The sequence below is a fragment of the Cyprinus carpio genome, chromosome A22 (assembly GCF_018340385.1).
Source record: "Cyprinus carpio isolate SPL01 chromosome A22, ASM1834038v1, whole genome shotgun sequence".
Classification (NCBI taxonomy): domain Eukaryota; kingdom Metazoa; phylum Chordata; class Actinopteri; order Cypriniformes; family Cyprinidae; genus Cyprinus; species Cyprinus carpio.
In genome coordinates, this window is record NC_056593.1 from 16,915,577 (window position 1) to 17,203,934 (window position 288,358).

General features: G+C 35.9%; 5 protein-coding genes across 10 annotated transcripts in view; 3 read left to right on the forward strand and 2 right to left on the reverse strand.

Annotated features, from left to right (window-relative positions):
• Positions 1-3,709, reverse strand: part of LOC109045643 — a 10,711-nt gene extending 7,002 nt beyond the window's left edge. Inside the window, exons 1-5 of one of the 3 annotated variants that reach the window (XM_042712126.1) lie at positions 3,664-3,709; positions 3,245-3,577; positions 3,010-3,111; positions 2,768-2,844; positions 1,993-2,452 (exon numbers count right to left, since the gene is read on the reverse strand). In XM_042712126.1, the coding sequence (XP_042568060.1) occupies positions 2,141-2,452; positions 2,768-2,844; positions 3,010-3,111; positions 3,245-3,577; positions 3,664-3,688 (849 nt within the window). In that variant the 5' untranslated portion in view covers positions 3,689-3,709 and the 3' untranslated portion in view covers positions 1,993-2,140. Of the gene's footprint in view, positions 1-1,992; positions 2,453-2,767; positions 2,845-3,009; positions 3,112-3,244; positions 3,578-3,663 lie in introns of those variants that run through there. The other 2 variants (XM_042712128.1, XM_042712127.1) reach the window with 2 other exon arrangements.
• A 53,688-nt stretch (positions 3,710-57,397) lies between these two features.
• Positions 57,398-183,083, forward strand: LOC109057488 (dedicator of cytokinesis protein 3-like). Its single transcript, XM_042712478.1, is given in 56 exon segments — positions 57,398-57,419; positions 57,783-57,823; positions 74,179-74,234; positions 77,188-77,284; positions 109,948-110,096; positions 114,359-114,443; positions 120,923-120,964; positions 122,132-122,283; positions 130,959-131,040; positions 131,124-131,184; positions 131,851-131,998; positions 137,093-137,181; positions 138,742-138,867; positions 145,632-145,756; positions 146,989-147,151; positions 147,776-147,882; positions 148,268-148,439; positions 148,542-148,639; positions 148,750-148,833; positions 150,130-150,230; positions 150,580-150,661; positions 151,525-151,695; positions 153,033-153,125; positions 154,017-154,209; positions 154,550-154,677; positions 154,772-154,918; positions 156,664-156,762; positions 156,895-156,989; positions 157,531-157,606; positions 158,927-159,027; positions 159,638-159,719; positions 160,104-160,148; positions 160,151-160,171; positions 160,174-160,245; positions 160,927-161,012; positions 161,143-161,169; positions 161,303-161,398; positions 161,819-161,879; positions 161,986-162,079; positions 162,486-162,634; positions 163,948-164,034; positions 164,191-164,295; positions 164,455-164,596; positions 165,517-165,689; positions 165,783-165,869; positions 167,318-167,497; positions 167,719-167,802; positions 167,891-168,007; positions 171,322-171,440; positions 174,264-174,396; positions 175,529-175,610; positions 175,833-175,951; positions 176,083-176,170; positions 176,911-177,030; positions 177,930-178,012; positions 180,504-183,083. Coding segments are annotated over 56 exon segments (6,222 nt in total). The 3' UTR covers positions 181,089-183,083.
• A 3,292-nt stretch (positions 183,084-186,375) lies between these two features.
• On the forward strand, positions 186,376-189,119 carry LOC109057492 (mesencephalic astrocyte-derived neurotrophic factor-like). The gene is made up of 4 exons (XM_042712132.1): positions 186,376-186,597; positions 187,177-187,304; positions 188,093-188,234; positions 188,515-189,119. The coding sequence occupies exons 1-4, from the start codon at positions 186,510-186,512 to the stop codon at positions 188,697-188,699; spliced, it is 543 nt and encodes a 180-aa protein (XP_042568066.1). The 5' UTR covers positions 186,376-186,509; the 3' UTR covers positions 188,700-189,119.
• Positions 189,120-190,300: 1,181 nt separating this feature from the next.
• LOC109057480 (putative RNA-binding protein 15B) lies at positions 190,301-194,225 on the forward strand. The gene has a single exon (XM_042712133.1). The coding sequence runs from the start codon at positions 190,529-190,531 to the stop codon at positions 192,968-192,970; it is 2,442 nt and encodes an 813-aa protein (XP_042568067.1). The 5' UTR covers positions 190,301-190,528; the 3' UTR covers positions 192,971-194,225.
• Positions 194,226-205,269: 11,044 nt separating this feature from the next.
• LOC109057477 (poly(rC)-binding protein 4-like) lies at positions 205,270-285,703 on the reverse strand. Of its 4 annotated transcripts, none has more exons than XM_042712136.1 (14): positions 285,551-285,703; positions 238,807-238,986; positions 236,162-236,185; positions 232,662-232,694; positions 229,794-229,910; positions 225,078-225,209; positions 223,344-223,472; positions 222,019-222,093; positions 219,244-219,315; positions 215,500-215,541; positions 215,220-215,298; positions 213,097-213,149; positions 209,195-209,364; positions 205,270-207,424 (listed from the first exon to the last, which is right to left on the reverse strand). In XM_042712136.1, the coding sequence occupies exons 2-14, from the start codon at positions 238,912-238,914 to the stop codon at positions 207,091-207,093; spliced, it is 1,368 nt and encodes a 455-aa protein (XP_042568070.1). In that variant the 5' UTR covers positions 238,915-238,986; positions 285,551-285,703; the 3' UTR covers positions 205,270-207,090. The 4 variants fall into 4 exon arrangements, with proteins under 4 accessions (XP_042568070.1, XP_042568068.1, XP_042568069.1 ...); XM_042712134.1 differs by lacking the exon at positions 285,551-285,703 and adding an exon at positions 260,189-260,618; XM_042712137.1 differs by lacking the exons at positions 205,270-207,424; positions 285,551-285,703 and adding exons at positions 207,442-207,699; positions 260,189-260,632.
• Between the last annotated feature and the right edge of the window lie 2,655 nt (positions 285,704-288,358).

Consider the following 288,358-nt stretch of genomic DNA (forward strand, 5'->3'; position numbering starts at 1 on the left):
GGGGATCGGGGAGCTCCAGACACTGTGGCAAAAGGAGACTTGGTAGCAACTCAAGGAACCACAAGCTTGGCCCTTGGGACAGTAACTCTAGAAGCACCAAAATGTCTGTCAGGTCAGGAGAATCAGCGACCAGGGAGGACTCAGAAAACAAAACTGACTAGGGAGATAAGACATAAAACTGAAAAGGAGAAAACAAAGTAATAAAATAAATACTAGAAATAATTAACTGGAACTTATAAAAACAAAAAGGATGATAATAGGAAAAAGCTATATAAATAACTAGAACTACAAACAAAATAAAGACAAGACAGCAACTTTGCTGAAATCTAAAGAAAATAAAGGGGGGAGGAGGGTCAAAAGGTTCAAGAACTAAAATAAAGAACTAAACCACAAAGACTGGAACTAGACTATAGACTAAACATGGGAACAAATAAAACTAGAATAACAAGAGGGAAACTAGACTAGATGCAATACACTGAATAGCGAGTTCTAACAAGACTAAAGATACAAGCAAGGAGAATGCACTACATTGCACACACAAAACAAACCAGCAAAGACCAGAGGGAAATGAACACAATATAAAGGGAGCAGAGCACATGAGGATCAGGTGAATACAATTGACAAACAAGGACTAAACAAGGGGGTGTAGTGGTTGAAACGAAGAGGCAGGACAAGAGAGACCAGAGGGAAATGAACACAATAGACACAGCCATGTGCTCAGGCACAAAATAAACAAAGACACATTTAACAAAGAGAGGACAGACAAGACTTTCAGGGCAGGATCCTGATACTCAATGTACTTCACCACTGTATGACTCTTGTTCTCTTCAGTCAGTTCTATATAATATATAACATATTCAGCACTGTGCAACCACTCAAATGTTTAATTATAGATTACATTACTGTCTAAAAATGGATCCAGTATATAATAAAATATAACATCAATATGATCAGTCAATGGTCACTCACCAGTGATGTACAGGCTGGTGCTGTTGCTGTATTTTGGAGGTGCATCTGAGGTCACACAGTTATAAAGTCCTAAATCATCAAGATAGACATTGTTTATGAACAGACAATGTTAACTTTTTGTTCTGAATATTTGTTTTTAAATGTTTTATTGTAGTAAAAATGAATATTGAAGTTGTAGAAGAGAGTAATATCAGGATCGGTGGTTGTGGTATTTTGTGTTTTAAGTAGTTAGCATTTTGTATATTGTGATTAAAGTTTATGGTTTAAATCTGTTAGTTAATCTGTTGTAGAAGAGAGCTGCTTGACAAAATATGAACAGAACTGTGAAACAAAACACACACACATACATACAAAACAATTTGGAATGTAACTGTGTCATAATACAATGTCAATTTATTAATTTACAAAGCACATTACAATATTCATAATGTACAATAAACTCACAGAGAAGAAGCTGCATGGCCTTCAGGATGTTAAAACACTAAAATTAAAAACACTGCAGTCTTGTTTCTTTCACACAACTTTAAAGATGAAACTTTGTTTCTTTACTTTCAAAATAACAGGGTGATTTTAACCACAGTCATGAGGAAGTTAAAGGCAGGTTTGCTCTGACCACATGTGTTTTCTTGTATTTAAAATCAAACATTAACCCATATGTAAGAGCTCTTGTCTTTTATCTTTTAAGTATTAATCTTAGGTCCAATTCTCACTAATTAATTATGACTTTTGCTTCAATAAACTCCTAATTTGACGCTTATTAATAGTTAGTAAGGCAGTTATTTAGATATGGGGCAGAGATTAAGGAATCTAAAATATGGTCCTGCAGCAAAAGGCATTAATATGTGCTTTATAAGTATAAACAGCCAATATGTTAGTAATATGCATGCTAGTTAATAGTGAGAATTGATCCTTAAAATAAAGTATTTCCCCTGTATTATAAATATCTGTTTATTGTAGTTTTTGTTCTTTGTGGTCAGTGTTACTATTATTCTGTTTCCTAATGAAATGTTTGTTCCGTTTGTGGAAATGAATAAGATGAACAGAATAAAATGTGTGAAACTCAGTAGTAAAATAGGTCAAGGTGTACATTTATTCATAGTGTATGGTGGTCATGTTCACTTGGTTATAGTTTAAACCACCGGCTGCATGCAAGTGTGTAAGGTGTTGTTCATCAAGTGACCAAACCAGTGGAACATTTTATTTGCACGAAACCATGCTGTGTGTAAACCACAAACAAGAGCTGTGCAGATGTTAGATGTTTCAATATGTATAAAAATTTTTCTATGCAAAAAAAAAAAAAAAAAAAAAAAAAAAAAAAACTCTTTAGAGCTTTTATTGATGTTTGTGTCCTTGATTTCCAGTGGTATGACAAATAATAAAACATAAAACAACAGCAAATTTCATTGGCTGTAAAGGACAACAGTGCTTGCTCTCGGCAATGCATGGTGTTACCAGGATACATGAAAAAATCTATTTCAGCACACTGAAAGAGAAATACATTATATATCAGTGGCCATATACAGTATGTAAGACACGATGTACAGTCAGCCAATCATTATTGCAAATAAATTCTCACAAGGGATGAAGGGGGTTATTTTTCAAGCATGACAGGCTTAAATCACATTTTAAAATATTGTCTGTCTCAGTCAAGTGTTTCACAGAGTTGTGTAACATCTTACATTTTTCAGATCATTCAGATAATGAATCTTGATCATGTTATTTGAGGTTGAAAGGATTTACTGCAATAATCACTAGGACAGGTAAAAATAATATAACATTTATCGAAAACGTATTTTACCTTTGGATTATTTGGGTTTTGAGCTGCAGTGTGATTTTTAGATCTTCCAGGAACATCAGTGTAGCTCTTCACCAAACCTGAAACAACAATCAATCAAACATTACTGAATTCACACATTATAACAGACTAAACAAACAAAGAATGTGTAATATGGGTTATGTTTGTGTAGATATAGAAGCCCTTGTCTTCTTGTATTTAGTTCAGTGAAACCTGAACATAGTCACAGTAAAAGCAGTACAAACCTATTAATGCAATGATCAGAAGCACATTCAGCAGGACAGATGTGATGATGGTCAGGTTTCTCCATGGTGTCTCCTGTTGTGATTCTGTCTGATTCGTGTGGACTGAGTCTGCAAATGGTTTCTAATTCTATTTGAAGTCTTTAACAACTTTATAAACATATACAGTATATTCAACATGGAAATTCATCATATTTGAAATGAGAAAAAGTAACATTTAAATGAGAAAATTACTCACCAGTGATGTAGATTCTGGTGCCGTTGCTGAATTTATGTGGTTCACTAGTTTTCACACAATAATAAACTCCTAAATCATCAGCAGTGATATTTCTGATGAACAGACGACTGTTAGTTTTCACCGAGTATTTGTGTGTGAAGATGCTGTTTTCATATTTAGCTGCTTCATATGTGCTACTGTAAGTGCGTAAGATCGACTCTGGAGGATCCGGTGATTTCTGTTTGTACCAGTAAATCTCCTCTATATCAAGATCACAGTTTATAATCACATCAGCTCCTAAAGTTACTGCTGTGTTTGTTAGACTCTCTGTGACTTGAGACCACATCAACAGATCTATGAGTATATCAAGAATGTATCAAGATAATAATCAACAAATAAATAAATAACCAAAATTATCAAATATAATGTGATAAACTCACAGATCTGAAGCTGGATGATCTTCATCGTCTGATCCAGGTGAATATCTTCTATGATCATTCAAACATCTCTTACTGTGAGCGGAAACACTATGAAACCTCAAGCACACAGAGAAGAGGAAGTCAGAGCTGGGCTTCTTTGATAGCACTTCAGCTGTCTTCAGGCCTGTAACCTGAATGCACTAAATGATGTTTATAAAAAAAAAAAAAAGAAAAAAAAAAAACATCTGGCCTTTCGTTGAGCAAATGCCATTTTCAATATCATAAACCACCATGCTATTATTGCATCTCCAAAACACATTAATTTCTTCTGGTTTAGCTCCTTTTCCTTCTATGAACATGGTAATAACAGAGCCTCCAACAACACAGTGATTTGAACTGGGTCCTGAAGAGACACTGGAGACAAGAGTAAACACAACCTTAGAAAGCACAGACAGTCATGTCAATAGTTACCAAATACAGTATGTTAACTGAGGACTCCTCATGTGTGTTTGCAAAGCCTTCTTTATATCGTAACGGGTTCACAAAACAGTCCTCACTACAATGTGCCACACTTTTGAGAACAGACAGAAATGATAAAAGATAAAAAGACAAACACTACAAATCCTTCAGAAGAAAATGCAGAGCCACAGGTTATAAACACAGCCAGGAACAAAGATCTGTCCACATTAATATGAAAGCTGGGGCGGTACCTTTTCAAAAATATACTTTTGTAACTTTTAGGTACTAATATGAGCACTATTGGTCCTTGATCACAATAATTCCTTCCATTGACACATTTGTATTGCTATTCATATCTCTACCACATGATGCCACTGCAAACTTTTGTAGAAATTTTAAACAAGAAAGTAGCATTTACCTGAAATATGTTTAGGACAGCATTTAGTGAAACATCAATCAATGTTTTATTTATTTGTTTTTCTTTTTAATATTTACTTATTTGTATTTTCTTATCTTTCATGTTCACATATTTCTAAATATATTTATGCATGCATTCCTTTATTTATTTATCCATGGTTTATTTATTGTAATGTTTGTAGAACAAATCATTGTGTATTCAAAACAGCATAATGTGTTTTTAAACATGGAAGAATGGTGAATGTTTAAACATATATTCTTGTGCACTTCTGTCTGAAAGACTGTGTTGTTGGATTACATGCCGCGTAGAATCCATGCAAAAATCTCTTTGATTAAACATCCTTTGAATCTGAAATCTCATTCTCAAAACAAATCTAATCTAATCTTTGAAGATTTACCAGAAATATAAAAAAAAACCATCTACAAGGTCCCGTATGCAGCCACAGACACGACTCCTCGTGACACAGCGAAGAGAAGGATGTGTTTGATAGTTTTAACTCAAACTGCTTTCATCTGGAGAATTCTCTGCTGAATCGTGATGACTCAGTGTTGTTCGTGTTTCACTGCCTCTCTTAAGACTTTTGAATCACAGCCAGCCAGAGTAACAAATAGAAATTCCCTTCACTACATATGCGCCATATGATATTTTATATATCACACTAGAGGCTGAAAATACAACTAATAAAACAGAATATTTTGGTATACTTTGCCCTTATAGCATCAATATATATAGATCTATTTGGCTGATACATGTTGCTGCATAGTAGACACATAAATTGCCTGCAAAAGCTGTTTTATGCATTTGAATTCCAAACTAAGTGAAGATAATCATTGGTTTCAATTCAATTTAAGCTCTCATGGCTATAAATCTGCACTGGAACTGCAATAATATATGCGCCTGCGATAAAACATGGACTTGGAATGAATAGAAGAGATACTGAAATTTGAATAGGCAATGCATGGACGATTGCTCAGCAGGTCAGGAGAATCCGCAACACCCACAGTGACCATTATGAGCTGCCTGTGAAAATGCGGCAGGTTGCTTTTCGCGTTACCATGGTTACCTCATGTCCGGAATGTTTATTCAGTTCCCACAGGATCGAGGTGTTAGAGACAATCACCTTAACATCTAAAAATAAACATGCATAAAATGTATGCATCAAAAAACAAACAAACAAACAAACAAACAAACAAAAAAACAACAACAACAGATTCAAAGTGGCTTGTGGAATAACAGGGGAACCAGAGTTGTGCTTTTTGAATCTTAGTTTGTCATTTATAACATAGAATTAATGATTAATATTTAGAAATTGTGATATTTATAAATTAATATTAATATTATAATTATTTACAATTCATTTTAATTATATATACATATACATTACAATTGCTTATATATATATATATATATAATATATATATATATATATATATATATATATATATATATATATATATATATATAAATTTAATTATGTAAGTATTAAATGTAATATGTAGTATAATTATATATAATATTTACCACATTAATTGTAATTTTAAATATACTTCATATAATAAATGAATAATATTAGTGGCTTATGGAACATCATGATACATTTAATCAGAATTGTGATTTTTTTAATCTTATTCGTAATCTGTGTAATTGTTTATAAATATGTATAATAAATATTACACATATTTATAAACAATAATTATTTAGAATTCATTATAATTATATATAAGCAATTTATATATATATATATATATATATATATATATATATATATATATACACATATATTACAATTAATATTGTAAAACGAAATAGAATTTACCATATTACTTGTGATTTTATATATATAATTAATATAATAAATTAATAATATTAGTGGCTCGTGGAACATCATGATACATTTACTCAGAATCGTGCTTTTTTGAATCTTAATTGGGCATCTGTATAATTTATATATATATATATATATATATATATATATAATATATATATATATATATATATATATATATATATATATATCAATAAAATAACCATTATATAACAAAAAATATTGTAAATATTACATATATTATAATTAATACAATAAATATATAATTGATACATTTGAATTATTCTTATATATTGTTATACATATAAATCAATTACAGTATATATATAATTTTAGATAATAGAATATAAATATAAAATATAAATTATAATATAATTTATATATTTTGATTATGTTTATTATATAAACATTATAAATATAATACAATACATATATATATGTTTTTATATAATATACATACAGTATATTCTTATAAGTAATATTTGATGGTTATTGTTTAATGTTCAATTCTTGTTGTATAATTATTGGGGGGGAAATACTTCTGCCACAAATGTGAACTATTTTATAAAATGTTAGATTTCAAAGATGCGGTGTTTTATGCTGACGCTAAAATGCACATTCACGTGAGAGACTTGCACATAATCAGAAAATGCCTATTACACACACTCAGCAATGGACTCTGTCATTTCTAAATGAATGCTTGAGTAAATGAGATGGGAAGGGCAGTGATCGCTCCTGATTCCCCCTGTGTCTCCCTTCACCTGCTCATATCCTGATCATATTCCTCTGCAGGATCATCATTGTTTTCTTTCTTCAGGACAGTATGAGTTTAAATCTCCTGGATACACTGCAGAAGTCTGTAAGGAAGAATGAAGAAAAACGACACAAGAATAAGCAAAGCGAGAGTTTCGCCTTCTAATATAACCTCTGAGGGTTTAAAGTAGAGTGTAAGTGCTGTCTTGAGCAGTTTTTATACACTCTGCTGTCTTTTATCCATCAGCAGGCACTGAAATTGTTATGGTAACGAGTGGTGCGAAAGCTCCCCTGGCACACTTACAGCTGCAGAAAGACAATATGGTGTGGCAACGTAATTATGCCCAGGTAATTATAGTCAGATTAGGATTTATAACACTTTTGTCAGATGGCTGGGTTAACCCACATTCAGACACTCTCAGTCTAACCCACCATAAATGATAAAATATGACTCTTAAACTATAATTTACGTTAAAATCCCGAAGTGACTACGGATTTTGCTGCGTTTACACTGCACTGGAAACCGTATTTGAGATGCCTTCTTTGTACAGGTAACGTGTTGTAGCGATAGATACGATAAAAACTTTGAGTCTTTAAGGATTTATTTTTTACCAAACTATAATTTTGGGTCACTCCCGCTGCTTAATCCCTCTCAGATAAGATATGAGGTCAAATCTGTTTGTTTGTCCAATTTAGTTTTATCTCTCGCCGACCGCACAATAACTTTAACTTGTGCCTTTTTTTCATAAAAAGTAGCACTTACGTTTAAACAAACAAACAATCAAACAAACAGACGAAAAAAATAAATAATTTAATGACATAAATAGGCCTAAATAATTAACTAAATCAAACGACAGAAAGATTAGTGAAGCTTCTTACACTTTCGGAAAATTGCATATTAATTTATTATAATTTTACAGAAGACTATATAAATTACTGTTTACCATACATAGGCTATTGTTTGTTTGTCTTAGTGCTTTACTGTGTAGCCTATACACTGCAGCATGAAAACTAATGTGAAACTGTTTTAAATAGGCACCATCCTAATAACTCAAACACTCAAACACGAGCCCAGCGCGCGCTCTGTTGAGCGTTTACTCGTGTCCCGTTAAAGAGCGACAATCTGCGTCATGTGACGACGGCGGACGGACGGAGAGATGAAGATGGCGCAGCACCGGCGCTGAAGAGGCTCCCCGTTCACCCCGTAAAATCGTACCGAGGACGCGTAAAAGAGCGCCGCGCGCGCACCTGACCCGAGAAACGCTCAAGGTTAGCTTGTCCTCGCGAAGTTTTCTCGGATTCCGGCGTCAAAACCACGACTGACCGAGTCAATGAAATAAATAAGCGACCGTCTCCATCCTCAGATGCTGCTGCTGCGCCGCCGCATCCATAACGGGAGAGTCCAGACGCGCGCGGATGGGAAGCCTGAGCTGACGCGTGAAGCATGTCGATCGTCTGCTGAAACACACGGCTGACCGTCTGCTTCAACTTTAACGTGTCATCGTGCATGACATTTAAACGAAACTCTTCTAATATCTTGGTTATTTTACCGGGATCATGTGGACACCGACCGAGGACGAGAAAATCGGAGTGGGTGAGTTGAAAATATGTTTAGTGATATAAATATACAGATTAAGATAAACTAAACTAATTTTAGGTATGTTTATGTGGCTTATGAATCATTTTAAGCATTTAAGAAGGCAAAGGATATATAAAACTATATGTCATTACAACGCACTGTTAATGCTGGGGAGAAATGCGTGACCAGTTTTTGGAATTTAACACTTTTACCTGGATTTTTTTTACTTTTTTTATTTTTTTATTTTTTTACTTTACTTTTTTTTTTTTTTTTTATGTAAATCGTTCTGCACGACTGTTGAATACTAACGTGATGTTACAGTGGTACACACCGCTGGTGTTGACGGTATAAACTCGACCGACAGGGGGCGACACGAGCGGTGCGTCTCCAACAGGTGGAAAGCATCTAATATTGAGCTCTAACCCTCATCTTTCACACAAAAATCAGCTTCTGAGAGAACATAATCTTCTGGGACAAATGGACAGCGTGTTCATTCAACAAATGCACTGTCAGCATGTTGCAGTGGTCACCGTTTATCTGAAAGCGTCACGGCAGTGTGTGCAATGGGAGTGCAGTTCGCAGCTCCCCTACTGTGCCTGACAGATCCAGACGAGCTTCATATACACACAGAAGCAAATTCAAACACAGGGGTTATCGATATACCTTCAACAGAAGGAAGAAGGCTTGTGTGGATTGTAAAAGAAGGAAATATTGCTGCAGTAAATTGGGAATTTGAATTATTGGTCTCATAAGGCCCTGATGAGTCACCATTTTCAGAGAGAGCAGCATTAATGCGGGTGTATGCTTGGTCATGTACAATCTAGCTGTAACATCGGTCAGATGAATGCAGATTAATCAGATGCATTGTTGTGTAACTAATCCTGGTGGTTCACTTCCTGGTTCGTGTGAGTCACGATACAAAATGGCAACCTTCACTAGTATATTTTTGCAAGATGCTATTTTGCTAGCTTTTTTTTGTTGTTGTTGTGTTGTTAGTGATTTGAAGCCTTTTTTAGTTGCCTCAAAATTTTAATTGCTCATATATGGGAGAGATTCTTTAGTGCAACTTTTCTGTCTCTAAGAATGGTTTTAAAGAATGATTTTATTTGAGGAATAATTGACTGAATAATTGAAATATAATTCTTATATTTGGGTATTTTGAAAATGCAATTTTAAAACATGATATTTCAAATGTAAAACACATAAGAAGACATTAATCTGCATGACCTTTTTTATAGTTTTACATTTATTAAAATATAGGCCTATGTCATTAAAAAAACAGTTAGTGTTAACAGTGGTTGATTAAATATATTATGTAAAATAAATACATACATTTTGAATTTAAAGGTGATTGAACTTTTTTTTTTTTCAAAATTAAAATCAAAACTGAAAAATATAAATAATACTAAAATAACATTGTTACGACCACATAATATATCAAAATACAATTAAAATTCATCTGTACTGTATTTTTACTTTTCAAGGTTTTTAGTTGTCAAAAGTGTCCCTAACTGAAAAAAATCACACATGAATGATGAAGAGATGAAAATGCAGTGCCAGTGCATCTTGTTTGCAAGTAACAGACAAGCAGTCAAAGTGAAACTTAACATTTCTCCCCAGGGAGTCATATAACCTTAGATACGGCCCATTTGTCATAACTGTAACTGTCACCCGACATCTGCTTTAGTTTTAACGATTATATTTTAAGAGCTACACAATTATAAAACTTATAGGAACCGACCAACTATTTTGTCATCTAGGAAAGCAGATCTGTCAAAAGGATGGGAGTTTTACATTCCGACCCAGCAGAAGGTGGTAACTCATGGATGTTCTCCAAAAGGCCGACCCCCCTGAGATTCTGGCACGCCATTGAAAAACAGCTATTCATGCTGGCTCTGTGTGAATGGGTCTTTGTGATGCAATGGGCATGTTGAATGTGATGCTAACCCCACTGCCTGCTAATGCACCACACAGTTCACATCAATGAAGGCCATTTTTTACGCCTCATCTCTAATTATACTGTAGAAAACATCTTGGATCAATAGTGGTTTGATATTAATTTAGCTTTTATATTAAATGAATAGTTCAGTCAAAATGAAAATGAGCAAAATGTACTCACCATCAGGCCACCCAAGATAAAGATGAGTTTGTTACTTCATCAGATTTGGAGAAATTTAGCATTACATCTCTGCAGTGAATGGGTGCCGAGAGACAGCTGAGAGTCTAAACAGCTGATAAAAACATCACAATTATCCACCAGTAATCCACACCTCTCAAGTCCATAACTTAACGTCTTATGAAGTGAAAAGCTGTGTGTTTGTAGGAAACAAATCCATCAAGATGTTTTTAACTTCAAACCATTGCTTAGCTGATAAAAACATAATATTGCTTTCTCTCCAGTGAAAAAGTCTTGTCTGAATCAGGAGAGAAATCTGCACAGATCAAGCACCGTTTACAAGCAAAACAGTCCAAAATAGTTCTAAACAAATATGCGGGTGGATTTTTATGAGAGACAACAGGAGGTGGAGCTTTTCACTGGAGAAAGTGTTGTTAAGGATTATGGACTTATTTTGGCCAGAAACGACTGTTTAAGTTTAAAATGCCTTAATGATGGCTTTGTTTTTTTACAAACATGCAGCTTTTCACTTCACAAGTCATTAATTGATGGAATGGAGTAAGTGGTGTGGATTACTTGGTGAATTATTGTGGTGTTTTTATCAGCTGTTTGGGCTCTTATTCTGACGGCAACCATTCACCATATCCATTGGTGAGCTACTTATCTGATGGCAAATTAGGCTTTTTTGGGACATGAACAGGTTATATCAGTATAAAAAACAGAACATTTTGAGGTTGTAAAGGAAATTATCATATTTGATATGGTGATTGCCACTACATATTCCACACATATAATTCCACCTTTCATTATGAGGACAAGGCTACCAAAGTATGGCTTCATTTTACTGCACTATCCAGCACTGGTTCCTCTACATAAGTCATACGTAACATTGTTGATATAATGTAAATAATAAGATGGAAATCTACTGTAAGAGGACCAGACTGCTTAATTTTATTGTTAAAGAGCCAAATTTCTTCGTAATGCCTAAAGGTGATGTAGGGCTGCACGATTATGACAAAAATCATAATTGTCGATTATTCCCTTAATTGTAATTGCGATTATTAATCACAATTATCACAATTTACATTGGATGATGGTTAAACCATTGTTTGATGCAACTGCATGCCATATTTTTATATGAAAATAAACAAGCTAAAAACACTCTAACTAGTGCTTTTCTATAGTATTAAGCCTCAAATATCAACTATACATCGGATTAGTTTATTCTTTAAATTATAAAAAAGTAAAAATATGAATGGTGTTATAATGTTATACTAAAACTAAAATTAAAATAATGGGAAGAACCCTTAAGATAATATGTAGAAAGAAAAAAATGCATCTTAAGCACGCAGAATAACATAAGTGGACTTTGAACGATTAATTGCAGCTTTGAACGATTACGTAATTGTGGCAACCATAATTGTAATCACGATTAGAAATTTGATTTATTGTGCAGCCCTAACGTGATGTACAATTTATGTTTGGGAAAAAAAACAATGTGTAAAGAAACTAAATGTCAGTGCTAGCAATTGTTTAGAACAAATATCAGCATAGAAGATTATTTAAAGTGTTTTATATTGGTTAAACATTTGTTGGATGTATGCTAATCTGGTTTAATCATGCGTAGCTGAACATGAACTTTTTATTTGCTTTAAGGTACACTAAGTAATTTTTCATTGACGTTGCACTGACCATGCTGGTTGTCGTCTTGAACTCCTACTGACACCTAGTGGTGTGGATGTAACATCATGCTAAAGTTTTCAGATGCCATTGCATAAATGCAATGAGACATAAATAATTTATTCTGTGAGCAGAAGCGACCAATTATATGGGTTTACCAAGATGCAAAAGTTCAGGTGGTCATGTGATTTCAAAATGGCTGCCTCCATGAGGTGACCCGCTCCTTGTTAAACAAAACTGATTTTTTTTTGGCCTGCTGATATAACTGCTGTCTTCATTTCGTGGTGTACATACTACTTACAACATACAACATACTACTTAGTTGCATCACGTCTTTTTTTAATGGTGTAAAAGTGTGTTGGTTGTTTTTTGAAAGTGAATGTTTATAATTAGCGACTTTGCAATATAGCGACCAGATTTTTAATCAGCTCATATTCTGCCATTTCAGGCTTCCTGCTCTCAAGATATCTAAAATCAGAGCTTGGAAGTTCGGTAAAGTCGTTAGTCAAGAGTTTAAAACATTAGCATTTAGCATGTGCTGATAGACGCGATAGTGCTAATAGCACTCTTCCAGTCGCTTCTGAGATTTGTTTGTCATCTGTAGCTCTGTTAAAGGAAGGAGTTAAGAGGCAGATGGGGGAACTATTATGTCCCCTAATTTAATCTGTACTGGATGGACGGCTGTTAGATCCAGCCTCACGCTGAGGCTGGGGACACTTTGGATATTCGCCACTGAATATTCATCTTAGCTTAATGAAGAGGCTGCGCTCAATTAGAATATTATTGAAGGATGTGATTGTGGGCTGTCAAAGAGACGGGGTGAGAAGGAGGGTGTCCATTGTTGTTCAGTAGATCATTAAGCGCAGTTATGAGCCATCACACTCGCCTATGACAGGAAAAGAGTGCTCAGGATTTCAGAAATGTTGATGGAGGTGTTCTGGAGGCTTTTATTCAAAAAGTTGGTGGTGGAAAAGTTTGTTTGTGTATGAGACTGTCACATTTTAGCCCGCAGTTAGTTATTAGCGATGTTTGCTAAGGCTGATGCCTCAAATCATGGCTTGATTTAGAGTGCTCAAGTATTATTTTAGTATTATTTGTAACAAATTACTAATAATTAATTTGGGAGAACACAGTCTCAGTGCTGTTATTGTGGGTTATAGACTATTTTTGCTATTCCTACCCATTTCCGTGGTTATGTTGATAAAATTCTTGTCAAAAAGTATAAGGTGGAATGTTGGTTTGTTTGGGAGCCTGTCACAATTTAGACTGCAGTTAGTTTTAGCAATGTTTGCTACCGCTGATACCTCAATTCCAACTCCTGTGAGTTTATTAGTATGATTTGTCTACTAAATTTGAGTTTTGTTCAGGCTAGTTAGTCTTGACATATAACATGCATCTCTTTTGAAACTTCTGCAACCTTTTCACCCCTCATGCGTCTCCAAAATGTGTGACTGTGCTGAATATCATCAAGAGCAGAACACATGGATAAAGATGCATACAGAGAAGGGGATAACAAGGCACAAAACACAGGAGATGTCAGCAGTCGATACCTCCACCAAACTGTTTACAGCCATCCTTAACCAGAGGGGGCTTGCTCACATGTTCAGTCACAAATGTCACTGTTGTAATGCAAGCAGACATGAACATTTGGGAAGGGAAGCTTGCAGGGGGAGTAGAATTGGCACGCAAGACCTGTCATCCTGAGCCCCATACAAACTCAAACACACTTTATATTGTGAGCTTCCCCTACACACCCTGCTGAATGTTTGCTAGAGGCAATGAATGTCAATTATATAAAAAACTGTCAGCTCCTGATCATTACTCTTATTTTGTCTTCGATCGGGCATTTAAAAGCTTCATTCTTAATGAAGTCTTATGGTCAGCCTGTGGCCTTAGTGCAGCTTGCCTGGGTCTAATGGATTTCTGTGGATATGATTAATGCTTTTGCTTTTTGTTAGTGTATTCTCATTATTTTGTGCTTTTATTTTTCATTATAGAGTTAGAATAGCTGTTATACATAATTACGTATTCTATACTACCATTCAAAAGTTTGGGGTAAATAAGATTTATTTTTTTTAAAGAAATTTATCCTTTTATTCAGCAAATTAATCCAAGGTGATGATAAAGATTACATTGCATTTGATTTTTTTGCGGAAGTTAGAACGTGTTTTAATTGCATTTGAATCATTAGTCCCAAGCATTAATGAGTGAATTAAGATATCCTATAAAGTAGCAACAGAGCAAGTGGTTTTAGAGGAGTCGCTGTCCAAGGTGCTGAACACAGATCTGTTGTTCAACACACACGGATTGATACCTGAGCTGCTCTGGCAGCAAATAGGTTTACCACGGTTTGCATTCAGCAAATCCTCAGTTAGATACTCCTTCATACACATCCTCTCGTTGAAATCCCATGTCAATAGCGACATAATCGCTGTGAAAGTGGCGTGTCGGAATCCTCCTATTTACCTTTTCCTCTGGCCGCTCCTGAATGAACCCGACTGAGCAGCAAGCGGGTCATTAGTAAAACATTCCGGCACTCTCGCAATAAGATCCTTGATTTTGCTAGCTGAACAAACTTGATTAGCTCTCTTTCAGTCACTCGGTAGGTCTCAAGTCAAACATTTACCTTGCATCAGTATTTCCCTGATTTAAAGTAAATTCCAGGTGCCTCTTCTTCACAGGCTTCCCTCTAGTCAAACAGTCTCTCTCTTGCTGTTTATCATCCTCAACGATTGATTCTTCCCATTGACGGGTAGCGCTAGTGCTAATTAGCGAGTTCTGCTACAAACTGTGAGAGTTTGCCAACAAATTGGTCTGATGCTTTGTGTTAGAGGCTTTAGTTTTGGAGTCTTTATGGAGGCTTATTTAGTCGCCCTTTGATCGCCACTCATCCCCATGGAAACGAAGGCCTTAAATTGCCTGTTATCTTCTTTTTATATACTGTAGCTTGATTTAGCTGCGTATGCAGTCCATTATGGATGATTTCAAGACTTTGAATCTGTATTTTTGGTTTCAATTCCCTAGTGTCCTTTAAACTTTCTTATATGCAGAACCAAGTACGGTACAACTTTTGTGTTTGTGATTGAAAGTATCTCTTTCCTTTAAGGATGTGCCTTTTCCCTCTTGTAGACAAGTCCGGCACAAGGGCCCTAAGCATTGTGGCATTCTGTCTGAGAGTTCCGTTGTTGTTATGGCAACCACTGTGAAACAGAAGCCGGCCTGCGGAACTCTGGCACAGGGATTCCAGCATTACCATAACAACCCTGTTTGTCACAGTCAGAAATTAGTATGGTTTAGTAAGCAAGTCACTGTTGAGGAGGTGAATCACATGTCCACCGACCTTGTGTTGTAGAGCAAATGTAGATTAGCATGAGGGACTGGGATATTTTACTGCTATTTGGGATGTATCACACTTGCATGCGAAAGATTGTACATGTCCTTGTGATGTGGATCTGAATGTGGCTTGGGTATTTATAATTTTTTGGAGATGGCAATTTAATTTGATGTATTTCTGAGTGATACTAAATAGTAGGCTTGGCTTAATTTTAATCAGGAATTGATTGGATTGAAAAAAAGTAGACAAATATACAAGAATGGAGGCAGGTGGTTGGAAATAAGCGGTCCTGATGATGTCACTGGAAAAGAAAAGTTGTTTCAGAAGTGTAAAACAGACCAAGTTTGGATGCCATTTTATGTATTAATTTTCAGAGATGTCAGTAATGTTTGTCCATGCCAGAGTTTCTGCTATATTTATAAGGTATTGTAAGTGGTTGCAAAGCCATTACTGTGTGTGGTTGCTAAGGTGTGCTGAATGTTTTTTTAGTGCTTTTTGTGGTTGTTAGGGTGTTTCTAGGTGGTTGCCACTCCCAAGGCTGGCAATATTCTGATCTGTAGATATGACACAATTCTCCTTAAATGCAAGTCTTTAGAATTTTTCTGCCTATTTTATCATTATAGGATAAAAATCCTATAGAGAATTACAATTTTTAGCTCTACTCTAAAATAGTTTTCATATTTTAAAACATTTTAAATCCATTTTTATAATCGTTATTCAGTACTCATGAACCCGAAAAAGTCAATGGTCAAAAACACAAGAAACCCTGAAAACAGAAGTGTAGCTTTTACTCTAACCTATATTATCTCGCAGGTAGGAAAGTGCTATAAAAAGTCCCCAAAACCTGTTCTCTCAACCATATCACTCTCACTAGAGCATCCTGAAAGTGCTGATGGCTAGTCCACAGATTTATTTTTTTCTCAACTAAAATTCGCCAGCCTGCCCTTTTCCCTAAGCCTGAAATAGAAAGCTGAAGTCAGCTTTTAGAACGAAACACTTTTGTCTTCTGAAAGTCCTCACTGCCTATTGATTAGCCCTATATGACTTTTGTTAATGGTGACAGTGTATACCATGTTCACTAGGGCTGACATGTGTATGTGTGTGTCTGTCTGGCCTCTCTCTCTCTCTCTCTGTGTGTGTGTGTGTGTGTGTGTGTGTGTGTGTGTGTGTGTGTGTGTGTGTGTGCCTGTCAGCAAAAGCTGTTTTTGTTTGTGTGTGTTTGTGTGTGTGTCTGCCTGGCCTCTGTCTCACTGTCTCTGTTTGTGTCTTGGTGGTAATGAGGACACATGGCTGGAGGCTAGAGTCAAACAGCTCTTAGTGGTGACATAAAACTGCACTTTCATTCCCTTTTTGTGGCCAAATGGATTTTTCGCAGTTTATTTTACAATAATCATTACCAAGCGCAAATAAATGCCAAAATGCAATTTAGAATTTTACTATATGAGGGGTCAGAATATATTCCTTTGTTAAAGGTAGGATGTGTAAATTAATAGCCAAGTTAATAGAAAATTGATAGGTAGATGGATGGATGGATATAGAATGACAAAATGATAGATGGATGGATATATAGAACAACAAAATAATGGATGGATGTATATATATAGAATTACAAAATGCTAGATAGCTGGATGGATGTAAAGAACAACAAAACGATAGCTAGTTAGATGATATATATTTATAAAATGACAAAATGATTGATAGTTGGATGGATATATGTAGAAAGGCTAAATGACAGATAATAACAGATTGGGTGGATATATAGAATGACTAAATGGATAGATGAATATAAATAATTACAAAACAACTGATAATGCCATGTACATCCAATTATCCATAATAACGATAAAATGATAGTTGGATTTATATGTATATATATATGTGTGTGTGTGTGTGTGTGTGTGTGTGTGTGTGTGTAGAATGACAAAAAGATGGACAGTTGGTTGGATATAGGTAGAACTTCAAAATGATAGTTGGTTGTATATAAAACGACAAAATAAAGGATATATATATATAGAACAACAATTTAAACAATTTAATATAGAACAACAATTTAATGGATAGCTGGATGGATATATAGAAGGACAAAATGATAGCTGGTTGGATATATAGAACAACAAAACAATGGCTAGTTAGATGGATATATAGGCTGACAAAATGATAGATAGTTTGATGGGCATATAGGCTGATAAAATATTAGTTGGATGTGTATATATAGAATGACAAAACAATAGATAGTCAAATGGTTATACAGAATGAAAAAAAAATGATGGATAGATATCTAGAATGACAAAATGCTAGATAAATTATCAGACCGACCAACCGGATTAGAACTTGCTAGTTTGACAAAGCTCATATTTGAAAACAATATGCTCAGTGATCAGTGAACAGACTGTGGGTGGCTGAGTTTAGATCTTGGGTAGCAGTCTTAGCAACATCAAATAAATAGAAACATACCGAAAAGCCAACGTCAGCCACTAAGCCTTCAAATTATCTTAAATTATGAACGAGCAGAGTACATACTTCATCTTTATTTAGCCTGTGCTCTGTTTTTTTTACTTCTTGAAATCCTCCTCTTGTGGATTCTTGTCACATAATGTGCCATCATTTCTTTGTAAAGTTTGTTTCCTGTCCCACCCCCATTTCATTCTCACATTTCCTAAATTTTAAAAATGTCTCTTTTTCTCGCCCACTCTGTCCCTTTTCCCCTTTTCACGTTTGCACTGATGGGCAATTACTTTAACCCAATTCCCAGTGGTCTTCATGCTAATGGAGCTGCGCTATGACTGTTTTTAAGTCTCTTTTACCTCACATGTGCTAATGTGCCGTTAAGGTTTGGCAGTAACGCACTAATGCGAGGTGAGTGTTCACATGTGCGCACACGTTGACTTCCCACACACCATCTATGTGAATTTCCGGCAGCTAGCAGATATTTTTTTTAGAATTCTGCTTCTAGTACATTGCCTCAAACGCGCCATGGTTCCTATGGAGTTCGGGCTTTTTTTAGCATGTTTGGCTGAGTTCAACACACATTTTGTGGTCAACAGAGTCACCAGTCCCATCGGGATAGGATGTGCTAATACAAATTCTTATCAGACACTTGCATTATCCAATCTAGTCATTTAAGCACATGGTGTAGAATAACTAGTTTCACTAACATTTAGTGACGAAATTGTTCCACTATTGAATGTGGCATTTTAGTAACCGCCTTGTGAATCATGAGGTGATGTTACTTTCTTATTTGCCTCCTGATAACATTTAAATTTTTTATCATAATTCAATTTTTATCGTTCTTAAATAAGGTGCATAGATTGTGCTAAAACAACACAGACTGCATTTGCACATAAATGGCACCCTCAGTGTTTAATCTCACTGGACCAATGAGATTTTTTCTGTAGGCGGAGCAACTCTGCACAACCCCACAAAGAAAGAAACTAAAGTACCAACAAAGTATTCTGATGCTTCTCATAGCTAGTTAGCAAACATTATGTGAGCTTTCATAGCTTGTTGTAGGGAAAATTCTCAGAACTTTGAGAGAAGCTTACCAGAATGTTAGCCAAAGTTATGAACAAACATTCTTTCAGTAACATTAATAGAATGCTTGATCAACATTACACATCATGTTTTTCTGAAATGTAGTTGGATGTTCAGCTAACTTATTTTTTTTTTTAAGTTACTAAGTTTCAGAACGTTCAGAGAACATTCAAAAGGAACTTCCTTTAATTCCTTCAAAATTTAAAATGGAATGTTCCCTTTACATTTTGTATATAACCAAAAACATTTAAAAAAAACTAGATGTTTTGAACGTTCAGAGAACTCAATGAGAATGCTAGCAAAACATATTTTCGTTAGCTGAGTTAGCATGCAGGTTGCTTTATTTTCTGCCTAGTGATTTTCAACATTTCTCTTGAATACTCTCAAAGCTGCCCAGTCAGACCTCTTGAGGTATTATATATAGCTCCAATTATTAATTAATCCCAATAAGCTGCGTGCCGTAGCATTATGCTAAGTTGGATCTCTAGCCACGAAGCTAATATAGTGATTCCATCAGCAAAGTGGACACTCATGATCTACATTTAAAAGCTTTTTACAGTAATCTGCCCATGGTGTTGATTGAGATACCCAAAGTTTAACATCATATTTTGCCAATCTGAATATCTCTGTTGAAAATATGTTGCTGGCTTATCATTCTTATTCTAACATGATATTTGTTTTTTAATAGATAAACACAGTCTGTTGGTCTACACTAGAGTAATTGCTCATTTAAAATAAAGTCAAAATAAAGATAAACAACGTTGCTTTACAGTTAGGAATTTCCAGCCGACAATTTTTAATTGATAAGTTCATCTCAAGATCAGCCTATCTTTTGATTTGATCAGTGGATAAATGTGTGAATTAGTGGTATAGTGTGTTTCCCAGGTTGAAAAGAAAAATAAAAAAAACCTGGCAAATGGTAGTAAGGTGTGTGTTTTGAAGCATTGCAGCTGGTTTGAGCTGGTTTAAGCTGGTCCTTTTTTGGTCATTGGATGTGTTTTGAGGTTGTCCTGAGCAGGAACTAGTTGCTTAGGACCAGCACATAACCAGCTTAAACCAGCATATAACCAGCTCAGGACCAACTAAGGACCAGCTTTAACCAGCTCAAACCAGCTCCCATACGTTAAAACATACCTAACCAGCATATGCTGGTTTTTCCCACAGGGTTAGCACATGCTAACCGCTAACTGATAACCAGGCCCACACAGAATCAGCACCAACAGAAAATGCTCCTCAGATTTTCACAGATTTTAAATACCCATTAGTCTTACACATTCTCGGGCCTTTTGTATATATGTATTGTTATATATTTTGGCAAATTTTTCAGGCTTAAAGCTGACAGTAAGCAGTTTGGGTGTTAATACATTTTTGTATATTTAAACTGGAACTCCTGCAGCATTTTACTGATTTTCTCAAAATCAGCATGTTAAATGTCTGCAGATTCAGCCTGCTTTAAGTCTATAAAGTGCTAAATACCTATAAATGAAAGAAATCAATGTGTTTATTCAAGGGTCTGTTTGTAATGGCCAGTCTTGCTGAATTGCTGAATTTTTAGAATCAGAACTGACCTTAACTCCCCCCTCCACCTCCAAAATCTGGCTTCTGGCCTGTTTTTTTTTTTTCATTTTTTTTTTTTTTGTTACACAAAGCATTCCTTATTGGTTTAGCTTTTCCTCCAAACGTTAGTATGTTAATGAACCAGATAATGACTTTCCAGAATGTGAAATAAACCTTTTCATGCAATTCACAACACACCGTTTCTTGAAAAACATTCCTAGTCAATCCAACCGGTAAACAGCACAGAATAATTCACCCCCCACATGTATTTACCTGGGAAAAAGACCTGTCATAGTTGATCAGCTGAAGGAATGAGTGTGTGTGTGTGTGTGTGCCCTTGTGTGTGTTTAATATATTGTTTACATTAGTTTAGTAATTTAGCAGGAGGACAGAGTTATTAGTACATGGGACGCATCTGAGTACATTTGTCTCCTTCCTCTCAAGGGGGCAAACTTCAAATTTCCCGAGCAGTGGGAGCCCTGGTAAATGTTTAGCGCGGTGATATTGATTACTGCTGGGTTCCCAACAATGTGGATAAACAATTTTCTGTTTTACAACTAAGTGTAGGTCACATTCTCTGTAAGGTCTATGGAGTTTGTATGCAAACTTACATTTAAAATTAGAATTTGCATAGTGAATATATATTATATATATATATATATATATATATATATATATATATATATATTATATATATATATATATATATATATATATATGTAATTAAAAAAAGTTTTTTTTTATAAGTATGTTTATCAAGAATCAAGTATCTTCAAGTTTTCAATCAAGTAAACAAAGACTGACAGTAAACTGTTAGTAATTAATTGAAGAAAAAATGAGAAACTAATCAGCAAATGATTTTTTTTTTTAAACTATTTAGTTTAAAATAGAGAAACCCAGAAAAAAAAAAAAACAAGAGAAAACTAACTGATCTATAGTAGAGATTAGTTAGTGTTTTTTTCTCTCTTTTTTTGTATGTATTGGTATTTCATTATTATTAATGGAATAAAAACAGTGGAAGGTCAGTTAGGCTAAACTTACCGTACAGTACAGCACCCAACGCACAAATTTATTTTCTCATGAGATTTTTTTGTCATGTCCCTATACATTAGGCCCATTGAAATCTGTTTCTTAATTTAGAAACTTATGCCTACACATAACGTGGAAGGCTTAAACACTACACAGTGAACTTCTAACCTAAATGAAATGCGAACACTTGACCTTATGAGATGGGAGATGTTGCTGCATTGCTTATGTCAAGGCTTTTATATCTGACTAAATACTTTACAAAGGTTAGACGTGTGTACCTTAATGGATTGCTAAACATTCTGCTCCCTTTTAGACTGTTATTTTGAAAATAATAATAATAATATTTTTTTTTTCAAGGATCTTGCACTCACTTGCAATTCATGGCTGTTTTTCCACATTCAAGGAAATTGTGGTTTAAAGTTGTAATTTTAAAAGCTATTATCTGTAAAGTACTTATAATTCTAATATCTCCATGAGAGCTTTCACTTTCTATTGTGCAGCACTAAATATTGTTGGTTTTCCAATAATTCATCAAATTAAATCAATAGTTTTTTTTTTTTCACGACATACCACTCCATCCACTCGCTCTTAAAAGGATCACCATTCGAATTTCAGAGCTCCTGTCTTTTCATCAGCTGATCTAAACTATGTTAAACGAGAAGCTATATGACTAGCGTGGGTTCACAGAACCTATGCTAATGATGCTAATGCTCTAAAGTAGCAAACATCAAATGGAATTAGTGCAAATCTCGCCAACGTCTTCCACGTTTGATGATATAGCTCATGCTGCTGAGATCAAAGCCAGTTGTAATGGGACATCTTATGTCTTATTCACAGCTGTTTCATTTGTGTTGTTTATGAGGGGGGAGGAAGAAGACCAGCAAGTGTAGCGTGTAGCATTTGGAGCCAAAATAAAACCAAAATACTGTAAAAAAAAAAAAAAAAAATCCTTATTTTAGTTACATTTTACACTTAGCTTAAATTTGGACAAAATGAGATTTTTCTGGCTACCCAGTGCAACATGATAGAAATAGTGCTCAAGTAGCTAACTAATTCTCATGTCTAGCTTTGATTGTCTCAGTCGCAGGTTATTAGGACAAAAAACTCCGGGAAGAGATTCCATGAATCCACAAAGTCATGTGTTAAATTCCCAGGGAATGTACATGCTGATAAAATGTATATGTCGAGTGCACTGTTAGTCACTTCAGATAAAGGTAGCTGCCAAAAGAACAAGTGTAAATGTAGAAGATAGGATTTATCGCATGTAGCTTTATCATCCCGTGCCTTGTTAGGAAATGGTTTAAGGCAAAGACAGGGAGAAATGTAGACAATAGAGATAAAAAAATAGGACAGTTTAATCCTGTTGTCTCTGCTCGGCAGCTGTGACATGTTGTTTGATGTGTATCCTCTCTCTCTTTTTCATCTCCCTCTTTTTATTTCTGGGGTGGTCCTGCTGGTGATATCTGAGTTTGATGTGACAGCAATAGACAGGAGTAGCCCGGGGACTTGACCCTGAAGCCTTGGGGATATGAACCTGTCCCCCTTTTTTTTAATCCCTTAATTACCTTCATTCTAAAAAAAAAAAAAAAAAAAAAAATGCTGTGATATTTTTGTACAGTGTTAAAATACCTTCTCATATCTCAGATTAATATGCAAGCCTGACCTTTTAGTAAACTGCTTAATACCTTTTACTGACCAATCCTGCTGCTACACCATTTTCTAAGACAGTCTTTTTTCTCTTTCAAGGCTAATTCACACTGAACCAACATAACGCTTACCAATGGCAACAATCACCAAATTACAGTATGTCAGTTCGCAGGAATTTTATGACCCAATAAGTAAAATTTCAGCATGTTTAGTCAGCTAAAACAACCATAGGCCAATGGCTACAGATGGCAACACACTATACATGGCAGTATACTGATCCGACAAAACCAACGACTGTGTCTGATGTCAATTGTCGGTAAGGTGTGTTAGCCTTTACTCATTTGAGCTAGCAACCATAAAAACCAAGGTGGTGGTGGAGGAGGGGTTGTTTTTAGCAAGCAACATCAAAATCAGAGTCAATTGATAGAGTTGTAGTTCTCAAGACTGGATTCTAGTACAAGTGAAAGACCACACTTTCCTGATATTCGTCCTTTCATGGATTCGGGAGGCATTTGGACTTGTCCTGACTCTGGCTTGAGACCAGTTCTGGTTTCGAGTACTACAACCAGGTGGATATGTTTTGTGGTGCTTGCTGACTCCTGCATATGACCCTCTCTCTGTTCCATAGTGTATGTGTACAATGCAGAGACACTGAGACACCAGGCTTGGTTCATGGCTCATGGACATGTTCATGGATCATCTTTTTGATGATCCTTGATCAACATTATTGTCAAAAAATATAGACTTAGCCCAATCCCTACCCCTAAACCTAACCCTACCCATAATTTATTTCTAAAATCAGTGGGAAATTATAGCTGATTAGCAAGTGTGTAGAAGCATCCAACCCTGATTGTAAGCCTAAAACAGATATATTTCGGAAGTTAAAATACAATTCTGATTTTTTGACAAGGATGTTGATCCAGTAACATGTTGTACTTGGTGAAATCACGCCCACCTTCATTCAACCCAAAGGAACATTTACACTGCTTGGATCAATCAGGCCCCCTTCAGGTCTCTGTTGTGACTCAGACTCAACCCTCTTCTGGTCTTAGACTTGACTTTGACTCAACCTACTCAGGTCTTGGCCTGGACTCAGTTGAGCTGGTCTCGACCCACAACACTGCTGCAAGGCCCCCTGCACATGGCTTCTTCAAAAACCCCAACCCATGCTAGACCTGATTGCCTACTTAGAGCAAGGACAATGGCCATTTGGCTAAAAAAGGGATTTTTTGTAGGCTAACATTAGAAGTAGCTAGGGGCCCTAGTGATCAGTTTGTGCTGAAAGCACAGGGGTTCTTTTTTGGTGGTGAGGTTTTGGAGGCCACTGACAGTCTGAGGAGTTGTGACACTTTCTAATTTAACAATAAATTCAAAGCAATTTTTTCCATGAATAATACCAAGCAGAAAATGGCACACCTAGAATCAGCTACATGAGCATACACATACATATGCAGGCACAAACAGACTCATCCCAAGATGACAGATGGTCCTTAGGGGGTTATAGGAGACACATGGATGGTCTGAGGAAAGCGGTACGTTGACACACAATTCACGTGTAAGACAGAGAGGTCAAGAAGAGCTTTTGCACCCTGCTGTGTCAGCATGATTCCATTCATACTCAATTTCCTGTTGCCTGTAGTAAATGCAAGTGGCTGCTAGATGCACCACAGGAACTTTCATGTGTGAAGTCTTATTTGCTAATGCTATTTCAAACACTGATGCCATTTTGATTACCTGACAGCCTTCACTTGTTCCTTTTAAGGTAACTTTGTGTGTGTATGTGTGTTTGTATGCGTTTCAGACTTTAGCTGGGCTGCTAATCTGTGAATGTGCAAGCACCATCTGGCCATGGGGATTTATCTCCCTTCGTCCAATGGCTGCTGTCTGCTCTCTCCACCCTCGTTCCTATGTGCTCTCGCTTTTATGATTCCAGTATCTGTCTCTCCCTTTTCCTGTCTCATCTCTACTGTCTTAGAGTCACTTGCTTGTTCTTTCTAGCCTTTCTGTGTCTTTTTGTTTGTGGCTTTTCTCTTTTGTGTTCTATTTTTTCTTCCTTTTTGTAGGGCTGCAGTTATTTTTGGTCATCTGCGATTGTCAAGTGTCTCTAAAACAACAGGACAAAAGAAGAAATACAAGAACACAACTTAGTCTTGATTTCTTAAATGTTCTCAGCATAAAAATGGCTTGTGCTAATGTGATTTAGAGTGATTTCCCTCTTCTTCCATGAAAACATTGTTTTAACTCTGAACTGAAGACAGCACCTTCATTGTTTTGGTCTTAAAATCCCCGGCTGCCATTTTGTCATGAAAGGGTTTGGTTGGAACAGATGCCTTTTCTGAAGGTTTGAGCAATATTATGGTTGGAAACATCTGTAATCACCAGAGATGCTGTATTTGAGAAGAATTGTTTTATTAGTAGAGGTGTCCAATCCTGCTTCTGAAGGGCCCTGATTCTTGCAGGTTACTATTTTCAATGTGATTAGCTGGTTTAGGTGTATTTAATTGCTAAACACGGTAGAAAGGTGGCCCTCCAGAAGTAAAATTGGACACCTTGGTTCATTTTCTTAACAAGGTATTGTCTGGTTTGGGTTGTAAGCCTCCATTTTGTATCTTTCAAAGCACTGACAGTGTTTTACAGTATTGCAACTCCATCTGAAACCAGAAAAAGCATTGAAAGGCTTATCACAGCACATTATTTTTTTTCAACACCTATCAGTAAGCTTTTGTAGTTGCCATGTATCCATTTCAAGTCCTTTTGTTTTTGTAGTCCATTTTTCATTTTTTTGAAGTTTCTCAGGCAATCCTCAAGGATACTGGCAAAAGCAGACTGTTGGGATGTCCAGAGTTGGCACCTTGGACTTTGCAGTTGGCTTTTGTTTTTCTGGGAGACTGGGATGATGGAAGGCACTCTGGCATTGCCAAGTGCCTGCATACCTCAGGACAGGATGGTTTCCCAGCGTGGCTCTCAGCACACACCCGGACACACTTTAAGTAATCCATTTACTGGGCATGACGATATGAAATGCCTTTGGCTCAAAGAGCATGCTTTCTCTGCTCTCGTGGACTCTGGTGCCAGGAAGTGGACATCATGACTTAGGTCAGTGGTTCTCATTTCCATTCCTGGTGACCAACCCACTCTGCATATTTTGCATGTCTCTCTTATTTAACACATCTGATTCAGATAATCAGCTGGTGAGAAGAGAGCTCCGCGCATGAACCGTGTTCCGATTGACAGGGTCCTAAAACGTGTTATTTGCTCCTCACTCCCTGAGCACGGGAAATCCATTGAAGTTTACTTCACGTCCGAGCACTCATTCACAAATTTTGCGCTATTGGCCCATGGCCTGCAGTAATCTTCACACACTGAAGAAACTTACTAGAGAAGTGTGACATAATATACCTTTGTAAATAAATACAATTAAAATTCACATCTCGCACATTTTAATGCCCTTTGAATCTATATGCTTAATGCAATGTTCTACTGGTCATTGGAGATACATTATACGGAGTGTTAAGAGAAGTCAAAGATTATAGTGACTTTAAGCCTGTGTAATGGTGGCTTAGCCCACTGCTTCAGTTACTATGTAGACTCACCATCTGGACTCTAATCCCGTAGAAACGCCATCTTTGGACGCCTTTGCATGGCCGGAGAAAGCATGCAAGCAGGCCTGGATCATACTTCATCTTTTTGAGATCTTAGAGATACAGTAGTCCCGCCCAGTCATGATTAGCATGTGCACACATTCATATTCAGTATTTTCAAACATATTTTAGTAGTGTTATACCATAGTGTTATATCAGATATGGTACAATGGACACTGTGGAAAAAACTACCTGTAAAGAAAGGGCATCACCGGGGATGAAGAGATGCCACCTGGGCATCAGACAGCAGGAGCGTTGCTGTCCTGGCTGCTGCAGATAAGTGCCACTGACCTCATTAACTGCATCCCTGGCAACACAGGAGCCGCTGAGATCAGGCTGACAGATTGCGAGCAGTATGTCCTCTGACCGTACCACGAAGCGCGGCTCTTCATTTACGGTTGATTGGAAAAGGCAGCATAGAGCCAAAACTCACTCAGAGTGAGAGAGAGAGAGAAAGAGAAAGTGCAAGAGGCCAACTGACATGTTGGGGAAGCTGGTTGGAAATACACTGGGTCTTTGACTTTGATTTTCTGTAAGCCCACATGTCTTCTCTAAAGGACGCTGACCTTTGTCTTGATCTCTTCGTGGGCACAATAAAACAACACCACCCGGTTCCCCAGATTAATTTTTATACCTTAGAGTAAAAGCAGTAACTGTTGACCTCAATACAAAGTTGTTTCTGTGAGGCTGCAAGTGCAACTTCTGCCAAAAGACTTAGCAAAGCATCTTCAGATTGTTCCAATGAATTTAATACATCATTTGAGATTTTTGACCACCTGTGTGCCTGATAATATCCAATTCTTGGAGGGATTTTTCTCTTCGTAATACTGCATTGGTGTCCAGTCCTGCTTCTGGAAGTCCAGCATCCTGCAGAGTTTTTGCTCCAACCAGCTCCAACACATTTGCGTGGAAGTTTCTAGTGAGTCTGAAGACCTTGATTAGTTGGTTCAGGTGTGCTTAAATTTGGGTTGGAGCTAAACTCTTTGGGACAGTTTCTCTCCAGGAACAGGATTGGACACCCCTATATTACTGTATGTGAAAGGAGACCAATCCTGTTCCTGGAGAGCTATCTTCCTGCAAATTTCAGTGCCAACCCTTATCAACTACACCTGAACCAGCTAATTAAGATCTTCAGGAGGACTTAATGATTACAGACAGGTGTGTTGGAGCAGGGTTGGAATTGAACTCAGCAGAAAGCGCTTCAAGAACAGGATTGGGATCCCCTGTTGTATGTCAATTACTGATACAACTGTCTGTGGAGCAACAAAGTAACAGTCCATTAGAGATTAAAAGAAGTGGTTTAGTCTGCCTCATGTTTTCAGTTTTTTGGTTTCTGTTCTGTCTTCCATTCATCTGTTTATTCATTCATTCATAAAAGGACAATGGGATTATCATTTAGGGCAGCGGTTCTCAATTCCAGTCCTCGCTACCTCCTGCTCTGCACATTTTGTACGTCTCTCTTTGTTTTAACACACCTGATTCAGATAATCAGCTCGTTAGAAGTGAGCTCCGTGCATGAACTGTGTTCCCATTGACATGGTCCCTACACAGTGTTTATTGCTCCCTACTCCATGAGCAGGGGAAATCTGTTGAAGTGTACTTCACTATTATGCAGGTCTGTACCCTCTCTACAAAACATCTCACATCAGATTCCTCCACGCAGGGATTTAAACAGTAGTTTTGCATTAGTCATCCTCTGCACACACAGACATTAACATACACTTTACATTCTCCTCCTGGCACATATTTAGAAAAAAATGCACCGGCTTTATCGGAACAGGAGACGTCTTGTTTCAACAAGCACCTTCATGACACAGTGCTAATGTGCTGAGCGGGTTTGCCACCCAGAGTATTTGCATTTTTGATTGGTGTTTCCTTTTATTGCGTTTTACAGCAATTTAACCATTCCTGGTATGAATGCATATCATACTTTCACATTACATGATTCTAGCTAGAGGCCCAATTATTTCAGCCATTTTTGTTGGATTAAATGGCCAGTGGCAAGTGAAATCCAGCTAATATGTTGGGATTGAAATGTGTATAGTTATAAAAGCTAAAATTAGAAGTAAGCACAGTTGCGTGCACATGGCTGCAACATTTCACTGGCTGTCCCAATTGCGATTGCATGCATGAATGCTCTCACATCCAAACTCACATCATTACCTCTTTGTGTGCATGTGTCTTGAGGGCTAAACCAACTAGCTTTCTGACATGTTATTCTTGTAATTATTCTGTTTTATTCAGACTTGATGAAAAGGGGAATACATTTCAACCGAGAGACTAATTAACAGAGCTTCCCAGCAGCTGAGAATGATGTGATAAAACCCGCTAATTATTTGAAGAGAACATCTTTGGTTTTAATGCTGTTCGCTAGCACCACCTTAACAGATTTTCCCCTTAATTCTTATGGCATATTGTGAGTTACACCACAGTCATTAGACAGTAAATGTTTTAATTGGCGTATGGTGTTGTTGTGCAAATACCTGTAAATCAGAGTGCAGATGCTAAGCGCATCTTCAAATAAGAATAAATTTGTTTTCTGTGAATTGTGTGTCAGTTGGTAGATATTCTGTTGTACTGTTGGTGAGTTTTTATTTTATTTGCAGTAATTTGAGTTTAGGGTTGTTGAGCAACTTGCAGCAATAGTGTTGACTTCAGTTCAGTTCATTTTAGCTGTTTTACAGATCAGTCGTGGACCATCCAAGCAGAATTTTAAGTCAAACTGATGTTTTATAAAGCTATTTTATTGTTTTTAAGATTTGATCATAGTCTATATGCATATAATATGCCATTTATTTGTTTAGAATAATATTTTAAATTTTTTATGTTATTCTAATCTATAACATTCTAAAGTTAATAAAAAAAAACATCAAAATGAAATGTAATGCTGTCATTTGTAATGTATTTAAAGCACTTGATTATGCTAAATAAATGTTCTCACATGGTAATCTAATATGTCACTCACAGTGTTATTTTAATATTATTTTTGTACTTATATAGTATTTAGTAATATTTTAGTAATATTAGATTTCAATTTTAATTTAATTTCTTATATATATATATATATAGACTTATTTTATTTGTTTTAGTAATTTTAGAACTTCAACTATTTTAATTTAATTTATTTTATTTTTAATTTTATTATTTTGTTTTTAATTTTAGGCAACAATAACAACATTGATTTTAAATAGTTTTTATTCAATTTATCTAAAAATAGAAAACATATAATCATTGCAATTAATTCACAATATTAATGCTTTTGAATGTATGTAAAAATTACCAAAAGTACTAATTTCTTTCTCGCCAACATCCCCCTCCCCCACCTCTTTTTTCCTTCAAAAACAAGCTTTTCATGCAAGCTTTCGAAAGGTAATGTGCAGTGATATAAATGACTCATCCTGTGACATAAGATTTTGGTCATACCGCCCACCCGTGCTTGCTATTTGTCTTAACATTCAGAAGCGACTTAATTCACACAACACCTCACAGGGCATCATTGTTTAATGCGAATGTGAGAATTAACCAATGAAATTGGACTGGTGATATCATGACACTGAGGGATAAGTGAGTTCGCACTAGAGGCAAGCAAGAAGATGTCAGTGTAATCACACACTAGCTTCTTTTACATACTGCCCCATCCTCCACACCGTGCCACATGACTCTACTGTGCCTCATGATGCTGCAAGACCACCCTTTGTCCTCAGCAAAGCCTCTGTTGCCTACTGCTTCACCACCAGACCCAGTGACAGAGATCAAGTGATTAGGAAAGACTGTTTTTAAGGATATTTAATGGCACTGATTTCATGTTATTACACAGCGCTCTGGAATACTTGAATCTGGTTGGTAAATCACAAGCACAGCATTTTAACAGTCAAATATTTGTTTTATATTGACTGTTAAACTATATAATTGACCATATTCATTGTCTATTTATTTATTAATTTTAGCAGAAGCTACAGTACATTCTGCAAAAACATATTAATTTTTTTTTTTTCTGTGGCAGCAATCTCCATACTCAAGGATGCGATAGAGTTCCCTTCAGATGCCAGTGGGGTTCAGCTAGATGTGTTACAATTTAAGTAGCTAGCATGCTCGGCAATATTTTCTTCAAACTATTGCTATGATAGTAGTTGACATGATTAAGAAAACTGACAGAACATTTTATGCTAAATCTTGATAATAATGCTAATAATGAACTGCGAACAGGACATGAAAAGAGTAGTATTTCAGAATTTATAGTATTGTTAAAACAGTAGGCTAATTGTCAATACAGTAGTGATGTTATGAATCACAGCTTAAACAGAAGTCACTCTCAAAGCAAGCAGCTTTCTGTTTGGTCGATGCAGCAATTTCTCGCAACCAACTTAAACATAAGTGAAACCTTTTGGGGAAATTTTTTCACTCTCACGCAAAATTCCCAAAATGCGTCTCAAAATGGGTAGAGTCCTATTAAAATTACTGGATTTCATTGACCAATGGTAAGTTTGACCGCACCTTTAGTCATGTGACAGTGATGGGATTCATACTGTATAGAACACATTTTTTTTTTTTTTTTTTAACAGTTGCAAAGTTTGTTCCTCATTAAAAAATGTACCTACTCAGACAGTATGCAGTTTCAGTCTCAGCTGACGATTCTATAATGTAGTGTTATCGTGATGTTTTGTTCTAGCTAATCAAAAGTTTTCCATAGCAGTTAGCACAAGCTAATAGGCTAACAGGCCGTTAGCACTGAGCTATAAGACTAAGCAGTTTGCTTGCTGACCAAAGGCTAACTGAAGTAGGAGTGAAGAAAGAAGATTATTAAAGGGATACTCCACCCCAAAATGAAAATACACCTGCTGAACGCAAACTGTTCTATGTCAGCCGTGCCACAAGCGAATGAATTTACACTTTGATTTGAAAGAAAACAACACATCCTTGTGTCGCGGCTGACACAGAATAGCGTACGCAGTTTGCGTTCAGCAGGTGTTTTTCAAAATAGCACTACAGTGATGTGGGGAGAAACAGAGGAGACTTGTTGAATAAAGTTGTTATTTTTCTCTTACAAAAAGTATTCTCGTCGTTTCATAACGTTACGGTTGATCCACTGATGGCAGATGGAGTATTCTGATCATGCTTTTCATACTTTTTCTGGATCTTGACACTGTATTTATTTGCCAGTCTATGGGACAGTCACAAGCCTCCCGGTTTTCATCCAAAATATCTTAAATTGTGTTCTGAAGATGAATAAAGTTTTATGGGTTTGGGACGACATGGGGGTAGGTGATTAATAACAAAGTTTTCATTTTGGGGTGGAGTATCCCTTTAACTCTTCAGTTTTGTATGTGGTATGTAATTGGAATTTTTGATTCATTTGTTTTCTTTTGTATTCATGCCCTAGCAGTTAGTGCACATTCTTTGATACATTAAAGCCCAACAGTTTTCACACATACATGAGGGTCCACATCATAGCACATATTTAGTCACCAGAATAGTATGCATGTACTGTCTGCCCAACACCCGATTTTTGTGCGTACTTGTACGTGCAGGTTGCAAATGTGCATTGAATTTGTTTTGCACTTAGCAGTTGTTCCACAAGGTGGCAGCACTGGCCAGGTCCATTGTTTCAAAGTGGAAAATGAAATGAAAGAGATGGAACAACAACAATAGCAACATCAAACAATACATTGACAAGTGCTTGTGTGAGAGTGTTATGAGATAGCAGCAACTTTAGATCAAAACTTCTGTATAGCACCGATGCTGGACAAAGATGAAACATTCTATAGCGTATGTGTCGACTGGCGGCATTTGCACACACTATCAAATGGAATATACTTTCAAAGGCTATGTGTTTGACTGTAAATGAGTATACTTTGGGCTTAAGCTGTTTTGTTACTGGAGTGAGGCAGGGATGATAGTTTTGTAGGCCAAAATTAGCATTTTAGCACTTCCAGTTCCATCGTCCTGAAGTCAGTGGGGGTTTTTTGAATGTGTTTTTGGTTAAAAGCCTGAAATAAGGTCTGTGGTGAAGGTCTAGATATATATGTATATCTTTTTATTTTTTTTTTATTTTTTTTTACGGTATATTATTTGACATAAAATACATCAGCAATACCACCTTGCAATTGTTTTATAGCTTTTGCTTGTCTTGAAAGTGGCAAAATGAGACTACAGAGGTCCCAAAAGTGGCTAAATGAGACTACAGAAGTCTAATAATCTGCTTTTCCAGCCTAGTTGTGTTCTAACTCAAACGTTCAGGGAATATGTTTTTAAATAAATATTAACAGAGTTATGAAAATCTTAATGGTGGTGACACTGAAGTCATGTGACCATTGTGTAGTTCATTTTATAGCCTATGTTTAGCCTTTTTTATATTTAGGCTTCAAAACTGATGAAAGATGTTCATTTGTGAAGATTATTGTGACAAACAAGATGTATAAGAATCATAAACATGTTGGTCACAGAACTTATTTTCTGCAATAATCCAAAAGCCAATTGGGATATTGTCAAAGGAACTAAAGTGATGCGAACTTCTGGTTTGGCCTACAAAAATATGTCATCACTGCAGCACTCTATAAATCCAGCTCATTACATTTCCTCTGCTTTCTCTAGTCTCTACTGTCTTCTAAATTAATTTGGCATAAATTTTGGCATAATAAATTTGGCAAACATCATGTTTTTCTTCACAAGTTGCCTTAAATAACCAATCTTATTTTAATACCAAATCACTGACACAAATGGCGAACATCTGATACGGCCACATCCGAAATACAAACCTGGTCGTACAGGTCGAGTCCTCCAGAGATGCAGCTAATGGGGGATCAATAGCTCTGAGGACGGCAGTGTGGGATCAGTTTGTCCACGTCCCTTCCCCCCACAACCCAGCAACAAAAGCGAAATTCAACAGCAGTCAGTCCAGAAAGCTTGCATGGCACATTCCACCTCACAGCTGACTCTGATTCCTGTAATGTCACTGCGTCAGGTGGGGTGTATCGACTTGTTTCACCACAAATTTAGCCATAAGTGTTCATGCCGTGTTCTCCTGCAACTCCTACTTTCCATTTTATCACGGATGCTAAAGGCTTTTTTTTTATTTCCATACAGAGAAATGTAATGCAAGACCAGTCCTCTCAGATCTTCCAGTTGCATAATGCATGTTGGGAGTAAATTACAGCACAGATTCATCAGCGCATCACATGCACATGCATTCGCTCAGCCTCTTGCAGCCACTACTGTGTGTCCGTGAGTGGATGCATGTATTCTCTCGCTCAGGCGAAGCATATCCGGGTCAGCAAGTTGATGAGATTAACTGATTCTAACAAGACCCTGAGGGAAGGTGCTTCCTCCTCTTAAACTGTGCTAATTTGCAGTGTTTTCCCGACCTCACTCGTGGTAGAAGTAGATTGTATAGTAGAGCAGCTTTAGGCCCATCCGTCAAGCAAATGACATTTTATTCTACATATGACTTTTGTCAGTAATTAAAACAACATCCATTATGGGGCGAATGCATGGTAAAGCATGTAATATGATGGAGGCTGTTAAAAGTGGCTGTTTAAAGGGGTCATATGACGTTTCTAAAAAATAACATTATTTTGTGTATTTGGTGTAATGAAATGTGTTTATGCAGTTTAAGGGTCAAAAAACGCATTATTTTCCACATAATGTACATTATTGTTTCTCCTCTGTGCCCGCCTTTCTGAAACGTGTTGATTTTTACAAAGCTCATCATTCTGAAAAGTGAGGTGTACACTGATTGGCCAGCTATCCAGTGCATTGTGATTGGCTGAATACCTCAAGCGTGTGGCGGAAATGGTACTCCCCTTGCCATACTGTGATGGCTTCTCCCGGCGCGATGAGACAAAACCAATAAATCCCATTACAAACAAGGCATTTGTTGCATCAAGTGGGGACATAATTACTGATTATAATGACTTATACTGTCTTTTTAAGCATTGTGTTGCATCTCGCCACGCAAACATAAAACCATGTCTGCATTTGTGATCAGAGAAACAACAAACAACAAGTGCTATTCTACACTGCTCAAAACTCTTCAAATTCTTTAAATATGAAAACGTACTTACAGGCTGTGAGTCAGCATTATTTTTCAGAACACTGTATTGTAGGCTACTCTCCCAGGAAACAGTCCTTGTCCTACATAAAATGCGTTGCACACATCTGAATATTTGGGTTGAATTGTTCTGGAACAGTGTTGTAAATACAACTAAACCACTGATTTCTAGTTGTGTCCTCCTTTAGAAGGCCAAACAAAGGCCCCGTTTACATTGTCAGTTAATTGTGACCCAATTCCAATTCTGTGACACAGATCGGACCTGTTCTATGACAGTGTAAACAGGAAAAAACGCATGTATTCGGATATTTTGAGATCAGTTTCAGGCCTCATTCATATGTGTAAATAAATCGGATATAAATCGGATATGTGCCAATGCAACTGTCATGTAAACAGGCAGATCAGATTTTCTGAGGCATTTGTACTTCATTAAAACTGGGACAATTTGGTATTTCTCCACGGTTTAATGACATCATATGTGGCCCATGCTGGCAAAATGAGTGTAAATTCGCACAGGCTATTTTGAGCTACAGGTAAAAAAAAAAAAAAAAATTGTGAAAAAATGCTCCAAGCACTAATTATCATTTGAAGTCCGTGCATATAACAATGCTTCTGACGGCGCGCCATCCCGATAAATACACACATATACAGAATTAAAGTATTTCAGTATTCATGCAAACATAATCTGTTCTGTCTTAAGTGAATGTTTAGGGAACTGTTGGGGGAAACATCTGATGTGTAACATATTAGATCCGTGCATTACTCTATTGTTTTGTTAATCATCATAATATACAGAGGAACAAAGAATTAGATTTTGTTATTTAACATAAAATACTATTTTATATTGTATTTTATATATATATATATATATATATATTAGTGGTGGGCATAGATTAATTTTTTTAATCTAGATTAATCTCACTGTATCTTGGAATTAATCTAGATTAATCTAGATTAAAATGGCTCATTTGAATTATGCCAAAGGCATTCAAATTATGTTCAATAAGGTGTACTTGCTAGTACTGATAGAGCTGTGCTGCACTCAAACATAGTAGTTTGACGACGACTCTTCCCCTGCGCTACATTGCTTGGCCCGGCATCAGCTAAGGGTCGGGATGCTTTGCGTTTAGGTGGTATTTGAGACTGGAAGAACTCCTACAGTAAACTAATTCCGCATTGCACAAGTTGCAAACAACCTTACGCCTGTTTCACACATAGGCCTACTCCGTCTGCAGTGCATATGTGTTGCATTTTTTTTTTAAGCACCCATGTTAACGGATTCCAGCGTTCACGCGGTTGTGGTCCGTCAGTGCGTTCCAGGAGCGGTGCGTCTGCAGCGCATGACAGCGCATTGTTCGCGGTGAAAATTAACATTGATTGACACGGAAATGCAGTAATTTCACAATAAATGTATACTAATTAAAGCCTACTGTTTTTCACATGCAACACATGGGTTTTGGCTAGGTTTAAAACAAGAAAAAGAGCACCTTTAGATAAACGAGGCAACATGATATAGACCTATGCACTTTTATGGAAGCAGAAAAACAAAGTTCATTAAGAACCGTGCGATTGCTTGTAATAAAGATCTAAATACAAAAGGCACGAGAGTCGACTGTTTCTGTCAGCGGTGCTTTAATTTTAAATATTTGCGATATCCCAACAAGAAAAGTAGGCTAATTGTTGTGTTTAAATGTTTTGCCACTTGCTTGAGCAGCTTATTATACAAACCTAAAAGTCAAATGCATGAATAATATGTTGTTTATATTTATTAAGTTTAAACTATGTTTATGAAAGATTGTTACTGTTCTGTTTTTTTTTTTAACATGGTTTGAAATATAGAATAATGAACAAATGTTGTGTTTGTGGACTAAACAGCCGCGGATCAGTAGCGGACTGCAAACGCGTCCTGTATGAAAGCACAATGAGTCCGTGCTGCTTCTGCACCACACACACACGGACTGCATACGCACTGCAGACGGAGTATGTGTGAAACAGACGTGAGTCTTGTCGAGGTTTTTTTTTTGGGAAGCTTGGTAATTTCACAGTAGACATACACACAGGTTCGAAGACTCGTTCTCGCCCCCTACAGTGCAATTCGCGCTAAACTATCACGGTGAAAGTCATCATAGCTTGTGTAGTATAGACCCAGCTCCCAACCCAACTTTGAGAATAGATTAACGGCGATATTTTTTTAATCGCCCGACAGAGGTGGAAAGAGTACGAAAATATTCTACTCAAGTAAAAGTACCATTACATGAATGAAATTTTACTTAAATACAAGTAAAAGTACCAGTCTAAAAATCTACTCAAGTAAAAGTAAAAAGTAGCTCATTTAAAATGTACTCAGAGTAAAAATTACTTAGTTACATTTTAACAGTGGGCGGGAGGCACAGTTTATTTATAACCCTAATTAAACACATCTGATCCAGGTAATCTAATCATTTAGGCTTATTTGAAAACTACATGGTATGTGTGTTGGAGCAGGGTTGGAACTAAACTCTGTAGGGCTCCAGCCCTCCAGGAACTGAGTTTGACACCCCTGGGATAGGCCTTTAAATCTCAAACCAGTTGAAGGAATCAGCTTTTTATAATAATAAGACATTTGGGCTGTTACCAGGCAAATTAAATCAGTATCAACAAAATTAATCTTTTCAATACAGAGAAGTTGCATTTAGATGTATTTACACACTGATTAATGCAGGACATGAATGCATTTAACCTGCAGTTACACATGCAAAAATAATGTTTTGATATACAAGACATAAAATGTTGAGTACTCAAAAATTATAAAAAATAAAACATTAAATGTGAAATTAAATTCGCCAGTAGGTGTCACCAAGTCACTGTTAATAAGTGAGTCATTGCGATTGAACCGAATCATTTAAACGGTTGATTCATTCAGGAAGGAAACACCATCATTCCTCAGAGACGCAAAACTGTGCTATGGTGGCTGTGTTTGGAATTATATTTGTTGTCAAAAAACAGGCAATATGGTGTCTAAGCCGCAAGTTTCTTAATTAACTTATTGTTTATTGAACTGCTGTAAAAAAAAAAAAAAAAAAAAAAAAAAAAAAAACCAACTATGTAATCATGCTGCTTTTGGGAAGAAAAAACCCACTCTTCGTGTGATACTGATTTAATATATGAAATTATATAAATATATATATATTTTCCCCCCCAATATCTTCAATTTTGTGATCATTTTAAATGCATTTTAACAGACTCAATCAGGCAGTGAAAGAACGCACTCTAAATACGCGCGCACTAGTATAATCTACTGGACTTCACGGCACTCCGTGTTTTGTTTAGTTTTTTGGCAAAATACTGATAATGTCAAATCGCACATCGTTAAAATAACAATTACGCTATTACCGCAGATCACACACACTGCACCACTGTCTTTTTGGCTACTTTGTGCAAAACCTTTTGCTAAACTGTTAAAGCTTCATTTAACCACCAATGCAAGTATTAACCTTACCTCTACATGCTTGCGAAGGGTTGATGTCGGGATTTTATAAGCTGCTAGTTTGGTCTCCCTTGGCAAACACAGCTTAGGCTGCACTGCATAATAGAACATAAAAATATCCATGGGGTTCAGTTCATTTCCTTCGAGTTCAACTTCAACAGAATACTACAGGGTTTCGTTTTCAGCGGTGTCTGCACCATAACGCCTGTTTTGTCCGTCTGCATCTTTCTTGTGATTTTAGCATCAGTTTGCTCTCCTGCCCATTATTTACTGCAGTAGTTTCCAGGGAGCGATTTTTTTTTTTTTTTTTTTTTTTTTTTACTCAGTAATTAATGCGTTTTAAAAATGTAGCGAAGTACAATACTTCAAACAAAATATACTTAAGTAAAAGTAAAATTACAGATTTTAAAAATTACTTGAAAAAGTAGAAGTACACAAAAAAGCTACTCAATTACAGTAACGCGAGTAAATGTAATTCGTTACTTTCCACCTCTGTCGCCCGATAAGAGTCTCACGTTAACGCAGCACGTTAACGCCGATAACGGCCCACCACTAATATATATATATATATATATATATATATGAGAGAGAGAAAATTTTTATTTTGATTTTGTTTTTATATTTATATAAAAATATAGCCATATATAATATATAAAATGTGATATACATGTATTAGTTTATTTCAGTATTTATATAAGACATAAAATGTCATATTTATACAAGTAAATTTAAACAGTGTATATTTTAAACATTTTGTAGTTTTATTTAAAGAATAATTTTTTTTTTTAAATATATACAAAAAATATAAAAAGTACCAGAAAATACAAAATCTACAGATAAAAACATTGTCTGTTGTCAATAAGTAAATAAAAAAGGCATATTTGAACGTTGTATGTTGACTTATTTGACTGTAACTGTAGTACACAAGTGCCTTTTACAGTTTTACATGCAGTCACGACTGGGCATTCAAACGTACTCTGTTTATATAACACACATGCTCTCTGTATCTCTATTCTTCACTTTAACTCTAAATGCACTCTACTGTTTACCTGTAAAACCAACAGGCTGCTATGTTTGTGCTGTGTTTCATGTTCTGTCCATCAGAATTTCCCCTCTCTAATCCAACATAATCCTTTATAATGCAGCCTTTGTTACGATCCGTACTGCCATAAGACATCGCCGTTCACTCAAATGAAATGGGAAAGAAAAAATCAATTAAACCAATCAGTCTTACCAAAGCAATGACTTCCATTGGTTAACTTACTGACCCCTTCATTTGTTTGAGATTCTGATGTTTTTAGATGTTGAAAGGACCAAAACCCAACATATATATATATATATATATCATTTATGTAATAATAAATGTAAATGATTTTGGGATGTTTTTAATTTCCATATTAACAACAGCACTTGCCATTAATTTTATGCAAAGAACATCGAGTGGGTTGATGCAACTGTTTCTGAGCGCAGCCCATATGTGCTGTAGCAAAAAAGCATTTAATTTGTGTAATCATGCATAATTTCAAATACTCAATTAGCAAAGCTTTTGATCCCTTGAAGGGAAATTTGAATAGATGGAAGAAAATAAGAAGGGGAAAAAAAACAAAACGGCTCCCTGCCATCAAATTCTTCAACATCTGCTTTATAGCATCATTGTGGTCTATCTAGCAATAATATTTAAGGTCGTTAAAAAGTGATTTTTTTATTTTGTTTTAATGAATGCACTGTGCCATTTTGAATTCCTCTTTAGCGTTCTTATGTTGGGCATCTTCAATTTGAAATCTCATTTAATTAGTGTCAGAGTTGAACTGAACTGCATGCTGACTGGAATTATCACAGTTTGATTGAACCAGTTTGACGGTCACATGGTCTGACCATATGGAGATCTGATCCCTTTCACCACACAGCCAACGATTCAGAGTTGGCACAGGACCAGCCCTAAAACCTCATCTCAGACTAAGAGTTGTTTTGTTAATGCTTCAATACATTGGATTTTGTATCTAAAGTGTGTTGGTACAAGTGAATCCCTTGCAGGCTTGAATTGATACTGTATCTACTGTATGCCTCTATGAAGAACCTTTAACATCTATGGAAACTTTTCATTCCACAAAAGGTTCTTTACAGTTGTTAAATTAATATTTAGAATATTAAAATGTTTTTCATACTAAGAGAAAGAATGGCTCTTTTAAGAACTGTTCACTCTAAGGGTCTTTGGGGAACCAAAAATGGTTCTTTTGTGGCATCACTGTGAAAATGCTCTTTTGGAAGCTTTATTTTTAAGAGGACAAATTCTTAAACATTATTTTCAGAAATGTTTTTTAAGGTGAAAAACTTTTTTTCAAATTAATTAATTTTTATTTTTTTTTACAAATAGTGTGAATAATTAATTCATAAATATCTTTTATTTTCTTTTTTTTTTTTTTTGTAGTGCACCGCATGACATTTAACAACATGAAATGACTTGACATTCAGTCATGAGGGTCTTCAGGGGTCCTTGATATAATTTCCTGTTTTAATGTTATTTTATGTATCTTTATATTGTTTTTGAGTGGTTTTGAATGTTGGTTATACCACATGACCTTTGTTGGTTGCACCGCATGACTTAGATTTGGCAGACAGAGGTTTTCAAATGTTAATAAGCTATGAAGGAGTTTATTGAATTTTTTCTAAAAAAATAATTATAAAGTTTGTTCAACAGCAGATCTTCTGTCCAAAATTATAATTGTTTAATTCGTTTTTTCGTCATTGTGATATCAGTTTGTGAGGTAATGCCACCCGAATTTTTTTTATTATTTAAAATAACTTTAATGTAGAAGTTAAAAGTGTGTGTATTCAAGTCATTTTATGTATGATTTGCATGTATTTTGAATAAATTAATAGATAAAAAGAAATAATAATGAGCATCATGATATCATGCAAATAAAAATTAAAGGTACAGTCACAGTTACTGATGTACTGCAAATTTTCAATGGGAAAACAGGTAATTTCAGTAGTAATCCACATGGTTGGGAATTTGGAGGATAAAAAAAAAATTCCCATGTAGATTTCGCAACAGGTTCGAAAGGTGCGTAAGTTGCTTGAATTTGCGGCGTTTAGCAAAAAAATTAATTAAAAAAAGCTGCTCAGTTTGAAAATGACTTCTGTGTGAGCTGTGCTATATATATCGCTACACTATTGATAATAACAATGGAACTTTTTGCCTGTGAAATTTTTGCGAATTTAGCCATATTAAGCTTTACAAATTGATATTACATGCAATGGCATTCACATTTAATATGGAAGTCAAAACCTTTGAAATTGACCATCTTGGAGGATCTTCTTGTGTGGTTTCTATGATGTTGTTAGCTAGTTGCTTGTTATTCCAAAGGTGGGCCCCTGCTTGCTAAAATCAGTGCTAAAATTACAGATATAGTGATTTCTCAACATGTAACAAGAATGATTCTGAAACCCCAACCGAACAATAGGACGAGCTGAATAATAGTATCCACTTTTTATCTCAGACCCACTAAATCCTTTTCTCTCTCTTGCCGTCCTCCACCTTCCCTCCCTCCAAATGTAACTGAAATAATGTCTTGATTAAATCTGGGACGGCCTCCACACAGAAATCAAATTTAATAAAGTGCAAATGCACCAGAGCTGTTTATGAAAACAATACAAAAATTGAGTTGGAGGATGTTTTTCCAAGTAAAAAATAAATAAAGTTGGTATTAAATTTTATGTTCAGTCAACAGGATCACTGGTACTTGCATCCAATGCTACAACAAAACAGACAATACGGTATGAATGAAGTCAAGTTGTCCAGTCTAATGCAGATTGCAGACACAGTGATTAACGCCTTCACGGATTTCAGTTTTCTTCAGAAATCCCTTGCTCTCAGGCTAAAGGACAAAACCGCTCTCCGCCCTAATCCTACTGTCTCCTCTTCACAGCGGCTCTAAAACGGGCTGGGGAAAACATGACATATTCTTTTACGATTCGGCCCACCTCTGAGGTTGAGAGAGCCAGACTGACTGGTGCGCTGCTGAAAGTACATTAGAGTTTGATGGAGGGGAGGTCTGAGAGGCAGCACCTCTTCTGGTTAGGGATGGATTTGAAAGCAGCTCTAAATGAGGAACGCTGGCTTTTGTTTGCAGCAGAATGGATTAAGGCTTCGTTCATCTGGCATTGTATGTTATTCTGCCTGACAGTGCTACTGTGTAGTTACCCACCAGAGCTCCTCTGTTTGTGTGAACTTGATGAACTCCATTAGCTGCTGTAAAAAAAAATAAAAATAAAAATAAAAAATGGATAAATGCATAACTAGAGTTAAAAAATTTGGGGTCCGTAGCATTTTTTATGTTTTTGAAAGATGTCTCTTATGCTCACCATGGCCGCATTTATTTGTAAAAAAAAAAAAAGTAAAAAAATCAATATTGTGAAATATTATTAAAATTAAAAATAACTCTTTTCTATTTTAATATATTTTAAAATGTTATTAATTTATTTGATGCAAAGCTGAATTTGTTCATCATTACAGTCTTTAGTGTCACATGATCCTTCAGAAATCATTCTAATATGCTGATTTGCTGCTTAGAAAAATTATTAAAAAAGGATTATTATCAATGCACGACATGCAAGAAAAAATAAATAAATCGTACGCATGATTTACTAATTCGTTCCCTCGATTTGCTAAAATGTGCACACAATTACTATTTTGTTCCCTCTATTTGCTAAATTGTGCGCACAATTTACTAATTCGTTCTCTCGATTTATAAATCATGTGCACGATTTAGCAAATCGAGAGAAATAATTAGTAAATCGTGCGCACAATTTATAAATCGAGGGAACGAAATAGTAAATCGTGCACACGATTTAGCCTACTATTTTTTTCCTGCATGCCATGTGCGGGGCTTCGTAGAAAATAGAAAGAATAGAAATAATTGAATAAAGTTCAAAAGCGTAGTATTAATTTTAAATCTTTTGTAACATAATAAAAGTCTTTACTGTCACTTTTGACCAACTTAATGCATACTTGCTGAATAAAAGTACTAAAAAAAAACCTTTTGAATGGTGTACATGGGACTAAAAATCTTCGTGTTGCATAAACTGTAAATGAGTTTCTATGTGATTTCTCCTATTGTTGCCTTAAATGCAACAGCTTGTGAAAAAATTATTTAATTTTTTTTTTTACATGGAAAGTCCTTCTGTTCATAGTTTGCTAGAAATGTGCAAAATTGCACGTTGATGTAAATAAGCTTAATCCTTTTTATTTTTCAGGTATAGATGGCTAAGTCTGGCTAGCCAGTTGCGTTAGCTTCTAGGTGTTAACAAAAGTAGCTAACTCTCTGTAAACATTGAACCCAGCCAGGCTAGGTGTATATGCCTTTTTCCTTTCAGACGAACAGGGTTATTATGTTAAATAATATCCTGGCTCTTCCCAGCTCTATAATGGCAGTGAATGGTGCCTAAATTTTTGAAGCTCCAAAAAGTGCATCCATTCATCATAAAAGTAATCCATATGTCTTTTTGGGGATGAGCTTTTCCTTTAGGGTAGAAATATAAAGATATCAAAAGGGATGATTTAAATTCTGCCATTTACTCACTCTCATGTCATTCCACACCTGTACTGTGCGTGCTAAAAAGAATGCTAAAGACAGTCTCTAGCATATGTCGCTAGCACATCTCGTGTGTCCAGAAGAGTGAGGTTTTACTTGCAGTTACCTCATTTCAGCTGGCCTGAGTGTTAGATCTGCTGTGTATTCGTAGACAGTATTTTAGAGTCGCGGTCAATAGCTCTTATTAGCACACAAAGTACAATGAGAGGTAGCTGTTAAATGGTAACTGATGTCAGTAACTGAGATCTCACATGTAGATGTGTTCATTGTGTAGCAGATGGTATTGTATCTGATGTCTCTTTGTTTTCAGAGCAAGATTAGTAAATTCTCTAACACTTTGTGTGACACTTGCCATATAAACTGGGACACCAGGAAAAACTGTAAACAAAAGTGTGTCTGGAAGTGCAAGGATTTGTGGGATCCATCTGTCTGTGTTCATCATTCAATATGTTTGACTGTATCGTGGGAGGCCCGAGTGTCCTTCACACACTTCATATACACTCTTATGAAGCTGATCCTTTTACCTGGCTTTCATAAAAATAAAATGCGTTTGTCATACATTGTTTATCCACTTAATATGAGGTCTAGTATGTGACTGTATGTTGACGATTAGTATTTTGAGTGACTTTTGAGTGAATTATATCGCACCAGTTTAGGACACTGTATGTTTTACTAGATTTTAAGAATCTAGAATGTTCTGGTTAGTTTCTGTTTTGGACTGTTGCTAGGGTGTTCTGTTTTTTTTTTTTTTTCAAACAGTTGCTAAGTTTTTGTAGGTGGTCATTAAAATGTTCTAGGGCAGCACTGGCAAAATCCCTGGTAGCCAAGCAACTGATTGTTCTGAATGGTTGATAGAATGTTTTGGGGCGTTGCTAGGCAGTTGCTAGGGTGTTCTTGGTGGTTGCTGGACGATTGTTTAGGTGTTCTAAGTGGTTGGTAAACAAGGCTGTTATAATTGGTTACTATAGTGTTCTATGGGTTGCTAAGCAGTTGCTAGGGTGTTCTGGAAAGTTGTTTGTGGGTAGCTAACTAGAGCCTAAAGCCTTGTTCAGACTGTCAGTCCAAATCAGATTTCTTTTGTACATATCCGATTGGAATCTGATCTAAATGATTGACTGCCCACACTGTGTATCACAACTTCTCAATTCTGATATGTCTGTATATTTAATTTTACTCAGTATCTGCATTGGTTTCTATGGCATTGATGTTGTGTTGGTATGTCTATGCTAAAAACAACAGTATGAGCAATACAGTTTGTAATACAGATGTTGTCTTTATAATAAGGGATATCAATATTGCATCTTATGAGGCAGCGACAGAAAGGTATGAAGCTGCATACGCGACTTTATTCCGTGCTTCGGTCTCCGCCGGTCTCAAAACTCAAAGATGTGGGTAGACTAGCAGTCTATTGTCATTTTGCGCTTGACTTGCTATTCAAAACAACGCAACTGTTTCTGCAAGGATGTTCAACATGTTTTCTACAAACAATGTCTGACGTGTTTATGTATTTACATGCCGTGAGAATGTGAAAAAGGTACGATCTGAGCGGTCAGACTGAAATGCATTTCCAGAAATTTGATTTGAATAGGATTTCAAACCACATATGAATGTAGCTCGAAACGGATTTGCAAAAATCAGATTTCATGTTGTTCTCTGCCGTTCAGACTATATAAATACGACAAGTTTCCATGATATTGTTGTCCTTAGATATAAATTGAGTTCCTCATTCAGAGTAATTCTGTTTAATTTTTGCCCATTTGTTTGTGAAAACCTTAGACTGATCGCTGACAAATATATAATCCATGCACCTAATTCGTTGCACATTACAGGATGAGTTAGTCGTCGAAATTTGATACTTTGGTTAAGGGTTTGTTGTTGGCAACCACCACTCTGACTTTGTTTTGTATTGGCAGTATTTTAAAACCAGATGGTAGCATTTATTACAAATATTTCTGAATCAGAAGCTGTTAAATGGTAACTTAGACACATAATGCAATCCCATTTGGCACGCGTGCCTGCACACTGATGTCAGACCAGCCCAGTCACATTCTCACTGTCACACATACAACACCTGAACTGGTCACTGAACAGCATATGAAATCAAAGGCTAATTTACATACATCCTCCACACCTCAGAAGCCGTGATGGATGCAGGCAAATGGCCCATTTAGTTCATTTAGCGTGGCTGCAGGCAGTGTGCCCAGACTGAGAATGAGAGTCCAAAGTGTTTAGGTAGAGTACACTTCAAATGAGGGCACAGCTAACACAACGCACAACTGCTTTCTGTCTTATCAATTCACTTTATTTTCGCCTTGAGGCTATCATAAGAACATCTTGCCAAAGTTTGCGTCAGACTCTGAAAGTACAGTATTTCTCTCAGGGGAATCCAATGCATGATGCTGAGCTTTGATGCTTTGGATGGGGAAAGATTTTGTTGGGTGTTTAGAATCTCATGAGGGTGAGTAAATAGTGGTGAAACTATCCTTTTTGGGTGCTATTCCTTTAAAGCGAAATTAGAGTTGAAGGATGTGAGGATTCATTCAGCTGTAGAAATCAGTGGTGACCAGGAATTGTTTGGTTACCCACATTCTTCAAAATATCTCAAAATATCAAATCCCTTTAATGTTTTCCCAGAATTACCGTCATTACATGATAACATCTCTGGACTCAGAAATTATTTGTTTCTATGGCAACTTTAATAATATCAAAAACAGAGCCATATGTATTAAAATATTAATTTTATTTAATATATTATATTAAACTAAATTATATATTATATACTTTTTGAACTGTTTATCATTAATATAGCATACCACTTTTTTAAGAATAGATGTGTTGCAGTATATACTGAGCTGGACAGTATGCAGTAAACACTATGTAATAGTATATACTATATACTGCATACTGAACTTTAAAATAGCACATGAAAAAAAAAAAACATTTTGAACAATAGTATGCTACTATATTGTTTTGTGCTCTGTTGTATTTTGCACATTAAGACAAATGTAGTTTACATAGAGAAAATTAGCATACTGTGAACAGTTTACATAATATATACTGTAGGAATAGTTAAACCGCTGAGGCAGTATGTTATTCTGAACAGTCTCTGTGAGGTTCGGGGCAGAGATGTTCTCTATTAAGCAGGCTGCCATCTAGTGTTTAATAGATTGAGTGCAGTTTTAATGACAGACAGCAAAATGTTTCTGTAAATCAAATATAGAGAACGTAGGTTGTTTCACTGCATTTCCATTCGAGTGTCTGGAATATCCTTCAGTAAAACAGAGTAGGAAAAAAACTGCTGCCGTTCCATAAATCCAGATTTATTAGCATTTTCTGCTTGTTTGTTTAGCAAATTATTGAGACATGCATATAAAACCTGCCAGCATGGATACATTTGGCTTGCAGTTTGTTTATTTGGCATGACAGGACAAAATTCAGAATGGCAGGAAGAGGTGCGGCCCTACGGGCTCCAGCAGTCGCCATCCATTTAATGAGAGTGTTTGTATATAGATGCCACATGCAAATCTTAATTTACCCTATAGCTTTAGCATAATACATGCAGATTGAAAGTTGATTTGTTACTAGGCAAATACCAAGTGGATAATGACTGTCTTCTGTCATGTTTGCAGACATGAAGTCAGTGGATACTCTTGGGTTGGTTTACTGACCTGCTTTCTCTGCTAAGGGTTAACTTGCCCTCAGCTAGCATGTCTGTCATAACATCCCTGTGAATTACTCTAATCACACACACACATGCACACCCACACACACACACACACACACACACACACACACACACACATGCATCTCAAAGGGTATAACTATTTGCTGCAGAGCCATGCAGCTCATTTTGCTAGCAGGCACCACAGGAAATGCTAATTTGACAAGCTATTTGCCTTAATTAAAATGTAATGTCCTCTCAGGTTGTGCCATATTTGTCTCGCTTTTCTTGTGTTAATAAAAATATTACTGTTTATTAATATTTCTGCTTAATATTCATTCTAAAACTCTTGACAGTGATTCAATTACATTCATAAAATCACTTGAATCAATACTTAATGAATCAGTCCTTTTGGACGAATAGAATGAATCAATGACTCATTCATTAAGACAACCTAACCAGAATTGCTTTAAATGCATTTATGTCACCCATTTTTATTTAGGGGTGGTTAACATCAAAGTTAATATGCCCCGTACCGTAAGTATTCCAAAGTATTTAGATGTAAGTTACTGAGTAATCGAATGAAATATGTTACAAAATACATTTTAAAGCATGATTTTTGTAATCCGTAGTGAAATGCATTTTAAAAGTAACCTTCCCAACCCTGTTTATATAGTAAATGACTATGTTTAAGGCTTATTTTTGGATACTATTCCGTACTTTACCATTGAAAGGGAGTTTGATTTTTTCCATTCAGCGTAAAACAGTCCTGTCTATTCATATCTGTGCAAGTATCTACCACGGTATATTCATCTTGTGTGTTTTTGAGGGGTTTGTTTCTGTGTTATAGATGTTTTCACTTTTTTATCAGGTGTTTGTAGACAAATAAGATGTGTTCTGCATGATTTGCTCTATTACAGACATCTTGGCGACCTACATATTAACTGACCAGCATTTTTACTTTCTTTTACAGTATTAGGGCCAGCACAATGCCATTTCTAAAGCCATTAATAGTCTTCCATATTCAAGACACATATTGTTTATGTCGTTCAGTCTTTTAGTGGGATTAACACACGAAAAGCTCTTTTAATAGCTATTGAATTATTCACTAAATGCAGACCTCTGGCGGCAGGCACATGTTTTCTTGGAAACTGCAGAAGGAGCCTCCTAACAAGCATTAAATATTAAACTGTGATATTTGAAAATAAATAACAAATGGTACAGTGTCATCAGAAATGGGTAAATGAACATTCCTAAAAGACATTTAGTTCACTCAGTGTCTAATTGTTAATGCTGATATTTTGTTGTCTTGAGAACAACTCCATTGAGATAATGTAATCCACTGTTGCTTTCGGATGCTGATTTCCTTCAGTCCAAATCGACAAGTGTTTACTCAGATCGGGTTTTTTTTTTTTGTTCCTAAAAAGTGTATTTTGCATAGAAATAGAATTGTAGCTACTGCTGTATAAAATGAATACAGAACCATTCAGAATCTGTGAAACACTAATTCAGCTCCTCAGGCACCTCAGTAGTCTGAGTAAGCAATATGGTATACAAATAAATGTATGCAACATGCAATATCATATTTGTCATCTAAATCACTGTCTGTTCCAAAGAAATCACGGATGCTTCAGTTGTTTCCTGGAGCAGCGATGTAGCTGGTTCCATGGTAACACAGTGAACGGTTTGTTTCTTGACGAGATGTTGGAAAGAGCAGACATGGATATCAATTTGGCCCCATCTGATGTCTGTGTACAGCAGCAAAACAAGCCAGACGGGATCATGTTGCACAGATACAGATGGATTCAGAGAAATTACTCAGCTTTGTTCTGGGTATTTCAGCTGGTCTGCCTGTCTGATCATTATAATCTAATCCTTATGTAATGAAATGGCCAACGGATGACTTATTTTCCAGTTTGGGGGACATTTTGACTGAATAAAGTGCATTTACATGTGGAATAAGGAGTTTTTTTTTTTTTTTTTAAAGGAATATGCTTTGTTTAAAAATATCTCTTTAGAGGCATCTCTTTTTTACACACATACATGTTTATGCTCAATTTTTGGCTCTTTAAAGTTATCATGAATAGACATTTGCAAGTTTACTTCTGTAATGTGATGTATTTCTTGAGTGAAATGGGATAATCAATAAGAAATGCAGGACAATACTTCATTTTATGTTAAAACTGGGTGATATGGAGCCAGAGCTTGAAAGGCTTTGGATAACAGTCAGCATGCCCTAATTGATGTCATCAGAAAAGGAAAGTAATTTCAGAGTAAGAGCAAATTGTTGTATATTCATCATAGTGTTTTCCCCCCATAAATAGTGCACACAGTGAGAGCAGGAATATGTTTTAAGAAAGTAGTTTCTGATGTCATGTTGACTTTTATCATGTGATGCCCATGTCACAATGGTTACGGAAAAATATCTGCTCTTGGGAAGCTGGAATCAGGAAGGCTCTCAGGCACATGAGTTTTTTCATCAGCATGGATTCGATAATTCCCTGGGATGCTCTGTCTAGGTTACCATGACAATTCAGAATATATCTGCTTTTAAACACTCACGTGTCCGTTTTTGCTATTCTGGAATGCATTCATTGAAAATAAATCCTATTATTTCCACTGCGCTGCTCTACCCATCTGCACTGTGGAGGCACCTTGGTGCCATATACTCTGCAAATAACATAGATAATTATACATTATGTTATCAGCATAACAGTTGTATAGTGAAAATCCAATTAAAACTTGTTTGGATTTTGTTTATTAAAACCTTTATTACAGTGGTGGCTGATACTAAGTTATCACAGTGTTACTTGAGTAATAATAACAGTATAGTAACTATATTTTGGAGGAAAATATACTTACCAAGGACAAAGAAGCAAACAGACCCATTTTGTTCTACTGAACCCAGCGGCAAAAGCATGGACTACAGATGACCTGAATATGATAGCAGCTTTGGCTTATCCCTGAACAACAGCAAAATTTTCAGCTTTTATGTACAGTTTCGAGTGAATTGATAACTGAGCCATTCCTCAGATCACAACAGATGAAAAACACATGTATGGAGAACATAAAGAGCTCCTTCCTGATGAAAGCCAAAAATTATTCACCTCTAATCTATTGAATTTACTGATGTGTTTTAATTGTGAAGTTCCCTCGCAATACTACAGTATATTTTGTTTTTGTACTTTTTGCTTTTGTATATTTTGTTAATATGCTATGGAAGCCCATTTCCACCACTGAATAAAAGATAATAAAAAAATGTATTTTTACTTTTTATGTGAAAAAAAAGTAAGAATTGTGAGATAAAAACTTGCGATTGCGAGTTATAAAGTCCGAATTGTGTGATATAAACTGACAAAATCATGTCACTGTGGCACAATAAATAAATTTCTCTGTTTTTTTGAGCAGTACAACCAGCCTGACACAGCAACACGGACTCTGCCAATAGCATGAGTTGGGGGCGGGGTTTTCTGACCAATGGTAGACAGGGGGAGTGTTTAGCGAAATCGTTTCATTCGTTTCATTCTGTTTTGTGTTTTATTTTGAACGCATTCTCTCCGAACTCTTTCAGTACACCTCTAACTAGTTTTTCTTTTGTCTTTTCTCCTTCCCCAGTGGTCTGTAGTTTCCGCGGATCTGTGTCACATGGTCTGACTTTTCTTTTTGTGTGATAGGTTAGTTTTTTTTAATAGTGTGTGGTTGGGTCGTTATTTGTGGGTGTCGTAAAACTGAATGTTTATGGAAATGGGTGTTGATGGAAAACCTTTAAAGATATAAGGCATTTTTCCATGAATAAAGTAGAAATTGGTGTCTCGATTGTCAAAGACGTCACGAATATTTTTCCTCATTTTATTGGAAATGTAAGTTGTTAATAATTTCAATCCGACATTTGGTCCCAAACTATCTCGTCCTACAGAATGACCGTTGATATATTTTTCATAATTTTTAAATTAATTCAGTTTTTATTTCATGTATATTTCATGTTTGTTTATAAAAACAAAGCAATGGAATCAGGGTTGAATCATTCAACTATATTAAGGCAAGGGTATTAAGGCAAAAAGAATAAAATACAAAAACATTTCATTTGACCTCCTATGGTGGACAGAAAACATATTCGTATGGTTAGGCATGACCATAAAAATAAAAATAACCTCTTCATGGAAAGTGCCAGGAGACATACCAACATTTGCCACCCACTCTTAGTTCAGTGTGTCTTGTATATCATAAGACAAATTCTCCTGTGTCTGCGTTTTTCACTCAGTGTGTAACTTGTGCTGCTGGCAGTCTTTACTTTTGGAACCAGAATAATTCTGAATACTTAAATGTAACCGAGAGACTTTCAACACAGTTTTTAAGGGCGCCTCTAGGGACTTCATGTAACTGTATTTCAGCCTTCAGAGCAGTAATGCATGTTTGATTAGCATATATTCAGAATCAGGTAGACTTTAAGTAGACTACAGCTTCTTCAAAGTTAGAGGTTTTATAAGTTTGGTTTTATTTCTTGACTTTTTGCACCACAGTACTATTAGCTAGCTGTAGCCTAGCGTTACTCCAGTCCTGCAGATGCAGTTAATGGGATTGTTGTGTACCCATTTCAGGACAAGGGCTCTGATTCATGGATGTATCATCGATTGCTTTGATGAAAGCTGTACATCGACACCCTGGCCTGGATGTGCTGGCTCGCTCAGATAACGGGCCTGATCATGTGATATTAGCAGTGGCTCGTCAATCCTGCAGTATTGATCGAGAGTTCACTCACTTTTTGACTTTTCTCTTTATGAGTCTTATTGAGAAGAAAAAAAGGCTGCAAACTTGTGTCAGCATGTTAATACAATTTAAATTTAAATGAAATGTTGAAATGCAATGCACAAATTCACTTCCAGGTAACAGAGTTTTCATAGATTTTCATTTCATCCCTTTCTGTGTCCTGAAAGAAAAGTGGTTCAAATTCAGAGTGTCGCAGTTTAAAGGTCAGTAATAAAAAATGCTCGTTCCCAAGAGCTGTCAATGGTCATGGCTACAGCCTGATATTCAGAGCCTGCAGGCAAAGAGTGAGAGATGCATGCCGCATTGTACCTCAGCCAGTGAAATACAGCCTTTTAAAGGAGGAAGAAATGTGGTTCAGTCTGTAAAAGTGGCAAAACATAAAACCCTGCCATTCAACCTCAAGTGTTTGACTGGTAGAGTGAATTTAAGTAGTCTTGAGAGGTTTTTTTTTTTTTTTTTTGTGCTTATTGGAAGGTTGGTTTCAGATTTTTTTTGGGGACTGCAGTCACAGAAAGAGAGTCTTTTTGGTGCTTCATAGAAAAAAATCACAGTCTAATTTCATTCTATGCGAAATAGAAACTTGAATATTCTTCAAAATTTCTCATTTCATGTTCAAAGAAAACAAGAAAGAATATTTGAAACAACAGGGTGAAAAAATTTGACAAAAACGAAACAAACAAAAAAAATATGCTGCACTGCACATTCTGAAGGACTGGATGTGTATGGATAGACAAACAGATTGTGTGTGTTGGGCAGTGGATTAGCCGCAGGTCACCAGGTGAGGTGAGTGTTTTGGCTTTGCCCTCAAGGGCTGGGATAATCAGTCCTCTGATTCACAGGGTTAGCAGTTTGCTGTATGTATTGATTGTTTTGCTGCAGCGCCATGCTTTTGAGGTAATTGATGCCTGAAAAATCGAAGCTTTTTAAAGCTCTGGGATCTGGAGTGTCGCGGTGGCCTGCAGTGGCCAGTGGTCTGACTGGACCACTCTGTTTTGAGAACTGAAGAGTTTTGCAGCGTCATCCATTGGGAGCTTAAGGGAGAAGAGTGTGTCTGAAGACTTTACAGGATATTTGACTGTTTATGCTAATTGGGAGATAGATAGATAGATAGATAGATAGATAGATAGATAGATAGATAGACCAATAGACAGACATGTAGATAACAGACAGGTAGACAGTAGTTGTTTACTATTAATCCCAAAGGGTGTGGCACTCTAAAGAGCAAAACCCTCTTGAGATAGACATGTCACCATCACAGCTTTGAACATGAACAATCTGACAGCTCAACAAGTCCCTGCAGTCTACACCTGTTGAGAGACACCGACAGAGATGACACATTTCATCAGGTGTTTGTTTGTTTGTTTGTTGGCAGCTGTGTGTTGATGCTGAGTTTCCTCATGTCCACATGGAAGCCTCACGCCAGCAAACATGAGCCGGCTGCTAATCTATCACAACTAATGCCTACAGTCAGCCTCTAGCACAGACACTTCCAAATACTGTTTTTATAGGACACTGACAATTTTTTTTTGTGGTTGTCTTGCTCTGGATTCTTCTCTAGAGAAGACCTCATCATCTTGTTTGCTAGCTACTGTGCATCAGCTTCTAGCAAGCTAACGGCAAAACCATTTCCACATTGCTAATACACAAAAATATACTGACACTCATGCGGATCCTATATAGCATTGCCAATTTGTGTCACACAACCTGACACAAGACCCTTTGTCCAAATGTTCATTAGCTAATAACATCACTCGTTTTGGTGCTAAATGGAAAATGACAATGGAAACGGCTAACTTTGACTGACGTGGCCCGCTCATTTATTGCATAAACCAAATAGCTAATTACAAGTGCACCTCCTCCATTTTCAAGATGCACCTGGGGAGAATACTAACAAAGATAGACTGCCATGATTAATGCAGCAGAGTCTGGGTTGCGTTCGAGACAGATGGCCACAGGTGTGAGCAACATTAGCAGCCATGCTTATGAATATTTTCCACGGTTGTCACAGCAGATTGTTTACAAATGGCTATATTAATGATTGCATCACACACCAACAATTTCACTTCCCGTTTTTCATAGATTCTCTCCTGAGTCCAAATGTCCCACCAGCACACAGTTAGTTGGGCTTGATAAGGCATCACTATTATTATTAAAAGTTGGGAATCTGAGCAATCTCTTAACCCAAAGTATTACATTTTGACATACAACTTGGCCTGCATATTAAATTGTGGAATATTGAAGAGTTTTTATATTTTTAAATAATATGCTTATATTGCTAAGTGGGTAGTAAAATGAGTAATGAGTAGTATTGGAATATCAACATGTTACCATCCCAGTTTAACTTAGCAGTGCCTTAGAAACACCCTGGCAATAATCCAGAACACCCTAGTATCAGCATAGCAACATGGCAACATCACTTAAGACACCCAAACAACTGCATAGCAACATCCTGGGAACCATCCAGATCACCCTAGTATTGGCATAGCAACATGGTGACATCACTCAAAACACCTTAACAAACAGCATGGCAACATCTAGGCAACAATCCAGAATACCTTAATAGCCTATTGGCTTAACAGCAGACTAACATCATTCAAGACACCTTAGCAACTGCATTGCAACACACTGACAACCACCCAAAGCACCCTAGTATCTGCATAACAAAATGGTAAGGTCACTCATGACACCTTAGCTACTGCATAGCAACACCTTGGCAACCAGCCAGAACACCTGCTGGCATAGCAACATACCGACATCACTCAAGACACCTTAATAAACAGCATGGCAACACCCTGGCAACCTACCAGAACACTGTAGTATCAGCATAGCAACATACTTGCATCCCTCAAGACAACTCAGCAACTGCATAGCAACGCCCTGACAACCACCAATAACAACTATTGGCATAGCAACATGCTAACATCCCTGAAGACACGTTAGCAACTGCATTGCAACACCATGGCAACCATCCAGAATGCCTGCTGGCATAGCAACATGCTGACATCACTCAATACACCTTAACAAACTGCATGTCAACACCCTGGAAACCATCCAGAACACCTGTTATCATAGCAACATGCTTGCATCTCTCAAAACACATTAGCAACTGCACAGCCACACCCTGGAAACCACCCAGAAGACCTGTTGGCATAGAAACAAGCTAAAATCACTCAAGATACCTTAGCAACTGCATAGCAACACCCTGGCAACCATGCAAAACACCAGCTTTGTGGCATCAGCTTTTGTGGCATTTTTCTTCAGAAAGGGATTGATATTAATTGATATTGTTGCTCATGAATTTTTGCCATAATAGGTCTTTGCTAATAGCTAATGATTTAGCTTTAGGGGAGGCACTGGTTATTTATGCTCTAATTAAATGAAAATACTCAAGCAGAGAAAAGCTAAGGAATAATTTGGTAGATGATGTGTCCAAGGCTCATTTTTTTTTCCATAAAAAAAAGAGTGTGATAAAATTGACAGAAATTGGAGAAGTACAAATGTATTTGCAGTATTTGGTGAAATTATAAGTCTTTTTAATGTAAATTCTTTGGTGTACACTTTATTCATACTTTAACACATAATGTTACAGTTTATTTACCTGCGGTATTTGTTGTATGACCTTCAACATTTTTAATGTTTTTATCCCCAGAAAACCATGTCCATCAGTAGATTGTATTAAAAATGTATTTTTTTATTTTATTTGAATAACTAAATAAATTATTTGATTAACTAAATAATTAACTTATATTTCGATAACAAAATCTTAAAACTGCTAAATGTAACTTTGCTGTTAGATGATTTATACATTGTAATTTGACCAAAGAAATTTTCAAAAATCAAATGTTTTCAAACAAGTTTCATGAACACGCCTCTCATTTGTCATTGATGAGATAGTCCCGCCCCAAAAATTCACGCCATTGGTTGATCTCTTGTTGCTTTGTTGGGCTGGTCAGAATGATCAAACGAACAGAGCAATGTTTTGAATTTGCCTCAGTGTTTGTATTGTTCTGGGAAATCAACTAATGAGTGAAAGTCTTTTACCACATTAAAATGTGTGCTCTTCATCTTAATCATTAAAAAGTTAGTTTGAAAAGGTTATAAAAAGCCTTGCTGTACAAGCAGTGTAGAAAAAAAAAAAGAAAAGAGGTGTTTTAACTCTAGGTGACTATTCAGTCATGATTAAATGTGTTGTTATGTAGCCCTTTATGTGGCTTTGTTTGCTAACAGCTGGCTTTCTTACTGTAATAATAAGGTGACATACTGTGCAGAGACTTAAGATTTGAATGTTTTGAGCTCGTTTATTATGGACTGAAAGCTTATTATGATGTTGGTGTGGTTCTGGAGCAGTGTGGTTAATCTGCTGGGAGGCAGAATATTTCAGAGATGTTCTGGACATCAGCCAGTGACACTGATGGCTCAGACCATAGTGTACTATAAGATGTTCCACCTCATCTAAAAGATATGGCCTTCAACACGGCGTAGTTGCTGTGAAAATGCAATTCGATGCATTAGGAATGCAGTGAAGTACCTTTTCAGAGTCAAAAAGTCAAGTGTATGAGTGCATGCCGCATACAGTTAAGTATGCTGACAAAAACGAATTGACATTTGGATATATATTTCATGGGTGCATATTACAGATGTACAAAACTACATGGGCCAGGACACCCGGTTGAGTAAGATGCCCCCATATAAACGTTAAATGTCCCTTTTGACTATAGGGAACGCTACATTTCATCTCAACGCTTTTATTGAATGCCTTTGATATTTCATCTGAATAGCAATTTTTGTGAGATGTATTTCACCTTTAATATCTGGGAGGGTTTGTTGTGTTTGTTTTTTTTTTTTTTTTTTTTTTTGGGCATTGCATACTAGTGCATACTGGTTATGTTACGTCACATGTTAAATTGTTTTTTTTTTTTGTCAGTCTGATTTTGGGGTAATTTAATTAATATATTATTATTATTATTATTATTATTATTATTACTATTAGAATGTTCAGTGTTTCTCACTTGACATTTCTGTTATGTCTTTTACAGGATGGTACCGAGGATTTTCCACAAAGAAACCCACAATCAAGGTAAACTGATTCTTTTTTTCATACTCAGTAGTGTGGTTTCTACAATCCACCCAGTATACAGTTTGCTTCCTTGTTGATCTGCAGTGAACCTGTTTGAATGTCAAGTAAACAACAAAGATCTATTGCAGAACTGTGGTTTTCGACTGGCAGGTCGTGACCCGTGCCTGTTCAGATACGGCCACGGAAGCCAGGGAAAAACAGTGCTAAATACAAATAATAAAATACAACCATGTATTTTCTACAGCTGTGACTGATTAAAAATACATAGACATCTCTATAGAATTTCAATGAATGAGACACACTGACTCCCAGACAAAAATGAACCCCTATAATATCTGCTTAGTATGCAACAGTTATCTTCTTTACAGAAGAATGGTTGAAAGGACTTGTTTTGTCTTTTTTTTTTTTTTTTTTTTTTGGTGCTACAAAATTAAATCAATATGTGGAATTTACAATAAATGGCCTTTGACTGGTTGGAAATATGTAGCAGTGATCTTTCTAAATTTTATAAGCTAGGGACTCTCTCTACAGTGCGCACTTAAAGGACACGTGGGCTATTGTTTCTACTGTTGTTAGGTAATGCTGACTTTCTAAAATACTGCAAAATATGACAGATGTAAAATTGGTTGTGAATACCATTTCATGAAAATATACACACACACACACACACACATATATATTTATATACAGTAGTCAACATTTGAAGTGGATCAAAAAAGTTTAACAAAGTTGTCCTAAGACAAGAACGCATCTTGGTTTTAGGTTTTAGGACAACTTTGATGAAAAGTTTTGATCCACTTCAAATGTTAGAAGGAATAGACAATGAAAGACATAGGGACAACAAAGTATACAAACATTTATCTCTGAATAAGGATTTATTCTAATATTTTCTAAATCCAGTTGTCAAATTTTAAGACTAGAATTGCAGTTTTGAATTGAATTGATTATCTTTAGCTTTTGGATGTCAGCTGTTCATATTCAACATATTTGTTAATAAAACAGATTTCTGCATAAAACCATTCTCATGTAAATTACACTCATGCATTACACAACACCGACAAATTTCTTTATAGAACAAACTTCTGTGTAAATTGTTCATACTTACTCATTTGTTTAAAGAACAAATTTCAATGTAAAACTTTTATTTCTATGCAAAAAAATTACACAGAAATGCATTCTCTAAAGAGAGTCAATTTACGCTTGTTTTTTTTTTTTTGAAAATTTTATCTAAAACGTCTATGTTAAAAAACATCAATTGATGCTGACACATTCATGTAGAGAGCAAATTTCAGAGCAGTTTTTTCACAAAGCCTTTCTTGTGTAAATTGCTGAATCATGCAGCACAAACACATTTGTTTACAAAACAAATTTCTGTGCATATTTTTTCGCAAAATCATTATTGTGTAAAATATGCAGCACTGACACAAGAAACATTCACAGTACACACAGTTACTTTTGCTACTTTTTTTTTTTACGTTATTTGACGATAAATGTAAAATAATTTTGCCTGTAGATGTGAATCTTATTCATTCCGTGAATAAGAAAGTTTTACAGCAGAGTCATATTCATTCAGTGTGTTTTTGACTCCATTGTGCTGATTTTAGTGTTATCTAAGGACATGATTTGAAATACACTTAGACACTTAACAATGGCATCTATTTGAGAGTGGCAGAGAATAGCTAATATCCACTTCATAGATAAGGTTGTGCTTGTTATTCTGCTTTTCCTGACCTCACAAGCCAGGTTGAGACAAGGACAGGGCGTACCACAGATATTCCTCCCAAAAGACAGATTTTCTCAGGATGAGAGGAGGAGGATGGAGCTTTAAAGTGACTTAGATCTTGTCTGCCGCAGCTGTTCTTCAGGGACACAAATGCAGAGGCAGGTATTACTGCGGGCACCATGTTAAGCTTATTTGTTGCTGAAAATGGTCTATACTGCGGCAGAGTTTCTTACACCTTACTAGAATGTATTGGGAATCACCACATAAGACATCAGAACCATATTAAGTAGAGCTTCGGTTGTTGTAATACATTTCTTACAGTATAAAGCGAGTATCAGTCTCAAGCGTTATTATTGGATCCCGCTATTCAAATATATGTCACATTCTGCCAGATCCATATCCAGTAGCTGACATTTCTTAACAATTTTCTTTTATGTGAGTAAAGTTTACCTCGCAAAGGACAGATGAAAGGTTGTATGCATACGGTGACCTTTATAGAACTATGGCTAAACTACGAAGAAGCCCTCATCCAAACCTTCACAGATAAAGAGCTTCGGGCAAAATGTTCTAGAAATCACATGTTTGAATGAACAGGAGCATTGTTTTGATGTGAGTACTTGAGTTTTCAATAGAACAGTCACCTGCCAGATACTGTGAGGTTAGTTTGGAAAGATAATTGAAAAACAAAACATGATATTTAATGCAATAGTTTGATTTGACATGATATTGTTTAAAAAAATTGAATATTGATTCAGAAATTGGAATATATAATTAATCGGAATATATCAAATTTTTATTTTAGCATAATATATTCATAATTAGCTTTTTTTTTACAGTTTATAGTTTGTTTACAGTTTCTAATTAAAGTAATTTGAGTGTTTTTGTCAATTTTATTAGATTTAAATTTTTGTAAATATGTCTGTAGGTTTTACTAATTTTTATTCCAATTTTAGGTATTTGTTTAGTTTATAGTACATCAAGTTTAACTAAATTAAAATAATAAATGTTATTTTATTTGAAGTAACGAAAATTTATTAATATAAGAGATATAAGTGAGATTTTGTATTTAGAAATATGAATATACCTATAGATAGTCTGACTTACAATTTTATATTGTACACACATACATACATATATACATATATATGTGTGGGTGTGTCAGAATATGTATATGCAATATTATTAAAATATGGATTGGAATATAGGTCTGCTGGTACTTTTAGCTCAGTAAAATCACAAGTAGACTACGTATTCAAGATATACATAGCCTATGCATATCATATCTGTTACTGAATTAATATGTTGAACTCACCATGAACTTATAAACACAGACATAGTTGCATATATCTGATTATTTCCATCCGTTTGGCGCAGGTGTGCTACGCTGCATGCCAGTTGACACTTTACTCGAGGTGAGAATCCATAGGGCTGCCTTTGTGTTCACTGTGTGTGTGCATGCCTTGTGGCAAGACCTCAAAGTGCCCGCCGGAGGTGCCCGTGATGCCCACTGTATGCAGAGTCCAGAGCAGTGTGCTCCACGGCCAATCCTTGCTAATCTTCTGTAGAGGTGACACTGGGCTGGCACCTGTTCCTAAATTCATGTGCCAAGCCTGCACTGTGAAAATCACAGGGTTGTACTCACAGTGTGAATGAGGTGGGAAACTCATGCCATTACCTGGAGCTGCGAGGAAAGCTTGCCACCCAAACTGCTCCGAATTCCTGCTCACAGATTTTCTCTGTTAAAAAAAATAATATTTTTACAGTCGTATGAAACTTAAAAACTTAAAATTTCCAATGATTTTCCTCATTTGAGACAAAGTAGAATGACTTGCTATATAAACTGATTGTAAAAGCATTCTTGCATAAATACAGCACTAACACATTTGTTTACAGAACAAATATTAGTGTAAATTGTAAAGTTTGCTGTCTAGCAGTGTTTGCTGTGTGGTAAAGACTTGCTGTATATCAGAAATATGAATTTTTGTTTAAACTGTTAAAAAAAAAATCATCCTTATGTAAATTGTTGCATCATGCAGTGGCCATGTATTTGTTTACACAATGAATTTTGGAGTAAATGATAAAGTTCGTAAAACAATTCTTACGTAAACTGCCTTGTTCTGTGGCACAAATATGAATTCTTGTTTAAATTGTTCATAAATACATCCTTACGTACATTGTTGCATCATGCAGCAAATTTTGGTGTCAATTGTGTTTTGCCAAAGTTCATAAAACAATTATTACGTTGAATTTAACTCAAATTTATTTGTTCATAAACCCCTTTTTACATCAGCTGCTTTATGTCATTTGTTTACAGAATAAATTTCTAAAATGTTTGTAAGATACTTTTTGGATAAATTGTTGCATCATGCAGTGGCAATACATTCGTTTAGAGAACAAACGTTGGCGTAAATTGTACAGTTTTTAAAATATTCTTAGGTAAACTTTTACCTAAATTGTTGTCTAGCACAAATATAAATTTAGGTTTAAATTGTTCATAAAACCATCCGTACATTAAATATTGCATCATGCAGCATTAAAACATATTTGTTTACAAAATAAGTTTTGGTGTAAATTGTAAAGTCCAGAAAACAATTCATACTGTATGTTAAATGTCGTTAAGCAGCACAAATATGACTTTTTGTTTTAATTGTTCGTAAAATATATTTTATAATATAATATATAATATATAAATAAAATTATTTACGGAAACCATTTTACAACATGTGTACAGAAAAATGTAGGTGTACATTTTTTAAAATAAATTTTGCATAAATAGTCGCATCTTGAAGTGCAGACACATTTTGCTGTTATTGTTCTTAAACTCGTTTTAGTTGTGCAGCACAAATAGGATTTTTTTATTATTTTTTTTTAATGTAAACTGTTTTACGACCTTTGCTTATTTGTTATTAAAATATTTTTGCATAAAGTCACATCAAGCGGTGCCCACACAACTGTTTACAGAATTAATTTTAATGTAAATTATAAAGTTTTAAAAACTATTCTTATAAAACTGTTTCACTCTGTAACACAAATTTAAAAACTTAAAAAAAAAACTTAAACCAAGTTAAAAAAATAAATAAAATAAACTTAAACCATTCTCATGTAATTCTTTTTATTTATTTTTTTGCATTATGCAGTGTTAAAACATTCGTTAACATAACTATTTTTGGTGTAAATTGTAAAGTTCGTAAAGCTATTCTTGTGTAAAATTCATTCAGCTGCAACAAATTTAAAACATTTTTAACAGAACATACAGTATTCCTGTCTATTTATTTTGTAAAACTTTCATGTGAACCAAATGTCTGTGGTGAAATACATAATATCATGGATCTTAAATTTTTCGTTATAATTTGAAATATCATTACAGTTGCATGTAATTAGTATGCCATGGCAAGGCTCTACGCAGTTCTTTACACAGGTACTGTCCTGTGAGTGTTTGCGTGGTGAGTGATTGTTTGTTTGTTTGGCTTCGCTCTGCCCTCACTATTTTAAAACTCTTTGCCTCTCTCCCTCGATCAATTATTTTCATCAGAAATTTTCCACCCACTCTGGTCTGCCTACTCACAGACACCACAGAGCCCGCAGGGGAGCGTCAGGAATGTGTCTCAAACCGCTTTCTGCTGATGGAAACAGGAGTAGAGAGAAAGAGAATGAGAATTTAACTCGAGGAGAGGTCAAATCATCCAATCACAGGCAGATTTGTTTGCATTATTTATGGATTTGTTCATCAGAGAGAAATACTGAGAAGTAAAGACTAGATGATTCAGAAGTCAGGTAAATGACCATAAAAATATATAGAAATATATAAATAAAATTGGCCTTACGGAAATGAGATTGACATTTTGTGCTCTTTAACATTATTTTTTCCATTTTATTTATTTCTTTGTTTGATTGAATGATTTTATTTATTTTTTTGACACCCAATTAAAATGTCTCCAGCGCTTCTGATTAGGTCTACAAATCTTTTTTTCTTTTTTTTTTAGAAAAGGACAAAAGTTCTGGTGCAAATATTTTTGAAAATTCAAAGCCGTTACATCATTTAGTTGCATTATATTTGTTTCATCCAAAGTACTCATGGTAAACATTTGATCAGTTCATGCATCTTCTGGGAATCGAACCCGTGACCTTGGTGTTGCTAGCTAATTGTCATAACGTCTAACATTAATTAATTCTGCCCGGCCACACATCATCTGGTGAAAAAAAGATGATGTAACATATTTAGCTGCTTTAAAGAGAAGAAAACAAACAGCCTGTAAGATTAATGAGTGCTGTTGATTGTCATGTGGGTGAAGATTTCTGAATGCCTGTGTAGTTGGTACTTGACTAAAAGTACTGACAAATAGACAAAACACACATGCGACACAATGACAGCTTTTCCAGAACATTTTGGCCGAGACTTTTTTTTTTTGCTTTATTACACATTTTTTATTCACATGCTGCAACTATGTCCGTTTTTTCTCTATTGTGCAAACTCTATGACAAAAGATGGAGTGTGGGAAGTGTTTATTTGCACTCTCTTTTGGAGTGAATGTTTGAATTGCTTGGAAATACTTTGAAATGTAGTATTTTGAACTCCAGAGATATAATGGCAGTCCAAATGGAAGTTAAGGCAAGCCATATACGCCTACAAATATCTTCTATATTTGTTTACTACAGTTCAAAAGTTTGGGATCAGTATGTGTTTTTTTTGTGTGTGTGATTTTTAGGTTTTGAAAAGAGGTCTCATGAACAACAGAGCTGCATTTATTCGATCAAAAAAAAATCAGTGTACAGTAAATATTATATTATTTAAAATAACTGTTTTCTACTTGAATATATTGTAAAGTGTAATTTATTCCTCTGATGCAAAGCTGAATCAGCCTTACACCAGTCTTCAGAGTCACATGATCCTTCAGAAATCATTCTAATGTGCTGATTTGCTGCTAAAAAAAAAGAATGATAGAAAGTTCAGAAATAACTTTTTTTTTAAATAGAAATCTTTTTTAACATTATAAATGTCTTTATTGTCACTTTTGATCAATTTAATACATTTTTGCTGAATAAAAGTATTATTTTCTTTAAATCAATCAATCAGTCAATCGATCAGTCAGTCAGTCAGTCACTCAATCAACCATCCTCCTAACCCAAAAGTTTTGAACAGTAGTGTTCGGTAATATATTGATATAAACTTAAATATATGCAGTATAATTTATATACTTATTTATGGACATCCATCAAGAACAATCAAACCTCTACAAATGATTCAGAATGCAGCGGCACGACTGGTCTTCAACGGGCCCAAAAGAGCCCATGTTACACCTCTCTTTATCTCCTTGCACTGGCTACCGGTTGCAGCTTGCATCAAGTTCAAGACATTGATGCTTGTGTATAGAACAGCCACAGACTCAGCACCAAACTTACTCCCACTCACTATTACGAATCTGCATCCCCTCCAGAAGTCTGAGATCAGCTAGTGAGCGACGCCTCGTGGTACAATCACAGAGAGGCTCAAAATCACTTTCCAGAACATTCTCGTTCACTATTCCTGGCTGGTGAAATGATCTTCCCACCCCTATCCGGAATGCAGAATCCCTGACAGTTTTCAAGTGACAGCTGAAAACTCATCTCTTCCAAAGCTACTAGATTTCATCATCATAATAAACAACAACACACAAACAAAAAAAACAACAACAACAATTGTCTTTCTCTTTATTTATTCCTTCTTTTTCTAGCTTGTACTTATTTGAACAATGTCTAAAACTTGGTATTACAAGCACTTCCTGTGTCTGTTTGCCTCTTTAAGAAGAATTGCTTTATGTATCCCCCAATGTAAGTAAGTTTGATAAAAGCGTCTGCAAAATGCTTAAATGTCTGTCTGAGATATAGATATATATATATATATATATATGAGGGGCCGTACAAGCCATAATTCATTCTGGCACTCTCACACACTTACATTCTCCATTTACATACATATCTACTCTCACACACAATCAATCAATAAATCAATATATAAGACTTATTGTTTTCATTGTTGACTTCAACATTGTATTGTAAGTCCAAACCATTTTGCACAAATAGGTAAAATAGTTAAAAGATAAAACTGAAACGAACCATGCTTTTTCAGGTCTTTCAGGTAGGTCTAACTGTTACGAGGAGTCAGAGACGTTCGGATCCATATGCAGGGAGATCCAGAATCAGTAACAGTAACAAGCAGAGGTCGGGGCAGGCAGCAGAGAGTCAGAGTCAGTATAAACAATCCAAGATTAGACACGGGAAACCGCTCGGGAAATGCTAGACAGAACTAAACAAGACTTCGCCCAGACTGTGATTGTGCTGCTTATATGCGTGTATGTGTATTAGCTGCAGGTGTGTGTAATTAGATGCAGGTGTGTGTGTGTGCAATCAGTCCCAGGAATGAGGCAGGATGGGAAATGGAGTTCGAAAAAGGGGATGGAAACAAAAATGCCAGAGTCCTGAGTGGAGTGCCCTCTATTGGAGTTTATGGGCAGCTAATGATCGTGACACTAACTCTGTTACAGTTAAGGAAGCACTGATCATGATTTTCGTGACAAATTCCAATTTCTGATTTTATTTATTTATTTTAAAATCAAATGAGCCGATTCCCATACTCGTTGCCAATTTATTTAGTTCTTATTACTTTATTATTTTTTATTATTATTTTTTTTTTTTTATTATTATTTACATTTATTAAATGTTTATTTTGCTCTGTTACTGGCCAAACTAACCTTGAACAAACAAACGAACAACCAAAAACATGCAACATGAAGCAACTGCACAAAACATAAACATCAGACAGGCTGAATGAATATGTTATTATTACTCTTTATTATAATTAATTTATTACCTTTATTATAAGTATGTCTGCACTATGTTTGTACTTTCTGTACTGGAAGCTCCTGACACCAAGACGAATTCCTTCTGCGTGTAAACACACTTGGCAATAAAGCTCTTTCTGATTCTGATGAAAATGCAAATTCAATCTCTGACAGCAGGTGGCGCTTATAGAACATAGCATTTCCTGAGTTATTGCTGAACGCAGCGCTGCGCTAATTAACACTCCTTTAATGTGTATTTAACGACGGTAGGAGGAAAAAGAAAATGCCATCGAAACTTTTTGGAAGACAGTCAGTTCTCCTCAGAGATACATCCATATTAACCCCACCCTAATTCCATAATTATGATTGTCTTTCAGTATTTCTATGAATTTGTTCTGTCTGGTACAATATTTCTCTGCTTGCGCGACTATTCACTCCTCTTTGTGTCCGTCTTCAGTGCATCTGTCTTAAAGATAATATATCATGATGATCACTATGTTTGTGTAACCAAATTGCATCCTGTCAGGAATAACCTGCCCGCGCTGTTTTTAACCTGGTCGTTTTTGATTACTGTCAGTTATGCTGGCGTTGCCAGATATTGGAAAACGCAAACAAACAAACAAACAAAACATCTAAAAATAAATAAACCGCAATAAGTCCAAATCTTGAGTTATGGAAATAATATAAAGATATCGCTGTCCCTAACCTGCAACCTCCCACTTTATTCACTTCCTAAATTAAGTGGAAAAAAAAAAGTCCCTTGGACGCTTATAATACGTGTATCTGGCAACACGACAGGCTGAGCCCGCGTCCTCAATCACAACTCGCTCAAGGGACAAGGCCACGTAACATTTTCACGTTGATAATATTTATTTATTTATTTTTTAAAACCCAGATAGTTTGCTGAAATACTTCTGCGGCTAGCTCCTCTACCTCAGCCATGCTGATCAAGACCTGTCCCGGTGACCCTGATCGTGACTAACCTTCCTTCCGTTTCCACTATACTCTCTCTCACACATACATACATTCTTCTCTTACATACACATATTTTCTTCAGACATACATAATATATAATATACATAATATACATAAATACTATTTATATAGAATGTATGTGTGTGAGAGTAGAAAAATATATGTATGTGAAAGGAGAATGTACGTGTGTGTATAGTAGAAATGGATGTATGTGAAAGGAGAATGTAAGTGTATGAGAGTGCCAGAATGAATTATGGCTTGTACGGCCTCTCATATTTATATATTTAAAATGCTTTTAGTGTATATAATACTGTTGTTTCTGATTAAAATACATCACTGTGATGATTGTATCTGTGACTGACATTCATACAGTATTTTTCTTCAATTTCTGAATGCTTCTTTACCTTGAAGCAAACTTTATGATGTTCTGATCAATCTAAAAATTGGTTTGCTTCATGGTTTAGAACAGTTTCTAGAAGAAAAGCAGTAATAAACGTGACCATCAGCGGTGAGACTACACTACTGATGCAGCAGGTTTTTAGACTTTCCACACGGAAATCTGGGACGTTCTTTCCCACGGAATGAGAGTTTCTATTCCAGAATCCAGGCCACAGTGGGCTGTGTCTCCGGAGAGAAATTCCCACCGATTAGACCAGATCATCACTCCTCTGGCAGAGGGAAAAGCAACCTGTACCACACAGGGAGAGAGGTCAAGAGGGGTGACAGAGGGGAGAGAGTCTGTTAGACAGCCCTTCACACAAAACCTGCCTTTTTATCAAGATGAATGAGAGCAGGGAAACATAGCTTTGTTACCAAGACAAATTTAAACCTGACATATTGGTGTCTCTGCCTTGTCATCATCTTTCTAAAAGCATCTCTAGAGCTCAGACACAGATCTTGATTTCCTGTAGCCTTTTTTGGTTCCTTTAGTTTTCATATATTTTGGTAACTTAATTTAACAAGCCTTTACAAACATAGGTCAGTAGTTCAGGCATGAATATCTATGAAAATACATAAATTGTTTACTGATGTCTACTACTGATGTTTCAAATTATTTGGATCTACAATGTCTCTTATGTACAGAGTTCCCAAAAGGACATTGTAGTGGAATTATTTTTTAATGCTTCTCGCAAAACTTTTTTGATGGAAATAACATTAGTTTGGAGAAAAACACAAACATGTTGCAAGAGAACGCAAGTTTGCATACTTTTGCACAATACTTTTGCGAAAAAATGCAATACTTTGAGAGAATGCAAATGTTTTGTAAGTGAATGCAAAATGTATTGTGGGACTGCAATACCTTCACAAAACATTTGCAAAGGTTTCTTGTGGTATCACAATACTTTTGTGAGAGAGTGCAAATGTTTTCCAAGCGAATGCAAAGTCTCTCTGGAAAATACAATAATTCGTAAGTGATGCCACAATATTCTCTATAGAAAGACTTTCAAAAGGAGTTAACTGCAAATAAAAAACTACAATAATAGGAATATTATATATGTATGTATTTAATTTTTCAATTTAATACATTTTAGGACATAATGTAATGCCAGTTTTACTCAGCTGTCATTCAAAAGCCAGTATTAATGAATGTCAGAAGCGGTGCACAGTGAGATTGTCAGCTTTCAGAGGCTTTTAATTATTAACACGCCTGCTAAAGCTGGAAAGCTGGAAAGCTTGATGCTGTCTTGCTCACGAAGGTCTGTAAGTTCACCTTCATCACTGAATATGTTTAGAGAAGAGCTTAATCCAGCTCAAATCATCTGCTCCCCAAAATTAATACTCAGCATGTGCCAAATGTGAATACAAATTGGCATTGATGTGTTAGTTAGAAGCTTTTACTCCAAAACCCAAAGTTGAGAAACATACATGGAATATTCCTTGCTTTGAGCCACCAAAACAAAATATGAAATGCTAAATTTTCAGAGATAAAGGATGTAGAAACATTACAAAATATCACTTATCACTTATCTGTTTATACAATAAACAGAACGTTCAGTGGGAAATAATGTAGGGCAGGACTTCATTTTATTGGATTGAGAATAGTGGGCTATGATATTCATGTTTAAATTATTTTCAGCAGAAAAGTTATTTAGGAGCCAGACAAAGTTATTACGTTTTGATGAAACATTATGAAAACATTCTTGGGAATAACATGGACTGATAAATCATGCACAAGAATACCTGGAACATTTATTAGGAAAGTAAATAGTCAATTTTGATTTCGTTAAGCAAACAAATACAAGCATTATCACGAGCACAATTGCTGTCAGGAATGATTCTAACATGTGGAAGCTGCTCGCTGTATTTCTTTCCCTCGTTGGCTTGCAGCAGGATTGCTATTCTTATTTGGCTCAGCGTTGACCTTTTCTGCTAAATGAGCATTAGGCTGCTGGGAGTGAGGGAAGGGAAGCGCACTCATCTTTGTTTGGTCCTCTAACTGAGAGCAGAGCTGTTAGTTACAGGTCAGCGGTCTTACCGATGCTATACGGCTCACCTGGTGGAAGATAGTTGCTGTCATATTATAAAAACTCAACCTGCCATGGATATACTGTATGTATATGGAGTGCATATTTGAAAGGTGGATGTTATGTCTATCAGAACATTTCAGAAATGTTTATACAAGACCAGGTGTTAAGTCCAAAGTATATTTTGGTTTTTAGGCATACACAAGGGTGCGTGTACAGTGCTAGTGACATGAATTTTGTAAATACATGACATATAAGTATATTTTAGTTTACCATAAATCAGTGCATATGGCAGAATTTTTTTTACCATATTTCTAAGACAACCTAGTTAATTACATATAAGCATTTGCTTAAAAATTTTATATAATGAAAAAATGTTAAAACTAATTGAATGTATTATAAATTTTAACTGTAATACGTTTTCATTTTATTGCAAGTAACTCACTCAATCAAATTATATGAAGGTATATTATTTCAACAATTTTTTTTTTTTTTAAGTGTGCTGAAGTGTACTTCTTTTTCACAAGGGTTAAACCATCAAAACATTAGCTTTGATGCTAATTTATATGCTAGTGTACTCCTAAACATTGAGAGAATCACTTTAAGCACTTAAATTGACAGTTTCTCTGATCTGAGAAATAAACCAACAATATCGATGACTCATCCCGCACTACTCAGATTTTGTCCAATCAGATTCTTGATTGAATAAAATTGCCCCTCCCACTGCAAGCAATCAGGGTTTATCTGAAAATGAGTGTTATTATATTACACAGTTACGCTTCTCAAGTAAATTTTCTTAAAATGTTATTTTGCTTAGCTGTTCAGCTAGTTAGCGTGCTAGTTTGTGTAACAACAACACATTTCTGTTGCATCTTGATTTTTTCTTTATTTACTTCCATTCTTTGAAAATGTCTTTTCCTTTAATATTGTGTGAAATATTTAATAAAATACATTTAATAATTAAAAGTTAAGTCTTTCTTTGAGGATTTGATGAAAGTGTTTTTACTAAACTCACACTCTGCAAGCTAGGAGTGTGTTTGTTTATTCAGAATTATATCAAATGTGAATTTTGTCATTCATCTGTTAGGAGATATCAAGAGAAATCATCAGTTCATCATGACTGTGAAGCACCTTGTATGTGGAGCTAATGTCCATGCCAGGGGGTTATTCCCATGGCTAACTGGTTTGATATTTAATCATTCAGAACGCTGCCAAGTCATATGCTGAGAAGGAAGTAAATTTCAATTTTTCAAAGCTTGAATGCTTTATTAGGAACTGAATGGCTTGATTTACCAACTTCCAACTTGGAAAAGCACAGTAGAGCGGCACTTGAAGATGGATTTACAACTTGAAAACTCAATTACACTAAAATGTTCCTAAATGATAAAACTAACGTTAGCAGGTGTGTAAATCATGATAATTGTTTGATAATCATACACCTGCAGAAAGAAAGCCAGCATTGCTCTGCATTTTTTTTCTCTCTGCAGTTTGTCTAGTGTGCTGTTTAGTAATCTTCTGAGTGTTGGGCAATATAGAATACATCTATATTTAAAAGTCTGAGATATTAAGTTGGAAAATTTATCATTTTGATGAAATGCAACATTTGACTGTTCCTTAAACCTTTTTTTTGTGTGTAATTTAACTATGTTTCTAATCAAGTTTAATCACTGTCCTTTAAAGCGTTTCTTGCTGACTCAGCTGTCATCGCTGCTGTCCTTCATTACACATGCTACTTTATTTCCATCACTCAAATTTGGTGCTCATGATAAAAATAATAAAACAAACAGTATGTTTCTGGCAGACACGCACTGATAACATGAGTTTCAACAGATGGAGATGAAGTGCACACACACACACACACATCTGTGCCGCCTCAGGCCTACAATAACATCTCCTCTCAGTTCAGCTCATTTAGAGTGGCTTTATTATCTGCCTCCAAAACGGATGCTGAATGCAGGACAGAATGACAATTCTAGAGTCCTTCTGTGGATCAGCGCGTGATTCATACACAGTCTGGAAATGCCACACACAACCTCTTCAGCTTGAATTATTGATTAACCCAAAGACAAGTTTTTTTATTTTAACCCATTTTCTTTTGTTTCACTTATTGTATCATTTATGTCCTGCTTTGATTTACTATATATATATATATATATATATATATATATATATATATATATATATATATATATATATATATATATATTGCATTAAGATAAATCTCATTAAATATAACAACACACACACATAATAATAATATTGTATTAATAAATGTGTGTGTGTGTGTATATATATATATATATATATATATATATATATATATATATATATATATATATATACACACACACATTTATTAATACAATAAAAATAAAATATATTAATTTGATTTTGTTTCAAGTCAAAGATTTGTGGGATTATTTTAATACTAATACTATTTATCTTTTTTTTCATGATAGTAAAGCTGCTTTTTGTGATATTAAGGCTGCTTCTGCTTTTTTAATCATTTGTCATTTTTAAATAATTTTTCCATGACAATGAAGCACTTTTTTTTTTTTACACAACTGTCATTATCATAATTCAACAAAATCTCATCTCTTTTATGTGACATCTTCAAACGTTTATAATTGATTCCCGTCACCATCAGCATGAAAAAAGCTCTCCTCAAGCAACAGGAGGTCTTCATGTATGACTGAAAGCAGCGATTAGCGAGTGACCACCCATCTCATGAATACTAACATATGCCGATTTGTCATCCTTGCACATGGAATCCTTCCTTCAGCAGATGGAGGTTTGTTCGAGAGCATTTGGTGTCCTCAATTACTAATTAATCTGACCTTTGTAAGCGAACAGCGAAGAAAATTAGGCAACAACTGTATGTGGCGAGAAGCGCCACCATCTGGATTCTTCAGTTGAGATGTTTGAGTGGGATGTACTTGCTTTGTGCTAAACTCTGTCCATTTCATTCTTCTAAAGCCATTAATTGTTTTTTTAGACACCCTAAATCCCTTCAATTGATCACTTTTAAAGTTGAGAGCTTTGCACCGTTTGACTGATGAAATAAATTGCTCTTGAGATTTGAAAGTGTTCTTTTCAATTGCAGTTATTGACTGGAAGGGTTTGAAGAGTGTCTTGTTTTCTTGTCAAGAATCATGCATGTGTTAAGTTCAGTCATCAAGTTAATGTAGTTTAAGGCAGATAGTTAATGTAGTTCATGGAGTTCAAGGTGTAAGACTTCAATCACAAGCGCGATCTCTTTCTGAGATCAGTGTCTTAGTGTGTACAGTATATCTGAGATGTTTCACCCAGCCAGCAATGATAATAAATAAAAATAAAATGGAGACTTTTGGTGAAGGCTCTTGTTTCTCAGATTTTGTCCTGAGAAAAAGACCAATGGAAATCTCACAAGTCTGTCTAACAGTTTCACAACAGATTTTAATGTCGCAAACTGTGCTCAGATGTGCCAAAATTCAGAGGTCTCCACTCGAACTGAAACATTTCTCATCAAATTCTTCCAGATTATCTCAACTATTCACATTAATTCTATAGCTTGTACTGAATATGAACAATTGTCTGTCAATTTTTAGTGCTGACACACTACAGCAACATATATACTGTATATATAATGAAATTTATTGGGGCCCAAAACTATTTGTTTGTTTGTATGTTTGTTTATGACTATTATTTATGACTTTCAATTTTCTGCAGAACAGTATAGAAGATATTTTGAAAAAAAAAAAATGTTTTGAAAATGTTTTTGTCCATATAGTGAAAGTCATCAGGGTTCAAAACAACATTGAAACATTGTATAGACCAAACATGAATCAACCCCCCCCCCCCCCAAAAAAAAAAAAAAAAAACTAAAAACAAAAAAACATTGGGGTTCAAAGTCATTGTGGTTCAAAACAACATTGGAACAAAGTAAAACATGAAACAAACCTAAAAAACAACAACCAAAAAGCAAACAAAATAACATTAGGGTTCAAAACAAACATTATTTTTGTTAAATGATTTTTGGCTGAATGATCTCTTCAAGCTCTGATGGTTAATATTCAACTGTCCTTATTTCCACTACACTCTCTACACTGATCAAGTATGAGCAGTCTGATAAAAAAACGACTTCTCTTCTCCAGAGGGACTTCTTGGGCTTTGACACATCTAGTCGAGGAACCGGGAACTTCCTGAGGTCGATTCAGCCTCAAGCAATTTGAGCACAACAAGCAAAGATTATGACATGATGTGCGTCTAGCAGGGCCACTGGAATCGTCTTCTGCTTGCTCACATTCACAGAAACGCATCCGCTCGTTCACCATCCTCATGGAGGCTTACAGTCACAGAAACAGAAATGTAATGTTCTTCTCTTTTGTTTCACAGGGGATCTTCCCAGCCGGCTACATTCACTTGAAGAAGGCTGTCGTCACCAACAGGGGGTAAGTGTCTTTATACTGATTCATGTCAAGCTGCTCCCTCAGTAGAGAACAAATGGGTTGGACGTGGAAAGGTGACGGGGAGAGAGATGGATGGGAGAGAAACGTTTTATTTATTCATTTATCTCAATCCTCTGATTCCCTTTCTCCTCTCCTGCTGGCTCATGAGTTTCATCACATGCCTGAAAGGCTGAGGTTTCATCTTTTGGAAGATCTCTTACTCCCATTTCTCTCTATCAAATATTTGCTTTAGATATGAAGCTTGGTGTGACGTGAGACCATCAGCTCCTGGGATTCAAATGCTTCGTGTATTGAATGTTTTTTTAAAGGAAAATTGATTTAATGGATAATCAGTGGCTTATATCATATTCTCTTGTGAAAAAGAAGAGTTTCGTATTTGCACTTGTAGTGCACTGTAAATCTTAAAAGAAAATAAAATTAAATTAAAAAGCTGTACTTGCAGATAATATAATATTAATCAAATGAAAGTGCACTTAAAGAGATACATTTTCTTGACGGTTTCTTAACACACTTAAATGCAATTTCAAGAAGTGCACTTTGTAATAAAGTCGAATTAAAAGTTTTACTTCAACATGAATTTTAAGTCATCATGCTTAGTTCACCGTATGTATTTTAGTTTTCCATAAATGCTTTTCAGTGCATTCAGTAGCACATTAGAATTATGAATTTACATATACAGATCTACTTAATTCCTACTTTCTTCAATCATGTAGATGAGATTGTTTCTTAATCTGATTTAGATAATTTATCATTGCATCACTTGCTCACTAATGGATGCTCTGCAGTGAATGGGTGCCGTCAGAATGAGAGTCCAAACAGCTGATAAAAACATCACAATAATCCACAAGTAATTCACACCACTCTAGACAATCAGTTAACATCTTGTGAATTGAAAAGCTGTGATTAGATTGTGGAAAAATAGTTTTGTTTTTACAGATTAATTCACAGGTTTAAATCTGATTCAGTGATTCAGTGGCACACTGAATGTTAATGGTTAAATGGTTCAAGATGGAGAGAACGGGAAACAGTGAGCAAGAAAGAGAGCAGAGTAACTCCGGGCTGTCACTTCCAGTGGGAACTCGCTGCAGAAAACACGCAGGAATTATATTAATGATTGTTATTATCAAAAAACACCCATATTACAGCTGTAATATTGTGAAATTTAAAATACCTGTCTACTACTGTAATATATTTTAAAATGTAATTTATTTCTGTGATCAAAAGCTAAATTTTGTCACGTCACATGATCCTCCATTTTAATATGCTGATTAAGTGCTGATTATGCTGATTTATTTTAATGTTGAAAACAGTTGTGCTGCATCATATTTTTGTAAAAACAGTAATACCAGATTTTTTCAGGAATCTTTGATGAAAAGAAAGTTCAAAGAACAGCTTTTTTTTTTTTTTAAATATAAATCTTTTGTAACATTATAAATGTGTTTACTGTCACTTTTGATCAGTTTAATGCATTTCACTGACCCCAAACTTGAATGGCTATTCAAAGGGTCATTTCTAAATGACTTAGATCTACAGATCATATTTTAATGTATTAATGGTAGGTGACCCCATATTTGGGTTTTACGTGATCCACAATCCGTTTTTAGTGTTAAAGTTCTCCACCTCCTGAAAAAGTTTGAGACTTGTCTATGTAAATAGCTATGGTGAAGTGATTTTGTTGCCTAGCTTCCATTAAAGGGAGGGAGCTCTGCGCTCCATGTCCAGCCCTGTCCCAGGATCAAATTATAGCATCTCATCAGAATTCACAAAACAAGGAGAAATGACTCTGAAAGCTGTTACTTTGGACACATGTGATGATAAAGCAGAACAAAGAGATCAATCTGTTTCCACCGTGTGTCGGAGAAGGACAGTGGAAGGACAGTGAGGGCTGATGGATGTATAACAATATGGAGAGATGAATGGACAGGAAGAGCTAAAGAGACAGCAGGAAGATGAAGCAGGAGAATTTAATGCTTTTGGCTTATGATGATAGCTCTACGTACAGTATGCTATTATTTTATAGACCCTGTATGAAATACTTTAACAAAGTTAAATGAATGATTTAACACTAATTTTTAATATAACAATTTATGTGTCTATTTGTGGAATGGAATGAATATTATTTATACATAAATTATTATTAATGTTATTTTATTATTATTAATATTATTTTATTTTATTTTATTTCATTTATTTCTTTATTTTGAATATAGTAATATTTTTACTACTAACTACTTTTGGGGGGGTAATCAATCTGACCTTTGGTCAGTGTTTGTTGTTTTCTGCATCCGTTTATTTAAAAAACAAACAAACAAATAAATATTATGTTATTGTTTTTATATAGCATTAAGTAAATATATTTTGTTTACATAAATAAATAAATAAATATTATTTATGCATAAATAAAAATGTTAATTAGGTTATTTTTTATTATTTTTATTTATTAATTTATTACTACTAACTAATTTTGAGGATGGATGGATGGAGAGAGAGAGAGAGAGAGAGTTTTGTTATTTTGATTATTTTATTTAAAATAGTAATCATTAATTGCTTCTACTTTTGTGAATGAATGAAATAAAACATAATAATTCATTTATTTGATAAATGAATGAATGAATAAATAAATAATATTTGTGCACAAATAAATGTTTTTATTCAAATATAGTAATCATTAATTACTACTAATTATGTTTGTGAATGAACAAACAAACAAAGAAACATACAAACAATATTATGATGATTATATACATAAACGTTTATTCACTCTTTGGAGGGTAATCACACTAACCTCTGGTCAATGTTTGTTGTTTTCTGCTTTGGTTTGACTGACAGACTTAATGTTATTTAGATATATTTTTTTAAATACAGTATTCATTCTAACTACTTTTTGGAGGGCAATCACACTAACCTGCGGTCAATGTTTGTTGTTTCTGTGCAGGCAATATGAGACTGTGGTCCCGCTGGAGGACCCCATCATTACAGAAGTCACCTCTACGCTGCAGGAGTGGTCCGTCCTGTGGAAGCAGCTGTATGTGGTGAGTACCTCCATCTTCACTCCGCTGTGGGCAGGAGAGGCCGTCTGCCTGTGCTACAACAACAGATATCACTCGAGACGCTGGATTATAGTACTTTCAGTCATGGAACTGCCTTTGCTCAATCTAGTAGACAGTTTGAGTGTGTTTTGTCCAATATTTCATAAATAAGTAGTTTTGAAGGCACATGTGAACATAGAGCGACAATTAAAAAATAGCACAGACTGAATGCAAGAATGAGTTTTTGGTGAACAGGCCGCTAGTAAATGAGTATCTGTGCAAATTGTTTGCAAACAGTACAATAATTTACATAAAAATGCTTTGACAAATTATTGATTAAACAAAAGAAGAACAAATCTGCTTTTGAGCTTTTCCTGGCGCTGAGCCAGAGACGGATGCACTCTGTGCTTGTCATATTATCACAACTATCCAGTGTTTTCAACCACATAATGCTTATTTTAAGTCTCAGACATTTAAATACACATAAGTATTAGCAAAATATACATTTATAGTTTATAAAATACACACTGATGTATAAGGGAGCGGTAATAACGATCCTTGTATAATTTGAATATAATTTGATGACATGTTTTAGTGATAACATAAACACATTGTGTAGGTAACAATAAAGTTTACTCTATTCTTCTCCCTGTTCACCAGAAACTTACTTTAATGTCTTTCTGGAGGAGAGGATGAATTTACGTGTTATAAATCCCACAGCTCGGATTCAGCGTGAACTAATATGATCATTATAAAGGCGTTTAAACTACCAAATGCATTTACTTGCACATATTGGAGAATTGGATATTTCATAATATAATTAACACGTTTGTGAATATTTTGAATAAAAAAGGAAAAATGAAATAAAAGCACATACATCACTCATTCACAGCTTCTGTGTCTGCAGTGTGTCACGTGATAAACATGATGCATCGCCATGGAAACAATAAGGTGATACATTCTAAAATAATGGTCACCTAAAAAAACTGGGGAAGTCTGCTGGAATATTTTAAAATCGTGTGAAAAGGTTAAAAATTATAAATGAAACAAATTCATGAATCGCTCATTTGACAATTTATGTATTGGATGGTTGTGAACAATTCAAGAAACAAGCATAATTTATAAATAAATGTATAAAAGTTCAATAGTTCACATAAGAATGGTTACAAACTAATACTAATTTATGTATGACATGGTTGCGACCAATTCATGAAACTCAAGTTTTATGAATTTCTGAAGCGCATGTTTGATAGATTATGCAAGAAAGTTTATGCGCAAGTCATAAAACACAATTATTGGCAATTTATGAAGCACACCTTTGATAGTTTACCCAAAACAGTTTGCAAACAATTCATAAAACTCCATTTTTGGGAATGTATGAAGCACGCGTTTGATAGTTTACACAAGAAAGTTTATGAGCATTTCATAAAACTCAATAATTGCAAATATATGAATCACACATTTGATAGTTTATGCAAGAAAGTTAATGAAAAATTCATAAAACCTAATTATTGCGAATTTATGAAGCACGTGTTTGATAATTTACGCAAGAAAGTTTCCGAAAAAATTTATAAAACTCAGTTATTGCGAATTTATGAATCTCACGTCTGATAGTTTATGCAAGAAAGTTTACAAACAATTCATACCAAACTTAATTAGTGTGAATTTATGAATCACACGTTTGATAGTTTACTCAAGAAAGTTTACGAACAATTCATAAAACTCAATTATTGCAAATTTATGAAACACGTTTAATAGTTTACACAAGAAAGTTTAGGAACAATTCATACAACTCAACTATTGTGTATTTATGAAGATCATATTTAATATGTTTACGCAAGAAAGTTACGAACAATTCATAAAACTCAATTATTGTGAATTTATGAAGTGTATGTTAAAGTTCACAAACAATTTATGAAACACAAGCAGAAATGATTTATAAATTGTGAATGATTTATTTATGAATCACACAATTTGAGAATTGACATGCTTTACAAATGGTTATGAAGATCATGAACAGAATGAATTTATGAATCAGATATTCAATAGTGTAAGAATAGTTTTCTTCTAGTTCCTGTGCTTGAGTTTCACAAATGAGGTGCGTTGTGTCCTCTTCTGGATATGTTAATTGGTGTAGTTGTAGTTTTGTTTTAGTTTTTGTGCTTTAGTTTGAATGGTGATTGAGAAATGTGCAAATGTTGTATTGTCTGTTTTTCTTTGCCCTCTCTCCGAAATGCAAAAGTAAGCTTTTCTGAATTTTGTTATCTTAATGAATGAATTTCAAAGAGCATTTTTAATTTGCCTGAGCAAAGGCCCATGAAGTTGATGTGAATAAAGATTAGGCAGAAGAGGCTTTGTGGAAGTCTTGAATGCGCTGCTCTCCTCACACAGAGACTCTATGAGATCTGACAGAGCCCTTTATGTAAGCCTGTACTGAGGATTACCAAGCATTAGTGTACGACATGACAATAGAGTGCGCTCTCTCTCTCTCTCTCGTTTTTCTATGGAGGTTTTAGGGATGTCAGACATGATGTAACCACAGAGATTTTAACGATGTTGATTCATATCATTTGTCATTTCTTATTGCCATTTTGACCATCTACTGATCAGTATAAAGATGACAGCATTTTTTTTTTTCTTCACACATTAATTATCCATTTTTTAACTACAAGCACACATTATGAATTGTATTGTTGTTAAATTGGCTTTAGTAGTAGTAGTAGTAGTAGTAGTAGTAATGGTGGTGGTGGTAGTAGTAGTAATATAACATTATTATATTATTGATCTTATTTTACCATAAGGCACTGGTTAAAAATAATAATTAAAAACCAAAGCTTTATGGAAAGATAAAGTAATAGTATTAATAATTTTATATTACTTTTATGATTGTTATCAGTAATAATAATAAAAATAATAATAATAAAAGTTGTATCACAAGTGAAAAAATATATTACATTTTGAAAAAAGTCACGAAAACGCAAACATGTTATGTAATATTTGATTAACAGCTGTATTAGAACAACTAAACTGCATAAAATATTATACTTTATTTTTCAGAGAATATATGGTCTAATATTGTTTATATAGTTTAATGTTTGCTGCTTATTACCCTATTATGTTTAAATATCACAAAAATTAGCGAGGTTTATGCTTTGAACAAGAAAAAAAAAACAAAGGAGTAAGAAAAATAAATGTAATTTGAAAATACAGTATAGTCTCTGAAAATAAATTTTAACATTTTTTTCTTAATCTCATTTTGAGGATTGTTAGAGACTGATTAAATGTGTTTTTGCAGTGTTCCAGCACACATCACATTAGAGAAAACAGCTTGTTTTTGCATTTTCCTCTGAGGACTATTTTTAAACCGTAACGTGTTTCCTCAAACACCTTTTTGTTCTCAGTCATCACCAATTCAAAGACATGAAAGCTTGTAATAAGGCTTCCAGGTTTCTGACAGCACTTGTAATGCGGCTCAGAAAATCAACGCTAATTTGGCGGTCGGCTGAATCAAGGATGACTAATTCGGACTGATTTGGGTTGCGTAACAAGGCGAACACAGAGCATCGCGAGGCTGAGGCTCAGCTGATAGTGAAGATTCATGCTCTTTGGCTCCGGTTAGGAAAACGTGGACAAGACGACAAGTAGCCAGTCACGTGGAAACACTTGTTATAATAATTGTAACAACAACTGTCTCAATTAAGATCTCAATGTATCTGGAAATCAGACCAAAGCCTCCACTCTTATCAGAAGCCAACGCAGGCGATAAATGTATTGGACTAATTAATCAACAGTGTTTTCTGAATTTGCTGTTCACAGTTTGGCTGTGGCTGGTCTGGCAGATGCACTTTGTCGTCTTCACATTGCTGTGGATGTGCTGTTAGCAGTATGTTAATATTATCTCGTGTGCTTGGCGGGTTTGGCTAGGTTTGGGTGTTTATAACTGACAGTCTGCCTGTTATGTTTATTTAATTGTGTTTGTTAATTTTTTAATAGTATTTTATATTCATTTTATAAACAATTGCAGGTGGTACATTGTACAAACTACTGATTAATAATATTAAATGATAATAATATTTTTTATTCTATTCTATTATATTAATATTATATTAAAGTAATAAATATTCATTCATTCATACATTCATTCATACATACATACAAGGGTTCTTTCTGGTCCTCGAATCGGATTGGCTTGGAGCTCTTTCCAGCCATGAGATATTTGTGAGATATTCACACGGGAACCATTTCACCACTTGTATCATAGATATATAAATACGTAGATGCCTCATTAGCGACTGTTTCTATGGGCTGCTATATGTCAGCCATCCGCCATCCGCCAGCTATCCAGTGCATTGTGATTGGCCGAATGCCTCAAGCATGTGACAGAAATGTTACGCCCCTTGCCCGGTCAGAACACCAGTGCTATGCGAGATATAAAAGAAATAAAAAATATTATAAATTATAAATTTGTTGTTTGTTGTGTGGAGTTGATTAATAATTACGGATTCTAATGACTTATACTGTGTTTTTACATTTTTTGTTTGATTAAGGCTTGTTAAAAATAAAACCATGTCTGCATTTGTGATCGGAGAAACAACAAACAACAAGCGCTACTCTACACCAGCGGTTCTCAATTCCAGTCCTTGCGCCCACCAGCTCTGCACATTTTGTATTTCTCTCTTTGTTAACACACCTGATTCAGATAATCAGCTCGTAGAAGTGAGCTCAGTCCATGAACTGTGTTCCCATTGACATGGTCCCTAGACAGTGTTCATTGCTCCCTACTCCCTGAGCAGGGGAAATCTGTTGAAGACCAAACAAAGTATTTTCGCTTTCACAACGAAACAGCATCTCCACAGCATGGAGAATAAAAGTTACGTCTTCTTTCTTTGCGTGGACATTTGGGCAGCGTTATGCAAATGTTCCCATATTGTCGCGTAGACATGTGGGGGCGTGTTTAAACAAGGTGTTTTAGGAGTGCATGGACAAGACTTAACTTTTATAAAGAATATCTCTTTGGGTTTGAGACTTTAGTCTTTGCAATTTTACAGATCTTCTTTATGCACCAAGAGCTTGTAACTTGCCAAAGAGAAAGGAAAACTTGAGATCGCATCATATGACCCCTTTAATATTTTATATAAAAAATAGTAGTATTTAATAATATTTAATATTAATTATTCCACCGTACGACAAGAGACTGAGTGAGTCAGCAGTAAATACTTTTATGTTAAAAGAGACTGAAACAGGGTTGTAAACAAGGAAGTTATTTTTACTTTCTACAACAGCTTGTTAGAAGCAGGCAACAGATGCATTGAGCAGTTCTGTCATCGGAAATCAGGATAGTATGACAAAGATATCACTTTCCTCAGCAGACATTCAAACTAATGTTTTATTGTGAATATGAGATTGAGCTGAAGAATGAATGCAGATCAGATGCAGGAAATCACACTCTCTCAGTCCATCTCTTTCTCTACTCGACTCCACATAATACTGCTTTTAATACAGTAATACAATAAGCTTTTAATGAAGCACATTTCTTCGTTACTAGTTCTAAAGTGACAATTTTAAATTAGTAACGGAGTGCTTGAGCTCAGTTGTTAAACTGGCAAACTGAGATTTGAATATGTTGCAGAAGGAAGTAGTTCCACATACAAAAGACATAGATAGATTGATATTGACTGACAGGTTTCTCCATTAACAACCACATTTAATATGAAATACTGGGCCAGGAGATGGTCACTGGGAGACTGGTGATTGATCTGCACCCTCGGCCGTACAAACAGAAATCAGTGGGATTTGGATGAAATTTGTTTCTGGGTAGTGCAGAGTGACAGTGAAGTGTCGTGTCATGATGAAAATCCTCAAAGCGTCCGTTACCACTGAAGCCTGTCACAGAACATACTGTACAAGTGACCTCAGCAAAATATGTGCATATTTTAAGTGTTTTATGGCTTAGTTATGCATATATTTGCTAAACTTGAGGATCCAAGTTAATATGACCAACCGCGATTATGCAAAATAATACCATCTTTTATGACATTACTTGCCTCTCTCCTCAGATTATGGAAAAGTGCTTCTCAGATGTTTTCATGTACACCAGTCGCTCATTACAGTATCTAAACTCTCCAGAAATAGGGTTCGGCAACATTAATATCTGTCTGTCTCTTGTTTCTATATAACACAAAATAGTCTGTATTTAATTCATACTGCTAATCTGACTTAAAATAATAATTTTGTCGACAAGAATCTTAACCGTGAATACTCATGCTGAAGGATACAGCTGTCAGTGTGCTTCTGCGTGCCTGGAACACTATGTCATAAAATAATAATTTTGTCGATTACTCATGTATTTTAGGAGAAAAGAAAAAAAATAATAGGATGTCGAGAAGAAAAGAAGAAGAAGAAGATTAGTGAGATAAAACAGCTCAATTTGAGACTATTTATTTGTTTGTTTGTTCATTCATTTAAAAGGCACCTTAATGTCACAATATTTTTGTAGAGTTTCGAAAGAAAACAGAGAATTCTTCTGCTGGGGGAAATTGATTTGACCATTGAAAGTGATTTCAAACCACACATCAATCTGCTTCATTGTCAGGTTTGAGGTAATTAAATAATTAATTTGTTCAGAGTACAAACAGTTAACATATTTGGTCAGGTTTGCAATATTTATTTAATTTATTTAATCTGTTCAACATATAGACATATTTAAGCTGGAGACAAAACAAAAAACAAAAACAATGCACAAAAAAGTGTTTTATCAAAACAAAACACAAACAGTTCCAAAGAACAAAACTAAAAACACAAAACTAAAGATAAAAAAAAAAAAAATAAAAAAAAAAACTATATATAGATATTTAGGATAAATATATATATATAGATATCTATAATATAGCTAGTAGTATATAACATATTATATATATATATATATATATTGGGTCAAGGTTGCATAACTCTAAATGTATTAGTAGTAGTGTTCTGAGTACAAATAGCTAAACAAATTTGAGGTGCAAAACAAAAATAATATTATAAAAATTTTTCTAAATGTGAAAAAAAAAAAATATAAGAGAATATAACAGAAATGTATCTTTTGATGTCTGTCTAAACAAATCCCAAAATCCAAAGTACTTTACTTATGACTTTTGTGTATTCCATAAAATACTTTATTGATGCACTCATGCACATGTAACATGCTGCTTTAATGCTTCAGCCGGGCTCTTTTTACACACAGGCAGTTACTTTGATAATGTCAAGACCTGATTGGTGCAACCTCCATCTGCAATGTTGCCTGCAGTGCAAACCAACAAAGATGTTGGAGCACATGTGTGAAAGCTTTTTTTTTTTGCTGTTGTTTGTTCCATCAGTGTGATGAAACCTCATGTCACACTGTCACTTCGTCCTGGTTAAGTGTCACTCATAGCCCACCTCAAGCTCCCTGCGCTAGAAAACCTTTTCATCCTCACACCTTCTGTCTAGACGTGGTCCATTTCAGAATGGCCATGTTTCATTTGTGCAGGATTTTCAATGGTTAGCATGTGGTCATGCCGCTGTTTGTGAAGAATGACCGCTTTTGAATAGTATCATGTATATAATGCACTATTGGATTTTGGGCTTTGTTCAGACAGACAGCAAACATACCTTTGATTGGTTGTGTTTTTATATTTGTCTTGGATTTCGTTTTGTTTTCTGTTCATTAGTTTGTCTTGTGTTTTGTTTCATGCTTTTGTTTCATCTTGTTTTTTTTTTTTGTTTTTTTTGGTCTTGTGTTTATTTGTCTTGTGTTTTATTTTCTATTTATTAGTTTATGTGTTTTTTTTTTGTCTTGTGTTCTTTTAGTCTTGTTTTTATTTCATCTTGTATTTTATTTTGGCTTATTTGGTCTTGTGTTTATTGGTTTGTCATGTGTTGTCTTGTCTTATTGTGTGTGTGTGTGTGTGTGTGTGTGTGTGTGTGTGTGTGTGTGTGTGTGTGTGTAGCTCAATATAGCTATTGAGCAATATTAGCTACCTGTATTTTTCACATTCAATATCCTGTTTCACTCAAAAAGTATATTTGGGTTACAAGCTATAAGTCAAGTATTTGGCTACTTTGCTACTTGCTAATTATTGATTTTAACTAAGAGGACACTATTTATGTTGCAGACAAAACAATCCATCTGTATAAACCAATATTAACTAGGGATGTAACGATTAACCACTAGCTGGTCGAAAGTCGATTCAAATATGTGATGATTCAAGTCGGTCGAGATGCCAAACAAATCGTTATAAAATTGTAGTACGAGTTTATATATGTATCTATCTCTGAGTGAAAACTGACTATCTTTAGAAAAGTTTACGTGGTATTTTCTTTTCATCTTGCCTCTGAACAATGCATATTAGTGTTCATAAGTGCAGCTCTGCTTTGTTTACAGCGCTAAGTCAGACCATTCCGTTTTTGCTTCAAATTTCGAAAATATACAGTCTAATTTAGATTAAAAACTACTCATGCTGCATCTTTATTTGGATCATGATTAAAATCCAGTGGTTGCCCATACTCAGAATTCGTGCTCTGCATTTAACCCATCCAAAGTGCACACACACACCGTGAACACACACCCAGAGCAGTGGGCAGCAATTTATTCTGTGGCACCCGGGAAGCAGTTGGGGGTTCGGTGCCTTGCTCAAGGACACCTCAGTCGTTGTATCGCTGGCCCGAGACTTGAACCCACAACCTTAGGGTTAGGAGTCAAACTCTGTAACCATTAGCCCACGACTTCCCTTCCCTTTAGTTTTGTTATATTTCAATTTCATAAAGAAATGTGCAGCAAAAGCCTAATAAAATGACACCTTTTCATTTACTGTATAATGTCTTAAATCTCATTTTGTTAAAAAAAAAATTGTGAGACAATCGGATCATGAAATCAAAATTGTGAATCGAATTGTAAGTTGAGTAAATCATTACATCCCTAATATTAAGTGTACGCCACCGTTTTTCCATATTCCACTATGTTCTTCCCTCAACAGATGAGTTGATACGTACTCTCCTGTTTCTAGCTAAACGCTATCATAGGGCCCCGCTAAATCATTACATCCCTAATATTAAAGCGCTACAGCGATTAAGTGCACGCACTGAGACAGGAGAGGTACGTATCAACTCATCTAAGTTGAGGGAAGAACATAGTGGAATATGGTAATTTTCTTAGTTTAATACAGATTAAGATCACTTGGCAACATTTATTTATGGCTTAAAGTTTTTATACACAACAATAACTTATCCCACTTTCTTGAAATGAATGAATAAATGAACAAATTCTTGGATTGTAGGAGTCACCATAGAATTTATACTGACACCTAGAGGTGTGGATGTAGTGTTATGCAAAAATGCCTGTAGTAAGCTTAGTATGGTTGTTTTATTACCATTTTACTAGTTGTTTTTTCTCCCTCCAGCTGGTTGCTCTTCAACACTTTTCATACTACATTAGCCTGTGTTGGACTGTACACATAGTGAATGTGACTTGTGCAGATGCTGAGGGGTCACGACCCCGGGAAGGCGAAATGTGTGGTGACACAGCCTGAGGCTCGTCGTGGTGCCAGGTTGTGGTGAATTCTGCAGGGGTTCACACGTTCTGATGATGACACCTCTTCCTGGCTTCAGTGTCACGTTTCTAGGAAAGACGGAGGTGAACTGTGGTGGTCAGAGTGTCTTTGAATGTATTGATGTGTTAAAGATAACATCATGCAGAAGTTTCTCGAGGAGGTCAGCTGTCAGATGTTAACATTTTAACTGTATGCTAGCATTCTGCCTTCATTTACAGAAATATTATGAATATTTATTTCATTTTAAATTAATTTTTACATTTATTTTAATTGTGGCAGATATGTTTGTGAATGTATTAGTATAATGTCATCGTTAACATTCTTCATGATGCTACAGCCACACCAATAGGTGTCAGTATAAAGTCTAATATTTGTATCTTATATTCTCACGCTGACCCGAATTTATTTTTTTTTTAAAAAACTCCAGTGCATAACATATTGCTACAAACATAAACTATCATTTTTATAGATGCATTTTTATATACCTATATTGTTAATTTTTTTTTTTTTTTTTTTTTCTTTAAAGGAAAATTAGAATAATTATATTTAATTGTTTAAAATTTTAATATATATATATATATATATATATATATATATATATATATATATATATATATATATATATATATATATATATAAATATATATTTACTATATATATAAACTAATTACCATTAAGATTACATGATAAGATGATAACATAATTAATAATAATAATATAGTTTATTATGTTTACATTTTTATTTTTATTTCATTTTATTATTATTATTATTATTATTATTATTATTATTATTATTATTATTATTTTGCACATACAGTACTATGCAAAAGTCTTAGGCCACCATTAGATTTGTTGTTTTAGCAAAGATATAATGACTATATATAATTATCTCTTTACTAGAAAACAAACAGAAAATACAGAACATTGCATGCAGTATTAAAAAAAAAAAAAAAATTCTACAGCCTAAAGTGGCTAGTATTTATTGTGACCTAAATGGAATGAAACCCTAATTAATGTCATTGCTTACACCTGTATTTGTCCTATTAATTTATGTCAAAATGACTGCTGTGAAAAAGATCTGTTACACCAGGCTTGTGCAAGACATGCTTGAGCATTACATACCTGTGTTGTGGGAGTTTAATTCATTAGAAGCTTTCAATCAAAAGTACAATCGCATCATTTCACTCAAAATGCTGAAGATCACAGAACTTGGTGGACATGAAATTATAATTTTGCATCAGCAAGGCTGCTCTCAAAGGCAAATCAGCAAACAAACTGAATACTCAAGAAACTCAAATCCAAATCGATAGGATCATGAATGCTGAGAATTTTGATTCATCATGCCATTCCTTCTGGAAAGTGCCTGATTGGGAATGATTTTATTTTTTTAGCATGATAATGATCCCAAGCAGACTGCTAATGCAGTGAAATTATATTAGGAGAGAGAATAGCTCATAAAACACTGGCAGTCATGTACTGGCCTACATAGAGTCCAGACCTGAATATTATAGAGGCAGTATGGGATCACCTGGACAGAGAAAGAGATACAAGACCGCCTAAATCTAAAGAAGATCCCTGGGAAGTACTGAGAGAAGCCTAGCATAATATAGCAGAAGATTACTTCAGAAAACCTCAGGACAGCCTGCCCAAAGAGTTCAAGATGTGCGTAGTTTAACGGAGGTCAAATGAAATACTGACTTTTGCCTGAAGTCAGGGGAAATTATGAAAATTGTGATTTATTATTATTATTAGTTTATATGGCCTAAGACTTCTTCACAGTACTGTGTAAAACTTAAATGGATCGTTCACCCAAAAATGAAAGTTCTGTCATTAATTACTTCGTTCAGCTTCAGAACAAATGAATATATTTTTGATGAAATCCGAGAGTGTAGAAAATGTTATCCCCTCGAGTGGCATTCTCTTGTGAACACATGTACAACAGTTAGCAGAATCTAGAGTTTACTGTTTATAAAGAATTAAATATGGATATTTTTCTTGCACAAATGGATCGAATCGCTTCAGAAGAACCCCTGGAGGCATGTGGAACACTTTTTAAGATGGATGGATGCACTTTATTTTGCTTCAAAATCTCAACAGCCATTCACTAGCAATATTATAAAGCTTGGAAGAGCCAGCACATTTTTTAATATAACTTTGATTGTATTTGTCTGAAAGAAGAGAGCCATTTACACCCAGGATGGATTGAGGGTGAATAAATCATGACGTAATTTTCATTTTTGGGTGAAGTATCCCTTTAATACTAATTTGTAATAACATGATTACATTTTTTAATAATAACATTTTTTATTATTATTTATTTAGTTTTTTGTTAACATGTTTTTTTTTTTTTTTTTTTTGGAAAATGATTATGTTTATTTTATTTTTGTTTTTGTTTATTTAAAAATATAGTTTGTTTAAAAGCATATTTATTTCCCATTAAGATCCCAGTTTTGCCTTGTGATGTTTCTGGACAGATAATCTCATTTTACCCCCAGTTCTTATTAATGTAATACTTTCAAATGTTTTACTCCTAGTAAAATCAAATCAAATATTAAAACCAGAGCAAAAGTACTACCAATATTGATTGATTGATTGATTGATTGACTGATGCATTAATGGGAATTGGGCAATAAAAAGGTGTATATGAGCATAAAAATAATGTGACATTGCAAAGAAACTTATAAGTCCTAATATTAGGCTTCATGCAAAATATAATCTAATTTTGTTGTTGATGTTAATATTGGACTATATGTTGTTGAAAGGTTTCGTGAGACTCGCACTAAGAAGTCGCTTTGGATAAATGTAGCTGAAAATCTAACCACCATAGTGTAAAAAAAAAAAGATCCTGGGATACACCACAGGTTATAAACAACATGATTAATGTCTCCTATCACACATTCCCCTAGAAAATGATTCTCTTCCACTTCTACACACTGTAATGTGCTGCTGGCGACTCGTTTATGATAAATCCATCTTCGCACATTATAGGACTCAACCAATTTACATTGTAAATACCACAAATTCAATCCACAAGAATCAAATGGTTGCCTTCAGACATACAGCATTCACATATTGGTTTCATTCCAGTCTCACAGTTCTGCTTTGGTGGATCCTGCCTCCGGCTGAGGTACAATTTGGGAAGTCGTAATGTGATTTTGGTCAAAATAAGTAAAATGGCACAGTGCTTCATTTTGACCCACATTACGACCAGTACCAATTAGTTACTTACCAATACTTATGACATTGTGGCGCTGTTATAAATACGATGACTCAAAAGCATCATGACAAAGTGTTGAGGAAGGCCAGATGCTAAATAGACAACATCGTATGGACATTACCCTGGTTATTTTGAAGAAACGCTACAGATAGTATTAGGCTTTGTGTTAGATGGCTGCAGGCATCGTCGTGATTTAATGTCAGGGTTTGTTTAATTGCCTTTGCTGCTGACATCAAAATATTTCTAAGCGCCGAGACACTTATTTTTGAAGTGCTACTATGTGACACTTTTGTCAGTTCTAATAGTCATACACATGGCTTTGACGCACACATCTTGACACCTCCAAAATATCAAAAATAGCTTCTATCTAGTTTATAGGGTCCCTATGCAGTGTTCAGTGTTCCTTACACACTTGATAGGGAACATATGAAGAAGTTTTGACAAGACTTCTCTTTAGAATGACTTGTAACATCAGTAAAAACTGAATATGATGCCATTTGCTGTCAAAATAGTGTCATTCAGACGTTTTAAGTGTGACGTAAGTGTCCAGATACATTTTGGGGCCTCCCTTCAGTCTTAGATATTCCTCATAATTCAGTTGCTCAGTTTGATAGGTTCTTTATTGTTTTGGTGAGATATTGAGCTGAGACGTATAGGTCACCCATCTGCTTATGTCAGTGGTAGATGAGATGTTAGACAAACCTTGACAGAAAGTTACTTTTAGCCTTTATAAGGCAAAAGTGTCTTTCTTCAGATGACAGACCATATGATTTGAATTACTAGATGTATGTATGTATGTATGTATGTATTGTTTGTCCTCATAAAACATTAATATTTGATTAACATTTTAAGAGTATTTGTTTTCAAATGAAATAATCTAGCTATTTTATTTTTAAGTTGTATTTTAAAGAGGTTTTAGCTTATTATATTTTTAGTTAATTTTATTTTAATAATTTAATTTGGTATTTTATTTTTGGTGCACATTAAATTTTATTATTTATAGCATGATAATATAAAATAAATTTTTGATTTGTTCATTCATTGTTTATATTTTGTTTATATCATGATGATAATAATAATAATAATAATAATAATAATAATAATAATAATAATAAATAAAAACAATAAATACAATTTATTCTCATGTTCCATAACTGTAAAAGGAGATATTTTGCAGATTGTCCAAGCTGTTCTTTTCCATTCGAAAAATTAGACAATGAATCTCACATTTAAGCTCTATATATATATATATATATATATATATATATATATATATATATATAAAATCAAGCATTATTACAGTAGTCTATGTGACTCTCTGTGATATTCCAAGTCTTTATATGTAACGAAAAGACAGAAATTGTTATACAGTGATGATCTTACCTTTTTACAGAATAATTGACATTTTCACTGCCAATCAAAACGTCAATGCTTCTTGCATGTGTTGTGTGATGCATCTGCGCAAATGAGTTTCAAGAACTATGGATTTTTCATACAGGAAAAATCATACAGGTTTGAAATGATACACTACACTACTGAAAGACTTTCGTTAATTATTCATTTATTTTTATTACAGAAAATCATTATGGAATTATTAAAGTCTTACATATTAGCCTAAAGTCCCTTGTGTGCTAAAACAAACTCAAATACTGATTTTAGATTCCCGTGAAGCTGCAAATCGTCTGTCATTACTGGTCTCTTTCCGTACTAACGCCTCTGTATGCCGAACAGCAAGAATCATAGTGTCAGTGAACTGTGTGGGCTGGCGAATAGTGTCTGACTAACCTGCCAAATTGCTGTTACTAAGGCAACCCCCTCTCCAATGGCAGTCACCGCAGAGGTGAGGGGGCGATCCGTGTATGAGGACCCCTGTCCAGATCAGCCTGTGAAATGTCTTTTTGCCTCAGATCTTAGGTAACAGAACAGAGCTGAATCCTTGCGGACGTCAGTGTACCAGACGCTCATGAACTGAGTGTCCTGTTCTAAAGTGCTGGAGCATTGCTTTGATGCTGTCTGAACACACTCAGCGCAGCAGAGGAAAACAGACACTTATGAGAGAAGCCAAATTATGTTAAACAAAGGTTTTCTTGTTGGTTTGAAATCATGTAGGTTGTCCTAGAATTGCTTTGTGTTGACAAAACCAGCAGACTAGATATGACACCTACCCGAAATCAAACCATTGATTCAACCTGTTAAGTTAAAAAAAAAAAAAAAACAAAGGTCTAAGGGTATTTTTGGGGCTGGAGAAGTTTTGTCATGCCCTATATATTTTTTAGTTTATGTTAAAACTATTTTTAAAAAAAAAAAAAAATATTTTTTTTTTTTTTTTTTATTAAAATATTTTTTTTAATGATTACTACTGTAGTAAAAGAAGTTAAATTTAAAAAAAAAAAAAAAACAATATTTATATTATATTATATTATATTATTTTTATTTGTTTATTAACATGCAATTTTTGTTAAAGTAATTAAATTATACATGTCATAATTTCAACTGCATTCTATGGAGTGCCAAATTACTTAAAATAAATTGTTAAACACATAATTAAACTGACAATAATTTGGTAATGATTCAATGTTGAGTGATTTGTTTTTAAACAAAATCAGTTGAGTAAATGATTCATTGATAAAGAGAGTCACTTATTTCATTCGTAAATGAACTGTTAAGTACATCATTAGATTGTTAATACAAAAAAAATGATTTGTTGATTAAGTGATTAGATTGTTTCAGTGTGGGCGGTATTCAAAAGCCGTGCGTTTACATTGTTAATACAAAAACAATTGACTTTATTTTTTTTCAGTTATTATGTTTTGAGTATTTTTATGTGATTGGAATTTTTAATAATAAGATGTTTGAATTTTTTTGATTTGAGTTATTGAATCAGTGTTTTCAACAAATTGGTTGAGCTGTTTTTTAAAAGTTTGTTTAACGAATGATTCGCTCAAAGAGAGTTATTTGTTTCATTCCCGAATTAATTGTTAAATAAATAATTAAATTGTTAAAATTAATTTGGAGATTCATTTCTGATTTCATTTTGAGTAATTTGGCCCTCCATTGTATTCAAACATGTCCCAAATTTTGGTAACATTTATCTTTATTACCCCTAAAACATATATCTACATGTATAGGATATCTCATATATGAATAAATATATGAGTGATATTTTGTTAAACAACGTGTTTAATTCTAAAGGTCAGAGAAAGTCTTGGTCTTGACTCCTTTGACTAAACAGTATTTCATATGAACTTAATAGAAATGCAAACCCACAGCCTAAGCTCCCTTTCTGCCTGTGCAAAAAAACAAGGAGCACAAGTTTAAAAAAAATCAATACCACGAGCTCTTCAACAATCCTAAGTTTCTCTTTTTTAGCCATTTTTTTTTTACTCCTCCTCGGCCTCCCTCCCTCCGTCTGTTTTACTTTCTCTTCTTTTCTCGCCCATCATAGTGCCCACTTTGTCTAAGCAAATTTCACAAATGGCCACAGCAGGGCGTCTCGACCGCAAAAAGATGAACTGGAGTTTTCCAGAGCCACGAGGATCCAGAGAACTCTTTCTGCACAGCTTGTACTCAGAATGAGGCGTATCACTGCCTTCCCAAAGCAATCCTACTCCACTTCCTGTGTATTTTTAGCATTTAGCACTATTGTTAACTGAGCTTAATGATAATGTTTCAGCCTGTTTGTTGTCTCCTTTAACACTGTGCTGTCGTTAAGAGTGGCCCAGGCGGCTCTAGTTGATTTAAGAGTCTCAAAAAGACAATTGGTTTGAATCAGCCTAATGACTCGTTCACTAACTGAATCAGATAGGTTTAACATGCACACTTATGATGGCATTCATCATTACATTGCATTCTCCAGATAAAGTGCTCAAAATGGTAGTTTATTTTGACATTTACTGTATCTACAGTATTAAAGCATAACAGTTCACTGTTAATAAGTGCTACGCGTTTGCTAATGCAGATAGTTTTATTGCGGAGCGTCAGAAATTCTCCTGCATTGCCCTGCAGTTCTTTGAAAGGTTGCTAAGCAACTAGTTGTGCAGTTGTGTTATAAATCACTGATGAGCGAAACGAGAGAACAGGAGACGCCCGGAGATGACCTGACGGATAGTCTGAGTGTGTTTGTGGCATAAAAAAGATAGCAAAAAAACAAGGAATGGAAACAAGAGGGAGTTTTTCCACTTGATCACCAAAAGACAATACTTTGCGATAATTATTGTTTTTGGTATTTTTGATCTGAGCCTCCCACAAGTATGAAAATGAAAGGCTGGATTATCATGCATCAGTGCAAGAGGAAAAAACACATTAGACTGTCTGTGGGCATCTCAAATTGAGAGTTATTTCCATTCTTAGTGTTTTTGTGGAATATATGAATGATTCATGATTTTGCTGTATTGAAGAGTTAACACTTAAAATTTAGAAGAAGAAAAATTTGTAAAGTAGCTCTATAAGGTATGTGGGTACTCAGTTGTTTTCTATTTGAGGTTAACAGCTAATAAATGTTTTAAAGTTTGGATTTATACATTCAAATTCAAGTAGCTAAACATTGCAATCAAGTGACTGTCATTATAGGTGAATCATTGAATCATTCATTCAAAAGATTTGTTCAGAAATATTTATTCATTTAGGAATGAAACAACTGACTGTCTTTATGCCTGAGTCATTGAATAATTCTCTCAACTGATTCAGTCAAAAACACTGATTTGCTCAGAAATTAATCAAGTGACTGTTTTAATTAGCAAATTACAAATTCTGAGTATGGGTCACCATACTTGGCTGAATGTCACGTCACACTTTTTCACTTTTTCACAAATCATTGAATCATTGACTCAACTGATTCATTTTAACAGTCATCTGTTCAGCTATTGAAACAAGTGATTGTCTTTATGATCAAATCATTAAAACATTGACTCAACTGATTAGCTTAACCTCTGAGCTCTAGGGGGTTTTGGGGGCCTGGAGAAGTTTTGACATGCCCTGACTTTTGTGCTTTTTTCAGTTGCTTATAAACACATACATGGCTAAAGTCTGAAAATACTGTATTCAGTACAAACTGGGCTACAATAATATGTAAATAGCATGTATGTACATGATTGTGTTTTTGAGAAAACAACGTTTATGCGTGGTCAGTGAAAACAATACATTTTTAAAGTCACTGAAATAAGGTCATAAAACAAATACACAACATTTGTTCACAAGACTGTCAAACCTGGAGCATGTAGCCTAGAATCTTTGTTTCAAATTGATGTTAAAATCATCTTGTTTACTCACTCACAGAAAACAATAGATTGATTTAAATTTTCTAAGACACTTTTTGTTTCAAAAGGGCATATGTGAGTAGGCGTCAACTATCATGTATATTAGTGTGAAAAACACCTGAGAAGACAAAGGCCCACATAATGAGCTCCATAATGAGCCTTTCAGGCAGGTGTGTGACAGAGGGAAGAGTTACAAGAAAGAATGTGAGGACAAAATAAATTTATATATTTTTATGTTTGTAGTTTATTTAGAATATATTTAATTATCCCACAAAATAATTTGAGATTCACTTGCAAGTGCAGTTAAACAGTTTATTAGGAACAATCAAAGCTGACTTTCAAAGCTGAATTTTTAGAATCATTACTCCAGTCACATGATCCTTCCGAAATCCTTCTAATATTCGGATTTTCCGATAAAGATAAAATAAATAGACTTGAATTAAATGTATTATTATTATTATTATTATTATTATTATTATTATTATTATTATTAATGTTGAAAAGAGCTGAGAATATTTTTTTTAAGGTTTTTTTGATAACTTGAAAGAACAGCCGGACTGGATGCTGAAAATTTAGCTTTGATCAAAGGAATAAATTAAATTGTAAAATATATTCAAATAGAAAGCAGTTATTTTAAATAGTAAAAATATTTAACAATATTACTGCTTTAGCAAACTGGTATTGACTGGTATTGTGTAATGCTGAAATATATAAATGAACATCACATAACTAGCATTTCCAAAGTGTATATTGTTAATCTGCTCTCAAATAAACTATATGATAAACTGCATTACTAACATTATTGTGATGGTCACTGATACTAGTAGTACAGTAGAACATTTAGATGATGTAAATGAAACTTATAATGTTTCACTTGATTATACATTTAGTCAGGAATTATAGTTTGGAAAAAGTCTAACTAGTAAAAATGTTTACACGTTATGTGAAACCTAATACAAGTATATAAATATAAAAAAAAAGACTTACTCATGTTTATGATCTCTTCTGGATAAAGTGCTTCATTCTTTTTTCTGAGGAAATACAAAACTCAAATCCTGAGGTAATCCTCAGCGCATCTTCTTGGGGTGAATTATGTCTTATTACTCTCAGCGCGAAGCAAACAGTAAAATAAAAAAAAAAAAAAATTGAACAGTCTCGCTGCTTTGTTTTCTGTACGGGTGTTTACAAGCCGTGAGCTTCAAGTGGAACATTAAAATATCAATACCGCGTTCAGCGCGTGGGCATGGTCGCATTAGATATAATGAAGGGTGACATGAAAGATGGACATCGCGTTGTTTTCACATGGATTACTTTATCACAGAATATTTGTTTTTGGTAGCACTTGCTTAGTTTAAAAGTAGACATATCAAGCTTTCTATAGATATCTCTCTCATTTCTACAGAGAGAAACAAGGCTGCAGACAGTGCAGCTTGTTTGTTTTCTTTATTTTACAAATGCACAAAGTTTTGTTGTTATTATGTGTGGACACAAATAAAAGCAGACCCTTTACAGATTCGATTGATGTATTGCTCTTATCTGTACGATCAAAACTGAAAGTGTAATTTAAGTTATTTTCGGGGTTATCAGGAGAAGATGCCTCACAACGCGTATACACGGGAATCTACTCCAGAGGGTAAAAAATAAATAAACAATACTAAAAAATAAAACTGATTAATTTAGGAATTAAACTACTGAATGTGTTTGAGCAAATCATTGAATTATTCACTCAACTGATTTGTTTAAAACCTCTGAAATGAAAATAATTGCTCTCTTTATGATTGAATTGTTGAATCATTCATTCAACAGATTAACTTGAAAACAGATACATTTAGGAACTCCTGCGTGTTGCTCAAAAACATGCAATGGATTATCCTTATGTGGCTTTGTTTAGACACTCTTTCATTAACTAATCAAAAACAGAAAAATAACTGGGAATATTGTGTCTAAAATTAAATATGTATTGTATACAATCTAAGTATTAATATAATACATTCATATTGTGATTATTTTAAATCATTATATAATAGATAATATATTATGCATGTTTATAATGTATAAATTATACAATATTTTATATTATAATGAATATTAAATGCATTTCTTTTTTTATTGAACTGTTGTATAAAAGCAATATCATGCAATCATGCTGTTGGTCAGAATATCAGTATGTGTATAAATTACTGACAGTCTCGTGCTAATGAACAAATCGCAACCATATTGATATTTAAATGAACAGCTCTTCCTTATGTCATATTACACTAAAACAACTTCTTCCAAATGCAAATGTTTACGTCAAATGGACGTTTTAGTGATGCATGTGTATAGAAATCCCCAACATTGTATCAGGTACAGTCCAAAGATAGGTGAAGGTGTGTGATTGCGGGACGTGAGGTGTGTAATACAGTATTAGCTTAGTTTCTCTGGGTTCCGCACTGCTCTGAGACATGGGATGATGATTCACTCTGAGTGACTCATTCAGCTGGAACATTCCGGTGAATTCTGGCATAAAGGAGCAGTGTGCCCAACAGGTTTACAACACACAAATCTAGGATCGACTATGCTTTATATTTAGAGTCCCAGTGACAAAAGATAGGATAGAGGAGGGTGTTTTTTTGCTTTATTTTTGACTGTCATGTCCCAATCCATTACTGAAGATAAGCAAGCCGTGTGATTCGTTCAAAGATTACGGTTATTCCTCATAGAAGATTCCTGTATTGCATTCCAATGCCGTCAACTCCTACCCACAAACCCCTGGATTATCTAGCCCATTTGTGTAGTGAAATTGCAGATATTGCTTTCTTAGTGATCTCAATATATCCAGTCAGAGAAGAACATTCCAGTTTAAAAGTTTTGTGAATGTTTCCTGCTGTAAACTTGGTTAACAGACACACAGATATGGACAAGCAAGATCAAGAGCTATTTGTCTTCTGCTCTAAACCATTTTTTCTACTTATCAAAGGGAAGCTCTCTCACAGTCTGCTTATAATGCATTGCGGCTCATTCCACCCCCAACTGGAACATATTTTTGCAGCTGTTTCAGTCCAACCTTTACATATTTTGAAACACAATGTTCTCAGTTGAAATGTTCAGTGGTCTCAGTACCAATGTTTTGCTCCTCTAAAGAAATTGGCTTAAAATGTGTAATTTGTGCACCTCTGCTGGCACTAAACTGAATTGCAATTTCCTTGTTTTAGTCACCTGACTGATTCAACCAATGGTGTGTGTTTAGGGCGGGACTACCTGTTTGTTCAGCCTGTGGCTGATGGGGAGAGTACTATAGAAATGACACACTTCACAGTATTTCTAATTAAATTAAAAATAGGTCACATTTAACTCCAAAACCAAGAGGAAGAATTAAGATTTTCTTCTTAATCAAGATTATATTTTGGTTAAAGTAAATGAAGTTTCATTCATGACAGTCTTATGAAAAACACTGATGTTGGAACTTACAAAAAAACTAAATAGTCATAGGAATTTTTGTAGTAAAATATGCTTAATTGTTCTGAAATGTAATGTAAACAATGCAAAAAAAAAAAAAAAAAAAAAAAAATGGTATCGTTCTAAAATTGGCCTAATTTTCTTTATGCAAAAAGTAATTTCTTATTTTTTTCTGTGTCTTTTCCTGTCCAATTTTTAAGTGAAGTGTGACCCACTCTTTGCCTGTGTGGGATTCACTCTTCTTTTTTCTTTTTATTTGAATTACTGTCTTGTCAAATACAATTGAAAACACATGCATAAATAACACATTTTAGAGCTCAACTCGTCCAAGTTGCCCAACAGGACCTACAACAACAAAAGTTTTTGTGTGGCAAGTGTAATTTCACATCCACAATATGGATGCATTTGAGCATCAGTGCTGCAGACCGACTGGTCCGCCATAACAATATGGCCGCACAGATGCCTCGCTCAGCTAGTGTGGCTTCTTATGGATCTCTTGCTGTTTTCAAGGACTCACACAATTTGTAATGCCCATCCATGAGTGAGATATCAGCCTTGCAATCTGACAAAGCCTTTCTAGAAACCATGTTTGAACAATCTGATAGCTGCACCTGGACAGAATAGCCTGAGATTGTAGGCTTGGATTTGATTCATCGCTTAGAGCAGCAATGTGTCTAATCACTGTAATTGTAGGTAGCACACCGTAGTTTTCTCCGAACATTGTTAGCTTACCAAGATCCCACGTTGGACACTCATCTCAGTGGAATCAGAAAAAGAAGAAAAGAAAAAAAACAATCAAGCCAACACATTAGTGGTGTTGGCTAAGGAAAGTGCTTAGAGATGTTTGAACATGAATATTCGAATCATACGGTCTGTTGGGGTTTGCTGTTACTTTTCTAAGTGATTTTTAGCATAATTATATTGCTTGCTAAGATACCCTTTTTCAGTATTGTCAGGGTTGGATATACAGGTGCATCTCAATAAATTAGAATGTGGTGGAAAAGTTCATTTATTTTAGTAATTCAACTCAAATTGTGAAACTCGTGTATTAAATTCAGTGCACACAGACTGAAGTAGTTTAAGTCTTACGTTCTTTTAATTGTGATGATTTTGGCTCACATTTAACAAAACCCCACCAATTCACCAATCTCAACAAATTAGAATATGGTGACATGCCAATCAGCTAATCAACTCAAAACACCTGGAAAGTTTTCCTGAGCCTTCAAAATCGTCTCTCAGTTTGGTTTACTATGCTACACAATCATGGGGAAGACTGCTGATCTGACAGTTGTCCAGAAGACAATCATTGACACCCTTCACAAGGAGGGTAAGCCACAAACATTCATTGCCAAAGAAGCTGGCTGTTCTCAGAGTGCTGTATCCAAGCATGTTAACAGAAAGTTGAGTGGAAGGTAAAAGTGTGGAAGAAAAAGATGCACAACCAACCGAGAGAACCACAGCCTTATAGGATTGTCAAGCAAAATCGATTCAAAAATTTGAGTGAACTTCACAAGGAATGGACTGAGGCTGGGGTCAAGACATCAAGAGCCACCACACACAGACGTGTCAATGAATATGACTACAGTTGTCATATTCGTCTTGTTAAGCCACTCCTGAACCACAGACCTGGGCTAAGGAGAAGAAGAACTGGACTGTTGACCAGTGGTCCAAAGTCCTCTTTTCAGATGAGAGCAAGTTTTGTATTTCATTTGGAAGGGTGGAGAAGCTCATAGCCCAAGTTGCTTGAAATCCAATGTTAAGTTCCCACAGTCTGTGATGATTTGGGGTGCAATGTCATCTGCTGGTGTTGGTCCCTTGTGTTTTTTGAAAACCAAAGTCACTGCACCCATTTACCAAGAAATTTTACCAAGCACTTCATGCTTCTTTCTGCTGACCAGCTTTCTGAGGATGCTGATTTCATTTTCCAGCAGGATTTGGCACCTGCCCACACTACCAAAAGCACCAAAAGTTGGTTAAATGACCATGGTGTTGGTGTGCTTGACTGGCCAGCAAACTCACCAGACCTGAACCCCATAGAGAATCTTGTCAAGAGGAAAATGATAAACAAGAGACCAAAAAATGCAGATGAGCTGAAGGCCACTGTCAAAGAAACCTGGGCTTCCATACCACCTCAGCAGTGCCACAAACTGATCACCTCCATGCCACACCGAATTGAGGCAGTAATTAAAACAAAAGGAGCCCCTGCCAAGTATTGAGTACATGTACAGTAAATGAACCTACTTTCCAGAAGGCCAACAATTCACTAAAAATTTTTTTTTTTATTGGTCTTATAAAGTATTCTAATTTGCTGAGATAGTGAATTGGAGGGTTTTTGTTAAATGTGAGACAAAATCATCACAATTAAAAGAACCAAAGACTTAAACTACTTCAGTCTGTGTGCATTGTTGTGACCAACTTTTCCACAACATTCTAATTTGAGACGCACCTGTACATGTTGCTTAGAGTTGGACTTTGTTGTCATTTAATGCTAACTAAAAGTTAAACTTTAAAAAGACAAATAATTTAATAAGATTTAAATGTAATATTCAATATATATAAAGTGTACAATTAAAAATGGATTATTTTACCCAGTATAACCGTGCTGTATATTTGTGTGCTTGGTAGACCTGACAGAACACTATTTTATTATTATTTATATACTATTTAGTTATATTAATATTTTGATATAGCTTTTAGTCAATATTAGTCTTAATATTATCAGTTTTCATTTTTGTCTTAATCATTTTTCATTTACTTTTGTCATGTTTATTAGAAACTTATTGTAAAGTGTTACCACAATTTTTAATAGTTTAAGGTTTAGTTAACAATAGACCTTAACAAGGGTAATGCCATATTTCATTTTTGACAGAATCAAAATTTAGGCTAAGAGACTGAGGTACAGTGTGGTTTGTACTGTTGTTTAACAACATTGTGAAACTGATGAAACTTTCTGAAAAAAAAAAAAAAACACAAACCACAAGACGAAAATAAAACCGGTATTAAACAGTTTAGAAAGTTGTGAAAAGTACATGACCAAGAACATTAATGCAGTGCGTGCCATCATAAAGACTGTAAGTCTGTTCCTCACAGCAACATTTTCATCCATATTAAATTCAATATGGCATCTAACCTGACTATGCATCTGCTTTAGACAGTAAGCAACCACCTAACAACACCCTGAAATGTTTTATAAGGACTAGTACCGTTCTAGTCTTTGGATATTAGAATAACATTGATGTTTTAGCATGATGTTGAAAGTGATTCAGTGTGAAGGCTAGTGCTCATCGCTGTCAGCTGAAGACACCGTGTTTTGGAGGCACGGCTCTGGAAAGCAAACTGGCAGCGCTTTCCTCCAATGGCAAGAATCCCTGGCATGCCTCTGCGTTTCTTCGGAGATGGCGAGGGAGGGAGCGCATGTGCGTGTGGGCTGCCGGCAGCTTCACACAGCGCTAGTTAGATAACTCCAATACAGTGAGGGAAAGAAAAGCAAGACTTCAGGAAGAGGGAAAGCAATCACATGCCGTGTCCAAAATAGATTTGCGATAAATTAGAGTTCCGCTAGAGAGAGAAAGAGAGTTACATGTATACCGTGCACCGCTCGAGAAAGCGTCCGCTCCTGGTTGACGTGGGTGGCAACGTGTGTCTGAATGTGCATTTGATAGAGAATGAGAGAGGGAGAGACCAGTTGCAGAGGAACAGGGATCGAGGTATTTGACAGCCTATGATTTTTGCACGTTTAGAGCGGCTGCATAGAAGCAGTTGGGGAAGAGACGTGTCAGACTATCACAGTAAGTAGCGGCGTTTCTTTCTTAACCGTGATTTGAGACCATGTATTGTGTTGATGCAGTTTACAAGGCATGCTGGTCTTGTTTGACAGAGTAGATATCGTGTTCGTAGTTGGGTCAGTTATGGACAGGCCCTCAAGTAGGACCAGGGTTACGACCTTAGAGTGGACTAACTTCATTGCGTAATGTTCTATGAAGGTTGCTGTGGTAACGTCGTGACATGCGATGAAGTGTTTGCCTGTTGTTGCATGTTGTGATATCTTTATTTTCTTTTTCATTAAGTTTAATTGCACTTTTATACAAAAAATAGAGCATTTTGCAACATAAATGCTTGGAATTCGCTAATATTTATGCATTTTATCGCTTGTTTTTTTATGGATTAAAACAAGTTCATCTACAAATGACAATTCTTTCATTTACTCACCCTCATGTTGTTCTGAACTCATTTTAATCAAGTTTAATTGCACTTTTGTACGAAAAATAGAGCATTTCGCAACATGAATTCTTAGTGTTCGATAATATTTACGTCTTTTTCACTTTTTTTATTTTCTTAATTTTTTTTTATTTTATTTTTTTTTTTATTTTTTTTTTTATTTATATTTTTTAAATTTTTCGTCCAGTTTGACTGCGCTTTTGTACGAAATAAAAAATAGAACATTTTGCAGCATGAATGCCTCGTTTTCGCTAATATTCGTCTGTTTCGCTTGTTGCTTCTTTTTTTTGCTCTTGAAAAGACTAGTTCACCCACAAATGACAGTTTTTTTCATAATTTACTCACCCTCATGTCATTCCAAACTCATTTTTCATCAAGATTATTTACACTTTTATAAGAAAAATAGAGCATTTCACAACATAAATGCCCAGTATTTGCTAATATTCACATCTTTTTTGGTGGGTTTTTTATTTTAGCTGTTGAAGTTAATTTTTCATCCACAAATGACAATTTTGTCATCGTTTACTCATCCTCATGCCATTTCAAACCTTTTAGTTTTCGCTTTCGATTATTGAAGAATATCCTAGCTGTTCTTTTTCATATATAATTGAAGTAAATGTGAACTGGGGCTGTCAATGTTTAAAATTCATACAAAAATGTAGTCTTATTAAAAAAAACAAATGCCTTTGGTTTCAGTTCCCAGACTGAGGTTTGTGGTCCCCTAGGGGTAAGTGAGGGAACTGCAGGGGTCCGTAGGTTGATGGAAAGCTAATAATTAGCTTTCCATCAACCCCAAATGTGAACACATTTGCAGCATGAATTTGGTTTGACTATCTCTTTAAGAGCTGTTTACCTTTATTAATTTAGCCGAAGCTTTTATCCAGAGTGACTTGTGGTTGCACAAGTTAGCAGCTTCTTATAATCATGTTTCCAAGATACTGTTAAGCAGAAGATAGAGTATCACTTTAAAGTGTTTATGGCAATTGAAGGTGGAAAGATGACTCACCTTCTTCAGATTCCTGGACTGGATCTTTAGACTCATTGGGACATCGGATTCACAGCTCATTCATTTCATTTCAATGAACATGTTGAACTCAATAATTGAACTCAATTCAATTATTCTTTGTTCCCAGAAGTCCCTGCTTGACATTGTATGCTTCATTTTGTTAGAGAAATGCAATTTATTGTCTCTATTTATTATAGATTATGTCAAATACTGTTGTACATTATGGCTGAACATTATTGTTGATGGCATTAATTATTAATCAGAATTGGTTTCATTAAAAAATAATTGGTTCAAAAGAATCAATTCAAAAGAATGAAATATTGTTTGAGCTTAACTGAACTTTCTGACAATCTCGCTTGGATGTTTGCTGCAAATTTATTGTAATTTTAAGCTGAATTAGCTGAATTTAAAATCATCTAGATCACATGAGGTTTGTTGTAGGTCTCTGAACTGTTTTTTTGTGAAATTGCCACAATACTGTCTGACCTTCCCGGTCTGTCATTTCCCCTGTCACTTGTTGACCCAGAACAAAGACACGCAAACACACACTGACTGACTGACAGTCCTGCTTGGCAGCATGGAACTGTGAGTAAAGTGAGATTGCGTGCCCCGAGCAAAGGTTATGTTGGGCCATGGGAGGTTCGATGCTAGCTTGTTAGCCAGTTAGCGCACACGCAGACACTAAGTCACACACTCTTTCATATCCACTCAACTAACTAGTGTCAGCTACCTATTACCTGCATAACATACTCACACATATGGTCTTTTTAAGTTATTTTGGAACATTTTATGCTAGTTGACTTTGCTAATGTGATGCTGGTCCACTAATAATCATCTCAAACTCCCGAAGCTTTCCAGGCAGGACAGTACCCTGAAGTTTTAAAGTTAAAAATAATGAAACAGCTATGATGTGTGCTGTTTAAAAATGTTTCAAACCTTCAACCCTGAAGTTAATGGTGCATTCCAGCCACAAATGTGGCAGTTTTCACATAAGTTGTTCTTTAAATGAAGCATTCAGACAAGCTAAACTTATTTTTTTCTCACAAAACTCACATTTCAAGTGAGTTGGTTCATTAATCACACAATAGTCCCATTAGTTTGCATTCATTTTGTCATTTGGGCTTCCACTGAACTGCCCACATTGTAAAGTATATATGCAAATCTCTCTTTACGCCTGCTAGCATTTCCTTAGCTAATAGTTTAAGTTTTCTTTAATTTTTAATTCATTTACCATCTGTTTTCTTCCCTGTAACAAAACCTGAATGTCAAATGTGTGGTTAGAAAAGAGACCCAGTGTATAGGGAGAGATGAGTCGGCTAGTGCAGGTGAGCATTAGCATTAGCACCCGAAGGAGCAGTGGTGACTGTACAGAACGTGGGCGAAACAGTGTGAATCACACTCTATCACTGGCTGAAGTGTCTCAAATAAAAGACACAGGAAGCTAATAAATGGATTTTTCATGCTTTATAATTCATGTTTTGTGTATTATGTCCTGTAATATGTTTCCTGTTAGAGAAATGTGTTAAATTAGAATTTCTGTGTTTGTTTTTAGCCCTAGCTTCATTAATACTTTCTATAAAATGGCAGTTAGTCCACTGCATACATTATTTATTTGTGCATACATTTTTTGTTGTGTATGCTGCTGCTAAGTGCTAATTCTGTGCTAACTCTTAGTATCTGGCAAAGATTCAGAGCCAGTAACCTGATAAACGTCAATCCTGTGATCAGTTCTTCCTCAGAAGCATCCATTGTATCCACCCGGTGTCTTACTAAAATCCAGTCACAGAACGAGAGATAAAGAAGATAGTTTTGTGCTCTCAAGAGAGCTAATGGTTATAATGGGTCATTTAACCAGCTAAACAAGCAGGGTTTTAATGAGAAACGCTTTGATGCTATTTGAGGCACCATCCTCAGCGGAGGCTGATGTTTAGAAGTCATTGAAGGTACGCTGATCTCTATGACTTCAGTAGGAGGTGAGAGCCATACAGTATATTCAGTGTTGCGCTGGGCTAGTTTCTTGTTGAATATATGTGTGTTTATGCAGAATATAGTCCTGCCAATGTGCTGTTCCCAACTGCGTTGCACCTGCCATTCCTCTTTTGAAGGATTCCAGCATTAGAAATGAGTAGCTAAAGTTTATTTTTTAACAAGCTGCTTGATCATGTACTAGAGTGAAACATTTATTTAATATGGTTTCCTGCTACAATTCTACCAAATACGGACCTAAGGGAAGATATGGATGAATTGGCTGAGAGTTGGACATGGTGAAATGTGATTCTGACACCTTGTACTGTAGCTCAATTCGATCTCTGTATTTAAAGCATGTGAGTCATGCAGTTGTGGAGAGTGTGAAAAATACATGTTCTTCACACAGCTCAGTGCAACACATGCTGTAGCTCCTCTTCCCACACACTCAAACACTGAGTGTTCTTCAGCTGTATTCCCTAAACCAGAGACCACAAATGGTGCTTTGCATGTGAGTCTCCATCTAAGCTATGCAGCTAAATCATCCCTTACAAGTAATAGTACTGGTTGCCATATTTATATGCCATGTCATTTACATGATACTCCAGTGTACTCCAATAAATACCATGAAGAAATCCAAAAGCCTAAAACCTGTAAACCCCTCTGTAAACCCCTGACATTGCCATTGTTATTATTGACAAACCTACCAGCCACCATTTACCATGGTACCATGTCCAAAAAAACATGGTAAGGTACACACAAGAGAAATTTTGATGTGCAACAATGCACAATATATGTTATGGAAGTCTGGAAAAAGCCATATCGTTTTGAAAACAAGTTGAAATACAGTGAATAAAGTACAGCTGTTCCAACTTTCTGAAATTCTCATTGGTCAGTGAATGGCTTGTTCAGAGAGCAATTGAAATTGAAATTGATTCGCACCTTCTACATTAAATTAAATAGATTCACAGAGTTCTGGTAGGGTAAACTTTAGTTTGTTGTTGTCAAACACTTTATTTGTTCAGAACGTTTGTCCTAACTTTGGCACTTGTTGGTTTTAACATCAGTTACATTATTTGTGGATAGCTTCTAGAGGTTCCCTGCTAAAATACTCAGCAGTCATGAGGTTTCTTTTCCAAACAAAAGGCTCTGTTGATGTTTGAAGTCTCTGTTCTGAATACCCTACGGAAATATCAATTTCAATCGTTAAAGTACTCGTTAATCGACTAGGGACCCTGTAAGTGGTAGAGGATCCTGATGGATTGTGAACTAGATGCAATCCATCTTTCAGTTACCACAGAGGAGGCAAGGTTCTTGCCGTTGGGGTGTGGGGGAGGCTGTCAATCCAAACTTTTCTTTCAGTTAAAGCTTAAGGATTCGTACAGGTCTCTCAACAGCCAACTTAAAACAATCATAATCACATTATACTGTAGAGGCTGATAAATCTGTGTGTCATTGGTGTAAAGGAATTGCCATGTTCGTGGATGGTAAGAGAGCAAGAGCACTGAAGGGAAGATGACCCCACACTGTGTACTAAAATCTACTTGTGCCAGGATCCAGAAATATCTCACATGGAAGCCATGAAAAAAAAGCTAAGCAGAAACATCATGTCTAAACTAGATATCTTCATTTATGAAATCCTTGGCAGAGGTCCAGAGAAGGTACACATATTTACATTTTTAATTAATTTGTTCCACAGATCCAGGCAAATGGAATTGCCTAAAAATATCTCATTAATCAAATTGAGTCTTATCTTCGAAATACAGTCAGGGGTCTGATAAAGTGTTAGCTTGTACCGAGTCAATGGGCAGCAGAATTTTACCGAAGTGAACTGCGTAACAGTCTAGGGTTATCAGAATATAATGAGAACAGCAGAATACAAGCATCTATATAAATTCAACTTGACACACTTGACAGTAATTGTCTTGAAATTTATTGTTGAAGGCTGTGAGTTTGTTACAAAAGTGATGTTTTGATAGCTGTAGCTAAATTTAGAGATGCAGTGTCTTAAATAGAGTCTCCAACTTTCAACCCTAAAATTCCCCCAGAAGACACTAGTTTACTTTGCAAGCAGACTAGTCGATTGTCGGGTGACTAGATGACTAGATGCCAAACTATCAAGACTACCTTGGTCAACTAACTTCACCACAAAGACTATGTAGGTCCATCAGCTATACCAGCTACAAACAGGCATAAACCAGCTTGGACTAGACTAATGTAGAAATCCATACTTGTTTAGTTACCTTGGGATGCTAGTGCAATGGTTTCCTGAACAAGCTGCTTAATACTGGTTTGAGGCTGGTCTAGCTGGTGGACCAGCATAGTCATTTTGTTGAAGATGGCTGACCTTGGTTGGAAAACCAACACTCCAGCATCCCATGCAAGTTACACATGTATGGATTACTATGATATTCCAGCCTGGTTTATGCTGCTTAGTGCTTGTTTGGTGCTGGTTTAGCTGTTGGACCAATTTAGTCTTTTTGATGAAGCTGGCTGATCAGGGTAGTCTTGCATTTTGGGCTTGTTAAGTGACATAAACCAGCTTGGACCTGCATGGAAATTCATACTGGTCTTTAACTGAAGATTTGGTCTCAGTTTCCACCAGAATCGTTTTGCTCTGCTCATCCCACCAAGAAGTGGACTTTTGGTGCGATCTGCAGCTGGTCATTGAGATTCTTCTCCAAGAAATTCACCATTGAGACTAACAGGAAATGATTCACACTGTTCTGCTTGTGATTGCATGAGGGAGGAGTAATTATTGATGCCACCATGAGTAGGGGGAAGCTATCAGTTTCCATTGCCAGAAGCAGTCAGGAAAAAAAAGGCTACATCCAATTCAAAAGTTCAAGCGGGTACAATGGAATTTGATGGATGTGGCTTTTACATAAGCGTCCAAATCCCGTCTGATTTCACTATTAACAGACTGTGGAATGACATAGTGACAGATACTTCATGCTGCATATGTGGGTATCCCGGGGAACATTCTTGTATAAACTCCACATAAATCTTCTTTGTATTCAAGAGCATGTCAAACTCAAGTTCTGAGATGTTTCGGTGATGGAAGGCACTGGAGACCACGCGTACAGCCAGCACAGCGTGTCGGTGTGACAAACGCACAGATCTGTCTGCTGCATGTCTGAAGAGTCGTTATCATCCATCATACACAAACTTGGAGGGGAAGCCTTGCGGTTTGGGACATGTGCTTAGATGATGCTCAGTGATTGCTCCATTTCTTTGACTGTCTGTGGCTTTGATTATCTACATTACTGTAATTCCAACATCATGTGAAGGCAGCATAACGTGACAGTGATTTTGTAGAAGCAAAGCGACCAGAAGTCATTTATTTCACTGACACATAAAACAAAGTTGAGCAGGGTTGAGAAAATTATTTGCAGGTATGAATGCTGTTAGTGTGACTGTCACTTCAAGGCTCATTTACACTGCACTGACAAATGAAGAGCAACTGCAACAGACATTTGTTGGGTTTATTTCAACCAGTGTGTTAACCCTATTGGTGTCTGTTACCATTGGTCAGCACTAGTTTTGCCAATTAAAGATGTCACGTTTATTGGATCGTGGCACTTCTGAGAAGTAACATACTGTAATCTGGTGATTGTTGGACATGGAAATGTTATTTTGGACATGTTACCATGGAAATACCGTGGAATACTTTGGAGTACCTTGAAGTACCATAAAAATGCCATGGTAGATGTGTGTTGGTAATGCTTGCAGTCTTTGAGGAACTAGTCAATTTCAAGTACTAAGACATTCTGTAGCACAGTGTTTTTTATTTTTATTTTTTAATCTAAACCTCTGTAAGTGTGTATTGCAGTCTGCACTGGATGTACTTGCAGAATAATAATTTACACTATAGTGTGTGTGTGTGTGTGACATACTGTACTGTACGACTACTGTACTTGCCTGGTTAAATTTGCGTCTAGTTGGTCGTGAGTGGATGGATGAAATCAATCTTTGCCTTTCATTTTTTTTCTCTACAGAAGCATAAAGTCGACCTCTTTTACAAGCTCCGTCACGTGATGAACGAGTTGATTGATCTGAGACGACAACTGCTTTCAGGCCACCTTACCCAAGATCAAGTCCGTGAAGTCAAACGCCACATCACTGTACGACTGGACTGGGGCAATGAGTGAGTTACTCTCTTTTACCTCTCAGAAAATGCCGGAAAAGAATTCAAATGAAAAACTTGTCTTAATTGTAGGGAAGAACCAGCAAAGCTGATGTTAGTAATGTTAGCCATTATTTTAACTTCCACCATTGGTTTAAGTCTTGTGGAAGAACCAGCAAAGATGCCTTAAAGGTGTCCTTACCAACGTTAGCCATTATGCTAACTTCCACTATAGTACGAAATCTTGTGGACGAACCAGCAAAGATGTTCTTACAAATGTTAGCCATTATGCTAACTTAGGTCTAAATTTTGTGGATAAACCAGCTGATATGCATAGATGCAAACTCCTCACCTTCCGGTGAAAATTCACCTATTTGAGATCAAAATACGTCACCTACGAGATTTGTGTAGATCTGATGAGAAAATGTTTTTATTCTTTGTTTTTTATTACAGTCTTTTTACAGTTCCAGTATAACCAACTCAATTCTGTACCTGCTTGAAGTCACCTGCTTTCAAACTCTCCTGTGTGTTTTTGTGTGCGCACTCTAGTTTCGAATTACAAAACCAAAAGTTTCTATTTACAACGCATTTTGCAGCGTTGAGTATTGTAGCCAATTACAGGCATCTCTGTTGAAAGCAATGGCCAATCAGAGGGGTTTACTGTAGGTTGGTCAGAATCCACTCTGATCTAATTTTTTTTTTGCAAGTTTGCGTAGTTCTACCTACACACTCACAGATCTTCCAATTATAGCGAGACAAAAAGAAAGCTTACACAATGTAAATAAGATATTCATTATTTAGTTAGTTATTGATTATATCAGGAGTTTCCGCGTGATTAAGCTCGGTCAGTTACGCTATAAGGGAAGCGCCCTTTGCTCGGTTTTTACTTCATTCATTTTGAAGAAAAGTGTAAGCTTGTCTTTGTCATCTTTTTTACCCGTGATGAGTTTGCATCCCTGAAGATGCCTTTAAGGAAAGGATAACAGTGTTAGCAATCATGTTGTTAGCAATGTTAACCATCATGCTAACTTCAGCCATGGGTCTAAATCATGTGGAAGAACCAGAAAGGATGTCTTTAAGGCATGCACTTTTACATAGACAAAATATGTCAGTTTAGCTTTTAAAATATGTCCTATTAAACCATTCTATGTTTTGGATTGTCATACACTTGTTCCACCTTCCAAATAACTTTCAATGCTTCACTCAATCGAGGAGTGTTTAAATAAGATCTTGTGCTTCATGGAGATCTGCCAGCGATTTTAATATCTTAGAGGCCAAAGCCTCCTGATCGTAGAGTCAAAGAGCTGAAACGCTAGAGATGGATCACTGCGGCTTTCTCATCACCCTAAATAGACTTGGCCCAGCTCAGTGAAGGAAATGAGGAGAACAAGAACATATGTCATTCACTGCCTGGTTAGTGTGAATTACGTTGAGATTTCAAATGCAAACTTTAAGGTTAAATAAATCAACACACCACAAGGATGAGTTTTTTTTAGTTTGTTTGTTTGTTTATTATTGAGAGTAAATTGATTTTTCACTGCAGTGAAAGACGGTTGTGTTCGTACTTCAGACACCGCCCCCAATTTTAACCTACACAGTTGTGCAATTCTTTCAGCTTTCAGCTTTTGAGTTTTGAGAGTCAGTAATTACAATTCTTGCATCATTATTTCATCTTTTTTAAAGATTTTCAAAAGTGTTTTGTCCAGTATACATTTGCTGAGACTGCAAATTGAAGTTGAATGATATTTACTATACTGTAATGAATGAATGCGATGAATGATATTTACTATGCTGTAAATCATTGACTGTATTTTTAAGTAAAAGATGATGCAGCAATTATATAAAACATAAAAGCAGACCAGACCACCAAAATGAAAGTCATGGGGTTGACCTCTTATAGCGAAGAATGAAAGGCCAAAACAGTCATTTAGAGGTCAGATGAACCAAGTACTGCAGTGTATCAGCATTTGTGTCAGGCACACGTTGACCACTCATCCCTCTTCTTCAAGGTCACCTGAAGATTCACTTCTGCAGTTAGGCACTTTGTGGTTCTGGGCTTTCAGCAGTACATCACTGCCAGGTCTTCAGATCAGCAAACTAAGAGATAATTGAGTAAATGGGATAAAATGGATTTGAGATGGGAGCACTTACCGATATGTTCTATAAATACATGAAGGATGAGTTGAAGAGCATCTCGAGTGTTTTTCAAACAATTTAATAATGTTTTCATTATGCCTTTCTCAGGTTATCAATTTTCTCTTAAAGTGATCTTGTATTTTCTTTGTCACTGTTACTAACATATACATTATAGTATATAATAAACTATTAAATGCAATCTGGGAAAATCCGTCGGATGTCGCGCTGGGACGTTTTCAGGAAATCGAAAAATAGGTAGAATGTAAATTTTTTGTCCAAATTAGGTTTTCATTAAATAATTATTCTATAACATCCTTTCTATCACCTCTGTAAATATCTAGGCAAAATTCACTTGTTAAGTGCAGAAAAATAGGGTTTTTTTTTGCAGCAAGCAGAAAAGACTGTCTTTCTCTTAAGGACGCACTTCGGAGGTGCTTTCTCTTAACACCACAAAAACAGTTAACCTATCAAAATAAGCCACGTAACATACAGTATATAATAAAGGTGTATCGATGCACATTTCCCGCCAGTCCTGTGTAAACTACGGCACGCAAAGTTTCTTTATTTATTTATTTAATATCGTGAGACAGCAGAGCGAGGGGGGATCAAAAGTTCAGAGACTATGCCCATGATAAACCATGAAAAACTGTCCTCTTCAGGGTAACGTTAGTCTGTTTGTATAATGATGCAGTATTGTGTTCCTGATAGACAGCTCTTGTTAAACTCGTGAAGTGAAACCCGTCTCACTTTAAACCCGTTTTTCTCAAAATTACATTCCTGAAAATCATAGCTATCAGCAAACATCAGATAGCCATAACTTTTGTAATGATCAAGCTATGGACAAAATAAAACCGTTTTGGATCGGGCTTGAACCCAGCTTTCATATGTATCAAAACTTAAAATAGGTAAAATTTCATCACGTGTTGGGTTTTCCTAGATTGCATCACATATGTTGTTTATGGCTGCAAGAGAGATAATGCAGCCTCTATAACAAGACATTTAAATACTGAGAAACGTTTGACGTAGCAAATTAGAGGCATTCACGCTGAAGTTGTGGAGTATATCAAGCTTGTTATTGCTAAAAACACTTAATTATCACATAATAAGTTTATTACTGTCTGTTTACACAAAGTCATCAACAAATAGATTTATTTATGCTCTGATTCAAGCTAATGATGCAGGATGTATCTTTGGAGAACTGCTTTGCATTGAGATATTCAGAAAATATGCAAATTTATAAGCATACCCCTGGCTAGGCAGGGGCGCTGGGTGACGCTAATGCTAATGCGTTGATCGAGAGCACAACAACCGGAGCAAAAGAACTTTAGTAATGTCCTAGCAACCAGTCAAACACCCTAACAACTACCTATCCTGTCAAACACTCTGAAAACCTTAGCTATGCAGTAGCTAGTTTACTTTAACGATACCATTACTAGCATTATTTTCTTCTATTTTACTGTTTTTATCTTAATGACTTAAATTGAACCACTAAGCAAACACTCAGAACATCCAAAAACATGTAAAATATAGTTTAGTAATAAAAATGAGCTTATCAAAACAAACTTTTGATGTTAATTTTTTAGCCGCAAAATCAGTATCTTTCACGTATTTAGTTGCACTTACTTAATGCTAGTCTGTGGTTTAGGCTACTCAGGGCGTTGATGGGGTTTTATTTACATCTGGGAAGTCTGAGAGAACAAGTGTTTATGTTATATTAAGATATGCAATGCCATCACTTCCATTGTTAGGTTTGAGGACAACACCTGTTTCGATAGCTCTACAGTATGACAGCTGCACGTAGCGCTAACGCTAGCAGCTTACCACATGAGCCTCCCAGTTTTAACAGCTCTGTGTTGGTAAACCTGGACAAAAGTGTGGAAAACTTGTCTAGAAACATTCTTATGTCATTTTTTTCCAATCTAGCGTCCATCATATTGCACCGTGAGATATTATAGTATAGCAATGTAGCAATTTATGGATAAAAAAATTCTAAATACAGCCTGGCTAAATGCCCATGACAACAGGTGGACACAACAGCTTGACAGATTTTCTGTTCTTTTATCATCCACAATATTATACATTCTAAGTATTTCAGTTTTGAGGAATCTGTGTTAAACTCTGCCCTGTTGTTCTCTTGTGTTTAACAGACACTTAGGCTTAGATCTGGTACCCAGGAAGGAGTTTGAAATGGTCGATGCGGACCAGATCAGCGTTTCTGATCTCTATAAAATGGTAAGTACACTGATTGCATTCCGATCAGTTTGCGATGTGTGCATTTTCATCCCTGAAGCAGTAAATTGCTACAGCCTCCTCTGTTGGATGTTAGGAGAAGATAAAATAGATGTTTTTGCAATGCGTATGGTTTAAAATTCATGCAAATTGCTTCCTTTATTGAAATACTTTTATTTATGAGATGCTTGGGCAGAAAAATGACACTTTACAAATGATAGATTTAGTTTAGTGTTTTAGTGAAATTTTAGTGTTTTTTTGTGCAGTAGCCTACTTGTGTGTGTGTGTGTGTGTGTGTGTGTGTGTGTGTGTGTGTGTGTGTGTGTATATATATGTGTATATATATATATATATATATATATATCATTTTTGAATTATGTATATTTTATATATTTTTATACGATTATATTTTATGCAACTGTATATTACTTAAATATTTTATATAATTATACAGTTTAAGTTTTAATTTATATGTAACTTATAAGTAAAATGAAGGCTGTGACTTAAATTCTTAAAAGATTAGTCAAATACAAAAAAAAAAAAAAAAATCCAGGTCATTATTTATTTGTGACTATGAAACAGTTTATGATTATTTATTTTTTTTGTTGTTGTGCAGTTGTAATAATGACCTGTATGTTGATTTATACATCTCTATTTTCAAATGTTTTTTGTTGCTTTTGCTGCAAGTTCTCCAAAATGAGTTTATTAATATGTGAGTCATCCGTGTAAATGAGAGCAGGAATTTGTGTTTTAATGTGTTTCTGCAACTGTTGCATATGTGCATAATGTAGGCATAATGTGCAGATGTTGCTGAGTTCCCACCTGTAGAATGAGCTGAACAATTAGAAGGCAGAAATGTTTTAAACAGTCCATTAGAGGGCAGATTCCCAAGACGCCTCATCAGAATGAAACATTTACATATTCTATTCCCCAGAAAGCCTCATAGTGTATTTACAGCTTTATGGAACAGTTACCCTTTGGAATTTAATAAGAAACAATACTGGAATTTTTTTTAGCTTTTGATTATATTACATTATATCAATCCTCATATTCACTTTATCCTCTAGACCCCTTTTCGACGATTATAACATTTTATTGGAAACAGGTTTTGACACCAGCATCTGTTTCTAACAGGTGCTTCCAAATTGCAGCTTGTGGAAAAGCTGCTAATACTGCACATTTATTTTCTTCACACAATTTCTGGATCTTGTTTATGATGTCTGCACACGTTTGAGCCATATGCAAGTATCTATGTCTGGGTTTGTGTGGGACTGAATTTGTGTGCCCACACTGTAATATGACAGCAAATGGGCTAAATTTACCTCTGCGCTCTACCTGTATTCTGCTGTTTAGGATATATATATATACACACACACACACACACACACATATACAGACAGGTGCTGGTCATATAATTAGAACATCATCAAAAAGTTGATTTATTTCAATAATTCCATTCAAAAAGTGAAACTTGTATATTATATTCATTCATTACACAGAGACTGATATATTTCAAATGTTTATTTCTTTTCATTTTGATGATTATAACTGACAACTAAGGAAAATCCCAAATTCAGTATCTCAGAAAATTAGAATATTGTGAAAAGATTAAATATTGAAGACACCTGGTGCCACATTCTAATCAGCTAATTAACTCAAAACACCTGCAAAGGCCTTTAAATGGTTTCTGTAGGCTACAGAATCATGGGGAAGACTGCTGAATTGACAGTTGTCCAAAAGACGACCATTGACACCTTGCACAAGGAGGGCAAGACACAAAAGGTCATTGCAAAAGAGGATGGCTGTTCACAGAGCTCTGTGTCCAAGCACATTAATAGAGGGAAGGGATTAGATTAAGGGAAGGAAAAGATGTGGTGGGAAAAAAGTGTACAAGCAATAGGGATAACCGCACTCTGGAGAGGATTGTGAAACAAAACCCATTCAAAAATGTGGGGGAGATTCACAAAGAGTGGACTGCAGCTGGAGTCAGTGCTTCAAGGACCACTACACACAGACATATGCAAGACATGGGTTTCAGCTGTCGGATTCCTTGTGTTAAGCCACTCTTGAACAACAGACAGCGTCAGAAGTGTCTCGCTTCAAAAAGGACTGGACTGCTGCTGAGTGGTCCAAAGTTATGTTCTCTGATGAGAGTAAATTTTGCATTTCCTTTGGAAATCAGGGTCCCAGAGTCTGGAGGAAGAGAGGAGAGGCATACAATCCACGTTGCTTGAGGTCCAGTGTAAAGTTTCCACAGTCAGTGATGGTTTGGGGTGCCATGTCATCTGCTGGTGTTGGTCCACTGTGTTTTCTGAGGTACAAGGTCAACACAGCTGTATACCAGGAAGTTTTAGAGCACTCCATGCTTCCTGCTGCTGACCAACTTTATGGAGATGCAGATTTCATTTTCCAACAGGACTTGGCCCCAGCACACAGTGCCAAAGCTACCAGTACCTGGTTTAAGGACCATGGTATCCCTGTTCTTAATTGGCCAGCAAACTCTTTTCTATTCTGTCTTTTGCTAAATATTCTTTCAGTCTTAATGAAACTTAAAAAGATGCCTCTTAATATGATATTGATATCCTTTTTTATATATATTAGCAACATTAATAATCATCATTATTGTTATTACTGTTGTTGTAGATTTATTATTTGTTATATGCATATTAAAGGTTTACAGTGTATTAAACTTATAACTTAAATGTGTTAATATTTATCATTTTTAAAGCATGTCAAATGGCACGTATTGACTTCCATGTTTAAGTAAATTAAGTTGAATCAGTTATTTGAAACGGTGTTTTGAATCAGAAATTAATGAAATTCTCAAATCCAACGGTTTTTTGCTACTAGGTTTAAAGCAGAGATGCTGTTGAAACGGTTACGTAAAATAATTTTTCAGTCTTTATGAAACTTAAAACACATTAAAATAATTGTGATTTTGTTTAAATTCATTTTGGCAACATTTTTCCTTCAACCATTAAAGTTACAAAGTTAGAGAGAAACGGAAAGAGGTTGGAGGAACTAGTGAAGAGAAAAGAGAACTATTCAAAGTGCCTGACTAAGAGGACTGGCTAACTTTTTTGGTTAAATTCAGAGGAAAAGCAAACACTCCTGGGTAGAGTAGCTTTAAGTACTAGCCAAATGTTGAGGTCACAGAGAGATTTGTATAGCTCGATATGTGGGAGGCGGAGGAGTTTCACACAAATACCAAAAATATAGAAACAAACAAGCTTCTGAAGAGAGACAGAGATGTGAGAAGACTTTAACTTGGCCTCGGGCAGCAGAGAGTACTGAATCTGCAGAGACTCGAGACCTTTCGTTTTCTTAGAAGTTGATGCTGAATTGTCTCCAGGGAAGCAAGAGATAGATTAAATCAAAGAGCTGAGCTTTTCTGGTTCTGGATTACACATGCTCTGTTCACACACCATTTACTCTATCTGTCTGTTTTCAGTTTCAGTGTTCATTCCATTATTTTTTTTTGGCTTCTGCAGTAACACTGTCCAGAAAAGAAATCTTAAAGTTTATGTTCCTTTTCCCCCCTCTGTGCACTTCATTGCAAAACAGTGACTTAGGCATTGGCATTCTCTGTCTCTATTCGAAAACTCAGCTTTACAGTTTTACAGTCATAAGATAATCTTTTTAATAGGAAACATCAAGTTCATATGATAGAGTGCTATTCAATTCAATTTATTGAATTTAATTTAAAAAAATAATATTTTTCAGAAATTATCAATTTATTATTAAACAAATATTAACAAGTCACTTGACAAGTAAATACACACTGAAAGCAATTTATTTAATGTTAAATGTAGTGTTAGTCATATAATTGCTGCCAACCATTGTGCATCAAAAAGGCATGTCATAATAATATTTAAAGTTGTTGTGTTTTTAATGCAATTTATTTAATGTTATAAAATGCATCGGGCAGCAGGAGCACTGAATCTGCAGAGAACCTTTCGTTTTCTTTATTTTTATTTATTATTATTATTTTTTTATTCATTTACTCTATCCTCTGTAGTTCATTTATATTATACAATGCATTATGTTCCTTTTTTGTATTTACATTGGCATCTCTGTCTCCTTTTTTATTTTACAGTCATAAGCTTTTTATACAGGAAACATCAAGTTATATATATATTATTCAATATGAATTTATATTAAAAAAATATATTTTTATATATATATATATTATATGACATATATATATTTATTTATTTATTTATTTATGTTATTTTATTTCCAACCATTGTGCATCAAAAAGGCATGTCATAATAATATTTAATATAATATATTCAACCATTGTGCATTTTAAAATTATTTTTTAATAAAATTTATTTTAATAAAATTTAATTGTAATTTATTTTTTTTTTTTTTTTTTTTTTTTTTTTTATTCTTTTTTGGTTTTTTTATGTATATATATATATATTAGTTACATTTTGAGTTAATGATGTCAGCAGCATTGTTGCCCTTGAGCAAGACACTTGCACCAGGTGTCCTTTACCTGCAGTAATGTACAGTAACCTTGTATAAATAGTGTATGAGTTTTATTCCACAAAAGAACAGCACATATATTGATGTAAGTTAGTCAGGGACTGAAGTCTCACAGAAGCATGTTGTAACATGGCTGTACAATCTGCCACACTCACAGTGCCGGAAGGCGCTATTTTAGATTAATGAGTCCCACTAGGCACGCGTTTAGCCTCCCGGATGGTGAAAGTGAGAACAGAAGGAAAGATATTTGTTTTCAGATGTTTCTCAGTTCGGCCTGAAATCCTCAATTGGGTTTGCAAATGAAGCACTACTCCCTTGTTGTCAAGCACTATATCAAGGAAATCTCACTTTTCATCTTGAGATGTGCATGCAACTTTGATGATTCCTTTTCCTGGTCCTTATTGTAAAGGTAATTTTAGTGATGTTTACTAAGGAAAGCATCACTATGAGCAAACACCACTTGGAATCACATCCAGAACACATTAGCAACCACAAGCAATACCCTAGCAACCACTCAGACCACATGACTAATAACTTGCAATGTCCTAGTAACAATCCAGAGTACCCTAGCAATCACAGCATAGAAATGTCACCACAATTGCCCAAAATAGTCTAGCACCTAGCAACAAATATCACCTAACCCGAACACCCTATACACAACCTAGTGACACCTTTTCAACCACCTAGAAATGCAACAACCTTGATAACTGAACAATAAAACATAACTAAAAACCACTTAGAACACCTTAGCAACCACAAAGCATCATGATACCAATCCTCCTGAAAACCTGAGCAGTGCCATAGCAACCACCCAGAACACCCTAGCAACTGTAGCGCAAAGTGCTAACAACCACCTAGAATACCATAGCAACTGCACTTCGCATCATGACCTCAAACCTCCAACAGCCACCTAGTGGAATAGCAACCACCCAGAACACCCTAGAAATTATTCACCTAATAGTGACGTTACTGCACCCAGAACACCCTAGCAACTGAGCAACTGTAGAGCAAGTGATAACAAGTATTGAGAACACTTTAGCAACCAAATGACAACATCAGTCCACCAAGAACACCCAAGCAATGCCTTAGCAACCACCCAGAACACCATAGCAACTGAGCAACTGGACAGCAAAGTGCTAACAACCATTGAGAACACCTTGGCAACTGCATAATTACATCAATCCATCCAGAACACCTGAGCAATGCCTTAGCAATGACCCAGAACACCCTATTAACTGGAAGGCAAGTGCCAAAAACCAACGAGAAGACAGTGGCAACGTAGTGATGTCACTACACCCAGAACACCCCATAAACTGGAAATCAAAGTACTAACAACTGGAAGGCACAATCTATTTTGTATTTCTGTGCTTGTGAGTTTTGCATACCTCTTTTCCCACCACGCATTCACTGACGGGGGTTTATGTTGAATGCTGGGTAATTTATTCTAAACGCAGTCAAAAGCACTGAAGAGAAAGATGCATGCTAAGAAACACAGACTCATAAGTCACCCAAGCTCCCGGGCAAGTTGTGTGTATGTGTGTGTTTGCGCGTTTCACCATGTGATTATGAGCAAGTGTTTTCTGCTTGGGGTTTGTGCTGACGATGCCTCTATGAATATGATTAATCTAGATGTAGATATCTCATGAGATATTGCTCTGTACATCCATACAGCATTGTGGGAAAATATTCAATCCCTTAAGCAAGCGTCTTACAATTACAGATCAAACAGTAAATTCTTTCCCCTTTGATACTTGAATTATTACATTTTTTAGTGTAATATTGTTTTATGTTTGAAGATACCGTGCATAGTATGCACATTTTATGTTACTATTTGAAACACATTCATTATAATGGGCAGGTTTTTTCAGCTAAGATGATATGTCTAACTGCTGTCAGCATGCTTTGTACAGTACATTATATATCGGCTGGATTTAAGTCTGACATATGACTACAGTGTTTACCTTTCTCTCTCCCTTTCTCTCGGTTGACAGCACCTATCCAGCAGACACAGCGTCCAGCAAAGCACATCCCAGGTATATTTGTCATCCTCAGCACCATCTGAGGACTTGTCAGGAATGCTTAGAGTCATTAACTTACAGAACTTTTTGTAGGTCATGGTTCACCATGGGCTAAAATGTGACATTTTGATACAAACACCTTGTTTACTCTGTTTTGGTCATGCTAAAATACCTTTTACAGTTATGTATAAAGCACTAGTTCGAATATAGGTCATTAGTAAAACAGGCACATAACATAACATAACATAACATAACATATCATATCATATCATATCATATCACAACACAACACAACACAACACAACTCAACACAACTCAACACAACACAACTTAAAACATAACATAACATAACATAACATAAAACATAACATAACGTAACAACATGTAATGCCATGCCATGCCACAACATAACATTGCATGTAATGATATACCACAACATAATATCACATAACATGTAATGATGTAACATCAAATTGTGTTACAGATTTACATGTCATATTGTTATATGCTATGTAGTCTCGCGTAGCCAGACCTTCAGATGAAGGTCTGGAATTCATGGCAGATTTCATTGGCTAAGGCCCTCCCATGAGGCCATTTGACCGACATGTCAAACAACCAATCACAGTTCGTTTCGTTCATCTTCACGTTTCAAGGCGTGAAAATGTTGCCACAATAACAGACCGGTGTGTAAAACTCTTGGATGTAAAACTCTATGCAGCAAACTTTAAATATTTCACATACTTTTGAAAATTCAGCGTTTAGTTGATCCTGATAAGCGCTTGTCGTCACGGTTGTAAACACTACTGCTTTCTTCTTTCATGAGGGGGTTTGGCACAACGGTATCTTTGTTTTCCGGACAGAACGTTAAAGAACGCGACACACGAGTCTCGCGGAAATTCTGTAGAATTCAACCAATCCGATGACGACTTCGACACTCCTGAAGTGTTTCCACTTTTGTGTGCCATATGCATCAGACGTTCAGCAAACAGTCCGTGGGCCTGACGTCTGAGGCTGAGACTATATGCTATGTAATGTTGTGTTATATCATGTGGTGTATTGTTACATGTGGCATATCATTCTGACGTATATCACATCATGTGAGATTTGGTTACATGTTATGTTATAGCGTTACATGTTATTTTATTGTTACATGTAAAGCTGTTGTTCACTCTGTGTTTTCAGGATGGCGGAAGACAAAGACACGGGGATTCGTGTCGAATGCCTGTGCCGCACCATCTCTTTGTCAACCTAAAGAGCTTCACGTACAACACCATCGGCGAGGACACAGACATCTTCTTCTCCTTGTATGACCTGAGAGAAGGCAAGCAAATCAGGTAGGAAGTGTGTCATTTGTAAGTCTGTGTACACATTCAACAGTTGTGCCCCTTCACCACTCAAGCTTTTTACAATGAAGAGACTTTCACTGGTAATTATTCAAAAGGAACAGGAAAAAAAAGAAAAAAGAAAAGAAAAAAGAAACGTACATGAGGTTCCATATGCAAAAAAGTAAGCCATAATTTTTAAAATATCAAGGTCTCAGAAATGAAAACTTGTGCAAATACCGCCTACATGTACATAGGCCACTTTTTCTTTATTTTCTTTTTATTACAATAATTCAAAATGGCACAGAGAACTACAGAAAGAAGAGATAAGGACAAGAGACCTTGATGAAGTATTCATGTAAAAAACAACCTAAACAAACTCTGTCTCTCCTAACTAAAACTTGTTACCAGAATATCACACTGTTTTAGATTAATTTTACAGCCAGATTTTAAGACTGCTAGATTTTTGTTCAGCATTGGAAAAACGTGTCTCTACCTACATATTTGCAAAACTCCAAAATCTTACCTAGACATAAAATTCTCTGCAGTTTCTGGGAGAAATTTACACTAGTGGCAGTAAAACACTGACAACTTTTATTCCTTTTCATACAATTTATGATACAGGAGCAGATCATTGATTAATAGAGACATTTTTGTGCATTTCCTTGCTATACTATGAGTTCAAAACACTTTTAACATACTTTTACAAGCTCCATATGCAGGGTACAATGGGGCAAAAGGCACGCCTTAAGAAAAAAAATGTGCTTTTCACTACACAAATACACACACACACACACACACACACACACACACACACACACACACACACACACACACACACACACACACACAGAGTGTATATATATCTTTGCATTGAACATTTATGGAGCAACAGGTTTTGTGTGAAAATAAATCATACAAGTGGTTAATTTTGTTTAAAAACCTTATAAATAAATGAAGTGGCATCTAGTGGTTTAGAGGAAAATAAAATCAAAGGCACCTTTTACCAAGGGTGCCTTTAGGCCCATTGTACCCTATGAGTGGTTTATAGGAAATGGTTGGTACCTGGTACAGAATTAAACTTCTGTATATATGGCTTTTCTGAGTGGCTCAGTACTGACCTGGTACAAATACACTCGAAAGGCACCTTGTAGTAAACCCAGTAGGCACCTGCACCTTTTACCAAGGGTGCCTTTAGGCCCATTGTACCCTATGGCTTTTCTGATGTAGTAAACTTGCTCAGTACTGCACCTGGTACAGCATTACACTTGCGATGTGTGGCTTTTGTGGTGTAGTTAATTTGGCATTGCACTTGCGATGTGGAGCTGCAATATAAGTGACAAAAGAGCATAAAGACCTGTAGAATCAAGCTAAAATGGTATGGCTGCTTCAGCAAATGGCTTTTTATCTAACACTGTCGGTTAGGTTTAGTGGTTCAGTGTAGTTGGTACTTTTTTTTTTTTTAACAATAGAACATTAATCTTTTAGTACCACTTACTGGACATTTCACTTCTGAACCGGCTCAATAATTAACTAAAACGCTGTCAGATTATCATTCATCTATTTCAGATATAACTAAATGCACTTTTAGCGATTTTGGAGCTCAATTCATTTGGCTTTTTGAGGAAAGGCTGCTATAACTTTACTTGAGGATCTTAATATTAGTTGGATTAGAAAAGGCACTTGTCAAAAACAGGAAGTAGAATTGCTTTCCAGTGGTTCAGGGAATCTACACGAGCAACATTCTTAAGGGAAGTCGAGTTTCAGGGACTATGATAAACTCATATGAGACTCAAGGATGAGGAGATTCTGTCTTCTGTTATACAACGGAAGCTTGTTTTGTTTTTCCTCGTGTTAATGTTAAGAGAAATAAAACTGGCATATTCCTCCAATGGGAGTGTTTAAAAAGTAATTCATGCACCTCATTAGTTAAATTAAAGAAGTGTTTGTAGGCTACTAAGAGATGATCGCTTAAATGTTTCTGTTTGAAGAAATGGTTTATTTTTTTTGATTTAATGCTTTTTTATTGTGTTAGAATTTAATAATTTTAAATGCCGAAAGAAACAAGGGTGGTCAGACCCCCTTAAACCCCCTCATCCCTACCATTTTTTTCAATATGATGTGTCAGTTTTTTGTGTTTGTGTGATTTCGAAGCCTTGATCTGCAGAAAGCGCAGTGCGTTGTTGGTGTTTGTCCTGAGGGAGGCTGCTCTCATGACAGACCCCATGAGTCTCACCATGGAGACAGAACGATTTCTCTACCACACATTTTATTTCCAGTGTTCTCATTCCATATTCCCTCTGAGAGCTTTTGACCATGTCTAGACAGCGTTTTCTGTGTGAGTTAAGCTTCGCTTTTTATCATTCTTCCCCCTGTAGTTCTTTAAGATGGAAAGCATACGTCGCTTAAAAAAAAATAAATAGTGTAGTGCTTTTTGAGGTTAAGCATGTTTAATAATAATAATAATAATAATAATAATAATAATTGCTGATGTCACTAAACCCTGTTAGTTAAAATAAATAAATAAATAAATAAATCCAATGTAGTTAAGTCTAATTTTTTTTTTTTAATTTGATGTATTTTTTTTTTCTCAAAACATCTTGTTACAGGAATAAATTGGTTGCATATAATATTTAATTTTGACATGGGTGAATATATTTTTTATTCTTGTTTCTCACTCTTTTTGCAGATTTTATTTATAATTATATATATATTTTCTATATTTTTTATATTGTTTCCCCCTAGTGATTTCTTGCAGTGAATGTACATATAACATCTGTTATTTTATCTAAATTTATTATTGCTAACTTATGTAATTAAATAAATGCAATCAGTTGATCGCTCAATAATAATGTTTCCAATATATATATATATATATATATATTATATATATATATATATATATAATATATATATATATATTCCTGCATTATTTTTGAGACAGAATTTTATTTTGATATTTAAAAAAAGACTTTGAAAAAAATATCCAAAAAATGTTAATGCCAAAAAAGATGTAGTAGTTTATTTTTTATTAAATTATTATTATTATTATTATTATTATTATTATTATTATTATTATTATTATTATTATTATATCACTAAAAACTAGCTTTAATTTTATATTGAAATTTGGCTTTTCTTTTTGTAATACAGTTTAGATATTTTTACTGAAAAATAAGACAATATACTAATTAAGAATATTTATTTATTTATTTATTTATTTATTTATTTGTTTGTTTGTTTGTTTTTCTTATTTTTTTGTATTTATTTTATTTTTTTATTTTGCAGTGTCCAGTCTGCTTAGTTTTTCTTTTACCTGAAAATATGTTATTTTAAGGAATTTAACATGATGTGTTAATTGGTGCCAACCCATCCATGTAATTACTGAAATGATTAATATGATCACAGATTATATGTTTGACTAACTACAGTACATCGTGATTTCAGATCTTGAAAAATACACCAAAAGGCATCGTATTATATAAATGGCAGCAGCCAAAGAAAGCCGGCCAAATGATTATTCACACAGCACCCACAGAGCTGCATCTCTCTCTCTCTCTCTCTCTCTCTCTCTCTCTCTCTCTCTCTCTCTCTCTCTCCACCCACTCCTCATACTTTTGACAGGCTGCTAATGGTGCCTCTGCCTCCCTCTCAAAAGCTGTCTGACCCTGGAGTGGGCCACAGTTTCGTTCCAAAATTATATCACGCCTGGTCAAGTCTGAAAAGAGGAACGTACTGTACACAACTGTTTTTAGTTTAAAGATCTTTCCAGATGATTGAAGTTTGTCTCGTTAATGTTAAATGCTGTTCACAAACCAATTTAGTCTATAATGGGACATATTTCACACTGACTTTAACGATACAATGCAAAATATCTGTCCTGATTATTCGCAGTTTCACACTTTTTCTGCCCCTCTGTGTGTTTGAAGGTTCTCAGCGCTCTCTCTCTTTTTCCATCCGTCTGTCACTTGCTTCTGCAGTCGCACATGTGCTTCATGATAAATATATTCAGAGACACTCGCTCGCTCGTGTCAAATCCAACTGTAAGCATCTGCACCCCTGCAGTCTGTCTGTGTGTTACTGTGCTGCTCCATCCGCACCAGCACTGCATATGTATTACAGACGTGAGAAAAGAGTGGAAAATTGACATTATTATTATTATTATTATTATTATTATATGACAAAACAATAATAAATAATCATCATCATAGAAAATAATTTTAAAAAATAAGAATAAAATAAAACAATATTATTATTATTATTATTATTGTTGTTGTTGTTGTTGTTGTTGTTGTTGTTGTTGTTGATTATGTTGGTAAAAAAGAAAAAAAAAAACATTATTAAATAGGAAAAGACAAATCCATAATTTTATTTTTACTTTGATTAATTTATTGATTGATTGATTAATGTTTAACATGTTCTGTTTCGTAACTACTTATTTAAAATTAAATAATAAAATTAATAATAAAAGAAACACAAATACACATAATAAACTAAAAACATTGTTGATAGCAAATAATAAGAATAAGAATAATTAAATAATCATAAAAGAACATTTTTATTATTTATTTTTTTTTTTTTTTTTTCACATCAGCACGTTTTTGTGGAACTTTTTGTGCAACAACAAATTTGACAAATTTTCTTTTCCAGCCCATATTGTCAGTCAGTATGTATCTGCCATTATCATGAGCCGTCATGTTCTTCCGTGATTGACTAAAATGCATGACAGCTGCTTTAGTCTCTATTCAAACACAGAAGAGTTATTCAGCTTTGAAGGTTGAACTTGTTAATAGATATTTGAACTTGTTACTTTGCATTTGGCCACAGATTCCCAGCAGTTCATTCTTGTGCAGAAACCCTTAACTGTTTTAACTTAAATCTACTCTCTGAACATATTTCTTTATGATATAAAGATCCTACATCAACTGAAAGCCCATCAGCCTTTACACACTCCAGACGCAAAGTATGTTATTACCGCGTGCGGCGTGAGCTAGCGATTGCTACACAATAGGATCTGAACAATTGCTGAGTCGTTTGATTAGGACAAAGCTGGGAAATAATAGCACTGCTGATGTTCGAGGAGTTTAATGAATACCTGTCAGCGCTGCCAGAGGACAATAGCGTCTCCTCCGGAGAAGTGGGCTGGTGTCTTCCGGCGACGTGATTGGTTGTTCTGGGACGAGGCGTTCCCTCAGGACAGACACACGTGATGATCTGATGAGTCTAGTTTACAAGTGAAGCATGTGTGTGCATACATGCCTGATGTACATGTGACATGAGAAATTCACATCTGTGATCAGATATGTTCTCTTGCATTACTGCACCGATTCCATCAACACCTGAGTAGCAAGGTTTTCGTCATGAGACATCGATTATTATTTTATAGTAATATAATAAACTAAAAATGACAAAAATGTAAAAATAATAACAGATAATTACCAATACATTAATTGAAAACATTATTTATTCATTTTTGCAACAGCAATTAGAAAGGTTTTTGTAATGCGACATTGGTTATGTGTTATAGTTATAATAATAATAACAATAAAACAATGATTTATTTATTGATTGATTTGTTCATTCTATCTATCTATTTGTCTATCTGTCTATCCATCTATCTATCTATCTATCTATCTATCTATCTATCGTCTATCTATCTATCTATCTATCTGTCTGTCTGTCTGTCTGTCTATCTATCTGTCTATATATCTGTCTGTCTGTCTGTCTATCTATCTATCTATCTATCTGTCTGTCTGTCTGTCTGTCTATCTGTCTGTCTGTCTGTCTGTCTGTCTATCTATCTATCTATCTATCTATCTATCTATCTATCTGTCTGTCTGTCTGTCGGTCTGTCTATTTATCTGTCTATCTGTCTATCTATCTATCTGTCTGTCTGTCTGTCTGTCTGTCTGTCTGTCTGTCTGTCTATCTATCTATCTATCTATCGTCTATCTATCTATCTATCTATTGTCTGTCTGTCTGTCTGTCTGTCTGTCTGTCTGTCTGTCTGTCTGTCTATCTATCTATCTATCTGTTAGGAATTAGCAGTTTTTTTGTAATAAAATTTTGGTTGTTGTATTATGTATTTATTTATTTATTTATGCTATAGAAATTGGGATTTTGTGATGAAACACTGGTTGATGTGGTGTAAATTTAAATAACTAAAAAATTTAATTTAAAAAATTTATTAGTTAGTAATTAGCAAGGGTTTTATAAAGTAATAATAATAATGTAATATTCATTCATTCATTTTTGCAGTAGATATGAGCAAGTTCTTTGTAATGCAACATTGGTTGTGTGTTGTAAAAATAAATAATAATAAGCAGAAAAAATAAATTAAGCCTTATTTATTTATTTTCCATTTTAACATTTGTTATAATGGCATCTGGCTAGACATCTAAAACAAACTGAGCCTGTGTTCTTGAATACATTTTTAGCTGTTTTCTCCATCAGTAATTCTAGTGCCTAAACTTCAGATTGGCTCTCCCAGCAGCGTGAAAAACAAAACTGTTATTCAAATGTTGAATAAATTATACATAGAAAGCGAGCAACGCATCAACACCCATTCCATTAGAATCAGTGAAGTTGTCAGTGCGATTTGACATGGTTCCACGTTGCGGTTGCATGAGCTCACTGACTGGACTCCAGCGCTTAGACTATAGGCTCATTTAAAAGCCTCTGATTTGCCTTTGTCAGTAATCATTTGCAATGCTCAGTCACTGCACTGAAACATAGTGTAGACTGTATGCTGAATATATTTCACACATTTGTTTGCGCATGACAAAAATACATGTTCCCTCATAAAGCCTGTACCGCGACCAAGAAGCTGAAGTCTTGATACTTGTGCCAACAGCAGAAGCAGCACGGAGATATTTTGTGATGCGAGGTTTGGTTTTGAAGCAGTGTGTTTGATATGCATGAGGACTGGCTCCTGTGGATCGGATGTGTCATGTGGAGATTTCTCAGCAAGGAGAACTGGCTTGAAATCTTGAATTAATATCTAATTAAGCTCTCAAAAATAACATTTCAGAGTTTGCTGGCACTGAGACAGTCATTAGGGCTTTATTTTTTTTTAGTTTTTATTTTGGTTATCACTTTAAATTCAAAAACAAAAATGTAAATAAAAATAAATTAGATATATTTGTTTAATGTTTAAGATGTTTTGTAGAATGTGCATGCAGCTCTTTTCCATAAAATGAAGCAATTAGTTGTCAGTTTATTAATTCAAAAATAAAATGCAAATAAACCACCTTTTGTTTTAATAATAAAAATTGTATTTATATTTATTTATTTACGTATCTAAATAAATTATATAAAAGAGGCTATAAATATCCATAAAGTATCTGCAATTAAAAAAAAAAAAAAATCAACATATTCATTCAAAAATAAGAATGCAAATAAACCACTTTATTTGTTTTTTTAAATAAATAAACAAGAAAAAACATATAGATAAATAAATAAATGCTTTGAATTTGAGTCACTTTAGTAATGTTCAGTTACACAATCTAGTTATTTAGTAGTGATTAGTAATACAGAAGCAATAATTGGCCTCTCGTAATGTCATGTTGCATTAAAATGATGACAGTTGGTTCCAGTAAATAAATGTTATTGTTCAGTAACTAAATCGACTCACTGTTCATCTGAGAGTCGCTTCTGTTCAGAAATGACGCAGGTGGCGTCTGTCCTTGAGGAAAGACCTAGGCAGCATTCGCAAGGCCACCTGTATCTCTACAGCTGCACGGCTCACATACAGATGAGCCTCAGCGCAAGTACTGACGCCGTCAGCATCTCTCTGCTGCCACAGACTCCATTAGACTGTATCAGAGCAGACAGGAAGTGTGCAGCTCTGTTTCCTGTCATCTGATTGCAGCACAGTCAATCCACTGGAAACAGAGAGACCTGAAGACATTACTTTATTAATGTTCTCAGTGTTTTTCCACATCTTCCCTGTGTGAGGTCTGGAATAATTCAGGAGGGTTCACTGAATAGTTCCTTAAAGTTAAATTAAATCCAGACTGATGTCACGAGGAGCCACATGAGGTTATGGAACATTAATAATAAAAATAATAAATCGAATATAAATTAAAATCCTAAACGTATGCTTTCAACTCTTTATATGTTGCTAATGGAATTAAATACAGAAATCAGTTATCAGTGTATTCATTCAAAAATAAAAAGTACAATGCTATGTAACTGCTTTATAAAAAATGGAAAATAAGTGTCACATTTTTTATTGTTAAATTTAGCATTTATAAACATGAATGATTTAAAAATGAAATGTACTGAAAATAATGAAATATATATATATATAAACATAATTGTATTAGTATATAATATTAATATTATATACAGCTTTTCAAATTATTGTGATTTAGATAATAATTTATTCAATTGTTTTGATGTTTAAATACTTTTTTTTAGCAAGAATTACTGTTTTAAGTACTTTTGATTACTTCATAGATTGATAATTGATTCAGTTGCATAAAACTCTGTGACACTATTGACACAGAAATCACACACTTCATCATTTAGGATCATTTCGAAATGAAAACCAGTTGATGTTTAAAAGTAAAATGTGGGTCAGAACCAAAACCAGATGAGAGTAGTTACTTCTAGCTGTATTTTCTTTATTTGAAATGAAAACTTGAACTTAAAATCAAACTCTCATTTTGTTTTTTTTCTTCCAGTGAGAAGTTTATGGTGAAACTCAACAAAAATGGTGGCCCAAAAAACCCAGAGAAGGTCGACCGTCTCTGCGCCCTCTTTACGGTGGGACCAACAACCGTTATTGCTATGGCTAGAAAAATACAAAGAAAAAGGGTCACTAAGTAACTTCTCTTATTTTCTCACAGGACTTAAGCAACAAGGACATGAAGAGAGATCTGTACATTGTGTCCCAGGTCATCAGGACGGGTGAGTATCCCGTCTCATTTAGCCTCTTTCCCTTTCTGTCTCTCCTCTATCCATTCCCTTCATTTGGAGCCAAATGTTGCCACAAGGCATTGCATTTCTGCCAGCAACTGCATCTCTAGAGCTCTTACATAAGTGTGCCACTGCAAGCTTCATTCCAGTTTATAAAGGGACGGGCGACTGGGAGGCTGGAACAGACCATTCAACCCCCCAAATGAGACAAAACTTTTCCGAACTTTGACGTTCTTAACCTCATTTGTGAGGATTGTGGAAACTTTGATTATCTTTAGATGTTTCTGTGATGGCAGGCGGGTGGAAGTGTTTTAAACTAGTTTGAATTAGTTATATAAAACTATCAGAGTAGGACGTTTTGATTTGAAAAATATTGAAATGCCATAGTTTTATTTATATTTTCCAGCTATAGCGGTACTAAAGTGATTTAATTTGCCAATTATTAGCCAGTAAATTGACCCAAACATTAATGTAACAACATTATAATGGCCAGTGATCCACAAGGAAATGTTTCTCTATAGGCTAACAAGCTAAATATATATGTAATTTGCTGTTTCTTGCATGCACCACTTGTCTGCTGGACAGGATTTGTATAATCATGCAGAAGGTACTATGTACACTTATTTCTGATAGTGATGTATAAAGTATTTTTGTCAGGGCGGATGTTGTTAAACGACTCGAAGAAAGGCCCCCCTCACGTCCAGTACCGCCGGCCGTACGGATGCGCAGTGCTGGCCATGAGCGACGTCCTTCAGACCATCTCTGAACTCAAGGAGGAGAAAGACTTCGTGCTCAAAGTTTACACGTAAGCCTCTTCTGTGCACTTTAGAGCCATTTATCTGTTTGATTCATCAATTAAATCAAAAAGAAAGTCTTGGGAACTAAGTCTATTATGAGCTGGAGATTTGCATCTCAAAGCTGCAATGTTTCAAAACCTAGTATGCTGCCTACCTAGACAGCATTTTAAGACGTCATAGTCAAGCTTATGTCACAGTTGGCATCATTATGCTGCTTTATGGAGGCATAGCATGTATCCTTAGCATTTAAAACAATCCCATAATGCATTGCAACAAATTTTGAGAAAAAAAAATAAATCATCATAAAATTGTGGACTATTAAAGAAAAATGTCAAAATATACTTAATTTAGTATAGGTGCTAAATAGTTATATTTCATATTTTCTTATATGCACTATGTGTTGCTATGCTTACTATGCTTTTTATTGCACATTTAGCATAGCAACATGCTAACACTATTGTAACTAATTGTTAATGTTCAAATTCAGTCACTCGTGTTGTCAGCTGTCAGTGTAGACAGTATGCTAGGTTTTTCGAATAGAGCTAATAATTAGTTACATTCTTGGCTACGTTAGCTACAGTTAATAATTAGCTACATTAGCTGCAGCGTACATTTACTGTTATTTATTCCAGAATAGACAGCGTGCGTCATTTGTGCTATGAAGCTCTCTCTGAAATCCTCCCCTGTGGACGGCACACGTGCTCCGGTCCTCTAGCTATCTCCATCACACACTTTCATTACCTCTTGGTGCAGTCATGCAGAAAGCCTCCTCTGTTTCATTGGATGGGGAACTGACAGAACTGGTAAAAGAAAGAGAAATCAAGGGGGAAAAAATATTAATAAATAAATAAATAAATAAAGGTGTGTGTGTGGAGAAAGAGGTGGGGGGAGGGGCTTGATTTGTTTGGAATCCCCAGCAATCAAAATGACAAGCAGTCATGTGATATTAAGCCATCAGTGTCTGTGAAACTTGGAGAAATGCAGTAACGCTGAAGTGAAGAATCTGTGCTGCAAAACCTCTGACTGTCAATGAAACGTATTAATTGTACATTGTGTGTGAGGGAATGTTGGAATGAGAAGAGATTATTATTAGTAGTAGAAGTAGTATTCATTTTTTTAATTAAAATTAAAGAATTGCCTATTTAATTTAATAACACTAAACATATCAAAACAATTCAAATATAGAGTTTATTATATTATTATACATCTCAAATAGTTATATTAATAAACTAAATATAAAAATAATGTAATTTACTATTTATTTAACTAAAAATAAATTAATTAAATGAAAAAAAAATATTTCTAATAATAAATAAATATTAAAAAAATAAATATGCAATTTATTTTATATAACTCCCATTGTATTAATATATCTTTAACCCATATTGTATTTTATCATATTTTTAGTCCATATGTATTTTCATTTATTTATTTATTTATTTATTTATTTATTTATTTATTTATTTATTAAATTTATTTATTTATTTATTTATTTATTCATTCATTCATTCATTCATTCATTCATTTAAATAATTGCATATTTAATAAATAACAATTGAATCAAATAATTTACATAATTAAAATACACAGTTTATATTATACAACTCCAAACTATATTCATATGTTCATTACATATATACAAACACATGTATTTAATATATATTTAATATACAATTGTATTTTTTCAACCATATGTATTTTGACAGCAGCCTTAGTGAAATGTTGCACCCAGCACAATTTTCACCAATACACTGCACAGTATTACAGAAAACCAAACGTAAGACATAAAAACACATAACTGAGTGACTCAGCAATGATCCTGTAGGGCGAGTCACAGTTCCGTCAACCGGGATGAAACTCTCTCACACTCACCCCGGGTCAGTCTTTTTGTTGAGCCCTGAAGGCTTTCCGGCTTAAGTGAGCAGATCAGTATCTCTGCGGTTGTAGCATTGGGGAAGACAGGAAAATAGATGCTATATGCATGTTTATGCAATACATGCATTTGCATGCATGTTTGCAAGGTTCTGTGCATGGAAGTGTGTGTTTAGTGTCTAGGGACATCTAGTGGTAGACTGTTGGGAACATAATGCCATGACAAACCAGACCGACAGTTGATCTGATTGGATTTGCAGCAGATATTCCTTCGTGTTCTGGAATGTAGCACTTTCCATCAAACAGCCTGTGTTGGCTTAATGCCATTGTGATCCTGCGAGCGACAGACCAGAACCACCCTTGACGCCCTTGGAGCCAGTTATCAAGACAGCCAACCAGATGGACTCCGTGGGAGTTCCCACAAAACATCTGCCCACTAAGCCACCACAAACCCTAGTGTTAGCATAGCGCGGAGGACCCTTTTCAGCTGCCACGACGGGTTTAGTCACCTCTGGATCAGACATTAATGACATCACTTCCCCTCAGGCCGGAAAGCTGCTGTTCTCGAACCTCTGACAGCTAGCCCACAGCGATTTAGCAGCTACTGATGCTGGAATGTAGCATAAGGCTCTGTTCTCTCTCCTGAGAGCCGCACTCCTGTGCTTTTAAGCAGTAGAGTGTCGTGATTTGCTTCATTGTGATGGCTCTCAAAACATTGGCTGTACTTGACTGCGTGTTTTTTTCACTCACCATTATATCGTCCAGAGTGCCAATTGACAAACGTCGTATGCAAATGCTAATGCAGCTGTGCCGGTTGGGTTTAATTGTCTTGATTATAGGTTATCCTTCACTCAACGTCAAAGATATACCACTTTTTTTGTAGAAACGGTTACAGTATACAACCTAAAACTCTATAGTACCATTCTCTAGGGCTGCACGATTATTATCCCTTAAAATTGTAATTGCGATTAAACTCTATAGTACCATTCTCTAGGGCTGCACGATTATTATCCCTTAAAATTGTACAACCGCATTTCGAAAGCTGAAAACACTCTAACTGAAAAACCTTTAGTGTTTTTAGTATTAAGCCTAAAATGTCAAATATACATCAGATCGGTTTACTCTTTAAATTATAAAAAAGTAAAAATATAAATTATTATAATGTTATTCTACAACTAAAACTAAAGCAATGGAAAAACCCCTAAAATAATATGTAAAAAAAAAACAACAAACAACACATATCTTAAGCATGCCGAATAATATATGTGGACTTTGAACGATTAATTGCCGCTTTGAGCGATTATGTAATTGTGGCATCCATAATTGTAATTGCGATTAGAAATTTGATTAATTGTGCAGCCTTACTCAAACATTTTATATTTTTTCTTACTTACAAAATGTTTTGTTTGTTTTACTTAAAAAAAAAAAAAAAAATCAGTTCAATTTAATTTCGATAAAGCTGATGATTCATATGTCTCAACATATTGACATTATTACTAATCAGAAAAGACAGTTGTATGGATGACTAAAGGATTTTTTTGTTGCTTTGTTTATTTTGTTTTGTGAAGTAGGAAGGGGTTATGGCACTAGTGATACATTTTCATTAAAAACAATAAATAAATCTGTGTCAAATTCATACCAATATATAGCAATGTTCAGATTAAACACATTTATCTATTATTTATTTGTTTGTTTGTTTGTTTTGTTTTGTGAAGTAGAAAGGGTTGTATCACTAGTGATGCATTTCATAAAAAATAATTTGGTGTCGAATTCAAACCATTAAATGTTATAGCAAATATATAGTAATGTTCAGATGAAACATATTTATTGTTTGTTTGTTATTGAGATATGAACTCAATTTATATACAGTATAATGAGATAAAAACTCAGAATTGCAAGAAAAATGTCTGAATTATGAGATGTTAACTAGAATTTGAGTTTATAACTCACAATTACAAGTTATAAACAATATAAAAGAAATGTTTGAAAAATCTTAATTATGAAATATAAACTCACAATAAAAAAGATTATACCTATCCAACTTTTTCCTCAATGCGGAAGTAAGCCTTTGGGTGAGACTTCCGGTTCATTAGCTGCTATAGGTAAATTACGAGGAGAATAACAACGTGCATTAAATGATAAAACTGTTTGCAGTACAAACCAGTGTGTTCTTAATTAAGATAACAGATTCAAATAATATGATAGGGCACATTATTGTCAATATCAAGCAGTAAAATTAACTGTTTTATACATCTAAAAATAGCTGGATGCAAATGAGACCGGAAGCTAAACCCATAGATTTACAAATGGCGGCGCCCAATTTACTTCAGGAAAAAAGTGGATATATATCAATGATCAGATTAAACCTGTTTAATTAATACATTCATTCATTCATTCATTCATTCATTCATTCTATTTGAACAAAGTTTTAACACCATTGATGAGAATAACAGATTAAAATAATATGATATGGAGAGTTAATAATTACTTATTTATTATTATATTTTTATTTTATAACCTGGCGATACAAAATAGCAAGTAAATCAATAAATCAATGAATAAATATCATAGAATATGACAGATAGGTGACAAGATTGTGTTTCTGTGTACATTTTAAATGTACAAAAAAAATTAAGAACAACTTCTGAAATGTCGAATAAATTACTAGATTATGAAATATTGTCTTTTTCTTGATTATTTGACGTTGTTTTCATGACTGTCCCATTCCTGTTCATATTACGCCATTCTGGTATGTAACGGCAACTTTTCGAAAATCCAAAAGACAGATGAAACAATGTTCTCATGGAATATCCTGTTTTACTTGGAAATATGTCATTATACAAGTAAAGTGCAAACAGAGTTTTATGTTGAATTTAACGCTTTTTAAACACTCACTCTTTTCCAATATTTTGAGAAGGGATTGTCATTATGCAGTCGTGCTACTCTAGAGCATCGATGGGTATTGTGTCATCTTTGACTGGATGGAAGCCCAGTTATTACTTTAAGTCCTGGCACATTCATAAGCATACTGCAATGCCCCTTTAGGACAAGACCTTTTACTGTTGAAATTGAGTTACATATATACTGACAAATTACATTTGTGACTCCAAGGATCTGGGAATCACTTGAATACTGATGCAGCAATTCCACCTGCTTCATCCATACCACAACATATTTTCCTTGCTATAATCTTGATATAAAGATTGTCCTCTTTCTTGTCTCCTTCACAGGTGTAATAATGAAAACGAGTGGTACCAGATTCATGAGAACATTATCCGCAAGTCCAGCACCAAATACACCGCCCCCAGCACTAACTACGGTAAGTGCACTTCCTAAATGCTCATACACTTAATTTATCATAACATGAGGAACATTTAGCTTCACTGAAACCGAACAGTCCCTCCAAGAAGTCTGTCCATTATCCTGCTTCACTGCTGTAGTCATCATTCTGCTTATTTTGCTGATATAACTGTAGGTGGTTGTCTGGTTGTTAATTTGACATTCTGCTACAATGAAGTGACTGACTTGAAATAAATTAAATCTGCATGGGGAACTTTTTCACTCTCACACGATTTAGCAGATTCCTACTGGATTGTCTAAATTTTACCTGCTACATTTTGGTAAATGTGAGAGCACCTTTAGAGGGAAATGCAAAAGTACTCATGACCAATTTTTTGTGAATGTGAGAGCACCTTTAGAGGGAAATGCAAAAGTACTCATGACCAAACAGAACCTCTATGAAAGTCCTTGTCAAATGTAAGTCATTGTATAATGTGACTTTAATTGCAAGTTTATCTCTCAATTTGAGTTTTTTTTCCTAAGAATTCTGAATTTACATCTCACAATTTGGTCTTTGTTTCTCTTAATTCTTAGTTTACTTGCAATTTTATATTACAAGAAAAAAGTCACAATTACCTTTTTATTTTATGTTTTTTTTTTATTCTGTGGCGAAAACAAGCTTTCGTAAAATGTGTGGGAAATGATTAAAAAAATTTAAATTGAAAATTGAATATATTTTAGACAATTAGAAAATTTGAGGATATTTTTATTTTAAGTAGACTATATATATATATATATATATATATATATAGATATATATATATATATATATATATATATATATATCGGCTTATGGTCTTGGCCAGAATTTAAATATCATGTGTATAGCCTGTTGCTATGTGGTAGCTTACTGCTAAGGTGTGGTCACATTAGTGTAATTTCTGAGAAAATTTGCAGACAAAAATGGTTTATTGCCAATAGTGTAGCGATTGAAAGTAGTCACTTTGAAACCAAGCAGCTTTATGTCAAACGTCTGGGAAATGATGAAAGAGTAATATTGAAAAGCTAGATCCCTAAAAACCCTCAAAATGAGCTGCATCAGCAAGCAAAGTAATGCCAGTCTAAGTCCTAGTGGAAAAGAATATGGTAGAGGTGTGTCTTGAGGTATCGTTCAGTAGTAATTGGTATGTTAGCTGTTCTAATTGAGAGTTTATTCCATCATCGAGGGGAAGGCCTAGACAAATTTCTGGACCCGGATGAACAGAAACCCTTCAGACGGAGCCAGGCAATCAGAATGACTGATTGCAGCAGGCGGGCCGGTGTGTACGATTTAATGAAGAATTGAAGGTAGTGGGGAGCCAGGTCATTAGCGTCATTGTAGACCCAAAACAATGTCTTGATTGAACTGAATTGTAGCAGTTACTGGCAGCCAGCATAAAGACCTGAATAAAATTGTAACAGAAACACAATCTCTCTGGTACGTTCTTCGAAACCAAGGCCCGTTTTACTAAATAAATGCCAGCGTAATCACGAGGATAATTACAGTGGTTGTCATGATGAAGTCGTCTCACATTTCCCCTGAACCCATCTTGTCGTGCAGGTCTAATCATCTCACTGCAGCTGTTGAGGGGCGACATGGAGCAGGTGCGCAAGGAAAACCCCATCATATTCAACCGTGGCGTGGCTATCACACGCAAACTGGGTTTCCCTGATGTGATCATGCCAGGTGAGTCTCATGAAGGTCATGCAAGAGAAGTGCCAAGACTTTATACTCATGGTCTGAAAGTAGATTGTTGCAGCAAGTTAGGTTTAGAATATGCACAATATAGTAATATACCATATAGTAATATAGTACCATATCGGTTATTGACCGATATTAGATTTTGAAAATATATTAGCTGATATTAGCTCTGCATGCTCATTTTCCTTATTTTTACATCATTTAATGTTCATTTAAAGTTTGTCTTTAAATATACTAATGATATGATTTAATAACTTTGTTAAATGTAGTCTTTAGAAAACTCAAAATGAATATCCATTTTTGTAAAATGTTGCGATGCCTAAATTTACCTTTAGCATTTATTTATTTATTTATTTTGACAAAACAGTATAACATATTAATAATTACAGTATAGTAATAGATATACATATGCAATGTATATGTATAATATATTACGGTATCATATCGGTCATGGCCAATATTAGAATTGTTTAGATATATTGGCCGATATTATCAGCTTAGTACTCTATGATCATTTCCTTTGTTTTTTTACATCTAGATCATATTTGACCAGCTCTTACTCAAAGATAGTCTTAAAAAATATAAATTATTAATAATAACTTAATTATGACATGTAATTTTAGCAAATCTCAAAATGTATATTTTTCGTATTGTAGATTACAATGTTGTGATACATTTACTTGTAGCATTTAATTTTTTCAATATTTTATTTATTTTGAAATAAAATTGTACAATTTTAATATTTACAGCGCAGTAGTTGTTATTCATACACAGTGCAAAATATGTTGGTACCATATCGGTTATCACCATTATTAGAAGTTTTTAATATATTGGGTGATATTGGCTGTTTAGTTATGAATGGTCACTGTTTAATTATGAATGGTCATTTAATGGTAACTTGAAGCTAATCTTTGAAAATACTAATAATTTAATCATTTTGTTAAATGTTATCTTTAGCAAATCTCAAAATGAATATCCATTTTTCAGTGTTGTGGTGCCTAAATTCACTTGTAGCATATAAAACATTTAATTTATCTATTGTTGTTTTTATTTTAATGAGACAAAATAGTATAAAATTTTAATATTGGCTATTTATAGGTTATCAGCTGGTATAATATTTTAAAATTTTAATATTGGTTTTTTATTTTTTTTTTGGCTATTTATAGGTTATCAGCGAAAACATGATTGTTTTTATTGTGTTGTTGTGTTGGTGACAAATGTGTTTTAGCACATTGATTTTAGCCTTTGTGGTTGCTAGGTTGTTGCTACAATAGGTGGTTTCTAATGTGCGTATTGGCTAAATTTAAAAGAATCACAGCATTAAGGTGTGGTCATGTTAGTAAAAGACAATTTGCAGACCAAAACACACAACTGGCGATTCCATCCACTGGTTGTGAAACCTGCATGGATAAATCTTTCATGAAATTCCAGATCATGTAAATTCCTATTGGAATTATTGAATTTCAGGAGCAAAAATGTAATGAACAGTGATAAATGTTAGCCTACTGTACCTTTTCTTCAAACGTCTGTTGCTTTTTTTTTTTCTCTCACTAAAAACTTTTAGTTCGGTTCCAAACTCAAAGTTTCCTCACTACCTCAAGCCATCCGCAAACCTCTTCATGTGGAGGTCAAAGGGACGGTAAGCCCTGAAGCGAGTCTTGTGAAAAAACCTTTAGCATGACTAATAATCATACGTAACAGCACATAATTGCCCTCATTGGCTTTTAACTGCATATAATCAAGCTTATATAAATGAATATAAGGCACATTTTGACGGACTCTATCGGCTCTCTGCTCCGAACCCCAGAGGGCCTGTAAAACCAGCTGGACTCCTTCCACGTCAAAGTTGAGTTAAGAAATCCCTTCCCTGTGATTCAGAGCGAGCCTTGGGGCTTCTCAGAGTTGCTCTCTTAATAAAATCGTGTCACTGAGTGTTCAATGGAGCTCTGCCTCTCCAGTCCATTCCACAACAGTCTTCAGTGTTAAAACTGTGAAGCCATGTACAGTATCTCTTCTTTTCATCCATAAACTGGCACATCAGTCTTGTGGTCCCAGATGTCCTGCAGTGGTAGGTGGATTGATAGGTCCTACATCTTCTTCTGTAGATCCCTCTAATTAGTCTCTGAGTTAATGCTTCCTTGTTCTTCTGAAGAGCTCAGTGATTAGTTTCATCCACAGATCGATCAACCTTAGGTAGTTCGATTATTATCACAGACAAGGCTGTGCTCTTTAAATTCAGCATTTTGAGATGCCAGTAAGTCGATGGCTCTCTGAGAGCCATGGTTCCTTGGGTTTCTGAGGTACGTATTTTTCTAAATGGGGTTAGATGTTATTGAAGCACAATGTCTGGGAAAACCCCTTGTAATCTTATTTCAGATTGCTGCATTGACTTTATTCCCTAAAAAGATCAAACTGGACAGTTTTCTAAAGCATGGTCCCAGCGTTGGGATCCATTGCGTTAATAAACAATATCTGTCTGTCAAATGATATTAGGTCTTGGAGGCAGCAATTAGATGGATTATTGAACTGTTAGCATTATGAAATGTTAATGACACTTGAAGTGCCACAAGCTTTGGGAATTATTCATTCTCATGACATTTTCAATAAGCCGGAGATGAGTTTGTTTAACAAAATCTCTTCAGAAGTATTTGTACATTCCTTTTCTGGTGTCAGTGTCTTGACGGGTTGGTATTGCGTCATCCGTTTCAGCTTTTTCGGGTTCTTTTTAATGCCTGATTTCAACAGCCTTGGTTCTGGGAGTGTTTTTCGCACTCATTTTCTCCGTAGGGATTTCAAAAAAGTTTTAAGCCATGAACCAAACTACAAACTAACTTTCAACAGTGTTTGTAAATCAATAAACAGAAAGAGGTAAAATACTGTTCATGTCTTTTATTGAATTGAACTCATCCCATGAAGTTTTTGATATATAATTGAACTGACTGTTGAATCTAGAAGCTAAAATTGAATATAGTATCTTATTTTATCAGTTTTTGATTTGACATCTGAAGAGGCATATATCATCACACAGCATGACATTAACACCAGATTAGTGATACAGTACTATTATTAAATGAACATTTATTTTAATGTATTCAGTTTTAATTTTAATTTGCATATTTTTTATGTGCCTTTATTTATTTTTAGTTACATTTGTTTATTTTTATTTTATTTTTTGTTAATTAGCTTTTAGTTCTAGGTTTAATAATTGTTGTACTTATTTATTTCAGGTAGTTTTCAGTTAATTTTTCATTTTCTTTGTTGTAACTTTTTATTTTTGTTTACGTTTTCATCTAATTTTTTTAGCTTTATTTCATTTTTTGATAGTTTTAGTTTGAACAAAATTTTTTCATCTAATATTTATCAATTTTATTTCAACTTTAAAACTATTTTTTAATAGTTTAACAATAACAATAATGTAAGTGATGTAAGGGAATCTAAGTGCAAATATATCTAGATAGATTCTCAGTTTTCCTGATGCTTTTTGTCTTATATTTTTATTCTATTTTAGCGTTATTTTTTAAATAGTTTTAGTAAATAGTAACAACACTATAATTGATAAAAGGGTATCTAAGTGTTAAAATATCCAGATTGAGGGGGGAAAAGTAAGTTTCCTTGATATTCCTGTGATTTTTTTGTTTTGTCATCCTCTTAATATACATAAAAAACATAATGTGAGCACATGCAAATATGTAAACCATAGTATCTTCTTCTGTTTCTTTATAAATTAGCTACTGCTGTCTCTTTTCAGCTGGGAATGCACCAGGATTGTTTCTTTGGAAGGAATTGGTGCCTGAATAGAGAGCTTTATATGGAGTTCATTCAGTAGAATAACTCAGAAGCAGTGGAGAGAAGCGTCTAATGATGTAGACCCATTACAGAAAGCATCTAAACAGGAACACACAGGAGCCAGCCTGCTGCTGCCAGATAAAATTTTTATCGGGATGTGGAACTGTAGGATACTGTCAGCCAAACACACAAACAAACAAACAAAGCTTGATTTCGGCTTTTATTTCGGTTGTGGGATGTTCCATGTCGCTTACTTTCTTTTGATGTGATATTAAGTACCAACAAGGCCAGTATTGTCAATATGGATTCCTGTAACAATTCCTGTAACAATACTGGTATTATTTATTAAAAAGATGTTTAGTAATTATAACCATTTAACATTGTTGTTAAATCATTTTAAATATTTAATTTTAAACACTACGAATTATGGGGTTATAGAGACAGAGCGCATTTAGGCCACGCTCACAATCCAATGCTCTCCATTGACTTTCTATTGCGGCAAGCTGCTTCGCTGTCATTTCTGACTTATAAAAAAACAGCAATGCCTAAAAGCTGCTACGTGATAAGGTGTACATTAAGGAAGGAAGGTTAGGAAAAGGGGCACTGTCCAATAAAATGTAGTTTCTTAATATATTTCCTCCTCTCAGATTCACATCGGGTGGTGAAATAATCCTTCGACATGGTTAAAAATAATGAATCTTGTCTTGTCGCCGATAACGTTTTCCTCTAGTGTGCGCAGTTCTCAGAGAAATATGGCACGTTGTGCTCTACTTTTGTGTCCTAAATGCTCTCTTTAGCTTGTTTACTGTACACCTTGTCACATAGCAGCTTTTAGGCATTGCTCTGTTTTTTGTTGTAAGTCAGAAATGACAAGGAGGCAGCTTCCCGAATTTAGAAAATTAATGGACAGCGTTGGATTGGTTTTGATTATATGTCGACCTATCCAAATACACATTTAGATTTAAAAAATTCAAACTTAAATTCCACAGTTTTATAAATTGTTGCTTGTTCTGTTACACAGCGTTTTTAAACAGGGTTATTATAGTTAACTAAAACAAAACCATAAAATAATAATCATCATTTTTATAGTAATAATATGAGGCGGCAAACAGGAAATAATTATGTAAAATCCCAATATATATATATATATATATATATATATGTGTGTGTGTGTGTGTGTGTGTGTGTTTAGCCATGTTGAATTGTGAGGACCTTTTGGCACTACGGTCAGCTTTTAGTAAAATTGTAATGGGTGTCTGAGGCTGGAATCGAACCAAGACCAAATTGATTTGCATTCTTAATGCATACTTTTGGTCTTTTTTATGCATGATTTATCAGTGCACATTATTAAAAAAAAAAAAAAAAAAAACCTTACATTTAAATACACCTTGTAAAATATGACTTTTTCTTTCATTTTCCAACCCATAATAACATTTATATACTTTTTTTTAAGATTTTAGTTTTTCACTTTTATTAAGGTAACTTTAGAAATGTTATAACAGAGCAGATTGTTATATTCTGTACTACTTTGTAATATCAGTTTATACATATAACGGGGATTCATAATGTTTGCAAAGGTCCTCAGACGGTCAATATTGTTCTTTGTTACTCAAAATGTACAAGTCATTTTCAATTTGCGGGCAAAAGTCAAGGAAACTATTTGATTATGCACATTACACACACAATAAAGCAAACACATTATTGCGTAAGGTGATTTATGTCATTCTCCCTCCGTTTATCCACCCCCAGTAAAGCCATTCAAGAGATATCTGGTGTCATCAGAGCAAACTGAAGCTTTTGTTTAAGGTGTATGCTGAAATGTACATCTCTGTGCTCATAACTGTCTGCAGGGTGGGTATCAGCAGGAGGAATGGTTTCTAGCAGAGCCACACATTCTCTTTTATTGCATCAGCTGTAATTGGAAGAAATCAAATTAAACCCACAACTTCTTTCACAACCAGCTAAAACTTTGTTCCCCTGAGTAGACGGGTAAAAGCTAAGCGCTGTTCCAGAGGGAGTCTGTGTTTATTTTGAGTGTTATGATTCAGATGCTTGCCGCTCGGCGGAGAGAATGTGGGCTGCTGGGTCATGGATTGAATGAGGTTGATAATGAAAGAGTCATCTGAAAACCAAGCTCACATGTGGAGTCACAGTGTAAAGACAGGTTGAACTCAAGTTTGATGAGATTCCTTACATCCTTTCGCTCCTACGGTTTAGCTGGACAAACGGTTTGACAATAAATTTAATTTCAGTTTTTGAGTGAGTTTAAAAGTGAAGCTGAATTAAGTGTGATGAAGCCATCCAAGATTACATGGGTAACACTTTAGTATAGGGACCAATTCTCACTATCAACTAGTTGCTTATTAGCATGCCTATTATTAACATATTGGCTGTTTATTAGTCTTTATAAAGCATTTATTCTGCATGACCATATTCTACATAATACCTAATACCTAAACTTAACAATTACCTTACTAATTAATAATAAGCAGCAAATTAGGAGTGTATTGAGGCAAAAGTTTGTTTATAATGTGAAGTGGACCTTAAAAAAATAATGTGACCGTTACATTTTCTCTTAAGCTTGAACAAAAAACACTTAGGTATAGGAGCATGCTAAAATATTTGTTTACAGTTTGTTTTTTTCTCCAGCTTTTATGGGTTAGACATAGTAGACTGATGTATTTTGGTTCTTACCCAATAACTCTGTTTGTATCTGTAGTCAGGGTCCAACATTAACTCTCTCCAACATTAACTCTCTCTATCATCAGATTTTAGGCAAAGATGTCTGAACCTTTTTAAACTCTATGTGGCGACACATGTATGTTGAGTTTTCCTTGCAATAATTCTTTAAAATGCAAATATAAGTAACAAAATGACAACATATTTGTAACAGGTGCAGTTTTATTAAGCCAAAATGAAAAATACTCATATTACCAAACAATGTGTGTGTTTTCTCTCTCCAGGCGACATACGCAATGACCTCTACCTTACGCTGGAGAGAGGAGACTTTGAGAGAGGAGGCAAGAGCGTTCAGAAGAACATCGAGGTCACCATGTATGTGCTCTACGCTGACGGCGAGATCCTCAAAGTACGTCAGACTGCTGTAATAAAGGAATAAATTGACAGTAATAAAAATTCTGTCATCATTTACTCATCCTTATGTTTTTCCAAACCTGGTATAAAAGGAGAAACTTTAAATGGTTAGTTCACTTCCAAAATGAAAATTTTGTCATTAATTACTTTCCCTCATGTCGTTCCAAACCCGTAAGACCTTTGTTCATCTTTGGAACACAAATTAAGATATTTTTGATGAAATCAGAGAGCTCTCTGACCCTGCATAGACAGGAACGCAACTGAAATGTTCCCAAGTCCAGAAACGTAGTAAATACATCGGTTAAACAGTCAATGTGACATCAGTGGCTCAACTTCAGTTTAACGATGCTACGAGAATACTTTTTTTTTTTTTTTTTTTTTGCAAAGAAAACAAAAATAACATAATTTACTCACCCATTCTTCTCCCTCGAGTTACATCTTCCGCCATTTTAGAGAGTATAACAATGCATACGCATGCTTTCTCCTAAGCATAAACAATGCTTATTACGCACATTACTTTCATGCGCACACTTTCCCTGCGAACGTAAACAATGCTGATTACGTCCAGTTTGTTCTTGGGTACTCTCCAAAATGGCAGAAGACGTAACTTGGGGGAGAAGAAAGGTTGAGTAAATTATGTTATTTTTGTTTTCTTTGCGCAAAAAAAAAAAGTATTCTCGTAGCATCGCAAAACTGAAGTTGAGCCACTGATGTCACATGGACTGTTGTACCAATGTATTTACTACGTTTCTGGACCTCTGAATATTTTAGTTGCGTTGCTGTCTGTGGAGGGTCAGATAGCTCTCAGATTTCATCAGAAATATCTTAATTTGTGTTCTGAAGATAAACTAAGATCTTACGGGTTTGGAACGACATGAGGGTGAGTAGTTAATGACAGAATTTTAATTTTGGGTTGAACTTCCCCTTTAAGGAATTGTGCTGCATGATTATTGAAATAAAAATCACAGAATCCTCAGAAGCAAACAGTAGGGGTTTAGAATGACAGAATTCTCATTTTTGGATAAACTTTCCCTTTGAAAAACATATCAGTGATCTGTAGCTCATGTGGTGACTCATTTAGTCCAAACAAAATTGAAGTCAGTTTGGAGGAGTAAATGAGTTTCTGATGTATTTTACATAAGTCCATCATAAATGTTGGTGTCGCAAACTTTAATGCACACTATAATGCCACATAAAACGGTTTCCATTTCTTCTATCCTTTATCAGGAGTGCATTAGTCTGGGCTCAGGAGAACACAACATCAGCGAGTACCGCTCTTTCGTCCTCTACCACAACAACAGTCCGCGCTGGAGCGAGGTCATCAAACTGCCCATCCCCATCGACCGCTTCCGCGGCTCCCATCTGCGCTTTGAGTTCAGACACTGCTCAAGTAAGGACTTTGCACACTATTGGTATCATTTTGCACACATTAGTGACCCTCTCTGTGAAATCCAGGCTAAAGTCTCAAAATCTAATTATGAGATAACAAGCATCAAAGTTTGATTTCAACCATAAATTTCACTATGATTTCAATCTCTGACATGGTTTTACTCAGTCAGTAATAAAGATATCAATGTTACATTTTCACAGAATGTTCTGTACTTTGTGAAGGATGATTTTATATAGAAAACAGTAAATCACCAAAAAATGACTTTAGCTGGGTTTTCACAGAAAGGGTCACATTTTACAGAACTGATTTTTTGATCTGAAGGCTTACACTTAAACTATTGAAATTAATCAGTTTATATAAAGATAAATTGTGCCTACATATGAATTTCTTTATTTAGAAGATAATTTTTTTTTTTTTAAATGGACGAGATAATGTTTTGTTGTTGGGTTTTACATGATGCATGCACTTCGCGACATACTCAAAAATTACGGTGGTTTTTTTTTTTTTTTTGACTTGTTTCATGAAGTGATATGATTTTTATTAACATTTGAATTATTAACTGGCATTTGAAATTTGACAAGCACTTTGGACAATATTTAAACTTTTGTTTGCTTGCTTTTATAGCAAAGGACAAAGGAGAAAAGAAGCTTTTTGGCTTTGCTTTCACTCCACTCATGAGGGAAGATGGCACCACACTGTCAGATGAGAGCCATGAGCTTTACGTCTACAAGGTGAAGCAGACATTACATTATGTGAAACACATCAGAAATTATGTGCGTTTACCATAAAAAAAAAAAAAAGAATGCAAGCGTCAAGATCCATGGAAGACTTGATATTCCACAGTTGTTGTTTTTTAATGCATTTAGTAGATAAAAAAAAAAATGACTGTTACACATAATATTAAAATAATAAATTAATATAGAATTTTTAAAATAATATTTTAAGTTGGATTAAAAAGGAAAACCGTTTTTTTATCCACTTGCCAAGAGTTAAAACATTTATAGATAGATATTTTTTTTTCAGTTTATTTCATTTATTTTCATGTTGCATTTTTTATGTTTTCAGTTTTAGTTAACGATAATAACCCTGTTAAACTCTCTTTTGAATGTGGATCAGTGTGATGAAAACACCACCTTCAGTAACCACGCGCTGTACCTGGGGCTGCCCTGCTGTAAAGATGACTTCAACGGCTGCCCGAACATCCCGTCCAGCCTCATCTTCCAGCGCAGCACTAAGGAAACCCTCTGGATATCCACTCAGCTCTCTTCCACCAAACTGACTCAGAATGGTAATTTACTAACACTTACTAACAATTTTTCCTTCTTTCATCAGTTGTTGCATCTACTTCTCAGAGTATAATGACACTGTCTTCTTGTGTTTGTGTTGTGAGTCGATCTGCTAGCTTTGTTGAAGTGGAAAGCACATCCAGACCGTGTAATGGACATTTTAGGGCGATTGCGGCATGTCTGTGGGGAAGAAATAGTCAAAGTGAGAGCTCTGGCTTGTTTTTTTTTTTATTTTATTTATTGTCTTTAAAAATAACAGATTTTAATGTCCACTTAATGTAATTTACATCCATTTTCTGGTTTCCTCTCCAGTTTCTTCAAGACATCCTCGACACGCTGTTCTCCATTCTGGATGACAACACAGACAAATATGGACCCCTGGTGTTTCAGTCACTGGTTAGAAACTTTAAGGAATGGCATTTCTAGGACTACGCCATAGCTTAACTAGCGTTAATAATTCACTGCTGTAATAACGTGTCTGATTTCCATTCATCATAAGACTCAAACCCACATGTACTGTGTGTCTGCATGTGTGAACACCCTTTAATGCACTCGATTCATCTCTTTCATGAGTGCTCATGCTGTGTGTGTGTGTGTCTGTCCTGAAAAATGGAAGATTTCAGCTGGCGTGGATCCAGGCATTATTAGGCGTTCACAACTGGTTGATAGTGGCGTCTCCAGAGAGCCTTTAGCTTTTCAAACTCCTGTAAAAAGAGTCAAGATGTTCTAGCCTCTCTTGGCCTGAATACATCTGTCATGTTTCTGTGTGGAGAATAGAGAGCCTACGCTGATGCATTCTTCTTGCCTTGTCGTCTCATTTTCATTTCATTCAAAGGAATAGTTCACCTAAAAATGTCAATTTGCTGAAAATTTACTCACCCTCAGACCATCCAAGATGTACAGTAGATGAGTTTGTTTCTTCATCAGATTTGGAGAAATGTAGCATTATATCACTGTCTCACCAATAGACCCTCTGCAGTAAATGGGTGCCAAGCAGCTGATAAAAACCTCACAATAATCCACAAGTAATTCACATCACTCCAGTCCATCAATCAATGTCTTGTAAAGCGAAAAGCTGTAAGAAGTTTGTAAGAAATCCATCAAGAAGTTTTCTAGTCTTCTGTCCACAAATATGTGTGTGGATTTTGATATGAGAGGACAACAGAAGATGGACTTTTCCACTGGAGGAAGTGTTATTATGGATTATGGACTGTTATTTCGGCCAGAAGTGACAGTTTAAAGTTAAAATGGATTAATAATGGATTTGTTTCTTAAAAACGTGCAGCTTTTTGCTTCACAAGACATTAACTGATGGACTGGAGTGGTGTGGGTTATTTGTGGATTATTGTGATGTTTTTATCAGCTGTTTGGACTCTCATTCTGATGGCACCCATTCACTGCAGAGCATCCATTGCTAAGCAAGTGATCTAATGTTAAATTTCTCCAAATCAGTTCTGACGAAGAAACAAACTCATCTACATCTTCAATTCAGCAGATTTTTATTTTTGGGTGAACTATTCCTTTAACTCTGTGTACTATAATAACTAAAAGTGAAGAAAAAAGTTGATTTTATATTTTAAAATAAATAATTTAATTAATTTTAACACTGATGCATACTGATGTTTTCAACACCAGTCAGAGCTTTGGACGTGATCAGTAAACTCCTGACTTCTGCTCTCCATCTCTGTCCAGGTGTTCATCATCAATCTGCTCCGGGACAGTAAGTTTTATCACTTCCGGCCTGTGATGGACACCTACATCCAGAAACATTTTGCTGGAGCGCTGGCTTATAAGTAAGTCCATGTATTTTCACAGGATATTTTTGTCAAGATAAACTGCAAGATATGATTTTTCGAAGTTGTAAATAACCATTTCAGTTGTAGTACTTTAAAATTTCACATTTAATTTGATGTTACTTGCTGTTTCTTTGTAAATAATATTTGTAACTGTGAAATTCACTAGTAATTTTTTTGTTTTTACACCATTTTTTTCAGTGTATAGTTTGAGCAAGCAAACTATTAGTTAAGTTTTGTTGTAAATGTAGGATGTTACTTGTAATATAGATATATATATATATATATATATATATATATATCTATATATAATATATTATAACTTGATATTTTATCAATTTTAATTCAGAGAGTTGATTCGCTGTCTGAAGTGGTATATGGACCGATCAGCAGAAGTTGTTAGACAGGACCACATCCAGGAAGCCATGAGGGTAAGATTCTCTGTTATGTTACCAAGTTTGCTGTATAACCACACAAACAAAAAATCAACAGAAAAACATTCACTTGAAATCATATGGTGGCCACTGTCCAATAAACAGTGATTCAGCTTTAACAGAAACTAGAACAAATAGTACATTTACCTAAGAAGTTTCTGTGCAGTCCTCAAAGGGCCCTTACAAATAACTTGCTCAAGGAAATGTTCCTGAGATTTCTTATTCACTCACTGTGTAGTTTTTGTTAAGATGTATTGCTATCACTGCTTTGATTGGTGATTCATTTTGGTTCAGACTGTACCCTCATATTAAAATGTCAAGCACTGTAAAAGTACAGAGAAATTATACTTTAGTTTAAGTGTGGGTGCTGCGTCAAAAATTTCAAAAGTATCTAGCCAAACACATATTTGAGTGCAAGTAAGAAAAGTTTCCACTTTTAATTTTACTTATGTATTTAGAAGCAAAACCTTTTATCTCAGCATTTGAAATTGGCTTATGAAAGACACGGGAGCCATCTATTTAGTCATCATAGTATTTAAAACTCATTGCTTTGAATCAAAACCTGCTCAGTACAAATTAAATTGTATGAAGATTTATTTTGTCTTTTTCTTGTTTTAGTATTTAGTTTCATTAGCACCTGAGTTAAGTACACATTTCCCAAAGTGATAAAATGTGAAACACTTTTTAATTTTTTTTTTTTTTTTTTTTTAACTTAATTTGTTTTCAAAGTACAAGCAAAGGGATTGTCTGTATTTATTGTACTTGAAGTGTTTTAAATACATTTTATAGCATAAACATTGAAAGGCTTGGATACCTGCAGACATTTCCAGGATACACGTTACCTGTAAATGTTCTTCCAGGCTCTAGAGTACCTGTTTAAATTCATCATCCAGTCACGAATCCTCTACTCCCGGGCCACCTGTGGGATGGAGGAGGACCAATTTCGGGCCAGCATCCAGGAGCTTTTCCAATCCATCCGTTTCGTGCTCAGTCTGGACAGCCGCAGCTCTGAGACACTCATTTTCACCCAGGTCAGATATAAACTCAAGAACTGTTCACATTTCATGTTTATGACCATTTCCATTTGTAAGGAGATACTACCTAAAGAAACAATCAGAAATATTAGAATAACTGTGTCAAAAAATAATAAGCATAAAATGACTAGGAGTGGGATGTAATGGATGAATGGTTTGTTACTGTGCACATTTATATAAATTATTTTATCAATTTAAACCTCACACTGGTTAATTGAGGAACTAAGCGAAAAGGACAAAAGATCAAGGTGGTCTAATGTATTGGAAAATGAAAGGATCAAGTTGTAACGAGTTGCTGATCTCCAAATCCACAGTTGTTGACCCAAGATCAAAGCTGTTTCCTTGAGGCCCAGGTTTGTTTAGTCTTCCATGTGATTGATGCATCTGTCTATCTCTCCCCTAAAGAAGTTGCACATCTAAGCTGTTTAGACAGCCCTATCTCAAGAAAAATCCTGTGAAATAATTTCTTAGAGCGAGTTGTGATCAGACAAAACAAGGTTTTTCCTGAAGGCAGCAGGAGTATGTTTAAGTAAAGATATCTGCTCACTTCAGATTGTTTGCTCAGTGAAGTAGATGTGATGTGTTCTGAAGGTGTTAGATTTGAAGAACACAAGACAAGAGGTTTTAAGACGAAAATCGATAGACACCAACACAGAAAGCCACCAAGCAAGTTCTTGAGATACTGTGGTATCATTAGTCACTAGATTTTTACATTGTGTGAAGGTGGTGTAAATGGTAATTGTCATTATGTTGCTAGGATGTTCAGTAGGTGGTTTCCAGGCCATTGCTACTCTATGTGCTTTCTGAGGTGTTCTGTGTCAAACTAGCTCTCCTCTCCCCCAAGTTACTATGATGATCTGATCCCTAGATATGTTTTATTTTTACCAGTTTTTGTGCAAAGGGTTGGTCAGTTTTGTTTAGTTATAGGTAGTGTTTGTATGGGAAAATGTGACATTTCTTCTCTATTTATGTTTATGTTTGATTATGGTCAAGGTACATCTTCATTAGGTTATGTTCGAACTCCTTCCCAAAGCTTTTCTTCTACATGGCTTTTTCTGTCCCCACCATATTTTATCATTCATGGCTCCAGGAAAGCATCATTTTCTCGAGCTTCTTCTCAAAACTTATCTTGTATGTGGTTTGATTAATCAATGTCTGAACACAGTACAGTCCCTCCAGCCCACAATTCTCGCACAAATGGTTTAATGAAGATTTAGTCATCTTTGGTTTTGTTAATATTTTCTTGAATTGTCCCATATTGTACCTTTGTGGACTTTTCCCATCCCTGCCCTTTATCTTGACCCAATCCTGCCCAACCTCATTGTACCCCCTAGGGTCCCCAGCCAACTACAGGACAAGCCACTACCAACCAGGGCAACTGCTTGCAGCCATTGAGCTGTAATTCCCCACGGCCCTCTCAGCTGTCTGTAAGTAGATGCAGCTTGTTGAATTGCCCCACAGTAATAGAATGGAGACTCCCTCACAACCCAACCCAAAACCAAAGCCCAAAACATCAACCATCACATACAAACACTCAGTACCTTTCCAGAACACCAGACCCCAACATGAACCAACAACCCAAACAACCTGACCAACACCAACAAATGGTTCTCTATGCTTCCAGTGCATCTTCCACAGGGTTCTTTGACGTGTTTCTTGGTTTGATTGCTGTGTTTGACACCAAATCTTATCTTGCACAAAGTCAAGTCCTTCCAAACGCCCACATTATTCACCTTTGCTCTTCCGTGGCATTGAACCGGGGACCAGAGATCACCTTGCCTGCAGTGGATCGTACTATTGGGCTGGTGAGCAAAGTGGGTATTGGAAGTCCTCAGAAGCAAGAGATGTAATGGACCTTTGAATTAAGGAATAGCCAAGGCCAAAGTTTTTCTACTATGACTGTGACCGAGAGGTCTTCAACCCTGCTCCCAGAGACACACTGTCCTGCAAAGATTAGTATCAACCTACTCCAACCCACTTGCCTGTAATTGTCAAGTGACCCGAAGACCTTCCTTAGTTGGTTTAGGTTTGTTTGATTAGCATTTGAGCTAAACTCTGTTGCACAATGGGAGGAGGTGATCTCTCATTTGTTTGGCATCTTCTAAAAATTCTGAATTTACTGAATCTCTAATCTACCAAGTAACCATGAGGTGCTGATAAAGTCTCACTGTTACTTCACCTCTTGCTTTGTGGGTGATGTCCATCCCATCTTTGGCCAACAGGCCCTACATATCTTGTTTTATCTGAAGGGGAACACGAACCATGACCAGATTGTAAAAGTCAACCTTTCTTTCTCTGGTTTCTTCCCATATTTTCAGGCTGCCCTACTCAACTCTTTCCCAGCAATTTTTGACGAGCTCCTCCAGATGTTCACAGTACAGGAAGTGGCAGAGTTTGTGAGGGGAACTCTGGGTAGCATGCCTAGTACGGTCCACATTGGTCAGTCCATGGACGTGGTCAAGCTGCAGTCCATTGCTCGGACCGTGGATAGCAGGCTTTTCTCCTTCCCAGGTATTTTTTTAAAGAATTGTTTCACTCTCTAATATGTAAAATTGTACCTTTTATAGGTACAACAGCTTGTCATTGGGGCAGTACTCTCAAAGGGACATCTTTGTGCCTTATTTACCCCTAGTAGTACATTAAGGGTACATATTACTACTCTAAGGTACTAATGTGCACCTTTTATGGTTAGATAAGGTACAAAGGTGTCCCTTTTATGGGTACTGCCATGGTGACAAGCTGTTGTTCCTCTAAAAGGTATAATTTTTGTACATGTTTTATGACAGTGTAAATGTCTGAAATCGTAATCAGGTGAATTGAGTTAGTAACCTCTCTCTGTCTGTTTACACAGAATCAAGGAGAATTCTTCTTCCTGTTGTTCTCCATCACATTCATCTGCATCTGCGGCAACAGAAGGAGCTTCTGATCTGCTCGGGAATCCTGAGCAGCATTTTCTCCATTATTAAGAGCAGCTCACTGGTACACTTTTGCAAGTGTGCATGTCATCAAAATTTTGAACATCCCGCTTGTGACTTTGGTTAAGAAGACAATGTTTCTCTTTTCCTATCTGCAGGAGAGCTCTGTGCAGGAGGAGGTAGAGATGATGGTGGAGAGTTTGTTGGATGTGTTGTTGCAGACGCTGTTGGCCATCATGAGTAAATCTCAGTCTCAGGAGGCGGTAAGAGGGCAGCGCTGTCCACAGTGCACGGCTGAGATCACTGTTAGTAACTAACAAATCTGATATTCTACTTCTTTCCTTCCCTCCATCCCTCTTCTCTTCCACCTGCTTGGCTGCATCCCTACTGAGATCTTTTCTTCATCTTCTGTCTCTTTCCCAGCATCTTTCTGGAACTCTTCTTTCTCTGACTACAGATTGCAACAGTCAGGTTCTGAAAGTAAAATCACATGAATTTTCTTCATTTTTAAAGATAACATTGAAATTGTCAAAATAGATCTACCTCAAGCTCCAACATTAATCATACCAAATCAATGCAATAAACCGACAAAACAGGAGTATTTATATTTGAATATCTGACAATTACTGTAACTTAAATATAAAAGTAACCACTGTTGCTCTCTCTCTCTCTCTCTCTCTCTCTCTCTCTCTCTCTCGTTCATGTCATGTTCATGTCTGTATTTATACTGTCTCTCACACTCACTCACTGACTCACGCATATTACAGTACAGTATGTCTTTATGCGGGCAAATTTCACAAAAACTGCACATAAAATGCATATATCAAGGAAAAAAAAAATTAAGCTTCTGTTTAGGACCATTAATTTCTTTGGCATAATTTTCTTTATGCAAAATTTAAATGCAAAATGTATTTTTCTTTTCATTGTTGCATAAAATATAACCCTGATCTTTCCTGACAGGTTTCGTGAGACTCACCATGCATGTTTGTCTTACGTCTCTTACATTTAGACTGTTGTAACTCCTGCTCAGAAGGCTAAAATAAACAGTAAACTACTACAACACAAACATGCTCTGATCTGTACTCTGATTTATGGGTTTGCATCCTTTAATATACATTTGCTTGCTTAATGTTTAATTTTTGATGTATTCATCATAGAAAGCTTATAAACTTAAACCCAGCAGAACTAATATCATGTCTAAGTGTATATGTAGTTAAAAGAAAGCATGATATAATCAGACAGGAGAATTCACGTAGAAAAAACTGCACCCTTTGATAGCATTACAAATTTGCAAACATTGTCTGAGTTGTTTTAGCACCTGGATCTTTAAAAGGCAGAAAAAGTGCATGAATGAATCCTCCATGTGGATCCATGCTGAGTTAAAATCGTTTGATCTTTGTTTGATGAACCACTGCTGAAATATTTGTAATGTTCTGTGGCTGATACTAAAGTTAATTGTGTCAGGTAAAAAAAAACTTTGACATTTGTGAGTCTGTCACATTCTACAAAGAGCGTCATTTACATGGCATTTACGGGAATGGTTGCCCAAAGAAGAATGACAATGACCTAATATAAATATGCATATTGTGCCTGCTGTAATTGGATTGTGGGTGGTAGGTGAATCAGACATAAGAGTTTTGTGTTGAAATACCACGCTTTAGTCTCACATAGCCAGACTTTTGACTAACAACAAAAGTCTAGTCCATATTGGAGGTTTTACTGGCCAAGAACTGCTCACAAGTGAATTATATCAACTGATTAAAAAAGTTGTGTAAAGTCAGCTAGTCAGATTAGAACTGGTGATTTCAGCCAGCCTTTTCATTTTTGTGCATAATATGGATCAGAAATTTAGTGAACAGTCTGTAGACGGGTCTGTGGTGTGCCGTCTGAGGCTGAGACTATAAGTGTTACACAACTGTTTAGTGAATTCATCCCACAGTATCTTCACGTCTCTCATTCATTCTGCTTCGCCGCTCCCTTTGGATGTGTTTGATTGGCTGTTGAACAGATCGATTGGCTCACAAGGACTTGCCCACTTTCTGATTGGCAGGGGGAGTATGTGTCCTGTTTGTTGTCTCTCCTGCGTCAGATGTCGGACATTCATTTTCAACACCTACTGGACAACTTCCAAAGCAAAGAGGAGCTAAAGGTGAACCGTCTCATAAATTTCAGAAATCAAGCATCTAAATAATTTATATTGCTGCTTAAAGGTTAAGTTTTTAAATGTTAAATGTGAAAATACTTTCTTCTGACCCAGCTTATACAATCCTATCTCTTGCAGGAGTTCTTGCTGAAGATTTTCTGTGTATTCAGAAACCTGATGAAGCTCAGTATATTCCCACGTGACTGGAACGTCATGAGACTGCTGACCAGCAAGTGAGACTCGATCAATTTTTTTTCCCTTTTCTACCTCATTCCCGTTTCCTTCCAGAGTAGTTATTGAATTATTATTATTTATTTATTGGCTCAAAACATATTGTTTTGGTTTGAATAAACATTTTTGAATAACATATATGTTATAATACAAATATATTTCTCTGGAATTATCATATTTTTAGTACTTGTAAAGTGTCTTGAAAATGACAGTAATGTCACTTTCAATATGAATGTCACTGCATTAGATATTATTTTTACAGAGCATAAGTGCACTTTTCAAGCAAAAATATACACAACTTGTCAAAAGTTTGTGGTCAAAAAGACTTTATTATTTTTAAAGAATGTAATGTTGTTCTCCAGCATACAGTGTGTGTGTGTGTGTGTGTGTGTGTGTGTGTGTGTGTATATATATATATATATATATATATATATATATATATATATATATATTTATATGCACACAGAGAGAGAGAGAGATCATCACATATTTATACCGTACTCTATACTCTGTTTTTCTAATTATACCTTTTCTTTCTTGCAGTATCATTGTGAGCACAACTCAGTATCTGTCGCCTGCTCTTCATAAAAGTTTTACAGATGCTGACTTTGATTTTAAGGTGTGTGATTGTGATGAACCACAGACTCCCTGGCACTGAAACACACATTAAACATAATTTTCAAACCCCCACACATCCCTTTTTCTGAATATCACATTCCACATGTACACAAACGTGCTTCATATGGGACTTTATGGTGTCTTGCTGTTGGACACTCTTGGCTCTCTCTAATCCAGTCTAATGAAGCTCTCCTCCCTGATCAAAACAGATGGTGCCACTGACCAGGGAGACTGGCTCTGTAAAGTTTAAATCTACTGAATTATTAATGAAGGTTATCTTTGAGAGGAAAACATGGCCCTGTCTACCAGTGTGGGCTTTCACTGGATATCCCCTAAAAAAAAAAAAAAAATGAGTAGGCCATTATGGAGCAACTTAAATCCGGAATCCAGTCTGAACTGGTTAGGGTGGTTAATAGACACTGGTAGATCGCTTTGGTCAGTGAAGGCATGTAAAACTTATTCAGCATATTGTAACTAATATCAATTGACATCCTTGAGATATGGTCACATTACTTTTGGTTAAATTTCACAGGCGAAAGAAGGTCCACTGTCTATAGTCAATAGTGTAGATGTGTGAAGCACAGCTCTAATGAAGTCTATTTGAAACCAAGCACTTTTCTGTTGGTCAACGTAGCAAAGTCACATGACCAACTCAAACCTTTAGAGAAATCTTCATGGAGAAATTTTTATTTATCAAAATAGAGAAATCTGCATGGAGAAATTTTTGGATTCCTTTCTGGAAAAGGAGACTAGGACATGCCCACCCGGGTGTGGCTTCCTTTCTGGAAAAGGAGACTAGGACATGCCCACCCAGGACTCAATAGGTGTGTTCGAGCCAATGTAGAGCATCTTAAATCCGGAATCCAATCTGAACTGGTTAAGGTACTTAATCATCACAGGTACAGTAGATTAGTTGGTCTATTGAAGCCATGCAAAAACTGAAATCAGCATCTCATAACAGCATGAATATTAAAATATCAATTGACACCCATAAAATGTGGTCAGTTTCACGGGGATATTTGTTTTTGTCAACAAAAATGTGCAGAGCAATGGTAAATGTGACCTTACCATTAGTGTTCAGAATAGTTCAATGTGAAAAATAATTGGGAGGCGTGGCTTCCTTTCTGGAAGAGGAGGGGCTTAAAATTCTGAAGACTGCCCACCAAATAATCAGTCATTTGTGTATATCCAAGGTAATGCTATTGGCAACATTATATTAATTCTCCTTCAAAACTTTGTCAAGATCTCTATTAAAGGAATGTGGCAGCACATAGAGTCTCACAGTAGCACCACTAAACCTTTGTGTTGCTTTTTCTGTCAGGTGTGGAATTCGTACTTCAGTCTGGCAGTGTTGTTTATCAACCAGCCCAGTCTACAGCTGGAGACTCTGACACCAGCCAAGCGGAAGAAGGTCTTTGACAAGTAAGCTTAAAATATTGCTTAAAAACTCTACGAAGAAATCAACATGTCGTTGTTTCTAAATGCATGCAGATAGTAATGTTTTTCCACCACAGGCTTTCATTAGGTTTTTTTAGGACAAAAATCCAAATTACTTTACAAATGTCATGTCACAAATGTAATCAGCAGAGCTTAAGTTGTATTTAACCCAGATACTCCTTTAAATATGAAACAAATAATAATTTGAGTATTGTAGCATGGGCTAATCCATGTTAAATCCATCTAGAGTACATGCAACATTGCTTTGTATTCCGTCTTTTCTGGCTAGCTCACCCTCCTTTTCGTGTTATCCATGAGATCTGCATCTCATGATTAATAGATACCTGTTCCTTCAGTTATTAGTCAAATACTCAAATACAAAAAAGCCTTGGATGCAGAAATGCACGCAAGACTGCTGCACGGCATGCAAGATAGATGATCACCCTGTGAGTTTGTCGGGAGGGTCGATTCATCTCTCTCTGTGATCTTCAGCCCAGCATGTGGCTCTTCTGTTCTTCTGAGTCTAGTATGTTTAATAAATGCTGTTTGTAGATTCCTGCATGGGTTTAGAGGAGTTTTTTGTGTGTTTTTGCAGGTATGGTGATATGAGGGTCATGATGGCTTATGAGCTGTTTAGCATGTGGCAGAATTTGGGTGAGCGCTTTGGTTCTATCTCTGTCTTTCGACTCTGTTTCATTCTTTTTTCCTGCATTTCTCTGCACATGCACAGAAACACAAACACAAACATCCACTTCCTCTAGAAAAGCAGTACTGACCTCTAGAGGTAGAAGAAGGTACTGCACTTCAGAAATTCCCCCATAACTACTACAAGGTGCTGCTGCAAGTTTGGGTATTTTTATGTCACAGGGTTTTTCATTATTGATATTATTAAAAATAACATATTTCAGATTCTTTCTGACATGTAAAGCTCACTCACCTTGTAACATAAACCTAGACATTCAGGCTTTAACAATAAAGAGCCACCATTAAAAAAAAGAAAGAAATAGAAAGAAGAATGAATAATTACGATTTGCTTGGGTTTTTGTTTGGGTTGGATGCAGGTGAGAATAAGATCAGGAATGATTGGCCCATTTCTGGGTGTGAGCGCTTTGTACCACAAAATGAAGTCCGAGAAACATAATGATCCCCATTCTTCCACGAATGATGGACTGGGAACAGAGAAAGAACGGCAACTTCAAACAGGTCCATTATACCTGCTTCTGCTTTTCTGTCTTTTCTTGGCTATTTTTTCTGTTTCTCTTAACCTGAGTTATGTTACATGGAAACCAAGGAACATGATTATGAATTATTTTCACTCTAAATGCAACCATAAATAATAAATGGTAAATAATAGTAAATGCCAAGTAATAATGGGGGAAAAAATGGATAAAGGATAATAATAATAATGAAAAAATAATAATGAAAAAAAATGAATAAATGTATTAATTAAAAAATAATTATTGTATATTGAATCTATTCTTGAGAAATTATATCATTTTGAAGAAAAAATATTATTATTATTATTATTACATTCAATAAAAACAGCAATAAAACCAATAAACTACTTTGTTATAATATAATATTATTATATATTTATTATTATAATTTTTTTAATCACAAAAAAAGTAACATTTATGTAATAAAATGTTACAAAGTACTTTTTTTTTTTTTCATTTATTTATTTATGTAATAAAACATTGTTTCATTGTTGTGTTGGTGGGGTTTTTTTAGCAGCGTCCATTCTTGGCAATTCGGGTGGCACCGAATGACAAAAACAATTTAATTTCTGAAAGCATAAATAATATCAATAGAGAAATATTACTTAGAATTATGAATTATATGTTTCAATATTAGCACATAATTCAGTTCATGTTTATGGTGCAGGTGGAGGCAGAACTGATAGACAAACTGGACAGTCTGGTGTCTGAAGGCAAAGGAGACGAGAATTACAGAGAACTCTTCAGTTTGCTGTAAGTACACGCACACACACACACTCACTCTACCCTGTCCCCTGACACACACAGCTACACATCCAGTTGTTTAAGTACTCTTGTTATAACCTGAGTGTCTCTGATTTGCCTTGTGCTGCGGGATTATTAGAACTCAACTGTTTGGGCCGTACCCCAGGTAAGAGGAAACTAACCCTGTTCAACCTATCAGATGCACTAAAACAGATCTTCCATCACAAGCCCCTGTTTTACCTTCAGCCCATGAAGTGCCCTTAAATAATTCTATATATGTGTGTGTTGTTTATGTCTAGTCTGCTGGAGAAGATCGAGCAGGAGACCTGGAGGGAGACGGGCGTCTCTTTTGTCACATCTGTCACGCGTCTCATGGAGAGACTGCTGGACTACAGGTAAAACTCTCATTCTAGTGTCTATAGATAAGTGTAAGTGTTATTTTAGTATTATTTATATACTTGTATAGTGTTATAGTGTTAAATTAGCTGTTATTTACATATTTTCGCTTTTCATTTTAACTATAGTTACATTTTTTGTCATTTTATGTTTTGTTTTGTTCATTTTGTGGCTGCTGACTTAAACAGGAAGTGGCAATTTGACTGACATGTAAAATGTTCAGCCAAACATTACTGTTTAGCAATCAGTAAATTGTATGTAAAACTCTTCGTAAACTGCGTAGGAACCATACAGATTCAAATCGGAGTTCTTCTCATTTTTGTGTGCAAATGTGCATCATATGGCCCATATATGGTCAGTGGGCGTGGCATTGGAGGGCGTATCTAATGAAACTTCCTTCCTGTTTCTTGTGTCGGCAGAGATTGCATGAAAGGTGATGAGACAGAAAACAAGAAGATCGGTTGCACTGTTAACCTGCTGGTGAGTCTAACCCTTTATTCAATCCACTGTCAGCCTTATATATGATTTATGGCATTTTTGCAACTAACCAAAAGTAACCTGATGATCACATGATCTCATTTTGTAGAATTTCTACAAGTCGGAGATTAATAAGGAGGAGATGTACATCAGATACATTCACAAGCTGTGCGAAATGCACCTGCAGGCTGAAAACTACACAGGTGAGGCATCATTCAGAGTTATTTCACATAGACAAACTTAAAATCACACCGAATGTGTTTTTGCGTTTAAAAAGCACGAGAAGCAGGGCATTGGAATGAAAAGAAAACTGTTTTTTTTTTAAAGTTAAAGTGATAATTCAGTTTTTTTATATAACTCTGATTGTATTGGTCTGAAAGAAGAAAGTCATATACACTTAGGATGGCTTGAGGGTGAGTAAAACATGGGGTAATTTTCATTTAAGGTGAAACTTTAGAATACATAAGGCCTATAAAGTACACATTTTTATCACTACATACTGTATGTTTCCTGGCAATTGAACCCATGACCTTTGTGTTGCTAGCACTATGCTCTACCAGCTCCAAAAAGAAGTACTTTATTCAAAGAGTATTTGAACTTGTCTGACAGAGGCGGCGTTTACCCTCCTGCTGTACTGGGAACTACTCCACTGGGAGGAAAGGCCCCTCCGGGAGTTCCTGCACTATCCTGCGCAGAGTGAATGGCATCGCAAAGAGGGTCTCTGTCGAAAGGTCATCCACTACTTCAACAAGGGAAAGGTATTTATAGATACTGCTTTGTTTCAACAACGGCTTAACAGAATATGGAGTAATTCCTGTAAAATTCTATTGACAATTGGTCCAAACACAATGATCCTCCACAGACGTTCATTAGAAAAGAGCAAAAGATTGTCTGAAAAATGGTGAGCAGCAATAGTTGCTAAAGTTGGATTAGTCTATAATGTTTTTAAAGCAAATGGCTAACTTACAGACTCAATTCACACTTTTGGGGATAATTTCAGCCTTACTGCGAACCGCACTGGGACACTGAAAACACTGTTATCATGTGAAAAGCTCACAGCGCTTACAGTATTTATAATTGCAAAGCAGTCTTGGATTTGCGCTAAAACATATCACATTCTCAGGCATTATTACACTTAATAAGCGAAAAAGTTACCGGCCAACATGTGAGCAAGTGTCACATTCTCAGGCATTATTACACTTAATAAATTAAAAAACGTACTGTTTCATATACTTGCCAACTCCAGTTCTACTTAGTGAGTGTTAATTTTAGATTCGTAATTTCTCTTGCCCACGTTGAGTGCAAACAGATTTATAGTTTCTTCTATTTCATTGAAACTTTAACAAGTCAATGGAGTTTTTTTTTTTTTTTTTTTTTTTTTTTCTACTTTTAATCCTTATAAAGAAAGTCCGTGTGGTATAAATAAATAAAACAAATGACTTGTTAAAGTTGTGATTTTTGTTTGGTTGTTGTGGATTTTTTGTTCTGTAAATTTTTAAATAAACATTACAAGGTAAAAAAAAAATGTCCCAATGCAAAAGGTATATGAAACATTTGTAATATGCAGTTAGAAAAGAGTTTTTTTCTGTTTTTTGTTGTATTTTTTATTTTTTTTAAATTTCAAAATATAACTGTAATTTAATTCATTTTTTTTTTTAATTTTTTTGTGTTGTTTTTTTTTGTTGAACACAAAAGAAGATATTTTGAAGAATGTTGGTAACTAAACAGTTGACGGTAGCCATTTTTTTCATACTTTGGAAGTCAAAGGCTATCAGCAAATGTTTAGTTAACAACATCTATAAAAACAAAACATCTTCTTTTGTGTTCAACAGAACAAGAAACTCTTACAGGTTTGGAACAACTTGAGGGTATGTAAATGATGACAGATTTTTCATTTTTGGGCGAACTTTCCCTTTAATTCTCGTAAACACCTGTCAGAAAACAAGGTGCAAACTAAGTGTGATGTGGCATTTCTTTCTATAAACTTCTTTCTAAAACTCCCCATGCCAGAACTGAAATGAAAATCTAGTTTTAAACTGCGTATTCTGTCCTGTTCTCGTTGTCTTCTCAGTGTTGGGAGTACGGCATCCCGCTGTGCCGGGAGCTAGCCTTCCAGTACGAGTCCCTGTACGATTATCAGAGTCTCAGCTGGATACGGGTCAGTGCTTTTTGATGAAAATGTGAATACTGTATATGAATAGAGATTATATAACAGCACTCTGAGTGGACCGCACAGCTATTAATGTACTGTTATGTATTATGCTCAGAAGGAGGTCAACACTGTGTGAATATTTAGCTCCTTCCTTCTTTACAGAAAATGGAGGCAGCATATTATGACAACATCATGGAGCAGCAGCGACTAGAGCCGGAGTTCTTCAGGGTGGGATTTTATGGCCGGAAGTTTCCCTTCTTCCTCAGGGTGAGCTGTTGCGATATTTACACGCTCTGTTTGTTTGTAATAATTGTAAAGATTAAATTAAGGGATTGCTTTTTCATTTAAAATAAATATATAAGAAAAAAACAACAATAAATTAAATAGTATATATTTATTTATGGATTTTTCTTTCTCTCCACACAGAATAAGGAGTTTGTCTGTCGAGGGCATGACTACGAGAGACTCGAAGCCTTTCAGCAAAGAATGCTGGGAGAATTTCCACAAGCTATCGCCATGCAGCACCCAAATCAACCAGATGAGGGGATTTTACAGGGTGATGCACAGTGTATCCTTCACCATATTTTTTTTTTTTTTAATGGAAAGGGGATAAGGAAATGGTGATGCCCATATATATATATATATATATTATATATATATATATATATAATATATATATATATATATATATATATATATATATATATATATATAGGGCTATCAATTGATTAATACAAAAATTAATGTTCAAACCAAGAATTTTTTTTTTTAATAATATTTAAATATTTGTGTTTAAATAAATTTAAAAAAATATATAATAATGAATATAATAAAAACCTCTAATTTACATTTATACTACTCTAAATGAAATTTAAACTTAAAAAAATTAACTTTCATGAAGTCATGAATTTACATGTTTAATACGTTTTAATATAATTTTGCATAAATAAAATTATAATAATAATAAAAATACAAAAAATCTTCAATTGAAATTTATACTACCCAAACACTTTAAAACTCAAATGTAAACTTTATGAAGTCATGAATTGACATTGTCTTTTGTGGGTGATTTCTCAGCCAAATTTGATGTGCATTTAATATGTGATTAATTAAATCATCACATCGATTGATAATATATATATATATATATATATATATATATATATATATATATATATATATATATATATATAGTATCGCTCACTCTAATAAGATAATTTTTTTGTTTTGTTTTGTTTTGTTTTTTTTACTTAAAAAATTCTAATATCTGTACTTTTTACAATACATTTTTGTTGTCCAAAAGTCTATACCACTTGTAAGTAAAAGAGTAGCTTGGACACTCTGCAAAATATATTTTTTTGCTTTGCACAGACAAAAAATAAATAAATAAATGATAGACAATCGTGCTAATTGTTTAGGGTTTTCTGTCCTTTTAAACTACTTTTTTGTTATATAGTAGCTGTTTGTCCTTCATGTAAAGCTCCATAGACCTCCAGATCTACGCTGTGACTCCAGTTTCAGAAAACATGGATGTGCTGCAGATGGACCGTGTGCCGGACCGCATCAAGAGCTTCTACAGAGTCAATAATGTCCGGCGATTCCGTCATGACAATTGACATTATCTTTTGTAGGGCCCGAAAGACAAGGACAATGAATTTAAGGTGAATTTGAAGTTCTTCTCTAGGAACACTAGTGGATAAATGACTTTAGCACCAGGTGTAGGATGAAGTTGCATCATGTGTGTGTTTTCTCAGAGTCTCTGGATCGAGCGGACAACACTCATCCTGACCCACCCTCTGCCCGGCATCTCCCGCTGGTTTGAGGTGGATAAGCGTGAGCTGGTGCGTGACTCATCCAAATGCTGAGTGTATCATTAACATAATGAGGCCACCATTTTAGTCTGTTTATTAAATCTCAAAGTCAATCATTTGGAGCTGATAACCTCATGGGCAGCTGTCCAACACAATGCGCATATTTTTTTTATTTATTTATTTTTTATGATTTTGCATAAATAATTCAATAATTGAAATTTATATTACTCAAACACTAAGCCAAATTTAATTTTAAAAAGTAACTTTCAAATTTTTCACGAAAAGTCATGAATTTACATGATGTTTGCTTGTTTAATTTTAAAAAGTAACTTTCAAATTTTTCACGAAAAGTCATGTATTTTAATTTTATTTGTATTCATTTTTATAAAATAATTTTTTTTATTATAATTATTTTTATTTAGTATTGATTTAATTTACTTTTTGTGTTTTATGGATTAGTTTAAATTTTTTTAATTATTATAACTTTTTTTTTGTTATGTATTTACATATTAAACAAAAAACTCCCATATAAATTTGTACTAATTTTAACTTAAAAATGAAATCAATCATTCATATTAAATTAAAATTAAAAAGTTAACTTTCATCAAGTCATGAATTTACATATTGAATGTTTTAATATGATTTTGTATAACTAAATAAATAAATAAATAAATAAAATCTAAATCTGTACTACCTAAACAGTAAACTCAATTTAAAGTTAAAATTTTAAATTAAAAAAGATAATAAATAAAAAACTAAAATTAAATAAAAAATCATATTAAATTAAAAAGTTAACTTTTATCAAGTCTTGAATTTGCAGATAGAATATTTTTAATATGATTTTGCATAAATAATTAAATAAATAGAAAACTCCCATATAAATTTAAAGTTACAATTTTAACTTAAAAATAAAATCAATCAATCATATTAAATTTAAAAGTTAACATTCATCAAGTCATGAATTTACATATTGAATATGTTTAATATGATTTTGCATAAATTATTAAATAAATAATAAAAAAATCTAAGTTCGTTCTACCCAAACACTAAACTCGATTTAAAGTTAACATTTTAACTTAAAAAATTAATAAATTAAAAAATTTAATTAAATTAAAAATCATATTAAATTAAAAATTAAAAAGTTAACTTTTATCAATTATTGAGTTTTGAATTTGCAGATAGTTTTTTTTTTTTTTTATTTTTGATTAAACAAAAAACTCCCATATTAATTTATGATTTAAAATATTTAATGTTTTTTTATTTTTTTTTTTTTTATTTATAAATAAACTTCAATTTGTCATATGAATTTATATTTTATTTGTTTTAAAATACTTTTAAATAAATAAATGCTGCTCAATCAGTAAACTCAGGATAATAGTTTTATAATAATGTCAATATATTGTACAGATTTACTGAACAGAAACTGTAACATACATTCAGAGTACCTGTGTTTACCTCATGTATGTCCTGTACTGTAGGTTGAGGTTAGTCCACTGGAGAACGCCATATATGTGGTGGAGAACAAGAACCAGGAGCTGCGCACCCTGATCAGTCAGTACCAGCACAAGCAGCTTCACGGAAACATCAACCTGCTCAGCATGTGCCTCAATGGGGTGATCGACGCCGCCGTCAACGGAGGAATCGCTAGATACCAGGAAGTCAGTGCAAATTTGACCTGATGTGATTTTGAAGTGTTGAAAAGAACATTGCTTCTCTTGGCAGAGACGTTTATCATGCTTTAGAAAGCTCACACTAGCAGAGGCGCTTCTTCATGTTCAGCTGACAAGCTTTTTGTTGCCCAAATGCATGAACATCAACAGCTCGGTATTCATCCAAAAGAATGGTTTCATAAGTTTGTCGACTGTGTTTTTTATGTCAGGCGTTCTTCGATAAAGAGTACATTAGCAGTCACCCGGAGGATACGGAGAAGATCACCCAACTGAAGGATCTGATGCAGGAACAGGTGAGCACCTCCAGAACGTCTTCATTTTAACTACTCTAAAGAGATTTATAAACATAAGATAATCGTTCTTATTGAATAAACCGCACAGGTTCATGTCCTCGGCGTGGGTCTGGTCGTCCACGAAAAACTGGTGCATCCAGAAATGCGTCCCCTGCACAAGAAGCTGATCGATCAGTTCCAGATGATGAGGAGCAGCCTCTGTCATGTGAGACCTCACATCTGCTTCTCAGGGATTTGATTCATTTTCTGGCACAATAATCAAAATTTAGATACAGACCCAGATAAATCAAAATGCATTTTAGTTTTCTTTGCAGCTATGTTGGCTTATCTATCAACCTGCAAGACCCTAGAAACTGCAGAGCAGCACCCTAGTAACCACCAAGATAACCTGAATCGCATAACAACTAGCATAAAACATGCCACCAACATGTGTCTATCTTAAACATGCTAGCAACATGATAAAACACACTAGCAATTGCATAGCAACTGCTCAGAACACCCTAGCCACTTCCAAGCAACTTCATAGCAACACCCTCACAACCACAGCGAACACCCTAGTAACTGCCTAGCAACACTCTATCAACCATTTACAACACCCTAGCACCTGCCTAGAAACTCCCTAGCAATCACCTACAGCATCCTAGCAACTTCATAGCAACACCCTCTCAACCACCACGAACACCCTAGTAACTGCCTAGCAACACTCTATCAACCGTTCACAACACCCTAGCACCTGCCTAGCAACAACTGCAATCACCTACAGCATCCTAGCAACTTCATAGCAACACCCTCTCAACCACCACGAACACCCTAGTAACTGCCTAGCAACACTCTATCAACCATTCACAACACCCTAGCCACTGCCTAGCAACTTCCTAGCAATCACCTACAGCATCCTAGCAACTTCATAGCAACACCTCACAACCACCCTGACACACCCTAGTAACTGCCTAGCAACACTCTATCAACCATTCACAAACACCCTAGCACACTGTCTAGCAACTTCATAGCCACACCCTCCCAACCACCACGAACACCCTAGTAACTGCCTAGCAACACTCTATCAACCATTCACAACACCCTAGCCACTGCTAAGCTACTTCATAGCAACACCCTCTCAACCACCACGAACACCCTAGTAACTGCCTAGCAACACTCTAGTTCACTCACAACACCCTACACCCCTAGCAACACTGCAATCCTAAGCATCCTAGCAACTTCATAGCAGCACCCTCTCAACCACCAAAAACACCCTAGTAACTGCCTAGTAACACTCTATCTACCTTCACAACACCCTAGAACCTGCCTAGCAACACCCCAGCAATCACCCACAGCATCCTAGCAACTTCATAGCAACACCCTCACAACCACCAAAAACACCCTAGTAACTGCCTAGCAACACTCTATCAACCATTAAACAACACCCTAGCAACCTTCTAGCAACACTCCCTAGCAATCACTACAGCAGCCAAGCTACTTCATAGCAACACCCTCTCAACCACCACGAACACCCTAGTAACTGTGTAGCAACACTCTATCAACCATTCACAACACCCTAGCCACTGCCAAGCTACTTCATAGCAACACCCTCTCAACCACCAAAAACACCCTAGTAACTGCCTAGTAACACTCTATCAACCATTCACAACACCCTAGCACCTGCCTAGCCAACTCCCTAGCAACCCCTCTCACCTACAATCATCCTAGCAACTTACTCATAGCAACACCCTCTCAACCACCACGAACACCCTAGTAAGTGCCTAGCAACACTCTATCAACCGTTCACAACACCCTAGCACCTGCCTAGCAACACCCCAGCAATCACCCACAGCATCCTAGCAACTTCATAGCAACACCCTCACAACCACCAAAAACACCCTATTAACTGCCTAGCAACACTCTATCAACCATTTCACCCTACACCTGCCTAGCAACACCCTGCAATTACCCACAGCATCCTGCTACTTCATAGCAACACCCTCTCAACCACCAAAAACACCCTAGTAACTGCCTAGTAACACTCTATCAACCGTTCACAACACCCTAGCCACTGCCAAGCTACTTCATAGCAACACCCTCTCAACCACCACGAACACCCTAGCAACGTCATAGCAACACCATCAACCATTCACAACACCCTGCCACTGCCTAGTAACTGCCTAGCAAACACCCTCTATCAACCATTTAAAACACCCTAGCAACTGCCTAGCAACACCCTATCAATCACCGTTCACAACACCCTAGCCACTGCCAAGCTACTTCACAACACCCTCACCAACCACCAAAAACACCCTAGTAACTGCCTAGTAACACTCTATCAACCATTTACACCTGCCTAGCACCTGCCTAGCAACACTCACCCACAGCATCTAGCACCTAGCCACTGCCAAGCTACTTCATAGCAACACCCTCTCAACCACCAAAAACACCCTAGTAAGTGCCTAGCAACACTCTATCAACCGTTCACAACACCCTAGCACCTGCCTAGCAACACCCCAGCTAGCAACTTCATAGCAACACCCTCACAACCACCAAAAACACCCTAGCACCTGCCTAGCAACACCCTAGCACCTGCCTAGCAACACTCTATAAACCGTTCACAACACCCTAGCAACTTCATAGCAACACCCTCACAACCACCACGAACACTCCAGCAGCTGCCCAGCAACCCCCAAAAAAGCACCCAAGCAATGACCAAGAACACCCTAGTAACTTCCTAGCAACTAACTTAAACATGCTAGTAACATAAAACATACTAGCAGTTGCATAGCAACACTTTAGTAATCACTCAGACCAACTTCTTAGCATTTGCCTAGCTTTAAACTTTAAACTGGTCTTCAGACTTAAAACTTTGTGGTCAGGTTTTCTCAAGCCAGCATCAAGGTTTGATTGACAAACATTTTTATTTAGTTTAGTATTTTATTTTACTATAATTTATACATTTTTAAATATATATATTTTTTATTTAGTTTATTTAATGTGTCTGTTGAATAAAAGTAGCATCAATCTTTTTTATTATTATATATTTTTTAATTTATTTTATTTTTATTGTTTTTTTTATTATTATATATATTTTTTTTTTTTTTTTGCTTTTAGTCCATGTCTGTTAGTTTGGGGTAATTGATATATTATTTTATCCCTATAAATTAACATTGTTCAGGAAAATTGACCAAAAATATTGATGACTCATCATGCACTCATGGGTGTTTTTGAATATTTGTCCAATCAAATGCTTTCTAGATTAGGAATATGCTAATTGCATTTGTGATGTAACTTACTTGCCGGTTATGACCAATAATGACCAAACCTCACCCAAATTTCCTGTATGAATAGGAAACATCAATACAGGAAAGAAAACTTTTGAATGTATTTCATGGGGTTTTTAAATTCATTTTACTTTTCTCACTTTATTCCTTTATTCAGTATCAAACACTGTTTTTGTAAACTATATTAAATATGAGCTGGCATGAGCGCAGACAGTGTTGATATTCAGAGTAGTGTTTCTATGTGGCCCTGCAGGGCCTGCCCGGTCTGGATAAGCTGAGTCCGGCCTGCTCTGGGTCCAGCACCCCACGCAGCATCCTCGCCACCAACAGTCCCATGAGTCCTGAAAGTATCAAGCTCATGCACCGGCACAGGTCAGTCCAACCGTACAGACACAGTTCCTCATGCACACAGATATACTGTGTATAAACTATGTATACAAGCCAGAGTATGTATTAGAAGAACAACAACATTCTGTTTAAAGATTTAAGGATATTTCAATTTTAATGCAACTGTAAAAGCAATTTTTATAATCTGATGTAAGAGTCAAAGTTATTTTCTGTGGAATTTAGCAGCACAATGCAGATGCTGTAGCTTAGATAGAGCATTCATAGAAGCCTGTGGAATTTAGCAGCACAATGCAGATGCTGTAGCTTAGATAGAGCATTCATATATATATTATATATAATATATATATATATAATATATATATATATATATATATAAATATGATGAGAATGATGAGGAATAACAGCATATAATTGTGTTATGTGTGTGTGTAATAGCATTGTGTGTGCCAAAAATAAATGTAAATGTGTGAAGCTGTTCATGTTGTGTTTGTTCATTTTTTAGATTTATCATGCAATTACACAAAGTTAAACAAAACAAATACTCACAAATACTTCACACACATAATTTTTTATATACACCTACTCATTAAATACTTCTTTTGTATAATTTTTATATACTTGATTTGTACAAATCATCCCAACTTTTTTGGAATCATATATTGAAGATATTTTTGGTTATTTTGTTAGTCTTTATTCTTTATTTAATTGACTGAACTTGATTAATTTTACTATGTAAATATAAATAATTTTGATGGCTAATGCACACTCCAAAAATTTGGAACAGAGGCATGTTTAACACTGTGTCAAATTACCTTTAATTAAAATTATACATTTTAATAATCTGGGAATTAAGGATGCAAATTTTTAAAGATTTGCAACCAAAATTTTTGCCCAGTCTCGCTTGATACAAGACTTTAGATGCCCAGAAGTCTGTGATCATCATTGTCTGATTCTCGTTTTCATGACTGGCCATACATTTTCAATAGGAGACAGATCTGCTGGCCCGTCAGTCACATGTGTCTACGAAACCACGCTGTTGTAGCACATGCAGAATGAGATCTGGCATTGTCTTGATCTAATAACCATGGGCTTCCCATTAAAGTTGTCATCTTGATGGCAGTATATGTCTCTGTACAATTTTAATATATGCCTCCACATCAGTGGTACATATGCAATCATATGCCTCCACATCAGCAAGTCAAATGCAATCACTCATGCCATTTGCACTGATGCACCCATATACTACGACAAACATTTTGTTTTTGAACTGTAGTATGATGTCTGGATGGTCCATTACTACGACAAACATGTTTGAACAGAAATGTGCTTCTGAGCAGCACACATTTTCACTGTACAATCAAAATGAAGCTCAGGAGAGAGCTCCTGGCAGTCACTGTCTTTTGGACAATCAAAGATGAGCTCAGGCCCAGAGAGCTCGCTGGCATCTCTGCTGCTGCAGATTGTGTTTAGTGACAGTTTTCCATAGTACTATATTTCACACAGAAGGATGATGGTTTCTCATGAAATGCCATCTGAGAGCTCAAAGGTCACCCACATTCACCTGAGGTTTCCTGCCTTGCCCTACGCATACTGAGATTTCTCTGGATTCCCTGAATTTTTTCACGATATTATGATTGGTAGTTGGTGAAAGACCTAAATTCTTTGCAATTTTGCATTGAGAATTGTGATTTTTGAAATTCTCTCATGAAATTTGGCACAAAGTGGTGAGCCACGATCCAGCTTTGCTGGCAAAGACAGGATGCTCTGTATAAACCTAGTAATGATACCCTGACCTATTACCAATTCACCTGCTTACTGTGGACAGTTTCAAAACAGTTTAACTTGGATATTATATGACGTTTTCACTTTTATTATGCCTCTGTCCCACCTTTTGTGGAGTGTGCTACAGTCATCACAATAAAAAATAAAAATAAAATAAAAATAGATTTACAAAACATATTTAAGTTGCTTAGTGAAAACATTGGAAATATTTTAATTGTACCTTTGTCAATTAAATGAAGGTTGAAGACAGTTAACAAGCCACAGATTCTTGATTTTATTGCATTTTACAAAACACCCCAACTTTTCTGGAATGAGCTTTTACTCTATTTTTTATATTTAGTTTTAATTTTAGTTTTAGTACTTTTATGTTGTTTTGTCATTTCCGGTAGTTTGTTTTTTTTTTTTAGTACTTTTATGTTATTTTTTTCATCTTATGAAAATTATTTTGAATAGTTTTTTAACAAACACTGTTTAATTATGTTTATGTTGTGAAAATTCAGGATTTTATTCCATATATTTTTATTCTGTATAATACTTGTTTCCTGTGTGGCGCCTCATACTGCATATATCACATTGTAATGAATTTGTGTAGTCTATGTGTTCTACACACACACATACAGTATGTTGGTTATATAGAGAGAGATTCCTGTTCTCTGTGGACACAGTCCTTCCTCTCTCTTCACAAACACTCCTTGACCGTGTATTCCTCATAAACACACGTACGCACTCATGCTGCCCACCCTGAGCACACTAGCTTCAGCTCCGCCACGTCTCTCTCAAGTCTCTCTCTGTTTTTTCCTCTCTCCCTCTCTCTCTTCTGTCACTTTCCTCACATATGTTTGACATCTTTTTGTATGCATGCTTTACTGTCTTCTTTCTTTCTTGTTGATTCGGTCTCCTTTTTCCGTTCATACTTGCATGGCTGCCTGTGTTCTACCACCCTACAATCTCTCTTTTCTTCATCTTGATTGATTTTCCTCATCCATGCATGTGTTCCCCATTCTCCACTTCTCTTGCTTTTATTTTCTACCCCTATATTCCCTATCTCCCCCCGTCTATCTCTAGCCCTCTGAATGTGTTGGGCTCTGTCCGCCACTCCTCCTCTTCTCTCTCCTCTCACACTTCCAGTGAGATGGGAAACCTGCTCATCCTGACGGACAGTATGATGGAGCACCCGGAGGACCTCTACCGCATGCAGGTGAGCTAACAAAACACCCTAGCATCCACTTTAGTCTATAGTGCACCTCTTCAGGCCAGGAGAGTGAGATTTACTTGCACAGCTCTTACTAGCTGGCCTCCATTACAAATACCCCCTAAACAAACTGCCTAGCAACCACTCAGAACACCCTATCAACCTTGCATCCACCTATTAGCGTCACCCACTTACAGCAATGCCATAACAATGCCTTAGAACACATTAAGATCTAGGTAACAATGCTCTAGCATTTAGCGTCACCCACTTACAGCAATGCCATATGCCACCAAGGCATCTGGCCAAATTCGCCCATTGGCCTCTGACCTCATAATATCCTAACAATCCCCATATCTTAATGAATTGGCTCCATCACTCTGTCTACAACCACCCATAAGCTACCAATACCTGGCACAATATGGCTGCCGTCGCATCAGGTGGATGCTGCACACTGGTGGTGGATGAGGAGATACCCCCTGACAATGTAAAGCGCTTTAGAGTGCCTAGAAAAGCGCTATATAAAATGTAAGGAACTGCATATTATCTAATTGGCAACCACTTAACAATGTCCTAGTGATCACTGCATCAATCTAATGGCAACCTATCAGAACACCGCTTAGCAACACCCTAGAAACCACCCCTGGCAACCTATCAGAACACCGCTTAGCAACAAGTTAGAAACTATAATGTTTTTGCGACCTAGCAATACCCTAGTAGCAATACCCTAGCAAACTCTTATAACAAACAAGAAACTATTTAATAACATTCTAGCACCACTTAGCAACACCTGAGCAACTGCCTAGCAGCACCCTAGAAGCCACCTTTTAGAACAAGCAAACTCTTATAACAAACAACTTAGCAACAACCAATCAACTGCCTAGCAACACTGTAGAAACCACTCACCACCTAGAACTCCCTGACAACTAGGGCTGCAGCAGCACCCTAGAAGCCACCTTTTAGAACAACATAGGCTTTTGGAAAAGTTGAGAAAATTTGGGGGAATTTTTGGAAAGTTTCAAGAAACTTACTGGAAATTGTCCACCCTCTGCAAACTCTTAGAACACCCAATCATCTACATAACAAGAACACTGTATCTAAACTTTTAAAGTACTGTTTCTCCCCCAATGTATCATTTCAGCCCAGTCCATCATCGTCCAGTTTGAGCTCGACACATTCAGCTCCGTCTCAGATGATCAACTCAGGCCATGGCAGCATCAGAGGTAAGTGCCAATAAACTTTTCATAATAACTCCAGGTTTAACCCTGAGTGTTTCCCAACCAATGTTTGAGAACTAATCTATTGTTGTTTGAACATTAATTTACCGTGGTGACAATCAGGAATCTTAGTGCTTCTAGCTTAACTCAAAAGAACAGCCCAGGTGAAATATGGCTTTACTAGTCTTAACTTAAAACTTAGAGATGTTTTATTTACTTTCTCTCCAGTTGGGTCCCCATCACTACCTGACAGATACAGACACAATCGAGAGATGTTAATGCTCCTACCGCCGCACAGGGACCGTCCCAGCAGTGCCATGTATCCCAACAATGCCGAGAACGGACAGGTACGTCTACCACAGACACAGCTAATTTGATTTTTTTTAAATCCAGTAGACTATGCCAGAACATTTGGTGAGATGATGGCAGAAATATAATATTAAAATATATATTTTTTTCCTTTTTAATTTTTCACTAGCCTACTAACCATCAGAGGGCTCTTTACCATCAGGTCATTGGTCCCTGCAAACCCTGCAGTGACCCCAATCTCTCTGTGGCTGATAAAGGTATGACTGGGTGTGTATGATTCTCTGAACCAACTGTACTCCTCTATTCCTTCACAGTCCCACATTTCCCTCAGATCAGGCAGAAATCCACAATACACACTGCGTCTGAAATCACATACTGTCTGAGCAGGTACTGCATTTGACGAAGAATTAACTTTGTGTTCGGTAGAAAGTATGTTCTATGTAGGATGGGTCTATGAATGCATGCTATCCGATTATGCAATCCAGAATACTAATCCGTATGCATCACAGCTTCCCTTAATATTTGGAAACTGCACAAAATTGTTGATGTTAAAATTTATGGTCGCTTAATTTTTAAGAGTAAATTTTTGCTGTTGACGAACCAGACCAATTCAAGCCAAAGTCTTTGAAGGGAAATTACTTTTCACTTTTAATAACATTTTCAGCCAACACATATAAATGGTGAGTTTCAACGCTGGCCTAGGCTGGTTTGGAGCTGATATAACTGGTTTATCAGCATAACCATGTGGATTACTAGTCTGGTTAGTGCTTGTTTAGTGGGTTCTCCAACTCAACATAACTGGTTCTTTGTGAATGTTTGGTAAGGAAGTCTTGTTTGCTAGGCCAGTTTAGCAGCTGGTTGGAAACACCAGCATCCGAACCTCAACATTTTAAGCAGGAATTCCTGAGGTATCTGACCTTCAGATGAGGATCCAGCAGGTCAGTAATGAAACCTGTATGTACTGAATAGTGATGGTGGTCTTTGTCCTTTCTGGTAGTGTTGACAGCTCCCAGCAGCTGGAGTTTGGACAGTGGCACCAGGGACACTCTGCTGTTCCTCTCTGCTCATGTCGGGAGTGTGATGGCCCCACCAGTTCCCCCCCGCACCCTCCCTCCCGGTAAGAAACAACAGTATCTTTGAAGAAAGGTTTCAATGAAGAGAAAGGTATTTCAGAGAGAAAGACTATTCCTTTTACTTTTGGGATGTTATGAAAGACGAATGTTGTGTCATTAGTTATGTTGGATATTCTACACATTATGAGGTGCCCAAGTATGTCTTTTCAGCTACACAAGCTGATTTGACAAACGTTTGGAATGCAAATCTGCCAAGGTGTGCATGGACTATTTGGAGGAATTTATGAAAACATGAAGCCAATAGAGTTAAGAAATCAAAAGGTGCCTGATTTAAATATTTGCTACATTGTTGAATTGTAGTGGAATCTTTATTAAATTGGACTTGGCTTCGTTAAATATCCTCCTGTTGCTGCATCTTGAGGGACATAGTAGAATCACATCTCTAAGCTTAAATGCATTTATAGAAGCAAATGGGTGGTTGACAAATAACATTTTGTTTACACACACATTGTTTTTTACACAAAGTTCACTATTTGAATATTTTGTCTTATTTTATTTTAAAATGCACATGCCAGTAATTTATAGTAAAAAAGAAAGGAAACCATACTAGTGAGTGGGGGTATTGCTATTGCCGTTTTGTTTTGATTACAGTAATATTACACATCACATCAACTATGCGAATAGTTTCACCCACCCTACACTGGACGTGTAGCATCCTGTCTTTCATTTAATAAGTTTTCCCCACATTTGATCATTTGCTGATCCTTTGCTTCCCATTCCCTATTTCCCACCCATTATTCTCCTCTGAACATCAGCCAAGTTCAGAAAAAATCCTTCCTAGTGCTTGCTGAGTGAATACGCATGCCGACGTGTTTGCGTGCAAGTGTGTACCGGCGTGTGCTCTTTCCAACCCTGGTTCTGTCCAACTGTGTCTCCCCTTTAGGACACTTCTCGATGCACTTTGATGCTTTCCACCACCAGATCAACGAACTCCCTCCAGCTCTCCCCGCGCGCTCTTTAAGAAAGGTATCCTCCACCTAGATGTGTCCTGTTAGTCCTCGTCATGCATGTCCGCACTAGCATTCTGAGATGTCTTACGTCCTGTTGACCTCAGATGTCCTCCAGTCAAAACACCCTGAGCTGAACTGTACTTGAGTCTGGTTTGGGATATTTTTTGGTGTTTGGGAGTTTTTGGTGTCCCTAAGATGCTAAAGGGTTTTGGGTTCATATTGTAATTGGTTCATATGCATTTGTATATGTATGCATCAGTAGTCCAATTGTTGTGTGTCTGTGTATGTATGTTGTTGGGTTGTATTTTCTCTGGAGATCAGTAGGATGAAAATTTGTAAAATGAAATTTGTAAGTTTCAGTCATCCAGCAAATTATACCAAGTGAATCAGAAAAAAAAATCAAAAGCAATTTGTCAAGAGCCAACAATATTCATAATATATAGTGCCAGGTTTATTAGACACATAGAGGAGGAAGGAATCTGAATTAAAATGTTAAAATGGAGAAATATTTAAATGTTTTGAGAATTTGAAAAGAAAATTGTTGTTGTACTGTAAAATATTAAGTCACAGTTAGAAGGTAGACTTAAGCTCTGATAGTGGCTTTAAGAAAGAGGTGTTCAATCCTGCTCCTGGAAATCTACTTTTAAATCCAAATTTGATAAATATTTCCGGAAGGAGCCAAACAAGGTATTTGGGTTTATTTGGCTGTGTTGCTTACTATGTTCACTGCTGATGTTGGGAAAGCCCATACTTCTTTATTAATGTAAACAGAATGCAGGTCAGTAGTAGGGCTGGACCAGAATATTTGATTATTCGAATATTTGTTCATGGGCTGGCATTCAATTTTCAATTTTGAGATTCAAATATTGTTTTGTTTTTTTGTTTTTGTTTTTCGAACACCTGGCATCTCCCGCGAAACAGTTCTCATTCGCCCTTGAATATGAATCGCCCATGAGTGAACGTAATGATTCAGTTCATCTGGGAGAGAAGACAAAAATGCCATGACCTCAGCTGTGTGGGAGCCCTTTAAATTGAGTGAGGACAAGACAAAGGCAGTGTGCCAAATATGCGATTTGAAACTGTCCTACAACAACAGCACATCAAGTTTGAAAACTACTTGAGTTCTGTAAGTAGTACGCCTATAGTAGCCTATATTGTTGGTGTAAAAAAAAAAAAAAAAAAAACTAACTGCTTTTATCCGGCACGTTAATCAGTAATTTTACACATGATAAAAATGTGCACTTTATTTGCTTAAAAAAAAAACTACAGTAGCCCAGCCAAATAATAATTTGTCTATATTAAAATTATTGCTCTTAACAGACCTGTGTGTTTTGAAAGTAAAAGTCGTGACATTTGCCAAGTATGGTAACCCATACTTGGAATTGGTGCTCTGCATTTAACCCATCCAAGTGCACACACACAGCAGTGAAAAGTGAACACACCGTAAACACACACCCGGAGCAATGGGCAGCTATATCCAGCTGCCCGGGGAGCAACTGGGGGTTCAGTGCCTTGCTCAATACCGTGGGTATTGAGGGTGGAAGAAAGCGCTGTTCATTCACTCCCTCCCACCTACAACTCCTGCCAGCACCGAGACTCGAACCTGCGACCTTCGGGTTACAAGTCCAAATCTCTAACCATTAGGCCACAGCTGCCCCTTTTGTATCACTAGTGCAGTGTCTGTTTTCGGAGTATATAAGCCCTAACCACGTGAGGCGCGCCGCTTCTGGCTCACGCTGTTCTGTAGTTTATTAAAAGTTTATTCATTCTGAACGTGTCGCATGTCCATATTGCACCAAAATATGACACTGCACTCCCTTGGGTCCACAGCAACACGGCCGCCACACGTGAAGTCGATTGGATGAACGGTTCTCGACATAGGCTAATACAAATGAAATGCAACTGTTGTAATGCCCCGCGCTGCAACAGCTAAAGTCTGTCTACACTGGACATGACAAAGCAACAGTTGAAAATCATTTGGAATTTGTGTCAGTACGTCATAAATAGAACGCAGCAGCAGTTTACTGTCGGGAATTTGTCAGCTGCGCGTGTAGACAGCATAATACTGTAGGTTCTATTGTATTTTGTCGTGCCGCTCGCGTCCGGTGTAGACACGGTGTTAGAAAGAAGGATATGTTCAGCCCCCTCCCTCCGAAGCTTCGAATATTCGGTGTTGATTACTACCAAAGTTTCGAAGCTCAAAAAATGGTATTCGGACCAGCCCTAGTTAGTAGGCAAGTTCACCCTCATGATATTAAGGTTGAGTGAATGATGACAGAATTTTCGATGAACTGTTCCTGGAAGTTCATGGAAAGATAAACAAGTGTGATTGACCATGGGTGGAACTAAAGTATGCATAAATATAGTTCTCCAGGAGGTAGGTTGAGCACCCTTGTTTTTAGGTCTTCATAATTTCATCCTACTGGTCTTTCGTTTTAACACTGTAACAGATAAGGTCTTCATGCAACATATTGTATATAAACACCTTGTTTACGTTTCCTCACCAGTCACCCCTGCACCCTATACCTGCCTCACCCACCAGTCCACAGTCGGGCCTGGATGGCAGTAACTCCACCTTGTCTGGCAGCGCCAGCAGTGGCGTCTCCTCCTTGAGTGAGAGCAACTTCGCCCAGTCCTCCTCTGAGCCTCCGGCTCGAGCCGACACCTTGGACTCAATGCCGAGCAGCCAGGCCTGGACCACGGACACGGAGGAAGCCGACAGTCCCTACCTCCCTGTACGCTACAGCGTCTCAGAGCCTGAAGTTCTGAACCCTCTCAATCCCGCTCCTTGCCGTAGTCACTCAGCCCCATTGGGCATAACCCCAGGGATGCCCACTGACGGACACCACCATCATCACCTCCATCTCCGCCATCACCACCCACATGCAATACACATAACCCACCCACACTACCACCACCATGAGCCTGTACCTGCTCTGCCTCCCAAACCTTACCTGAGGGAAGGGTGTATCCCTGAAGAGGACCTGAGGCCGGTTCCAAGGCCAGTGCCCCGCAAGATCTCCCAGCCTCTGCTCACTAACAAGGAGGAGCAGGCCAAGGTGGCCTGGGAACATGGCATCAGTGAAGAATAGATGAAGAACAAGGTTCAGCTTGGACTGTTGGCTTTGGTGTGATAGGTGGTTGGGTTTTGGGAAAGTCCCAAGAAATGACTGGGTTTGAACCTCTACATCTCATGTATCCAGTGTAGGTCTTTGAAACCTTTTAAGAAGTGCTTGACATGTTGCTGAGTTTCTACATGCTAGTGAGACTTTTTGTTTTGTGCTTAGCGATTGGGAGTTGCCCAGGAACCTTGAGTTCAAACTGCTTGTAGAGCCCAAGCTACTTCCCTTCGTTAGTATCAGTATATAGATCGGATAATGGAGATATGGTAAGAATGCTGAAAGTTGTAAAGGTACAAATACAGTCTTTCAGATGAAACAGGAAGCACACAATCGGATTCAGGTGGTTTTCAGGTGTACTAGATCCAAGCGTTTCATGTCTTAAGAGATAGATACACCTCTTGTCAAGGTCTACAACTTGTTATCACTTCATAGTCATCATTACAATAGCTTTGATTGACATAATACACCTTCAAAAAGAGTGTTGATAAACCTTACCAATAGACATTGTTCAGTTCTGGTTGGGTTGCACTTTAGCACTTAACCTCCGAGCACCAAAAACCTTATCAGTGTTGTCTATTATTTTATTAAATTATTTACAAAATAATTTAGAAAGTGGTCAAAAGTGGATCCTTAGATAGTGGCTAAAATTGAAATAAAGTTCACTTTCATCTTGCTAGCCCACATAAGGGTGGATTTCAGATGACCTCTGAGGATGTTTGAAGCTATGTTTATTGACTAAGCTTTCTTATTTCTTCTGACAAGATACGTCCCAATTCAATGCAAAAGCCTCAGTCGTGGTTTTTTTTAACAAAGGAGTTGATATAACATGCTAACACTTCATTACAGACATAAAAACACTTAACAGAACGTCTGTTACCTCCTGCACAGTTGCGGGAAGCTTCTCCTCAGAGAGAATCTGCATTGATGTGACAGTAAGGGGCTTTTACAATCTTCTTAAAGCCTCATTACACCCACAATATTGTAGTGCTGTGAAAGCAAATCAGCCACTCTGAGCACTACTACCCTGTTACGCTAATAACACAACAGCCAAAGTGCTGTTAAATCAAAGCCATTTCACAGATGTCTCATCACGGTAAAGCGGCTTTTGGTCTCAGTAGGTTCCTTTTGGAATTGATTTCTGTTCCTCCAAGATGACAGTTTTCATAAAGAAGTATATTTTTAGATAGAGCTGTTATAAAATTCCAAGACTTTAATATAATTGTATAGTATAAAAAATACAAAAAGAGAGTTAGAATAAATACAGCATAGATTATATCATATACTATATTGCTATGAAAGATTATATCACACATTTTTAAAGGCGGAAAGGAGGCACGATTCATGAGTGTGTTTTATGTTGTGAGTTGAGTGACTTCAAAAAGTCTTTCAGCTTCTGATAGATGCAAATTCGGTACCTGATGGTGTTTGCATATTAACTTCTGACCACTTGAAAGTATGTGTTATTTAAAAAGCTAATTTTTATGTACAATGTGCATGTTCTCTTCAATGCTGGTGATAATATTACCCTACATCACAAGAAGGGAGGGTCTGGTAGAGATATTGCTTGTACTGTATTATCTACACATCGTCATCCACAGCATCATTAACTAGCATTTCATGTCATCTGAAACTGTTAATTATATCTGCTTTGAGCAACACACTGCATATTGAGTGGCAGAAAATCATAAATCTGCTGGCCAATTTTAATTTAATTTTCCAAAGGAAAGCAAGAACATGCATTCAATAAGGCGACGAGTGGTAAAATATATATTGTTAATGTTAATCTTAGTTTGTCAGTCAGTTTGTGTCATGCTGACTAGACCTGCCCACAGTGAAATCTCACTGGTCCAAAATCCTGCTCCACAAAAAGGGATATATTCTGATTGGTTGAGACTGCATTGGACAGGCAATTTCTTGTTGGTGGATTTTTTTTTTTTTTTTTTTTTTTTTTTTTTTTACCTGGTTAGGCATATCTTTTATTTAATTATTATTTTTTTTTAATCTAAACCTTCTTTTTACAGTAAGCCCTACACAAATGTACGATGTGGTTTAATTTGGTTTGAAAATGGTTAGAAAATATGTTATGGGTTTTGAAAAGTACTTTTTTTATTTATTAAATGTTCTGGCATACAAACACAAAAGTATATACTTAAGGCTGCTTGTAGTATGAAATGTACTTCAACCCCAATACTTGAAGAATATTAAAAGCACGAGGCAAGTTTTAGACAAACTTGCATTTTTGTGTGCTTTTGTAAAATGAAGACATGGCAGGATATGTTCAGAGAGAAATGCATGTTCTCTTAAACGCTATCACTGATAGTTCATCACTAAAGGTCTTTTTATGGTCAGAGAAAGCAAATATGTGCAAATGTTTTGTTAGAGGACCTTCTTTAAATGTGGGAATCTCTCACAATTCATTACATTAATATTATTCCGTCTGTTTTCCTAGTCAGACATAAGCTGCAATTGTAACTCAATTCAGTATATTCTTGTGTATACACTTCCTTCTGAAGTAAAACTTAGGTAACTGGTGATGCATTTATAAATTATTATTTATTATTATTATTTTTTTACATTTTTTTTTACTTAATTATAAACATATACTGATGAAGTAAGATTGTTTTGTCTCCATTGACATAGAAATGGTTTAACTGATGAGTTCTTAATAATTTTTAATATTAACCTTAGTATTTTAAGGCTAATTGAAACAATATAAACCATTTTTTATACACATTAAATATTGAGTGATCAGGGAAGGAACTGGAATCTATGCAAAGATCGAGTGTTATAAGAGAGTGTATATGTGACGGCCCATTCTGTCAATATTAGCACTGATAAACTAAAAAAGCATTAATATTTATTGTTTTGAACATTTCTTATAATGGCTTTCTAGATATTTTGCATGTAAATACGGACTGATGGATACTGTGTGTCTTGTATTCATTCACCACCATAATTTTGCTTGCATATCCAAGCAAAAAAAAGTTAAAAACATATTATAATCACAATTCATCAAATGTAAGTTACTAATTTGGCACAAGCAACTATGTAAAGAACAAGTGTACATATTTTACATGTTTGATATCTCTATGAAGGCAAACTGAAAGTTTTGGATTCAGAGTTTCAGAGGGTGACATTTTATTTTTTACATGACGAGGTTGCCCTGATCAGCATCTATAATTCAATACCAGATCAATACTTCTGATCATGTATACAGCGATAACTGTGAATTGCTAATGAAATATTAGGTTTAATTTCCTGTATTTTGCTGAAAGGATTGATCATCATTTATTAATCTAAGAGGATGAAATGGGTGAGTTTTTGATCATCATTTATTTTTTTTATTTTTTGAATTGGTTGATATGGGTGAGGAGTGGGGGTTTTTACTAAACACTCTGGTCTGCATTACAGTTCGTATCACACCATGTTTGGCTTTATTTCGTGTATATACTCCTTCAAAAGCTTTGTATTTATATGGTCAAGAGGGACAAATCATGTATAGACTGAGATTAATTGTCTGCCTTGTACTTTCTGATGTAAATGTGTTTTTAAAACTAAACTGCGAACATGAAAAAGAAAAAAAAAATCTTTCAATGGCCTAATCACTACAGTTATTGTGTGTATTTTGCATTGGAATCTCAAGAGCGTTTTGTTTTACCATGCAGAACTACGAAAACCTTTGTACCAAGTATTTTTTCTGTATATATTGTGCTAGCATGAATAAATGTGGTGTGGATTTTAGATGTAAATACACACTTTTTTTTTTCCTACTCACTTAACCGCTGTGATGTGTAATTCATTAATAATGCCTAATATTAAAGATAATGTTTTATCGACTGATATTTGCCTTCCTTTCTTTATTTGGAATAGAGTGTAAATTCTCAGTATATAATAAGCATTTTCAAATACAATTTTTTTTTTTTTTAATGCAAAATATTTACGAAACATTTATGAAATACCCATAAAGGGCCATTCTGTGGAACCCTGTTTCTGCCACTGAATAAAGAAATTAAAAAAAAGAAAGTAGTTGTGACTTTTTGTCTCACAATTGTCTCACTGCCTTTTTTCTCACAAAAATGTTTAATGTAAACTGCTGTAAAATCCTTCTCAGAGTAACATCTCACGATTCTCCATTTATATCTCGCCATTCTGACTAGTAGAATAGTACACCAATCAGGCAAAACATAATGACGACCACCTTGTGTTGGTCATTGTGTTGGTCCCCCTTTTGCAGCCAAAACAGCCCTGACCCGTCGAAGCATGGACTTCAGTAGCTCCCTGAAGGTGTGCTGTGGATCTAGTACCAAGATGTCAGCAGCAGATCCTCTCAGTCCTGTAAGATGTGAGGTGGGGCCTCCATTGATCGGATTTGTTTGTTCAGCACATCCCACAGTTGTTCGATTGGATTGAGATCTGGGGAATTTGGAGACCAAGTCAGCACCTCAAACTCGTTGTGCTCTTCCAACCATTCCTGAACCATTTGTGCTTTGTGGTAGGGTGCATTATCCTACTGAAAGAGGCCACAGCCACCAGGGAACGCATGCATCAGTGAGCCTTGACCACTCATGACCCTGTCACCGGTTCACCACTGTTCCTTCCTTGGACCACTTTTGATAGATACTGACCACTGCAGACCGGGAAAACCCCACAAGAGCCGCAGCTTTGGAGATGCTCTGATCCAGTCATCTTAGCCATCACCACATAATTACGTTTATAATAAACAATGTTATCGTCTAAAGGTGGAGATTGTAGTTGTTTGTTGTTATAGTGTTGCTAGCTATTAGTATTGTTCATGGTGGGAACAGTAAAAACCCAGTTGAACTTTTCATTTAATATCTATATATTCATTATAGTAACTCTTTTCTGAATGAAGACTAATGTGGTTTTATTGAGCTTTAGCAAAAATATAACAATTTTGAGTTGAATTCAACATGGTTGAAAAACCAACTTGATAATGCCTTCTCACAGCACAGTAATTGTAATGTTTGCACACTGGAACGATTTGTTAACTTGTGCAATAACGTCAACACATGGCAAAGAACTACAAACATGGCGCTGGTGCAACCGACACGTCATCAAGCCCTAAATCGTCACCAAGAGAATTCGCCTTCATAACCAATCACAGGCCGCCAACTGGACTCGCTCCCTGGATAAACGCCGCGCATCCAATCGGAAAAGAGTGCGTGTTGCGACGTCACCAGCCAGCCAATAGATGAGCGAAGAGTGGACCGGCAACCAATCAGATGAGAGAGTGGGCGGGACCTTTCAATAGGAAGCGCTGTTCAATCGGTACATTGCGTGTTGTCGAGCCGGTATCTCTAATGATAAACCCAGTTTAGCACTTTTTCATAGCCTATTGAAGTAGTGAAACGCGTCTGTTTGGTTTTTAGGATGATATATTTGAGTGGGCTTTCTGTGGCACTGGTCCTGGCGCTGGTGCCGAGCTGCACTGAGGCGCTGAAGGAAGGAGAGTGTGAAGGTGAGTTTCTTTCATATGTTTATAGCATAAACGTGTGCAGGGCATGCATTTCCTGTCACATCTGCCCTTTATTCATCTTTAGTTTATGCTGTATATTTACTTCATTTAGCTAACTTCATTTTTATTAGGTATATTTCATGCTGAACCTTAAACTACTTAAATTATTGCATCAGTTATTATTATTATTTTAGGTTTTAAGGTGCTGAAAGGCTAAACGTGTTTTATAATACAATGCAATAACGTATAATATATACAAAATTGTAAATGCAATATAATATAACGCGTTTTACAAGGCATTTATTCACGTAATTTTGTAATTGAGGTCACCTGCTACTACTTTCTGTTGTTTTTAGTCCATATCATATCATATCATATCATATATACTGTAAGCAGACGATTACATGATGCAAGTCATTATCAGAAGCTCGTGTAAATAAGCACTTCATCATATCTGTATGGCTACTTCTGTTTATGAAGTAGTCAGTAAATGGATAATTGACTGGTATTGTGCTATACATTTCGTTGATGTGACAATTTTAATTTAATGGAAGTTCTCCGTGTATGATTTTTGCATTGCAGTCTGTGTGGGTTTCCTGGAGCGGTTTCACCAGACACTTCAAGACAATGACGTCAAGTTCGACAGCGACTCCATCGAAAAGGCTCTTCTAAAATCTTGCAAAGAGGCCAAAGGAAAAGAAAACCGATTTGTAAGTCTTATTGTGTAGAAATTAAATGTGTGTGTGTTTGAAGGAACGGTTCACTCAAAAACGTAAATTTGCTGAAAATGTGCTCAACATCTAAGATGTAGATGAGTTTGTTTCTTCATCAGATCTGGAGAAGTCTATCATTACATCACTTGCTCAGCAATGGATGCTCTGCAGTGAATGGGTGCCGTCAGTATGAGAGTCCAAACAGCTGAAAAAACATCACAATAATCCACACGAGTTTATAAGAATTAAATGTGCAAGTAAAATAACGCTTCCTCCAGTGAAAAACTCCATCTGCTGTTGTCCTCTCACATCAAAATCTCCACACCACACATTTATTTAGAGCTGTTTTGGAACGGTTCTTGATCTGTGCAGAATGCTCTCCCGATTCAGACAAGACCAGTTTTTCACTGGAAGCTGCCTGAAGCAACATTTTGAAGTTAAAAACTTCTTAATGATGGCTTTGTTTCATATAAACACACAGCTTTTCACTTCACAAGACATTAACTGATGGACTGGAGTGGTGTTGATTTATCGTGATGTTTTTATCAGCTGTTTTGATGTGATGTTTTTTATCACCCATTCACTGCAGAGCATCCGTTGCTGAGCAAGTGATGTAATGCTAAATTTCTCCAAATCTGATGAAGAAACAAACTCATCCTAATCTTGGATGGTCTGAGGCTGACTCCATTTTCAGCAAATTATCATTTTTGGCTGAACTATTCCCTTTATCTTACACATTTTTTGCTCGTCTATACTTCCTTTTCATCTGTTTTCTGTATGTACAGTGTTATTATATCGGGGCAACAAGTGATGCAGCAACAAAAATAATCAACGAAGTTTCCAAACCGATGAGTTACCACGTGCCAGTGGAAAAGATCTGTGAAAAGCTCAAAAAGAAGGACAGTCAGATCTGTGAACTGAAATATGGTAAGCTGAAAAGTTTGTTTGCATAGAAAAGAAGTTTCCACTGATTAATATATCGTGTCTGTTGACCAATTTGATCAACCGCTCTGGTCAATATATATAGAGAGTTATATCCTCTTTGTTTAAAATAGACCTTTTTTTTCCATTTAATTATTATTATTATATTTTTTAAGGCAGTTTTTAATTACATGTGATTTATATATTATCATTTTAATTATCACAATTCATTGAGTTATGATATTAATCAGTGACAGAACCGCAAGCCATGTTTTTCTTCTTCTAGATAAACAGGTTGACTTGAGCTCCGTCGACTTGAAGAAGTTGAAGGTGAAAGATCTGAAGAAAATTTTGGAGGAATGGGGCGAATCCTGCAAGGGGTGCGCGGAGAAATCGGACTTCATCCGCAAGATCAATGAGCTGATGCCCAAGTATGCGCCTAATGCGGCCAAGGCAAGGACAGATTTGTAAACTCGCAGGGAATTATGGGACCGAGGCAGCGGCATTTAGGGTGGAAGATTTGCGCTGTGCAGCTGACTGACCACCTAACAGCGGGGTTTGCATTGTGTTGTCATTTCACCTTGTACTCCAGGGTAAACATCAAGAAACCGAACGCACACACTTCCTTAAATACAACCTTTAATTTATCATTTTCAGTGTGATAGATCTGACTTATATCCAATGTTTGCCTCCTGATGTTATGGAACATAATGCTTGACACACTTTGCCTAGTTTGATTTACATTTTCTATTCTTTCTTAGTTGACTCGTTATATGAAATATAATGAACGGGAGTCTCATCTTCAAAAATGTGTGGGTCAGTTTGAGAGGAATTTGCTGTAAAATGTTTAATACAGTTATACTGTCTTTTTCATTAAAAGAAGAAACGAAATTGGTCTTGTCCTCTTATTATTTTTAGTTTAGTGTTTTACATTGTACCTTCTTCATCTTGGTCACATTTTGTAAACGTTCCCTCGGGGAATTAAAATATTTGACTACCAAAATACCTATTTTTCATGGTAATTGATTTATATGGTTATATAATGCTGCAGTATTTGCATAGTATTTTTAGCTTTCAGTACATTGAAGTTTATGCACAGAATTTGGATTGTCATGAAATTCATATATATATGTTTTATACAGTATACTGTGCATGATATGTGCATTTTCTGTATTCATAGAGAACCTTCTACATTTGCAACAATATGTATATTTTATATAATTTAATTATTTCACATAATTTAAACAGAATATTATATTATGCAGTAGAAAAGTAATTCCTAATGTTTTTTTTGAGCTTCTTATGAGAACTAACTTTAATTTTAGTGTCAATATTGATTTTCCACGTTATTCACAGATGTTGTCCTATAAATGCAGCTGTTAGCAGCAGATATATTCATAGTGTTTGTGAAAAATGTACCTTTTGTGACATATGAGTTGAAGATATTGAACGTTTATGTTTCTGGTGGCCTTTTTCTATTTCATTTTGGGTTGACTCTAAAATAGATATAACAAAAACATTAAACAAAGCCCTTAATTTAGAGCCTCATGATATTTTACTTTGCTTTCAAAACCCATATTTTTCTGAAAAAAAAAAAAAAAACTAAATTACATTATTAATATGTTAATTATTTTAGCAATGTTTTATATTTTATATAAATATAATTGTAAAATATTTTATATTTTTATATATGTCAAAAATAATTAAAAAGAAACCATCATATATTACCTTTTATAACACTGATCTTAAAGTATATTTTGAAAAACGCTTTCTGATATGCGATCACAAAATGAGAAGCTTATAAAAACAAAACTTATAAAGCTTTTCAAATGTATGCCCTAATATTACATAGCACTTTTTTTCTAGTATATTTTTGTTTGTTTATGTTCTTTTTATATTTTTGTTGTTGTTATTCTGTTTTACATGCTTTAAACTGTACAACAATGCCTTATATTTGCCTCATATATAATGGAACTAAAAAATAAAATAAAATAAACAATAAAAAAGTGCTTTTCCACAACAATAAAAGCGTCACGCGATGCGTACTGACGTCAGCATAGTCTCCTCCCACTCGCGGAGCGCGCACATTCCTTTTGTCCAAGATGGCGGAATAGATGCAGCTGAGGGGACGCTAATGTTTGTCGTTTTATTTTTATCCGTGAAATTCAACATTCAGGCGAACGTTTCCCCGTGCAAACGTTAGTTAAGACTCTCCTCACGGATGTGCAACATCTCTTGTAGCCGTGAGATTTCACCTCGGAGCTGATTTTATATTTTTGCGGCGGGAGCATCACTGTAAAATGAAGCGGCAGGCCGAGCGCGACGCGAGTCCGTCCAGAACGCTCGCCAAACGCGTCCGCGAGCGGGACCGAGAACGCGAACCGAACCCGCCGCTCGCGCTGCTGCTCGCCGAGAGCCGAGCGTATCACAAACGAAGCCGCAGCCGAGAGCGGGAAAAACCGCGGGTCCGTGAGGAGAGAGAGAGTCTGCATCACCGCCCGCATCATGAGCTGGGTCTGCTGGGTCGAGCCCCGCTCCGAACCACCGCGGTCCTGCCCAAAGGTAAGACCCCGTCCGCAGATGCGGTGGGCGCGCGACTGGAATACAAGACACTACTCATCAGCAACCTCGGATCGCAGCTCTCAGATGAACACGTAGAGGACGGACTGTTTCATGAGTTCAAAAAGTTCGGGGATGTGAGCGTCAAGCTGTCTCACACGCCGGAACTGGGTCGCGTTGCCTACGTCAACTTCAGACACACGGAAAACGCGCGGGAAGCTCGTCATGCAAAAACCAGATTGGTGCTGTATGATCGTCCTCTCAAAGTTGAGCCCATGTACATGCGGCGTCGCAGCGTCACGCCTCCAGATGTGAGTTATGTGTCTCTGCACAGTGCTGCCTACACTTACAGGCAGCGGTCACTTTCACCGGGCGCTGGGAGTAGTGCCCTGCGAGATATGAGGCCCAGGCATTACGTTGATGGTATGGGACTCAGCAGAGATCGTGTTTTGGACTATTACAGCGCTTTGGAGGAGAGAAGCCGTGTGTTTGCGTATCAGCTTCCCGAGGAGGACTTAAAACCAGAGGACGATCAGAGAGCCACAAGGAATCTGTTCATCGGCAACTTGGATCATAATATTTCTGAGGTGGAACTACGACAGGGATTTGACAAGTATGGGATTATTGAAGAAGTCGTTATCAAGCGGCCCGCCCGTGGACAAGGGGGCGCGTATGCTTTTCTTAAATTTCAGAACTTGGATATGGCCCACCGGGCCAAAGTGGCCATGCAGGGACGAATGATTAACGGCAACCCGATTAAGATCGGATACGGGAAGGCCAATCCGACGACTCGGCTCTGGGTGGGCGGACTTGCACCGAACACCTCGCTGGCTGCTTTAGCCCGTGAGTTTGATCGCTTTGGGAGTATTCGCACTATAGACTACGTGAAAGGAGATAATTTTGCTTACATTCATTACGAGAGTCTGGATGCGGCACAGGCAGCCTGCGCACAAATGCGCGGCTTCCCTCTGGGCGGTCCGAATCGTCGGCTGCGTGTGGATTTTGCTAAAGCTGAGGAGACGAGGGCGTACCCTCAACAATACCAGCCGCCTTTGCTCCCGCCTCCACATTACGAACTTCTAGCTGATGGTTTCGGACGCCACCACAGCCTAGAGAGAGAACTGAGAGCGAGGGCTCGCTCACCCTCGCACCCCCTGTTCGCGGAGCGAGAAAGAGAGCGGCTTTCGGACCGGGACTGGAGTCCGCCGAAAGGACTTGAGCGGCGGGCAAACCCAGAGGCGTTTGGGCGGGTCAGGCAGCGCAGCCGCAGTCGTAGCCGCAGCAGGGAGCGCTGGGTGAAGGAGCGAGAGCTAGAACGCGGGAAAAACTGGGAGGAGCGGCGCAAGCGAAGGAGCCTCAGTCCCATCGACCGTCCGGCAGAGGAACGTGGGAGGTCAAAGCTCAAAGGCGGGGCGCCGTCTACCCCCGAAGACAGTCCGGACAGGGGCCGCGGCCGTCTCCCGGACTCCACCTCAGAACCTCTCGATCACACCCCCGACATCAGCAGACACTCCAGCGACGAACGTCCTGCACAGGACGAACCTTTACATCCAAGAAAGGACGAGCGTGATCGCAACCACCACAAAAACGAGAGCAACCCTGACTCGCAGACAGACAAGTCCAAAACAGACTCCAAAAAGCCCAGCACGCTCTCCGAATACGCCCAGACGTTGAGTCGCGTGTGGCACGGCTCTCTCGTTCTCAAAAACAGCTGCTTCCCCACAAACATGCACATGCTCGAGGGGGGCGTGAACTTTCTCCACGCCCTCATGAGAGACAATCAAGCGGGCGGTTCCAAGATCACGCAGCTTAAAATCGCTCAGCGGCTGAGGTTGGATCAGCCCAAACTAGATGAGGTGACGCGACGCATCAAGCTGGGCAGCCCGGATGGCTACGCTGTCCTCCTCGCCGTCCAGGGCCCCATGGACCGAGACGCCCCTCCTCCAGAATCGGGCCTTCAACAGCGCCTTCTCCGCAACCTGGTGACGTACCTCAGGAACAAGCAGGCAGCAGGGGTCATCGGCTTGCCCCTCGGCGGCCCCAAAGAACGAGAGATGGGGGGCATGTTGTACGCCTTCCCTCCATGTGACTTCTCGCAGCAGTATCTCCAGACTGCTCTGAAAACTCTTGGGAAACTTGAGGAGGACCACCTGGTCTTCGTGGTTGTTAGAGACTCACCTTAAAACTTCAGTTCCAACTCTAGAACAATCCAAACAGATTTTATGCCTTTTATGATTTTAGGATAGATGTACCTTTTTACTTTAATACTCTCACACAGTCCACTTGATCAGCGTTTCCTTAAAACATTTTGGAAATTGAATAGCATCCCCAGAAAAGTCGTTTTATAAACTTGCCAATAAGTTTTCCACCAAGGGGTTGAAGAAGTGTTAAACATTTTCCATGTTATTCTATTTAAAATGTTTTATATTATTGCATGCACAAGCAATTTGACAGATGTCTCCTTCCAGTGGTTCACTATAATGGACGTAAAAATGTACTGGGCTTCATTTTTAAAACTCAGATTTGTGTGAATTGTTCACAAATCCATTCATCATTGACCTGTCGCATTCAATTCACTCTAAAACAGTTTTTACACTTGTTTCATCATCAAGGTCTGTTTGTCCGGAATTCGTGTATAATAATTTGTTAGTGGCTTCTTACTCCGTAACACATTCAGTAACAGTTCTTCCCTCCCATATTGCATCCGCTGTCCGTTTCACAAACCCTAGATGTTTTATTTTGTTTTTCAGAAATAAAACAGTACTTGACATGGCAGTATGTTCAGTTCAGGTGAGGCGTTTGTGTCATAACTGATGGCATCTACCTCTTTAACCATGTAACACATCAGGTAAGCTAGAAAAAAAATGAAGTTAGTCTTTGAGGCCACTGCATTTTTATCGTATACTGTTATAAATATGCACCTGCAGCACTAACAGAAAGGTCATGTGACCATACCTAACTTACTGAACGAGTACTGTAGCGGTCCAGACACACTACTGTTTGTAAACGTTACGAACACTATGGTTTAAGCTTGTGTGACTGTTTGTTTGTACAGCAGGAACATCTTTTTAAGTCTTAGCTGTTTTTTGACGGCCCTCCACTGGAATGACTATTTGCTAAGTCATTGTAAACCATTGAGCCAAGACGTTTTAAACAAGTGCTATTCTAAAGGTTTTCAGAAATGTCCAGTGATTTGAAACTCATAATAACGCGTGAACCTGAAACAAGTGTTATTTTCAGATTTTAATTGATGGGGTTTGAAAGTCCATTCGCCAACACTACAACCCTTTGCACTGAACTGTAGTTTTCCATTGTTTATTTTTAATCATGTTGTTTTACCCTCTGTTATCACTCCTGATTTTGTAATACTTTTTCTAGAAGTCTTTTTTCCCTGTCTGTATGCAAAACATGTATGGCATATAAAAAATGTAAACATTTCATGTGCTTGTTTTTAAACCGTGCCTCCATCATTATTTGCAAAAATCAATGCCATGATTCTGTATCGCTGCACATAAATCCTGTCTCCATAGTTACCTTTCCAGCTCAGTCCTTCCTATGAAACAAGTTGAAGGTTAAAGTGGTAACCAGGCAACCACATCCTTCTTTAAAAAAAAGATTCCAGAGTTCAAATGAGGCTTGATTGTGAAGCATCTTAGAATAACCACTAGGTGACAGTGTGGTCAAAGAAAAACAACCTTAACTCAACACGAAACCAGCAGGTTCTTGCTGTGCAAGTGGGATGATGCTTGAGGGAAAAGAGTCAGTGCAGTGCATATTAAACGCTTGCTGAGACATTGCTGCTGCATTTAACTGACTTGAAGGCAGTCTTCATTTAGTTTCACCCTATGCTAGTATGCAAATGAGGAAGTTTGCATGTGGTGTTTATGCTGTTTAATATATTGATCTACATGATGCTGGAAGATTAACCAAGCCTTATTGTTTTCAGAAGAGTGTTAATTATTTATAATGCATTGTACTTCAGACTAACACTTAATTAGCACATTTCTCAATGTCAGAATGAGGGAATCTAAACTGATCGAGCCACGGCAGTCCTGTCTGTCAAATCGCTTTCCTGCTGACCAACTATCTGCAGAAAGGCTTTAGAGTTACTTAAATGACTGGACCGCCTGCCTTCAAGGTGATGGGCAGTTCCTCGAAATTGGTCATTTATACAGGTTTTTGTGTTTGCACTTGTCAACAACTAGTGTACTTTGAGCAGTCCGCTGATATCTGCTGTTGGAGAACTGTGATAAGTGTACTTGGAGTTAATATGTGCTGACCGGAGTGTATTTATATTTGAATCTTAATAGCTATGTTACAATTTTGGCTTTAAGTATAATTATGACTTAATGATACTCAGTCAAATGTCTTATTGAGGCAAATAGGGTGTCATGTAAATCTAACAAATGTATTTAAAATTTTATAATGCATATGAAGTTATCAAATATTTAATAAGAAGGACAGTAAAGGTAATCTACATTTAAATATAAAATTTTGCACAGATTTCACTACCAATTTATATACCCATATTGACTTGCTTTATATATATATATATATATATATAATATATATATATATATATATATATATATATATATATGTATATATGTATGTGTATATATATATGTGTATGTGTGTGTATATATGTGTGTGTGTGTATGTGTGTGTGTGTGTGTGTGTGTGTGTATATATATATTAAGTGTGTGTGTGTATGTGACAGTACAGGTCAAAAGTTTGGAAACATTACTATTTTTAATGTTTTTTTGAAAGAAGTTTCTTCTGGTCATCAAGCCTGCATTTATTTGATCAAAAAATACAGAAAAAAAATAATAATATTGTGATATATTATTACAATTTAAAATAATTGTTTTTTAAATTTATTATACTTTAAATTATCATTTATTTCTGTGATGCAAAGCTGAATTTTTAGGATCATTATCACATGATCCTTTAGAAATCATTCTAATATGATGATTCATTATCAAAGTTGGAAACAGTTCTGCTGCTGCTTAATATTTTTTTCAGAACATGTGATACTATTTTAGGATGAATAAAAAGTAAAAAAAAAAATAAAAAAAAATAAGCTATGTTTTTAAAATATAAATATTTTGTAATAACAATATACACTACTGGTCAGTAATTTGGGGTCAGTAATTTTTTTTTCTTTTTTTTTTTTTTTAAATAAAATCAATACTTTTATTCAGCAAGGATGTGTTAAATTGATAAAAAGTGATTGTAAAGAAAATATATTATTAGAATATATATTATTATATATATTTTTTTTTTATTTTGAATAAATGCAGTTCTTTTTAACCTTTTATTCATCAAATATATTAGACAGCAGAACTGTTTCCAACACTCATAATAAATCAGAATATTAGAATGATTTCTAAATGATCATGTGATAGACTGGATGTTACATGTGACACTGAAGGCTGGAGTAATGATGCTGAAAATTCAGCTTTGCATCACAGGAATAAATATTTTTTTAAAAGTATATTCAAATAGAAAACCATTATTTTAAGTTGTAATAATATTTCACAATATTACTGTTTTTTCTGTATTTTTGATCAAATAAATGCAGGCTTGATGAGCAGAAGAGACTTCTTTCATTTTAGTAAAACATTTTGAAAATAGTAATATGTTTCCAAATATTTTGACCTGTACTGTGTATATATATATATATATATATATATATATATATATATATGTATATATTATATATATGTATGTACGTATGTATGTATATATATATATGTATGTATGTATGTATATATATATATACATCCCGCTGTCCAAAATATTCAAAATCTTATCTTAGTTTTCATTATGACACATACTGGTTGAAGATGAATTATGGATGTTAATGTTAATGAAAGCTTAAATAGTTTTGGTTTTATGGATATTTCTTCTGAAATTCTCATTTTTCAGTTATCCAAATTAAACATGGATAAGATGTCTTTTAACCTTTTTTAAAGCTCTTAATTTTTTAAGCCATTTTAGTTGAACTAAATTTTCAGCATTTTACTATTTGAAATAGATGGCTTTTTTTTTTTTTCTTTTTTTTTTTCTGACACTGATGGATCCTTTGAGGCAGCACTTGAAAGGATTTTTAAGAAAAGCATCTTTGCATGGTGTGCTGAGCCAGCAGCTCATCTGACCTGTATATGTCTGATCGCTTTAGTTTGTGCTATTGCACTCAAATACATTACCGTCCACAATTCACCTCAACCTATAATATTAAACGCAACTGCGTTGTTGATATTCCTATCTAAAAAGCCCACAGAGTTTTCAGGTACAGCAGGGATCGTTTGACAGGAATACCAATTCAAACCAACAAAGTAACCTTGCTCGGTACAGATTTTCAAATATTCACATGAAGAATGTACCGCACAAGGTTATTTATTCACAAGCACGGGCATGTGAGTCACATTGCTGATCAGGGTTGTTTTCATACGCTGTTGGCTAATGTCTTCACCAGAATCTTTTTGAATCATGAGTTTGGTCCTTTGGGTGTAGACGAGGATCGGTTGTTTCAGGGATTTGGCCGGTTCCTGGTAGCAGTCCATCGACCCAGAGCACTTCACTGTAAGCTAGCCTGCCACTGTTATAGCGCAGGAAATGGAAGACACAAGTAATTAAATATTAATGTGGTATCAGGAGAAGGCCCAATGAAATCCATTAAAGTGAGGAAAATCAATGAGGCATGGCCCCTCACGCCTCTCAGCCGGCCTGAGGAGTCGACTGGACCTGTTGTCATTGTCTTTATGGACCTTTGGTAAGAACACACATGAACGAGAGTTCAGCCATTAGTGACACACAGTGCCTGCAATCCATTAGTCCAGCTTAGACCTCTAAGAAATTAAAATTATGCATGTCTTTTTGTATATTTATGACCGAAATGGACATATAGGCTCACGCTCTTGTTTATTTCCCTTCCAGAATCTCAAGATCCAAACATCTGAGATCCAAATCATCTCCTGTAAAGCCTCAGATCCATACATGTGCACCAGTGGAGATCTAGTAAAGCTGGCAGGATATGGTGCGACCACAACATCAGCAGGGACCTAAAAAGCCTGGTGGATGAAGTCAGTGAGCCGCTTTGCATTCTGTCAAGCGGGGCAGGTGGCCATGTGGTTTATGGCGTCTGTGACATACCTACCGTATCGCTTTAGGCATTGTTTCATGACTAGAAAGAAAGCTGCTCACCGCTGTCAGGAGATTATGGCCCTGTCTCGCAAATCCGACTCGGTTAAGGTAGAGACAAGAGCAGGAACCTCCCAGGAACAACTGTCGACTGTTTTATCCCGATGAGATTGCTGGTGTATTTTTAAAGCATGAAGCAGGCACAATAGAACAGGCAGAGCTGCCCGGTACAGACTTGACTAAACAGTGTTCGCTCTTATTGCAGATGGGTGAATCTCTTGAAACGTATCGAGAACATGTTGCACACTGTAATAATATACATACCACTGTTCAAAAGTTTGGTTCAGTAAAATTTTAAAAGAAGTGTCTTATGTTCACAAAGGCTGCATTTATTTGATAAAAATACAGTAAAAACAGTAATATTTAGAAATGTTGCTACAGTTTCTGATTTTTATGTGAATATATTTAAAAATACGATTCCCTTCTGTAATCAAAGCTGAATTTTCAGCATCATTACTCATAATTTGCTGCTTAAGAAACTATTATTAATATTATTAGGATTAATGTTGAAAACAGTTTGACTGCTTCATATTTTTATGGATTATTTTTTTTTTTTTAGGATGCTTTGATGAATAGTTAAATTTTTTTAACAGAAACATTTTGTAACATAAATGTTACTGTAACTTTTGATGAATTGAATGCATTCTTGCGGAGTAAAAATATTAATTGACAAATATTTTACTGACCCCAAACTTTTGTATGGTGTTAAATTATTATAATCATAATTTCCATGAAAATTGCTCCCAAACTTTCATTAATGTAATGTACTTCAAATTTAAGAAAACTCATGAAGCAATTTAAAATCAGATTTGAAAACTGTATAACAGTAGTCTAACTTTTTTTTTTTTTTGGTCGCCTTAGGGGAAGTGCGTGTATCCCATCTCTAATTAGAAATAAATGTTAATGAAGAGCTTGGTTTACAGCAGGGAGGACGTCAGAGGGGAGCTGTTTGAGTTTATGATACAGCAGTTTCCATTAACAAGCAGAGGCAGTCTATAAAGCAGTTATTAACAGCAATTATGTAATGACGAATCAATAGTCAGTACTTTCAATATATTTTGTTCACACCTTCTGCACATGCATCTATCTACATACATATACATGATAATTCACAAATACATTACCAATCAAAAGTTTGGAATAATTCAGATTTTTTTCTTTTTTTCCCCTTGTCTCTTCTGCTGTTTAAAAAAAGAGGAAAGTAATGTGAAATATTTTTACAATTTAAAATGTCTGTTTTCTATGTGAATATATATTAAAGAGTAAAGTGATGCTGAATTTTCAGTATCATTACTCCAGTCTTCAGTGTCACGTGATCCTTCAGAAATCATTCTAATATACTGATTTGCTGCAAAAAAGAAAAAAAAAAAACAAACAAACAATTGCAACAACATTGATAATAGTATATTTATTTATTTATTTCTTAAGGAATAATATAATAATATATTTATAATATATTTTACAGTATTACCGTTTCTTGTATTTTGAAAGCAATGTATAGTTTTAAACATGATACCTAACACTGTTGCTAATTAATTTGAGTTTTATTATGCAAGTAAACAACAATTTCCCGAAACAAATTTTTAACCCTAATTGCTACCCATAATTAAATGCACACAGATACCAGCACAGCTGTATTTGTTTTTTAAGTGTTGTTCTCTGCTGTTTTTCCACTCCAGATGAGCGGCTCCAGGCTGACAGATGGTGACGGGGGTCCAGGTGCTTCACCTCCTCCTGTTTCAGCCCCTGATTGATCCTGTTTTCTGATTGTCCTCCTGAACCATCAGGGCACGCGTGGCCCTCTGGGACGCCGCCAGCGGAAACTTCAGAGGCCTTTGATACGAGGTGAGGAGTTTGATGCTATTGGATTGAGGATCACTATTACAGGGAGGGAGAAGATGAGCGGAGGCACAAAGAAATGTCTTTCAGCCTCCAAAAAAAAAAAAAGCTTTAGTCCTTCAGAAGGGTTGTGTTGATAAGCAGGACATGCAGTGGTGCCTTTCACAGTTTGTTTTGCATACAGTGAATGGGAAGGCAGTTTGTACATGATGTGTGTGTGAATGGCTTGATGAATGGGCTGTGGGCTCAACGGACCGTCGTGAATGAGCGCGAGGGACAGACTCCTCTCACCAGACGAATGTTTAATCACTTAACACGCAGACCTCTGGCATTAGATTGTCTGTGCTGAAAACCCTCATTGTGGCTGATTGTAGGATTGCTGTGTAAGTTTCAGATCTGCCGGTGTGACTCACTCTCATAGACGCGTAATTACAGGGAGTAAAAACCAACCGGCACAGACAATCTGTGATGCCGTATCGATCCAAATAATCGTTAGGAGGGACAAAAATCAGGTACACTTGAACATTATATAAGCCATGCACAGTATTTCCTGTTGGAACAGGAAGTACGGGTTGAACATAGTTGAAGGTCTCCAGTATAGTCACAGCTGTGAATCATCCTTTACTGCTTGATGTTGCTGGTGAAGTGGCAGCAGGTGGTATTAAAAATTGAAAAACCTATATTTGTGTCATAAGACTGAGTTGACCTTTATTTGGAGAATGCTCAGCTAATGTATTACATTCATATTCAATGCTCAGTTGTCTTGTTCAGAAACAATTCTGCATTAAAATTGTATTTTTTGTTGTTTTTATTTAATTCATTTTTGTCTGGCACATGCTGCAATTTTTTGAGAATATACTGTGATTTTGTGTTTCTCGGCAGTGATATTTTAGTATCATTGAGATTCTATTGTTTTATTAATGTGTTACATTAATTAAATGTTTACTTTTTTTTTCATTTTAATTTTAGTTCAAGTTTTAGTAATTTTGTTGTGTGTTTTGTTATATTTATTAGTTTTTTCTTTTTTCTTTTTATTTTTTTTTGTTTTTTTTTTTATTTTTTTAATTTTTTTTTTTTTATGAGTTTTAAACTAAATAAAATGAGAAATGTTGTCTTGGCGACTATCTAAAAAAAACAAAAAAACACATCACTTAGCAGTAATGCACTTATAATGGATTGTTTTTTATTTTTATTCATTTATTTTTTTTTTTTTTATTTTTGGTGGGGCCCAGCATTATAAGTTTAAATTCATTTATTTATTTATTTATTTTTGGTGGGGCCCAGCATTATAAGTTTAAATGTAAGACTAGAAACAAGTAAATAAATGATTCCCTCCTGCTGTTGTGATTTTTTTCAATGGATTAATTTTGGGGGGGTAAGGTAATAATATATATATATATATATATAATATATATAGTATAATATATATAGAGAGAGATAGATAGATAGATAGATAGATAGATAGATAGATAGATAGATAGATAGATAAACAAATAAAAAATAAATCAATGTAACAAAAATTTACATACATTGATGATTTTTTTTTGCAAGACCTATAATATGCATTTACAAAATAGATATGTCCATTTAATTTCATTGATTGATTGATTTAAATTCCATGCCAATTTTGAAATTGTTGTAAATATCCAATTTTGAAATACTAAAGGGTCATATCAAAGACAGCTTATTTAGCTTAAATCTTAACAGGAAAATATATATATATATATATATATATATATATATATATATATATATATATATATATATATTATTTTATTTTTTTTTTTAAATGAGAAAGTCGCTTTGGTTTTTATAAAATGTTTACCTGTCAAACATATTAATAATTATTGCAAACACTGAAATCGAAAGTCATCTTCAAAAGTATTAAATAATTGGTTTGCCATATAAATCCCACTTTATGCTCTGCATACCTGTCTGAATCACATCACCACACTGCAAAAACTCATTAACAGGTCACCAGAAAATAAATTACTAATCCACTTCATTGCCTTTGATCATCTTTTTGTTTGATCTTGGAGACATGAAGGCTATTATGCAAACCTTTAATTTTGTGATGAACCAGACCATGTCCACAATGAAAAAGACTTGTAATTATGTATCCCATGATGCCTCTTGCCCTGGTCTTGGACAAATGAATGGCTGTGTGTAATATTGAAGCCTAAAGGTCACTCTAATATGAAGGACATGAAGTATATTACAGTAACAGAACCGTTGTAACAGTTTTGCAATTTCATCAAGGGTGTCATTAGGAATGATCTATTAATGTCTAGCTGCAATGGATACACTTGACTGAGATCATGTTTTTGTCATGAAAGTTTAATGATTAGGCCTAAAACATTGTGAATATGCATCTTTTTGTATAAGATGAGTCTTCTTGTTTACATCTTTCGTCAGTAGGTTTACTTTTTGTTGGCTGTTCATTACATAAACTGTGAGAGTCTGTTTGGCTCATGAATATTAATTACAATATGGGCGGGGCTGTTTGTTGGCCTGACCAATGTAAGATGAGGGGAGCGGTCATTATTTTTGCAATTCAATTCTGGTGGTGCTGAAATGACCAAATTTGCCTTTAAAATATAAGATTATGGGCTAGAAAGTGGTAGTTGTGCCTCTTTAAATCAAACTTGATCATATACTACAACTTGGTAACGAAGGGCCAGTGTTGTTATTATCTTAAAACAAACTCAAAGTCAACTTAAATAAAACCGAAATAGATATCAGATCGAAACCTTAAATGAAAATACTGAATCTGAAATAAACAACTGAAATAAGTTGAAGCACCTACTTGATATATATATATATATAAAGGAAAATGAAAACTGAAAATATAAAAATAAAACCTAATTCAAAATACTATATAATATTAATACTATAACAACATTGCCAAGGGCAAATCCAGGTGTATAGGGGAAATAATCCATCATCTCAAGAACGTTTTCATGATGGAAACTGGATGTTTTGTTTGCTATGTCTTTCTCTGTTTTTCTTATTACATTCAAAATATTTTACAGGCTTTTGTATTGCTTCGGGGAAGGTCACAGTGGAACTAAATAATTATGAATAGCTTTACGCTAAAAATACACTGTAGTTTCTGTTTAATGGGCTGAGATGAATTTCAGTTTCCTCTGAATTCAAGGCCAATTTGATGTTTTGTTTTTATCCCAAGTACATGGCACAGAGCATGTGCTTTTATTCACATGCCAAGCCCACTGGTGTTCAGCTCCCACCGCAGTCAAATGGCCATCACCATATAATTACCGGCTTCCGTTTCCAACTGCTTTGTCTCCAGATTGTCTTTAATTGTTGGTAAATTGCAATTGTTATTCCACTTGCTGGGTGTAAGAATTTATCGTTGCATAATTACTCCATAAAGTATCCATCTCAGGCCGTGGACAGTCAACATCAGTGAAGGACACCAAACCTGTTTTTTTTTTTTTTGTTCACAGATTGTCGTGTGTGGGCATTGGCGAGCTCCTTTGTGAGAGATGTAGACTGTGTTTAGGCTGTCATTACACCCCCCCCCCCCACCCGTTTGGGATAGAAAACCCCGCCTGCAAGAATTTGTTTGTGTTTGAGCAGCTGCTGCGAGGTGTAAGCTTTATTCATAGACTGCTTTCATCTCTGGCGTCGTTGCATTTGGTGGTGTGATGGCAAACCGCCACGGGCGGCACTCTCAGCCCAGGTTGTGCTGGGATAGTAAGATAGAAAGGGCGGCTGATGTGTCAGCATGTTATTATAGCGCAGTTTGTTTATTATACCCATGAATTTTGGCTATCACTATTGAGATTCAGCTGTACTTTTGGGTATCACTATTGAGATTCAGCTGTGATAGTACACCGTCTGCACTGAGTGACACAACAGAGAATTGTTCAAACAAAGTGGGATGTCTTATTTTAGATTGCTTATTTTAACGGCCCAGTGCGCGATGGCTTTTTAATTAGCTTTTGAGAGGATGCTAACCTTGTAAAAACTTAACGTCAATGTTGACAGAACAGGCAAATCTTCTAATGACTGTGTGTTGGCATTAATACCGTATAATGAATGCAGAGAAAAGCTTGTTTAAAGATTTGATTTCTAACGTAAGCATATTAACCTTTCATGACAGATGCAGCATGAGATGGTATATGCATGTAGTGAACCATTCAGTGTCATTTCAACGGCTGTTAAAGGAATAGTTCGTTGTTCTTTTGAACATTAAAAAGATATTTTGAAGAATGTTGGAAACCAAACAGCTGCTGGTAGCCACTGATTTCATAAATATGGAGAGAGAGAGAGAGAGAGAGAGAGAGAGAATTCAATGGACGTCAGTGGCTACCAAATATAGTTTGTTTACCAACATTCTTCAAAATATCATTTGTGTTCAACAGAAAATAGGAATTCATACAGACTTGAAACAATGTGAGGGTGAGTAAATGATGCAATTTTCATTTATGGGTGAACTATCCCTTTAAACACACACACACACACAAAAATGTTTAATAGTTTAAAGTTCAAATTCCTAATGATGAACTACACTTGCAAAAAGTTACTATATAAGCTGTGTCAGAAGAGTTCAGTAGTGACTATCTACTTTCATGATTAATATTTTTTGAGGAAGTTGCAATGTTACGTTGCAACATAGTGTGACATACAGTGACATATTTTGATGTAAGTGATACAAATTATTTGAAACTGAAAAAAAAATGTTTGATGGATAGACTTTTGCTCTCTGGAATATCAAGTTATGATATTTTGATTTCAATTTACAAGGTCAAAAAATATTTTTAAAATGAAACCTGGATAGAATAATTGTTCCCTACAAGATCTGTAAGATGCATTTTGAAAATACATAGAATGCATAACATATACAGTTTCTTAACATATACAGTTTTAATACTTATGAGCAATTCCTGTGTCTGAAGTCTGATTCAGTTATGCCATTCACAGTATCTTTTGCTTGGAATCAAATTTTGGCAAGCTTCAACTCAGAAATTTGATTTTGAAGAAAATGACTGTGAAGAAAATGAATATTGCTTGTCTTATATTACTGTTGCTGCCATTTTATGCAAGCAACATTGCACTGGAGGTCATAAAGTATGCTGATTTTACCATAGTTAAGGGGCTTTGTGTCATGGCTAACCTTAACAACACTTCTTACCCATGATAAAATCACTGCAATGTAATGGCCTTGAGTGGATTATTGCTTTAATAAAACACACATTGTACCTTAGGGCTTAGTTGTAATTGCTGGTTTATTTGAGATGTTAAGTTCAAACTCTTTTCAGGTCTGAAGTTCCAATTTTTAAAAGAAAAAAAAACAAAACAAAAAACAGACTGTATTGTTAGTTATTGTCACTATCCAGGCATTCACACACGCAGTTATTAATGCTAATGTTGTTTCATTTCACGCAGATGAAAAAGGACAAAAGAGACTAGATTACGTTAATACAGTATTGTTTTATTCCTTTGTATGGCATTGATGAATAAAACTAAAACAAGAGTTGCATTTATGTCAAGGCTGACAAACGAAACCTCATGTGAATCCAAAAACAATCGGATAATTCAAGCATCTGAAGAGTTTTCGAACCATGTCCGGCTATCGTGGAATTATCGTGGTGAAGTGTGACAGTGCGTGTCATAGCCACACTGTGTCATTTCGTATAGCATGTGAAAGGGTGGTTATGTGTTAGGCATTGGAATGGGAAATATGGATATAATATAACATATATATTTATGTTACATAGCACGGTTCATATATTCGAGAGCATCATTGTCCTTGTCTTGGGTTCCGCCTTTGCTGATAGCCCTTTCCCAACGGTGGTTTATTTAGGGCCATCTATGAAGCATGACATAAGATACCTTGCTGAACCGCCTCCGAAAATGTTTTGCATAGACGCCAAGTTAAATTCATGCAAATGAGTATGGGAAAGACGTTTGAGTAGATCTAAACAAAACAAAAGAAGAAACTTACGATAAAGAAAAAAATGACAAACACGAGTCAAGGTTACACTACATCTACCAAGTGAGTGAATCGTGTGAGTGGTCACATTCAATTTTTAGGACTCTAAGTTTAGAAAAATAAGTGTAATTATTTCTATATTAAAAAAAAAAGTCAGTCCACGTAATATACTCTGTGATCGAGCATAATGGTTACTGTAGCTACACTCGAAGCATGTTTATGTGTAGGTCTGCTATAGGTGTATATTTTAGTATTTTCAAACCAATATTGCTCTTCTGCAACACTGCCTGTTTTTAACGCCATCAACAAAGAGACCTACGCGTTAGCTATCTTTGCTAGTGTGCACGTGTGAGGGGCCAAGTCAACATGCAGCATTAGTTTCCGATAAGGGCAGTCACCATGCATAGTAGTCATTTTATGCCATTAGAAATGGTGAAAGAAACCCCCTGAAACAATATTGTCCATACTCGGACATAGCTAGCCAAAGTTTTGAAATGAATTTTCTAGCTGTTTCATATTTGGATATTTAATCAGACCAGAATTCACCGTGGCACCATACACTTCCCATATAAATTAAAGAAACTCACTACTTAAACAGCTATCTTGTTTGTGGTTACTTAGACGTGTGTCTTTTTCAGGACGTATGTAACCACGATTGAGTGGAAGAGATTTGAATTTTTTTTTTGTTTTTGTTTTTGTTTTTTTATACCTGCAGCCGTTACAGAAAACCAACAGTAACTGTAAAAGAAACACTCCGCACAATAAATAAAATAAATAACATTTCAAAACGAATGTGAACAAAGCATAAAAATGTAACGCATAAGCAATGTTTAGATCTGTTGTCATTTTAAAAACATTTCCTTTTTTCATATTTTGTTTTAATACATCATTTAAAGATTTCTAAAAAAAAATCAGGAAGTTGTATACAGAAGCATTCACAGACATCATTGTATAAAAGCTGATACACAAGAGATTAGCATCAGTCAACAGTGTTCTACGTTATAAACTCTCTGCGGGAATATTTCGTTATTATCAATAAATAAGAGCAGACAATAAACGTGTAAAGATTTCGGGAAAATAGGAGATTAGGAATAGTCTATGGCTTTAGCGGCTACCTCGCCCCCCCCCCAAAAAAAAAAAACATTTTCAAATTTATGCGATTATTTTTCCTACAGTTTTTCAGGACAAGCTATTAAACCAAAAAGAAAATAAATTTGGTACTGTCTGTTTCTACACCGCTACATCAGGCTAGAAGAGAAGAACCTCTCGGAAACAAAGGAGGTACTCAGTAGTTCCTCTTCAGTAGGGCGCAAACTTCTGTCTCTCTGGTTTCTTGATACCGTTGGCGGAGGAGATCTTGGTGGTGTAGGAGGCCAAGGTGCTGTGGGCAGGGGCAGCGGCTGTGGCAGCAGGGGCCGAGAGTGCCAGGAAGGGGACGGATTTGATTCCCAGGAGGCTGGAGAGGGGAAGGGTATAGGGGGCGCCCAAGATTGGAGCATGGGGCAGGCCGCCCATCGCTGCCAGGGCTGCGGCAGAGGACGATGCATGGGGAGCAGTCTGGGTGAAGCTCATGTTGAGGTCTACAGGGGTCGACATGGAGGAGGACTGGGCAGTGGATTTGGCGGTCTCTAAACTGTACGAGAGGGGAAGGAAGGAAGGAGGTGGAGGAGGAGAGGAGGGTGGAGGGACAAGGGAGGGGAGCCGGATGGAGAAGGGTTAGAAGGTTAAATAAAAGACATGTTAAACAAAAATTGAGAGAAATAAAACAAAAGAAAGAATCAAAAAACAGAAACAAAAAATCATAAGAGAGGTGTGTTTTGCTGGTGGTTGCAACAGATTATTTGAGGGGGGACCTTGGCACTCATGGGAAAGGAGCTGTTTAATTCAGGGTGATGGCTTGGGTAGGGGCTTTGGGAAAAGAAACAAAATGATTTCAATTTCAGTAGCATTTCCTTTATCTTTTAGTCGTCAAAAAGATGCATTTGCACTTTGTACCATGTTGACAAATGCATGTAATCAAATGTGCCCTGCCATTAATGTATATCAAGGGTGTATAACTGGTTTCTCAGGACATTATCAAGTAGGGGGTGTGTTCAATATGCAGAACGCTCTGATGCAATGCACTGAAACGAGACGTCTGTCTCTGAGGAAGTATTCTTCGAGAGTGACACTGATTGAGGGTGACGTCTCAAGACTTGATCCAGGACATGAATAATCATGTTTGATTTTTAATGACTTGATGGAGCTGACTCATTAAGGAAGTATTCTGATGCTGGAGTGCCTTCGGTTGCTCTGAGATCGGCGTTTGTTGCCGTCACTTGTCAAAAACCAAAATTATATTAATTCAACTGATGAGAAACCACTAAAATCAATAATATTAAGGCAGAAACAAAACAACAAAAGCTTTCCCAAAATATCTTGAAACCAACATATTAATTTTTCCATGCAGGATGCCTGAGTAACATTTTTCAAATAAAATAATGAGGGGCTTCTCAGAATAAGTTTGACATTCTGCACCGGTCTGCTTGTTGAACACACCTGAGACAAGCATAAATATTTCATTCAAGACCCAATTATTGCTCTCTTGTCAACCTGCTGAGTCATAATGTGCTAGAAGAATTAATATATTATTTTGCACATGACACTGCATCTGTTAGAAATCTTAATTTCTTTGCTAGCCAATACTGAAATGCATGAATGAATTAAGAAGCCACTCATTTGGAGTGGTGTCCAATTCTGTTTGCTCATTATTATTCATTAATGAATATGCTTGGGTCCACAGAATAAATTCTAGTCGTCTTTTTGTCACTGACTTGAACTTTACTAACAATATTGGTTTGAATTGTTGAGATTTATTATGAGTGTTTTGCTAATTCCTTATGTTAATTGAACTGATGCTAGAAGTATTTTTATAAGCCTGGGTAAAGAACAAAACTATTAATTTTGTTACAAATGAAATTTTGCCCCAGCATTGATGGAGAAGTCTTTGCTGAGGAACCGTGCTGTCAGGAATTTACTGCTTTCTTGCCTGACACAACATTTGATCAAATTGCAATCGCATAGATCTCGTGGGAGAAAATTAGTCTTTCTATGAAGCAGCCAAATACTCTGCTTTTAAGCTCTAACAAGCTTCTGGCTTGAAACCTGGCCAATCCCTCAGCCTGGCTTTTTTCTACCACATCTCCTTGCTTTGTAGTTGTGCAATGCTTTTGCTCAAGAGTGCTTCTTTTGGCCAGCAAACTATGGACTGGAAAGGCCCCTGATTGAATATTCCCAGAGGTTTTGACAAGGTCTCCTACTTCAGGGTCCTCTATGGCATTATGGTGTAAAATATGGCACATAAACACGTGGTTAAGTTCAAACACCCTGGATCTGTTATGATGGTATTGCTTCCAGTGCTTACCAGGATGTGATTAGATACTGAGCCAAGTTGATGCTGATTGGAGAGCCAGTGATGGTAACATGTCGGTCACTAGTGCTGTCCATTTGACTGCCGATCTTGATCTGAGCTCCTGACACCTGGCGGATCTCGTTGATTTTTGTACCCTGTCTGCCGATTATTGAACCAATCAGCTGTAAGGAAAGAAAATACCTATAAGTTGAATAAATATATATATACACAGCTATCCCTTGGCACTATTTCTGTTTCAGATAGGGGTGTCCAATCCTGCTTCTGGAGGGCCAAAGTCCTGCAGAGTTTAACTCCCACGCACCTGCCTGGAGTTTTCTAGAAATCCTGAAGAACTTGACTAACTGGTTCAAGTGTGTTTAATATGGGCTGGAACTAAACTCTGTGGGACAGTTGCCCTCCAGGAACAGGATAGGACACCACTGCTCATGGTACAAAATCGCAAAATAACCATTATGACAATATGACCAATTTAAAAAAAAACTAAATCTCTGTTGTTCAGATTCCACATCAAGATGATTTCCTAGGAGCTTATTCAAATGCAATCCAGAGATTCATAAAATCTGCTGGATTAATCCGGATAGGGTTACTGTACCTTCTGTAGAAGGTGTCCACAGCCTGAAGCAGTGTTCATTTCGATAACGACGACGACGAAAAATATTCGTTAACGAACATTTTTTCTGTGACTAAGACGAGACGCTGACGAGCTAAAAATAATATCTGATGACGAAATTATGACGAAATTTATGCCGCGCGTTTCGTTAACTAGACGAGACTGGACTATAATGTTATTTGAGGACTACCAGACATTCAAAATGCATCCTATAGGCTTTTGTCTTTCAAAATGTGCGTCCCTGTCATTGGATTGCGATCAGATAAGGGCCGTTTGCATATCTAGTCAGTATAGCAGCCGCAGTGGATGGATAGGCTGATAAAACGTGAACTAGCGATCTGAAACAATGGCCTTAGCACCTGAAGGGGTAGGGATAAGGTAACCAGACGTCCCGTTTTTCCCGGGAGTCACAATTCGTTGTCGATTAACAAAGTTAATGAAGGCGGGATAGGTGGAATCGTGCTGATAAAAGTGTTCTCTCTCGCGCACGCACACACTCCACTTCCTCAGTTCTCATATACAGCGCGCGATCAGTTCTCAGCGCTCAAATACACACACAGCAGTCCAAATGTTTATCGTGTAGAGTATCTCACGTAAATACAGTAGGTTATGGATTAAGTGAACGTGAACAGGTGGGTGAAGTTGCTCCTTTTTCACTTAAAGGGAAAGTTCACCCAAAAATGAAAATTGTCATGATTGGTATAAAATCTTTTGTCATAAAAGCTGTCCTTGATTCAAATTTCTCATAAGCTTAATTGATTTGGTCTAAAGAGAGAAGAATTAATGATTATTTTAATTTGAAAACTACATATAAAATAGCTACCAAAATACATTTTGGTAACTACAGTTTGGCTAAAACTATTGACTAAAAGTAGTGACTAAAAGTTGACAAAAATGCAATGACTTTTCGTCGACTAAAACTAGACTAAAACTATGAAAGACTCAAATGACTAAAATGTGACTTAAACTAATTAAGCATTTTCGTCTCAAGACTAAGACTAAGACTAAATCAAAAATGCCTGCCAAAATTAACACTGGCCTGAAGGAAGTGGACCAAGGGGGTTGGGTGACCTTAGGGTTTGGTGTCAAGCTTAGACAATAAAAAGTGGAGTGACCCCAACTGGGATGAGTTAACGGTTTGTCATTCAAATGACAGACAGCTAGTCTTTTGTCCACTCTACATCTCAGCCCCCCACCCTCACTTTGAGTGTGTGTTGGATTATGTGGGCAAGAATTGCTCCACAAAGCATTCCTTTCCTCCCGAGTCATATGAACGTAAAAGCTCCTGATTCGTCACACTGCTCTCCCTGGTGCCCAGGGGCTATTAATGGCTCAGCTGATTGTGGCTAAGTGCTTGTAGCTGACCGCCAGGTCTCTCTGCCACCCTGATGTAAAGGATTCCAGCATGTCTTCTGCAGTGCACCACATATTTGCCCACTGATATCCTTCCTTTTTAGAACTCTATGAATTATCCATCTTCAAGCAATATATCAAGGAAACAAAGTATCGACACCAACACAACCTCCTCCAGCCATCAAGTTTACCAGTTCCAAACAAAAGCTTCAGTTTGGTCCGTTTTATTGATTTCTTTGTATCCATTGAAAAGTTGCAAGCTAGGGGTCAAAGGTATTTATACCCTAGTCAAGCTGAAGACAGGTCTATTTCAGGTGAATGTACTTAGTTTTGAAAGTCTGGGGAGCATGGACACATCTCCTGCCAGTTAAAACTGGTATCTGATGGTCTCTTCCACCTCTCAAAGGGCCATCTCTGAACAGGTAGAGTTATGGACCAGCTGCATCCGCTGCCACTGCCGCTGTGCTCTCGAGCACTGATCTGATCCCAATCTAATTGTGACGTGTTTCTGCCGATTTAAGGGGATGGTTCACCATGGAGAAACTGCTCCTCTAGAGAGAAACCTGATTGCGAATGATAAACAACTTAGTCTGCCAGGCGTTTGATGTCTGTTTGATGTCGCCTTGCCTTGGAATTGCATCGCTGTGAGGGAATTTCAATAATACATGCTTTCCATTGCTCTGTTTATGGCTTTATGCAGGAATATGAATGTACAAGCATGTTAAATTAGCCCTTGATTGGAGAAATGGGTGAAGTTCCTTTGAAGTTTATCATGTATGCTGAGGTTTAGAAATGAGGTCTAGCATTCCTAATGAATGCATTCAGGAAGTCAAGATTTATTTGAAGCTGGTGTTAATATGATAAGAGCTAAGTTCTTGTTCATGTGCATCAAGGTAAGTCTATGACTTCGCTTGTACGGAATCACACTAGATAATCCATCCACTCAGTTTGTCAATTATTACAGCTGTGCAAGAAATCAAAAATGCATAAACACTATATAAGCTTCAAATAGAACAGTTGGCTTGTATAACTAAAATATTTCTTAAATTGCAGGGCATATACTAAGAATAATAGTTTACATTTACTGACAACAAACAAGACAAAATGAGTAAGGAATACTTCACATAAGACTCGTGTACACTACAATGACTCAAAAAGGTTTTTTTGAAGATAAACTTGTTAACTGCTGTGAGATACTGAAAATGGGGAAAGTCAGACAATACACATACTTGTCTTATGTGAACAGCACTGGTTTTACTAAAAACTGCTGCCTTAATTGTAGATTATTATGAGTTGGGCATAAGGGCTTAAAATAACAAAACAATGGGAGCTGAATCATGTATAGAGTATGGTCAGAGTCCATGGCTGGGCCCTTCGCCAGTCGATTAATCTTGTGATCTCAGGGAGACATGAAGGCGAGAGGGAGCCCCAGTCAGCAGGCATGAAGGGAATGTCCCATTGGCCCCTGGAGTGCAGGGTCTGTACCACAACCTAGAGCTCTGACAAAAGGCTCTGGCTTTATTTACCATCTCTGTTTTGACAGCAGAGGAGTGCTAAGCATGTCAGACGCCATTACAGGATTGAACTGGATCTTGTGAAGCTCTTCTAGCAGAGCAGGGGGTGGACGGATAAAAAAAACACAAGTCTTTGTGTTTGAAGAAAAAGTTTCAGGATTTCTATATGGCCAAAGTGTGCCATGAGAGGTGCTCTCAAAAATATTAAGAACCAGGCTTTCTAGAGAAAGCACTTAGCTAAAGTCTAAAACAAATATCTGACCATCCTCAAAGATTTAATAATGTCTCCATAAACATCATAAACATAATTAAGCATTATTACTGAAGCAAAAGTGCTGCTGTATGGAATAAAGTAGCATGAGTAATGTGATACTTGTAAAAAAAAAAAAAAAAAAAAAAAACATTTTTGCACTTACATCATTTGGAATGAGAAGTTCTTGTGATGCTGTCTGGGAACTAGACTCGATGCCTGTTGGAAAAGGAATAGGTACCAAGTTTAACAAACCATAGTATAATTTCCTTGCTTACTTTTTTGCTTTCCCTATTTTTTTGTTCAGCATTTGTGTTCTTCCAAATCTGACAGAAAATCCTCTGACCTTATGTGGACAAGAGTAATCTTAGCATCAGGCAATCATGCACAGTTTATTTCCTTTCCCGATTTACTCTTTTGCATGTTCATTGTAAATGACAACCCAAAGGAAGAACAGTTCAGGTTATTTCTACACTGATGCGATGAGGTTACAACCCAAAACCAATTTTTAACTCATTGAGGCCATTCAAAAAGACAAGTGCTGTTCCAAACCAGTGGCATTAAACCAAATTGCAGTCTGTTTAATTGGATTAACATAGCAACATTAGCTCAACTAATTGCATGAGTTTGGGGAGGAACTACCTCAAATTGCTTTTGAAATTATCTATGGTGCGTAATTCATAAAGTTTTTTTTATCCTTGCAACCCTGGGAAAAAAACAGGTTATACCAGCCTAAAGTGGTCAATCACAAGTCCCCATTAGCTTAGTCAGGGTGGTCTACCAGGATACCCTCAACCCTCATATCCCGATAGTCGCTAGTCCAACTGATCAACCCCTTAGATTAGGTTACCTCACAAAGTACTAAATGTATAACCCTTTTAAATTGGGCTACTATAAAAGAGCCTTTTAGCTTGAACATAGGGCTATTTGCGACCTCAAATGATCTTTTGTGGATCAACATTATGCCACTAATGCTATGTAGTGTTCTCCTTTCTGTTAGCAAGATGCTATCACCTAACCGTTAATAACTGGCACAGAGCTAGCCAGTTTCTCTTTCCACCTACTTCCTGTCTCAGCAGGAGGACCAGACCCAGCAGTGCTTCCCAGCCCAACAGGGGCCTATTTAATAGACTGAAACATTGCCTTGACTGATGAGCTTTTTACCTCAGACATAATCAAATTCCCCAGCCATATCATGATAGGATGTGCTCTTGTAGTTTTAGCGGCAGGGGGCAACTATTACATTTGTTTCGACCACTCAATTCCTCAAAGGGGCTTTTTGATTCTCACATTTGCACCGAAAGTGCTTATTTACCATAATATTCAACAGTCTGTTGGCTTTAGAGGGCTTACACAACAAAACCTTTGACAAATGTTCGGAATCTTCAGAAACTTGAAGACATCACTGAATAACTTGGGGTGGCTGTATAATTGGATATCTGGTTCTGTGCAAGGAAAAAAAAGCAAGGGAGCAAGAAAAGGAGAGAGTCCCTCCTTTTTCTTTAGCTGGACATTTGTCATGGCTCTGAGAAGCCCCAGGAGCTGACTGTGGAGCCTTGTAAAGCTCGGCTCCATTTCTGCAGCTGTAATCTGCATGTGCCGTATGCTCCATGGAGCTCAGGTGTATTACCTTGAACGAGGGTGGCCTCTGGGTCTTTGGGAGGTCTGTTTGAATCCATGTACTTAAGCTTGAGTTCTCCGGTGGAATTGTGTCACATCCACTCTCACTGTACACAAAGATTTAGCGCTGCTAAAGCAGACTTGTGCATCTGGGTAAATATTAGGTGTTTTCGCACTTTTGAGTTCTCTCTATAAGAAGTTTAGACCTATTAGGAATAGACTAAAACATAACCGAGTGGAAAAAGAACCTACTATTTGCATTCACACTGTTCCTGGCCATTGAAAACATAGTCGGATCACCTCTACACCATTTTACTAATTCCTATGAACCATTAAAAAGGGGAATCCTGTTTGTGTGACCAAGGTGGCAACAAGTTGATTACAGTCTAAGACACTGTCTAACCCAGGGGTCTCCAACCCTGCTCCTGGAGAGCTACTGTCCTGCAGATTTCAGCTCCAACCCCAATCAAACACACCTGAAGCAGCTAATCAAGGTGTTCAGGGCTACTTGATAATTACAGACAGGTGTGTTGGAGCAGGGTTGGAACTGAAGTCTGCAGGATGGTAGCTCTCCAGGAGCAGGGTTGGAGATCCCTGGTCTAACCCATTATTTGTGTGATCCCAACCATTATCTTTCTCTTCAAAGAAACTTGGTTTGGCAAAACATACCAGAGAGAACTTGGGTGGCTGTGGGTTGAGCTATGGGGGCAAGACCCTGCTGCATGGACAACTGGTGCAACTTGGCCAACTGAGATGAAAGAGAAAGAAAAAGAAAAAATTTGGATGAAAGGTTTTGAGATGAAAGAGAAAGAAAAAAGCTGAGAATTGAACCATGTAATTTATTCACAAGTGTAAAACAACTCATTTACTTCACAAAAAAGAACACTGTACTAATGGAAGCTACGCAGTGTGAAGGTGGTTTTCAGAAGTTCTCTCTAAAGCTTCTTACCTCTGAGTGTGGAATGCCATATTGGTTTTGTACAGTATAGGCCTGGAAAAGAAATAGTGAGGAGTGTTATGCATCTTCTACAGAATCTCTGCATCCAAAAACAAGTGAAGAAGCGGGAACAAGTGATAATAGTGATCACCAAATATTTAAAAGGATATAAATCAAAACGGTCTAATGTTACTGAATGAAATGTCGAACACACAGATAACTTTAACACACCCTAAACATTGAAGCAATTTGTACTTCTGTGCCTTTTGAAGTCGACGCAAAACCAGAATTTTCTACAATGAACATTTCACCCAACATTTCTTTTCTCACAAAAATAAATGGGATTACACATGCCATTTTATGATGACATTTACTTCAATATGTTATTGGCTAACCACATAACATGTAAAAACTATCAGTTTAGTTCACAGTTGTTCATTGAAGTGGGAAGAGTTACTAAATTATGAATATGAGTTGATATGTAATTACTGGAATATATCTATACAACATATAAACATCTAAGCCTGGAGTTGTTTGATGGTCTTCTCTGGTCTGTTGACTGATTTTAGAAGGTGTTTGGGCACTTGTCAACTGGTTAGGCCAGAACTAGGGGGTCTCTGATCCCTCTAGACCACCCTCCCACCTTTATAATTCCAAAACTTTCTAAAGGGGACAGATGTGAAACCAGAAGATCTCTGAATCAAGGCTTTTGCATCAAAGAGAATGAGAAGCCAAATAGCCAGACACAAAAGCTACAGAGAACGCTGTGTGCTGTTCCCAGAGGTTCTCTTGCATAAGCCTGTTTAAAAGTTTAAACACGTGGAAGAGAGATGGAGAGAGAGAAACTGAGGGAGGATAAAATGGAAAATAAAATAAAAAAGATCAGTGATGCAGAAATGGAAGTCTATGTTGAGGAGCAACCGTAGTTTGTGTCTCTGGTAGCCAAGTTAATGAAAATGATTGGTCACAGCTCTCAAAGCAAACATTGTTTGGGGGGAAAACATGACCCTTCTTTGTCAGGACGGATTTAGCTTCTCTCTGGAGGTGAGCTCAGAATTTGCTACGTGACCGGCACCCCTTACCCTTCAATGTCTCTGATAGCCTCCAATTTTGTTTTGCTATCTTTATTGTTTATATGCCTTACTTGCTTCCATGGAACACAAAAAAGGGGTTTGCAAACTAGAAGGTCAAGCTCAAAAAAGGACAAAATCGCCAACTAAGACGTGCTCTATGCGTGCTCTATAACGCATCTGGATGTGTCATTTGAATGCAAATGAGAATTGAGAGCCGAGGAGAAGATTAAAGTTGGCATAAAATGAAAATTTCCTATATCTATTTTCTAAATGCATGCTCACAGTAGGATCTGTACATTTTATTTTATTTTGACCTTGTAATGTTTAAATCAAAATGACTTCTCTGGTGACGTATGCAGGACCTTTCCAATCATTTAGTCCACTTTAACCTGCACATGCAAGGGCACGTTCATCTGCATCCACTTTTGCATCTCAACATTTAGTAAAGAACCGATGCAAAGAATGAGTTCTGTGCACTACATTTATTTCTTGTCTGATAATTCATTTCACTTGGATGAACATCAGAATACAAAAGACATGACACTTCTCATTACATCGCGATTTTAAGTAAATGAATATTGATGATTTAAATTTTGGTCTATTTCTGACGTTAGAATCTTTGGAATATAGCGCAAAAATCATATAGACCTCTTTAATGGCAATTTCTTTCTGGAGTCTGATAGCTTTCAAAAAGGTCAGTAGCAAAATGGAAATGAACTGGAATTTCATTTGGGTGAACTATTACTTGATTTCCAAAGCTTGGCAATATACATGTGCCTACCGGGAAAGGACTTAGAGTAGTGAAAAGGAGGCGGCGCTTTCATAATTTTAGTCATTTCCTTATTATTTCTTTCCTTCCTGTCCTCCGAGCTCAAAAGGCTTGTAAATAATGTATAAAAGCATTAATCGCCTGGCTGAGCCACTTAACGCTGCCTAATCCTTATGCACACACACACACATACATGGTGCCTTCATTAGCAAGAGTCGTGGTGATGTTGTCAGTCCCCTGTCTCCTGGCAGACAGCATTTATCTCTGCTCGTTTAAGAGAATGTCAGTGCTCAGGCCTGACACCTCGTCCTTACTGCTCTGGAGGTAGAGTGTGTGTATTGGAAGGTCACATGGTTCCCCTTTTTAGCCTTCACATCAGCATTAGTCAGAGAAGGCTGACACTTAAAGGAACGGTTCACCCAAAAATGAAAATTCTGTCATCATTAATTCACTCTCAAAACACAGATTTCAGTAATATTTATGTGGTTGCTTTCCATACAATGAGAGCAGGCAGTGATAAGGGAATGTCAATCTCCAAAAAAAAAAAAAAAGGGCCATAAATTTTGTCCATAAAACTTCTAAAGTCATAAAACTATTTTGTATTTCCAACATAGCTCTCAATCCCATCTGCGTTTTCAAACCTGGCATATTATATGCATCATGCCAGCAAAAAGTGACAACAAATGGCACTGGTTCTCACGTCTCATAAACAAAAAACTTTTGAGCACAGATTTACACTTATGTGTATAAAACCAACTTAGACATTCTGTTAAACATCTGTTCTGGGTTTCACAGAAGAACGAAAATCATACAGATTTGCAATTACATAAGGGTCAGTAAATGTTAATTTTTGAGGAAATATTCCTTTAATACAAACTTAACAGACTTGGCCTTGATATTGTGTGTCTCCAGGCCATGATAAACATTCTTTCACCACTGTATTTAACTGCTGACTTGGGAATGGGGAATGGGTGATGCTATCAACTGTTCGTGTTAATCTTCATAGTAAAACTTGCACATATACACTGATAACAGTCTGCCCAGAAGACCTAAACATTAAGTCAAGAGATTATCAGTCTTTCACACCATCATAATATCCTCAAATGAACTTCCCACAGCAGCAGAGTATCTTGTAACATCCAGAATAAATGTTTCTCACAGAAACGTCAGTGATAAGCACCTCATACTGTAAATAAATAAATATATAAATTATTTATATATATATATATATATATATATATATATGTGTGTGTGTGTGTGTGGTGTGTGTGTGTGTGTGTGTGTTTCCCACCTTGTAAATTATACACATCAAAGCGAAGTTGTTTGCAAACTTGGAGAGTAAGATGAAAAATCAACTTAAATTTTGGTAAGTTCCTCACACAAAATATGGATGCATAAATTTAGTAACATGGTGCAATTTATTTATTTATTTATATATATTTTGTTGAGCTCATAATTGTATGTATAAGAGCTACATGAAAATGTAGAAAAGTAAGTGTTTTGGGTTAAACATTTCTTTATTACCAAATAATTAAGTTTGTAAATATAATAGGACCGCAGCCACAGCCTTGGGGGACACCCTATATTTAATACCTGTGAAGTTTACACAAATATTATAAAATCAAGTCAAAACTCAGTTCTCAGCAAAAATCAATACAATTGCAGTGGGTCGAGGGTAAAGCCATGCCTGAATGAAACGTCCAGTGGAAAAATAATCTCATGTCTAAAAACATTAATTGCTGTATAGTCTCGCTCCCTTGCTCAAGTGGGGAGGACACTGGCTGCAACATGCGGCAAGAGGAATGACAGAGGGGGACAGAATTCCCATCTCCATGCAGGGGTGAAAGAGGCAAATAAATAAATAGTGGGAAGCATGGCTCCCTATGTTATCCATCATGGATACATGATACTCACTTGCTGCAGATCCAGCCCTCCCTGAGTCATTGAGAAAAGCGGGTGAGACGCAAACTCTGATGTTTCGAAAACCTTAAAAAGGCAAATAGGGGACAGAGACACAAACCAAGGCTTCATTTGCATGTCATTAGTCTTACGAATATGCATATTCCGCATGTACATTAGCGTAAATTTTGCTGTTACTGCTGTCATTACAATTAGGTGTGATTTGAATACAAACAGAAAAGTGTTAATGAAGAAAAAAGATGAAGCAATTAAGATTAATTTCATTATTATACATTAATCTTACTCATCATGACAGACAGGTAAATATATCAAACAGATGATGTATCATAAGTGCGCACGTCAAAGTTTCTGCCAGTCCGATTAATTACACGATTGGTGAATGACTTCACAACACTTTTAATGGTGTGGAATATTCATGAGCTTGATTGATTTTAATGCTGCTATTATTCATGCATAGGCGTGTTGATAATGAATAGCCGTGTCAACATGAATAAACATAACGGCCTCTCTACTTTCTTCTGGAGACGTGTTAGAGAATTATGTGAAGTGAATAATGGAGCAAACGATAGATTAAAGAGTGAAACAATAGACCTTAGTCAGGGTAGATAGCATACTTCGTTTGATGGGGACGAAAACAAGGCTGTGAAGAATGGAAGCACAGTTTGTTCAAAGACCCTTAAATCCAACAACTTAAGTAAGAATGGTTTTACGAACAAATTTAGTCAAAGCACTGAAAATACATCTTCTGACAAAACTGAGACTTACCAACACAAATTTTACACACAAATTTGTGTTTTAGGTTTTGAATATACTCAATTTACTTCCATTCCAGAGTCTCATTTTCATTTGCGTCAAATTAAACATGCCATTAACACTGAATAAGGTCTATTGAGGCTGTAAGAATTTCTCACAATATGATATTGGCTGCATTACAGATTTATAACAGTGTAACCTAATAAATGGAGCTACATCTTAGATGTATTTATACATGTTTGCAATACTTCGTTTAAATGACTATAGAGTTAATGAACACACAACAAACAGGCTTAAGAAATATTTCTTAAACATAGACTGTCCCTACAAATACCCTTCATTGATGGACAGACGCGTTTTGTTAAAGGAAATAGAGGCAGCATGCTGTCAGCTGTGTGGTGCTTTATGAAACTCTACTATATTAAGTCAACTGAATATTTAGTATTTTCAGTGCACACAGCATATTTACAGGTGGGTTTTGTGTTTTTGGAGATGTTAATTGGATCTGCTTGATCCCAGCACTAATTATAAGGGTTATTTTTGAGACAATTAAACCTTGTTCACACAGGCATTTTATTATTTATTTATTTATTTATTTATTTTATTATTTTTTTGGTGTATACAAACACTATTCCTAGACTGATCTGGGCACAAAAAACAAAACAAACTGAACTATATTCATACTTTAAAATACATACATTCATACAGTTAAATACTGTAATCACTGCAAGTTTAGCACCATGGTGAGAAGCCTATAATGTACATTCACAATGACAACTTGCTAATTTCAGCTGTAAAAATTTATGTTCAAATATATGATATTTTTTTATTTTGAATACGCTTTTATCCAAAGCGACTTACAGTGCATTCAGACTATCAATTTTTACCTATCATGTGTTTCCGGGGATCGAACCCCCAACCTTGCGCTTGTTAACGCAATGCTCTACCACTTGAGCTACAGAAACACTAAAAGAAACAACTCTCTTGGCATGTGTCGTCTGATCACAATTGATGTAGCTGTAACAGATGTTGATTTTACTGTATGATGAATTTAATTTATGATTAATTGCTTTATAAATTTATTTTTTGATTTAAGCACTGGCTCTGAAAAACTAATCAGATTTGTGTGCAGTGTGAACAAGGCCTTAAAGGAATATCTCGCCCAAAAATTTAATTCTGTCATTATTTGACTTGGAATATAATAGATGATTTGTGGACCACTTTTGTGATTGTTTTGTTATTTTGTTGCTTGACAGCTCATTCACATTAATTATTTTAAAAAGAGTGGCCAGGATATGCAACATGTCCACAGAAGGAAAAATTCATACAGGTTTAAAACTAAATGAGGGGGTTATGGTAAGTACATTATGGAGAAAAAAAGTGTTATTTTTTGAGTGAACTACTCCTTTAACACTTAATAATGGTGAATGAAGCTTAAAACTTCAAGTTACTTGCAGAGGTATATTATACGGAGCCCCGCACATGGCATGCAGGAAAAAATTGTATGCTAAATCGTATGCATGATTTACTATTTCATTCCCTCGATTTGCTAAATCATGCACACGATTTATAAATCGAGAGAACGAATTACTAAATTGTGTGCACGATTTAGCAAATCGAGGGAATGGAATAGTAATCATGTGCATGTTTTAGTACATCGAGGGAACAAATTAGTAAATAGTGCGCACAGTTTATTTATTTTTTCGTGCATGTCATGTGCGGGGCTCCGTAATATTATTACTCCCTTTGCATTTTTTTTTTCCAAAAAAAAATTTATAAATCTCATTGAAATTAATTGTTTTAAAATAAATAATGTTACAAAAGTTTATGGATGTGACGACACAAAGACAAATAATGTCTGCAAAATCCAATCCGACAGCTCAAATTATTAGTCAGTATTATCTGTTAAGAACTGGAGTAATGTAAGGAGACAGTTGTGAATTTTTGTAACAAAAATGGGACGCTTTGTTAAAAAAAAAAACACGCATGTTTTGCCATTTTGATGTGCATTTTTACCTGATTTCCAGCAAGAAGCACCGTGCCTGGAGCTGGAGAGGGGCGGTATGGAATTGTAGCACCCTTTGGAGGAGACTACAAACATAAAATACAACAATTATGAATTTTAACTCAGGACTTTTTAATGATTCACCCTCAGTATTAAACTTTGACTACCATTCTCAGTTCATTCGGCAATGGCGCTAAAAGGTCTAGAACAAATCAAGGTTTCTCTTACCTAAGGCATTTGCAAAGTCATTTGGTCATATTATCTTAATGACTAGAAATGCTGACATGGTGCACAAATGCAACATTTATCGATTGGCTCTTCATTGGATCACTTAAAAGCATACCATTATCCTCTTACAGAAAGTCATTTGGCCAAATAATTTCAGAATGCTATTAATGCTTGCTCATGATATCCTCAGATGGAAAACTTGCAATGCAGAAAATGTGCCCTGAGCATGTTTTCTTTGAGTAGCATCATTGCAACTCTACAAGTCTGTTGTTCAAACTTACATTTTAATATCAAAAAGGAATAAAATACATTTACAAAATGAATGTGAAATCACTCTTGGCCTATTAGCCCTAGACAAGCTGTCATCTGGGCCTGAAGGATATATTTTAGGAAATAAAACACAAGTACACGGGTAACTAACCTTACCTGCTCATATGCAGTAATTCGATTAAGAGGTCAGAATAAGACCAAAGTGATGAAAACCCAGTGAAGCGCATCCCCCACAATTTCTCAACCAAACAAAAAGAATCTTTTTAAATATTCATTGGGTGACTTTGCATAATTTGCATCCTGGAGCAGGCAGACAGCCAGAGGATTCCTAAAACAGGCAGCAGTCAACAATCTGCCCCTCATCTGGTCCTTTAAATATTAAACAGAATGAGCAGTACGCATTCAGTACAATCCCACTGAATAAAAAGTGTAAATTCTTTTTTCTCAACCATTTATGTGCAAAGAATACCATTTGAGAGCAAATGCATTTCACGCTGTGGGAGAGCTGAGAGACCGCATTCACTAATCATTACTGTAATGATTTTTAACATGCAGTTAGTTAGATCAAGTATCTTTGGAAAAAGTATTTGACAGATGCAAAAAGCAATAAAAATATCTGTTTAGGCTCCAGAAATGTATCATATCTATTTATCAACGCCACTAAAGCTAAAACTGAAAACCAGTATGCAGTCTTTGAAGCACAGAAGCATCTAAAGTCTTACAGATTAGGAATATCACACAATAGTCGTCAATAACAGTTTTTCAAGGACAATGCATGCATAAAATCAAAACATCTTGTGTTAATGAAGCCAAATGGATTTGCTCAGAGTCGAATTACCTCCAGTATTACAGTGCAGATGAGCTTGACACACTGGATGATAGCATCCTGACTGCCAGATATCGTCACGCCTCTCTCTGTGGAGTTAGGGAGCAGATCTCCTGCCACCTGTACCTGAGCCCCTGTTTTCTGCCCCACGAAGGAAGAACAGATCATTAGTACATTGTTTTACCTAGGTCAGGTCTGTCAGATTCATGCAGAGTTTAGCTCCCACACACCTGTCTGACAGGTGAGACCTTGAAATAGCATGTTTAGGTTGAGGTGTCTTTATTTAGGGCTAGAGTGCAATAAGCTGTTGATCCTCCAAGAGCAGGACTGTACACCCCTGACAAGGGCTTGAAAAAAAAAAAAAAAAAAAAAAAAATTCCAATCGGTTCACTCCGAGCAGAATCGATATTTTAACGTTTCTTTCATTTTGGCCAAATGTAGGCTACTAAAAAAAAGCACGTATATCGCGTAAGACGTCGGCGTGATGGTCATATGATGGTCATAAGGCGTGATGGTCATATGGTTATACAGAAGCACTTTTTTTGTGTGTGTATATGCCTATATTCCTTTTTATGTAAGCCTATAGTTTTTCTGTTTTCTCCATTCAGGTGCGTGTGATCTGTTCATCTTACACTATCCTCAGATAAACTCTAAGGGCGGTGCATTGCCATTGCGGATTACCTTTTCACTCCTTGGCTTCAGTGTCACATTTGCATAGGCCGTACTACTGGAATTCGTGATTGGTTTACAGCAAATTTCAAATATTAAATGGAATGATAATATAACGTTATTAACCGGTTAATGTCCAATTCAAATTTTTGATTCTGTTCGGAACTATAAAATTTGATTTCGTTTCAGTTTCTGGTTCTGTTCCTGTCAAAATTTAGTTTGTTTCTGGTTTTCGTTCCTTAAACCGGTTCAGAGTCCAGCCCCTGACATAGGAAATGGATAATAATGAGGACTAACCTGTCGGCACCGATGGCCCCATGGGCAGTGTACCGACATGTAGCGCCATTGCGCTTTGGGCATCCCGAGTTTGAGTCCCGGCTCGTGGACCTTCCCCGATCCCACCCCCCTCTCTTTCAGCTGCTTCGTTTCCTGTCGACCTACTGTCCTATCTAAATAAAAGGCATAAAACGCCAAAAATAAATCTAAAAAAAAAAAATAATAATAATGAGGACTATGCCAAACCCCAACTTTACTGCAATTAGATCTTTCTCTTTGAAGTTTATCAAATTTAAATAACTTCTAGCAATTTCCCTCTAAAGAATTGCTAGGGTAAAACCACCAAATACATGTACATTTATAATTAAAACCACGGTGGAAAATAAACATGAATCGAGGAGTTGTTTAACCAAGCCCATTGATGCAGAGGGTAGGGCTAAATCACTGAGATGCACTGTGTTTACTTGGGGCTGCTATCTTGAAAGTCTCCAACAACCCACCAAACATACCCATTTCAAAACTTTCTTTCTTGCTTTGATTAGCTTAACACACTTGATATTCCCCCAACTCCAACAACCTTCCCCACACTCCCTGCAACTGCATTACAGAACACTCCAAATTTAGCATGACAGAGCATTCACCATTACCTCATACCATCTTGACAGCCCAGAGACCATAAATGTAAAATAAATGGGGTTTTACTGGCATCTAAACCCATGAAATATGCAACAGAGCAAACAGTACTAACATGGACATCCTAGGGAGGAGGAAAGAAAGATAGGGATACGGAAAAGCACTCACCTCTCTGATCTCTTTGATTTTGGAGCCGCCCTTGCCTATGAGGGAACCGCACTGGCTGGCCGGGATGACCAGCCGCAGTGTGACCGGAGGCTTACTGGTGACTGTGCCGTTCGCCACAAGAGCAGCCAAGTCCTTGAGGGCCAAACATAGAATGGATGACGTGTTAACTGAAAGCTGTGCTGAGGCTTTTATGGCATCATTCAAAAGAGTAGGGACTTTGATTCAGAGTGGTTTGGAACCATGGTTAAAGATCTGGTCTGGTAACTAGAAAGTTTCAGGACTGAACCTGCAAGCGGATATCCCAGAGCTTTCTCCATTGTGCCCTTGAGCAAGTGACCAAACCCTAGGTTACTCCTGGGGGAACTGGCCCTATGATATCCTTGTGCTTCCAAGACTATTTTTACCAGTTTAACCTGGATTTTCTAGATGGGATCAAAACAAGGTGTAGCTCTGGCCTTTCCAAACACAGTTTCCAAACCGGTTATTTGTTACCTGATTCATGTAAGAGACAAGAGACTTGGTTGTAAACAAGGAACAGCATTGTTCAAGCAGATTTGAGACATGCCATGAATTAATCTGGTGATTCTCCTCATAATTCAGAAGGAACCTACATTCTTTGTTCCAAGGTTTGAAAATGCCATTGTGTACCAGTGACCCTTTGTTGCTTTTGATTGCAATCTGATGAAATGTTCTTTACCAAAGCCATTTTAATCGATTTCCCTATTCAGAGTTTGCAGATCGATGTGCCCCGCTAACAAAAGGTTATAGCTGACTGAACACGGTTGCACCGCTGTTGAAGACACCCATTGATTTTTATGACCAAATTAAACAATATTTACCCACCTGTCATCCGCACTTGTCTCTATCAAAATGTGACATGCATTCCCAAGGTGCGAAAACAAAACCCTAATAAAAAAGTGCATATTGGCTTTTCAGAAACTTCCTGAATAAGACAAGTTGTATAAACCTCTTTTATGCTGAATTTTTGGTGTTCTTGTGGTCACAAAATCATTAGTTTTATGGTAAGCACCTAAGTAGAGGAGGACAAATAACGTTCCACTCTCATATTCCTGCCACTACAAGAAATCAGCTTCAGTGTCCATTATTCACCCAGTGCAGATTCAGAGGCTTTCTCTTTAATTAAACCAGGTAATAAATATCTGCCCGGATCGTAGCCCACCACTGCTGCAATCAATTAAGGGGGAAGCAGGAATCTTGCCGGGTTTGAAATGTAAATAGCGTGTGCTGCCTCTCTGCCCATCAACCTAGACCTCACCTACGTGAGCCGAATGAATACGCCTTGAGTGGCGTCTCAGAAAGTAGAGCTAGTGAGTCTTTTTCTTCTCTGTTTAGTGTTTCCATCAGCGCTAGGGGGTTGGAGATGCTGTTGTTGTGTTCTTTCAACGTCTCGCCCAGAAACCTCCAGAGAATGAAGGGGAGGTGGAAAAAAAGAAAACCGTGCATCTTTTCTTGCCGATGCTGTGGAAAGAAATATCCAAATGTCTGACTGAAATTATATTCTTTATTTCTTTCTCTTCCCAGTGCCTCTTTGTGGCCCTCTGTAGTCTTTTCTCGGTGGAATTAGGAGTGATATTAATATGCCTCAGTCTTAATAACGGTGACTAAAGGATGTCCACTCCCCTGACTCACACAAAGCCTTTACCCCTCATCCCTCTCGTCTCATTTAACAACCCTTCTGGATAATAAAATATCAGATTAGATATTACTCTCAGCAGATTGACTCTGTCTTATTTGCACATTAGCTATTGAGTAAGGGGGTCCTGGCTCAGAACTGATGATGATTTGTAAGGGCTCTTGATCTGATGCAACTAAGGAGCTGTGTAAAGCTTCGATCTGAAGCATATGCAACAACAACTCAGGGTTGACAGCATGCAGGTGAAGTCAAACAATTTCTGATGCAAAGTAAGAAATGTTTAGTGCCATTCAAGTGCCTTCTGTTGTTCTAGTATCACAAATCTACAGCAACAATATAACCTTTTATAAAAGATACAAAAAAGTACAAATAAATTACCCTCATTTTGTCTATTTTATGTGGATATGGATCTCAAGCATTAAAATGTTGATGATAAAATATAACTATTATTATTATTATTATACACTGTAAAATGATTTTTTGAAGTTGTAAATAATACAGTAGAATATATATATATATATATATATATATATATATATATATATATATATATATATATATATATCCTAATGTAAATAATATATTAGAATACATATTTTTATTGGTTTAAGATTTACAAGAAAGTACTTGTCTGCTTAAATTTCATTTGTGTTACTTGTCATTTCTTTGTAATTGTGAAATGTACCTATTGGAATTTTATAATTTTTTTAATTAAGATAATTCAATCATGGCAGATTTCTGGTGTGAATGCATTCAGTTTTGTCATGATTACTTTATATTTTAAACAGGGTTTTAATGACTACCTATACATGTAAAAATGTATAAACTAAATAATAAAATTACAAAAATTGCATAAAATCTCATATTATAATATATATATATAATTTTTATATTTATAAATCTTATAATAATAATAATGTAATATTAATATTCACTTTTACATTGTTTGCCAAAATGTTTGCACATAAAACCATGTGCAATTGTTAGTGAATGAGACCTAGTATCTTAGTGTCTCATGACATCTCTTGTGGATTTTTAGCTTAAAAAAAGACTAATTTCTAGTCTAGATGTTCACAGTCTTCTCCCTAAGCACCAAAATTATTTTTCTTTTCTGTCATATATCATCCAAAACTCAGAAACATGGCTTTTAGATGTCCTCCACATTCTCAGCTGACTGAAAGAGCAGCGAAAACATTCTGCATCAAAGCCGGGCCAAACCTCAATAGAGCTCCTTGTAAAATTCATCCAGTAATGCTCATCATATGCTTTCTATGGTGACTCTTCCGTTATGGGTACAGAAACGGGCTTGTGTCGAGGACAGGGAGATTCCTAACAGATGTTTAATGAATGTCACCCTGCGTGCTATGAAAGGATATCAAATACATAATGGGTTTAGCAGGAGTGAGAAGATTCATTATTACTTGCTGGGGGTAGAGCTGACATGCTGCAGGCGGACAGGCACACCTCATTGACTGGCAGTTACATAACTCTACTGATGCCATTAAATACAAATACGGGTGTGTGATGCATATGTATGTATGTTTCTATAAACAACTGAGGTTTGCATTTGGCTGTTTATAGACTTTTATTATTTTAGAATTTCCACCCAATTTACTAAACTAAATAGCGCTATTGCTTGGAAATACAGATCCTGACCTCAGACTCATGCCATTGGTTGAGTTAATGCACGACATGAAATTACATACATGACACACATCAGCATCAAAAGTCCCATTGTGATCTGGGAAGTCGAGCACATTTTTTTTTCCAAGAGCTGTATGTCTCTTTTCAGCAATTGTTCACTGGCATCACCAAGGGAATGTGACGTGTTGGGGCTCAAATTATATTTCTGAAGTTATCCTATAACAGATAGGCACCCCACTGCTATGGGACTAACGATATAAGAAAACTACCCACGACTCTTTTAACCAGCTGTTCGTACAACCCATGTCTCGGAACTGCTGAAATTCTGAACACGCAGAGTTAAAGGGCGTTTATGCGTTCATCCTGACAGCTTTATCGCTGCAAATCATCTGGAAACCATTCAATTTCAGCAGAAGTTACTTGCAGACTGTTGATGAGGTTTTAAATAGCATTAAGTATTCATTGGTATCAGCAAATTTTGTGTTCTTTTTTTCCTCTGTTATTAAAAAAGGCACAATAAGACTATGAACTTGTTTTAAATAAGGACATGTCCATTTTGCTTCATGAACATTGCTGAAATTGAAAGAATAGTTTACCCAAAAGTGAAAATTTGCTGCATTTTTCTCACACTCAGGCCATCCAAGATGTAGATGAGTGTTTGTTCATCAGAACAGATTTGGAGAAATGTAGCATTACATCACGCGTTCACCAATGGTTTATCTGCAGCGAATGGGTGCCGTCAGAGTGAGAGTCCAAACAGCTGATAAAAACATCACAATAATCCACATGACCTCAGTTCTTTATTACAAAAAATGCAGTCTGTAACAAGCAGTTTTTGTAATAAAGAACTGAGGTCATGTGGATTATTGTGATGTTTTTATCAGCTGTTTGGACTCTCATTCTGACGGGACCCATTCACTGCAGAGCATCCATTGGTGAACAAGTGATGTAATGATAGATTTCTCCAAATCTGATGAAGAAATAAACCCATTTACATCTTGGATGGCCTGAGAGTGAGTAAATTTGCAGCAAATTTTAATTTTTTGGTGAACTGTTTCTTTAAGAAGCATTCAACCTGACAGCTTTATCACTCCAAACTGACCGGTAATCGTTTTCAGCAGACATCAGTTAATTCCACAGACTATTGACGATGTGATAGATTTAAGTAGATTTAACACAGCATTAAGTTATTATTCATTGGTATCAGCACTTTTTTTATCCATTTTCCATTACTGGAAAAAAAGCAAAGAAAAAAGCACAATGAGACTAGGAATGTGTCTTAACGATTAAGGTCAAGTTGACTATTTTTTATGGGAGTCTTTCTCTAATGTTGGCACAATAACATGCATGTTTTTGTTAGATTTTATGCTAATTGCTCTGTGTGCTTGTATATGCAAGAATGGTTTTCCTGTACTTACCTCCTCCAGTTTGATTGTGATCATAGTGAAGGCTCTAAACACACACTCTGTGGCACCCGTGATGGTGATGATTCTCTCTGGGCATGAGCCTTCTGAGATATTGATACGTGCACTGCTCTGTATGGATGGAACAGTAAGAACAGTAAATGGATAGGAGGTTGATAATGAGGAAGAAGAAAAATAGAGTAAATAAACTAAATATCATGCATTTACTCTAGCAGTAGTTTTTACTCAAATGCACAGGCAAAGTTGTGGCCTTGCTTTTATTGTATTTTAACCTTAGAAATGAAATATGCAGGAGGTGTGTGTGCGTGCATTTTTAGGCACATAAATTAAAATAAATGTATTTTCTTTCTACATCAGGTAGGATGCCAGCAGTATTTGAACCACCAACAGTTACTTATTTATTTATTTATTTTCTTATACTGCAAGTTGGCAAAAACACCTTAATCCATAATGAAGGTGCACAAGGCACCACAACAAAAAATTGTAGTTTTAGTTACGGTATTCAATGTTGTGAAAAAAATTATATTCTACAAGACATTCCTATCCAGACAGGATTAGATTTCTCAGAGGAGGCTCAAGAAAATAGTAGGCAATTTGTTCTGTGTTTTTTAACCAGAGTTGTGTGAGAAAAACACAGGCATGTTCGATTCGGATGGGATTAAAATCACAATATACGTCTGTGAAACACAAATTTACCTGACTTCCTCCGGGAAACTAATTCTGCCTGCATAGGCCTCATGTTAGGTGTGCATATTATGTGTGTGTGTTCTGTCCAAATGTGTGGATGTCTCCAGCAGAGATCTGGACTGAGCTGCGTGATTCATTCTCCTGCAGGGCTCTGACTGTCAGCTTCATTTAAACTGATCCTTCTATCAATCATGCACAAATGCATGCAAATTCAAGTGAGTTTAGTCAATGGTGAATTCAAGCTACAATATAACTTACATATACTGTTTATAAATTGTTATTATTATTCATAAAATGCATAGATATGCATGTCATTACTAAATTTATGCAGTTAATTAACAGAGTACCATATTTTCCACAATGTACATCGTGTTGTGATGGTAAAATATGACTTACCAATATGTGTACGTATGTGTGTATGTTTTTCACTAAACAATGGAATTTTTGACCTATTGTAATCTATTGTTTAATCAGATATGACTTATTTTTCGGATACTATAGTGGTAATATTTACATTTTTTATGTTAAGTATTTATTATTTATTTATGTTTGTGGCTAAAAAGCAAACAGACAAGGTATGATTTTATTTTTCTCATCTTTCTCATCTTTGTCATTCCAAACATGTGCACTTAGCTTTGCTTGTTTTGTGTGCTTCACAGTCCATGGTAACTATATACTTTTGGTGTATGGAAAAGAGCAGCTTGACCATTCAAAATATCTCCTTTTGCATTCAACACAACAAAGACATGGATTTGGTGTGACACAGTAAGCTTTCTTTTAGCTCCTTCTGCTAATAATAGCACAGAACAGCAGAGAAAAACATCCAGTGGCAATTTCTTTTGTTTATGACATCTATCGGGCCCAGGATTGACCCCTGTGGTGTCCCAACTAATGCAATAGAGAATGCCTCATGCGCAGGCTTGCATTCACATTTGTCACCCCCGCCCAAAACCATTAATTAGGTTGAAATAACACAATCTTTTTGACATTTTATGATGTTAGGAAACAAAAATCATTAGGTAAAGGTTCTGGTGAACTAGAGAACAAGATACTAATAATTTCTACTTATCATCAGTGTCAGAAGAGGAAAAAAATAAAATAAAAATAATATATATATATACATACACACACATATATTCTCAGAAGGACACACTCACCCACTCCTGGGTTTTTCTCCTTGGTAACCTACTTTTAAGCTATTGTTATTAGCAACTACCTTGAAAATACCAACGCATTCATATCAAACTAATGAATTAGTGTTCGCTGTGAGATGAAAGGTTTAATTTAAATATTTATGGCATCTGCAGTCTTTCAGCATTAATGTGGCGGACATTAACTGGTTTGAGGAAATATGTAAGATGTAAGGGCATTTCGGTGTTTTTTTTTCCAGCATTTAACCACATTTATGTGTAAAAATCCATGTGGTGTAGCATTGCGCTAGGTTCAAAGGAAACTGTCTGTCCTGCATGCATGATGCATGCTGGGAAGTTGAGAAAAGGGCATTTCGTACCACTTTAGTTCCAGAACTAAATGTACAGTACTAAAGTACTGGGACGATTTTGCGTGAACTGTTTCTTAGTACCATTTAAAGGGTTGCATTCGCACCAAGAGTGTGTACTAGGACGTGACGTAAGCCGGTCGACAGTGATGTCATTTGTGCGCGGCTTTCAACAATGAAAAAAAAGAACAACAATGTTAACAACAGGAGGATGGAGGATGCTATGATCGGAGCTGTGTTTTTGTTGTGTCTCGTGAGTTTCACAATAATGGACATGGAATGTCGACGTATACGTAAAGCGATTGAGAGAACGGAAAGGAGGACTAAGAACCTCCAACGACAACTGGCAGTGCTACATTTGCTGCAAGTGCCTGCACTTCAGCATCAGCGAAATAAGTTGACACAATGTTTACAGTATGTTTACACGGCATTCATGGCGGGTGAGGGCATTTTCGAACATGCGTGGCCAATCAATGTCTATTTACGTCACGGGTAGCACCAGTTGTGCTGGTTAGACCTTGATCTGGAGTAGAAGCTAATTTGGTTCTCAAAAAAGGCAGTCCAGTACTAAAAACGCCCAAAAGTGGGTAGTTCCACAATTAGTTCTGGTACTATGAAAAGGTTCCTGCGGTGCGAAAGGCCCTAAAGATAACATTTACGAGTAGCTTGTAGCTTACCTCCTCTCGTATCCTTTTCACAGTCTCTCCTTTCTGTAAGGGGAGAAAAAAAGAAGATCATAAAGCACTTATTGCCTTTGTTTGACGTTTGTTTGTGTGATATGTTGCTTTCCCAGAGTGACTGTCTTTCACAATGGCTTATAGTGGAGGATAAAGTGAGTTTGACTGAACAGATAGCTCAAATTAATATCAATTCTGATTCGCTACACAGCAATATGGCATCTGCATGGATAGGCCTCGGGGGAACAGGTTTTCCAATCAAAGGTCTTGCAATTGGACTGACTAGGGAATCAATAGTCCATGAATCACTTTCCTCAGATAGTGTCTCGCTATCTCAGACGCAGAAGGTAACGTATGGGGCCTGCTTTTGCATGCTTGACTGGTGTTTCATTGTCTTTAGATGGGCTAAAAGGGACGACTGGATATGTCATAACAGAGTTGAAGCAAGGTTTGGGTGGTTTTAATTAATCAGGGAAACTGACATTTCAGATGAGATGTTTTCGAGACAACCCATCTCATAAAACTAGCTAAGTTCTTTAAAACATCAAACTATAATGCATGTTGCAGTGTTTGCAGATGCTTATTAAATAACCTAAATATAGCCTAAACCTAAACCAGTCCCTTTCAGAGTTGACAACATAAAAAAACTGAAGAAAAACAAGGCTGCGGAAGAACAGAAGTAAAGTTTGTTAAAATATGTAATAGAGTTGCATACTTGTGTGTTGATCATTCGGCCAATGAAACATTGAAAATGAATATATAACAACATTACTGATGAAAATGTTTTGGTTTTTGTTATTCATCAATGATAATGTTGGGTTATTATAGTTAACATAACAAAAAATAAATAAATAAAATATTAACTGTAACAAAAAAAAGTTATAAAAAAACTATAATCAATTACTTAACTATAATTAATTACTAAAAAAGTTAATTCAAACTATTATTGAAACCTATAATAGCATTTCAGCTACATTAATATCTAGCTTTTTTGTAATTTTATTATAATTTTATTATAACTTTTTTTTTTTTTGGTCAGAGAAATTCAGAATTGTATACATTTTCGACTACAAAACTACAAAAACAAAACAACAGACTACAAGTAAACAAAATGTTTCTGTGCATACCATTCGTAAAAATAAATAAACTATTTTGATTCACTGCAACAATTTTGCAAAAATATTGTACAAATGTTTTATGAATTAATTCTGCTTGTGTTTTTATGAATGAGGCTCGCTGAACATCTATACTTCCGTCACTTTCGAGTGTTAAACTTTCTCCACTGTGGCTGAGCTCTTTTACTGCTTATAGTTTACTATTCACCTTCATTCCTTTCTCCTGAAGACACATTATGAATAGTAATCTACTCTAGGCAGCCCTCCCCTTCGAATATCTCCAGTGGCCATTTGTGATGGAGAACCACCAGTAACGGCACAAATTTAGTCTAGGACTGTATTTAATCTATGTATGGGAAACCAAGCCTTGGTTTATTGATTTCACGGTGGGGAGTTATACACCATGGGCCTTCATTTATTTACTATGCTTCAGAGAAAAAAAAAACAAGAGAAGGAAAAAGAAGACAACAGAGGATGTCAAAATCATAATTTAGCTGGTCTTATACTGGAACGTGTTTGAGCATTACATGATCATCATTCCATAAATGTCACCTAAAAAAGCCTCGGGACATATGATTTCAATCCTCTATGAGAGAACATAATATTCATTATTCATATTTCATTACCCCGATGAAAAGTCTAAGGCTAGGCATAAATTGATGCATCAAACAAATGGAAGCTTTTTAACTTTTTCTTTTTGATACTCCAATGTACACTTTGATTTAGGAACATTGCCAGTACTGGGAAGTACAGCCAGAAACCTACTCTACACAAGTATTTAATTGCAGACATGAATGCCTGGCCAACAAACTAAGAGCATACTGTACATAACTCCAGTACCCAAGGGGGCGACAAGAGTTATCAACATGATTCAGTTAGCTAGCTAAACATTTTTAACTAACTGAAGCAAACTTATTTAGTCAAATTGTCTTCAAACTGTTGCTTTGTCCTGATAGTAGTCAATCTGTAATCTAAAATTAGTCGAATAAAATATTTACGCTAGCTATAGTGCCCCTTGTGGCAATGCATGAAACATACAAATTAAGTTACACAAACTTTTTAATTTTTTTATTTGCTGTGTTCCCAAATGAACACAATATGGAATCAAATTTATGTTGCATGGAATGTTTCACATATTTGAGTATGTTTCGGGCACTACTTATTGTTGTTGCGGCTTTTGTTTTTTTTTGTTGGTGGTTTATGTAAGGGCTGTTGCTGTTATGCTTATTCTTGATTTATTTTTATTTTTGGGGGCATTTTAACAAAACACAATATGAGATCGAGTTTGTGTAGCAAGGAAAGCTTGTGTTCACATACTTGCATTGAATGTCTTTCAGCACTGCTAGTTGCAGCTATGCTTTGTTTTTATTGGTCGATGAGATCCCTGCAACAGGAAGTACAGCTAAACTTGTTCTTGATTTGTTGTTTGAAAATTTAACCGGAACAAAATATGAAACTGAGTTTGCGTAGCAAGGCACGTTTGCGTTCACATACTTGCGTTGAGTATTTCGGCACTACTTGTTGCAGCTAGTCTTTGTTTTTTATTGGTCGTTGAGATCCTTTCAGCAGGAAGTGCAGCTAAGCTTGTTCTTGACTTCTTGTTTGGATGTTTTAATCTAATTTGTTTCTAAAGATTCACTTTTAGGACATTGCAACATTCTTCATTTACTTTTAGTGCAAGACAAAAGAGTGAACTGTGTTTTCGAGAAGTCGTCTTTGTAGCAACGGAGACCCCTGCGGATCTCAGACTGGTCTGTATCCTTCCATCTGGCTCTTGTTCTGAGCCCAAACTCTGCCAAAGGCCCAGAGACCTATTAGCAGGCCAGTTCTGAAGAGAGCTTTGTGTCACAAGAGATTTATTTGGAGCCAAGGAAATGCCAACAACTGTGTGTATTTGTGCGTGTATATATTTTGTCGCCTCAGGACCTTGAGTTGGTCAAAGCAGGAATCCCCCCCCCCCCAACACACACACACAAAAATCATCTCATCAGTAGCTGACACACTGTTTACTAATCATTGTGACATCTACATCGGGCCTCTCCAAGAGATTGTGCCATGTTTAGACAATTACACTCGCTCTAGGGATAAACAGAGCTAGCTGTAGAATTGAGCATCGTAATATATCCAGATCATTAATACATAACATGCACGACTCGGCGCATTTAACAAGCCATTTGCTAAGAAACATCAAGTCTTACAGTGATCCATTCTGTAGGTTTCTAATCTGGGTTTTTGGATTGTAACCTAAAGGTCTGTGTGAAAGATCGTGAGAACAATCTAATACAGAGGAAAAAGCAAACCCAATAGTGACAAAAATCTCAAGACGCATCCACCAAATCTAATAAGTCAACAGCAGGGGCAACAGGAACAAAGAGATACGCTCACCTTGCCTATGATGCTGCCGACCTCCTGTGAAAAGAGAAACAAAGCAAATGTCAGCTTATTGATCACCGAGCTCACTCCCCACTCATCCGTCTGTGGGTTTTGATGAGGTAGGCTGGGTTTGGAGTGATTGCACACTCAGGGATCACGTGGGACCATATTAGATCAGGGCCCTACAGGCTCCTGAAGCATTCGGTGCCTTTTAAATGTCCCATCTCGGGTTTAAAGTCAACACAAAAAGGTGTTCATAATCCATTTGATTTATGTGACCAAAAAAGTACAATATTTCAGAACAAAACTTGGTTTTATTTATCGGGATTTGACTGGATTGCAAAAGTTACACTCTTAAAAACAAAGGTTCTTTACTGGCATTAGTGATTCCATGAAGAACCTTTAACACGCATGGAACCTTTCCATTCCATTCATGGAAAAATGTTCTTCAGTGTTCTTCACACTAAGAAAAAAGTGGTTCTTTTAAGAATTGTTCTCACAAAGGTTCAAAATGGTTCTTCTTGTGTAAAACCCCTTTTTAAAAAAATCATTTTTAGAGTGTATGGCATGTTGTTGCAAACCAATTTAAAGCATGTTGGAGCATTTTTAATCACATTTCATTGCTATTAGATATTATAAAGCCAAATGATTTTCTTCTTTAGAGTAACATGCACAGATTAGCAGTTTACAGTAAGACAAAAATGTGTTCATTTCAGGTTGACTTTAAAGTATGATTGATAAATGGGCCTAAAAATCACATTTCTCAAGTGGTTCAACACACTCTATTGGCAATTCGTAACTATTGTAAGTTTTGGCGAATTGGTGGCTTATTTAATGAATTTGTACAATATAGTTCTTTGTTTTTCATACGATTGGGTACAAACAGATTATACGAAAGTACAAATTAGATCATACTAACTTACATTAGGTTTGGAGGTGGACTTTCATTCTTGTGGGTTTTTCTAAAAAATTTTACATTTCTATAAAATGTTGCACTGTACAAATATACGAAATCGCCTTCATTTTCTGGCGATAACAGCTTGGGTGGCTTTTGATTTTTGAAGTATTCTAACTTTGACTAGAGTGCAAAAAAATAAAAAATAAAAAATTGTGGGATGATGTCATGTACCACTTATTACCCTGTGACACCACGTACCGAAGTTTCTAGAAAAGGATGTGTGTTTTGAGCTGCCAAAAATGAAAGGCATCACTTAAGTCTTGAATGATCTCTGAGTTTATCCTCATTGGAAGATCAAATCACAATCGGTTGATGGAGAATTAATGTAAATTGACACATAAATCATAAATGTGGCAGTTTTTTTAACGGTTCATTATGTTTTTATTGGTTTTTCATGACTGTTTTTAATGACTCAATCCTTTTAGTGATATGCAAATGAGGAATATCAAAGAGTTCTAGGCATGTGGGAGGAAATCTGTCACTGACAGTTAAACGAACATGTTGACACTGTAATGACATGGAAATGCAATCTACAACCATTTGTTTACTAAGAACTTAAGAGAATTCAAGCGGATTCTAAACATTTAGAAGACATTAATACATTGAAGAATCTACAGTAGTTGGAAATAATCGTGACATGATTCTCATGCTTTTTTTTTTTTTTACTAAATTAACACAAGAGTGATATATAATATTTAATATATCAAAACTTTGTAATAAACAGCAATATTTATATACTGTACATAAGACAAAGAAGAGACATCCCATTTTGGGTCTGCATCAAATGAAATTCACAAAATAAATTGTATATGCATACAAAGCATGGTAAATGTAAATAAAGTGTCAAACTTTTGTGAAAATAAAATGTTAAAATATGGGTGAAATAATGTCCCATCATCATTCAGCGTAACAAGATAAATTTATGTAAAAATTAAACAACATACTTATTCTGACCTGCTGTACTTATTAAAATATGCACATTAAGCATAAGCGATCATACTACATTTTACTGTATTTTAAATGATTACAAATTTCTTGCTGACAAATTGGTAAACCTAATGGTTTGAAGGACAGTGGTAAAGATTTAAATGTATTTTAGTGTCATCTAATGATTATTTTTCTAAACATGGCTGACAAGATGATTTGTTATATGAACTTTTGTTACACTGAATCACATTTTAGTCTGTGCCTATTGTAAATCATAGTAAAGATGTATGACAGTCATTTTTTTATTTTTATTTTTTTTTGTTCAGAAAAAAATAAATTAAACAGGACACATTCTAATGTGAAAAAAAAGCAGTATTAAACTTTATTTTGATGCTTTGAAAAAAAAAAAAGTCTTTGACGCACATCAATTTTTTGTTTTGTTTACATTGTTTAAATATGTAAATTCCCACATGGAAAATTACGTTGGAAGCAGTCAAATCATTATTTTAATCTGAAACATCAAAATCTCACTTCCCAACACTATCGGTAAGTTAAATCAGAGGTTATATTAAAATATCTCTGTATGAATGGGTTGTGACACCCATCTACATTGCTAACAAAATAACACTGTGCTTCAGTCTGACTATATTTTCATAAGAGGTTTCTGTACAGAGCACAGAATCATTTTGAAATTGAAACACCGGGCTGCTACTCTCAGGGTCGTCTTGCACTGAAAACACTAAATGTTTGTGGTGTAAGTGTGTGAGTTTACCTTGCCGTGCATGAGCAGCCGGAGAGTTAGAGTGACGTTCATGCCTCCATCTCCAAAATCCTGCTCACAGTTCATCCTGATGTGGGATTGGGGCCCAGGGAGACGCATGAAAGATGCTCTGCGGATGATGGAATGGGCAGGGAGGGGGGAAGGCAGGACTCTCTCCTTCCACTCACCACTCTGGAACGACAACACACAAAACATCTGTCAATATTTTAACACTGGAACAAAATAATACTTTTAAAATGTTGCAGAAACGCCAACTATGTCCACGGGTGTTTTGCCTTGATTGGGACTGAACAGTGAGAGACTGGGACACATGGGAGAGGGTTGGGTGGGATTGGGAAACGACCCCAGCCTAGATTCAAACATGTGGTGGTTTGCCTTGACGGGAGTCCGCATGTCTCACAGTGGTAAATAAGGTGATATGTAATAGCCACGCCATCTGCTGTTACGTGCAAAGTGTTCAGTTAAGTGAGGACAACCATGACACGCGGATCCAACAATGGCTCAGCAGCTGAAGGATGACAATGAGGGCTTCTGTTACAGTGCCACCAAAGCCAGTATCACCAATTTAGCCAATCGTACAAAGCAGGAGAGGAAGAGTGTAAGTGCTTGCTGAAATCACTCCCGCTGCATGCTCCGCGGTTTTTGGTGACGGCCCAGAAGTGGATTGAGAGGTGATGCTGAGTTCGGCAATTTAGTTTTTTTCTTTTTGATAAAAGGAAATTGCAGGTTTTGTTCACCCGTGGAGAGCGGGACAGGCTATGCTGAGACCATCTAATGGCTTTTTTTAGTCGGTGTGGTGTAAAGAGCAGTCAGAAATATCAAAGATGGCAAATCTGAAGCAGTTTTGTATCAAATGAGCCATAATAATTTTAAATGTGTTCTACAATCCCTGAATCGCACAAACATCCGCACATACTGCAGCAATGAGAGAGCTGATTTTAGATTTAGTTTATGATCTGTGAAAAAACAACATTTTTGAACAAACAAATAAACATAAATCAATGAATCAATCACTGAATGATATTATAGACCCTTATGACTGTGTGTAAATTTCAAAAAGTAAAATATATATTAGTTTTGTTGTTTTTTTTTATTAGTTGGATTTTAGTTTAGTTAAAATTCTTTATGATAATTAGTTGTGTGTGAATATTTATTATACATACATTATTTATTATTTGGTAACAAAGCACATAATTACTATGAATAAAAAAATAACTGAAACTGAAATAAAATATGGAAAAAAAAAAAAAACAAGTAAAAATATGTTTGGCAACTTACTGGATAAAGTTTAAGGGTTTTGTATCTTTTTTTAAAGTTATTTTTTAATTCATTGTAATTTGATGTGCCTTTATAAAAACTTTTTTATTTTGTTTTTATTTCAGTTTTAGTCATTATAGTGCTTCAGCTTACATTATTTCCATTAGGCATCATTTCTAATTTATTTATTTTTTTAAATTTCTTTTTTAGTTTAAGTACTAAAATGAAAAAAAACTTAAATAAAACACTGAGTAAATTAAAACTCCTTTAAAATGGTATAAATGCATAAAATTATGTTCAAATGTCTACAAGTAATCAGAGCAAGTCTCATAGTTAGAAAAGAAGAGTTTGGGTAAAGAGTTGATCTTGAAAAAGCAAGAAAGAAAAAAAAAAAGCATTGCAAAATATTTAGTTTGTAACCTCCATCTCCCGAGGGATGGGAATCAAGTCAACTTAACACTCCAAAACTTCTGACAGCTTCTAAACGTCCCCAAAATTAGGCTGCATGTGTTATAATTTAAAACTTGATTGGCAAGTGTTGCTGAAGCTTCAGGCTGAATTAAATAAGCTCTCAGCTCTCAGAGGAATTGCTACATCAGACGTCACAGGTGCTAAAACTGTGGCATCACACCATGCTAATGACGAATTCGCTTGAGCGCTTGATGATTCCTAGAATCAAACGCACCAACAACTGCTCGGCGTAACACCACCCAGATGCACCCACGTTGCGGTTTCTGAAATCTGCCGACAGGTTAATTAAAGCTGCGTTTGACGCGGCCGCTCAATTACAGGTGTGGGTGTGTGTTTTCAGATAACATCAGAAGACAGCCAAGATTTCAAAGGGGCAGCACATCAGTCAGTCGGGGCTCTGAAAAACTAGGTCAGAAATCCAAAAAGTGAGGCCGTCTGCTGGCTGTGTAGGAGTTTGGCAGTGTGTCATTTGGACAGTCATGTCCACGGGTGGTGGTGGCATATGCATGTCATTAGCGCAAAGCGATCGCTACTTGTGCCTGTCTCGTTTTTTTCTCGTCCCTTAAGGCGATCCACCAACCAATTAGAAGAAGAGACAGCGAGAGGAACGAGAGCGAGATGATGGGGCTCACTGGTTCGCACCTGTGGTCGCCGGGATTTTGCCAAGTTGAAAGTGTTTACGGATCTTCTGTTGGTGCTGGAACAACATTTCCGTCTAAGTTTTGGTATCTTTTAAGTGTAAATAAAATACTGCACTATGAAATCCATTTCATTCATTATTTTTTTATTTTTTTTTTTATTTTTTATGTAACTTTGTGTTATATTGTTTGATGTATGTGTAAATTAAAATGTGGATTAAAACATGGGTTGTTACTTGGTATTTTTTTAAATAACTTTATTATAATGATTATAATTATAAATTAGTAATATATATTTTGCTTTAATTTCATCAAATTAAACTGCATGTTTATTTTGGTGGGTTGTAATTTGTATCTAACTATAGTTTTAACAAATTAAATCTTTTTTGTGCTTAAAATTCACAGACTTTTTTTAGTCTATGTTGCGATTTGATTAAGTGTACAGCCCTACTTTTGATTTATTCATCCAAATGTGACCAAATTACAAAATGCCAGATGGAAACTGTCATCAATAAATATGTCCATTGTACGTTTTTCAAGCTGGATCACGATAATAAATCGCCGCTGCTACAGATGTCAGGTTTCAAATGGTCTTTGTTCCCACCAGGCCTAAAAGAACCTCATTCAAGAGGTTTATAACTATGTCTAGGCCTAAATGAGCCATGAATTTGGCTAAATATATCATACTACGGCAAAATAGAAGGCAAGTCGAGTGAGTGAAGAAATAAAAATGTTTCCAACAAATCCAAAGTTTTTTATTAAACCAAGAAAGGTATGCAAATGATGTCGGTAGATATGAAAAAACTACCTGACCTTGTTTGAATAATAAAAAAAAAAATCAGTCCTGATTGTTACGGTTCCCAGCCAATAATCAATTACACAAAATCATTAAACTGATTTTTTATGAGTCCATTCACAGCCACTAAACCACAGATCTAAACCTCTAACCCTAAATCAAACCTGGAATGTTGTTTCTAGACCACCGAGGATGTTTATCCAGGAACATTTGCTACTGTGAGGTTACACCTGTATATCTAAGAACCTGTAGCAAGGTCTCTGTTTGAACATAATCTCTCATCTAATCACATTTTCTTTGTGTGTAAAACAGTGCTGCATCTAATGAAGACTAATTGACAGTGCTAAATGATTTTTCACCGCCTTGTAGTGTGTGAAAATATGGATTATCAAGACTACCCACAGTCAATTACAATAAAGCACCACAGTGACTGTGTTTACATGCACAGAGTGCTCAACTGAGTTCTATCTTCTGGCTTTATTCCGAAAAAAGAATCACTCGCTTCACAGCTACTGGAATATTTCTGTATAAGAAATTCGATTAATGTGAATGGTATGGGAGCGAGCATCAGACCAACTGAAAAAATGTGTAATTAAAGACATTTATTGGCGGTTGGAAACCCTTAAATACAAATCACTTGTAATGTGACATAATTGCTCATCACTTTTGACCAATATTTGCCGCTGCCACAAAATTGATCTGGTGTAGTCGGTGTTGGATGAGGATAACACACTTAAATTTTGGTATCATTATGCCAAAGTGTTGCATAAATATGGCCACAGATCCAGTTTGGCATCATGCCAACAACTTTGACGACAAGTTGATTTGAAAATGAAGAAAACGCTTTGAGATATCAAAAAGTTTTTAATAACATTTGCCCAGTATGGTCTAATGATGACGTGTGTAAAATTTTTTGGTGATGATAAGGAAGGTAGTAGCAGATTTTTTGTGTTGTTGATGAAAAAAGATCTTTTTTTTTAAAAAAAGTGACTGGAACGGTGCTTTATACATCACAAAACTACAATGTACCTTTTTTTTGTGTTATCACACAAAACTACTGAATCTCCTGCTCCAAATATGCATTTCTTCATTGTCTCAAGTTTAATTTTATTTTTTAGTAAGTATATTTAATATCACCCAGATTTTTCTTTGTTTGGACTCGTTTAGTTTGGATTTTCTGAATAAGGTGTTTGCAAAACCTAAAATTCTGATTAAAACAAGAACATGCCAGCTGTGTTATTCAGATTCTAGACACCAGAGTATTGGCTTAATCTGGTTATAGTGATTAAGTTAATGTATTTACATTATGTTTGCATGATCAGAATATACACAAATTCTGATTAACATCGGAATATTCTAGTTCATACAGTTATTGATTATATAAGAGTACCATCAAAAAAACATGGTATTCCGTGTAAGACAAATATTATAATGGTACAGTAAGCATGTCAAACCAACAGAAACAGATTGACTCATGTGTCCTTACATAAATGTAACATGGGATACTGACCACATGTTGTGAGCTAGTATCCCAAATGTGGCAGATTTGAGTGCATTTCAGAGCACAGCTTGAGATCGATACACGCTCTGGCACTGACATTAAGGAGCACCTGCACTCACGCTGGGAGGGTCTGAATGTGAACACAAACTCAGGATTCATTCAAAGCATCTGTATGCAGGGAGACGTTCGAGGTCACAGCAGAGCGCTGCTATTTGCATTGGTCTTTTTCTCTCTTTCGCTCTCTCTCTTCTTCCGTGTTTGACACGCAGCTCAAATACACACCCTGCCAGTCAAGGCCGCACACGCTTGTCCCGCAGCCCTCCCCCTTCACCCCCTTCTACATTCATAATGGCGCATTCCGTGAATACAAGGGCTGTAACAAGAAACCACCAAAGCGAGAATGGAAGGGGTGCCCCAGACAGGCCTTAATGATCTCTAGGGCCTGAACTCTTGGCCATTATTTCATTCTGCATTGTGCAGTTCTGCCTTTCAATAATTGTATTTTAAAGTGGCCATTTCCTGCAGTTTACTGTATTGTTCTTTCCTGGAAAAAAAAAAAAAAAAATCCACTTCTAGTCAAGGTTTCTTGCAGCAACAAAACAACTGTAACTTTTTGCTATAGAGTGCAACAGCCCAGTTCCGGAAGTAAAATGCCATTCATTTTCTCCATAGGGAAATGTATTTTTTACAATAACTTATAAACCTTTAAACACAGACCTGCTGTGAGCTCTGAGGCTGTTAATCAATGTTATGTGCTTTTGTTAAAGCCACCAGTTCACATTATTTCACCTTATGTTTTAAATAATAATGTTTAACAGTGGAATCCTTGGTGAAAAACTACATTACCCATGATGCTGTACAGAAAATTCCAGCAATCAGAGAGTCGAAGCAAGCAAATCATGCTAAACGAGCACTGAGCACTGCCGACTCCCATGAAGCACCTTAAATGACATAATCACGGCGGTCTTCGCATGCTCTCAAAACACCGAAATATTTCAATATACGGTATATGCATATCTTTCTATAAACTTAAAGTGTACTGTTTCTATACACACTCAACAACTTTAAACTGGTAGTTTTATATTTCTCAGTTGTTTTTAATTTAATTCACAATGGTTCACGGGATTGTAGTTCATTCTTTCATATGTAAATAAGCTCTGTTGTGATTAGCTAAACTCTTTGCATATAAAATGAGTAATGTTTTCCTATTGGTTGCTTTGTTATTTAAAGAGACCATATCTTGCTGTTTATTGTATTTTTCTTTCCTGAAAAAAGTCCACATGTAGTCAAGGTTTCTGACGTCAAAAACAAGCTTTTGTTACGGTTGCATATGAAATAAGTGACAAAATCCTACTGGGGAAGTCGTAGCCTAATGGTTAGAGAGTTTGACCTCTTAACCCTAAGGTTGTGGGTTCGAGTCTCGGGCCGGCAATATACAACGACTGAGGTGCCCTTGAGCAAGGCACCGAACCCCCAACTGCTCCCCCGGGCTCCGCAGCATAAATGGCTGCCCAATGCTCCCGGGTGTGTGTTCACGGTGTGTGTGTTCACTGCTGTGTGTGCACTTTGGATGGGTTAAATGCAGAGCACGAATTCTGAGTATGGGTCAACATACTTGGCATGTCACGTCACACTTCACTTCACTACTGGTTGGAGATTTACTGCAAAAAAATCAGATCCCTTCAGCTAGGGCATCCCATACAGTCAAGGCTCCTAGATGGAAATGCATGTGTCAAACTGTGCTCAGATTTGTTGAGATACCAAAGTCTGAGAGTATAAGTCCGAAATCTCAATAAGAACTCAAACATTTCCAGTTCCAACACAAAATGATCAAACAGCAATCCATGTTAATATTATAGTTAAAGACTCATGTTGCATGTCAACAATTGTCTCAATTGTTTTAATTTGATTTAGTTAGCCTAAGGAATTTTTGGAGAAACATCTATTACCATTATTTACCGTCGTTTCAACAGGAATACATGCTAAAGGGATATTTTGAGTTAGGTTGGATTAATCTCAGATTTTAAAGGACTTTCTTGGACGTCCATCAACACACACAATAGAATTTCTATTACAGCCCATGACACTTCGTCTCAGTGAACATGAATTATGGAACTGATTTCCAATACCTGTAGGATGGGGTTAAAACCATTTTTTTAAGATCCCCGTCCATCCCCAATTCCCTTTCTCTTTCTCAGTCACCCATGGATGATGGATTCGTGGCATGTCCCAACGGGTTCTTCGCCCATTTCACCATCACTCCTCCAAATCAAACAGACAAGCTTCCGTCTCTATAAACGCTGGGCCGTCCTTGGACTGGAAGCTCTATTAACATCACACAAGGGCTGAGCTAATGTTATTGTTGGGTGAATTGCTTTGACGATATGTAAAGAAGCTGGTAAAAAGCACTGGATCTAATCTCTTATGCAGGACAACAATGAGCCAGCAGGCCTTGGGTAAATAATATTTTCTCTGTTGACGAAAAAGCATCCCCACATGAACCCATTGCAAAACTGTATCTAAAGATTTTTTTCTTTTTCTTTTTCTGAGGCATGAAAGTGCTTGCAGATATTATTATATACAGAAAAGAAATATATGTATATATATATATTTTTTTTCATCATATCTGAAAGTGTCCCAATTATGAACGTGAATGTCAAATATTTAATCTTAAAAGTGTTTTGCTCTTAATGCACACAGAACAGGATCCAATCAGTGGTAGATAAAAAAATAAAAATAAAAAATTGCAACTGATTTCCAAAGTAAGCGAAACTGATTTGCCTAAAAACAAGTTATTGAAAATGAATCATATAGTGGATATGTGTTTCTCGGCATAAATCGTGCACAGTGTGTTCCTCACACCGACACACACACTATTTAAACAGCACGAGTGTAGGGTAGCATGTCTCAGCTTTGACAGGGCCTTGCCAGAACACAAAGACAAAACAAGATCATGCAGTTTCGCCTTTCCTCCCTCCACCCACTCCATCCATCCTCACGTCTCGCCCTCCCTCTCCTTCCATCACTCATCCCGTGCTCATGATCACTATAATTATGCTACGTGGGATAGCAGGGGCGTTGAAGAGCTCTCGAAAGAAGCCGAGTTCTCCACTCTGAAGTGCGCGTGCTTAAGTACAAAGCAGTCAGACTCAATTTAGCCCAATTTCTTTTGTGACTGTTGCATCACAATCGTACATTATTACATTTTGTTACAATAATTGCACGGTGAGTGGCGGCGAACGGCAAGAGCTGCGGAGTTAAGGATTCATTTCTGGTGAGGGGTGGATTTTCTGATTGCTATCTTCTCTGAATCAATTTCCTCGCTGACAGCTCGTGCCACTACAACGACTTAAAGGTCAATGAATACCTCAAAGAGGATAATAACACCACGTTATCTGGATGCTGAGAGAGTGATTATACTGTCAAAGACTTGTGGAGTATTAGTATAATTACTGTTCTGGGGAAATTTTGATTCTGAGTTGACTTTAAAAGCAAACTGAGAGTATTTTTGTTGCTGCGATACTCTTTACTCTCTAGTGTTGTGTCTTTATGTCAGAGAGCTGACTGTGCAGCTCCGGGTTACGTTGCTTTGTAAAAGCAGCTCTGCCGGATGACTGACAGTTAAACGGCAGTGTTGACCTTGGCCACGGAGGGGCTCCGGCCATCTGAGATTTATGTGACGGGTCTGAAAACAGCTCAGCAGAGAGATTGGGACTGGAGGCGGCTGACCGCACCTCCGCGCTGCACATAGAAATCTCAAAAGCAAGATGCAACTGTGAATATGCACACAAACAGACAAAAATTGAATTTTCACATTCAACTGAGGAAATTATTAAAGGAATAGTTGAAGAATTAAAATACTGCTGTTGTGATATTTTAAAATCTTGAGCTGTTTATAAAAACATTAAATAAATAAACAAACAAATAAATATACTGTGTGTAATAATTGGTATAATTATAGTATAATTATTATCAAATTATTGTTAAAGTTTATTTGTTTATTAGTATACACATAATTTATAAAAATCTTTAAAAATGAAAAAAATATTAATAATTAATATTAATACAACATGAAATAAATAAATGTATAAAAATCCAGTCATTTAATGTTATTCTGTACTGCACAATCAGCATAATTCTTTATTTATATAAAGGAATGGATTTATTATTAGTAGTAGTAGTATTAAATAATTATTTTTTACACATTTCAAACAAATAAACTGGATTTATTTATTTATTTATTGTTATTCATATTATTATTATTATTATTATTATTATTATTATTATTATTATTATTATTAATCAGTACTATTATAAGTCTTAATATTATTAAATAATTACATAATTATTTTAGATTTATATTTATATATATATATATATATATATATATATATATATATATATGAATGAATGAATAAATATATAAATATATGCCCCCCCCCCCCCATAATAATGCGAAAGAATGACTAAATAAATAAATGTTCCCCCTTATAATGACAGTTTAAATTGCAGCTGCTAATTAAGAAAAATATCAATAACGTATGCTAATAGTGAGAAAATCTGTGCGTAAGGTGACGACTCATGAGATCACAGTCATGCTGAGTTTTCCTTAGAGTGCTGATCTTGAATCAGCATCCTCAAAAGAAAAAACAAACAGAGCACATGTGGTAGAAGAGGAGGAGCAAACACACTCCTGACTCCAGATCAGTGAACAGGAGCCATTGATTCACACAGAATCTAAACTGCTGTTTGTAAAAGGACAAAGAGAAGTAGAATGCTGGGTAATATTCAAATGATGGACACCAAACATTTGAATCTCAGCACTGGAAAGGCATGGCCAACGTACTTCAGCTCTAGGACACAAACAAAAGGTTCACAAAGACAATGCCATATCATTCTAATTTAATCCTTGTGTAGTTTTACAAGGACTGTTTACTAATGTGGATCTGATACTATTGATCGTCTGCGCCAAAATGACCTCTCCTTCCTTTACAGTCTCTTATTGCATTTGAGGACATTTTTCCTGGACAAACATAGTCTAATCATGGACTGCATTAAGCTGAACTAGACACAAACCACAAACTCTAAAGCTTTAGCTACAGCTACCAAGTTAGCTTAAATGCTTTTTTTTTAAAGCGATAGTTCAACCAAAAATGAAAATTCTCGCCAAATGGTCGACAGTAGCCAATGACTTCCATAGTATGAAAAAAAAATTGTGTAAGTCAATGGCTACTGTCAACTGGTTAACAACATTCTTCAAAGTATTTTTTGTATTTAGCAGAAAAACCGTTTGGTTGGAGGGGAGGGGTATGGGAGTATTTTGCTGGGTAATATTTTGCGTCTGATGGGTTTTTTGTGTCAGGACCTTTTGAAATAGCCAGAAAGACTTTTTTTCATGACTAGTGCCACCCCTAAATTACTTCCTCTTGCATTTGAAGACATTTTCTTGGATAAACTCAAGTATTCTTGGATAAGCCTTATTATTAACTATAAAGGATAAAATAAACAGATCTCTACCACATAAAATCTAAAGATTTAGACCAAAAGCTTATGCTAGTCACGTTTATGATCCTTAGATTGTGTCAGGATCGCTACTGAAAAGGGTTCAAAAGACTTCATGGCTAGTGCGCCACTTAAATTACCACTCGGTAACCTGGTGCTGGAATTACAGGGTTGGCATGGATTACACTCAAACCGTGCTTGAATCATTCAGATGGCAGATTATAACGTATAACCCATGCAGTCAATGATCATCAATCACCATTGTTTGAACATCAAAATTAAAGAACATCTAAAGCACGCATCTATAAGAACAGCCTATAAATTACCACTTCAGATCAGTGTCTGAATTCTTAAGATTTCTTTATTTCTTGTTTTAAAGCAGAAAGGAAACTGTACGAATAATTGCAAATTGTCTGGTTGTGAAATTGTTAAGGCCAGCATACTCTCTTATTGCAAGTGGAGCACTTAAACCCAGAAGTAAAATTGTAATTTTGTGCATAATAGGAGTAGCTAAAGTCAAACACATGACCACTAATCCAACCGCTGTGACTAGCATATGAAGGTGTCAGCGATTTCCCTAATGCTTAAACCCAATGCAATTCTACTCGTCATTTTTTCTCATTTTGTGTGAATGGCTCCAGCTGAGTGGCGGGGCCGAATTAATTTTGTTCTGTGATTTCAGACTCTTAATGAGTACAGGCAATAACCTGAAACTGCCCCATTTTGATTTAATTAGCTAGATGTTCCGCAAAAGGCAGCAGAGTTATTTAACCTTCCCGCGGCTTTGCCGTTGGGTTGGGTGGGTGTAGCCGGCAGGAAACTCCATTTCCACTTCGCTTTTCTTAACTTTCATTTCTCACCCCTCAGTTCCTCGGCCGCCACTTGCCTGGCTTCCTCCACTTCAGTCCAGGTGAAGGTCACCAGCCGCGAATATTGGCAGAGGAAAATTACCCTGGCTTGTTTTCTCATTTTCTATCTCTGACCCCAGTTCTGAAGTGGCAGAGGATTACTCTCATACCAACGGATGGCGTGTAAATACAATCGAGATTGGGAAAAAAAGGACCGGAGGAACAGCATAAAGGAGCTGGCTGCAGAGTTATTGGATTTTCAGAGTTCCCATTTGCTTCCTGTGAAACTACACTGAGATCACGAGGGGCAGCTATTAGCTGGACATCCGTAAGTGCTTCCTCTTGACCAGAGCTGTACTGCATGTGCTTGTGATTACTACTCTGAAAGAGTTCGCAAAAGAGAGATTGTCAACTGAATCCGGCACTTTATCCCAGTCTGTTTCCAAAAGAAAACTTGAGAGAACTTCTATCTTGTTTTTTTTGCCAAACACAGAGATTATGGGAAACTTCGCTCTTGATGAGCCAACCCCAGCCTTCCTGACACAAACTGACCCAAATACATAATATACCAGCGCTGCTGTTGATCTTCCATTTGAATTAACTTGCGACTGACGCCTTCAGTTGCCGTCACGACTCCGGCTTCTCTTTTTTTCCAAGGGGTGGCTTGTGATATCCGAGCCACTAGAGGCCTGTGTTCGTCAGCCCTTCCAATGACAGATATGTGTCTCGGACATGGAAGGTTAAGGGACTTGACGCCTGAGCCCAGTAGAGCATGGTGCTAAAACAACACGACGTGCCACCCACCCTTCACACAGGGGTGGATTCCAGGACTGTTGCACAAAGCAAACTGAGTGGGGCTGGGCGGAGGGTCGGGGTTGGGCTTTTGTCAGCTGCACAAGCAGAGCGGTTCGGGCGTGTGCCTCAGATCTTTGGGAAGCTCCTCAGCTGTTCTATGCTGGACAGCTGGACCCCTGAGGGATCCAGACAGCCTGCTCGAATTAGAGTACAGGCGACAGGACTCGACGCATTTCCCCCTTGTGAAAACATGTCTTGCTTTTGATATACACAACTACTCAGTTTCCACCTATAAACACATTTAATTATGCAAAGTAACTAACTGAGCACATTGTGATGTCGCCAAGAAGGACCTATTGCTTGATCAACATCCTTTCGACTATCATTCCTGGGTGGGTCAATGCTCTATTAATTAAAAATACTGTATGCATTAAAGGAATGGTTCATCCCCAAAGGGGTAAACTAGTCACAATTTACTCATCCTCATGTTGTTCCAAAACTATATAACGTTCTGTCTTTTGTGGAACATAAAAGAAGGTTATATATATATATATATATATATATATATATATAATATATATATATATATATATATATATCTATATATATATATATATATTTGTCCATGCAATGGAAGTGGATGATCACCAAAACTGTTTGACTATCAACATTAATCAAAATACCTTCTTTTGTGTTCTTCATAAAGAATAAATCCATATAAGTTTGGAATGAAATGAGGGTGAGTAAATGATAACACATTTGCCATTTTTGGGTGAGATAAAAAAGCAATTCAAATATCTAATGACTTAACATGTTTTTCACTACTACTATTGTACTACTACTAATTTTCTGATACTTTCCTGATATCATATAGACAAAAAAAAAAAACATAAAATTGTATTTATTTATTTATTTATTTATTTTATTAGAAAAGCAGTAGTTTGCCATAATGTTCTTCTATAATTACTTGGCTACCATGCAAACTATAAAACTGTAGTTGGCAGCATAAAAAACATCCAAGCATAGCCTATATTTTTTCATATGGTTGTGTTGACGAGCAAGCAATACATGGCCATTCTACTTCACCTAGTTAATACTCAATATATGAGCTTGTTCCTACACCCCTGGGTCTAACTTTATCCCAAACCCTACCTTTACAATCAATACTCATTTTATTTCTGATTTCAAGCCTCTAACTGTAAAAAGCCTGATTCCATTGGTTATAAAAATACTGTATCAGGAACTAACTTCACATAAAGTATGTAACTGTATAAAGTAGTTCAAAAACATTTAAGCCTTTGACTTTGCTACATCCTAAGCTGTACCATGGGGTGAAAAAGAACACAAGAAATTCATAACACCCCCTCTAATATTCGAAGTTCCCAACATTTCTTAAAAGGCCTGATCACTTTAACTTCAACCAGGCAGCGCTCTTCAGTGGTCAGACTCACACCACTTCTCCTCAAGGTTTTAATGAGGTCCGTGGGGAGCAAAGCTGCTCACTCGCCGTGCCCTAACACTCTGTAAGAGTGCTGACCTCCTGCCCCATCACACCGTGTCATGAGAGACCCAAGAACTATTAAAACCAAATGAGAACTGGAAAATGAGTTGCAAAACTTACGTCGCTAATGACCCGTTCAGTGTATACTGTATGTTGGCTGCCGCTGTTTATTTCTCAGTTTTGTTCAACGATAAGCCAGGCTGACTGATGTTCAGTCACGTGACGGTGATAATTACCCTGACTGATAAAATGTCACACGTTAAAGGTTACATTCAGCCCTCTTCTTGAAAACCAGCTTCCTTACCATTAAATTCTTTAATACAATGGAGATATTTTAGTCTGTATCATAACCATTTTGATTAATAATATGACCTAATCTCCTTTCATTACCAAACTTTCTGATATAAGAAGTAAATTACTGCTATTTTTACCAACCATCTGCCCTGTAATCTCCATTCAAGCACTGTCCTTTAATTGCAGAGTCGCACCATATAGGTGTATATCATAAAAGCGAGTGTCAATGTTAAAACTCTTTCTGTTTCAGAGAAATATAAAGCAAGACATTTATAGGTTGATTCCAACCAAGGTTTAAACAGTGGCTCTGTTGCTTTCAAAACATTTCTCTGTTTGTTTGCGTGGCCCGATCAGCCCGACAACAGCAGCATTAAGTTAACCAATGAGGTGAGTTTGGAGGCGGGGCCATCTAGAAAGATTTCTGTGTTTTTTTGTTTTGAGGTGAGTTTGGTTTGGGGGCGGTGTGTTTTGTATAATAGAAGAAGTGAGTTAATTTTTCTGTTTTATGTATATGCCTCTTTATATCTTGCTTATCTGGTTCTTCTATGTGTCGTGGTTTTTTGGGTTGTTTTGGAATCCTTTTATGGTGTTTCTTCGTTCGTGTTTACATATCTGCAATTTATACAGCATATGTTTGAGTATTCATTGATTATTATGGTGAATGACGTCAAGTTGACCATTCCAAGGTGGCGGAGGCGTCAACGAATCTGGAGCGGTCGAATAGGGCATCTATACATATCTATGGGGCAAACTGTTTCACAGCCCAACTGCGGTCAGGGAATGTTTCTGTTTGAAAACAGTAATTTTTTTTGGAAAAAAACTGACTCAACCAATGGGGTGAGTTTGAGGCGGGGCCATCTGATTCACAGACCAGTGGCAGATAGGGTATGTTTCTATTTGAAAACAGTCATGTTTTGCTGTTATTCAGTGTACTGACACTAAATTTCACACTTCAGATTTAAATAAAGATCTTAAAGATCAATGCATAAATGTGATACAACAAGCATGTTTTACTTGAGTTTGCACATACAATGTGCAAGTGTGTGTGCGCATTAATGAAACAAAGATGGCTTTTTGATTTATTTGCATTACAAAGCAGGCACAAAGACCGGCTGTAATCCATAAAAACCAGGCAATCTGATTCCCCGAAAAGCATTTTTCAGATAAACAAAATTACGGCTTTAAAACTGGCGCACCATCAAATCTCGCACTCCTGGTGTTCAGAAAGATTGCTTTTGGAGAGATATAGATACACGTATTTGAAACAGATACGTCTGATTAAAAATCCTCGTCACAAATGAATGTATCGTCACAGACGAATCTCATTACTCCTTCAGATGACAAATGGTAAACCTAGCTTGCAATATCCATATACTAATATCCTGGATCCCGTTGTGATTTAATAAATGCACTTCTGACATTTACACATCTTTATCTTATTAGTTTAGCAACAAAATATTAGTCCTAAATGAGGAGCGGCATAACAACCCACCGTGACACAGTGCCAATTAGGTGAAGGGACAAATGATCTAATTATATAATTGTAATTCTGGGGTTTTATGCTATGACAGGCGAAGAAGCGGGGACAGCAGACAGGGTTGTTAAGACATGTCACTCTAATTGTGATTTACAGCTCTGTTCAGTCAATGCGTGTGTGATGGAGGCGTCTGATGGACTGGATGGCCTGCTCTCATTAGTAAATGTATCCCTTTGTCTGTACCAAAGAATGGGTAGCGCTGGCCGCGGTGTCATTTGGCTAACCATCCGAGGGCAGGGCAAGGCCCGCCAACTGGATCCACTGTTGGTTTTGTCAGCAATTATCAGTGCCGACAAAGCAGGTAAATTTGGTCCTCACAGAAGCGTGCAGTAGCGCTAGACCGCATAGGCGGCTTGTTAAGAGGTTCACGTGGCGTTAGCCCTTGTTAATTTACACGTTACTTGGTATAAAATCCCAATTTGCGGTGTTACATTCCAACACTGGTAAAAATAAAACCGCACCTGACAGCGAAGCCGTAGCGATGTTGACGCAAGTGACTAGTGCTGAGCTCAGCCGTCCATGATGAGGGAGTGTCAGTCCATGTTTCGTCTATTGAGTGAACACTCTGTCTCTGTCTCCAGGTGGTCCATCGTGTGCTAGAACACAGTCTGGCCCCCATCCCATGTACCTTTGGCTAAGCTGTTCAGATAGCATTCAAACTCTTCTACGTAACATGCATCTGCCTTGTTAACCCCTACAGCACCTATTGATTTTTTTCTCCCCATGATTTTACGGATCCTCAAGCTTTCCACAGTCATTGTGCTAATTCAGACTTGCAAGGGATAATATAATGCCGGGCTTCCTGTGTCTGCTGCATTTCAATAGGACAATAAGTCAAGTTAATTTAGCCATCTGTTGGTTCTCTGCTGAGACGGCAGAAGTATTATATTCTGTTTCTTGACTCTTCAGTCTTCAGTTTATATAATATATATATATATATATATATATATATATATTTATATATATAATATATATATATATATATATATACAGTCAAACCAAAATTTATTAAGACACCTTCAACATTTCACACATTATCACAATTTATTTGCTATAGTTTAGAAAATGGTAATACAATATGACAAGAACTCAGAGTTCAATTGTGTCAGAACAAATTCATCTTGATAATGTCAGATAAGACTTAAGCAAAACATGGTCTGGTTAAAGTGTCTGAATAATCTGTTGTCCCAAATTCTTATTAATTTTAGTGGAAGTCCACTGTATGAAGAATTTTTGTGCATAATATGTCACAGTTTATTTTATTTTGCTATCCTCACTTTCATAAATGAACTATAGTGTCCTGCACCCACTAGTGAAAAAAAAGAAGAATTTATATATATATATATATATATATATATATTGATATATATATTATATATATATATATATATATATATATATACACACACACACACAGTATATATATCTATATATCTGGTGTCTGAATAATTTTTGGTTAGACTATATATATATATATATATAACAGTATATATATCTATATATCTGGTGTCTGAATAATTTTTGGTTAGACTATATATATATATATATATATTAATTAATATAATATATATATTAATTAATAATAATAATAATAATAATAATAATATGAAATTCAAATAAAAAATGACCTAACAACAACAAAAACAACAACAATAATAATATTATTAATAATGTTATTGTTATTATTAATATTACATAAAAAGGCAAATTTACAAAACCTTTAATATTAAACTACATTAAATATTTCATAAATTTGCATTTATTAATTATAATCATTATTTTTCAATGTAATTATTATTTAATATTAAACCATAATAAATATTGTAAACATGCCTTCATATTTCATAATAATTATAATAATTTACATTATTATTACTGTTGTTGTTATGAAATAAATGCATATTTACAAAATTATATTCGATATTTAGAAAATTTGCCTTCATGTTTCATAATAATAATAACAATATTAACAATAAAATATATTTATAAGTAAAATAATCAATATTTTGCTATATACCATTACATCCACTCTGATACTGATCTATGTAGTCTAAATTGTGTATCTACTACAGTGTCAGTTTATTTAAAATAGCTTTTTAAACACTGAAACACTGTTTTGGTTAAACTGAATGCAAAGCCTGCAAGGTTGTAATAGTTTTACATGGATAAATCTCAATGTTTATGTCACCTGTTGTTTTAAAGCCCAAAATAACCATCATAAATCAGCCGCCAGGCTCTAAAACAAAAATCACTAGTTACTCGAGATAAACTGCTGCTGTAATATTCAGTGATGGCAGGCAAGTTACTGCAATTGGTCATGAAAGACAAGAAGGTTTGTGTCTCGTTTTATTTTCCTTGATTAAAATCATCCATTATATTGAGCATTATAATTATTAGAAGCAGAACTCCCACGCTTTGACTATTAATCAGAAAAAAGTCCTATAATTGCACAAAATATGAAAGTCATGAGCGGATTAATTTGTGAGTTAATTAAGAGGCACGATTTATTTGTTAAAAATAAAAAAAGTCTCATGGAAATCCTACAGTATATTCCTAACGATACTGCCTACTTTTGAACTGATTTGTTATTAAAACTTGCAAATGTATTTTAGATTTTAAATTTGATCATGGCGCTTAATCGCATAAATGTTAGAAAAACAAACCACAATTAAAATGCAGCCAAGACAAATTCTCTCATATCCTTTGAACAAGCAACCTGTGCAAAATAAAAACCTTAAACAACAAAATTATGACTCCAAAAATATCTAAAAGCATGAAAAGGATGGAAAACAGAAACCTTTTAAAACAAATACAAGGCTTTGTCGCTAAGCTCGGTGTCTCCACAACCTCAGACTACAATCCCTGTGAGAGCTAGGATGGCGCATATAAAAATACCCCTTTTGTCATCTTAAATGACACTGTAATGAACTAAGCCTCGCCGGGCGGCATCTAGAAACACAGCCTTGTGCATGACTGAAAGTCATAGCAAAATAGTTTAAAGTCAACCTGTGGACCGTTATTTGAATACATGGTCTTACTGTGCATGATTCAACAGGGAACACAAAGTTTTCGAACACCTTTTCTTTAAAAATATTTAGGATAGAGCAGGAGCGGGATCTTATTACAATTTTATAGACAGAGGAGACATTAATGCACCAACAGGAAGACAGGATTGCTCCAGCACTTGGAACCGAGGCAAAGTGGAATGTTTTGACCAGGAATAGCATCTCATCCCTGCACTGTACCTCTCCCTGTCTTATCTCGTTCTCTCTCAAGTTGGCAGTCTGCTGTTCCTTACTCTCAGTTAAAGTAATGGACATCTGGGCAGCAATCAGGACGGCCCCTCCGGGGTAAAAACACCCACAAAGGATCTGCACGTCTCGTCTCTTGCTAGATAGTGGGCTTTAATCGATGAGCTCAGAAGACTAATTGTAGAACAGGCTACAGCAATACAGAATCCCGTTAAGATCCGAGTCATCATTTCCTCTCATGTCTCAGATGAATTTCCTCCCATGGTCATTTAAAAGGTCTGTTTATTAGTAAACATCAGGGATGCATTGTTCAGTTTTTGCTCTTTTTCAAAACATTTCGGACATTTTTTTTTACAAATGGTAAGGTTAAAACACTATGCATAGAGATTCATTTTAATTTGCATCATTTAAATTTTTATTTATAACACAGCATAAGTATGCATTCTTAGCATCATTGCGTGCTAGCGGACATTAGTGTGAACCGATCCAGAAAGACACTCAAAGTGCTTTGCTTCTAGCCACATAAATTAGATTTTATGCACTTCTGTTTTCCAAAATGAGCCAGAACGTAATTGATAACTTAAGTGCATATTTTTAGCATGCCTGCAACCTATAGCTACCAAAAATGTTTTAAGAATGTTTTGCTAAATTGCTACATTTGCTAATCGTTCTCATTAAGTTATAAAAATGCTATTTCTGAATGTTCTTTGAATGGTTTTGTTCTAACGTTTTGAGAACATTATTACAGACCAGATAACTTTGAACAAATGTTCTATTAACGTTATCGAAAGAACGTTTTTTCGAGAACCTTGCCAGAATGGTAATGAAGTTCTGAGAATGTTCCCTAAAGGCAGATGCTTTTTTTTTTCCGAAATCTGTCAAACATGATTCATAACCTTATACAAGTATGTCTTAAAGTTGCTGTATGAAGGATTGACACCGAGTGGTTGAACTAGGTATTGCAGTCCAAATTCAAAATATTGGAGAGGGTTTTTTTCACCCGGCCCCTCCTCCTCAGACTTGATGCACACGCAGGTTGCCAGATTGATGACAACAACAAGAACAAGCACACTTGACAATGAATGAAATTAAATACGCTGTGTTTTCTGCCAACTGGCAACCCGGGATGCCTAAATACAATTGGGTAAACTGGCAGTGGGCGGGTTTCACAAACCAAAACAGAGACCGACATTCTGTGGGGGAGGGCAAATTTTATTTTGAGAGTAGATTAATGTGGCTTTGTTTTTGTTTTAAACAAGAATGTTAACTTAGCATGCTTCTTAAATTTCTGCAAACATATTATATTTTTATGCTTTAGTAGAGTCAAAAACTTACATACAGCACATTTAAATTCTGAGCATTGGTGCACGTCGAGCTATAGTGGAGATAAACGGCTAGAAACCCACGCAATGAGTATGAGAATGCCCATGCTGGTGTACCCAAAACACGATTCCCATATCCTCACACAAAATATATGTTGACTAGATACCCAAGCTTGATTTCCCATGGTGTTCAGAACAAATACGTATTGACTTTTTAGGAAGCTGCGGAATAGTGGACATTAGCGTAAACAGAGCTGGTACGTGTTGAAACTTAGCATTGCCGCAAGTCACGCTATTGTTGGCATTAGCATAAACAAGACCAGAAACTTACTCACTAAAAGTATGTGAACACAGATGCTTCTAGAAACACAAGCTTTATTTCACACTGTCAGAACGCGATTCATAACCCAACGAAAGTACGCAAGTGATTGCTTAGCATTGTCACAAGTCATGCTATAATGAACATTAGCATTAAAAGGTCTAAAAACATAGACTATACAAGTATATGAACACGGGCGGTTCTATCCATGCAAGCAAATTTTCATGCCTTGTGTCAGAATGCAATTATTTATGCAATGTGCTACGTTAGCATTAGCTTTAAGCAATGTGCTGCTTGAGCATTAGCATATACCATCTACCACTGGCTTCTCCTTTAGGTCAAATACTGTCATTACAGAAAAACAGTTTAAAGAGAGTTAGCTTAAGTCAGCATGTTTACAGATAGCTACATGAATAACACATCTGAACAGTTGCACAACTCTATCACCCCCAGTGTATGGAGGTTTGTTAAAGGTACAGTAAAGGGCCATTCACACAGAACATGTAAGACACAGGGCAGTGGAATAGAAGCAATGCAAGATCTTTTTTTATTAACTTTTAACTTGAACACCACATTTTTAAAATGGCAAGTCATGCGTGAGAGAATGCAAAACACACAAACTCAAAGGTCAAACAAAGTGAACATTACATATGTTTAACAAGACTGCGGCCAGTAACTCACATTTGCATACTTGTGCAAATTTAGTTTTTCTCTGATGAAGTCTAACCTCATAAGGCAAATGCCGTAAGGCTAAGCCTCTAGTGTATGTTTTCTCAAAGGACATGGAACCAGGGCTCACTAACGTCACGTAGCCCTCTTCCGATCGTGCAGTCATCTGTTAAAATCCTCTTCACGCCGGAGTAAATGGGCTCTCTGCAGCGCAGACCACTTTGTCCTCACGGGACACATTAGCCCCTCGGGCGAGATCCCTACATATGCTGCAGATTCTCTCAGATTACAACCAATTTTCTGGATACATTTGGTTACAACATAGACAGACACATCATAGCTATAAAGCGCATTTAAAAAATATATGCGATGCAATCCCATTGGGAATTACTTGACGTGCATTTGTTTCTTACCCTTCTGTAAAATATCCCAGGCTATTTCTAGTTTATTTATTTTTCCTTCTATTGAATTGAATTATTTTTTAAAGGCAGAGCTTATGCAAATTATATTCTGCTGTTTATGGCTAAAGTTAAAGCATTAAAAAGTAGGTCAGAAATAGAGGGACTTTCAAATGCGATATAAAAAAAAAATGAATATGCATCCCTTGATGCATAAAACCGTAAGCATGTTTTACTGTACCCTCTTTTAAACTATGGAAAATGAATTTCTTACCTCCTGTGTTCTCATTTATTCACTGATACAGTTGAGTAACCCTTTTATTTTCTTCCTTCTCTAGTCCTCGTCCTTCAGTTAAAGGCATTGTGAGTATGTATGAGTTGTCAATTAGGAGAAATGCCTATCTGGACCTTTGACATCTGTCTGGGTTGAAGGTCGTTCTATCAATCTGTCGCTTTACTCTGGTTCCACATGATCATGATGATGCAAGCAACCCGAGAAGCCACTAGAGATGCTGGGATGGGTGTGAGGAGCCCCATGATCAATAGTTTCAGGTTATGGATACTCGTATTACTCGCTGCTTGCTTACGGGAACTCTTCATGTCTGATAAACCCCTCCAGTGTACACGGCAGATCAGGGCATGGATTTATTTCATAAAATGCAAATGGTAAAATAATTTACATGGTGTTCGAATATAGACTTACGAATATAGATACTGTGGAAAAGACAATAAGATACAAGGACACAAGTACTTTCCTAGAAATAGGGTATATTATCACACACACACACACACACACACACACACACACACACACACACACACACATATATATATAAAATATTTAGAGATTATAAAAGTAATAAAATTACAGAAAAAAATATAAACGTATAAACAAAATACTTGTATTATAATCAGTAGCAGGACTGCAAGTAACATTTTAACAGTTTATATGATATAATATAAAAAAAAAATTAATAAACAAATAAATAGAGTTTGCCATTTTTGCATACTGGTATAATACATTTCTTAATACAGTTGAAAAGATGAGTGAAAGTATGATTAATAATAATAATAATACAATTATAGATACATTTATGAGCCAAGTTATAAACATAAAATACCATTAGATGGATAAACATAAAATACTAAAATACTATCATAACATGGTAGTTTATCATGAATAAATAAATGCATGTATGCCATAAATAAATACATAGTTTGTCATTTTTGTAACCCTGTTTACAAATATAGAACATTTCTAAGCACAGTTAAAAGATGTGTGAATTTTTATAATAAATAAACAAATAAATATATAAAGTTTATGATTTTTCTTTTTAAATGTAGGATATTTTTAAATACAGTTTAAAATGTGTGAACGTTTAATAATAATAATAATAATAATAATAATAATAATAATAATAATAATACAATTATAGATACATTTATAATGGATGTATAAACATTAAATACTACTATCAGAATCCGAAACAGGGTTGCATGTAACAAAAGCATATAATTTGTTCCTATAATACTTTACAAAAAAAAAAAAAAAAAAGTAATGTGACATCATACTCACTCAAAGAGCTTGAAGAGGTTTAGTAAGCTTTATAAAATGATATTGTGAGACTTGGGCAGAAAGATAAACTTATTAATTAGCATATAGATTTCAGAATATTCCTAAGCAAGACAAGTGTGTAAATTAGAGGCATGGCGTTTCTCATCTGTACCAGTTATCATATAGGACTGTCAGGCGATTTTGTGGCACTTCTGACGAGTGTCTGTGGAGATTCAAAGGTTAAGAGCAGGATAAGAGCGGATAAAGAACTCCACTGGATTGGGATAAGACTTTCAAAGAGTTAAAATAAATAAAAAAATAAAGATTTTTCTACAGTGGCTCGCTCCCAATGATCTCAGCATAACTGATAAACTAATCCTGACCTGAACTTTGACTCGGATCATTTTAGTCAAGTACACTCTGTGGAGGATTAAAGGTAGAGGATGTGAAGAGTACAGGGAAGAATGAGAATCAGAATCAGAATTGAATAATTCAGCTTCCTTAACAGCCCCATCAACATTTCTCCTAGCACTTTTGAGGAAGGCTTTTTTAGAAAAAAGAAATGAAATGCCCAATATATTGTTTTCAAGTTGCTGTGGTGTTGAAAATGGTGTTAGCACATTACATCAATGTTGTTGCTAGGTTGTTCTGAATTGTTTTTAGCATATTGTGCATTTCATAAAGGTGCTCTAATTGTGTCTTGGCGCTTACTAAGGTGTTCTAAATTGTTTTTATATTGACATGCATTTGTTAATTGTTGCTAAGGTGTTATAAATATTTTTTATGTTGCTATGTGGTTGCTAGGGTGTTCTGAATGGTTTTTTTGTTCAACTGTTATTCAATTAAGACACTCCATCCCAAAATTAGCGGTTGCTAAGGTGTTATAAATTGCTTTAATGTTGCCATGTGGTTGCTAGGGTGTTTTGAATGGTTTTTAATATAGTTGTTCAAACGATAAGGTGCTCTGATTGGGTTTTAGTGGTTGCTTAAGTGCTAAGGTGTTCTGTTTTTTTTTTTTTTGGATTTGCTTGTTTGTTGTGTGTTGTTTTTTGGTTTTTTTTTTGAATTGTTAAAGGGATATTACATCCCAAAATGAAAATTTTGTCATTATTCACTTCTTTGTTCGTCTTCGGAACACAATTTAAGAAATTTTGGATGAAAACAGGGAGGCTTGAGACTGTCCCATAGACTCTCCATATCAGCGTAGCGCCATTTTGGCAATTCTGAGCAGTACGCAGGCGGCTTACGCTCTTCTGTATCAGCCGCGCCATAATGATACGTTTTTTACGTGTATTTACGCTTTGGTTTGAAAGAAAACAGCGCATCGGCGCCGCGCGGCTGACACAGAAGAGTGTATGCCATCTGCGTACAGCTCAGATTCGCCAAAATGGCGCTACGCTGATTTGGAGAGACACAGAGGAGAGGAATTGTTGAATAAAGTTGTTCTTTTTGTTTTCTTTGTGTACAAAAAGTATTCTCGTCGCTTCATAGCGTTACGGTTGAATCACTGATAGCAGATGGACTATTATGACGATGCTTTTCATACTTTCCTGGACCTTGACACTGTTATTTATTTGGCAGTCTATGGGACAGTCTCAAGCCTCCTGGTTTTCATCCAAAATAACTTAAATTGTGTTCCAAAGATGAATGAAGCTTTAACGGGTTTGGAACGACATGGTTGTAAGTGTTTATTGAGATTTTTTTTGTTTTTGGTGTGGTGTGGGGTTTTTAGGTGCTCTGATTGGGTTTTAGGGTTGCTAAGGTGTTCTAAATGTTTTTTTATGTTGTTATGCGGTTGCTAGGGTGTTCTGAATGCTTTTTATGTTGCTATGTGGTTGCTAGGGTGTTTGGAATGGTTTTTATGTTGCTATGTGGTTGCTAGGGTGTTCTGAATGGTTTTTAACATACTGTTATTCAATTAAGACATTCTGATTGGGTTTTAGCGGTTGCTAAGGTGTTATAAATTGCTTTAATGTTGCCATGTGGTTGCTAGGGTGATCTGAATGGTTTTTAACCTACTGTTGTTCAATCACTAAGTGCTCAGATTGGGTTTTAGTGGTTGTTGAGGTGTTCTAAATGGCTTTTATGTTGTTTTGCAGTTGCTAGGGTGTTCTGAATGGTTTTTGATATAGTTGTTCAATCGTTAAGGTGCTAGGATTGGGTTTTAGTGGTTGCTAAGGTGTTCTAAATGGTTTTTATATTGTTATGCAGTTGCTTGGGTGTTTTGAATGGTTTTTTGTTGCTATGTGGTTGCTAGGATGTTCTGAATTGATTTTATGTTGCTATGTGGTTGCTAGGGTGTTCTGAAAGGTTTTTAACATACTGTTGTTCAATCTCAAAGACATTGGGCCTCATTCATCAATCTAACATAGAACCAGGCGCAGATCCGTGCGCACAAATTAACGCATGACAGAGTTCACATGTGATTCATGAAACATTCTTATACCGCCAATCTCATCGTACGTACGAATGATCGCACGTTGATAAATGTGGCAGCAGAAAACAATCGTCATTTAAATATCACGGCCTTAAAAACACCTCGGTTTAGAAGCCTCGTCCCTAGAGTTTACGGAACGGAGAAACGAAACCCGGCCAAAAAGAGGAAGTAATCTCATAAAAAGAAATTGATTTGACTCCAAAAACACTCGTTAACCTTGTTATTGCAAACAATTAGGCTACATTAATTTATGTAATTTATATATATTAAAATACTGGTAAATATAAACCGCTTATTTAGTTCCCCTCACTCTACAACAAATAAATATGGTGTCAGAACAGAACAAGAATGAAAAAATTGTAGTTATAAAATTATATATATTAAACTATAAAATTAAACACAATTTAGGCTATAGTGGCATTCATTATAAACAGCATACAAATGTCAAGCAAAACTGAAACGGCATTGGGCTCACGAGCCTGTCTCATACCACAAGAATCTAAATGTTTCCATTTTTGCCATATTTGTAACATTTGTTTGCATAACTATTACATTGCTACATTGTGTAGCCTAAACATAGCTTTATACTTCACTCATGCTCTAAGATCTGTGTAAAATCCTTCACATGCGTAAAAATGTTTGTTTGGGTGCGGCACGCTGATCTTACAGCGGACCTTTTAAAATAAACAGTGTAACGTTTGTTTGGTTGACTGCATTTTAGTTTGATGATGAGTGGCTGAAATGTCAGGCAACGGTAAAACTAATGTTGTTTGTGTGTGTGTGAGGCGCCTGTGCGATCAGAAGGATTAAATCAAATAAAGATATAAAGAAAATAAATAAAATGCATTAAGAGTATCACACAAATGAGCAGCCCTACTTGTTTGTTGCACAGTTGTTGTTGTTTTTTTTTACTTTTGTTGATCTGTTAATTATATTATAACCTATTATATATTTTGTGTGATCCTATTTATTTTATTCCTTTTATAGACTTAATTTCTGTTTTTCTTTTTTCACAGAAGCGCTGCATGTGCGTGATGTGACGATTGAATCCCTACGATCTTGTTTACGTTGCTATTCGTGCATATAAATCTCACGACCTGTATACGTAAAACCAAAAAAAAAAGACATTCTAATCTTACTGGTTAACGATCAACTAATGAGCTTCGTTTGGTGGTCAGGAAAATAAAAATGAACAAAATGCTGTCGTTCATTTACTACGCTGCATGCAAGTGGTAACTCAAAAACTTGCGTACACACGTGATATTTAATTGTAGCCACCGCTCACATCAATATTGATAAATTCACAGTTTTGCGACTGTACACCCAATTGTCTGTCGTACGTTCGTTTCGTAAATGAGGCCCATTCTGATTGGGTTTTAGTGGTTGCTAAGGTGTTCTAAATTGCTTTAATGTTGTCATGTGGTTGCTAGGGTGTTCTGAATGGTTTTTAATATAGATGTTCAATTGTTATGGTGTTCCGATTGGGTTTTAGATTTTACTTAGGTGTTCTATATTATTTTTATGGATGTTCTGAATAGTTTCTTATGTGACCAAATCAAAAAGACCATCCAAAGTCCCTCTTTTAATGAAAAAAAAAAAGGGATTTAACGTTTAAATACAGATGTTGAAATCCCAACATCAAGTCAGCAAAATGTAAACCAGAATTCCCTGTCCTTTCGTTCTTCTGCTTTCCCTTGATTTGTCCGTCACCTGATCTCTGAATGGCTCCAGTAAATGTAATGAGGACACATTACGGATATGTAAATTTTGTCCTTGGACCTAAATTGGTCGTAATTTGAGCTGAGCTATCCTTCATTCGATTACATCCATAAGTCTCTGTTTTTTGGCTCCTGTGTTTTACCAGCCACTAAAGAATCAGATGGCTAACAAACCACCCCACCCCTTTTTTTTTACATTTTACAATCGGAAGACAGTGCGTCATGCTATTAGTACATTTGGAGTGCTTCAGCCTGCCTGAAACCCTGTGAAGATGGAGCAGTGGCAGCAGACGTCTTCAGTAAAGTCCTTTGCTTCAGAGATAGGGGAATGAAAGAGTAATATTTGAGTTGCAGGAAAAGACATCTCCATCTGGCTCTGACTGATCCCTGCTGAAGGAACTAGAGGCCTGTGGAGTGGTCAGGGTGCAAATTAAAATGCAAGTGCACGGATGTCAAGATCCCTCTCTTCAGAATATGCAACCAGAGGACCGCGTCAGGATTTTATTGTTTTCATTTCGTTTTATTTGAATCGGGTGTTGTCTGCAAATGGAGGAGATGACTATGTGCACTGAACAGTTGTTGTGTTACTAAATCTCACAAAACCATTTGAAAAAATACATTCTGTTTCACCTCTAAACCAAAGGAAATAATTAAGGAATAAGCACTGAATAAAATAAAATAATTAAATAAATTAAGAAGCAATAAAAAGATCTTAAATGGTCCTAAATTTCAATTTGGCCATAAAATGTGACACAGACATGGTTCCATGAAGTTCTCACATACTGAGCTTAAATTGAAGGGCCCCATCCGTGTACTTTCTCTAAAGTTAAATTATGTTATGGTTACTCTTCTTCCAACACTCTTTAAACACAAATTTACACATTATGCTGCATTCACCCACTGAGCAGAGGCAGAGCTGGGTCGTAACACCTATTCATTTATGCTGGAGTGACGCCACACCTATAAAACACCCGAACCGGTGGTTACCTTGAGTGGAATGTCAGCGCTCTAAAACAGGCACCCAAATTGGCAACTCTGAGTGTCAGCCAAAAACAAGCCATAAAAATAATGGATATGCATGATTTCAGTGTGACCTGCCATTCTGAGCTGTGACCTCCAGTTACTGTAACCCATGTCTATCCCATGAGCCTCTGTCTTTAGAAACAACAGAATCCCAATTGAAAGGATTATTTCACCCCAAAATGAAAATTTGCTGAAAATGTACTGCTCCTCAGGCCATCCAAGATGTTGATGTTTTTTTTTTTCTTTTTTCTCCATCAGATTTGTAGAAATGTAGCACTGCATCACTGTCTCACTAGTGGATCCTCTGCAGTGAATGGGTGCCGTCAGAATGAGAGTCGAAACAGCTGATAAAAACATCACAATAATCCACACCACTCCAGTCCATCAGTTAATGACTTTTGGAGACAAAAGCCGTGTGTTCGTAAGAAACAAATCCATCATTAAGGAGTTTGGGCTAAAATATAAGTCCTCTATCCATAATATTGTTTTTTCCATTAAAAAAAAATCATCTTGTCTGAATCAGGAGAGAAATATGCACAGATCAAGCACCGTTTACAAATGAAAACAGTCTAAAACATTTCTAAACAAATATGGTGGAGGATTTCGATGTTCGAGGACAACAGGAGATGGACTTTTCCACTGGAGGAAGCGTTATTATGGATTACGGACTCATATTTTGGCCAGAAGTGACAGTTTAAAGTTAAAATGACTTAAGGATGGATTTGTTTCTTACAAACACACAGCTTTTGTCTTCACAAGACATTAACTGATGGACTGGAGTGATGTGGGTTACTTGTGGATTATTGTGATGTTTTTATCAGCTGTTTGGACTCTCATTCTGACGGCACCCATTCACTGCAGAGCACCCATTAGTGAGCAAGTGATGTAATGCTACATTTCTCCAAATCTGATGAAGAAACAAACTCATCTACAGTACATCTTGGATAGACTGAGGATGAGTAAATTATCAGCAAATTTTTATTTTTGGGTGAACTATTCCTTTAAAACCCCAAAGCCAAGATATAATGGGCTGCTGACCAGTAAACAACATTTTAACCAGCCCAAAAGTGATTGGAGGTCTTGTTTTTGTACTTGTTTTGTAAGGCCGAAAGGGCTGAAATAGGACTATGAAAATAAAGAGCATGCAAATTGTATATGTCTAGAGCTTGTGTTGTATATCATGGCGGTAATCCAAAAACCAAATCGTAGAACATCTCAACACTGGTGCTAAAGTCAAAGAACTCGATAAAAGCAGCCAGCTCTCTAATGAGAAGCGGTAATCCTCACAGATATTTCAACTATAGAAAAGCACTAAAAGGCTAGAGTTTGTGTTATAAAAATATGGCATGCTGCATCAAAACAATGGGAAGCCATGTGTAATCGTAAAAAAGCAATTACATTTGAAGCCACTTGTATACTCAAAACATGAGGAAAATCCTACATGCTGCTCTTCAGGCGAGAGGCACTTGTCGTGGCAGGTATTCAAAGCTATTCCTCAAACCACGCTCTTTCATCTCACCATAAACGGCACGCTTACTGGGACATATGACCTTTGAGTCTAATCCCAGACAGCATGTTTGGTGGTCACGCTTGAGGTGATATGCAACTGAGAGGATTGGTTTGTAGGACCTGTGAGTGTCATAATAAATCTTATTACAATTGGGCGCTACATATGGGTGACATTTGTTTTAAAGCATGCAGGGAAGATAATGAGAAAAGACAAGAAGGAATACAATCTCATATCAGTTCTGAAAAGCAGCGATGCCTGCCGTGACGGCAAGGTAACGCTTGTTCTGTGCAACTCTCAACTGGCTGCTTAACTAGCTTAAGCATCTACACGGTGAGATATATAATATACCAATATACAGTTATCAGCTGATATTACAGATTTCCCCAATTTATTGCATCAGTTGATACTGGATTTCCATAAGCTGATGCAGGATATTTAATCTCATTCCAGTAAATATAAGAATTTATGCACAATATACTTTACATAGTACTTATATGATGCATTTTTAGAGAAAGGGAAATTTGAATTTAGTCTTTTATATGTTTTATATTATGTTTATTTATAATTGCATACAACTGCTATTTTTTGTTGTTGCTGATTACTTTTCACCTATAGTTCTATCTATATTTTAATATATTTTATAAATTTATATGCATTCATGTATATAAACACACATATATGATAACATTAAGTAAATTATAAAAATGAATAACATTATTGATATTAATATTATTATTATCATCATCAATAATAAATTATGTTAAATTTATTAAATAAAACATTACAAAATAAAGTTGTTTGAGTAAGTAATTACATTCACATTCTAAACATCCTATAGTTTTAAAATTATTATTATTATTATTATTATTGAAATACTTAATTTATTAAATAATTTATTAAACAAAACATCACAAAATAAATAAAGATTATCATGCATTTAATACATTAAATAATAATTCTACACAATACACATCCTACAGTTTTAATAATAATAATAATAATAATAATAATAATAATAAATAGTATTAGGAAAGTTCATTAAACATTACAAAATAAAGTTTATCATATATTTAATTAGTAAAATTCAACACATCCTGGATATTATTGTTATTAACATTATATATATTCAAATAAATTCAATTCAAATAATACATATTTTTAAATTGAAAAATAATAATAAAAAAATAAATAAATACAAATAATCAGCTAATCTCAAAATAAATATACATTTTAAATTTTATAAATTAGGCAGGATTTAAAATATTTGATTTTAGTTCATTCATTATAATTACACCTGTAGTATTGTTAGTAGTTTTAATATCATTTATCAGCAACCAAAAGATGAAAATAAATTGGTCTGATTTTAATATCGATACATCTCTACACTTACTTGGTCAGCCAGGTTAATCGACCTCACCAGGTTTTATCAGTTAGCAGCATGTTCTATCAGCTAACTAAGCAGTAACCAACAAGAAAAGGCCTTTTCATCAGGCAGGATAAAAGTGTCCAAAAATAATATCTGAAGGCTTCAAATTTAATTGGGCAGAAGCAAGTGTTTAACATTCATCACTGACACTGTGAACGAGACTTCAAACCTTCAATTAATAGCCAAATGTCTCATGACATCCATCGAGATTTGTGACGGTCCTTCAAGAAGTAATGACTTCACATCAACACCATGTGGACAACTGACAGTGAGCCAACACGCATCTGACCTTTAGCCCTGTGGGAAATCACACCGCGCTGAATCAGGCTAAGAGCATTACCAACTGAATCTGCTCTTAGATGAGCTTTTTCTGGATGAGATTTGTCTCAGAATACAAGACTTTGGTCTTTCTGTCTGTCACAACAGCAGATTTCCATGCAGATTTTCTTTTTCCAGGGCACATCCCATCTGTCTGTCATTGTGATGGACAGATGCACAGCAGGGAGAAGTGGGGAGAAAGAAGAAAAAGGTGAAAATAGACAGATCTAGGATGCATTGAAAGTGATTAACATGCATGCAGATAGGCTACATGTCCTTAGTGAATGGTGACACCTGCCAAGCTTCTTTCATTTGCATGCAGAATATCTTCAAAGCACCAATCGCTGTCGAAGACACAAACTTCTTTTGTCCTCCATATACTTTCTGCTAGGACTGGGTGGTTGGACCAAAAATAGATCTAATAAATTCAACAGAATACAGTGAGGTTTTTGCTTAATCAAGAAATGTGCCAACTAAATAAGAAAAATCATTTTAAATATATTTCTTGAAAAAAAAAAAGTTAACTATCATTTTTGCTTACAATTAATATTGTATTAATGTTTCGATTAAAATTTTAGCCAATGACAACAATTATTTTAGTGATATGGCCAGTATATAGTATAAAATGTATACACAGTATTCATTATTCCCATTCTTATTTGAAAAACACATTTATTTATTAGTTTTATATAACATAATTAATAATATTTGTATTTTATTTATTTATATAATTTACTACTACTACTACTAATAAAAATAATATTATGTGTTTATAGTGCTATTTTTTTTAACTACCACTACTACTACAACTACTATTAGTACTGCTACTAATTATTATTATTATTATTATTATTATTATTATTATTATTTATTAATATATATATATATATATATATATATTAATATATAATAATAATATAATAATAATATAATATAATATATATATAATAATTATTATTTGTTTAAAATAAACTGAAATATAAATAATAATAATAATAATAATAATAATAATAATTATTATTATTATTATTATTATTATTATTATTGGTAGTATTATTACATTTAAAATAAACTGAAATATTAATAAATAAACAACAATAATAATAATAATAATAATAATATGTATTTATAGTGCAATTTAATTTTAAATACTACTACTACTACTTATTACCATTATTGTTTTATTAAATTAAAAAATAAACTGAAATATGAATAAATAAACAAATAATAATAATAATAATAATAATAATAATAATAATAATAATAATATGTATTTATAGTGCAGTTTATTTTTAACTACTACTACTGCTACTTATTATTATTATTAAGTTTAAAAATAAACTGAAATACGAATAAAATAAATAATAATAATAATTTATTTATAATGTATTTGTTGATAATAATAATAATAATAATAATAATAATAATAATATCAACAAATACATAATACATGGATTTTGTTAAATAGCATCAGTGACATACATGTACTATGGTATAAATGGTAGAGCAGAATCTCTACCCAGTAACACATTTCAACCATCGCCAGGTAAACGCCGTCATACCTCAAAGCCCTACTCTCTGTTTGTTCTTGGCACAGCTATAAACTGCATCCGACTGAATTTCAGAAGTCGTTGTCTCATGGTTAGAAAAGAGAAAAAGGAAAGGAACACACACAGTGAGGGAGAATGAGCTTCCATCCAAAAATAGCACAAGCCCTGTTAAATATTTTAGGCATTCGGCAGACAGAAAGAAGAAGAAGAAGAAAAAAAATCCCTAGCCACAAACAAAAACACTCTAGCATTGAATGATTAACATCCAGTCTTGAATTATAAGTGTATGATTGCATTTAGTGGGCTTTGATTTATCTGCAGCGATGAAGCTTTCGCCCCATAAATCCCTCCAGCTCGGCCCGGGTCGGCTCTTAAAAGCAAATGCTGTTATTTAGGAGCTGGCTTTGTGGAAACTAGGAGCTTGGCGAAACAAAGTGAGATTAGCCAGTGCTAGGAAAAGCAGGCCACTTTTAGCAACGGTTAGCGGTTGCTACTGTCACGCCAGCAACAAACGGCTTAGCGCGGGGTGGGAGGACAGGGCTGAGGGAACCTCCGAGAGCTTGGCACTTCTCACCCACTCATAACCACCTATGACATTCCTTCAAAATAGGCCATCAGGAAAGAGTGGAGAGGATTTGTGGGAGAGATGCAGAGGTAATGGGCGTCAGGGTCTTTCATGGCAAGCAGAGTAAAGGCGGAGCGGAGGGGTGTCTAGAAACAGGGTTTGATCAAAGCCAGCGAGTGGTAACCAGCCTCTAGAATGATAAGCAGCTCAGTGCTGAGGTAAAGAAATGCCGCATGCTGCAGAGAAACACAAACGCCGTGTAAAAATAAAAGTGCATGCTCAAATGCAAGTGTGCCAGTTACACTGCTCACCGCCGCCGCTGTTCTTCTCTCACAAAGTAATCAATGCTGCATAAAAACACATTCACTTACGACGCCTGATTTATTTATTTTTTTTACATTAAAGTAATGATGCTTCTATCCTATATTCCTAAACTTTTTTAAAATTAATATTTTCATAACATTGCAGAAACGTTGTAATGATGTTGTTAGAAAATCTAGTAATGTTTTATAAACCTAGTGACCTCCAACTTACTACTGCTCTACTTTTTTTTTTTTTGGCGCATATTTCATTGTGTTTACTGATTAAATACAAGTACTGTAAGAGTGAGTGATACTCCATTAGCACAGCTACACTGTAAAAATGTTTATTTAAGTCCTGTAAATATTGCAATAATATTTTTTATCATATATATGTAATACACATACCACAAAACATTGCAAAAACATTGTAATGGCATTGCTAGAAAATCTTCTTGCAATGTTTTATAAATCTTTCACTATGCATCACCAAAACATTTGCTTATTAGGATGTTAATTTCATATTATTACACAATGTTAAGTATTAATTTGTTAAGTCTCATGTATATGCTTTGGAATGTTTGATTGTGGTTGTATAAAATGTAACTATTTTAAAAGTTGCATGCAGATTTGTGGTCAACCAAATATTTTAATTTAAATTAATTTAATTTAATTTAATTTAATTTAATTTAATTTAATTTAATTTAATTTAATTTAATTTAATTTAATTTAATTTAATTTAATTTTGTCTAGAAAGTTTTGAAAAGTGCTGCAGTATAACCTAACGTAATCTCCGACGTTGTGAAATCATTGCAAGTTTTTGAGTCACAAACATAAAATATTGTCAACTGTTAACATTGAATTTGATGTTATTTGCCTGAAAATTGTATTTTGGGTAAATACACTAAAAGAAAGACAAAGCCAGAAATGTTGGACAAAATGGGGATAGAACTGTCCCGTTCTGTCCTGTGGAGCCCAAGCTTGCGTCTGTCCTGTAGTGAGATTTATTTGCCTATTCCGGGAAAGAGAAATTAGATTATTTCTGAGGACTGTGCAGGGTACGGCCTTGATCCTGGAACGACTAGATGCCTGCTGCTAAAACTAAGCCGGAGCACCATGACAGTCCCATCATCCCACCAGCACGGGAGACGCTAAACCTCTACTAAACCTCGCCCTGTTTATAAACCTCAAATCGAACTAGGTCAGACTAATCGATTTATTTTGCAAAAACCTAGCACACTAATAATAGTGATTAGCTTGTATTTTAGTGTAACGAGTAGGTGGGGACGGAAACGAGTGCTGGTGGAGCCACGAGGGTGGATGATTATATCTTCAAAACGAGTGCAGACGTCAGCTGCAGGGCTGTCTCATCCCTAATTCATACTGACACCACATCCTCTGCGATACATAACAGAGAGATCTGTGCAGTAATTACCAGCGCAGACATGTATATTCAAGAGAAAACAAGGAGGTGAGAAAACAAGAGAGACAGAATAAGGAAAGCAATAAGGCGGAGGAAGATTTTATTGCTCAAATGTTGTTCTTTCATAGCTCAGGAGATATTATAGTTCTCAGTTATGTTCGTTTAAAGTCAACATGAAATCGAAAATTGACCATGTCTGTGGTCTTTATACATAATTTACTCAGCCTCATGTTATTCCAGACCTGCATGACTTCTGTGGAACACAAAAGAAGATATTTCAAAGAATGTTTCAATGGCTTTTGACCAAGCAATGAAAGTCAGTGGCATCCGAAATTAAAATTGAGTTTTATTATATGGACAAAAACATGTAGAGACATTTTTCTAAATATCTTCTTTTGTGTTTCACAGAAGAAAACACATTTTGTGGTAAACTAGAGTAGCTCTAAGCAAAAGTCTCAATTTGCTATCCATTTAAATTGCACTGCCGTCTAGACGAAACAATTGTGATATTAAAGAGATATTTGTGATTTTTTTTTTTCTTGCCTACAGATGGAATGATACGACTCTTGAAGCTTAGTTTAGGTTAGTCATCCCTGATTGCTAATGTTAGTATGTGGCAGGTTGCATTAAAGGGAAGGGCATTCAAATTCTAGAGAGCATTTGACTGGACTAAAATTTGAGTACAATATGATTCATATGTATTTTTAATCCATTTTAAAATGGCCTCCAAAATCAGTCTTGTAGGACTTGAGACCAGCCTCTGTCTTGTGTCTGTCGATCTTTACTCAGATTCGATCCTCTTCAGGTCTCTGTCTTGACTCAAATTCGTCCTGTTTCTGGTTTCTGTCTTGACTCGGAATCAACTCTCTTCCGGTTTCAATTTTGATTTGGACTCGACCCATTTCTGGTCTTGGTCTCAACTTGGAATCGATCCTCTTCAGGCCTGTTTCTTGACTCTGGCTCGACACTCATCTGGTCTCGACCTTGACTCTGACTCAGCCGCCTTCTAGTATCGGTCTTGACTCGGACCCAAACCATTTCTGGACTCCATCTGGTTTCTGGTTTCTGTCTTGACTCGGGATCGAGCCTCTTCTGGTTTCGATTTTGATTTGGACTCGACCCATTTCTGGTCTTGGTCTTAACTTGGAATCAATACTCTTTAGGCCTGTGTCTTGACCATCTTCTGGTTTCGGTCTTGACTCGGACCCAAACCATTTTTGGACTTCATCTGGTTTCTGGTTTCTCTCTTGACTCGGAATCGACCCTATTCTAGTTTCATTCTTAACTCGGACTCGACCCTCATCTAGTTTCAGTCTTGAATTGGACTCGACCCATTTCTGGTCTTGGTCTTGCCTTGGAATCGATCCTCTTCAGGTCTGTGTCTTGACTAGGACTCTGCCTTCTTCAGGTCTCTGTCTTGACTCTGATTGAACCCCCTAATATAGTCTCGGCCTTGACTCAGAGCCGACTTGTTTCTGAACTTGATCATATCTATACCCTCGCCTGGTCTTGGTCTCGACTCAGACTTGACCTGTTTCTAGTTTCTTTTGACTCTGGCTCCTACTCAGGTCTCTGCCTGAACTCAGACTCAAATAATCTGGACTTTACTACAACACTGTCAAAATTGTTTTTTAAATGGACAGATTTGTACTTTGGAGCAACAATCAAATCCCTGAACTCTACGAAAAGATGGGATAGAGGAAAGCATGATGAAGAGGTAGATAAAGTTGAGCAGTCGGCTGTTTCTTTTACACCGGCTGGATTGAGGTTCACAGTCAGCAATGCTTCAGTCTTGAATTTTCCACCCAGCAAAGCCCTTTTTCTGCTCAGGATTGCAACTGCCGCATCTTTGCACTACAAATAAGTCCAGATATTGGCATTTCCAAGAGCTTTTGGAGATGTACGTGTCACTTCCTGACTTGGTAATTTATGGTAGGCCTCTCTCGCTCTCTTTCTCTCGCTGCTTGAGAGATTTCTGCCCAGTTTTCATTATTGAAAAGGGCCACCCTCTTTCCTTCCCTCCCTCCCTCCCCATCTCTTTCCTTATTAGATTTGCGATTCCAAGAGCACATTAGGATATTAAATTCAAGATGGGAATGGATGCTGCCTGCCGACTTGGCAAGACTCCCCATTGCTGTCTCTTCTCGCTTCTCCTCCTCCTCCTCACCAGTCTTGGACATCTCTCTCTGAATAGGTCCCTGCTCGTCGTGTCCTGCCGTCTCTGCACCGAGGTTGACGGAGGCACAAAGCAGCCACTTGTGAGTAAAGCGATGGCGGGGCCAGCACAGTGGCTGCTCTGTCATCGTATGAATCATTCTGACGTGTTCGAGGATAAAGACGTGCATGCATGCACCCACACAGCATAACACCCCCTTCTCGCGCCGCCTTAGGAGCATTCCTCATGACATGTGAGCTTCCATTATTTCAGCTCCTTCGCCATTGTTATTTATTTGACTTAGGGGAAACTGTCTCACAAACAAGGGTGTAGTTTTCTCGTTTTCTGGAGCGATATAAGTCACTTGTCATCAAGCAGAACACAAGTATAAAAAAATAGCTGTACTGTTAGACAAATGAACAAAATTTTTGTATTTTCTGTGTAAAACTGCCACAGTGCATTCTGGGTGATTGCTGTGCTGTTTCTATTGTAATCTCGTGGTTGATAGGTAGTTACTTACTGGCTCAATTCAAAAGTGTGACATTCTGACCCCCAGATATGGCTCGAATCCCTCCTTCAATGCAATAATTATGGTATCACATGGTAATACTATGGTACTTTGCAATATGGTACCACATACAGTAACATGTAATTTACAAAAAATACTACTGTACTACCATGGTAAATGTCAAAAAAAAAAATTTTTTTCAAAAAAAAAAAGACCTACTTATAGTCATCCAAGGTGTGTATGAAAATACTATGCTAATACCATGGTATTCTTTGAAGTACCTTGAAGATCCATGTAAATACCATGGTATTTGAATATAAATATATATTAATAAATAATAAAATATATATTATGAATATAAATAAATATATATCCATGTTTTGTACACAGTATTTTAGTGTACTGCAATCATTGTATTATGGCAATAGAACAGCACATTTTTGTGAGTATTTCATGTTCTAGAAGTTTAAGATTTTAGCATAATATTTCCAGTCCCTGCTGCCCCACATTTAAAGATCTTTTTGCATCCTTACATATAACTCAAAATAAAATAATCAAGCAATATCTCCTCCTTCCTGTACTCGGCATATCAGTTTGACCTCATTTATAATGCCAACCCTTCTAGCGCGCAAGCCAAAAAACTTGACATTTATCGTAATCACCTAGGATTCCCTGATAAGGACGTGAGATAGGTGACAATGTCCCAGAACTGGTTGTATCCATAGGACACAAACATCTAGATTCCCTGACAACTGCAGATGGGCGTTTTGCTTTTGGATTACACAAACAAATCCACCTCATCGAAACTCAGGAGATGCAGCAGGGCTCCAGACTCGGAAATAAGCAGATGATGGGTTTTAAATAATAAAGCACTTGAGTGCTTCTGCGATCTTCTTTACAACCAAGTGAACCATTCAGACGCTTGTTCAAGAGCCAAGGCATTGCTTGATGTAATTGTGCGCCCAAGCATGAACTGAAGAAGCCGAATAATGCATGGGGGCTCATTTAAAATAAAAGGCACACTTGAAGTTCGATGAGACGTACTGTTTGACCCAGAACTTTCTTAAAAGTTGTGCATTAGATGTGAATTAGTGGAGCATGCTCTTGTACAACTCGATTATGTGGAATCGCTTCTTCCATGGCTGCTCGAATGTAGCATCTAGCTTCGGTCACTCTGAGTATTTCGACCTGGCATTCAAGTTTGTAATGGACAATTGCACAAGAAATCAACCAAAAATCTACAAAAAGTATTTATAATAAATAATATAATACATTTTTATAATTTAGTATGAATATATTTGTATATTTTTATAGACAATATTGATATAAATATATTAAATAATTATACATGAATAAAATATTGATAAATTTAAAATTTAAATAATATTATGTTAATATATTACAGACTGCTGTTGGATAACAGATTAGCAAAAATGATTTGTGAACAATTGAAAAAACGAATACTCATGTTATGATTCAACAATCAATGAATCATGACTTTAGGGAAATAGTATATTTATAACCAGATTCCCTGTGTCATCAGACAGTAGTGCGTTTCATCTAAAATTGCAGATTTTGCTTCATAAAATTCTCAAAATATTTGTTTATAAAACAGGTTGTATATTAAAATATAATATGTTCTAAATATATATTATAAAATAAATAATCTACCATTTATTGTATTGTCCTACAAAACAAGACCTAGTTGTTTTAGAGGCGGAACAGTGTTGCTGAAAAGTTGCAAAGACATTTGGAAAAAGACGCTTCAAATCGATCACAATGAGACCGGAAACGCATTAATAAATAAGATCAATTTTAAGCTGACGTTCACTTTAACATCCTGCTTTTACAGACCTCACTCTTCCCTTCCGCTAGATTCTCACGTTTGCAAGACACAATTTTCACTTAGCTCAAATGCCAAAAAGCGTTCATTCTCCTATCCTGTTTCCGCAGTCAGTTTTTAACCTGTAACCTTTCAGTCTAATGGAGGATTTCAGCTCTTCCCTATGCGCTTAGCCGTCCCTCTGAGGATACAGAGTGCTTTCTTTCCTCTTTCCCACTATCAAAACTCCCAACGAGTGTCGACAACAAGTCCAGAAGTCCCTCCCCTCCTCATTCTTTTAAGTTCTACTTCAGAAAATAACATTGTACTACAGCTTTCCTCTTAATGTAAAGGTGACGTGGCACTACAAGGTGTCCAAAACGCTCAGGTACACACATGCCTTTCTGGAAAGGACATCATTTGTGGCTGTGGGAGGTGGATAGTGCATCTCAGAAATATTGCTTGGGGGGGAATCTCTCTGCAGAGATGAGATAGATCCGCGTTTGGGCTGCTGAGCTGGAGAAGAGCTGGTGTGTCAGGCACATCATAGCAATTGTCATGTGGCTGATTAAAATGGAAGGTGGCAGCCATTCTGTTTGGGGTAAACAGGTGTTTGATACACACGTCAGATTGATTATATCCCAAAAATCACCATGGAGAGACTTGGTGGGTGTCAGGAAATCCTCCCGGTTTGGAATTAATTACTCAAGCTTTATTAGAATATCGAAGAGAGCGTTTGATTTCTCTCGGGTCAGCTTTTAAATCGATGGCAGCTTCACTAAACTAACAATTCAACAAAATCACAATTTTACTTGCTACATTACATTTAGATTTACTGTAATATATATATATATATATATATATTAATATATATACTATATATATATATATATTTATGAAGCAACACTATATTAAAGTGAAATATAATTAATCATAATTATAGTATCATTAAAAAATATATATATAATTATCACTTGTAGCATTTCAAATGACTGATTTTAGCCTTTAGTGTTTATTTTTTTCCTTTTTAGACACAATTGTATACAATATCGTCCGTTCATCAGTTATCATTCATAACATGACAATATCTTTATCAGTATTGGCTAGAATTTTAATAATATTTAAAATAATATGCATATAATATAATTCATTAATGACTTTGTTTCTATAAAACACTAAAAGAGATGTTTAGAAGAAAGTTCGGGCTGCTCTTTTCCATTAATAGTGACCATCACTGTCAAACTCCAAAACACAGTTATTTTAGTTTTATTTATATCCTGTTATAGTTTTTATTCATTACCTTAAATTCTAGTAATTTTATTATGCTCTTTTGTCAACAAAATTACTAGAATGTATTTATCTATTTTAATATTTCAGTTTTAGTTTCAGTGATTTTAGTACTTCAACTTATTTCAATTTTACTTCAAAATGTAGATTTTTCAAGTTTCATCTAATATTTATAGTTTATTTTAACATTATTACCAAAAACTATTAACACACACACACACACACACACACACACACAAAAGTTTGAAAACACACACACACACACACACACACACACACACACACACACATATATATGTATGTATGTATACTCTTAATAGTTTTACTGTTCCAAACAAATCATAATTTAGCTTAGCTTAGTTAAGCCATATTTCCATTAACAAAACAATTCTTGGTAGTTTTAGTTTACAATAGTAACACTGCTCCAAAAATGACAAAAAGGGCAAAAAAAAAAGTCTCATAATATTGCTTCATGTGACTAGGTTTGAACATAAATAACAAATATGAACAAATAAAATGAGGTGCTTTTTGCAACTGGACAGTCTGTCACCACTATTTTCATTGTAAGGAAAAGTGCAGCGTGAACATTCTGCTAAACACCTCCTTTTGTGCACCACAGAAGAAAGAAAGTCCGTTTGTGAACTACATAAGCGGCTGTTCATTTGTGGGTGAACAATTCCTTTCATTTATTTTTCTCTTAACTATAGCACTAGCTTGCAGCGGAGACAGGAACACGGTAATTAATTGAAGGACATCGTTAGTTGGAGAGATTCAGGGGAAAATATCTCACACTAATTAACATGTGTCTGTGTTTCAATTAACAATGACCTCAATCTCTCAGAAAGCAGAAAAATAAGGGGAAGCTTGTTCGGAGCAGTGGGCTGTGTTTCGTGCATTCTGCTCGCTAGCACACATGAAACAATATAAGTATTCTCTTTCTATGAAAGCAGCGTTCTGTTGGAAATTATTCAGCAGAGGCCTTCATAAATCCACTGAACAATTACACAATCCTCACTAACTCTAAAAGTCGTTATGAAAGGCAGTAAACTGCAAATATCTGTACATTCTTTTATTAAAACGACAATGTTTTCTCACTTTTCATGAGCAGGTCAAACGCATCGCGTTTGCCGGAAATCTTCTTCAGCTTTTTGATTGCAACCTTGCCAGCTGGCTTTGATACCGACGGGAATTTGAGAGATAGAAAAGAAGCACGTCTTGATCTAAAAATTCTCAGAGCTCTAAATTGCAACACCTCTCTTGCAGAGAAATATATCAAAGACGCTCGGCAAAAGTTGGAAGCACGACATTGACAGTGGGCGAGGAAGGAGGGGCCGTTGTGACATTGATGGGAGAAAACTTCGACTGAAGCAGATATGAGTGTCAAACAACATGCACAATGGAGAATCGCTTCTAAGTTTAGACACAGTCTCAAGACAAAAGCAACAACCTTGACGCTATACATTAGAAGCTGGCTGAAATAGTAAGATAAGATGTCCGTTTCAAATTAACATTCACTACTTTCCCCCTTTTTGTCAAAACCATCATGTAATCTGAAAGAAGAATGAAAATGACGCCACACTGAAAAAAAAGTGTAGGATTTACTTTCACTAGTGAAATTTTATAGTAGAAAGATTGAAATCGTTTTTACAATAGCCTTTGTTTTATTTGCAAGTTCTAAAAATCTATTCATGCAGTGCATACAGCAAGATCTAAAATATCAAATAAAGCTTTCTGGTGACAAAAAGAGATACCAGTGGCCCAGTCTGTCAAAAATAAAATTCACTGCATTATCTATAAATGTAGCAGACAGGAAAAATATCCTCATGTTAGCTGACAAATGTAGCTGGAGGAAGTGCTATAGGAGGAGAGTCTGGAGGAACAGTTGTTTCAGCAGCAAACACACTGTGACAGCAAGTTTGGTCTCTTTCTGCATGACTCAATGGATCTAATTTGTTTACTTCATAAGACAGACGTTAAGCCATTATTATGCTATCAATCTGTCAATATGCTGGTTTCTTTTCACTTGAAGGAACAGTTCATCCAAAACTAAAGTTGTGTCATGATTTATTCACCCTCACTTCATTCTAAACCTGTGTGCTGTTTTCTTTCTTTCTTTCTTTCTGTGAAACACAAAAGAAGAATTTTCGAAGAATCTTCATGCAGCTATTTTCCATATGGCAGGGTCTATGATGATTTAAAAATAAATAAATAAATAAATAACTAGAGATATTAAAATTCAGTTTGATACTGATAAGCAGTTAATTATTTTTAATTATTCATGTTATGGTCGATAATCGATAAATAGCTAAAATGTTTTAAATACAATACTATTTTGTCTAAAAATATATTACATAATAGAAATAAAACCTATAAACAAAACATTAAACAATCAAAGGAATCACTAATATTATTTTGTTGTTGTTGTTCTGACCAATAATAAATAATTGGCTGATACAAAAATTCAATAGTATTTTGTTCTAAATAAATAAATAGATCCCTTACAAACTACCTTTTATGTTATGGACAATAATCGGTAAATAGCTGATATTAAAATTCAATACTAATTTGTCAAAAAGTATATTAAATGTACATACTAAAAGCAAAACATATAGATAAAACATGATGGTGCTAGATGATCTAAATGTAAAACTTAAAGACATGCACCATTAAATATTCAAATATTGACCAATATATAGCCAATATGGGCTGAAACAACATAAACAATAAAAATAATATAAAAAAAAGTAATATTGGCTGTTGATATCAGTTTTTTTTTTTTATCATACATATATTGGTCATACATCCCTAAAAAATTCCGTTATTTCTTAAAATACTTAAAATACTAATAACAGGTCATTGAAAATGTATTTTAGAATTTCATAGTCTCAATTCGGTTGAACTGTTAGTTAAAAATCAGCCAAAAATAAATAAAACTGAGCTCACTTGGCCATTATAACAAGAGCTTCAAGTAACTGGAAATGGAAACAGTTTCCTTCATAAAGATATTTTTTTTTTTTTTTTTGCGAGGTTGTAAAGATGCAGTCACTATGTTGTATAGAAAAGAGCTGCCAAATCTCTCCTTTCCTTTTCCCCAGACAAAAGAAAGACACATGGGTTTGGAACGGCATATACTGATTGAATTTTGTGCCTTAAAAGGCCCAGTCGTGTCAGTTTTGACAGTCACATTTCAGGCCAAGGGTCACGTACGCTGATGCCAACGTACTCGCAAGCGGTCAATATCTTCTCCGATCTTTTTTTAAACACAGAAACCATGTATGATCAGCTCTGCCGCCACGCGCTCGAGGGCCTCGTGAAGCACCACGTGCTGCAAACTCACCCGAAACAAACAAACGGCAGAGACAAGGGAGAATTTGCATGAATCACATGCATGTCACGCTGACAAACTTAGCATCCTCACGCAGCGCCAAGTGAGCCTGCCCTCTTATCCTAAATGCTGGATTCCTCACAGACGCCTGCAGTGTTTTTAGGGGGTTGGGGAAGCGCGGTTGTTTTGTGGGGCTAAAAATAGTGTCGTAGATCAGAATGTTGAGGAGAAAAGGGCCTCGTGCAGATTAAACCGCAGTTAATCGCCTGTCTGTGACGCTGAATGCTATTGTGCGTTAGGTGCCGCGTACATGGTGAACTTCAACGAGGAGGTCTGAAGATCCTCCAAGCAAAGCCGCTCTTGGTTTTGGCTTTGTTTTGGAAGGATGTTTACACTTCATCCTCTTTTTTTCCCCCTTCTTAAGTCATTCATCAGTTTTTTTGGCCTCCTCATTTCCTCATCCAGAGAGGCAATTTGTTTTCTTATAAACTTGCTTTGAGGGAAACATCAGTTTGAGTTGACAGGGGACTTAATCAAAGAACCAAAACTAATGTGCTTTGCTGCAGATTTGTCAAAACTTTAATGGCAGCGATTACATCGCCACGTCTTATTTTGTAATAGACACATCGTCCATTTTGTTTCCAACTTCGAAGGACTTGTTTTGAAGGAGTAATGTTCTTCAACAGGCGATAGGGAGAAGCTACGAACACGGCCCTGTACACTCTATTAATATCCAAAGTTAACTTCAAAGCTAGTTTGTACAGCGAGGCAAAAGATCAGCAACAAAGATCTCTTTTCAGTGATTCGGAGAGGAATTAGCTGCTCACATGCCAAACAGTTTAAGAGAAAATCCCATGAGCACAATGAGGTTTTTATTCTACATAAATTCAGCTGGAGCAGTCAAGCTTCTACTTCATTTCTAGGTGATGGAGAATAAGTTTTAATAACTTATCCACTCTATTATTCCACAAATACCTTAATAATATTGGCAAATACATTATATAATGCAGTAACAGTTATGCATAACATATACAGTATGCTTAATATATCAGAAGATCTTCTGAATAAATAAATTTTACAGTAAATATATACATATATATATATATATATATATATATATTATATATATATATATATATATATAAATATATATATAAATCTTACACTGTATATGCTGTAAAAATTATTTTAGAAGTTGTAAATTAAACAAACTAAATTATGTTGTATACAAGATTTTTTTACAGTTATTTTCTACTTCAAAATGTCATGTTTGATTCTATGTATTTCTTTGTAGTCCTTTGTGAAATTTAATAAGTGAAAGTGATTGTTTCAAAGTAAATCAATCACCAGTTTTTCTCAGAGTAGTACCATTTTATATAATATCATGTCAAATTTATAAAAAAATATTGTTATTTAAACGATAGATAGATAGATAGATAGATAGATAGATAGATAGATAGATAGATAGATAGATAGATGATACAAAAAACAGCATAAAGATAGAACAATAACTAGAACTAAAAAACACAAATTTGTAGAAACATAAATTTTGATGCTATATAAATATTTAAAAAATGTAGAAATAGATAGATAGATAGATAGATAGATAGATAGATAGATAGATAGATAGATAGATAGATAGATAGATAGATAGATAGATAGATATCTGACTATCTGTGCAAGTGGTCTAGTTATTCGAAAAAAATACTTGACATAAATTGACAGAGCAATAAAATCTTGACAGAATAATAATAATAATAATAATAAAGTTTAATTAGAGAGCAATTGAGTGAAGAAAGGTTTGATTATGGATGACAATTAGTTCCAAACAGCCAGTGCACCCTCCTGGATCAGTTCGATTACAAAGATGCTCAATCATTCAGTCACTGACCCGAGCAAATTAGTATTTGCACTAATTGCAGGGGTTCGGCTCCCGGTCAACCTAATCAATTAGAGCATCAGAAATCAAATCAGATGTCCAGAAGGAGTGATCACCCAGACATCTGGCATCTGGCCCCCAATCTATCTATGAACTTCAGACCAGACCCAAACACGTTTATAAAGGCTTCAGCCGGACCCACAAAGATCGAGGCGCTTTAACTACACAGAACTTGTTCGGTTCTGTATTAAACCTTTAAAAGAAACCAGAAACCAATATGTTGATATGCATAAACAACTAAGCCTACACAAACAGATTCATACAACCAAAACCTTGCGTCATAACCTTACAGTGCTGCAAAGAACCAATAAAGAGTCTTCAGCTTGAGTGCAGAGATTTGAATCCTAAATCACTAGCCGGGGTTGGGTTGGTTCAGCTCTTACTTTGCATTGGCTTAATCAGATTAACTAGGTTAGCAATCTAAATTGACAAGTCAGCTTGGTCTCGTAATCTCTACAGACGGCAAATATTGCGCGTTTTGCTCATTTAAACAGGAGCGAGCTAAACTGCTCCATAAAACATCCATTTAGATTTAAACTTCGCCATTCCGATTCATACTAGTTGTTTCAGTTGTATTAGTGGTGCTGAAACAGACCCGCGCACAACGCGCTGCGCTTTTATCGCCATAACAGCAGCAGCAGCAGCACCGCTTTAATACGAGATAGCAGCGCGATTCTGAACCATCTCTCACTTCTGACCCGAGCAGATTAACAAAAGCTACACAAATACGATATGCATACAGAAAAAAGATAGCTGGTATAATAATGCCGTCTTACCTGGTAATAATGGAGTTCAGTGCGCTGATAACACGATGCGAATATAGATGATGCACTATATATTCCTCGCTGATGTCCACATTGTCAGTGTCAGGCGCTTACTGTAAGAGAGAAACCCCCGATGTCAGAGAGAGAGAGAGAGAGAGAGAGAGAGAGAGAGCGGAAGGGGGGGACCATCCTATCCAATTACAAAAGACAAACGAGGCTTAAAAAGAACAACAATGCACTACCATATGTCGAGGAAATAACGCACTGGTGTCTTCTTTTGAGCCACTGTCATTTCTCGGTTATTTCATAAGAAATATGTCTGATATTTTCTTTCCAACATAACGCCATAATATTTGTAGTGCAGTTAAGCTGACGCGGAGTGACAGGGAAAGAGATTCGATTCGACAGCGCTTGGATGAAGTAGAAAAAAGATTCGACTCCGTACGAAGATTCGACTTGATTCGGGTTGCGATTCGCTGAAAACGAAACATTCGCTCACGTTCAAAAAATGCATTCGATAGAACGTGACCGAAGGAAACAAAAGACTCGATTTCGTACTTAGATTATATTTGACAGTGATTCACTACGGAAAAATGAATAAATAATGCTGCATGAACCTTTGATTTGACAGTCATTGACATACGATTCGTTTCGATTCATCGTCATAAAATTAAGAAAGATCAAGAAAGAACAGCAAACACAGGCAGATGTGTTTATTCTAGTTATGATTATGTATTTAGCAGTTTGTAGGCCGGATATTAACACTTCAGTAAAGTAAGCTGACTCATTAACGAACCTCTAATAAGTGGTTCATGATTATTCACATAAAAATGTATATTAAATTGAAGCTTCAGAACATGTGCCTATTTGAAATGTATATTAAGCACTGTTTTATAATATAATTACGCGTTTTATAGTGAACTTATGTTAGTTAGATAAGAGTCTCATCACATTTTGTGAAGTTGATCAAGTTTACAGCTCATTTGCTTGCAGAATAGCCCTGATTTCATAGACATTATGAATCCATTTGACTGTGAGGACGGCCTCTTCAGGTGCTTAAAATCCAGATCGAAGATTTTCTGCATTATGCTTTATATTGATCAACAATTAATAGATGAATGAATAAATATAAACAGGGCAAAACTGACATGTTCTAAGAAACACTGCCACCTTGTGGCAATACAACGTCTGTATATTAACACAGAATTAACACTGGCATGCATTATTATTGCCATCAACTGCACAAGACGATTTTTTTTTTCAAAGTATTTAATAAAACTGAAACCTTTAATTTTTGTTGTAATGCAATAACTATTTACTGTAGTTAGACTTTTTGTCTTCAATTCAGAATTTTATATGCAATGCAAATTTTCAAACATATTCAAGTCCAAAACACATTCCTATACATGCAAATAAAATCAATTAGATGTAGGCCTACCTGTAATTTTGAACTGGCTTTAGCCTTGTCACATATAGCTCCACAGGTGCATGTAGACAGACTATCTGAGGCTGTTATTGGCAGTCTTTCTCCTTCTCTGGATGTTTTAATTAATTTTCATGCTGTAAGAAATCATACAAAGTCAGCGGGAGCCTGAAGCTGCCTTTCTCAATATTCTGCAGTCTTGTACCGAGCAGCACAGGGCCACACGGGGTCGGGGAAATCTTTAATTTCAGCCGGTGAGAGATGAATTGAACACTAGACTTGACCTCCTGTTGATTACAAACCATCCCAGAACTCTACTGCAGCACTTGAGCTGCTAAATTACAAAGAAATGCTACGTATTTCTTGCAAACATACACTAAACAGTGCATATTTTAGTAAATGTACGTAACCACAATATGTCTTTGTGGTACAGAAATTGTTACACTCAATTTGTGACTTAAGTATGAATACCTAATATGTGCTTTGGCCTGTCGTTCCATAGTTCTGTGAATTAATTACATCAGTGTAATTATCTGTGTATATTTAACCAGGCTGAAACTGATACACTAGTATTCGAGTTCATGTGGAACGAAGGCAATGGTAAATGTGCTCATGTGACAGTGAAAAATGGGCACAGGTGATCTGGCATCATATGTCGGCTATTTCCATTGTTGTAGAGCTGTTTAGTGAGAGGCACAAGTTAGACACACGCTCACTATTAATAAATAATAAAATTCTGTCATCATTTATTCACTCTCATGTTGTTCATCACATGCCTTGCTTATTTCTACACAACACAGTTATTTTGTTCATCACATGCCTTGCTTATTTCTACACAACACAAACATGTTAATGAGAATGTTCGCGCTGCACTTCTTGCATTTTTTAAACTACTGTATGACAACTTCCAAATGAATGACTGATTCCGGTTCTTTTTTAGTGAATACATGTGGCGCAATCTGTGTCCTAAATAACTTTTTTTTAGGAAACGGTTTTTTATTCAAAGAGGCTCTTAAAACCGATTTCTTTTTTTTAGTGCGCATATCTGTGTAGTCCGATTCCCCTGAATTAAAGCGGATCAAAAAATTACAGTGTGATTTTTGTAGCTACGGAACCGGTGAGGATTAAATTTTTATTTTGTTATTTTTGTAGCTGTTTTTTTTTGTTAATTAAAAAGGATTGAGTTTTTTGGTGTTACATTCCGTACAAATGACTGTGTGATTTTTGTAGCTACGGAACCGGTTCTTTTTAGTAAATAAAAAAAGTGAATTGGAGTATTGATTGAGAGGTTCTCTCCTGAATTTTTTAAAACGCCTTTATGAAGTATGGCTGCTTTATGACATGAACTTGCAGTGGCACTTTATGACGAACTTATGAACTTAAGCTGACACGAACAT

Excerpts from the sequence above, each read along its gene's own strand:
- LOC109057492 (XM_042712132.1), top strand. The coding sequence starts at position 186,510 with ATGATATATTTGAGTGGGCTTTCTGTGGCACTGGTCCTGGCGCTGGTG. Across the intron at positions 187,305-188,092 it reads AAGGAAAAGAAAACCGATTT|TGTTATTATATCGGGGCAAC; the intron begins GTAAGTCTTATT and ends CTGTATGTACAG. Across the intron at positions 188,235-188,514 it reads GATCTGTGAACTGAAATATG|ATAAACAGGTTGACTTGAGC; the intron begins GTAAGCTGAAAA and ends TTCTTCTTCTAG.
- LOC109057480 (XM_042712133.1), top strand. The coding sequence starts at position 190,529 with ATGAAGCGGCAGGCCGAGCGCGACGCGAGTCCGTCCAGAACGCTCGCC.
- LOC109057477 (XM_042712134.1), bottom strand. Across the intron at positions 229,911-232,661 it reads TGAAAAGGATACGAGAGGAG|AGCAGTGCACGTATCAATAT; the intron begins GTAAGCTACAAG and ends CCATCCATACAG. Across the intron at positions 209,365-213,096 it reads AACTTCTCATTCCAAATGAT|CTGATTGGTTCAATAATCGG; the intron begins GTAAGTGCAAAA and ends CTTTCCTTACAG.